At 41.2% G+C, this 277344-nt stretch overlaps 1 protein-coding gene across 3 annotated transcripts; it reads right to left on the reverse strand.

The window, feature by feature from the left end:
• Nucleotides 1-981: 981 nt before the first annotated feature.
• On the reverse strand, nt 982-128150 carry LOC126457025 (gastrula zinc finger protein XlCGF7.1-like). Of its 3 annotated transcripts, none has more exons than XM_050093001.1 (6): nt 128032-128150; nt 102796-102922; nt 72304-72477; nt 25295-25521; nt 19427-19654; nt 982-2490 (listed from the first exon to the last, which is right to left on the reverse strand). In XM_050093001.1, the coding sequence occupies exons 1-6, from the start codon at nt 128037-128039 to the stop codon at nt 1926-1928; spliced, it is 1329 nt and encodes a 442-aa protein (XP_049948958.1). In that variant the 5' UTR covers nt 128040-128150; the 3' UTR covers nt 982-1925. The 3 variants fall into 3 exon arrangements, with proteins under 3 accessions (XP_049948958.1, XP_049948960.1, XP_049948959.1); XM_050093003.1 differs by lacking the exon at nt 982-2490 and adding an exon at nt 11291-11339; XM_050093002.1 differs by lacking the exon at nt 982-2490 and adding an exon at nt 12993-13729.
• Between the last annotated feature and the right edge of the window lie 149194 nt (nt 128151-277344).

The raw sequence follows: 277344 nt of genomic DNA on the forward strand, positions 1-277344 counted from the left end.
CACCATGTTTTTCTACTTCAGAAGAAGCCAAAAAGGCTTAAATGTATAGCAGTCCTTTTGTTGTGCCTGTTGTGTCTCCTCTTTATGGCAAGTAGCAGGCTATCCATTTTGTAATAATATTGTTGTTATTTCAAACTTTCGTAGATGAAGGGATAGCACATAGTCATAACATCATTAGTTATGCCTCAATCAAAATAGCACTGTGATTGGCAGTCAAGCACGGGAGGGGTCTGTGTCAATTAATCCTTTCGCTGGATGTCGGGGATATAGTTCCCACTAAATGTATTTCTTCACAGTGTTTAAGGGAATATGTGTTACCACTTCTGTACACTCCTGGCATCTAGTGGCACTCTGCTGCACCAGCTGTAGTTTCTGTTTGTTGTGAAATATAGCCTTCAGGATTGTGGAAAGTATATATCCCACCAAACAACATTGTTCTAGTGGTTCTTGGGAAGTATGGTTACCACCAAAGCAGTTTCTGTATACTTACCACAAAATTAGTCTGTCGTTTGTGGTCCTTCGGAAGCATACTTACCACCACCTTATGGGTTTCCCAAAGCTTTTGGGAATATGTCTTACCATCTCTGTTTATGCCTGATGTCTTGTGGTAGTACACTGCACCAAATGTATGAAAACTGCTACAACAATCTCCACTTCTGCAATATACATTATTGTGACTTGTATCAGCTCATACCATTATTGTTTCTATTCATATTGCAGAAAGTAAACTTTTTAAATAAAGTAAAAGAAAACATAAAAACAGAAAAACTGTTTATTATTTTTTACATGTAATTGCAACACATAACAGCTCACAAAAGGAAAATCCATTTGCAACCACTGTTTTAACACCTCAAAGGTGCTATAATGATATATGGACCACCATAGTTTTTGGTCCTAAATCACAAAAATAAAATTATCAAAAAATAAATATAGTCAGCTGATCACAATTCTAACAGGAAAAAAAAAAAAAAAAGAAGCACCTGCAAAAGGGTTAACATTTGTCCGAGCACACAATATGTCTGCTGCATGTCTGCGGTATTAATAGCTAGGCCTTTCATTCCAGACACAATCACACACTGCTGGTTAATGTGCAGTACATTGTTTTTTCAGGAGGATGGCAATAGTCTTATCACTTTTCTCTTCACTTCTGCTTAGCAGAGCAATACAACAGCAGTCAACAGAATGGAAGGCATGACCAAGCTCATTTTCTGAGTGGTTGTTGCTATGGTAGGTGTCCCATAACCAACTAACTGCCAAAAACTTTGTTATTTTGAGTCAGGTACATATTCTTTGTCACAGTTTGACTTTCAAAAGGGACCTGTTTCACTACCCTCTCCTCTCTTAATCATAAGAAGATAAAGTAATTTATACAGTAATGTGCTTCACATAAGTCCAAGTTTATTTGAACCAGTTGGTAATTCTTTTATTTCTTGATACTTTGCATCCATATTGCTACTTTTCCAGTACCTATCAGTTGTTATTGTGTTTATTCCTCTCTTAATGGTGCTTTTTCACTAGTTTCTGTGCAGTTGTGCAATATTATTTTATTCTGTAGGCAAGCTGTTAATGAGTGTCTCATGCAGTACTTTCGTGAGAATGGCAGACTTCAACTTCTCCAAGCCTGTGCTATGTTCCCCTTTCTTTTTCTTTTTTTGCTGATGATTTGTATATTCTTCTGAAACAGTTTTATTTTCCATGTTCATGGCTCTTTTCCCAGTTAATTTTTTTTTTCACTTGTGTTGTATCTCACGCTGGATACTTCAGGAATACTTGACATGTTATCTAATTCATTCTGTTTAAGTACCATATTTTTCTTTGCCTTTGGTGCATCCATGTTTTTCATTTTAGAGTGCCCACCAGAAACATGCACGAGTGTCCATGTTTTACGTTTTACAGTGCCCACCAGAAACATGCACAGTCTCCTTTTAATTTATTTCTACTTTCACCGTATCTGTTGAAGCCACATGCAGTTCCTCATCTGATCTGCTGGCCAAAGATGATAAATCCAAAGAAGAGTAATTTCCAGGGATATCTTGAGAAAGTGATCCCATTTGTGAAATACATTTGTTATTACACACAGCTAATTCTTCACTGTCACTGTTCACTCTATCCTCATATTCTGTAAGTGATGATAAATCTGCGAACGCTTCTAATAGAGCAATATTGATTCTTTCCCGTTTTATGCGAGTTTTTGGATTTGCCCACTTAATGGCATGTTTATTTCTCCATTCTATGGATAAACTGGGAATTTCTTCATTATTATGCACTGAACTATGACCTTCGCTAGAATTCTTATGGACCCACCCAGAGGCATGTTTTTGTTTCCAGTGAGAAGCAAGTGCATCAAATGTCTTGCAAGTATGACTGCATTCAGGACACTTTCTTTCGGAAGGACCATGTTCTTCATGAATATGTTCCCTTAGTACAGTCTTAAGTCTGAATGATTTATCACAAATGCTACATACATACGGCTCAGCACCAGCGTGTATCCTGAAACAGAAATATTTCCTAATGTGACAAATCACAAAAAAATGCTACTTAAAAATGGTTGATCATAATGGTACACAGGCATTTACAAAACACTGAGCAAAAGATGCAATGTCAACTGTGCTGTGTAGTGCTACAACGATGAAAAGTAATATTACGACGATGTCAAACCTTATTTTCATGATTTAAAGAAGTATTCATGATATTAAAAAATGTAATTATAATTTTATTACTTTCATTTTTGTGTTCAGTGTATCAAAGACTTTCTAGCGCATGGAATAAATTAGCATTGTTTGTACTACGAAACTATATATGATTGTTAAGGGTTAAGCATGTAATAATTCGATGTAAGACATTTTGTTGAGTCTGAATTTTGTTCTCGTACTGGTCAGTAGAAAGGAAAAGTTCCTTAATCGATGTGAAGGTATAAAGGCTGTAATAAGGAGAGAGAGAGAAGGTAAATACAAGTTATTCAAACCAAGTATCTCCCAAGTGTAACGTCTTGTCATTTCCTGTTGTTGTTGTGGTCTTCAGTCCTGAGACTGGTTTGATGCAGCTCTCCATGCTACTCTATCCTGTGCAAGCTTCTTCATCTCCCAGTACCTACTGCAACCTACATCCTTCTGAATCTGTTTAGTGTATTCATCTCTCGGTCTCCCTCTACGATTTTTACCCTCCACGCTGCCCTCCAATACTAAATTGGTGATCCCTTGATGCCTCAGAACATGTCCTACCAACCGATCCCTTCTTCTAGTCAAGTTGTGCCACAAACTTCTCTTCTCCCCAATCCTATTCAATACCTCCTCATTAGTTACGTGATCTACCCACCTTATCTTCAGCATTGTTCTGTAGCACCACATTTCGAAAGCTTCTATTCTCTTCTTGTCCAAACTAGTTATCGTCCATGTTTCACTTCCATACATGGCTACACTCCATACAAATACTTTCAGAAACGACTTCCTGACACTTAAATCTATACTCGATGTTAACAAATTTCTCTTTTTCAGAACTATAACTAAAAATTGCAAGGTCTAATCTGAGCCTGTCCTGAATAACAGTGAAGAACATTTATGTTAGCATATATTTTCTTCGTTTGGTCACAGTTGTGATTCGCATGTTTCTTTTTGTTATGCAACGTGTTATGAATATTATCATTATACGCGCAAAAGTGCACACAGCTTTAATCGAACCTGCGTCTTTCGGAAACGATAACTTTTAATCAGTACAATTACGCGAATACTGTCTAAATCGCAACCGTGATCGCAAAAGTGTTTCCTGGACCAAATAATTCTTATAAAATGTGTATTCTCCAAAGCGAGCAGCATTGCACTATCACTGACTCGCAACAATTGAAAGAGTAAAATCAATGCTTAAACAAAATTGCCACCTTTTAATAATTATTATTATCCCATTAAATAAATAAATAGCAATTCAGTGGCTATCCAATCAATAAACAGAGGGGGCAATTCAGCTGTTAAGATTAAATGCCAAATATCTGTACATACAATTAGTGGATGGTATTTCATTGTGGTTCAATGTTTTCTCACTATTCAATTTCTCTCTCCTGTAACACTGATTACACTTTTGAAGTATAACATTTCATAAAATTTATAACTAGCTGAGTACCCAGTGTTGTCTCGGTATACATTTATTTCCCTTTTATTAGTTGATCTCCGCTTCATCATTCTCCTATCTCTGACCACCTCCTCTTTCACTGCCCCTCTCAGTGGCCACCTCTCCCTACATCGCCCTCTCTCTATCAATCTCCTTCTGCCCCCCCCCCCTTTCCTGGTGTCCATCCCTCCTGCCACCGCTCTCTGTCCAACTCCTCCTGCCCCCCCCCCCCCTCTGTCCAGCTCCTCCTGCCACCCCATCTCTGTCCATCTCCTCCTCTTTCCTTTCCATGTCCATCTCCTCTTCTGCCCTCATCCTGCCCATCTCCTCCTCTTCCCTTTCTCTATCCATCTCCCGCTCCCCCTCTCTCCGTGCTGTACAGCGATATAATTTTGTAGGTACATTCAGTGGCATATGTGTATACCATGTGCTAAGTGTGTTGTGAATAGAATTAGTATCAAAGAAGTAATAAACTGAAATGTCATCCACAATGCAACAGTTTTTCACACATCTCAGTGTTTAAGATGTCAATCTCCTGAAATATGAGTTGTACAATAACATAACTTTGCACATATATTCAGTACTACATGTGAACACTGTCTGCAAAATGCACTGTGACACACTATCTACATAATACAGTTAGTTGTATACAGGTAATTAAAATGTCATGCCAGATGCAACAACTTTACTGTGTAAACAGAAAAAATGTTGTAAGTGACCAATGTTTTTTACCCTTTCATCATTACATAGCGGAAGTCAGCGTGAGAAAGTGTCATAAATATTTGAAATTATGTGTAAAATTTATTGCAAGTCTGGGTCTTCGCATGTTGCGGCCTTCACTTGTTTTTCACCTTCACCCTTACCCCTCTCATAGATAGGTTGTTCTTAGCCCCACAGCGATTCTTTGCAGATAGTAGGTGATGTATGTACGATGTTCGGTTGAAGTTGGTCCAATGGTTTTGGAGGAGATGTGGAACGAACATAAGTACATACAATCCAATTCTAAATGAGCTAAGGCCTATTCACTGCCTCAAACTATGCTAAAGTTACCAACGAAAACCCCATGAAACTTCATCTAGAAGTTTTGGAGATTTGCCTGTTGAAGGACAAACACACAGACAACAGTTTTACATATTTATTTTTAATTTGTAAATAACAGATTTCAGCTACAAGTCATCCTTTGGAATTTTTATTGGCAGATCTAGATTTCGGCTAGCAACTAGCCATTCTCAATGCACTATCCTTTTTTGGTCAATGCATGTAATGCCTGTTGGTCTGGCTTTGTACACAGTTCATGGGGGGGATAGTGTTCCATGAACTGTGTACAAAGCCAGACCAACATGCATTACATGCATTGACCAAAAAAGGATAGTGCACTGAGAATGGCTAGTTGCTAGCTGAAATCTATTATTTACAAATCAAAATAACGGTCGCTGCATGCAACAGACTCTGAATGGAGGGTAACCTGATATTTATTTTTGGTATAGATGAAGATAATGATGATGAAGAAGAAGAAGAAGAAGAAGAAGAAGAAGATGATGATTTGTGGCACGAAATATTAAAACACCCTGAATGACAAATTGGAAAACCAATCCTGTACACAGTTGCAGAACAATCAAAGCCTGTGGTTCAGACCCTCCACTTAGCTATGTACCATAGGTGCACTATAGGTCATTTTGATGATGCTACTGATGGTGCGTTCTGCCTTCATATCACAAGCAAGACTGGCTGTCTTTACTATTTGAGGTAGACACCTGAAATCAGAGAGAAATTCTTCTGATTCAAAGTGACAAATATCATTAGTATGAACATGAGCCAACACCTGGAGTTGGCTGCTAACTCCGCTATTTATGGCATCCGAAAGGACCCATTCCTCATCCGAGATGACTCCCTCTCATATGCACACTGAACTTGCTTCCCTCCTTGCCAGCTGTATTCCTAGAGGGCCTCTAGTGAGCCTACCATTGAAGATCCCAACTACCAGGAATAGCACTTCTATGACGGCTTGGATGTTGCAGGCCGAGAGACTTTCTCTGAAATAGGATAGGTGACTGCATCTGGCCCAAGATCTTTATAGTCACAGATGGCACCTGGAACATGTTTGTCAGATGAAATTGGTTGGCCTTTTGATCAGTCCACGGGAAAGTCTTTTGCTGCCTGCTGCACATGGGAACGTTGTCCTACTCAACCACGGGTGATGGCTGAGCCTCAGTGTAGACTGCAACTGGGGTAGACACAGTCATGCACCAAATGGAGGACATGTGAGAGGTGCTGGGTCTCACTTGGATCCCAATATCCCCCTCCCCCAGGCATGCCCATTTGCAACAGCCTCAAGCCATGTGACTGAAGCACACACACGCACGAATGCAGGCGCACACGCACACACAAAGAAATTTACCAATTAAACTACTAAGCACACAGGTAGATCAAAGTAAGTCACTTCTGTTTGAAGCTAGTAAAAATCATCTGGAATTATGTTTATGTTGGGTAGATGACTGAATACCACTTTCAGAAGGGTGGAGAGGATCTTTGGTTTGATGTCCCTCCATTCCAGGAGGCATGATAGATAATCAGAGCCCTGGATAAAGACAGGGTTCAGTTGTTCTAGTAGTCCAGGGTGATATGGGGTGGGGGGACACTCCTTTCTAATCAATTCTTGGTGCTGGAGGGATGATTAGGGATGAGGATATGGCCACAGGAAGTTTGTTTACAGACTAGGTTTGGGGGTTAGTAGTGCTTGTCTGTGAAGGCATTTGTGAGACCTTCAGCATTTTGGACTACGAAATTCTCATCATTGCAAATACTCTGTCCACAGGTGGACAGGCTGTATGGGAGCAATTGTTTGGTGCAGAGCGGGTGACAATTGTTGAAATGATGATACTTTGATGGATAGTGGGTTTAATATGGACAGGATAGAGGTGTGGCTGGAAGCATCGGAGAGGTGGTGAACATCCAGCACAGTGGCAATTTTGGGTTGAGGAGGACCAGGTGAAGTGAAAGGGAGAGTAGGTTTTAAGGTTGTTGAAGAATCTGGGTAGGATTTCTTGACCTTGAGTCCACATCGTGAAGATATCATCAATGAACCTGAACCAGATAAGCGATTTGGGATTTTGTGAGACTAGGAAGGTTTCTTATAGACGGCCCATAAAAAGACTGGCATAGGGAGGTGCCATGCAGGCACTCATGGTTGAGCCACTGATTTTTTTATGTACATTTCCCTCAAAGAAGTAGTAATTTTGTGTGACGACGTAGTTCATAAGATGTATGGAGGAATGAGGTAATGGGTTTGGAGTCTGTAGGACATTGGGAAAGGTAGTTATCAACAGTGGCATGGTCATGGGGACGTGAAGAGAGAAGATTAAAATTCAATGTCCCATTGACAATGAGATCATCAGATGGAGCACAAGCTCAGATTAGGAAATGATGTGGAAGGAAATTGGCAGTGCGCATTCAAAGGAGGCATCCTGAGCATTACCTACAGCAATTTATGGAAAACCTAAGCCTGGATAGTTGGATGGGGATTTGAAACAACATCCTCCTGAACAGGGGTTCAGTGTGCTAGCCACTGTGCCACTCCACTTGGAATGGACATGTGGTCTTTGTATACGGAGGTGGCATCAACAGTGACAACTAGGAATTCTGGAGGTAAAGGAGTGGAGATGGTGGAGACTGGGCAGAGGAAGTGGTTGTATCTTCAATGTAAGAGGCTAGGTTTCAGGCAATTGGATGAAAATGTTGGTCCTCTTCAATCCGATGTGCCACCTTCCTGGACATTGACCTCCATCTCTCTGATGGCTCCATCCATAACTATGTCCATTTTAAACCCACTAACCATTAACAGTAGTCACATTTTGACAGCTGTTATTGCGTGAACACCAAAAAATTACTTCCATACAGCCTAGATACCCACAGACAGTGTATCTGCAATGAGAATTCCCTTGCCCAATGTGCTATACGCATGAAGGCCTTCACAACAAGCAGTACTCTCCAAACTTAAACCACAAACAGATTTCCCCATGCCATCTCCTCACACACCTCTGAATTTCCACCAACATAAAAAAGCCACAAAGGGGCACCCTCCTCACCACCCAGTATCACCTAGACTGGGACAACTGAACCATATCGTTCACCAAGGCTCTGATTATTTATCATGCCCAGGAATGAAGGACATCCTACCCAAGTTCTTCCTCACTCCTCCTAAAGTGCCATTCTGTTGCCAACCCAACCTGCACAACACTGTGGTCCCTCCCTACACCACTCTCACTCCCAACCCTTTACCACAGGGTTGGATGAATCAGGTGCAAGACCTGGCCAACCCTGACTCCCCAGCACTTCATGCTCCAGTCCTACAGATTTATCCTATATCACCAGAGGCAAGGCCACTTATGAAAACAGCCACATCACATACCAACTCCGCTGTACTAATCACATGAAAATATTCAATACAAATTAAAATACGCTACACGAATGCAAAACACTGAACAGAAATTAAAATACCTTTTCTTATCATCTTGAGGCTGAACAGTGCATTTGATGTATACAATTATTTCATGCAATAATAAGGAATTTTGCATGTCTGTATCAAATTTTAGTTTACTGTTATGCAATTTGTATTTAAAAATAAAGAGATTTCATTTCCATCAAAAATTATGATTTTTCATTTGCTAATTAATATTCTCATTTCACAATAGATAAAGACTTTAAATAAAAGTTAAACAAGGAAACAACTTGCTACAAGTGGGTTTTGAGCCAAGGGCATTATACATGGATGCTTACATGCTACACCTTCAGCCAACAGCAGTTTCCTGAATGTGATCGAAATCTTTACACTAAACAGCTTTCAGAACTCTTGTAATCTTCAACGGCCATTTTTTCTTTATTTTCTCTTTTGCATTTGTTTGAGTATTGCATTGTAGTGATTTGGGAAATTTATGTGCAAGCACTAACCTTTGAATTCTTTAAGTGTGGAGAAAATTGGAGCGCACCACGCTGTAAGGTTTCCTTGTTGAACTTATCATTGAACTTACTATGTTGCACTGACCAGACAATCATAAAACAATTCAGTACAGGAAACATAGTAATGTTTTTTCAACTTTCTTGGCAGCTGGAAATCCCTTTGGCAAGAAGTTTTGCAAAACCCCGTACATTCCTCGCCCTTCAACATTCATTACCTCAACTCTTCGAAATTTCTTCTTGAACACTATGAAATACCTAGAATCATCTATAGCAGACTCTTCAAAAGCAACACCAACACCACTTTTCTCTTGAGCAATTTAATTATCAAGCAAAGAATAGCTTAACGCGTTGATGCAACGGTGTGCATAACAAATGTATAATTGCCAAGAACCAGAAAAATGAAAAAAAAAAAAAAAAAATGCTTTTCCAGCAAGCCCTGAAACCAATGAGTCCAGAAACCAGTGCTAAAGTCAGAGTCTCCATTGGGTATATCAGAAATTGGGAACCATAAGATGATGTAAAGGAACCAAGAGCAACTTTGAAAAACTCATCTACAAAATTACTGACAGGGTACTTCAGGAATGTCAAAACAAAGAAACACACACACACACACACACACACACACACACACACACACACACACACACACACACAACCTTTTAAGAGGTTTGTTAACAAAGTGTTAAAACACACTCCAGGGACAAATGGTCGGAGAATGATACACAAATTAAATGTACTGCTGAATTTGGAAAGACCGTAGTAAAACAATAAGTGTCCTTACAACTGTCACAATAAGTGTCCTTACAACTGTCACAATAAGTGTCCTTACAACTGTCACAATAAGTGTCCTTACAACTGTCACAATAAGTGTCCTTACAACTGTCACAATAAGTGTCCTTACAACTGTCACAATAAGTGTCCTTACAACTGTCACAATAAGTGTCCTTACAACTGTCACTCATGGAGTTGGCTGTAAAATGGTACATTACCAAGTGATTATGAATACTTTCCTTAGATCATAAGAAAATTCATATCAGAGGATGCTTTTATAAGAAAGTATACTAACTGACCACTTTTCATATGATTACATTATCAAACATAGATTTAGATGTCATGAAGCCACAATGGGAGCATGTAAGCTCCCAGTAATAGTCCATCTTGAGCAGCAGTTTATCATCAGGTGAAAATTTTTCCATTCAACTCATTATGGCAATGCTATGGTAACTTCTGGGGACAGTAACATTCTTAGCAGGTTTTAGTATGTGGGACAAACAGACCTCCCACTATCAGTCTGGTTACCCTTGATGGGAGCAAACCTTACTGAAAGAAATGTGGAGGTTTTCCCGACATTGTACACAGATTTTTCAACATACTACTGTACAATCCTGCGAAAGTATCATTAAATCAAATCATTTCAAATTCCTTGTGGAGAGGAGGGTTTTAAATTCTTTAGTGTTCCTGGACTTAAATACAATGGTCCTTCCTCAAAGTTAAAACACACGATCTTGTCGCTAATCATTAGAGATAAGAGTTTAGAAATGGTGTGCCACTGTTTGGGGTGTCTTCTTCAGTGCCTGTTTAAACATAATTTAATTAAATGGCATTTTCAGAACAAACTGAGATGATTTACCTGCTTCAGCGATGCAAAAACTGTTGAGCTCTTGGAATGACTCATTATTCCCATACGTTTTCTGAAGAAGGTCTGTTCATAAAGACTCTCATACCATCAGCAATCTGCCCAATATGAGATTACCATTTTTTATTCCATAATGCCACAAAGTGTTCCTCAAGATGTCTAATGCTTGGCTGTACCTGAATCAGTTGCTTAGTGGATTATGTTAACAACTCTTCGATGCCATTTGAGTTTGAAGACCAGCACATAACTGTTGGTTTAAATACTAATTGACTTGCTCTTCAGTTCTTCAGGTGGTATACTGGCAGATGAACTTCGGTCAGAAATTAGTAACAAGAGTGACTGAAACCTCCACATATTGATAGGTCAATGCTCCCTGGAGTGAAGACGCCATTCTTTTCATGAAACAGTATTGAGAAAATTTAGAGAACTAGCATTTGTGGCTCACTGCAGAGTTATTCTATTGCCACAATGTACATTTTGTGTACTTAGCAGAGGTACAACATACCCTCCATAATGCACCATGTTTGTTTTGTTTTTTCATAAACAACTCACCTTACTTCTCAATAGTTTCCTTTAAAGGATGTACAAAAGATTCAGCAATCCTCCAGCTTTTTCATTCCATAAGGGAAATAGGTTCCGTCAAATTCTGCAAAATAATCATTGATTGCAACTACCATTTCCTCATTTGATGAACATTTCTTACCAGCAAGCTAAAGTGTCAAGTGTGGGAAATGCAGTCATTTGGGGATAAGTCAGGGAATAGGGTGGATGAGGAACCAATTTAAAGCCAAATTCATGCACTTTTGCCATGAAAATTTCAAAATCCAACAATGAAGCATAATAGGGTTCATTTATGTTCCTGTCTTTTTCCAAGTAATCCAAGAGAATTACTCCTTAGGAATCCCCCCCCCCCCCCCAAAAAAAAAAAACAGTGGCCAGCACCTTGCCAACTGAGAAAACGACCTTTGCTTTCTTCTGTGCACTGTCTGTTGCTTTGACTGTCATTTTAATTCTAGCGTGTAATGATGGATCCAGGTTTCATCAAAGGCCCCCAATCAGCATGAAAAGTCTTGCGGAATTTGATTAAACATCACTATACATTGTGTTGAAATGTTGTGCCAGGCGTCCTTTTGGTCGACTGTGAGCAATAGTGGTTCCCACTTTATACACAGTTTCTTCAAAGTTAATTTTCCAGGCAGAATGTTATGCACTCATTCAGTTGATATGCTTACAGTCTCAGAAGTTTTATTTGGTGGTCTCGCATTACCATATTAAGGATTCTGTCAATAGTTTACTTTGTGGTGACCTCAACTCAATGACCGGAACATGCTTCGTCTTCAGTGCTCGTCTGAACACATTTAAATTCATTAATCCATAAGTAAGTGGTCTTCAATGATGGTGCTGAGTCTGCATGAACTTTGTCCAAATCTGTTTTGATATGTGTGGCTGTCTAACCCTTCAAATGAAAATGTTTAATAACAGCATAAAATTGTTTTCACCATTTTCAATTGCAGGAGACACAGTGACCAATTCAGATGGTTGTCAACAATGAACTGTACACTGAACATTGTTGGATTCTTTATTTGGTCTTTGGAATAATCAAGCTCACCAACCATGAAGGTGCAACAAAAACATTCCAGCCTTCCATGGAAATTTACCAGACTTACTACACCACCCAAGTGTGTAGATGTAGAAAAGGAAGATCACAGCTAACTGTATCTTCAACAATGTGGTCATTAGAGACACAGCAGGAAATTGTGTAAGTGTACGTTTATACTGCCTGTGACGCGATATGAGGCATAATGGCCAAAGCGATGCAATGCAATGGAGCGTTCACATTGCACGCGATCTGGCCAGCAACTGAGCAGTCTCGGCACGATGTCGTTTTTCCTCGACCCAGTAAATTCTTTTTTATTAGAAACCAGTGCTCTGAGAATTCAGCGCAGTCGTGAATGGGTGCATGAAATCAACAAGGAGAGGAGGGCTTTAGGAGAATTTCATCATTTGTACAGTGACTTGAGAAAAGATGAGGATAAATTTTGGAATTATTTCAGAATGAATACAGACACATTTGATTATATAGTGTCGTCTGTTAGATTAGAGAAGCAAAACACAAATTTCAGAATGGCTATTACCACTGAAGAAAAAGTTATGATCATCATCAGGTAAGTACACAATATTAAGTTTACAGCAATCATTTTATTATGAAAAATTTACAAATTGTGATAGATTCAAACTTTCTTTTAATAAATGTTGACGTAGTTGACAATGAGAAGCAAAATACATCACAGTTCAAGTATCAAAGTTTTCAGAATCTTGGTGGCTTGATATAACAATGTCATCAGGTTGAATTTCAAAAATGACTATTTTATTTTGCGGATTTCCAGCAATTACGATTTCAACTGGATTTTCAGGTGCATAGGGTGACATCAACGAATGTGCAGTGGAAGTGGTTGATTGTTCCAATTCTTCCTAAAGAACCTGCTGATTTTTTATCCTGGCTCTCAACTGAGCTGCTGGTCATAGTTTTCGCATTGCTGGCAGCAAACTCACTACAAAATGATAGCTGTCATCTTGCGTTTCTGATTTCAACATTTGTTGCGCAGTTAGCTTCAACTTTTGCTTCTCTATATTTAACAACTCAGAGTTTGTCGATTTCTTGGATCTCTTGTTTTGGTTTGTGTGTAGGGTGGGTGAGGGAGGAGGCAACGAAACGCTACCCTCTGAACTTACAGACAGTCTTGAAGACCTAGCTTGGTTGGTTTCATCAGGTGAAACACTCTCTCTCTTTGTAAGAGCTGGTGAAAATGGTACGTCGTCGTGTTGCGATGCTGTTCTTTTACTGTGATGAACATTAGTCTTCGTCTTCCGTGGCGTCATTATGTCAGTCAGGAAGGTCATTAGCTCGTACCACGGCCAATTTGATTGGATAGGCGGCATGCCACCTTCATCTCCTGAACGTTCAGCACGAGGTTTTTTTGAGTTCGGAGCGGAAAGTATCACGTAGGTTCTTCCATTTATTCTTCAGTATCTCGCCTGAAAATATAGATGTGAAAGTATGCGTAAATAATTAAGTACACTGTATACTTAATACATTTTTTGTCCTTAGCACATTAACTGCAAATCCTACGGAGATCCTACACATCCTTCAATTACGCTCATTTCATCCTTTTTCAGATATTTGTCGGTTGGGGTGTCTTTCCATGCACTGTCACAGTCATTTCGGATGGGTCTAACTACAGTCGCACAATGTGTGCATGAAACGTGCGCCACAATATGTGAGATTCTGAGCCCTGTACACCTGCCTTCTCCTACGATACCACTGCTTCAAACCGCTGCAAAACACATGTATGCCAACTGTAATTTTCTGAATTGTGTGGGGGCCATTGAAGGTAAGCATGTTCGGGTTAAATGTCCCCCTCATTCTGGGACAATGTATTACAATTACAAAAAATATTTTTCGCTTACTTTACTAGCTGTAGCCGATGCTAACTGCAGATTAATAGCAGTTGACATTGGCGGCTATGGAAAGCAATCAGATGGTGGCATATTTAGAGCAAGTAACCTGTACAATAATATTTTGAACGAAACTCAAAACTGGCCTCCACCGAAAGAGCTACCAGGTACTTCAGTAAAAGCCCCATTAGTGTTGGTTGGAGATGAAGCCTTTCCACTACCGGAAAACTTCATGCACCCTTTCCCTGGACTGTCACAAACTGAGGAAGTGAGGTTATTTAACAGGAGGCTATCGAGGGCTAGAACGGTGGTGAAACGCACTTTCGGAATTATGGCCAGCAAATGGCGTCTTCTCCGAAAGGAAATTGAAACTTGTGTAGAACATGCAGACATTATTAATCAGTGCATCTGTGTCTTGCACAATATAATAATGGATAAAGGTGGGCCTGACATTTCCCTTCAATTGTCTATTGACCAGGACATAACAGAACACAGTGCTTTAGCAGCATGCTTCCAAAATGACAGAGCAAACAGTAGTGCTTCAAGAAGAGCGAGGAGTCTCAGAGAGGCCGTCAAAAACTATATCAACAGTCATTAATGCAAATATATTTCATGTCGAAATTGTCAAATACTGTAACTATTATGAACGTCATTTCATTATCAAAATACTGTAATAATATCGATACACAATTAAAATTAGAAAATAAACGAAGTTGTTTGTGTTACTTGTTTCTTGGAGTCTTGTAGCTATTTATTTTACTTTTTTGTACTTACTGTCTGTTCCACAATCTTCAGCTATTTCATTTCATGCTTGACGAACAAAATCACTATTGTGGTAATATTTATTTTTCTGGTCCCACAACACGGGGCGTTCACGCACATTGTTAATTAGTCTTTCGACGTCCATCGCAAGCAAGCAATTACTCCAGATGCAAGCACAAACGAGGAATCGCTCCAAACACTCGCGCGAAACGCAAACTCGATTGCGACTACAGCGGAGTCATCGTATCGCACCGCATCACATCACATCGCTCGGCCCAGCATGTAGTCTAAATGGGCACCGCTCTGTTGCCACTGTTAAACCAAGCCTGCCCATTGTCACGCGATTTCAGTGCTTCATCGCTCGGCTCGGCATCGCATCGTGGGCAGTGTAAATTTAGCCTAAGGCAAAGATACCCAGAAAATTAGCCTTAAATGAGAGCCATTGGAAATCTAAATCTGGATGGCTGGAAGGGGACAGGAACCCAACTCCTCTTGAAAGTGAACATGGTGCTCAATCACTGCAGCACTTTACTCCTGTTCAAAGTAGAAAAACAACTCAGAAGCAGTGCTGAACTGTGTCAAACAAACAGAATTTGGAATAAACAAATGTTTTGGATGTATGCTCACACACAGATATGATCCCTTGAGGCATGTGCAAGTTGAGGCCTACAGTGTATGATCTGCATTAAATTCTCCGAGGGCAGTGTAATGCCACAATGAGTTTTCTCAGATCCTTGTTTGATGTTACCACATGCTGGCAGGTACAAAGAACCTCAATATGATTGTATAAGGAGTAAAGTGGTACACTTCATAAACAGTTAAGCCAGTCCACACTTGCTATTGCATCACTTACATTGTCCTTTCTGTACAGATTCTCAGCACAGTGATATCAAAGCATCACTAGGGACAGTATTTGTTCTGGTTCAATATTTTTTGAAAAAACATTGCTAATACTACAGTATGTTATCTAACGTTCATATGCAACAAACACACCACAAAACATTTTGCTAGATAATGAACAGTGACCCAAAATTATTTTTAAAGATTTACTTTGAATCAATTTGTCTCCAAGGATCTTTAATGGTAATCTCTATCTGATAATACAATATTAAATATTTTTTTAGCTTGCTAGGCAATATAATAATAATCATCTTTGCCTTCTATGAACTGGTGTAAATGACATAATTTTAGTTTCTATATAACTATATTGCTGTTACAATACCTGAAACTAAATTGCGCTTCATTATAGGTGCAGATAAATACAGTGACTATACCAGTGAAGGAAAGTTGCTACTCACCCTACAGCGGAGCTGAGTCGCGATAGGCACAATAAAAAGATTCACACAATTAAAGCTTTCGGCCATTAAGGCCTTTGTCAGCAGTAGACACACATACACACACACTCACATAACGCAACTTGCACACACATCTGCAGTCTAACGTTAGTCACTGTCCTCACCCATCCATCCCCCTCCCTGTTCCCATTCCAGCACTACGCAGCCGTCATTTCACCACCACACCCAGTCTTTTATTTTCTCTCCTTTCCACTACTTACCCCCTCCCCCTCCGCACCTTCTCTCCTGCCCTCCGTCTAAACTGCAACACTTGACTGTCCACCCCTCCCACCATACTATCCCTCCCCACCCCAGCCTCCTCCTTACCCCGTGTGTGTGTGTGTGTGTGTGTGTGTGTGTGTGTGTGTGTGTGTGTGTGTGTGTGTGTGTGTGCTGCTGACAAAGGCCTTAATGGCCGAAAGCTTTAATTGTGTGAATCTTTTTATTGTGCCTATCGCGACTCAGCATCTCCGCTGTATGATGAGTAGCAACTTTCCTTCTCTGGTATTGTTACATTCTATCCTGGATTTTCTATTGTTTAAATACAGTGACTCTTTGACAGTGTCTCTGAGATAGCTTGGGAAAAAAATCAATGTAGTGGATACAGCTATTGTTCGAGAACATTTTCTGCTGACATTCTACAGGATTTCACGTTCTCTGCACAGTTCGGCCAAATCTAGGGCAATTAGATATCAGATTGGGAAAGTAGAACCACAATGGGATAAATAAACTAAATCCTTACACACTCTGGCACAACTAATGAATTAAATGCTAAAATGAAAGCAGCAGTTTTCTTGAGTTTGCTGTTTCCTCTCTCCAAAATACTGCTCGCCTCAGAAACTTGTATATTTGAATGAAGCAAATACTATAGATTTTTTGAAACAAAAAAACAGTGTGCCATGGTTGGAAGAAAGCACAGGTCACTCCTACCTACAAGAAGGGCAGCAGAAATGACCCACAGAACTGTTGTGCAACATCCCCAACAGCAACTTCTTGTAGAATCTCAGAATATGTTCTGAGCACAAACATAATAAGGTATTTCAAACAGAGTGACCTCCTCAACACTCCCTAAAACACTGATTGTGTGAAAACAACTTTTCCCATGACATCCTGAAAGCGATGGATCAAGGCAGTCTGGCACTGAAAGCCATGGGTCAAGGCTATCAGGCAGATACAGTACTTCTCCCAAAATCATTTAAATCAGTATGACATGTACATTACTTACAGAAAATCACGATTAGATGGGGTATGAAGCACAATCTGTCAGTGGACTGATGATTTCTTGATATGAAGGACACAACATGTTGTCTTGGTTGGAGTCATTGACAAGTGTGAACCAAGATAGTGTGCTAGAACCCCTTGCTGTCCATGTTTTATGTTAACGACCTTGCAGACAACATTAATAGTAAGTTCAGACTTCTTGTAGTTGATGTAATTATGCATAATGAAGTACTGTCTAAAAAAAGCTGTATTAGGTATTCAGTCAGATCTTGATAAGAAATCAAAGTGGTGCATAAACTGACATTTTGTTTTAAATGTTCAAAAACGTAAAAGTTTATTCTTCACAGGATGAATAAACACAGTACCCTAAGACTACAATATAAATAAGTTACCATTGGAATCTGTTATCTCATACTAATACCTGGGTGTAACACTTAGTAGGGATATGAAATAGATTGATCATGCAAGCTCAGTTGTAGTAAAGCAGTTGGAAGATGTCAGATCATTGACAGAATGCTAGGGACGTGCAATCAGCCTACAAATGAGCTTGCTCACAATGCACGTAAGTGAGTTAGACTAGAATACTGCTCATGTATGTGGGGCCTGTACCAAACAGGATTAACAGGTTGTAATGTAACAGACAGGTTTAAAATGTGATCCCTGTGATTAGTGTAGAAGGTGATACAAAGCTGTGAGTATAGCTAGTTAGCAGCTTGTCACCAAAGCTTATTACTATTTATTGTGATAATGATGAGTGTAAGTAATGTTATTAACATGAAATAGTGCTGTGAACCTCAGTAATAAAAATAATTATGTAATTAACATGTAATTCAGGATTATTCTGGTGCAATTGTTGGCAAAATGTGAGTTATTAATTTTCTAACTGAGAATGTATTTTTATCACAAGTCTGTAAATGGTAAACTTATTTCTACTTATGGTAAAACTCAATACTCTACCCAATCTTTTATCAGAAACAACTTTTAATTATAAGTTCAATTTTGTAAACATGTAAACAATATTTTATAAAATAGGTAAAAGTTTATTTATAAGACAGAAGTGGCATGAACAATGTTACAGAAAGGGTAGATTACTCCTCACCATATGGGGCAGATGTTGAGTCATAGATGGGCACAACAAAAAGACTACTAAACATGTAAGCTTCCAGCCAGAAGGCCTTAATCTGAAACACACACACACACACACACACACACACACACACACACACACACACACACACACAAAAACACACAAACACACACACGCACGCACGCACGCACGCACGCACGCGCGCGCACGCGCATAGGACCACTGTCTCTTGCTACCATGGCCACTGGCCACAGCACTGGTGGGTGCAAATTATTTTTATGATGGAACCATTACCCAAGACCCTGGTATTTTCTTCCAGGTTCTACACAACAGAATACTGGATGTTAAAGTTGACAGTCTCTAAACAGATTGCAGGTAATGATGGTTTACTGAAATGTATTTTCAGAAACAATAACCATATTACTATTGTTGAAGATAAAATGTGTCAAGGAAACAAGTTGAAGATCACGTCCCAAAAACTATGAAATCAGTCTTAATCTTAAGACTTTATGAAAAATACGCCCCAACTGAGTCATAACTATTCACAATATTAATCATTTTCAGTTTAATGTCAGTTAATGTAACTACATTGAAGAACAGCCATTTGAGAGAAAGTGGTAGGTCCACAGAAAGCAAGGTTAGGGTTTAGTGTCTAGTCGAAGATGAGGTTATTAGGTGGGGGACAAGTATTGTGTGCTTTACAAATGAACCATTCCAACATATTTGCTTTAAGCAATTTATGAAGACTGTGGAAAACAATCTGGATGGCTGAACAGCAATATGTACTGCTATTCTCAGGAATGCACACCCACGGTCTTACCACAGTGTCACTTTGCTTGGATGGTAGGTACGGTTGTGCAAAGAAGTACATACCTTTCATGCTGTGTAAGATGCCATTTATCTTTGAAGGCTGCAACACAATATCCACACTGGAATGGACGTACTTTAGTGTGTACTTTTTGGTGACGCAACAAGGATGATTTCTGTGTAAAGGCTTGCCCACATGTGATACAAGTATGTGGAAATTTTTGTAAGTGAACCGTAGCACGATGTCTACTTAGGCCTGTTGCTGACATATATGTCTTATCGCAATCACAGCATCTGAAAGAAGAACAGGTTATCATGAACACATACAGGTCATGAACCAAAATAATACAGAGAAAACTGTTATCAGTCTGTTTTAATTATGAAGGATTTAATGGCTGGATTTTACTGAATTTTAAATGTGAATATATAATTACAAGAAAGAAGCAAAGTAATAATATATTTTTACAAATGTATTGCAAATAATCATCATCTGCTGTTCAAATTAAAACCAAACAACAAAAATTATTTTGATCACTTCTATTCAGTTCTCCTTCTTATAGATATTTTTATTAATAGTGAACTTTGTATACATGAATGTGAGTATTGGTGGCAACTGGATGTGGATCTATTAAAATATTTTGTTAGTGGGTGTTAAGCATGAACTAATAAATTACGAGAGACAACTGCTGGCCAGTTTTTACCTTTAGGAGACAAAATGTATAGTATTGCTAACAGACATATATTAAAGTGAAGGGGGGAGAGAGAGACTATCTACCATTTGGAATGAATAGTTGCTTCATCTGGGAAGAGAGAGGGATACGTTGGAGGAAGATTAACATTTAACATTTCCTATTAGAGGCTTGGCTTATTGATTTGGGGGTAGGGACCAAACAGTGAGGTCATCGATCCCATTGGATTAGGGAAAGATGGAGAAGGAAGTTAGCTGTGCCCTTTCAAAGAAACCGTCTTGGCATTTGCCTGAAGCGATTTAGGGAATTCATGGAAAACCTAAATCAGGGTGGCTGGATGTGGGTTTGAACCGTTGTCCCCCCAAATCCAAATCTAGTGTGTTAACCACTGTGCCACCTTGCTCTGTATTAGAGGCTTCTTAAGAGTTGTACATGGGTGTCAGTAGATAAAGTTTTGATAAGGAACCAAAGTCCAGAAATGTACCATATAAAATAAGTCTAAAGATAGGATTACTTTCAAATCTCCCGCTTCAGGTATGGTGTGTAATGGTAGAGCTGCATAACACACATATTTAGAATGTTCCCTGGATCATCTTAATCCATCACATGCAATTTTCAGCTGACTGCAATAACAACTGCAAGAAACTGGTATGTTCACAACAAAGAGGGTTGACTCATGGACTCACACCAGGGTCTGAGGATTGTGCGAATGAAAGTAGGTGTTGCTGATACACCTTTTGGGATGAACTGCACGGTCTCCATGTGGAGCACCCCCTGTAGAGTACACAGCTCATTATCCCTGCTGTGTGCATACTGTGAAGTGGGAGATTTACCTAAGTCAACTCTACAGCTTGTGAAGCCTCTAATAGGAATTGTGAAACACCCTCTACATATAATGAATGAATGAATGAATAAATAAATAAATAAATAAATAGATGTCATGTTCATATACACTCATGTATATATGGTCAATTTGTTACTAAGCACTTCCCATTTAATAAACTGCCCTTTCCCTTCCTGTACTGGTTGCATACATGCAAGGAAACCCACACACTCTGAGGTCAGCACTGCTGACAATTGCCAGTTCTTAGGTGTGCTCAGGTATGTGGTCTTCTGACCATTTTCCTGTTAACTATATTAAAAATAAACCTAGTGGTATAGGTGGGATTACTGGGTAGTACAATCAACCAACCCGAAAATTAAGGTCAAACAATCATTCTGCCTTGAGATAATCTCAATAAAATGTTACAAGCTAGCACTAACACAACATGTCTTTTGTGAGAAGTGCTTTTCATTTGGAAACAGATATGAACTTCACTTGTCAAGGTGTGCAAACAAAGGGCTTTGGACACTGTTGTAGGAGCGGTGAATTGATAAAAGCGCACTTCTAGAGATTTCTTTCTACTTTCAAAGGCATATTGAAGAATTCAGCTGTGATAAAATTTTGCAACAAGTTTCACCGCTGCAAGAGTTCTATAATGTGCAAGAGTTCTATAATGTGCAAGAGTTCTATAATGTGCAAGAGTTCTATAATGTGCAAGAGTTCTATAATGTGCAAGAGTTCTATAATGTGCAAGAGTTCTATAATGTAGAATTCTGTGAACTTGGGCAAGGACTGAGAGAGCAAATGGTGTACCTGACACTGACAACAGATGAGAGAAGTAACAATTGTTGTAATAAGGAGATTTTCTACAGGGCAGTGTTGATAATTTTTCCTTCAAGAATAAACAGTTGAAAAATAAATAGAGATAATAATTATAAAATTAACTGCTTAATCAGATTCCTGAATGATCCAAGTGTGTGAAGCCAATTTTTTAAAAATGAAGACATCCTTTCTTACAGCATTAAATTGTGCAAAATGAGTTAATTTTCACATACTTTAAAGTATGTTGTTATTTCTACAGCAAAAATAGTGGATACAGTTTTCAACAGTATGTCTTCATCAAAATCTATTTACAAAAGCTATCGTTTGATTACTTATTTATTCATCCACATTTTATTTTTACAGTAATATTAGGAATGTCAACTTAATTCTGCTTATTATTGACATAATATTACATATGTCTTGTGCAAGATCTGCTTTAAGCAAGGTAGCCACAAAATTCTCCTGAACATTCCCTGATACAGCAACCTTTACAGGCCTACTTCTGTTCATTTCTAGATACTCGGCCATCTCCAAAATTTTTTGGAGTCATGGACAGTCTGCTGCATTGCTTTCTTCTTACACTTGATTTCAAGTGAGAAAAGATGTTGTAGGATGCAATTAAAAGGTAGCCTTCTCCAAACAAAACTAAGCTCAGACAGTGCTCATATAATGTAAAATATCTGAGTTCTGGGAATGGATGGAGAGTACCTATGGTATTTTTAAATGCCCTGGTGATATCTAATGAGCTCTGGGAGCAAAAGAGAATGGGAGGAGCGAGAAGTTTGAATGGACTGGAACATCTTCCCACTGTTGGTGCAATAAAATACTAGTTCTGACCACTGGTTCAAAAATGGTAGAAAAGAGGGGAGACCGAACAATTAGATCGGATTGCATAAACAGATAGCAATCTGCAGCTTATTATCTATCTGATGTCACTCATTGCAGTTCCACATATGTGCCAGAGATGTTGAGCTTCATCCTTGTCAAATGACAGTCCTTGCAGGTCACTGGGGACTTAGTGGCCATTGGGTTGCCTAATAAGCTTACAACTTGGGCAAGTCAGGTAGTGAAACCTGCCAAACCCTCCCAACCGAGCAGTTGGCTCGGAACTCTTGCTCATCACTAAGGGCTCAAGCTTTATAAAAAGAAAGAAGAAAGATCAGGATTTAACACACTGATGATATGGCGGTAAATTGAGTTGGAGCACAAGCTCTGATTGGGAAAAGATAGACAAGGAAATCAGTCATTTCTTCCTCAAGGGATTATTAATTTAAGATAACTGCAGAAATCTAAATGTGGTTAGATAGATGAGGATGAAACTGCCGTCCTCCCAAATACGAGTTTCATGCCATGTAACTATACTGCATCATTTGGTCGCATGTTCTAAGAATACCATATATTTCCAAATCACAGATGATCTTTTTTCCCATAATTCTATGCCCAGAAGTTGGGGCTTGTCTTGCATTCACAGCATATGATGTGGAGTTTTCCTTTTCTTTACCAATTAGAACCTCTCTAAGTCTACACTCTGCTTTAACCATGAGCTAATGCGCATGCTTCAAGGATTGTTGTATGATAGCAGGAAGGGTTTGCTGCGACAATTTTTTTTTGTCAGTTGTTTTTTGACTTTGGAGATCCCACTTCTAAACTGTGTAGTAAAATGTGGAATGGATTGTAGTGTGGAACAATGTGATTCAACACCAAATTTTTCAATGGGACATACACTTCAAAATCATGATTGTTTGGCATCCAGAAGCAATAAACAATTGTGTGGCCATGAGGAGGTATAAAGTCACAGAAGCCAATACGAGGTGGCAAAAGGACAAATGTTTTCTGAAAAATGCAAAGTCAACTACATAAGCTTTCAGTAGCCTACACAGTAAATATTTTGAAAATACTGAAATGGAATTAATGATATCTGTGCCCAAGAAACCTAAAGAAGGAATGGCAGTCTCCCACAATATACAAAATAAGGCACATGAGTTGCCACGAGCATGGTGTCCAATTTAAAGCCAGCTCTGGGTGGTGTACAAGGATGACGCAATGCAATGGACTTGTGCTGTGACATTGAACATCCCTTGCTCAATGTCTTCCAACATTGTATCTGGGGCAGTTCGAGTATCAGCGAGACATTATAAGACTGAGAAAGAATTACTTACCTCTTAAATTGGAAACACTGATGAGACTCCTGTTTACTTCAACGTGCCATACAGTAACACAGTTGAGGAGAAAGGTGCCAGAAGTGTATTGGTTCACACTACCGGCAACGAGAAATCGCAAATCACCACGATGATGTGTGCATTTGTAGATGTGGTTCTACGTCATCCTCAATCGTAAAACTATTTCAAAAGGAAAAGTTGCTGCACCGTGTCATATTTTGTTGCGATGGAAAAGGATAGATGACCAATGAGTTGGTTATAAATTGCCTCCATACTGTCTGCAGCAGGTGGTGCTCTTCTAAAGAACTGTGGGATGCTGACCCTTGATGCTTTTTGCAACGGGCATCTGACACCAGAAGTGTAAGCAGAGATCCTGAATTTATTAACACAGATCTTGTCGTCATTCCTGGAGGTATGACTTCGCAATTAGTAGTGTTAGATGTGGTGGCAAATAAGCCATTTAAAGACCTTCTGAAGCAGCTGCACAGCAATTAGTTACTTCAAGGTGGTCAGGCCCTGATCCCTGTCAGGAAGTTGATGAAATCTCCACTATCTGTGATTACAGAATGGATCCAGACTGGTTGGATATGCTTAAACGGTGCTTGAACTGTGAACAGCTTTAAGAAGTGCCATGTAACAAATGCATTATAAGAGAATGAAGGCAATCTACTGTGGGAAATGGTGCACAGTAACCATGACAATGACGGTGAAACTGCATATTCTGTGGAGCATTCCAGTGAGGACCACTAAGTGGCATTTATATCTGAGTGAGTGAGTACTGTAACTGATTTTATTTTCTGTGTATCATTACTTTTACTGTCTCCTTCCGTTTCATGGAGTAAGGAAACCATTTGTAAGTTTCCAAAATAAATGTGGTATATTTATATCCATTTTTTTGTAATCCCTTGATAACAATGGAAGGTCATCTTGCATTCGGAGTAGTCTTGGTTCCAAAGACATAACATATTTCGACTGTATTAACACAACTGCATTCAGAAACTCACATCATTCTTATTTACTATCCATTATTTTAATATCTAATTTAATTGTTCTCTGTTCCTTATTTTTCATGGACAATTTCCACCTTGAACAGGACTACTACATACAGCACCACAACCTTTTTCGTAAAGAGTTATGTATTTATCGTTCTTCCTAAACATACACTGTGTAGCACATTCATGACAGGACATAATCAAACAGAATACACAATAAACAGTAAGGTACAGACATTGTTGTTGGATAATCAGACATTGAAAAATAGCTTAGGACCTAATAAAGCCCCTTCAACAGTGTGTACATCCTACAAATCTCAAGAGACCCCATCAGCATCTGTGCCAGATGCATACCGAAAAGTTAGGTAAAATAAAAACATTAAAAAGTATGAAGTAAATATAAATTTATAACACTTCTTACTGAACATAATTTCCACAATGGTACTTACTTCAAAAGTACCTGATGAGTACCGGAATTGCACTTAGGCGATTTAGGTCTCACATGAACTTCTTTTTGATTTTGGGTACTGTCACCATGTATTCTGTGCCAATGTGATTCAAGTGTCTTTTTCCTATCAAATTTTCTACTACATTCTGCACATTCATAAGCTGGTGGTAGATGAGATTTCATGTGATGATACAGTCCCCCACTACTGCTGCTTTTTTTGCCACATTCCTATATCACAAACATATTAATCAATATTAATCACAAAGTTATAAAGTCATGTGCGACAAAACATGAAAGTGATGCCATTATTTTTCTTATGGAAGACAATATACAAAACACAAATTGTAACCAGATACTGGGGGGAAAAGGGACGGGAAATTAAGATGGATCTAGAAAAATTTTCACTCTGCTGCAGAATGTGCACTAATTTGAAACTTCTGGGCAGGTTAAAAGTGTGTGCCAGACTGGAACTTGAACCAGAACCTTTGCCTTTCACAGGCAAGTGCACTACTGACTGTAGTATCCAGGTTTTTCTGAATTTCCACACAGCTAACGTATGGGTTTGCTACAATCTGGACTTCAAAAACAAGGAGTGATTAAACAACACTGTACACAAGTAAGCCTCCAACTATGATATCACATGCCTACGGTTTATGGCAAAAAATCAAACCTCAGCAGTATTTAGGCAGTAGGTTCAGGACTCAAAAAAATTATCTGGTACCTGTACATTTCATACCACAGAACTGATCTTTCACTCTGTACTGGAATGAGTATGACTGATAAAAATTTGTTCCAGCCAACAGTTTTAACCTAACAGGCATTTCACAGATAGTGCTCATATTAACTGAGCTATCTACTGTAGTTATGATTCACTGCCTTCACAATTCCAAATCTGTGAAAATGGTTCCTCTGTTGTGCCTGGATAGGTGGGTCAAGAATAGCACTAGCCCACAAAAAAGGCAAGGAAAAACCACTGAGTCTTGATTTGACACACAGTTTTAAAGTGGTAATATGTTTCGTATCATTCTGGTATAAGCCTATCTTGTATCATATCCAAAGCAGTTATGGGCATAAAACAACAAGACAGATTAAGAGGAGCACAGGATAGAGGCAACTGACAAAACAGAAAATTTTTATATCAGGCCTGAAAATATTAAAAATAAGTAAATAAAATAAAAAAATACTGAACAACACTGTTTAAAAATATAGAACATATCTTTCCCAATGTAAAACCCCGCACAGTTCCATTTGAGTACCATTCTGAACTCTGAAATGCATCAAGAACGGCCAGGAACAGGCAGTGAAAAACCAGGGGATCCACAGGGTCTTTTGGCCACGAGGAGAGGTAGAGACAGATCCAAGGAGGGCGTACATACCAGGAGCAGTTGCTTGCTAACAAGAGGCAACAATGGTGGAAGTAGGAGTTCAGAGCGGAAATCCTGTATGTGAACTGCAATTTCAATTCCAGTCCTGGGCCTCGGTTGCGGGAGGTGGATCTCTCTACAAGGAAAAAGGCCATGACAGTCTGGATGCTCACACGAACAGAAAACACGTATTCCATAGTTGAGCAGGAGTTTTTGGCATCTGATCTGTTTGGAAGGGACCAAAGTAGGCTGTTCACAGGGCTGGTCCAAAAGGCACCAGCTGAAAATTATATCCCACAACCATATATAGAATCCAGCATCCACAGGGCTGAAGGCGATGCGGAGCCATATGCCACATTCCCATAGACAAGATGGGACGGGATAAGTGGTTTGTAGGATCGCAAAAATGTAGAGCACTCTGTGCTCCAGCTGGTGTTACTGACACATTGAACAATATTTAGGGGTGAACAATGTTTTTGCTTATGTTGGCAAAGATGAGGAAGTCACATCTACAAGACATTGAAGACCAGTCCCAAACGATGATAACTAGGGTTCAGATAAATATGAATTAAAAATGACACAATATGTACATATAATATGACTCAGAAATATAAAATATGGAAAAAATAGACAGACAAAAAAGTACTATTTTCAAATAAACAACACTATTATACAAAAAACAAACAGTTTACTGACATTATTTGTATTATTACAATATATAATCACATTTTTTTTTTAATTTTCAAAATTAATACTATTTATGTTTGAATGATACAGTACTTTGTACTGACTGAAATATCTTTAAATGTCACAGGATGTGACTGGAGCAAATTTAAATTTGCACAATTCTGGAAGTGAGTATGGGACATCAAGTTGGTCATCTATTCTTCCACACAGTGCAATGTTAATTTTTGTGGGCAGATTAAAAGCTCTGTTTTTCTCAAGTACATAGCTCAAATATTGCTTTAATAACTCAGCAACAGGTCCATCTGCTTCACTAATTTTCATATTTATGCCTTCAATAATCTTTACACTGCCTTTCAAAGATGCTGAAGGGTTTTCCAGTGTCTTAATCTGACAACAAAAAACAATAATTGCCTTCCATGTACACAAAATCACTCTGTAGAGTTTCATTTTCAGAAAGTTCTTTTGCATGCAAAATACAAGCAGACTCATCTTGAAACCGAAAAATAATTGTTTTAATGTCATTGAAATGCTCAATGTAGTGTTGATCAGTTTGGGGACCTTTCAACCCATTACGTGCAGTCTCCCATCCTTCATCAAAGACACCAACCACTTTCTCGAACGCCTGGAATCCTTACCCAATCCGTTACCCCCAGAAACCATCCTTGTAGCCATTGCTGCCACTTCCTTATACACAAATATCCCGCACGTCCAGGGCCTTGCTGCGATGGAGCACTTCCTTTCACGCTGATCACCTGCCACCCTGCCTAAAACCTCTTTCCTCATTACCTTAGCCAGCTTCATCCTGACCCACAACTTCTTCACTTTTGAGGGCCAGACATACCAACAATTAAAGGGAACAGCCATGGGTACCAGGATGGCCCCTTCGTACGCCAACCTATTCGTGGGTCGCTTAGAGGAAGCCTTCTTGGTTACCCAGGCTTGCCAACCCAAAGTTTGGTGCAGATTTATTGATGAGATCTTCATGATCTGGACTCACAGTGAAGAAGAACTCCAAAATTTCCTCTCCAACCTCAACTCCTTTGGTTCCATCAGATTCACCTGGTCCTACTCCAAATCCCATGCCACTTTCCTTGATGTTGACCTCCACCTGTCCAATGGCCAGCTTCACACGTCCGTCCACATCAAACCCACCAACAAGCAACAGTACCTCCATTACGACAGCTGCCACCCATTCCACATCAAACGGTCCCTTCCCTACAGCCTAGGTCTTCGTGGCAAACGAATCTGCTCCAGTCCGGAATCCCTGAAGCATTACACCAACAACCTGACAACAGCTTTCGCATCACGCAACTACCCTCCCGACCTGGTACAGAAGCAAATAACCAGAGCCACTTCTTCATCCTCTCAAACCCAGAACCTCCCACAGAAGAACCACAAAAGTGCCCCACTTGTGACAGGATACTTTCCGGGACTGGATCAGATTCTGAATGTGGCTCTCCAGCAGGGATACGACTTCCTCAAATCCTGCCCAGAAATGTGATCCATCCTTCATGAAATCCTCCCCACTCCACCAAGAGTGTCTTTCCGCCGTCCACCTAACCTTCGTAACCTCTTAGTTCATCCCTATGAAATCCCCAAACCACCTTCCCTACCCTCTGGCTCCTACCCTTGTAACCGCCCCCGGTGTAAAACCTGTCCCATGCACCCTCCCACCACCACCTACTCCAGTCCTGTAACCCGGAAGGTGTACACGATCAAAGGCAGAGCCACATGTGAAAGCACCCACGTGATCTACCAACTGACCTGCCTACACTGTGACGCATTCTATGTGGGAATGACCAGCAACAAACTGTCCATTCGCATGAATGGACACAGGCAGACAGCGTTTGTTGGTAATGAGGATCACCCTGTGGCTAAACATGCCTTGGTGCACGGCCAGCACATCTTGGCACAGTGTTACACCGTCCGGGTTATCTGGATACTTCCCACTAACACCAACCTATCCGAACTCCGGAGATGGGAACTTGCTCTTCAATATATCCTCTCTTCCCATTATCTACCAGGCCTCAATCTCCACTAATTTCAAGTTGCCGCCACTCATACCTCACCTGTCATTCAACAACATCTTTGCCTCTGCACTTCTGCCTCGACTGACATCTCTGCCCAAACTCTTTGTCTTTAAATATGTCTGCTTGTGTCTGTATATGTGTGGATGGATGTGTGTGTGTGCGCGAGTGTATACCCGTCCTTTTTCCCCCCTAAGGTAAGTCTTTCCGCTCCCGGGATTGGAATGACTCCTTACCCTCTCCCTTAAAACCCACATCCTTTCGTCTTTCCCTCTCCTTCCCTCTTTCCTGATGAGGCAACAGTTTGTTGCGAAAGCTTGAATTTTGTGTGTGTGTTTGTGTGTCTGTCGACCTGCCAGCACTTTCATTTGGTAAGTCACATCATCTTTGTTTTTAGATATATATTTCCTACGTGGAATGTTTCCCTCTATTATAACTATTGCACACAGACTGATATATGCAACTTTTATATTTGAAAGAATGTAGATGCATAAATAACACACTTGCAAGACCACAGGTGTGTAAAACACACAATGACACATAGCAGCAAACCTCATCATTATCAACAGTGAATGACACGGACATGAAGTTATACATATGGCTAATGTACTACTTGTGGAGGTGCGTGTCAGACATTGTGTGTTGAATGGAACACTCGCTTATAAATGCTGAAGCCTTCTTGTTCACATCGCTAGCATAAAATCACCCACTTAACTGTAAGGTGTAATTGTTTTGTGTTCCATGCAAAAGACAACTGAGTGACAAAATAGAAAATGTGGAGGAATGGAAATCATGTAACATATCTATGATGAAGATGGCATGGCATATAAGGTACCATCCATAAACTTCTTAGTTAGCCCTTGCACCCTAGTTTCGACAGGTAGATTTCATGGACGTGGAGGGTACCAACGACCTTTGCCATCGAAAAAAGTGCATTTTAGCTGCCTTAATTTAATATCATGTTCATTACTACAAACAAGTACCACATTTCATAACAGCATGTTTATAAAAGTGCTTTCACAAAAGCTTGTAATTTTAATCATGCTTTAAGTGTCATTTGATGAATTTTTAATGCTGTTACACTTTTATAAGATCAGTTCTGTATAATGTAGCATTGAAAATATGGATTTATGCAATTCTGATATAAAAATATGGACTAAACTCTGTAATATGGAAAATGAAAGTTAAATTTTCAGACTCCAAATGCCATGATTTATGTAGGAAACTACAAAAAGAATGAAAACTACTTAAAACAAAAATATGTATTTATGTATTAATCTGGTCCATAGCGATAAAACTTCATTACGTTCACAGCTGGTCATCGAGATAGTGGTCTAGTTGTGTATGAACAGTAAGACGGCAATAGGAAGGCATGAGGCATGTATTGGCAGCTGATAACCGGAAGCCATGGGTCAGGGCACGGACTGTGCCATTCATTCATATAGCACCCCAGTCGGCGCTCGGCAACACCCACAGTTGAGGACCAACAGTAAATGCACAAATTATCAGGAAGGGTGACACTGTAGACCACACAGCTGCAGTTACACCATTAATAGACACTAGAAAAAGGGGCAAAAGCAGTACTGACTGCTGCGGAAACCCATTCTTTTGTAGATGGGGGGGGGGGGGGGGTCCACTGTAAGTACCACCTTGAACCCAGGAAGTATGGTGGGTCACACAGTTGTAGACAAAAATTGGGAGTGGGCCCCAGAGACCCCACTCATAAAGGCCAAAAAGGATGTGGTGATGCCACGTGGTGTCATAAGCCTTTTTCATGTTGAAGAAGACAGTGATGCGGTGTTGATGGCAGGCAAATCTGAGTGGATAGCAGATGGGGCAGAGCCAAAAGATCCTGAGGCTCAAGGTACCAACACAGCCTGTTGCTTACAATACATTTGAACAACTTTAAGAGAAAATTAGTGAGACTAAGTGGTTGATAGCAGTCTATCTCAAGAGGGGGGTGGTTTACCTGGTTTCAGTGCCACCATGACACACTTTCTTGCCACTGAGATGGGAACTAACCCTCACTCCAGATACAGTTGAAAAAGCAAGGATGTGATGTTAGCAATCCAACAACAACTGTTTCAACATTAGGTTGTGGACATGGTCTGGCCCTGGAGCCATCTCACAGCAAAGGGCTAGAGTACTGAGGAATTCTCACTCACTGAATGGAGCATTACAGGCTCCAGCTGACATACAGTGAAAGGTAAGTGAATTCACTCTCCCACTGATAATCCTCAGTCATAGAGGCTCTAGCCTAATGCAAAGCAAAATGTTTGGTGACAGCATCTGGGTCAGTGTAGACAGAACCATTCAGAGAGATACAAGGTACACCTGTGGGGGACTGATGTCCACAGAGACATGGAATCCTCACGCAAACCTGTGAAGGGAGGGTACATCGTCCAAAGGTAGCAACAGTAGCAACATACTGTTCTCAGCATTCTTGTTTCTGTTGTTTTATGAGGTGGCAGTCCCCGGACACAGCGTCATTTACCGGCATGATGTGCATATGGCACTGGAGGGCCCACTGCGAACTCTGGGAGCCAGAGAGATTTAGGGGGTCCACCAAACTAATCTCTTCTGAAGGTGAGATCCTGAGGAATATAGGATTACTACGTCAGCCACAGAAAGAATGGATGAAATTGTGCTCTGGATGGCCACATCAATATCTTCATGTGACAGGGTGCTAAGGGCAACAGCACAGGTGAAGGCATCCCAGTCGTCTCTGTTGAGAGCCCATCTGCGTCAACAGCCGGGAGAGTGATGCCGAGGAAGAGTCAAAACAACTGGAAGTCAAATACTAAGTTCTGCGAGCAAGTGTTTGACAGCTTTACTACGGCCAGCAGTCATAATCCCATACCACACAGTGCTGTGGGTATTGCAGTCACCCACAATTAGAAAGGGTGGGGGGCAGGTGAGAAAAAAAGTACAGGCAACACACTCTTGGACAATTAACTGTTGGGAGCAAGATACACGTTACAGACAGTAAATTCTAGAGATGTCCTCAGTCAGATAGACACAGCCTCCAAAGTATTATTGAGTGGCACTTGTCTGATGCAGACAGGGTCCAGAACATATGTACAAACACCGCCCAACACTCATAGTCATCACTATTCTTAAAATGTCCGCCCCCGGTAGCTGAGTGGTCAGCGTGACAGAATGTCAATCCTGGGGGCCCGGGTTATATTCCCAGCTGGGTCGGAGATATTCTCTGCTCAGGGACTGGGTGTTGCGTTGTCCTAATCATCACCATTTCATCCCCATCGACACGCGAGTCGCAGAAGTGGCGTTAGATCGAAAGATTTAAACCCGGCAAAAGGTCTACCCGACAGGACAGTCACACGACATTTACATTTTTTATTTATTCTTAAAATAGCCTTGACAGCCATGGAGGGTAGGGTCCGCATTGCTAGGAACCACGTTTTCTGGAGGGCAATGCTAAAAGTAGTGGAAAAAGAATGTGTGAAATTTCAAACTGAAACATGTTACTCTTATTTTTTCACTGAAAAGAAATTTTTATTGAATCATTTCTTCAAGAAGCTTTGGAGCTGTGTAAATGAATGTAAACAAATATTTAATTAAGAAAATGTTTTTAATTAATAAAAAAAAACAGTGTTCTACCATTACATCAGAAATTGGAATTTATTTTTCCTTGTTTTCCTCTCTCATCGATTTCCACTATTTCCTCTTCAGTAAGTCTACCTGGTATGACAAAATCAGTCCCTGCAATTCTGCATATAATAAATTGATTATCTTCTTGGCCCCCATGCTTAACAGCTACCATTTCTGTGCTTTCTGAGGACCCAAACCAGGCGAGGGTGCCAAAGCAGCTATTGTTATGAGTGGACCAACTAGAGCTGAAGTGTCTTTGATTAAAATTTGTGAATGTTGCAAAAAGACCGTATCTCAAAATAAGTAGTCAGAATCATTCTGTTCTACATATTCCAAACTAGTCTCTGGGGGGAAGATAGACTGGTAGAGGTAGGAGCTACTACTACAGAAGCTTCTAAAACAAATAAAAAGCAAGAATACTAGTGCAAGATTGTAAGATTTGAGCAGAAATGGGAAGGTGTTTGTCCAATTTTATGCATGGCTCACTGTACTAGTTTTACTGTAAAGTGATACAATATTATATGACTTTACCAAATATTGTTTCATTTCCACAGAATAAAACTAAATAGTTTGCCAATTCATAATTTCAAAGCTTAAAGCACATGACAAGAAAATCCGATTAAGTGCAGTCAGGATTCACACACACTGAGGTTCCATACAAACTTAACTCCAAAAACCGTTCTTCCCATTTTGTAGGGATCCGTGCCTCTGTCGGTAAAAACGGAATCCTTATAGGATCACTCTGTTGTCTGTCTGTCTGTACGTCTCTCTGTCCATCTATTAAGACACCTTTTTCTCAGGAATGGATAGACCTATCAAGTTGAAATTTATATCACTTACCAAGGTCTACAGTCTCTTGGCAGCAAAAAATTTAAGCTTCTAATTTAGTGGTTCTCAAAGTGTGTGCCAGGGAGCACTGGTGCGCACTGTAATATTTTGGGAAAACATTTGTCCAAATGTAAAAGAAAATATAGCTACTCAATTTTATCCATTTCAAGGCAGGTTAATGCGGAACGAGTCCTTAAGTTTTGTCGAATAGTTTAGTTTGGTTAAGGAAATGAGATGGCTTATTCTCCTTGTAGTGCTTACAGCATTCAGAACGTTTCATGCTGACTGTCTTCTCTCTTGCACTACTGCTAATCTTAGCTATCCAACAGTAGCACCTGTATGGAAACTGGGCAAAGGTATTCCAAAATAATGAGAGATGATAAAGCCATTGCTGGCCCATCGAGGTCATCCCTTACACCACTGAGAAGTGTAAGGAATTCCAGGGAAAATGTAATTCGCAGTGGGGTGAGAAAAATAATTATTCGGATGGCAGAATGCCTTGGTCTGGAGAAAATCATATCACATTGCTACAATCACAACAATATGCAGTTGTGGGAGTGATTAATTTATTTAATAATGAATGCAACTGTATATATAACGTAGCACTTTATCTATGGCAAAGTTTGGTGTGGCCAACACAGTAACTGATTTGATGTGTTGTAAAAGAAACTTGCAGTCCAAGAATGCAACCGTGGACTGTAAGTTTCTTAAAAAACAATGCTTCATGGACATTAGTAATTAATAAATGCCTCAAATGCCATTTTCTTTAATTCCTTGCACTAGAACTACATTACAACATTCGATTTAACAGTTACGAGCGGGTTCACGCGCATGCGCAGTTGAGCCGCGTTTGAATAGTAGATTCTCCTGCTTCTCGCTAAAGGAATGTGGCTGTTGGTTGTGCAAGCAGCTAGATGCTACCGAGAAAAGGGGGCGCCAAATTCATATTCTCGAGGGGGGGGGGGGGGGGGGGTGGAACTTGTTACACAAAGCACCTAGCATCGAGCGCACGTTTGTCTATCGATTATTCATATGATTTTGAAACGATTCCCTGTTGGTTTTTGAACATTTTGAACACATTTTAAGTTGATTTCTGAATGAATCATAAGTTGATTTTTGTATGCGTGCATAGTGTCTGTGATGCCTCTGGCAGGATAATCCTCATCGCATCTAGAAATAAACTTTCCGCAGACAAAAGGGAACGGGTCTATACGAGCTGAGCGGAGTAAAGCCGAACGGATGAATGCCAATCGCTGTCTGATTATGTGGTTGATTGGGTTTGCGAATGATTAGCGTTGTTATAATTACTAGCGAAATCCATAGATTCAGACTACCAAAATGTAAATAAACGACTGACGGGAATAACAGGTGAGAACTATTACGGATTATCTTCTCGGTGTATCCAAGAAAATGAAATTTTGACAGAAATCTTTTGGCCAGATCGCTACACTAGTAAGGACCAGTTTTGCAGTCCCCGGCCAGCAGCCGCATAAGTTCTATTCCGGAAGTAACATGGAAAACGTGTTGTACGAACACGTAATAGCGCCAAACCGGAAAATAAGCGCGGGCTATCTAAACCTGTGATTCTGGCAGGGTTAGTGAAATTTACTGGCGAACAAATTTTGACAATGGCAGGAATAGCTACAGAATTGGTGATGACCAGATTGTTTGTTAGAACAAGGAAGGAGAAGAAACGGGGACATCACACAAATTATGGAAGAGAGCCTGAGACATTAGGTGGAATGCAATCCATAATAGGAGTGATCGCTATGGCAAAAAGGGCTACGCTCAAGACGGAGCCCTGAGGCACTCCATTCTCCTGGAGGAAGACGTCGGACAATACGGAACCCACACGTACCCTAAACTTTCGATCTGTTAAAAAGGAATCAATAAAAAGGGGCAGGCGACCGCGTAGACCCCACCTGTGCATAGTGCGAAGGATACCTCCTCTCCAACAGATATCATAAGCCTTCTCCAAATCGAAGAACACGGCTACCGTTTGGCACTTTCGCAAAAAGTTGTTCATGATGAATGTCGACAAGATCACAAGGTGGTCAACAGCGGAGCGGCGGCGACGGAAGCCACATTGAACATTGGTAAGTAGCCGTTGAGATTCAAGAATCCAAACTAACCGAGTGTTAACCATGCGCTCCATCACCTTACAGACACAGCTTGTAAGAGAAATGGGGCGGTAACTAGAAGGAAGGTGTCTATCCTTCCCGGGTTTGGGTATGGGAACAACGACGGCGTCACGCCAACGCATGGGGACTTGACCTTCGGTCCAGACGCGATTGTAGGTACGAAGAACAAAGCTTTTGCCTGCCGGAGAAAGGTGTGCCTGCATCTGAACGTGAATGGCATCTGGCACCGGAACAGAGGATCGGGACAGTGCAAGTGCACGTTCGAGTTCCCGCATAGTAAAGGAGGCATTATAATGTTCCAGTTCAGCGAGTGGAAGGAAGGTCGCCGAGCCTCTTCTGCCTCTTTCCTGGGAAGGAAGGCAGGGTGGTAATGGGTGAAGCTTGAAACCTCCGCGAAAAAGTGGCCGAAGGCGTTGGAGACATCCACAGGATCAACAAGGACCTCACTACCTGAAGTCAGGCCAGGTACCGAGGAGTGGGCCTTAATGCCCGACAGCTGGCGCAGGCCACCCCAGACGACAGAAGAGGGAGTAAAACTGTTAAAGGAGCTGGTGAAAGAGGCCCAACAAGCGTTTTTGGTGTCTTTGATGACTCTACGGAATTGCGCTCAGAGTCGTTTGTATCCAATACAATTCGCCAACGTAGGATGGCGGCGAAAGGTGTGTAAAGCATGTTGTCGAGCACGGATAGCATCTCTACAAGCCTCATTCCACCAGGGGACGGAAACGTGACGTGAAGAAGAGGTAGTACGAGGAATGGAACGTTCGGCAGCATTGATGATAACAGCCGTGAGGTATTCGACCTGACTGTCACAACATAGAAAATCGTGGTCCGGAAAGGTCGCCAGGGAGGAGTAAAGTCCCCAGTCAGCTTTCGGTATGTTCCAGCTCGAAGGACGTGGGGATGGGGTGTGGTGTAGGAGACGAACGACACAGAGGAAGTGGTCGCTCGAATAGGTGTCAGAAAGGACATACCACTCGAACCGACGGGCAAGAGTGGTAGAACAGATCGAGAGGTCCAAGTGGGAGTAGGTATGAGTGGAGTCCGAGAGGAAAGTCGGGGTGCCAGTATTGAGGCAGACAAGATTGAGATGGTTGAAGACATCCGCCAAGAGGGAGCCTCTCTGACAGGATGCAGGAAAGCCCCAAAGGGGATGATGGGCATTGAAGTCGCCAAACAATAAAAACGGCGGAGGAAGCTGAACAATCAGGTGCATCATGTCAGCCCGACTAACTGCGGATGACGATGGAGTGTAGACGGTACAAACAGAAAAAGTAAAGGCAGAAAGAGTAATACGGACAGCTATTGCTTGGAGCGGGGTGGTCACTGGGATGGGATGGTAATAGACATCGTCCCGAACGAGCAACATGACCCCACCATGGGCTGGAATACCGTCCGCAGGGGTGAGGTCAGACCGCTCCGAGGTATAGTGGGTAAAAGCAATACGGTCAGTTGGGCGCAACTTGGTTTCCTGGAGACCAAGGACGAGCGGACAGTGCAGGCGGAGGAGCAGTTGTAATTCCTCCCAATTAGATCAAATACCTCTGATGTTCCAATGTAACAAAGCCATCGCTAGTCAGAAAAAAGGGGGGAACGAAACGAGTGAAGAGCTGGTCACCTCGACGGCCGCGGAGGGCCAGGTTTCGAGGGAACAACGCTACAACCGGCGGGAGGCGGATCCTGTTCCATCGAGTCGTCGCCAGCTGCGGCCGCTTTCCCGGGTTGCATAGGAGGGGCAGCATCATTCGCCGACGAGAGGTCAGCTGAGCGCCTGGCAGCAGAGCGTCCCGGCGAAAATGAGGACGGCCGGGAGCAGCGACTCGCGGATGGAGCTTCAGACCAAACGCGCCGGGGTGGAGAGGGGGATAAAGATTTCTTCTTGGAGGCCTTCTTGGAAGTCTGATGAGGCACGGGGATGGTGGGCTGGACCCGAAGAAGGTCCTCACGCGCGGGGTCCGTTTTGGAATGCCGGACCTCGGAAGCCAGGGTCCGGAACGTTCCCCTGATGGACGCCTGAGAAGAGGATCGCTTCTCAGGCGGCGGAGGGGGAGGGGGAGGGGGGGGGGGAGGAGGAGGAGGAGGAGGAGGAGGAGGAGGAGGAGGAGGAGGAGGAGGAAGGGTGGCTCCTGGGGCAGAGGAGGCAGGGGCCGTGAGGGAGGAGGGTTTGGAAGGGAGGGATTTGGGAGGCGGAGGCATAGACCCCGGATGGGATGAGGAGGTGGAGGGGGGGCAGGATAGGGGTGAGGATACTGTGGAAGGAGTGGACACGACTGAGGCAAACAAAGTTGTCAACGTCACAGGATGGAGGCGGTCATACTTCTTCCTGGCCTCAGAATAAGAGAGACGATCCAAAGTTTTTAATTCTTGGATCTTCTTCTCCTTCTGATACGCGGGGCAGTCTAAAGATCTAGGCGAGTGGATGCCAGGACAATTGACGCACCGAGGTGGTGGGGTGCATGTATGTTCCTCACGAAGAGGACGTCCACAATCGCCACAAAGGGGCTCAGCCTCACACCGTGACGACATGTGCCCAAAGCGCAAACACCGGAAGCAGCGCATAGGAGGCGGGACGTAAGGTCGCACGTCGCACAGGTAGCACATCACCTTTACCTTCTCCGGGAGAATGTCCCCCTCAAAGGCGAGGATAAAGGCTCCGGTGTCGATGCGACAGTCTTTGGGGCCGCGCTGGACTCGTCGGGCGAAATGCACGCCGCGGCGCTCCAGGTTGGCCCTGAGCTCCTCATCAGGTTGCAGCAGGAGGTCCCGATGAAAAATAACCCCCTGCGTCCTATTCAGTGCCAGATGCGGGACAATGGACACTGGGATGTCCCCTAGTCGGCCGCACGCCTGGAGCGCCGCCGACTGTGTGGCGGAGGCGGTCTTGATAAGAACGGACCCGGATCCCATTTTACCGAGAGCCTCGATTTCCCCGAAGATGTCCTCGATGTGCTGGACAAAGAACATGGGCTTGGAGGTGGCGAACGTCCCCCCATCGGTCCGAGAACAGACTAAACAGCGGGGGAAGTACTTTGCCCCAAGCCGGCGGGCCTGTCCTTCCTCCCAGGGAGTGGCCAAGGGGGAAAGGGCAGGAGAACCAGAACCAGAGACAGTAGCTTTCTTTTTAAAAGACTCGGCCGCAGAGCGACCTGATACATGTTGACGTTTCATCTGCGAAACGTCCGCCCCGATACCACCCACTCCGACCAGGGGCTCTCCCCACGGGCGCCACCCAGCCTCAGCAAGGGCCACCTGGCAGGATGACCGTTGCCGGGAGTCCTGATGCCCCAAGGAGACGCGCATCTACTCCTTGGCCGACGTGGGGAGAGTGCAGCTCAGGTATCGGCAGTACGATCCCTGTGTTGTCAGGGGGCTATAACCTAGAGGGTACATGACGACCCCACCACAACGGGCTGGCTACCGTGCTGGATTTCGGGTGCCATGGAAAGTCCATCATTATCGTAGGTGCAGATGGGGACGCACTATGGGCGGAACGTGTGCAACCCATCAGGCGTTTAGGCCCAATTGGAGGAATAGTGGGTGTGGTTACAACGCCGTTACAATGCTGAGTGCCAAGGTCTTAGTGCATTGAGGACCAGTGATACACCACGTAAGGCGTCCTTCCCCAAAAGGCATCCTTCCCCAAAAGGCTCGTACTTCTGTAGAATTTTGAAAAAAGGAGGTCAAACCCCAAGGGGGACCATCACATGTAATGTGGAAACGGTTGAAACTCCTTTTAGTCGCCTCTTACGACAGGCAGGAATACCTCGGGCCTATTCTTACCCCGGACCCGCAGGGGGATTTCGCAGAAAGAAAAGCACGCCATCTTGTTCTCCCAATTAGAAATTATCCCATCCGCTATTAATTGCGAGGTGGTAAAAAAAAAAAAAAAAAAAAAAAAAAAAAAAAAAAAAAAAAAAAAAAAAAAAAAAAAAAAAAAAAACAGAGAGAGAGAGAGAGAGAGAGAGAGAGGGGGGGGGGGGGGGGGGGGGCAGGCTGTCAAACCGGTCGGCTGGTAGCAGGAGAGGCACCACTGAACATTTCAATTTCCACTGTCCAGCATATAATATGATGGCATCCATTACAAAATATACACATTTCAGTTCCACAGAGCGAAATACAGTGACGTGCTGTAGAAGAATGCTTAATGAAGAGGCGTGGCACTGCAGTTTATTTCAGACTTTTCAGAAATATGTGCGCTACAAGATGAACTTTTTTTTTGAAAATTATATATTTTTTAGTGCTGATCCGGTTCGAAGATATCGTAGATCCGGGGCTGATGTGCAAAGCAGTCTGAGTTATAGTGGGTAGTCTTCAAGTGACCCGTGTTTACATTTAGTGGTTTTGCTGATTCCCCTTCGTTTACTCTCATGTCAAATGAAAACAAAAAGGATATCTGTGGCCGCCGGGAGCTATCAAGTGAATTAAAATACATTCACATAATTACGGAAGGCTAAAATATGTCAGTTTCAGATTTTATTTTATTTCCACCTTTCTGACAGCCAAGCATTAATCGCCTTGCGGAACAAGGAAGTAATAAGAAATTTGACTTTTATTAACCTTTTCCGCAGAGGCAGTCACTGTATTTGAAACTAAATGTTTAATTCCACAGTACCGACTAGTTTCAACTGTTCGCTGCATTTCAAGTGCACGTTTTCATAGTCTAGCACGTATGGCATTATGCCATAATAAAGAGCCAAACATGATATAATACAGTACTGGTGCTCCAAGAAAATGAACATCTCGAAAACTACACTGAAATGTTTAATATAAGGTCGAGGTCTACTTCATTGGCAATCTGGACATACGAATGTGCACTTTAAGTATGCACATTAAATGTGCACATTTTAGTATGGTTCAAGAAATTCCGATGTTCTTGGAGTATCCTCTGATGTCTTGTTTCTTTTATGACATAATGTATGATCTTTCAATGTTTTACACGCACATACTTAAAAATGGGCTTTCTACATCATGATAGCTGCGCATGCACGGTGTCGCCTGTTATATGCGCTCTCTGGCAACTGCTGCTATTTCTAACAGGTCGCGGGAAAATATTGCGAATGGTGGTTTGAAAAGCGTTACTTTCAAAGAAAATATCCTTTAACGTAAGTTGAACTATGTGCGAGAATGTACCATGAATTTATTAAATCACAGGGCGTTTGGCTGTCATTTAAAAATAAAATTTTTGATAAGCCATTTAGAAGAATTTCGAACCCTGAAGATCAGACATTTATGTCATTATTAAAAATTTTACTGGCACATTTGTGTGATACATCTTAAAGTGTAACACACGCAAAAAATATCAACATTATGTGCGAAAGCTTAGCTTCTCTTGCAGCTTATTAACCTTAGAGACCAATATTAAATGTGAGAGCTTTTCTTTTCTTGTAGCTACACTATGTATATTAACTTAAACTGTTGACTTTCCCTGTTTGTGTGTGTTCATACTACTTAACAGTGATGTTGCTGTTGGCTGACTACATCATGTGTCCTATGCTCTGAAAATCCGCTGTCATCGGCTGGAAAGATCACGTAACATGAGCTATGACTGGCGTACAAAAGCTCATCGCAATCTCGATTTCAATGATTCGGAAAGTAACATGCGGTGTTTAGTGGAATTTCAATGTATACTTTCGTAATACGAAAACACATGTTGCTACACATAGAAGATATTTCCAAAACGTGCCTTTTTCCCCGAGTTTCATTTTCTAAAGTGTCGGGAAATTCTACGCCCGTGTGTAAAAACCATAACCGTTCAAAGGATTGAGAAGGGAAAATATACTGTCACTTAACACGGAAAAAGCGTTTTTTTCACCAGGGAGAAAGTGTATTTTTAATCGGGAAATCCGGGATTTTTTTCCTTGTCTGCATATACACCCTGAAAACCTAAGAGACGTCGTAATTCAGACAGGTGGCTACAGTTCCACTGGATACCGTTGTTTCGTGTAACTGTGGAGGGCTTATAGCCTGACGCGATCGATAATAATCGGTCACTTTGACCTCCAACAACTCATGTACTATTCAAGTTACACGCCTGTAATTTATACCAATTTAGGTTTACACTAATAGCTTTCTAACGACACGTTAGATGAACCGGTTAGATTTTGGAAATTCGTTGCTGGGTGTTACTTGTATAATTTAGTCAGATACTAAACTTTAAACTAATAAAGATATTGAAAATCTGATTACACCATCCGAATTGGAGTGCAAATAATAGTAACGTACATGTTTCTTTTTGAGGTATCATGATTCACCTGGCTACTGTTAATTCCTATATGAAGTGTGAAAAGTCTGCCATTAAGGTTTCACAAAGTCCGCCATCTTTGGCACTCCCGGCATGTCTCCATCAACACAGCATCACCATGGAATTCCCAGCCACGCGGCTGGACTGGCCATTGTGCGGCATGACGCGGTTGTTAAGCTAACGTTCGGCACGACGTGGTGGCTGCCGGGCTGCGACCCACCGAGATGCCCCAAGCTTGGCCATGCTCCGAACTTAGAATATTTTCCAGGCACCACGGCCCACCAGTTACCTCACAAACTGTTGCCCAGAGTCTCTGTGCCCCAGCCGTGACAGGCACATACTCTTGGCAGGTATTTGTGGGGAGTTTCCAGTTCAGGCACCAACAGTGTGAACCTTGGGTGGTCAGAGGGCTATTACTGTGAAGGTACTTGCTTCCTCATAGTGGAATGGCTACCTTGCTACTTTTACCAGAAATGAAATGTGCGAAGATAGAAAGAAACAAAAGGTAGAAGATATGCCGTGTTGGACAACCCCCCCCCCCCCCCCCCCTCTAAATGATACACACTAAATGTGAAATTTTGAAGATAAACTGCAGGTCATATCCAACAATGGTGACCATTCACTTAAGAATGAAAAGTTTTAGAAAGTGCCAGAAGGAAAGAAAATGAGTATCCAAAATCATAAACCAAATCCAAGTGTTGTTGGCACCAAAGAGGCCATACAGTGGAAATGAAGAGGAGAAAAAATAGTAGAAGGATAGACTTGCAGCACAGAACAGGAAAGAGCGCTGTGAAGGCCAGTGCCTCACATTGGCCAAGCAAGTGCTTGTAGGAGTTGTGAGCCACTGGGGGGATTGGGGGTTCCTGAATTGTATGCACGTACACATCATGAAATCTTCTGTCCTTATCAAATGGGCTTTGCTAGTATCAATGTGCAGGCGACATGTGATTGCTACTGTTGATGATTCATGGCCTGTGTCTGTACATGATGCTAGGATATGGTGAAACTATGATGTATGCCAGATTCTAAGACAGAAATAACACAATACTTTAGTTTTAGTAGATGAAAGGTACGATATTGCACCACAGTTAATGACACCATCTCAGAATCCACATACACTTGAGAAGTGGGCCTCATCTCACTCCAAGGAAAGTCTCATAACCAACTGGTGTTTTGGCAGATGAAAAGTGACTCACAGTTCTGCAAAACAAAATAAAATATGGTCAAACAAAAATCCCCAACGTAATCATAGTCAGTTTTGTTTTGCATAATTTTGCAAAACAGACAGGGGATGAAGACTTTGAGGCACCTAATGACGACGACAATAAACTTTCCAGTAATGAGAGTTGAAGAAGCAGCAAACATATGTATCTGTGGTACGAACAAAATATGAGAAATGGTTACTACCATACATAATCTGTAGTGTGTAGGGGATTTGTTCCCAAATTTTTTAAGAATAGACCTAATTTGTGTAATTCCATATTATTCCGATTTTTTCTGGAACTCAGATATTATGGCAAATAAGTGCACAAATTGTTTAGCCTGTGAAATTTCAAACTGAAACATGTTACTCTTATTTTTTCACTGAAAAGAAATTTTTATTGAATCATTTCTTCAAGAAGCTTTGGAGCTGTGTAAATGAATGTAAACAAATATTTAATTAAGAAAATGTTTTTAATTAATAAAAAAAACAGTGTTCTACCATTACATCAGAAATTGGAATTTATTTTTCCTTGTTTTCCTCTCTCATCGATTTCCACTATTTCCTCTTCAGTAAGTCTACCTGGTATGACAAAATCAGTCCCTGCAATTCTGCATATAATAAATTGATTATCTTCTTGGCCCCCATGCTTAACAGCTACCATTTCTGTGCTTTCTGAGGACCCAAACCAGGCGAGGGTGCCAAAGCAGCTATTGTTATGAGTGGACCAACTAGAGCTGAAGTGTCTTTGATTAAAATTTGTGAATGTTGTAAAAAGACCGTATCTCAAAATAAGTAGTCAGAATCATTCTGTTCTACATATTCCAAACTAGTCTCTGGGGGGAAGATAGACTGGTAGAGGTAGGAGCTACTACTACAGAAGCTTCTAAAACAAATAAAAAGCAAGAATACTAGTGCAAGATTGTAAGATTTGAGCAGAAATGGGAAGGTGTTTGTCCAATTTTATGCATGGCTCACTGTACTAGTTTTACTGTAAAGTGATACAATATTATATGACTTTACCAAATATTGTTTCATTTCCACAGAATAAAACTAAATAGTTTGCCAATTCATAATTTCAAAGCTTAAAGCACATGACAAGAAAATCCGATTAAGTGCAGTCAGGATTCACACACACTGAGGTTCCATACAAACTTAACTCCAAAAACCGTTCTTCCCATTTTGTAGGGATCCGTGCCTCTGTCGGTAAAAACGGAATCCTTATAGGATCACTCTGTTGTCTGTCTGTCTGTACGTCTCTCTGTCCATCTATTAAGACACCTTTTTCTCAGGAATGGATAGACCTATCAAGTTGAAATTTATATCACTTACCAAGGTCTACAGTCTCTTGGCAGCAAAAAATTTAAGCTTCTAATTTAGTGGTTCTCAAAGTGTGTGCCAGGGAGCACTGGTGCGCACTGTAATATTTTGGGAAAACATTTGTCCAAATGTAAAAGAAAATATAGCTACTCAATTTTATCCATTTCAAGGCAGGTTAATGCGGAACGAGTCCTTAAGTTTTGTCGAATAGTTTAGTTTGGTTAAGGAAATGAGATGGCTTATTCTCCTTGTAGTGCTTACAGCATTCAGAACGTTTCATGCTGACTGTCTTCTCTCTTGCACTACTGCTAATCTTAGCTATCCAACAGTAGCACCTGTATGGAAACTGGGCAAAGGTATTCCAAAATAATGAGAGATGATAAAGCCATTGCTGGCCCATCGAGGTCATCCCTTACACCACTGAGAAGTGTAAGGAATTCCAGGGAAAATGTAATTCGCAGTGGGGTGAGAAAAATAATTATTCGGATGGCAGAATGCCTTGGTCTGGAGAAAATCATATCACATTGCTACAATCACAACAATATGCAGTTGTGGGAGTGATTAATTTATTTAATAATGAATGCAACTGTATATATAACGTAGCACTTTATCTATGGCAAAGTTTGGTGTGGCCAACACAGTAACTGATTTGATGTGTTGTAAAAGAAACTTGCAGTCCAAGAATGCAACCGTGGACTGTAAGTTTCTTAAAAAACAATGGTTCATGGACATTAGTAATTAATAAATGCCTCAAATGCCATTTTCTTTAATTCCTTGCACTAGAACTACATTACAACAGCCATACCTTAATTTCACAATTTTTGACAGAAATAATGCGCTTTTAGCTATTCCTTTCTATTTTTGTGTGTACCTATATTACTCAATGGTCAGTACCAGTCGCACAAGTATCCGTGGATGACTAGCACTGTAGGCGCCGTGCAAATTATTTTTGCACACCTCGTTCTATGCCTTCTTTCCATAACAAAACGGTGCGACACTTGTATTGCACTTGAAGTTTGTAAATAATCGTGGAGTTAATCCACAGTGTTGTCAAGAATTAATGGATTTCTGGTCAGATCTATACGTTCAGAATTAGGAGAAAATGGTGAAAACACATTTGATGACTGACAGATTTTTCCGACGAAAACTCTTAACGGATATTATCTGATCATGTTGTGCTTTTGTTTTGCAGTTGATTTGCCTATGGACGATGTTTTTTTTTATGATGGTAGCCATGCTGAAATTAAGCCTTGTCCACTGCACACGTGATCACAACTTGTCCATAGAATCTGAAGGTTTCATGTCGTTCCCAGTGATTGCGAATCTATTCCACCTTACTCCGAATAGTGCTGCAATAGCACATAGGAAGTGAATTGCATATTATTATTATTATTATTATTATTATTATTATTATTATTGCCCATTATGACCAATTTAGGTACTGTGACAGTGTATCAAAAAATTATAAACAACATTCGCTTGAGCTGTCCGTGACTAAAAAAATTTCATTTCATTTTGTTTGCTACAGATGAGTAGCACATGTGAACATGGACCGTCATTGTTCATGAAGCCGAGTGACATTTCCACTGCAGTTTAGTGATTCAGCTGTTTCATGACAGAAGCAAGGTTAATGGAAGTTGAAAATTATTGGTGGCAACACTGTTAACCCATGGAGGAACAAGAATCCAGAGCCAGAAAGGAAACACGTTTCCATTGTTGTGCACTTTATGTTATCCCAGAGCTTTCAGGTGATATGTCGGTGAGGTGTTGATAGCGTACGTGGGGCTCGTGCTGTGTGTACAACGTACTGCTAATTTTCAAAGTGCTAGAAGTGAATAAAACAGACCGATTTCTGAAAAACACGCATGTCATCGAAGAATCCGATTCTGGAAGTGAACAATAGCTAAGTGCAATTAAAAAAGGCAAAACAGCGGCTTACTCGTAAGTACAATGGAAGATACTTAAGCCATAGTTTCACTTTGACTGGAAGTGAAGATTATCCCACTACTCTTAGTGTGTGTGTATAAAATGGCAAATGAATCTCTGCTTCCTAGTAAACCGAGCAAACATTTTAAAACAACGCATTCATATTTGCAAGATAATCCTGTAAGGTATTTTGAGAGATTGTCTGAACAGCAAATAAGGACAGCAATATCTTTTAAAAGTGTAATGTCTGTTATTGATAAAGCTCTGATCGCTTCCTACCAAGTCTCTGAACTATTAGCACAGAGTATAAAAGTTCATATTATAGGTGAGTCACTTTCTTCTGCCTGCTTGCAAAGAAATGGTGATGACGATGCTAGGAAATAAGCAGCTGTGAAAATAAGCAAGATTCTTTTGTCAAATGATACAGTTCACAGGTGTTCTAACGTTTTGACGACACGAGAAACAGTGCAAAACTGGATTGCATTCACATTTCACGCCTCACTCTCATCAGATGATTTACGTGATGTGACTAGCTGATCCTCTTCTCTGGGTATTCAGCTACGTTGATCTCCCAAGAGCTTCTTCTCCGAAGATTTTCACTGGTTATTGGAATTAATTAGACTCTTTCTCTATTCTTGAAACAATTGGGTACTCGATGAATACTTTCAGTTCAATAATAATATATTTTCAACTTTCACAGACAACAACTTCTGCAAGTCAACTTAGTCATCAAACATTAGACTCTGTTAAACGTATTTATAATAACATTGATCTAACAATCAAATGATTTATGGACATCACATATATCTTGCCTTGTACAGGGCTAAGACATGAGTAAGTTACTAGCGGCAAAGACTTGTCGTCGTCAGTGGACCGCCACTCTTACAGTCTTCTCATAACAAACTTCCAAGCTGCACACACAAACAGGTAGCGAAGTAGATACGGTTCCACTCTCCCACTTATATTTAAAATATTGTGTGTTCGAGATGGTATAAGGACAAGTGGTTCTCGAATTCACGCGGAAATTCTCAAAGCACTAAATATCCCACCCTTCAGCTCGAACACGTGATATTTTATACGTAATCACCAGTACATTAATATCACATAGGATAACACTTCATTTCTCAACAATACATCTTTTTCTATTAATAATTGTAAATACTCTTGTTCTTATTGCCTGGTCATTCCTTTTTTCCATTTTACTACAATTACAAAACGTGAACCTTTCAATCCATGTTGGATTGGGCCAACTTTTTCTGTTTTCTACTCTTTTTCCAATCATAAATTCCAGGTGTACTTCACCCACGAGTAATCTACTGTTTATTCCTACTTTCCGTTACCACCTTTCCTAAGTATGTACTTATTCATTACTTATTGTAGTTTGGAGGATTTCTTGGTAAAATAAAAGTGTTCCTTTTTTTGTGGGCATTTGTAGACATAAAACGTAATAAGGCTGGTGATGCATAAAATTAAAACTTACCAGACTAAGTCCTATAAATCGTGTGACTTCTGTTATGATACTGTCCTTTTCCCCTCTAGAAACAGTACCTATACCTCACATATGGGTTGACCCTTTGAGTGCATTCCCTCCTTCCGTTTTAGTAGGTACACCCCTCTTAATTCCTGTTCTCCTATGATACAGGTCAATCCCCTTCTTGGTGCCTTTGTCTCCACAGTATAGGTCAGCCTTTCTTAGGTCTGCCTATCTGCGTTTTATATTCAATAAATGCTGGGCACACCCCCTTTATCCTTCCTGGGTAGGCATCATGGTTCATCTTTATGTACACTATAATTAAATGTTTTCTGGTAACGTTGAAATCTATTTTACACCTCATCTTCACTTTCTAATACTCCATCTAATACTCTAGAGTCCTCTTCCACTGCTCACTTCTATCATATAACCAAATACTATGCCTACACAAATTGTTCACCTCATAGTAGATGCTACGTCTACCTGTATTAACCAACTCTTCGTAGATAGTATGTCTATACATAATGATCAAGTCGCACTACTCTGTAACTCATATGAGTATTTGCTACCCTGACTTTTCTCAAATGGTAATCACGATTAAATCCAATTTGGCTTTTCTCTGTTTTATAATATTACCCCAGCTCCCCTGCTCTTGTCTCTCTAGGTGCATGGGTTGATTTCTATCCTCCTTTCTTTGTATATCTGTATGTATATATAAGAAGTGACGGAGGGGGGGGGGGGGGAGGGGGGATGGGGGGAATTATGTAGAACCAACACTTATAAAAACAATGTAATGTGTGCATCTACCCAGACGTACATATATCCTTATTCCCCTACATCCCTCTGCGGTTCTGACATCGCTTCAGTTTTCTAATTTGTAATTTTTGTGCTTGTGTTTAAGGGTATCTTTGTGTGTCTGTTGATGTGTGTTTGTGCAGCCTGATTCTTCAGCCTACTTATCTGAAATAAGTTGTAGGTTATCGGAAGCCAAGGAAAATGAAAAATAAGGACTTCTGCGATAGAAGAAGCTGAATATGGAAAGAGGGAAAGATAGATAGGTACTCAAATGACAAGTAAGAAATGAAAAAGTAGAAATGGTTGCTAAGATTGAAGAAGTAAAGAAGATAGCACCAAAGACCCCCTTCCCCAGCATCCCTACCTCGCCGGTACTTGAGTGAGAAGCCAGAAGAGGTATGGTGTTAAACATCTCCTACAGAACGGACATTCTCACCTTCACCCTTGAGGTCCCCAAACAAAATCTTAGCAACACCTATGGAACGGCAAATGGTGAAGAATCAGTCACACTTGTTTGCGAAGGTCGTTTGGAAGGTGTGGTGTGTGCTCTGTGTTATCACTGATTTGTGTATTGGTGTAAATCATGCTTTAATCTACAGTACCCATCCTTTCAAAAACTAATACAAACCCTCCCCTTTACATCACATTTCATAAAAGGTACAAAATATTCTATACAAAATAGAAAATTATACAAATAGTTGTTTAGTTATTCAGTTTGCACTGTATTTTTATAAACACATAAAATACTCTGTTTAGTTTACGTTGTTTCGATATCACTGTTTGAATAGTACTGTGATATTATTTTTCCACTAATACTATATTCTATTCATTTCATTTCATCCAGAATGAGATTTTCACTCTGCAGCGGAGTGTGCGCTGATATGAAACTTCCTGGCAGATGAAAACTGTGTGCCCGAGCGAGACTCGAACTCGGGACCTTTGCCTTTCGCGGGCAAGTGCTCTACCATCTGAGCTACCGAAGCACGACTCACGCCCGGTACTCACAGCTTTACATCTGCCAGTATCTCATCTCCTACCTTCCAAACTTTACAGAAGCTCTCCTGCGAACCTTGCAGAACTAGCACTCCTGAAAGAAAGGATATAGCGGAGACATGGCTTAGCCACAGCCTGGGGGATGTTTCCAGAATTCTGGAAACATCCCCCAGGCTGTGGCTAAGCCATGTCTCTGCTATATCCTTTCTTTCAGGAGTGCTAGTTCTGCAAGGTTTGCAGGAGAGCTTCCAGAATTCTGGAATCATCCCCCAGGCTGTGGCTAAGCCATGTCTCCGCTATATCCTTTCTTTCAAGAGTGCTAGTTCTGCAAGGTTCGCAGGAGAGCTTCTGTAAAGTTTGGAAGGTAGGAGACGAGATACTGGCAGATGTAAAGCTGTGAGTACCGGGCGTGAGTCGTGCTTCGGTAGCTCAGATGGTAGAGCACTTGCCCACGAAAGGCAAAGGTCCCGAGTTCGAGTCTCGGTCGGGCACACAGTTTTAATCTGCCACGAAGTTTCATTTCATTTCATGTTTAGGGATCACTGTTTATCTGTGATTCTCTTAAGTGTATTATTTTTCTGTCATACCTGGTTTTCTATAAGCTAACATTAGAGGATAGTTTAAGAATTCAGTAATAGATAACAGAATAGTTTAAGATTTGAAGCGAATTTGGTGCAGGAAAACTAATTTTCAAGAAACACCGAAAACAACTCTGGATCCGGCAGCCGTAACTCCACCTGTTAACTCAGAACGTTAACGTCCCTGGGGGACACGTGACTCCACCTGGGTCCCATGGATCTGACCTTAATCTCACTTGAGCAAGTGCAAACTAGTACTTCTCATTAAATTTTGTGTGAAAGTCTCCACACGACAAAACAAGTCATATTTTATAAACCCCAACCATTATCATCAATATCCATTCCTGATTTTCTCTTTCCATACAGTATTCCTCTAAATGCAGTTGCAGCTCTTCTCCAACTGATGCTATCAGAAGCATGCATTATTTCATTCCCAGGTAGTTGAAGTTCTTTATTTGCTTCATGTCTCTTTGCTAAATCTTTATTATCTCTATATGCAGCATCATATTGTTTTTGCAAGTTTTATCTAATGGATTTATGCCTTTCTTGCCATGTGCTACTCTTTCGTCTAATTTGGTAGAAGGTCCCACATAGCTCGGCACATGCATTTTTGGCATTGGTAAATTATGTAAAGCCCAGTTTACTAATCCTTTTCCAAGTTTTTCACATTTACAAAATGTATGTGGTAATTTGCTCTAAATTCTGATCAATTCCTTTTGGATTACTGATAATGAAATAATTAAATTTATTTGTTAACATTTGCATTATTCCAACTTTTTCATTATAATAACTTTTACTTTCAGCTAATTCTTCACCATGAATTACTGAAGCCTGTTGATTAAATCTCTAGCATCATTCATCCAAACATGCAATTGTTTTTCTCTCTATATTTCTTTATCAGGTCTTCACCAAATCTTCATTCTTAATTTGTCTTTAATTTTGGGAAATGGACAATAAGAATTCCTTTTATTAATTTATTATATTTAATACCTCTACTTGATTTGATTTTATTTGGATTCTTTTCAGAGTATAATGCTCCTGAGTGGTATGACATATATGCATAATTTGGTAAATCAACAGCATCAAAATTTCTATTCATATTTTCCACAGTAATCTGTTTCTTAGCTGAAAGATTCATCAGTGCATTTCTACCTTCATATATCCTATCACCCCCCCCCCCCCCCCCATGAACCATGGACCTTGCGTTGGTGGGGAGGCTTGCGTGCCTCAGCGATACATACAGTCATACCGCAGATTCAACCACAACGGAGGGGTATCTGTTGAGACGCAAGACAAACATGTGGTTCCCGAAGAGGGGCAGCAGCCTTTTCAGTAGTTGCAGGGGCAACAGTCTGGGTGATTGACTGATCTGGCCTTTTAACACTAATCAAAACGGCCTTGCTGTGCTGGTACTGCAAACAGCTGAAAGCAAGGGGAAACTACAGCCGTAATTTTTCCCAAGGGCATGCAGCTGTACTGTATGGTAAAATGATGATGGCGTCCTCTTGGGTAAACTATTCCGGAGGTAAAATAGCCCCACTTCGGATCTCCGTGCGGGGACTACTCAGGACGACGACGTCATCAGGAGAAAGAAAACTGGCATTCTACGGATCGGAGTGTGGAATGTCAGATCCCTTAATCTGGCAGGTAGGTTAGAAAATTTAAAAACGGAAATGGTTAGGTTAAAGTTAGATATAGTGGGAATTAGTGGAGTTCGGTGGCAGAAGGAACAAGACTTCTGGTCAGGTGACTACAGGGTTATAAAAACAAAATCAAATAGGGTTAATGCAGGAGTAGGTTTAATAATGAATAGGAAAATAGGAATGCAGGTAAGTTACTACAAACAGCATAGTGAACGCATTATTGTGGCCAAGATAGAAACGAAGCCCACGCCTTCCACAGTACTACAAGTTTATATGCCAACTAGCTCCGCAGATAAAGAAGAGATTGATGAAATGTATGAGGAGATAAAAGAAATTATTCAGATAGTGAAGGGAGACGAAAATTTAATTGTCATGGGTGACTGGAACTCTATAGTAGGAAAAGGAAGAGAAGGAAATGTAGTAGGTGAATATGGAATGGGATTAAGGAATGAAAGAGGAAGCATAACTTAATCATAGCTGACACTTGGTTCAAGAATCATAAAAGAAAGTTGTATACATGGAAGAAGCATGGAGATACTGGAAGGTCTCTGATAGATTATATAATGGTAAGACAGAGATTCAGGAACCAGGTTTTAAATTGTAAGGCATTTCCAGGGGTAGATGTGGACTCTGACCACAATCTATTGGTTATGAACTGTAGATTAAAACTGAAGAAACTGCAAAAAGATGGGAATTTGAGTAGATGGGACCTGGATAAACTGAAAGAACCAGACGTTGTAGAGAGCTACAGGGAGAGCATTAGGGAACGATTGACAAGGATGGGGGAAAGAAATACAGTAGAAGAAGAATGGGTAGCTTTGAGAGATGAAATAGTGAAGGCAGCAGAGGATCAAGTAGGTAAAAAGACAAGGGCTTGTAGAAGTCCTTGGGTAACAGAAGAGATATAGAATTTAATTGATGAAAGGAGAAAATATAAAAATGCAGTAAATGAAGCAGCCAAAAAGGAATACAAACATCTCAAAAGCGAAATAGACAGGAAGTGCAAAATGGCTAAGCAGGGATGGCTAGGAGGACAAATGTAAGGACATAGAGGCGCATATCACTAGGGGGTAAGATAAATACTGCCTAGAGGAAAATTAAAGAGACCATTGGAGAAAAGAGAACCACTTGCATGAATATCAAGAGCTCATATGGAAACCCAGCTCTAAGCAAAGAAGGGAAAGCAGAAAGGTGGAAGGAGTATATAGAGGGTCTATACAAGGACGATGTTCTTGAGTACAATATTATAGAAATGAAAGAGAACGTAGATGAAGATGAAATAGGTGATATGATACTGCGTGAAGAGTTTGACAGAGCACTGAAAGACCTAAGTCGAAACAAGGCCCCGGGAGTAGACAACATTCCATTAGAACTACTGACGGCCTTGGGAGAACCAGTCCTGACAAAACTCTACCGTCTGGTGAGGAAGATGTATGAGACAGGCGAAGTACCCTCAGACTTCAATAAGAATATAATAATTCCAATCCCAAAGAAAGCAGGTGTTGACAGATGTGAAAATTACCGAAGTATCAGTTTAATAAGTCACAGCTGCAAAATACTAACACGAATTCTTTACAGACGAATATAAAAACTGGTAGAATCCGACCTTGGGGAAGATCAGTTTGGATTCCATAGAAATGTTGGAACACGTGAGGTAATACTGACCCTACAACTTATTTTAGAAGCTAGATTAAGGAAAGGCAAACCTACATTTCTAGCATTTGTAGACTTAGAGAAAACTATGAGGTTCGCCAATGACACTGTAATTCTGTCAGAGACAGCGAAGGACTTGGAAGAGCAGTTGAACGGAATGGACAGTGTCTTGAAAGGAGGATATAAGATGAACATCAACAAAAGCAAAAGGAGGATAATGGAATGTAGTTGAATTAAGTCGGGTGATGCTGAGGGAATTAGATTAGGAAATGAGATACTTAAAGTAGTAAAGGAGTTTTGCTATTTGGGGAGCAAAGTAACTGATGATGGTCGAAGTAGAGAGGATATAAAATGTAGACTGGCAATGGCAAGGAAAGCGTTTCTGAAGAAGAGAAATTTATTAACATTGAGTATAGATTCAAGTGTCAGGAAGTCGTTTCTAAAAGTGTTTGTATAGAGTGTAGCCATGTATGGAAGTGAAACGTGGACGATAAATAGTTTACACACGAGGAGAATAGCAGCTTTCGAAATGTGGTGCTACAGAAGAATGCTGAAGATTAGATGGGTAGATCACATAACTAATGAGGAGGTATTCAATAGAATTGGGGAGAAGAGGAGTTTGTGGCACAACTTGACTAGGAGAAGGGATCTGCTGGTGGGGCATATTCTGAAGCATCAAGCGATCACCAATTTAGTATTGGAGGGCAGTGTGGAGGGTAAAAATCGTAGAGGGAGACCAAGACATGAATACACTAAACAGATTCAGGAGGATGTAGGTTGCAGTAGGTACTGGGAGATGAAGAACCTTGCACAGGATAGAGTAGCATGGAGAGCTGCATCAAACCAGTCTTAGGACTGAAGACCACAACAGCTATATATCCTATCACCAACTGTTAATTTATCATGTTAACAACTTCAGTTCCTCTTCCTTTGTTGTTGTTTCCTATTTTTCCAGTATTCCCTCATTTTCACCCCATGAAGTCTCTTCCTTTCTCGTGTCCATGTTATTCCCAATTTTTTATTTTGTCTGCTTTGAAAGCCCGCCATGTTTCGTATTTTCAAAAGTAAATGATTTCTTTCTGCTATTTCTGATTCTTTAATGTTGTTTCTTTCTACATCTTTCCTTACTTCTGTAAACCATGCTATTATTGACTTCTTCCAGAAATATAGGTTTATTTGTTTTGATGGTCTATTTCCATCCATTTGGTAAAGGTGTCCAAAAAAGGTTAATCTTTATTTAGCCATTACTTCAGATGTTTTCTCTATATTTTTGTAGATCTCCTCTTTACTTATTATTTTCCAACCATTTGCAGTTTTTATTGCACCATTATTTTTTTAATAATCCTTCTTTCCAGTACCTCTAGTTTGTCCATCTTAAAGTTAAAAAAAAATGGCTCCTGGCACTATGGGATTTAACATCTGAGGTCATCAGTCCTCCAGACTTAGAATTACTTAAATCTAACTAACCTACGGACATCACACACATCCATGCCCGAGGCAGGATTTGAACCTGCGACTGTAGCAGCAGCGTGGTTCCGGACTGAAGCACCTACAAACACTAAGCCACAGTGGCCGGCTCTTATAGTTCATCGTTAGGCATTCAGATCCATATAAACATTCTGGTCGTACCACTGTGGTGTAGTGTTTTAGTTTTGTTTTTCTAGATATATGTTTATTGTTGTAAATATTTTTGGTCAAGCCATATGCTCTTTCCATTTTGTTAATTCTTACATCTGTTGCAGATTTTTCTAGTCCATTCTGTTGTATAGTTTCTCCAAGATATTTAAATTTACTTACTTCCTCTATTTTACCTATTTCTGTTTCTATGAATTTTGATGCATTTTTTATATTTGTCATGAATTTTGTTTTTTCAGCTGAAATTTTTAGACCAGTTCTGTTTGCTATTTTTTTTCAGAAGGTTTATATGAATAACTGCTTCTGTCAGGTTTCCTGAAAGTATTGCAAAATCATCCACAAAAGCCAAGAGCTTACCTTAATTCCATTTGTTTTGCTTCCCAGAGTTATTGGATCAATTTTGTGATTTTTTAGCTCTGAATTCCAGAACCTTACAATTTTTTCTGGAACACACTTAAACAGTAAAGGTGATAAACCGTCACCTTGTCTAAAACCAGTTTTTATTTAAAATGGCTGAGATACTTCTCCCATAAATTTGAATTTACATATTGTACCTGTAAGTGTTTCACAAATTATAATAGCTAATTTTGATTTCACGCCAAATTCTCTAATGGCCTTGTCTATTGTTTCTCTGTCTACACAATCAAATGCTTTCTTGAAATCAATAAATGATAGTATTATTGGTTTGCTGATTATCATCATATGGCGAATTATTGACTTTAAGTTAAAAATTTGTTCTGCACTGGATCTTTCCTTTCGAAAACCACCCTGATATTCTCCCAGTTGTTTGTCTACAGTATCTACCACTCTGTTCAGGAGAATGTTTGATAATATTTTGTATGCCACTGGCAGAAGTGACACTCCTCTAATTATTGACATTTTGCTTGTCTCTCTTTTTATGTAGCAGTTGGATTAATGCTGTTTTCCATTGAACTGGAATCTTTTCAGTTTTCCAAATGTTCTCAAAAATCAGCTGTAGATCCTCAATGATTTTTGGATCTGGCCACTTCTATAGTTCTGCTGTAATGAAGTCTTCACCAACTGCTTTATTGTTTTTGACTGTTTTGATGGCTTCATAAATTTCTAACTCTGTTGGTGGGAAATTTTCCTCTAGATTTAGAGGTGTGACTGGAATTCTAATTTATCTGTTGGAACTGGCCAGTTTTACAGCTTTTCAAAAGAATTTACTAAAATTTCACAATTTTCTTTGTTATTTAATCCAATTTTGACATTTTTCATGTTTGAAACAAATACTTGGTGCCTGATATCCTTTAAGTATGTGTTTAAAAGCTTGATTAAAATTTCTAGTATAATTTTTGGTGAAGTTTTCTTCTTTTTCAATACGCTGAGAATTTTCAAAGTTTCTTTTGATTTTCCGGATTATTTTTGACGTTTCTTTTCTTTGTTATCTGAATTGTTCAATGTCTTCCTCTTTTTTCGAACATCTCCATTTTCTCCATTTTTTAGCACTTTGTATTAGTGCTTCTTCACACTCCTCATTCCACCATGTCTTCTTTTTATTCTTTGCCATCCCTAAAGTTTCCTCTGCTGCTTGAGTTATTTGCATCTGGAGTTCACGCCAATCAGCTTCTTTACTTGTCTCAATTTCTTCTCTAAATTTTTCTATATTTTCTTTTGTAATATTAGCTATAGTGTTGTTGTATCTGATAACTTTCTTGGTTGCCTTTATTCTTTTAGCTTTTCTATCGTTAACCTCCTCTCCATATTTCATCAATACATCTTTTATTCCTTGTTTACTTAGCATATAATCACACTGTGGACTTTCCATGTTGTTTAATTGGTGGTATGCTGTCAAATTGATCAAAACAATAGTTGCGTTGATAAGGAACAATCTGTTTTTCAACCTCTCTGTTTTCTTCAGTAGCTTTCAACACTTTATCTCCTATTCCTTCGATAGTCAGTAAGAGATTGATCCTCTTTTATATTTTTCATACTCTGTTGAACATTGTTTCTTCCATTTTTAAAAATGCTTCTTGTAATTGCTCCTTTACCTTCCTATTTTGCCTAGCTTATTAAACTACCTCTGAATCATATTTTGCAAACATTTATTAAAGTAATTAATTTAATTAATTAAGAAATTTATTATCTTATGCCTATACTTCCCTTCTTTAGGCTTCCTAGTCATGGTCCTCAATTTCAAAATTTACTACATTTATATTTAAAAACATTAAATTTTAAATGACCACCAACAAATTCATGATGTATCTGACTTAAATTTTCATCATCCTGTCTAAAAATGTTTTAAAAGTCTAGATTATTCCTTTATAATTGTTTTGGTATTTTTGAATGTGTGTGAGCTAAATAAAAACTGTCTATTCCTCTGTCTACTTCTAGCAAAATATTCTCTAACTAAATCCTGATTTTCAGGAATGAAATCGTCAAATATAAACAACTGAATTATCTTCACATTCATATGATGGAATAATTTCATCATTATTTTCAATAAAAGTAGCTTTTTTAAAAATATTTTTAATCTTCCATTTTTTGCACCTTTTGTAAATTCTGAATATTTCGGTCGATCTGAACTTTTTGAATAAACATACAAGTGATTGATTTTATTCCAATTCAGCCATCCTGGAGCTTAAATATAACTGTCAATCATTAATTTTGTTTTTCCAAAACCACTTTCCTATTATTGCACATCAAATAGAATTTAGAACAGGCTTACCAAGTTTATTTTTTGATTTCTTCTGTGGAATTCTTATTTTTGGTTCCAAATCAGTTTTCATTTAATCAAATAACTTTTTATTAATATTAAATGAGTTGCCAATTTCAATTGAGTGGTAAGTCATCTGTTCTCAAAGAAAGATTGATTGTACCTTTATGAGGAAGTTTTAATAATGCTGTACTAGTTGGTTTTTATACAATTTTTTAACTCCAAATAATATATTGAAAAATAATAAATTATACTGTGATGGAGAAATAATAGAAATTCCTGTAAGTCAATGTAGTTTAAAAAGTTTAGAAAAATTTGTTCATACAAAAAAGCCCCACATTCACATTAAAGCAGATGAAATTTTAAACAGAGTTATTATTGAGAGCAATGTTAAATTGTTTATGGATGTAAAAGATAGTAAAGGAAGTGTGGTTAGATTTAGTGGTGAAACTGTTGAAGCTAAAAAGAAAACTGTTGCTAATGATGTGCCTAAATTTATTCCAGTCAGATTAATTAAGGTACATTTTAATTTTGCTGATGGAATGTTTGTGAAGCCTACTGATCATTTTAATCAAGAAACTAATAATATTGCTTTATTCAAGCTTAATGCTGAATCTGGTGGACCACTAATTAATGAACCACATTATCCAGTTTATATTCCAATTTTTGACACTATTTGGGATTTAGAAACAAGTGTAACCAATGAAGATTATAATTTGATTGACCTCAATGATGCTGCTGTAACAGTTATTTTAGAAATGGTTTAATAAATGATCATCTAATGGTGTTGCAGTTCATTCCAAAAACTAGCTCTGAATACTCAACTATACAGATTGCATATAGAACTAACAAATCAAAGTATCCACCATTTTTTGATGAATTAATGTACTGGATTCGAAGGCAAAAAACACACAATCCAACAAAAGAAACTCACCAAAATAACAAACCACACAAACACCTATCACTAGCACCATCAATACAACAAACACACCTTTCACAAAAGAGGGATTAATCTAACAGACATAAAATTAATTATCTGAACAAGAAAGCACCCTACGTGAAAAGGGTCCCAAACATAACATAAACACAATGGTGTCACACAGGACAACAGAAAATATCATAACAAAAACTGAACACATTGTAAAGCAACAAGAAAAGCTAAACACACCTGAATTCAATGCAAATCTAGTAAGAGAACTAGTTGCTGAGGAAATAAGAAACATAATCAAAGAGAACAAAATCACCATAAAAGAAAACACACGGACTGCTGAAGAAAAAACCTACAGAAAACTACAGAACAAATTAAGAAAATGCCATCACCACAAAATCTGAAAAGGGTAATTCAACTGTAGTCATAAACAAACAGGAATACATTGACAAAACATTAAAATCCATCCAAAGCAACAACATCACGGAATTAAGAAGTGATCCAGCAAACCAATACCAAAGTAAGTCACAGAAAACCCTGAAAAACATAGAAACAATTTTCACAGAAACACAGATAAAAAGAATGATACAGAAAAATCCCAAGGTCACCCACCCTAAAATCATAGCCTAAAGTTCAAAAACCCAGAATGCCCATACGTCCATTGATAAACTTTACAAAAGCACCAACATACTACTTAGCCAAACTCAAACACACTCTGCTACAGACATTATACAAATACACTGAAAACAGAAGCCTAAAGAAATCAAGTGACTTAAAAAAAAAAAAAAAAAAAAAAAAAAAAAAAAAAAATGAAAACTTACGAAACACTGCAACCTTAATTTCATTTGAAATTATTTTCATGTACACACACATCCCAACAGAAGGAACCATTAACATCATAGAAAGAAACCTCTAACTACAATGAAACATACCCACAAACATACAAGAAATATCAGCCATACTCAGGCTCAACACAGAGCAAAACCACTTCACATTCAACAACAAATTTTACTCTCAACAAGATGGACTACCCACAGAATATCCAATCAGTGGCCTCCTAGCTGACATTTTCCCCAATCACAGAGAAACAAATCTTTGACAAAATAGTAACACCAAAACAGTACAAACAAATATATTGGTACAAATATGTAGATGACATAATTTGCTTAATAGATGAATCACAGCCTCGCATAAAGGAACTTCATGACTACATAAACTCCATCCACCCACAAATATAGTTCACCATTGAAACACAAACAGATGAAAAACTTAATTTCTTAGATCTCACCATACACAAGAGAACCAAAAAACATGAATTCACAATCTACAGAAAACCCACAATTACCAGTACCATTATTCATAACCTGTCCAATCACACCATAACTCGCAAAGAAGCCAGCTTCAGATATTTACTATACAGACTGAACAAAATACCCATGAACAAACATTATCATACACAAGAACTGAACACAATAAAACAAATTGCACAGGAGAATGGATATGATGCAATGAGAGTAGACAAAATAAATGACAAAATTCAAAAACAAACACAATACAAAGCAGACTTGGAGGAAATACTGCAACACAGACAAATACAGTCAGTCTGTTTTATACCATCTTACTTGCAACTGCTGTCAATCTGTACATGTGGGCCAAACATGCAGAAATTTCAGAACCAGGTACACAGAACACCTCAAAGCACTGAAAAACAGTAGCTCACACCCAACATTTACAAACCACCTGATAGCAAACAATCACCACCCAACAAACATTGAAACTGACTTACATGTCCTTAAAACTAACAGCAGCTTATACCAAAAATTAACTATAGAAGAAAACTATCACATCCAAAAATCAGTAGCCCAAGGAAAGAAAGTACTCAAAGAATACACATCACTGTGCAATAAAACCCTCTTCACCACAATAGAAGAACAATACAATAACACCCACACCAAAACTACTCATGGGGAAAAAACACACACACTCACACATGCAAACCAAACACCACAAATGCCAAATACACTTCAAACTCGTGTGCATCACCCAGCTAAACAAGCTACAAAACAAATGAATACTACACATCCGCAACAACATATAATGGCAGTGAAAACTCTGCCTATGTTTTGAAAAATTGGAGAAAGTGCAGTGACAAGTGACCATAGGTCATGAAATCAGCCTAGTCACTTCGCCAACAACATATAAGAAAGCATTACAATATCAAAACAGTAAGTTACACACAAAAATCGTGATATATGCTCATATCCATTTGTAAATGCATAATAAACAGAAAAATAAAAATTACATGTTGCTATTCACAGATGAGAACTTGCAGATTGTGTAGCAGAATAGCTACCAACATAAATGTCCAATAGCATCATGTAAGGTATGTGAATTAATGCATACATCCACTCTTTTGCCAATTAAGCTATAAACAGAACTTTGACATAATGTTATAAACAACACGCAGTGCATCTAATCGTTAATACATATCTCAACTGTGAACTACGAACAAATGATGTATAACATCTTACAACAATTATTCATTCACAATTGTAAATATTACGTACCAAAAGTTTCGCTAAATGTTAATATGTTCAACAATTTTACAGTGAGAAAATAACAAATAACCCACAGCAGATAGCACAAAATGTGCTGACACGTGTCTGGGTAAAACAAAACAGAAAAAGGTGTCTCGTCCTATGGCTTAATAAAATTTTATGTTTAATAAATAATGAACAAAACAGAGAGCAGTCAGTTTACTCTCCTTGTGAATGGGAAGACTAAAAATAACCAAGTCTTCCCAAGAAGACCATAGAGATTAATATAAATACTGGAGACTGTAGGGTTCATCCTAATCATGCTCAGCTGCACACAAGCTTTTTTGTTACTGGAGTTGACAATACAGATTATCCAACAGATGATGGAATACCTAATGCAAAATTGTTTGACAACTATGTGGCAAAGTCGTTTGGAGGTTATCACCATAAAGAAAGGAAACAATATTTTCTCTAGAATGGAACATCCTTTCATTTCTTCATTTGTCCTTATGCAATTGACTTCATCTCTAGAGGCAATGAGTTAACCATGAAGGGTCACATCCTCAATAATGGGAGGATAACAAGTAAAAGAATATAGTACTTTATGCTTATCTTTTTCAAAGATTAGAAAGAAATTATTTGGGAAGGAGATTTAACTGTAATTTTTACATGGTCTTCAAGTGCTGGAGATTGAAAAATGGGCTGACCAAAATCAACATATTCTAGTAGATGTGACCACACTTCTGAAGGAAGGCAAAATTGTAGTGGAATCAATGGAAATCCATGTTCCTGTGGTTAGATATGAACCAGAATGTTCACTTGAGCTAGAGCAAGAAAGACTAAAAATCTGAAGATTCCCATATCTTTCTTTGAACCACAAACACAGAGATTAGTGGATTGAATGGGAAAATAAATTTTAAACTAGATATCACCAATTACTATAATTCTGCAGGATTTGATATTCCTCATTTCATTATTAATGTTTTTGGACAAAAAGCAAGAATAATCAATTGTCTGACTCTTCCTTGTTTAATCACATCAAATTACACAATATCTACATAATGAATGGAGGAAATGAAATCTTTCCTGACAAAATGTGGAATCTAGATCCACCAAATAATTATCTGAAAGCACATTATGCTTTCCTGGAGTTTAAGAGAAACACACAATTGAATAGCGATGTCAATAAAAGCCTCTTCAATTCAATTGAAAATTATCCTACGTATGTCATAAATATTTCTAGGAGAATGTTATGTTTTAAGTACTCAGATAACGACGATGAAGTTGTGTGCCACATTCAATGATAAAATACCGACTGCCACACTTGTCTACATAGTCATGTACGGTAATAAAAATTTGACATATGATGTTCAGCATAAAATTGTGAATGAAAATTTATAAAATTTCATTATTACAATTATTATATGGCTAGCCTTTTTCATGTAGATTATGCCAGCTTTTTGAATTTTTAAAACTGATCAATATTTAGCTGAAAAATAAACAAAAATTGATGTATTAGGCTGTTTTTGGATGCAGGCAAGTGGGAGCTGTTGTTTACCTCCTGCCTCTAGTGAGCCTCACAGCTGACTGAGCTCATGGGCGTCAAGAGTTATGTGCACTGCTCCTCACTATCAAACCACAGTTCCCTGGATGCTGTCTCACTTTCTATTCCCAAATCAACTTCATTACTCAAATACCAACTACATATAAGATTTGTGAATGGTTTTTACTAGCCCGTAGGAGCACAGCTGAATTGCTATAGGATTGGTTTGGCCGATAAATACTATAGTAATTTGCTATCATCATCCACTGCTGCAGCCCATCAAGAAGAAGATGAGAATGACTGCCAGAAGCAGCTCTTCCAGTGCATACTAATGTGCACTGGCCAAGACAAGGCAGAAGAAGAAGAGTAAACAATGATGGTATGGAAGTCGCAAACCAACATCAATGTTCAGTAGGAAAAATCCCAGTGGAGTGAAATGAAATAAAGTGAGTACCATCAGAAAAAAATCCCACCAGGTTTCCTTCAAAAGGCGCTGAAGGTTTTGCACTTTTTGAGAATGAATTTGTTTTTTAAAGCTTGTTAAAATTTATTCTATATAAATGGAGGCTTTAATAAAGCAATTCTAATTTGTTTAAAAATATTAGTGAGTTAGAAGTAAATAATTTGTATCACAATACTACAAACTAGATATGGTGAAAGAAGTTTTGTGGAGCCTGATAATAAATTTAAAATTATTTTGCCAAACATATACTTAAAATTAATTAGTGGTTGGGAGTTTCAAGTTTTTGAAGATGGAAATATTAAACTGAGCTATAAATCAATGAAGGACCTTAAAAATAATGCTAATGAATTTCACGATACTGATTTCTTATTTTTGTTCGTTTTTGGGTGGTTGAGAAGAATGTTAATGAAATAACCACCAAGTGCACTGAACCTGCCCACTTGGTCACCATGTTACAGAACACACCATATTTTTTTTCAACTGTCATTATCACAGCCTTTAAGAAGAAGTCTGGAGGGTTGACAGAACGAGACCAAAGTGGTAAGCATACACTGGGTAGATAGATTTATTTGTTTTCCAACATACATTTATTTATTCTCCACAGAAAATTGCAAGATTTGTTTTGGATTATCAAAACATGTTACAATTCATGTCATAATTTTCTGGGATCAATCAAAAACATAAAATCTTATTTATAAATACACTCCTTGAAATGGAAAAAAGAACACCATACTTGCTCCGGACACTGCGAGAGGGCTGTACAAGCAATGATCACACGCACGGCAAAGCGGACACACCAGGAACCGCGGTGTTGGCCGTCGAATGGCGCTAGCTGCGCAGCATTTGTGCACCGCCGCCGTCAGTGTTAGCCAGTTTGCCATGGCATACGGAGCTCCATCGCAGTCTTTAACACTGGTAGCATGCCGCGACAGCGTGGACGTGAACCGTATGTGCAGTTGACGGACTTTGAGCGAGGGCGTATAGTGGGCATGCGGGAGGCCGGGTGGACGTACCGCCGAATTGCTCAACACGTGGGGCGTGAGGTCTCCACAGTACATCGATGTTGTCGCCAGTGGTCGGCGGAAGGTGCACGTGCCCGTCGACCTGGGACCGGACCGCAGCGACGCACAGATGCACGCCAAGACCGTAGGATCCTACGCAGTGCCGTAGGGGACCGCACCGCCACTTCCCAGCAAATTAGGGACACTGTTGCTCCTGGGGTATCGGCGAGGACTATTCGCAACCGTCTCCATGAAGCTGGGCTACGGTCCCGCACACCGTTAGGCTGTCTTCCGCTCACGCCCCAACATCGTGCAGCCCGCCTCCAGTGGTGTCGCGACAGGCGTGAATGGAGGGACGAATGGAGACGTGTCGTCTTCAGCGATGAGAGTCGCTTCTGCCTTGGTGCCAATGATGGTCGTATGCGTGTTTGGCGCCGTGCAGGTGAGCGCCACAATCAGGACTGCATACGACCGAGGCACACAGGGCCAACACCTGGCATCATGGTGTGGGGAGCGATCTCCTACACTGGCCGTACACCACTGGTGATCGTCGAGGGGACACTGAATAGTGCACGGTACATCCAAACCGTCATCGAACCCATCGTTCTACCATTCCTAGACCGGCAAGGGAACTTGCTGTTCCAACAGGACAATGCACGTCCGCATGTATCCCGTGCCACCCAACGTGCTCTAGAAGGTGTAAGTCAACTACCCTGGCCAGCAAGATCTCCGGATCTGTCCCCCATTGAGCATGTTTGGGACTGGATGAAGCGTCGTCTCACGCGGTCTGCACGTCCAGCACGAACGCTGGTCCAACTGAGGCGCCAGGTGGAAATGGCATGGCAAGCCGTTCCACAGGACTACATCCAGCATCTCTACGATCGTCTCCATGGGAGAATAGCAGCCTGCATTGCTGCAAAAGGTGGATATACACTGTACTAGTGCCGACATTGTGCATGCTCTGTTGCCTGTGTCTATGTGCCTGTGGTTCTGTCAGTGTGATCATGTGATGTATCTGACCCCAGGAATGTGTCAATAAAGTTTCCCCTTCCTGGGACAATGAATTCACGGTGTTCTTATTTCAATTTCCAGGAGTGTAATATGGTGCAAATGAAGATCATCTGTTCCTCTAAGAAGAATTCTTTAATACTATAAAAACACTGGTTTGTACAATACTCCTTCAAAGGCACTTTAAAGCAGCTTCACTTTCCACTTATGAACAATTTGATCCCCATGTGATAGGGGCTGTTGTCTGCAACTTTTTTGTTGCACCTTGCTAGGTGACAGTAGCAGTTTACCTTAGTGATAGCAATATCTATATCTTTCTACAAACTTATAACCTATATTATGAAAAGGAAAGTTGCTACTTACCATATAGGAGAGATGCCGAGTCACAAATAAGCACAACAAAAAGATTGTCACAAATAAAGCTTTTCGCCAGTAGGGCCTTCGTCAGAAATAGATGACAGTCAGTCAGTCAGACTGACTTAACTCAAGTCACACTGCACTGGCATTTTCAGTTGTCTGAGACTGCAGTCATGTGTGTGAGAGTTACATTTGTGTGTGTGTGTGTGTGTGTGTGTGTGTGTGTGTGTGTGTGTGTGGGCGGGGGGGGGGGGGGGGGTCTATTTTTCACGAAGGCTCTAATGGTTGAAAGCTTTATTTGTAACAATTTTTGTTGTGCCTATCTGCGACTCAGTATTTCCGCTATATGGTGAGTAGCAACTTTCCTCTTCATAATATTGTTACAATGCATCCTGGATTTTCCAATTTTTGATTTTTGTTTCAACTATTTGACTGCTTTTATCTTAAAATTAGTTGTACAGTTTTAGAAATATATGTCGATGGCAGTATGAGTAATTTCTATCTTTTTAATGTGCCTTTGCACGAGACATTATATTTGAGATTGCAACAAATCCTAACTGCTTTTTATTGAAGGATTAATACAATATTTATGTGCTTGGCAATAGCACACATCCTTACTTAAAATTCCATATGTGAGGTATGGGTACACAAGTATAAACATAGCATTCACATTGATCACAATTCACAACTTCTGACACTGTTCTCACTACATAAACAGATTTTCTTAAATTTAGGCATACAAGATTGATGTGATGTTCCAAAGACAGATGTTTAACACTGCACCAAGGAAGATGGTTGTGTCACTCAATTTTACTTCTGTACCATCTTCAGACACAACATCCCATGGCATAGGGCTATCATATGTTTGTGGTAATATCTGGGGTTTTAAAATTTAATAACTGGTGGGGACGTCATTAAATTTTAGACCTATATGTTCATCATTGTATTTTTAAACATTCTTTTATGGTCATGTCCCTCTCAGTCAACCTTTGAGCAAGTGCTGTCATCAATGGGGAGGCGTGGCTATCAGTTTCGCCCCATTTCACTCATTCATTAAGATGCACAATAGTGGCCATGTATTTATATTGTATCTGGGTGTGAAGTACTTCACCTACACATTTTTGATCATTTTATCTCTATTCGGTTTTTAGCCTCATCAGTCAGCAATGAACAAAACGAAATGTGTGTTTAATGTTAACTTGCAACAGGAATACAATTTGTTGAAGTCGTAAAATTAATTCAGAACTTCCTTGTTGTCAGTTTTATGATTTACTTAAAGGATGCAAACCATTTCTGGAAAAAAAAGTCATGACTTGTGAAAAATACAAGTGAATAAATAAAGTTTAATGTTTCAGTAAACTGTTAAATTATTTAAATAATTTCAAAGATATGTCCCGGGTTGGACCCAGAACCTCGTCAAAAATTATATCTAATGCTCATGACAGATCTAAGAACAAACATGTCACCCTTTCTTTGTTGCCTGATTTCATTAATACTGAATTACTTGTTTAAATATGGCACTTTTTTTTAAGATGTTATTTTTCTTTGATGGGATAACTTTCTAAACTCAGTGCAATAACTTTATAACACTTAAGATTTGAATTTAACTGACTGGTCAGTGGTTTTCAACTTTGTCAATCCTATGCGTCTTGTGATACGGCTTGACAATTGTGAATTTTAATTCAGATGGAAATACACATTTATTTAATTTTTATTGAATAGGTGAACCACAATGGGAAGAGTGAATGTCTCAATCTGTTTTAAATAACTGAGGTAGCAGAATGAAAGCAAAAACTCTGAACTTGTTTTTCAACTGTTCAAATGGTTCAAATGGCTCTGAGCACTATGGGACTCAACTGCTGAGGTCATTAGTCCCCTAGAACTTAGAACTAGTTAAACCTAACTAACCTAAGGACATCACAAACATCCATGCCCGAGGCAGGATTCGAACCTGCGACCGTAGCGGTCTTGCGGATCCAGACTGCAGCGCCTTTAACCGCACGGCCACTTCGGCCGGCTTTTCAACTGTTCCTTTACAAACAAAAATCCAGGTTTATTGCCCCAATTAAATCCCCACACCACTGTATAGATGAGTGATGTAGGTAGTATCAGTGGTGTTGGCAAACAGATGAAATTACTAAACCTGCACAAGCTTCCATTACCTAATGGAATTACTATCAGATTTTTTACTGAATTTGCAGACGGGTTAGTCTCCCTTTTAACTATAATCTACTGTATTCTAACAAAAAACAGTGCCCAGTTGTTGGAAGAAAGTACAAATCACTCACATCTAGAAGAAGAGTAGCAGAAGTGATCCACACAACTACTGTCCAATATCCTTGAAATCAATTTGTTGAAAAACATTAGAACTTATTCTGAGTTAAAAATGTAATCTGGTATCTTTAAAAGAATGACTTCCTCCATGTCACCCAGAGTGAATTCCGATACACTGAGCATGCTGAACCCATCTCACACTTGTCTCATATGACATAGCCTGAAAACAGTGACCAAGGCAGTGTCAGGTAGATGTAGTATTTCTTGATTTCTGAAAAGCATTTAATTCAGTATATCTACACTTATTACCAAAAGTACAAACACATGGGGTATGAACCAAATTTTTTAAGTGGACTGAGAGTTTTTTGGTAGGGATGACACAGGATGTTATCTAGGATGGGGAGTCACTGACAGACATAGAGGGGACTGTGTTGGGATCCTTGCTGTTCGCGTAGTATATTAATGACCTTGCAGACATTAACAACTTCAGACTTCTGACAGATGATGCAGTTATCTATAATGAAGTATTACCTTAAAAACAAACACACACACACACACACACACACACACACACACACACACACACACACACACACACACACACACACAAATTTTCAGTCAGATCTTGATAAGATTTAAAAGAGGTCCAAAAAGACTGGCAAGTCATTTCAAATGTTCAATATGGTAACACTGTGCATTTCACAAAATGAAAAAAATACAATATCATATATAATACATACTCTATACATACTCTATCGATCTGCCAGCGCTTTCGTGTGGTGGGTCACATCACCTGTCATTCAACAACGTCTTTGCCTCTGCACTTCTGCCCCGACTGACATCTCTGCCCAAACTCTTTGTCTTTAAATATGTCTGCTTGTGTCTGTATATGTGTGGATGGATACGTGTGTGTGTGTGTGCGCGAGTGTATACCCGTCCTTTTTTCCCCCTAAGGTAAGTCTTTCCGCTCCCGGGATTGGAATAACTCCTTACCCTCTCCCTTAAAACCCACTTCCTTTCGTCTTTCCCTCTCCTTCCCTCTTTCCTGATGAGGCAACAGTTTGTTGCGAAAGCTTGAATTTTGTGTGTATGTTTGTGTTTGTTTGTGTGTCTATCGACGTGCCAGCACTTTCGTTTGGTAAGTCACATCATCTTTGTTTTTTAGATATGTAATACATACTTGGGATGACAATTATGAATATCTTAAAATGGAAATATCGCACAGATAATGCTGTGGGGAAAGCAAACTAAAGACTGATTTTTTTGGCAGAACTGTTAGAAAATGCAACAAGGCTATTATGCTGGAGTATTGATGTGCAATATGGGATTTGCATCAGATAGAACTGCTGGGTGACAGTGAGAAAGTTCAATGAAGGGCAGCTAGTTTTGTGTTATTTTAAAGTAGGGGAAGAGAGTGGGGTGACAATCATTAAAACAAATGTGTTTTTCACTGTGGCAGGATTTTCTCGTGAAATTTCAATCGGCAATTTTCTCCTCAGAGTGCGAAAATACACATATCACACAAAATTTTGCATCACCCCAGTTCCAACAACTCCTGAAGATAGACATTGTCTGTGGATATTGTATCACAGAGACACTCCCTTTGACTGTTCAGAGAGGTCACTAAACTTGCCTAAAGATGTAAACAACTATGCATGAGCAGCACCTATTAGATGGAGGAGGTCCGACTGCCGATCAGTTCCTGTCACTCAACCAGGAAGGCGGTACAGGGCTCGTGTTGTCGGTAGTTCAACCATGCCTAGATGGTCAATACCTCAGTTTGATCGCGTCTGCATTGTTACTTTGGACCAGGAGGGCTCTCGACATGGGAAGTGTCCAGGTGTCTTGGAGTGAACCAAAGCAATGTTGTTCGGACATGGAGGAGATACAGAGAGACAGGAACTGTCGATGACATGCCTCGCTGAATAATGCTTTTCGTGCAGCCACAGGACGTCATGTTACAATTCAAACTGTGCGTAATAGCCTGCATAATGCGCAACTTCACTCCTGTCGTCCCTATTGAGATCCATCTTTGCAACCACGGCACCATGCAGCATAGTACAGATGCACCCAACAACATGCTGAATGGACCACTCAGGATTGGCATCACATGTTCTTCAACCAGACAATCGTCGGAGACGTGTTTGGAGGCAACCCTCTCAGGCTGAACACCTTAGACATACTGCCCAGCAAGTGCAGCAAGATGGAGGTTCCCTGCTGTTTTGGGGTGGCATTATGTGGGGCTGGTGTACACCGCTGGTGGTCATGGAAGGCGCCGTAACGGCTGTATGGTACGTGAATGCCATCCTCCAGCCGATAGTGCAACCATATTGGCAGCATATTGGCGAGCCATTTGTCTTCAAGGACGACAATTCGCGCCCCCATTGTGCATATCTTGTAAATGACATTGCTAGACTAGAGTAACCAGCATGTTCTCCAGACATGAACCCTATCGAACATGCCTGGGATAGATTGAAAAGGGTTGTTTATGGGCGACGTGACCCACCAACCAATCTGAGGGATCTAGGCCGAATTGCCGTTCAGAAGTGGGACAATCTGGACCAACAGTGCCTTGATGAACTTGTGGTTAGTATGCCATGATGAATACAGGCATGCATCAATGCAAGGGGACGTGCTACTGGGTATTAGAGGTACTGGTGTGTACAGCAGTCTGGACCGCCATCTCTGAAGGTCTCACTGTATGGTAGTACAACATGCAATGCGTGGTTTTAATGAGCAATAAAAAGAGTGGAATTGATGTTTATGTTGATCTCGATTCCAATTTTCTGTTCAGGTTCCAGAACTCTCGAAACAGAGGTGATGCAAAACATTTTTTGATGTGCGTGTTTTCTTGGTGCCCACATACATAGAGAACCATGATCATCATAATAAAATAAGAGAAATCAGAGCTCGCATAGGAAGATTTTCCCCCGTGCTATTTGAGAATGGAACTGTAGAGACATAGCTTCTAGGTGATTAACTGAACCCTCTGCCAGGCACTTAATTGTGAAATGCAGATTAACTACGTAGATGTAGACATGTGACTATAATATCATTTAGTCACAGTTGGAATTGGTTAATTCATGCGAATAGCTGGATGTAACGCTTCATAGAAATACGAAATGGAATGCTGTCATAGCTCAGTTGTAAGTGAAGCATGTGGCAGACTTTGCTCTATTGGTAGAATACAAGGGAAATGCAAGCAGTCTACAAAGAAGACTGCTTACAGATAACTCTTATGACCCTTCCTAGAATATTGCTCAACTGTGTGGGACCTGTACCAAATAGGACTAACAGAGGATACTGAATGTAAACAAGGAATGGCTGCATGAACAGTCACTGGTTTGTTTGACCTGTGTGACTGTGTCACAGAGACACTGAAGAAACTGAACTGGCTGATGGCAGACCAAACTATACTATCCTCCCCCCTACCCACCTCTTGCCTGCTCTCCATCTAACCTGCAGCAATTTACTGTCTGCCATCCCTCTTCCCGCCCAAGCCGCCTCCTTACCCCCACCTAGTCACCACGCTCATCATGCACTAGTGTTGATGTTTGCAGTGTGGCCTCAGTTGCCTGAGACTGCAGTCGTGTGTGTGTGTGTGTGTGTGTGTGTGTGTGTGTGTGTGTGTGTGTGTGTTTTTGACGAAGGCCTTACTGGCCGAAAGGTTTATTTGTGACAGTCATTTTGTTGTGCCTATCTGCGACTCAGCATCTCCACTATACGATGAGCAGCAACTTTCCTTTTCATGATAATGTTACATTCCGTCCTGGTTTTTCCATTGTTTGATTACACTATACTGAGAAATGTTCAAGAACGAGCTTTAGATGATGACTCATGGAATATACTAGTATCCTGTAACTTTCACTCCCAGAGAGACAGTGAGGACAAGATTACATTAATTACAGCAAGCGCACAGACATTTGAACAGTCATTCTCTTAACTCTTGATAAGCGACTGGGGATCTAAAACCTATTTTCAACTAAAACATTTATGTTTCTTAATTTTAAGCATCTTTCACTACTGCAGACATAGTATATGGATCAACATTCTTTGCTGTTCTGATAAGAAGGAAGATTGATAGAGAAACAAAATTGGATTATTTACCTTACATACAAGGTTAAGATTTGGACGGTGTACTTCTCTCTTGTGTCGACTAAGAAGGTGTCTTTGTGAAAATTTTTTCCCACAGTCTCCACAAACCAAAGTGCGACACTCAGCTTCTTCTGACACACTTGATCCAGAGGTATTATCTTCACCAGAGAGGTTACTCTCACAATCCTGTAGAGGAAATTAAGGAGATTTTCAGGTTATTCTGAACTATATATCTCAGTACTCAACCAATCTATGAAGAAATAAATTAATGGTCATTCTTGATAGTACTGCAACATAGTATGACACAAGCTACAAATGCAACTTTAAAAAACAATGAAACACCCATGTGAGTTATGACATACTAATACATATTTTTAAAAAAGACTCTATACACAAGAAGCACATGTTTGTGAAAATACCTACCTATTAAAACCTACTGGCAGAAAGGATCAAGATTTACTAACATGATATAAGCTAACCTATGACTATCATAATCTCATGTTGAGAAATAAGTGAACACACATGGGATAAAAAAACTAAGCCAACCAAAGGTAAAACCAAAAGGGCACAGGTGATTGATACAACAGCAGAGGTGTTGAGTCTTTCCAAGTCAAATATTATGCAGGAAGACATTAAGGATAAAATCAATATTCTATGCACAATACACAAACAGGAGTGCAATAAAAGGAAAAAAATTTTACTCTCATATTCTTCTGCAGACAATGTATACATATACGTTCCCATGTTGTTGCATTTTAATAAATTTCATTAGAGGACCAAGTAGAAAGAACACATTTTCATGTAACTATGTCTCGTTTTCCAATGTGAGTGCGAAGTAATTCTAATAAGTTCTTAAAAGTTTGACTGTACATTCAGAGAAAGCTCATGTAATAATCAAGTTCTGAGTATAATATTTCCTTCAGCAAATTTTCAAGGGTACATTTATCTCTCAACTTCAACAATTCCTTGAGTGTCTTTTTTCTTCTTCTTTATACACAGTGTGAAAGCCAATGAAACAAATGCTTTGTCTGCATAATTATTCCCAGTAGTGTCCAAATTCTTCACGACGTGATATGCAGAACTGCCTCAAAAGTGACATTACATTTGACAAACTTTCTTGGTACATCTCGTTTGCATGTCTCAACAATACAAATGGCTGTATGGAAGTTTAAAATGGCCTTGCTATGTTGTTGTTGTGAACAGCTGAAAGTATGAGGAAACTACGTATTTCTCAAGGGCATGGAACTATACTGTGTGTTGATATGTGAAGTTTAGGTTGGTGTAAACATTTGTAGTGTTTTTTCAAAATTTAGATAAAAACAGCAGATATACATAACAGTGACTTTCGTCATCAATAATATATTATCCTTCACTGTTTACAACAGCATGCTAATGCTGGGGTAACTGCAGAAATAATGTAGTTTTGAGGAAAAGAACTTATCAAGCCACACTCGGAGCGGATTTTCATCCGAAAGGGAAGTTCCTTGAAGGTTGTTCAATAGAAAGAGAAAAATGTGAAAAATCTAGGGGCATAAGATCAGGTGAATAAGGTGGGTGCAGAATGACTTCCCACCCCAACTCCTGTCGGTCTACCAGAACATGGGCATGCATTATTGTGGAGTAGCTTCACTTCATGCAACCTTCCAGACAATTGTTCTTGGACTACTTTTGCAAGATTTCAGCAGTTATGGTTACACCTTGAAGAAGCAGTTCGAAATACACCACACTGCTGCTGTTCCGCCAGATACATCATAACATTACCTTCTGCAGACGCACGCAGATGTTTGTACAGGGAATTGCTGCTTTGTTTGGGCTCAACCATTTCTTTCTTTTTAATTATCTTTTGTGGATGCACATAGGTCTTTTTACAGGGAGTTGCTGCTTTCTTTGGTCTCAACCATTCCTTTCTTTTCCATATGTTAGCATAAAGACACCATTTCTCATCACCAGTAATGATGCAGGATAGGAATGGTCAGTGTTGTTCATGAGACAATTTATGACGAAACAGTACAGATGAACGAACATATGGCCACCCACTGGTTTCTGTGATTTTGGCTTAGGGCATGCAGTACCTGTACACATGATCTTTGAACCTTCTCCATTGCATGGAGATGTCACACAATGCTGGAATGATCACAGTCCACCACATTTGTCAGTTCTCAAGCACAACGATGTGGATCAGGGTGGAGTAATACATTTAAATGGTCCCTCCTTAAAATGAGAAAGCCATTTCCCTGCTGTGTTCTGTCTAATGGCATTATCCCCAAACATGGTTTCAATGTTTCTGGCTGCCTCTGCAGCTGTAATCCTCTACTGGACTCAAACAGAAGAATACGTTGTAAATGTTTTGATTTCTCCACTTGGCACTCCATTTTCCAGCACCTACAGCTCCATGCACTATCTCCTAACGACAAAATGACAACATGTAAACTCAAACAGCAAAAGCATATTACAAATAAAAAATTACAATTGATAAATAAACCCGTAGCAACTGAAACATCAACACGCAAAACAAAAATGCTAAAAATTATGCACCAACCTAGTATTATGATTTGTCCATAACTATCATGAAGTCTAGGCTATTATTATGGAAGCTTCTGCTAAAATTACAGAATTTGCTGTTTGGTTTATTTTAGCAGTTTGACAACAAAATATTTTTTGTTTGATAATTTTTTTGAACCAGTACTGTTTCAGAAGCAATGCAATACCATTTTACCATCTGTTTAGCACAAACTGTATAACATACACCTAACACTGTGGGTATGTAAACTCGTTGTTACATTGCGATTTGGCGAACTGACATTAACGCTGTGATGTCACTATTGAGTGTAAAGCAACTGAGTAGTATTTAAACTAACTCTTGCAGTTTTTAAGGCCCTTTTGGGCATAGGTAAACAAATGTAAAGTTTAGTGTAATTGTTTCTTTAAATGTCATGAATACTCTGCCAGGATAATTTTTATCACACAATTTTTTTGCATCTTCACAATTATGTCAAAAGTATTTTGATCATCATTAGCAAATACAATAGGTTTCTGTTTAAAGTGTTGCTTTGTACTTTCATTTGGTTTGCTTGTTACACTTTCTCCCTTTAACATAGTCTGGATATTCTTTGCATCACTAACAGTTCTGAAAATATCTTTTATTAATACAAGAGACAAGGCTGAAGTTAAGCTTTTACTTCTCTGAAAACTGCTTTAACTGTGCTTACAAATTATGCAATGCTTTATCCTTTGAAAACTGATCTTATTTCATACTGCATTAACATTTTGCTTTAAAACAATGTCTATTTTATATTTTGAAAAATGTAACTTTGAGATCCAATTTTTACATATCCAGCACTCTTTCTTGTCTCCCTTACTATGGGGTGAAGGCATAATCTTAAATTTTCAAATGTTACAATTAGGCTTGAAATTGAGATTTTTTTATTGTCAATTAAAAAAAAATCTGAGGGTGGGGGTGCAGACACTCCTCCTCAATTCTCTTGTCCCCATTCCCCAGAGAATGTGGACTGGGGGAATGGAACAAAAGAGAAAGCAGCCTGGTAGGATTTTGCTCAGAGCACAATTTGATCATTACTAACCCTTGGTTTAAGAATTATTAAAGAATGCTACATTCATGGTTCAAATGGCTCTGAGTACTATGCGACTTAACTTCTGAGGTCATCAGTCGCCTAGAACTTAAAACTAATTAAACCTAACTAACCTAAGGACATCACACACATCCATGCCTGAGGCAGGATTCGAACCTGTGACCGTAGCGGCCGCTCGGCTCCAGACCGTAGCGCCTAGAACCGCATGGCCACTCCGGCCGGCGCTACATTCATGGAAGAGACCTGGAGACATCGGAGGTTTTCAGATTAATTATATAATGGTGAGACAAAGATTTCGAACCCTGATTTTAAACTAAAAATTACTTCCAGCGGAGAGGTGGATTCTGATAGTAATTTATTGACTTTGAGCTGCAGATAACAACAAAAGAAATTGCGCAAAGATGGAGTATTGAGATGGAACCCGCCCTTTGACTTAGAGACTGAAATATGGAAAAGGAGTAAAGCAGAAGATGGAAGGAGATCTTTGATAGATGAAATGGTGAATGCTGTGAAGAATCAAATGGGCAAAGAAACGAGACCCAGCAGAAATCCTTGGATGACACACAATACACACATCAAAAAAAGTTTTGTATCACCTCAGTTCCAAGAGTTCCAGAACCTGTACAGAAAATTGGAAGAGAGACCAACATTAACATCATTTCTGCCCTTTTTATTGCTAGTGAAAACCATACATTGGATGTTGTATCACGATACAGCGAGACCTTTAGAGGTGGCTGTCCAGACTGCTGTGCACACCAGTACCTCTAATACCCAGTAGTAATTCCTCTTGCACTGATGCATGCCTGTATTCGTCACGGCATACTATCCACAAGTTCATCAAGGCACTGTTGGTCCAGATTGTCCCACTCCTCAACGGCAAATCGGCGTAGATCCCTCAGATTGGTTGGTGGGTCATGTCGCCCATAAACAACCCTTTTCAATCTATCCCAGGCATGTTCGATAGGATTCATGTCTGGAGAACACGCTGGTTACTCTAGTCTAGCAATGTCATTTACAAGATGTGCACAATGGGGGCACGAATTGTCGTCCTTGAAGACAAATGGCTCGCCAATATGCTGCCAATATGGTTGCACTATCGGCTGGAGGATGGCATTCACGTATCATACAGCCGTTACGGCGCCTTCCATGACCACCAGTGGCGTATGTCAGCCCCACATAATGTCACCCCAAAACAGCAGGGAACCTCTACCTTGCTGCACTCCCTGGACAGAGTGTCTAAGGCGTTCAGCCTAACTGGGTTGCCTCCAAACACATCTCCAATGATTGTCTGGTTGAAGGCATATGCGACACTCATCGGTGAAGAGAACATGATGCCAATCCTGAGCAGTCCATTTGACACATTGTTGGGCCCATCTGTACCGCACTGCATGGTGTCGTGTTTGCAAAGATGGATCTCATCATGGACATCGGGAGTGAAGTCGCACATTATGCGGCCTATTGCATACAGTTTGAACTGTAACACGCCCTCCTGTGGCTGCATGAAAAGGATTATTCAACATGTTGGTGTTGCTGTCAGGGTTCCTCCAAGGCATAATCTGTAGGTAGCAGTCATCCACTGCAGTAGTAGCCCTTGAGCGTCCTAAGCGAGGCATGTCTTCGACAGTTCCTGTCTCTCTGTATCTCCTCCATGTCAAAAACAACATCGCTTTGGTTCACTCCGAGACACTTGGACATTTCCCTAATTGAGAGCTCTTCCTGGCACAAAGGAACAACGTGGATGTGATTGAACCACGGTATTGACTGTTGAGGCATGGTTTAACTACAGACAAAACGTGCCGCTCACCTCCTTCCTGGTGGGACGGCTGGAACTGATCGGCTGTCGGATCCCCTCTGTCTAATATGTGCTACTCATGCATGGTTGTTTACATCATTGGGTGGGTTTAGTGACATCTCTGAACAGTCAAAGGGACTGTGTCTGTGATACAATGTCCACAGGCAACGTCTATCTTCAGGAGTTATGGGAAACAGGGTGATTTTTTTTAAATGTTTGTGTATGGTATTTAACAGACAAAAGGAGAATACATATAAAAAAATGCAGCAAATGGAGGAGGCAAAAGAAAAAAAAGACATCTACAAAGTCAGATTGACCGAAAGCACAACATGAAAAAACAAGAATGGTTATATGAGAAAAGAAAAGCATATGAAGCATAGAATTTACATAAAAAGATTGAAGCCACATATAGAAAAATTATAGAAACATTTGGAGAAAAGATAAGCAGCTGTATGAATATCAAGATCTAACCTGCCAAGCTAGAACTAAACAAAGAAGGGAAGGCTGAAAGGTAGAATGAATATATAACAGGCTATAAAAAGGAAATTAATCTGAAGACAATATTATGAAAAATGGAAGTAGATGAAGATATGATGAGAGATATAACACTGCAAGAAAAATGTGACAGAACATTGAGAGATTTAAATCAAAACTAAGCCACTTGAGTATACATCTCTGAATTATTGAGAGCCTTTTGAGAACATACCGTGACATAAGTACTCTCAAGAGACAGACCAAATACCTTCAGCCTTCAAGAAGACTGTCAGAATTCCAATTCCTGTGAAGGTATATGGTGACAAGAATGAATATTACTGAAACATCTGTTTAAGAAGTTGTGGCTGCAAATACTAACACGAATCATACCACACAAAATGGAATGACCCTAGGCCAATTAAAATTACTTGATAGGTGAAAGATGTCACTTGATACTATAATGTTGCCATATTGGGTGCTGGCTCTTGCTTGGTCATAGGTGACACATGAGAACATGGCAGATCACAAATGCTGTTAATGTGTATTTCTGGCCAATGTTGGAAGTGGCCTCCCATGAGGTATGTTGGGCAGCTGCTTTTAAGTGACTGAGCTGCAGCCAACAATGCCTTTTGTAGCCCCAAATTTAAATTCCAAGTCCTAATCTAGCCACAAGCTTGAGATACGCAATGTATTCAATAAAACAGCGGACAACAATTTACGGCAGAACTAAAATCATGACTGTTTTGTGCATGGCAATTAAAGCTAAGCTCTACCAGCGAACTAAAGACAAAAAATTTAAGTTTCAGTGCTGAAGCAAACTGTAATTTCTCACTATCACTGGTTACCTGAAACTATCCTCACACTGGCTACATGAAGTACTGCATTACTAACCAATGAGAAGTCCATCTTGGCACTTGGTTGCAGATTATATTAGGTAACACAGACAGAGTCCAAGTAAATAAAGACTGATAGGAAGAAAAGTGAAAATGAAAAACACAATATGATGACAAAAATGACACAGGAAAGTTTTAGAAATAAAACATTACATTTAAAACAGGTAAGTGAATAAAAATAAGTCTTTTGATCTCATTTGGGAAAAAATAAGATCTGATGCATTCGACAAGATTCGAACCTACAACCTTCTGCAAATCAAGTTTATGCATCGACCAGTGCGTTACTTCAGTATGCTGTGTTGTGGCATTATACTGTATTTGCAACTCTGGTCAACCAGTCGCAACAACGAATTGAGCCTTCAAAAAGTCAGCTTTATGCATGTTGTACGAAGCTTACCTAATGTATGCCGATCTCTGTGATTATAATAACTGTATACGTGACACTGAATCAAGTGTTGGGGGAAAGGATCCAGTAATATTTGCTTAGTGTTGTGTACAAAATGTGTGTATTTCATTACCACTGTTATGAATACATGTTGTTTTTGGTGTGGTTACCATGTGTGATAAAATACAAAATAGAAGATCCAGACCTAGTATTCAGGACCCAAAAACATCATGAAAGAAAGCCTGACAAGGAAGTGAAAGTGATCTGACTGGTTGTTGTGGCAGTATGACAACGCTAAACAATCTGGGCATGATGGTGAGCGCTCTGATTGGAGGAAACCAGGTCAAACATGTGAAGTCTCAAATGTCAAGTAATATTAATCGGACTATAGTACCCACCTACTTCAGATAAGATCAGTTTTGTTTCCAGAGCAATGCAGGGTCACATTAGGCATGGCTGACCATACGATTTCTCTTACAAGATAAGTCAAAGAAAGGCATTTGTAGATTTAGAGAAAGCTTTTCACAATGTTAACTAGAACATGCTCTTCAAAATTCTGAAGATAGCAGGGATAAAACATAGGGAGCTAAAGGTTATTTACAACTTGAACAAAAACCAGATAGCAGTTATGAGAGTTTAAGGTCATGAGAGTGAGCACTTGAGATGGGAATGAACCAGGGTTGTATCCTACCCCTGGTGTTATTCAATCCAGAGCAAGGACATCGTGTTATGACTTAAACTGTGCGCAATAGGCTGCATGATGTGCAACTTCACTCCCGACGTCCATGGTGAGGTCCATCTTTGCAACCACGACACCATGCAGTGCGGTACAGATGCGCCCAACAACGTGTTGAATGAACTGCTCAGGACTGGTATCACGTTGTCTTCACCAATCAGTGTCTCGCGTTCTCTTCACCGATCAGTGTCTCATCTACCTTCAACCAGACAATCGTCAGAGACGTGTTTGGAAGCAACCCAGTCAGGCTGAATGCCTTAGACGCACTGTCCAGCAAGTGCAGCGAGGTGAAGGTTCCCTGTAGTTTTGGGGTGGCATTATGTTGGACCGACGTACGCCGCTGGTGGTCATGGAAGGTGCCATAACGGTTGCACGATACCAAATGCCATCCTCCGAGCGATAGTGCAACCATATTGGCGAGGCATTCATCTTCATGGACGACAATTCACTCTGTCATCATGCACACCTTGTGAAGCACTTCCTTCAGGATATCGACATCGCTCGACTCGAGTGGCCAGCATCTTCTCCAGACCTGAACCCTATCGAACATGCCTGGGATAGATTGAAAAGAGCTGTTTATGAATGACATGACCCACCAACCACTCTGAGGGATCTACACTGAATCACTGTTGAGGAGTGGGACAATCTGGACCAACAGTGCCTTGATGAACTTGTGGATAGTATGCCACGACGAATACAGGCCTGCATTGATGGGTGAGGAGGTGCTACTGGGTATTAGAGGTACTGGTGTGTACAACAATCTGGACAATCACGTCTGAAAGTCTCGCTGTAAGGTGATACAATGTGCAATGTCTGGTTTTTATGAGATATAAAAAGGCCGAAAATATGTTTATGATGATCTCTATTTCAATTTTCTGTACAGGTTCTGGAACTCTCGGAACTGAGGTGATGCAAAATGTTTTTGATGTGTGTATTATGGAGATGCTTCATGAACTCAAATGGGAATCCCTGGAGGGAAGACAGTGTTCTTTATATGAGGCATTATTGCACAAATTTAGAGAACTAGCATTTGAGACTGATTGCAGATCAATTCTGCTGCTGCCAATGAACATTTCCTATAAGGACCACAAAAATAAGATGAAGAAATTTAGCACTCATACAGAGCCTTATAGACAGTTGTTTTTTCCCCTCGCTCTACCTGTGAATGAAACAGGAAAGGAAATGACTAATAGTGATGTGTGGTACCATCTGCCATGCACAGTACACTGGCTTGTGAAGTATATATGTAAATGCAGATACCCAATCCTAGGAGTGATGCAATCCATGTCAATGGGTGCATGGCATGTAGGACATGTATCATTAACAGAGTCTGAAGAATATTGGACGACCTTCCTGAGTAATTAGACTCGCACTGTGTGGGGTTCTATGACGTCGACTGAATGTAGCCACAGTTCTTGTGAGATCGAAGTGGAGAACACGGAACAAGAAAAAAACAAAAACTGAGGGACATCATGATGCCGCGAACACTTGAAGTTGGAATTCATGAAAACTGTTTCCGCAACTTGTAATGGAATTACCTGTCAGAGATAAACTTTATCTCATGCGAAAAGTACGATGCCCACAGTAGAGAGTTAAGGTAACTTCATTATGTTGCCATACAATGTGTTTAATTTATTTATTTATGAATATTTTCTTTTATGATAAATAATGGATTTGTTTGAGATGATAAATGTTGTATATTTATATGTATTTATTTATGTGTCTTTGGAGTGTATTAATGTCAGAAGACCAAAGAATCTGGAATGCAGGAATGTCTGCAACTTCCGGGCACATGTTGGCTTGCCCGCCACTTCTTTGTCGGTATTGGAGGGAGATGGATGTGTTTAAGTGACCAGTACAGTATAATGCATTTTTAGGGTATCAATGTTCGTAGTGAAAAATATTGTAGTGACTAAACAAAAAGTACGAATAAATATTATTTTTAGCCAAAAGTAATTCGAATCCGGTAGTGTTTATTTCAAACAAGAAGAAAACCCAGGCCATGCTTGTTAGAGTAATGTTTTGCAGACAAAACCCCTAGACAAACGAGATCTGCAGTGTGTAATCTTTCAGCAGCTACTAATAAATAAGCCTTGCTGAAATTGTGCTGGAACTACTCGTATTATTATCAATTACAAACACGTGGTGCGAATGTGGTCCTACCACAATATACCGCGTAAGATTCCACATCATTCAGTTATCAAGAAACGAGATAGGTAACAACCAGTACAATATGGTGGCGTCGTCCGGGATTATTGAAAATGTTACCGAAATAAACTACCACCGAGATTGCGAAGAAAACGACAGAATTCGTACATCCTGGATGAAAATGTTCAAGGAAGTCGTATGCTGATACCTTCAAGACAAAGGAAATCGTATGCTGGTACCTTCAAGACATCGGAATGCAGTTACTGGAGCAAGAATAACGGCGCAATAAGTCAAGAAAGAAGAAAAATAGTGTAAAGTGTTGTGCAAAAAAAAAAAAAAAAAAAAAAAAAAAAAAAAAAAAAAAAAAAAAAAAAAAGCAATATTCATAAAGAGTAGTGTTTCAGTGTTGTGAATTCCATCACGCACCAATCAACAAAGAAGACCTTATAAGAAAATAAGTAAACTGTGAGTAAAATAGTTTAGTATCCTTTAGAAAAGATAAATTTGTTGTGTTTTGTTTATTCCTGTGTAAAAAGATGACTATTGTAAAAGAGGAAAGTATTGACAACGGTGTCGCCAACGCTAGTACAGATGTAAATTTATCATACGAAACTGAATGCAACAGTAATAGTCCGAATCCTGTAGACAAAGTTGAAACTCATACGGAAAGACAGAATGAAGTTAAAGACATGCTATCAAAAATAATGAATTATATGGAGGGAAAATTTAAGGCAATTGATGACACTAACAGACAAAACGGACAGTGGTTAGGAAATATTAAAGACAGACTCGATGCTAATGAGATTCGTTTGGATCAAATGGAGCAAAACAACGCTGCTCAGTTAGACCAGACTCTTAAGCTCATGAGTGATAAATTTGAAAAGCAGTTCAAAGAATATGAAAAGAAAAATGACGATCACTTTCAAAAAGTAGAAGCAAAAATTTCCAGTTTGAGTCGTAATATGGTTAAGATCACGGGTAAGGTCAATTATGTCGGGAGAAAAGTTAAAAATGTAGATGCAAAAGTAAAAAATCTGAAAACTGAAGTTAGTACAGGTAGAGAGAAAATCCATAATGCGTTTAAAGTTGTGCATTCAGATATAAAACATGTAGAAGAAACAGTATCTGAGCGTATTTCTCTTGTAGACGATAAAATTGTTAAAGTAGAAAGCAAATTTGAACAAAAGATAGGAATTATTACTGAAAAAATAGATGTAAATAATCATATCTAAAAAGAAAGATGATGAAACTTACCAAACAAAAGCGCTGGCAGGTCGATAGACACACAAACAAACACAAACATACACACAAAATTCTAGCTTTCGCAACCAATGGTTGCCTCGTCAGGAAAGAGGGAAGGAGAAGGAAAGACAAAAGGATATGGGTTTTAAGGGAGAGGGTAAGGAGTCATTCCAATTCCCTACCCTCTGGCTCCTACCCCTGTAACCGCCCCCCGGTGTAAAACCTGTCCCATGCACCCTCCCACCACCACCTATTCCAGTCCTGTAACCCGGAAGGTGTACACGATCAAAGGCAGAGCCACGTGTGAAAGCACCCACGTGATTTACCAACTGACCTGCCTACACTGTGAAGCGTTCTATGTGGGAATGACCAGCAACAAACTGTCCATTCGCATGAATGGACACAGGCAGACAGTGTTTGTTGGTAATGAGGATCACCCTGTGGCTAAACATGCCTTGGTGCACGGCCAGCACATCTTGGCACAGTGTTACACCGTCCGGGTTATCTGGATACTTCCCACTAACACCAACCTGTCAGAACTCCGGAGATGGGAACTTGCCCTTCAGCATATCCTTTCTTCTCGCTATCCGCCAGGCCTCAATCTCCGCTAATTTCTAATTTCAATTTGCCGCCGCTCATACCTCACCTGTCTTTCAACTTCATCTTTGCCTCTGTACATCCGCCCCGACTGACATCTCTGCCCAAAAAATTCCCAAACTCTTTGCCTTTACAAATGTCTGCTTGTGTCTGTGTATGTGTGGATGGATATGTGTGTGTGTGCGAGTGTATACCTGTCCTTTTTTCCCCCTAAGGTAAGTCTTTCCGCTCCCGGGATTGGAATGACTCCTTACCCTCTCCCTTAAAACCCATATCCTTTTGTCTTTCCTTCTCCTTCCCTCTTTCCTGACGAGGCAACCATTGGTTGCGTAAGCTAGAATTTTGTGTGTATGTTTGTGTTTGTTTGTGTGTCTATCGACCTGCCAGCGCTTTTGTTTGGTAAGTTTCATCATCTTTCTTTTTAGATATATTTTTCCCACGTGGAATGTTTCCCTCTATGATGTAAATAATCAGATAAACAAAAATGAAGTCAAGAGTTTAGAAAGTAGTATTAATGACATCACTAAGAAACTTGAAAGTGTTAGTAGCAATATGGTCACCAATAGTTTGCCGAACAATATTGGCACTTTGTGGTACAATATTCCAGTAAAAAACTTTTCAGATGAGAGCAGTATGCATCCGGTAGATTTCCTGCAGCATTGCAAAGATAACTTTTTTCCAAATATGAATGATAATTTGAAAATTAAATTTGTGAAAAGATTTCTAGAAGGTGAAGCATTGTCATGGACTAATCATTATTGTACAGAGGGAATGTCTTTTGCAGAGTTCGAGGAGAGATTCTTAAGTAAATTCTGGTCAGAGACAGAACAGGCAAGAATAAAAAGCGAATTCTTGAATGGACCTGTTTATAAACATGAATTTGGTAGCATGAAGCAATTTTGCAGAAATCAGTTAAGGAAACTCACTCACCTAAGCAAACCTTTTGATGAACTCACTCAAATTGATGCACTCAAAAGGAGGCTACCATGTGAACTACAGTGGGAGTTAGCTTATGGTCCAGATGACACAATAGATCAGTTTTTGAAATATGTTGACAAACTAGACAGAATTATTGAGAAAACGGGTAAACCACCACACCATAGTCAAAACCATTTTCAAAAGACAGGGCATACAAATTGGGGAAACACACATGATAAAAAGGAACCACACAGTTGTGGAAGTAGTGATTCTCATCAGAGAAATCACCAGCACAACTTCAAGGGATCACATGGACACAATTACCATTACAAGGGTCAATATGGAAATAGTCATAATCAATTTGGTAACAGGCACTTTGGAAATAAACCAAAGGAGTGGAATAGTCATAATGGTATGGGGAGAACTGAACAGGAGTTAAAAAACTGAATAGGGCTCCATTGGCGGTCCGCAAGGTAGGAGCTACTTATACACAAATGGAAAGGGCCAACCCAAACTGTCTAACTAAACAGAAAGATACCTGTGACATAATGAGTAATTATTTTAAAGAGAAGTGTTATCCCATTAATGTAGTATCTGTTACAAATAATATATGTCATACAAATAAATCAGAAACAAAAGGTAAGTTATTTAAAGACACTGATTGCTTAGAAAACTGTGAAGAACTAAACTTAGATTCATTCTATGAGTGGGCTGAGAGGAGCACCTTGCTGGAAAATAGTTGTTCAAATGATCAAAGTGTATTAGGAATTAGAGAACTTATGGATAAGTCTGGTGGGCTAGGAATGAAAAGAGCACCTAGTAAGGATGATTTAAATGTGTATCTGCATACTGAAGGTAAGAGTGCAGAGGATAAAGATGATAATTTTTGTGATGTTGATTGGGAAGAAAAGGAAATTGAGGATAGTAGTGAAGATAGATGTTTTATTGGTGTAAGTGAGGAGTTGGAAGCTTTAGGGATTACTAATATAAAAGAGGATAGTAATGAAATTAGCGAGGTACACATGAACACAGTTGACAATTTGAATGATAAGGATGCCAGAATTTCAGCCAATGAGTTATTTGATCTTGATACATGGAAGAAAAAGGAGAAGGAATTGACAGCAGGTAATCTTAACAGCATTAGGGGAGTAGATGATGAAATGTCAGATAGTGAGCAATTTTTGTTTAACTTATGGGTTAACAGTAGTGCCATTAAGGATGATGAAAATTTCAGAACAGTAACACTTGATATATGTGAAACTTTGTATCCAGACTGGTGGCATAGAATTCAGTATCACATTGCACAAATTTTAAGACAGAAATATAAAGGAGAGACACACAATAGCACAAATGAATGTAGTTGGATTAATGAAATATTCAGAGATAGTAATCAGGCCAAAGAAAATGTAATTAGGGTAATAACAGCATATAACTCTGGTAGTAATGATACAGGTAAGGATACTGGAAAGGGATATGGATTCAGTGAAATTGAAGATGACTTATTACATGAGAATATTAGCAAAAAATTTGACTTTGATGTAAGCAGTCCGTTTATTGATGTGCAGATAGGATCATGGAAAGGAAAGTGTTTAGTAGACACAGGAAGTCAAGTATCTGGGATATCAGAATCATTAAGTAAAAAACTGAAAACTAATAAGGATTATGTCGAGTTACCTGTGGTAGGAATTAAAATAAGAGGTGCTACCGGGAAGCACAGTGAATCAATAAGGAGTCAGGCTTTTATTACTTTTGAAATTGAAGGAGTATCATGGTCACATGGGTGTCTCATCATTCCTGATCTCACAGAGGATTTTATCCTAGGCATGTCTTGGATAACAAAAGTAAGTGCAGCATTTGATTGGGCAGGGCAGAAATTAATGATGACTCTACCAAGTGGTGAAGTCATCACTACGAAACTTCTTCAATCAAATTTGTTTTGTATAAGTAAGACTGTGAACAGTATTGAAGTTACAAAAGAAGGTAAGTACATTGAAAGCCATGTCACAGATTTTGATACAGACGAGATAGAGTTTGAAAAGTTGGTAAATGAAAAAGTAGCCGAAGCTAGAGAACTAACTGAGAACCAAAAACAAGATTTGAAATTATTTTTGTGGGAATATAGTGATGTATTTAGCAATATACCAGGTAAAGTAATTGGATACCAATGTACTTTACAGTTGAAGCCACATGAACCTTTCTTTACAAAACCATACAGTATTCCAATCTCAAAAAGGATAGCAGCGGAGAAAGAATTGCAAAAGATGGAAGTGTGTGAAATCATTGAGAGGAGTATAAGCCCTTATAATAATCCCTTAGTCACTGTAAATAAACCTAATGGACAAGTCAGACTAGTACTAGATTCCAGACAGTTAAACAAATGTTTATACAGAGAAACTGACCACCCAGAGAACATCGATGAGTTGTTATATAAATTTAAAAATATCCAAATTATGTCAAGCCTTGACCTAACTTCAGGTTTTCATCAAGTACCTCTTGCAATTAGTTCCAGAAAGTACACTGCTTTCTTATACAATGGGAGATGTTACCAGTATTGTGTAGTGCCTTTCGGATTAAACTCGTCAGTCGCCAAATTTATAAGGGCACTAGACTATGTACTTGGCCAAGAAGTTGTGTCAGAATTAACAATTTATGTAGACGATATATTAGTTTCAAATCAAAGTTGGGAGGATCATTTGAAGTTATTGAAAAAGGTGTGTGAGAAACTCAGAAGAGGTGGTATGACATTAAAACTGGAAAAATGTAAATTTGGTGTGTCAGAACTCAAATTTTTAGGTCATGTCATTACTAAGGAAGGGATAAGTGCAGATCCTGAGAAAATAAAATCTATCGTAAACTTTCCATCTCCTAGAAACCAGAAACAATTAAAGTCTTTCTACGGACTCTGTGGATTCTATCGAAAATATGTAAATGGACAATGCCTTAATGTAACATGTTTAAGCAATTTACTTAGAAAAAATAGTCCATGGAATTGGTCTGAAGAGTGCCAGAAAGCATTCGATAAAATTAAGAATGAACTTTGTAAGAACAGTCTTTTACACAGACCAGATTTTAGTTTGCCATTTTGTCTTCACACTGACAGTAGTGATTATGGACTAGGAGCAGAACTATTTCAGGAGAAAATTGTGAATGAAAAAAATCTTCATTGTACAATTGCATTTGCCAGCAGAATGTTACTTAAACATGAGAGAACATACACTGTCACAGAAAAAGAATTACTCGCAGTACACTGGGCGTTTACAAAATTTAAAACATACCTGTTAGGACACAAGATAAAAGTCTATTCAGACCACAAAGCTTTAAGTTACTTGCAGGAGTGTAGACTATATCACAGTAGATTAACCAGGTGGGCAATGTTCATGCAACAGTTTGATTACGAAATTGTGTATATTAAGGGATCAGAAAATGTAGTAGCTGATGCTTTATCCAGGTTACCAGTAGGAGGAGATCAGGAAATGTTTGATCAAGAAGAAGAAAAGGAATTTAAAATAAGATACATGAAGGGAATCCAAGATGAAAAGCTCATAAAGACACTTTGCAATAACATCAGGAGGGGACAGAATAACGATCCCAATTGGAAATTGGTTAAGGACTGTTTAGGCAAAAGAGGGTATGATAAACTTGACAAGTACTATAAGGTCTTTAAGGGAACACTCTTTAGAAGAACAGATGTGGACTCTGACAATTGGAAGCTATGTTGGCCAGAGTGTGAGGCAGACAAATTAATAAAGTACACCCATGAGAGTTATGGTCACTGTGGAATACAGAAATGTGTAAAAAAGTTACAAGAAAATATCTACTTTTATAACATGGTAAAGAAGGTGAGGAACGAAATATCAACATGTGACAAATGTCAAAGAGTAAAAGTAAGCAACAGAACATGTCAGGGAGAAATGCAGAACATCATTCCAGATAAGCCATTAGATTTAGTAGCTGTAGACTTTTATGGACCTTTACCTAAAAGCAAAGGTGGCCATTGTTTTATATTCGTCATGGTTGATGTATTTTCCAAACTAATTAAACTTTATTCTGTGCGAAAAGCTACAAGTAAAGAGATCATTACAAAAATTGAGAGAGATTACTTCAAGAGTGTAGGGAAACCTAAAGCTATACTATCGGATAATGGTTCACAATTTGTTTCAAAAAACTGGAAAGCATTCATGGAAAAAACTAACACAAAACATATCTTGATATCCGTGTACAACCCATCTTCAAACCCAGCAGAAAGGTACATGAGAGAAATAGGGAGACTTTGTAGGACGTATTGTAGTCACAAACACCCTAGTTGGTCCGACCATGTAAACAACTTCGAGGATATCATGAACAGCTTGCAGCATAGCTCTACTGGGTTTTCACCATATGAAATTATGTTTCACCTCAGACCAGCAAATCTTATTTCTGAATTAATAGACTTTCCACAATGTAGCTTAATATCAATGAAAGAACGTGAAGAGATTGTAAAGAAAACCATGAAGAAACTAGGTGAAGCTAGGAAAAACAGACATAATAGGAAAATAAAGGCTACCACATTCAGAGTAGGTGACCATGTCTTAGTGAAATCCCACGAACGATCAAAGTTACTAACAGCAGAACTCAAGAAGTTCTTTGACATTTACATCGGGCCATTTGAGATTATTGAGAACCCCCATCCAAATGCGTACCGATTAGTATATCCCAAGTCGAGGAAGCTGTTTGGTCTTAGGAATGTTGTTTCTTTGAAGCCGTATATTGAGAAAAGAGCAAACTGAGCCTACAAACATGCCTTTATCTGGAACGAATTTTACTGGAAGTAAAGAAAGAAAGAAAAAAAATGCAGTCACCATACTATGCCATGTAACACATCTCATGCAAAACGATGTTGTATCTAGACTGATCGTCACATAATTCTATTATAAGATTAGATTTCATGAGTCCTATGTGTTTTTTTTTTAAGTAATTTTACAGTATTCAATGAATTGCAAAATATGTAAACTTGATAAATAAGGGATTTTATTTTACTGATGATGCTAGGAGACAAGACATGTCACCCACCCTCACAGTTTGAGAATAGCAAATCTCATAAATTTTGAAATCTTGTTCATTCACTTAAATAGACCATAATGCTAAAAAAAAAAAAAAGAAAAAAAGAAAAAAAAAAAAATTGTATAGTTAATAGAATATATTTTCTTGTATATGCAAGTGTGCTTTTGTTTTACATCATGCTCACCATAACTGTTTTTATTCAGCTCTGTTTATAACACAACACAGATAATTTGTTGGCTTATTTTGTCTCTTAATTTTGATGTCACATAATTTACAGGGCTCATGAGAGAATAGTGTTGTTGAATTGAAATACTTTTGCAACCTCACTGATGATATAGGAGTTGGTACTATGTTTGTTCTAATATGAGAAAATGTTTTAACTTTAGTATTATTTTATAGTAAATTTCTGGGCAACAAATCGACATATGTATGTAATCTATGTTGTGAGACAAAGGAGGAAGTCGAGGGTTGATGAAAGAATAAACAGTTTACTACAGTTGTGATAAAAAGTTGTATACAAGCCAAGACAATGATGCAATTTCTGTATCGGACTGACAAGTGGACCAAGGTACACTTGTAAGTCCTGGTGGGCTATTGTAATGTAATTACCTGTCAGAGATAAACTTTATCTCATGCGAAAAGTACGATGCCCACAGTAGAGAGTTAAGGTAACTTCATTATGTTGCCATACAATGTGTTTAATTTATTTATTTATGAATATTTTCTTTTATGATAAATAATGGATTTGTTTGAGATGATTAATGTTGTATATTTATATGTATTTATTTATGTGTCTTTGGAGTGTATTAATGTCAGAAGACCAAAGAATCTGGAATGCAGGAATGTCTGCAACTTCCGGGCACATGTTGGCTTGCCCGCCACTTCTTTGTCGGTATTGGAGGGAGATGGATGTGTTTAAGTGACCAGTACAGTATAATGCATTTTTAGGGTATCAATGTTCGTAGTGAAAAATATTGTAGTGACTAAACAAAAAGTACGAATAAATATTATTTTTAGCCAAAAGTAATTCGAATCCGGTAGTGTTTATTTCAAACAAGAAGAAAACCCAGGCCATGCTTGTTAGAGTAATGTTTTGCAGACAAAACCCCTAGACAAACGAGATCTGCAGTGTGTAATCTTTCAGCAGCTACTAATAAATAAGCCTTGCTGAAATTGTGCTGGAACTACTCGTATTATTATCAATTACAAACACGTGGTGCGAATGTGGTCCTACCACAATATACCGCGTAAGATTCCACATCATTCAGTTATCAAGAAACGAGATAGGTAACAACCAGTACAAACTGGATTATGTAATAGACTAGTGCAAGATGTGGAAACTGCCACAGATATGCTGAAACTGGCGATGATTAAATCCTTGTCTGGGGCTCATAAGAGAAAACTTCCCAAACTAAAAGATTTTCAACAAAAGACTTCCAAAAAAAGACTGTCTCAGAGTGAAGGGGGTAAACAGATCACTTCTACTTCCAACACTCGAAACAAGAGAACAATGGAGTAGTCTAATACTCCAATTTGTCAGGATGATCACAGCTAGATAAAGCTGAGGCAGGGAAGGGAGTAGGGAAACAGGCCTATATTATTGCAGTCCCTGTTCTTAGGATGGCAGTTACCCAACAGGGATATCCATTGGTCAACATCAGCCTGCAGCAGATCGAGCTTGTTCATGTGGCTCTAATTGGGAAGACTGGGGGCAGGACACTAGTCCAGCAACCGAATTCAGCATAGTCTATCTGGATAAAGATGCTTTTATCTATGTCTGTGAGGGGATGTGAACAGAGGATTGGCTGAAGGAGAGGGTGCCCAAGATACCACTGTGGGAGGAGACAAAGCTGCTGTTCAAGACAGCATCTGAGCTCTTCAAGACTGCATCATAGGTATCAATTTAAGTACCAAAACCTCCTTGGGTATCAAAACCTCAAAAGACTCTGAGAAAATAAGGGCAAAGAACCAGGAGGTCACAACAGAGGACTGGAGGGTAATCTCTTGAAAGGTTGTAACGAATGGCCAAACCGTTGTGATGGAAGTTTGTGAAAAATCCCTGAGGACAATGCAGGAACATGACCGGAGATTGTACACAGGGCTCTCACAAGTAACCATCAGGGTAATCACAGACAATGGAATTGACTATGGCAGTAACATGTAGACTGCAAGTGTTGCACATAATTCTGCAACACAGTAAAGGAGCAACTGCCACCCTATGTCATCTTCTGGGAAGACAGAAGATGAATGTGACCCTGATCCAGGAACCATATTTATATAAGGGCGACATTTGAGGTATCTGAGGAACTGGAGGTAGTGATTTATACTAGGGTAAAACTGAAGAACTCCAGAACACGCTTTTATGAAAACAATGGAATTTCATTTTTCCTGATGGCTGAGTTTTGTTCCAGGGACTTGTGAGCATCAGGATGAACTGCGCGAGACAAAGCACGTGGGAAATTGAATTGTGTGAGCAACAGCTACACCAACAGCAGTGGTGAGTACCTACTTGAATTTTTACACAAAAGCAACCTAGAAGTTCTGAACCGAGGCAGGGAAGCTACATTCAGGATGATAAGAAAGAAGGCAGGAAGTAACTGACATAACTTTTGTGTCCATTGTAATGGGCAGCTATGTCAAGAAATGGCATGTGGAATTGGAGGCATTCTTACCTGACAACATGTATATTATGTTTGGGGTCAAAATGGCTGCTAAACAGACAATGGTCTACAGGAATCCTAGGAAAACAGAATGGGACTCATAAGATAGACCTTAACTCACACTTACCTGAAATCAGAACTTTGATAAGGAATCCAGTAGGGTTTCAGGAAATGTCAGATGCAGTGACTTCTGCCATTATGGCCTCTCATTTAGAAAACTGCCAAATCACCAAGAAGTGCACAGACAGCAATGTGCCTTGGTGGAACAATAACCTGGATTTGCAAAGAAGACAGTTCAACCTAGAAGAAGGAAAGGCCAAAGGGCAAAATATCAGGGGGTCCTTACCAAACACAACCTTGCAATCAAGTATGCAAAACTATTATTCCTATTACATCTGTTGGTTAAAATATAGGCAGCAGAAAGAATATGCACGGTAAAAACTGGAAATGACTGGATACCTTTAGGATCTCCTGAATCCCACACCAATGGAGGATAAATAGAGGAATGGTTGGGGAAATGCTGGTTGACTATACAATAACTTCCAGCTGCTTACATATCAATGTAACAATTAGGGTAGGGAGCAGTGGAAGAACGAACCATGACACAGTGGAGGGGACATAGCCTGGTTTACTAACAGTTTGAAAACAGATGAAGGTACTGGTTCCAGGTTATATGGGATATAGCTTAGACTAGAGCGCAGTCTCTCTAGAGAAGCTGGCCATGGTACTCCAGGGGAAATACCCAGATTGTAGCATTTACATTTATTCAGACAGCGAAGCAGCTCTGATATTTTTATCTACCCTTACACCAAGAACAAAGATCATTGCAGAACGCCACAAAGTCCTTGTGAGACTAAGAGAAAGCAACAGGGTAAGTCTGCTGTCAGTATCTGACCACTCCGGAATCTGTGGCAATGAACAAGCTGATACACTGTCCTAACCATCACATAGGCAATGATTAAATCAAAACTATGAAACTAGTTCACAAGGCAGCATGTTGAATATAGACCATGTTTTTTTTAAAAAGTTTTGTAATTCTTGTATCACACAGGAGACAGACTAAACTTACGGTAGCATTAATGACAAGCCATGGGAACTTTAAGAAAGAAACAAACACAAACACAAACACACAAACACAAACACAAACACACACACACACACACACACACACTTGGGTATAGAAAAAAAGCCCCTATGTGTTAGATGTATGGGAAAGGTGACAAAACCACACCACACAATCCTCCAATGCGAAGCACACAATCCTCCAAAATATTTGCACCAAGTCCTGAAGAAATTGTGTCTAATTAAGAACTAGTAAACAACCTCCTACTGACTGGCTTTACTATAAGGAATGAAATCACACTATAAGCCCGGTTTTGATGCGGGCAATAGTGTCAATAGTGTGCTATGGCCACTGTTTTTTATGTCTCTATTCATATCAAATCAAATCCGTAGTCAGGTTATTTGGGCTATAACTGACAATGGGAGAAGTGAAGCAGACAAAATGCAGACTGTTTCCTGAAAGTACTTGTCTGTAGTGAAGCTTTATAAGCAAGTGAAACATATCTGATAAACAGTTTAGACAAGAAGAGAATAGAAGCTTTTGAAATGTGATGCTATAGAAGAATGCTGAAGGTTACATTGATATATCAGATCACTAATGGAGAAGTACAGATTAAAGTTTAGGAAAAATGAAATTTGTAGCACAGCTTGACTCAAAGAAGGAATCAGATGATAGTTCACATCCTGATGTCTCAAGGAATCATAAATTTGGTGATGGAGGTTCAAAAATGAAGAGGAGGACTACAGCCAGAAGACAGTAAAAAGGAACCAAACTGGTTCAAATGGACGTAGGCTGCAACAATTTTGTAGAGATGAGAGTCTTCCACATGCTAGACTAGCACGAAACCTGTTTATAGGGAACTGAAATGACGGCCAAGATAAAAAGTTCAAAATAAAAAAACAGAAAGGGAATATAGAGACCAAAACCAAAACAAACGGTGGAAACAAACAGACAAATAATAAAGAGATACAAAACACATGAAAGCTACGAATACAACAGAGGTAATTGTGGGAGAAAAACATAGCAAGGATGATGACAACCAAAACTTCTCTAATCATGCCCAGGTTATCTTCCAGACCCAAGTAAGTGTTAGGAAAGAGATTTCAAGTTTGGTAATAATGAAATTCTGTAACTGAAACCTATAGAAACCCACATTTGCTCGGTTGTTGTAAAAATACCATGTCCTGCAACATGTTGTACAATATGCTCTGTCCTATTATCAATGCAGCCTACCATGGATTCCTCTACTGTGCCAACCTCTTGATCTCAGAACACTTGCAACCTACGTCATCAATTATTTGTTGTATCTATTCCGATCTCCTCCTTTCTTTAGTGTTTTTACCCTCTATAGCTCCCTCTAGCTCCAAGGAAGTTATTCCCTGATATCTTAAACGTCTAATTTCCTTGTTCTTTGGTCTTGTCAGTGTTTTTCACAGGTTCATTGGCGTTAGTCATCAAGTCAGTCAGGCAGCAGTAACTGACCGAGACACAAGCAGGAACAGGGAAGTAACTGCTTTTGTGACATTAAAGAGTTCCTAACCAGAAGAGAATTTTATAATATTATCTGTATGCTTTAATAGTTTAGTACCTTGAGTTTCTACGTGTAAATTTAGTATCTAATAGCCACAGTTCTCACATTTTTGTTTGCATTGGAAAGTAAGCCGATTTTGCAACACCACAAGTTCCTAATCAGGGGCAAATTATCTAGTTTCACCTGAATGCTTCAGTAATTAGGTTTTTGAATATCTGTGTATTATTAGACACAGTTCCTGCATTTTCGTTAGGGTCTACATTAGAGTTGTGCAGCACGTGCCGATAGTCCCTTTATCTGCGTAGTTTAGTTTTCCACGGTCTTTGGTATGGACAGGGACTGCATTTGTTATGTGCGGATGCGAGCCGAGTTGGTGACACTTCGCTCTCAGCTTCAGGCTGTGATGGCTTCGGTTACACAGCTTGAAGCTGCAGTGGATGGGCACCACTGTTGTGGGCCAGCCGGGGGGATCCGACGGTCATCCAGCACATCAGAGTCCTCCGATTAGTCCTCACCAGTGGCCAGCCCAGTTACTGCTCGCACTGAGGTTGACTCCTCACCTGTGGTTGAGTGGGAGGTTGCCCCAGGGTGAAGCAGGTGGCAAAAGACTTCCCAGGCAGCCGCACGTAAGGCCTCCCCTGTTTGCCTGACAAACAGATTCTAGGTGCTGTCTATGGCTGACACTGTCGCTGAGCCAGATGCTGTCGTCTTTCCTGTTTCAGAGGAAACCACTCACCCTGCAAGATTCGGGCAATCACCGAGGGTGGAGTTACTGGTAGTTGGGAGCTCCAATGTTAGATGTGTTATGGGGACATGGCTGCCAAGAAAGGAAAGAAAACCAATGTGCACTCTGTGTGCATACCAGGTGGAGTCATTCCAGATGTGGAAAGGCTCCTCCCGGATGCCATGAAGAGCACAGGGTGCAGCCAACTGCACGTGGTTGCTCACGTCAGTACCAATGATTTGTGTCACTTTGGATCAGAATAGATTCTCTAACATAAGTGGTAAAGGCTGCCAGTCTTTCTTGCAAGATGAAAGCAGAGCTGACCATTTGCAGCATAGTCGACAGGACCGATTGCGGACCTCTGGTACAGAGCCGAGTGGAGGGTCCAAATCAGAGGCTCAGACGGTTCTGCGACCATGTAGGCTGCACATTCCTTGACTTGTGCCAAAGGGTGGCTGGGTTTCGGGTTCCACTGAATGTGTCAGTTGTCCACTATATGCAGGAGGCGGCTACACTGGTAGCAGGGGCTGTGTAGTGTGGACTGGGTGGTTTTTTAGGTTATATGGTCTTGGGAAAAAACAAGAAGGGCTTCAGTCACATAGGGTGCAGGCCGAACACAGGAAGAACGTAGATACAGGAACCATTGGTATAATAGTTGTAAAATTGTTGTAGCTGTGTTGGGAAAGTACCAGAGCTCCAAGCGCTAATAGAAAGCACTGATGCTCAAATCGTTATGGGCACTGAAAGCTGGCTAAAGCTGGAGATAAGTTTAGCCGAAATTTTTAAAGAACCTAACTGTGTTCCGAAAGTTTAGGCTAGACACAGTTAGCGGTGGTGCGTTTGTTGCTGTTAGAAGTAGCTTAGCTTGTCACGAAATTGAAGTAGATAGTTCCCGTCAGTTAGTATGGGCAGAGATCATTGCTGGCAACCGGAATAAAATAATAATTGGATCCTTTTACCAACATCCCAATTCATATGATATAGTTACTGAAAGGTTCAAAGAAAGCTTGAGTCTGATTTCAAACATGTACACGACTCATATGATTATAGCTGGTGGTGACTTTAATCTACCCTCGATATGATGGTGAAAATACATGTTTAAATCCGGAGGTACGCATAAAATATCATCCGAAGTTGTGCTAAACGCATTCTCTGAAAATTATTTTGGGCAGTTAGTTCATGAGCCCACACGAATAGTAAACAGTTGTGAAAACACGCTTGACCTCTTAGCAACAAATAATCCTGAGTTAATAACGAGCATCAAAACTGATACAGGGATTGGTGAACACAGGGTTGTCGTAGCGAGATTGAATATTGTAATCCCAAAATCTTCCAAAAATAAACGAAAAATATACCCATTCCAAAAAGCAGATAAAAATTCACTTGAGGCCTTCCTGAGAGACAATCTCCACTCATTCCAAATTAATAATGCAAGTATAGACCAGATGTAGCTTGAATTCAAAGAAATAGTATCGGCAGCAATTGAGAGATTAACAAACTATGGAGCTGATCCTCCTTGGTACACTGGTAGTTGGGAGCTCCAACGTCAGGAGCGTAATGGGGCCCCTTAGGGATATGGCAGCAAGAGAGGGGAAGAAAACCAATGTGCACTCCGTGTGCATACCGGGGGGAGTCATTCCAGATGTGGAAAGGGTCTTTCCGAATGCCATGAAGGGTACAGGGTGCACCCATCTGCAGGTGGTCGCTCATGTCGGCACCAATGATGTGTGTCACTATGGATCCGAGGAAATCCTCTCTGGCTTCCAGCGGCTATCTGATTTGGTGAAGACTGCCAGTCTCGCTAGCGGGATGAAAGCAGAGCTCACCATCTGCAGCATCGTCGACAGGACTGACTGCGGACCTTTGGTACAGAGCCGAATGGAGGGTCTGAATCAGAGGCTGAGACGGTTCTGCGACCGTGTGGGCTGCAGATTCCTCGACTTGCACCATAGGGTGGTGGGGTTTCGGGTTCCGCTGGATAGGTCAGGAGTCCTCTACACGCAACAAGCAGCTACACGGGTAGCAGGGGTTGTGTGGTGTGGGCTGGGCGGTTTTTTAGGTTAGATGGCCTTTGGCAAGTACAGAAAGGGCAACAGCCTCAACGGGTGCAGGGCAAAGTCAGGACATGCGAGGAACAAGCAGCAATCGGTATTGTAATTGTAAACTGTCGAAGCTGCGTTGGTAAAGTACCGGAACTTCAAGCGCTGATAGAAAGCACCGAAGCAGAAATCGTTATAGGTACAGAAAGCTGGTTGAAGCCAGAGATAAATTCTGCCGAAATTTTTACAAAGGTATAGACGGTGTTTAGAAAGCATAGATTGCATGCAACCGGTGGTGGAGTGTTCATCGCTGTTAGTAGTAGTTTATCCTGTAGTGAAATAGAAGTGGATAGTTCCTGTGAATTATTATGGGTGGAGGTTACACTCAACAACCGAGCTAGGTTAATAATTGGCTCCTTTTACCGACCTCCCGACTCAGCAGCATTAGTGGCAGAACAACTGAGAGAAAATTTGGAATACATTTCACATAAATTTTCTCAGCATGTTATAGTCTTAGGTGGAGATTTCAATTTACCAGATATAGACTGGGACACTCAGATATTTAGGACGGGTGGTAGGGACAGAGCATCGAGTGACATTATACTGAGTGCACTATCCGAAAATTACCTCGAGCAATTAAACAGAGAACCAACTTGTGGAGATAACATCTTGGACCTACTGATAACAAACAGACCCGAACTTTTCGACTCTGTATGTACAGAACAGGGAATCAGTGATCATAAGGCCGTTGCAGCATCACTGAATATGGAAGTTAGTAGGAATATAAAAAAAGGGAGGAAGGTTTATCTGTTTAGCAAGAGTAATAGAAGGCAGAATTCAGACTACCTAACAGATCAAAACGAAAATTTCTGTTCCGACACTGACAATGTTGAGTGTTTATGGAAAAAGTTCAAGGCAATCATAAAATGCGTTTTAGACAGGTACGTGCCGAGTAAAACTGTGAGGGACGGGAAAAACCCACCGTGGTACAACAACAAAGTTAGGAAACTACTGCGAAAGCAAAGAGAGCTTCACTCTAAGTTTAAACGCAGCCAAAACCTCTCAGACAAACAGAAGCTAAACGATGTCAAAGTTAGCGTAAGGAGCGCTACGCGTGAAGCGTTCAGTGAATTCGAAAGTAAAATTCTATGTACTGACTTGACAGAAAATCCTAGGAAGTTCTGGTCTTGTGTTAAATCAGTAAGTGGCTCGAAACAGCATATCCAGACACTCCGGGATGATGATAGCATTGAAACAGAGGATGACACGCGTAAAGCTGAAATACTAAACACCTTTTTCCAAAGCTGTTTCACAGAGGAAGACCGCACTGCAGTTCCTTCTCTAAATCCTCGCACAAACGAAAAAATGGCTGACATCGAAATAAGTGTCCAAGGAATAGAAAAGCAACTGGAATCACTCAACCGAGGAAAGTCCACTGGCCCTGACGGGATACCAATTCGATTCTACGCAGAGTACGCGAAAGAACTTGCCCCCCTTCTAACAGCCGTGTACCGCAAGTCACTAGAGGAACGGAAGGTTCCAAATAATTGGAAAAGAGCACAGGTAGTCCCAGTCTTCAAGAAGGGTCATCGAGCAGATGCGCAAAACCATAGACCTATATCTCTGACGTCGATCTGTTGTAGAATTTTAGAACATGTTTTTTGCTCGAGTATCATGTCGTTTTTGGAAACCCAGAATCTACTCTGTAGGAATCAACATGGATCCCGGAAACAGCGATCGTGTGAGACCCAACTCGCTTTATTTGTTCATGAGACCCAGAAAATATTAGATACGGGCTCCCAGGTAGATGCTATTTTTCTTGACTTCCGGAAGGCGTTCGATACAGTTCCGCACTGTCGCCTGATAAACAAAGTAAGAGCCTATGGAATATCAGACCAGCTGTGTGGCTGGATTGAAGAGTTTTTAGCAAGCAGAACACAGCATGTTGTTATCAATGGAGAGACGTCTACAGACGTTAAAGTAACCTCTGGCGTGCCACAGGGGAGTGTTATGGGACCATTGTGTAATGTATTGCGAATACATAGAAAGAAGGATCCTTTATTGTATGATTATATGATAGTGGAACAAACACTGGTAGCAGTTACTTCTGTAAAATATCTGGGAGTATGCGTGTGGCACGATTTGAAGTGGAATGATCGTATAAAATTAATTGTTGGTAAGGCGGGTACCAGGTTGAGATTCATTGGGAGAGTCCTTAGAAAATGTAGTCCATCAACAAAGGAGGTGGCTTACGAAACACTCGTTCGACCTATACTTGAGTATTGCTCATCAGTGTGGGATCCGTACCAGATCGGGTTGACGGAGGAGATAGAGAAGATCCAAAGAAGAGCGGCGCGTTTCGTCACAGGGTTATTTGGTAACCGTGATAGCGTTACGGAGATGTTTAACAAACTCAAGTGGCAGACTCTGCAAGAGAGGCGCTCCGCATCGCGGTGTAGCTTGCTCGCCAGGTTTCGAGAGGGTGCGTTTCTGGATGAGGTATCGAATATATTGCTTCACCCTACTTATACCTCCCGAGGAGATCACGAATGTAAAATTAGAGAGATTAGAGCGCGCACGGAGGCTTTCAGACAGTCGTTCTTCCCGCGAAGCATACGCAACTGGAACAGGAAAGGGAGGTAATGACAGTGGTACGTAAAGTGCCCTCCGCCACACACCGTTAGGTGGCTTGCGGAGTATAAATGTAGATGTAAAACGGGTTAGAACACTGTTGCAGAAACAAAGAAACAAACATGCCAAATTTAAACAGACGCAAAATCCCCAAGATTGGCGATCTTTTACAGAATCTCGAAATTTAGCACGGACTTCAACGCGAGATGCTTATAACAGTTTCTACAATGAAACTTTGTCTCAAAACCCGGCAGAAAATACAAAGAGATTCTGGTTGTATGTGAAGTATGTTAGTGGCAAGAAACAATCAATGCCTTCTCTGCGTGATAGCAATGGAGATACTATCGAAGACAGTGCTGCCACAGCAGAGTTATTAAACACAGCCTTTTGAAATGCCTTCACAAAAGAAAACGAAGTAAATATTCTAGAATTCGAATCGAGAACAGCTGCCAACATGAGTAACTAGAAGTAAATATCCTCGGAGAAGTGAAGCAACTTAAATCACTTAATAAAAGCAAGTCTTCTGGTCCAGGTTGCATACCAATTAGGTTCATTTAGGAGTATGCTGATGCATTAGCTCCATACTTGACAATCATATACAACCGTTTGCTCGACAAAAGATCCGTAACCAAAGACTGGAAAGTTGCACAGATCACACTAATATTCAAGAAAGGTAGTAGGAGTAATCCACTAAATTACAGGCCCATATCATTAACGTCGGTATGCAGCACGATTTTGGAACATATATTGTGTTCAAACATTATCAATTACCTCAAAGAAAACTGTGTATTGTCACACAGTCAACATGGGTTTAGAGAACATCGTTCCTGTGAAACACAACTAGCTCTTTATTCACATGATGTGTTGAGTGCTACCTATAACGGATTTCAGATCGATCCTCGATTTCTGGAAGGCTTTTAACACTGTACCACACAAGTGGCTTGTAGTGAAATTGCACGCTTATGGAATATTGTCTCAGTTATGTGACTGGATTTGTGATTTCCTGTCAGAGAGGTCACAGTTTGTAGTAATTGACGGAAAGTTATCGAGTAAAACAGAAGTGATTTCTGGCGTTCCCCAAGGTAGTGTTAAGGGCCATTTGCTTTTCCTTATGTATATAAACGATTTGGGAGACAACCTGAGCAGCCGTCTTAGGTTGTTTGGAGATGACGCTGTCGCTTATCGATTAATAAAGCCATCAGAAGATCAAAACAAACTGCAAAACGATTTAGAAAAGATATCTAAATGGTGCAAAAATTGGCAGTTGACCCTAAATAACGAAGTGTGAGGTCATTCACATGAGTGCTAAAAGGAATCCATTAAGCTTCGGTTATACGGTGAATCAGTCTTATCTAAATGCCGTAAATTCAACTAAATACCTAGGTATTAAAATTACGAACAGCTTAAATTGGAAGGAACAAACAGAAAATGTTGTGAGGAAGGCAAACCAAAAACTGCATTTTATTGGCAGGGCACTTAGAAAATGTAACAGATCTACTAAGGAGACTGCTTACACTACACTTGTCTGTCCTCTTTTAGAATACTGTTGCACGTTGTGGGATCCTTATTAGATAGGACTGACGGAGTACATCGAAAAAATTCAAGGAAGGGCAGCACGTTTTGTATTATTGCAAAATATGGGAGAGAGTGCCACAGAAATGATACAGGATTTGGGCTGGACATCATAAAAAGAAAGGCGTTTTTTGTTGCGATGGAATCTTCTCACGAAATTCCAATCACCAACTTTTTCCTCCGAATGCGAAAATATTTTGTTGAAACTGACCTACATAGGGAGAAATTATCACCACAATAAAATAAGGGAAATCAGAGCTCGTACAGTAAGATATAGGTATTTGTTCTTTGCGTGTGCTATACGAGATTTGAATAATAGAGAATTGTGAAGGTGGTTCGATGAACCCTCTGCTAGGCACTTATGTGATTTGCAGAGTATCCATGTAGATGTAGAATGCTTTTTAAAAGTTAAAGAAAAAAGGTTCTGCTTAAATGTCAGTTATGTAAATTATTAAAACTCTTAACTTACCTGTGAGATGAACATCTCTTCTCTTTTAATTTGTGGGGTATTTCTACCACCTTGTTCATTTACTTGAGGTCTAGGGTCACATATACCATTTGCTGTGCCCTGGTTTATTCTGCACGACTTCCCTGATCTACAAGAAAGAAAATTTATTATAATCCCAGAATATAATCAATGAAGTACGGACTAGTTAAAATACCAAAAAACTAATCGGGAATTGTTATGACAAGAAAACATGTATGATTTGTTCTATTTTACAATAAGTATTGTACCACACTAATACAAGTAATAAGATGAGAAAGATAAATAAGGGGTCCATGTCATGCATAAAATTAACTGAATATGGGAAACATTTACATCCACAACTAGGACTAGGAAATCAGAAAAAATACGATTTCAATATTGCAGAAAATATAGTGATTAAAAAGAAACCAATTACAACAGGTGTTCCCATCACATTTTTTACTATTAATATAACGTATTATGGGGTTTGGAGTTTCACACTGAGATAGAAATGTTTTCTGACTGATACATTTCATTTTAAAGTTGTTCTGGGATACTGCATACTGCAGGCCACAACCACAAACACTGCACCACTCAGTTCATATAATTTGTGTACATGACAATGATTTCCAGAATAAGATTTACTGACTCATCACCGCACAGTCTAAACCGCTAAGGACAGAAACCCGAAATTTGGAGAGGGTATTGATCTTATACCGATTGATCTTATACTTTAGGTAGGGATTTTTTGAAATGTCACCCCTAAGATGGTGAAACAGGGTATGAAAGTTTTTTTTCCAAATGTCTCGTTACAAAAGTAATTTTGAAGCTAGAACTATGAAAATTGGTATTTGGTTTCTCAGTCACAAATAAACAAATATATGTTTCAGCATTTTTGGAATTTAAACCACTAATGGGGTAAAATAGTGAATGAAAGTTTTTTTTAAATAAATTATTATTAAAGTACTATTGAAACATTTTTAAAGCTATATCTATAAAAATTGGTATTGGAGTTCTGAGTTGAAAATTGAAGAAAACTATTTGTTTGGGTGTTCTTGGGAACATCAACCCCTAAAGTGGTGAAATAGAGGATAAAAATCAATATGGAAATATTTCATTGCACAAGTATTTTGACACTAAGTTTATGAAAATTTGTATTTAGCCTGTCTATTAGAAATAAAAAAAGTGTTTCACTCTTTTTGGAAATTCAAACCTAAGGGTGTGAAATAGGGGGCAAAAAGTTTTACGAAAACATTTCATTGTGATAGCATTTTTGAAGCTAAATCTGTGAAAATTTGTATTTGGCTTCTCCATTAGAAATCTAAAAAAATGTGTTTCACTGTTTTTGGAAATTCAGCCCCTAATGTGATGAAAATTTTAAGAACATATTTCATTATATTAAAAAATTTTAATAGTTAAATCTATGGAAACTGCTGTTTCATTTCTTGGTTAGATATAAAGAAATAGGAGAGGAAAGTTTCTACGGAAATGTCACCACAAGAGCGCAAAAGGCAGGATTAACAAAGACTTTGGACTCCCACTACCAGAATCACTTTTTGGTCAGAAGTACATTCAGAGAAGACCATGCTTATATGGCCTTAATTAGAATGTGTTGTAATTTGTGAACAACATAAAATTTGACTACAGAATAAAAAAAAAATCTTTGTACACCATACAGTGTACAAGAGCAAAGAAGTGGGTGCTAAGCTAGTATTACATATACAGGGTGTCTTCGAAAAACGCCAACGAGTCTTAGGGACCGGTCCTTCACAATAAAACAAGAAAAAATGTAGACTCTAAAACACATACCTTCCAAGAGCTATGAGCACTTTTTCAGTACAAGAGATGCGTTTCACATGAGCGAAGATGAACAAGTGCTCACAGGTCTTAAGGTGCGCATTTTGGAGCCCATGTTTTCTAGGCTTTTTTTCTTGTTTTGGTATACGGAACCTGCCTCAAAAGCTGGTTGCGGATTTTCTTTTATTTTTATTATTATTATTATTTTTTTTTTTTTTTTTGGGGGGGGGGGGGGGGGATATAACAAACTACATGCATTCTATGGCATCAGAAGTTTCCCTAAGGATCCACAGTAACTTGATGTGATGCTAGAGGGCAGTCCCTTCCAGGAGAACGAAGCGTGAAGAGAAAGCACAGTGTGAGTTGAGCAGTCATTCAGGATGGATGTTACCCAGCTTGACGAGCACTCTCATGTAAAGATTGCATATCACCGTGGAAGGAATGCGTGACAATGCCACAAGGCGCTTGTGGAAACGATAGGAAATTCTGCTCTACTGTACTGAACAGTTGCTCGGTGGGTAGATGCATTCACGGGTGGTAGAGCTGCAATGCCTGACATGCACCGATCCAGGCAGCCTGTCAGTGTGCACATAAATTGTGCTTGTATTCAGATGATCCAATGCTTGGAGAATGATGCTGTAGGAATTACAGTGCAATACTGGTATTGAGAATACAACAATCTACAGGATTTTACTCAATGTGCTACACCCGTGTAAAGTTGCTGCAAAATGGGTGCCTCATGCAGTAAGTGAAGTGGAAAAGTGGACACAATATTAAACTTGTGGCAGGCATCTAGTGCATTATGAGAAGGACGGAGGCAATATGCTTGCAAGAATCATAGTCACAGATTGATTTGGGTCAGGGCCTACGAGCCAGAACTGAAATGCCAGTCTGCGGAATGGCGTCATTCAGATTTGCCATGCAGGCAGAAATTTCATTACAATCCCTCATTTGTCAAGTTAATGTTCATTATGGCCTATGATATTAGAGAAGTGATTATGTGACATTTCATCCTACATGGACAACCTGATAATGCATTGTATTACTGTCGCACTTTCCTGGAATGACAACTACAATGGGCTATTTGGGAGAAACGTCCCGAGTGTCTACGTGACGCATTAATTCTTCAGGTCAATGTGAAAGACCATAAGGCAGCATGCGCACAGAATCTACTCATGCAGTGGGGGTGGGAAGTACTGGAGCAGCCTCCATATTCACCAGACTTATCATCTTGCGATGATGACTTCATACCAAAAGAGAGAGAGAGAGAGAGAGAGAGAGAGAGATTGATGGCTTTCACAATTATGTCAGCGCGGAAGTACATTACATCCAAACTCCTGTAGGAATCAAAGTGAACTGGCAGCACGAGGAGAATGGGATGCATATGATAGGATGTGAATTTGGGGCGGATGGGAAGCATGCCAGGAGAGCCGAGGTGGTCAAGGCGACCATTTGTGTTGTGCAGGAAATAGGGTTTTGAGTTCTCATCCAGCACAAACATTTACCTGTCATCTTAGGTTTACTTCAAAGCCTGAATGTGGTTGATATCATTGGTGTCTCTCAATCCACAAGACTAACGAATGAGGAGCAGATCTCCAAATAACAGGTGCACACTCAATGTAATGAAGTTGGCTGCATAAATTATCATACAGGTAGTAAATTAAGACATTTCTAAAAATCACTAGGTAGAAGTGCTCAAAAGATTGGCAGTTTTATTTCAAGACATTATGGTATTGACTAAACGCAGAAAGCAAGTTGGTAACTTCTGACATAAATAACGAAAATTACATTCTATCAAAAATATATTTTGTATTCAGACACACATTCATGATGCCTTTATCATAGGGGCCACATGGCAGGTCATTTCTCAACTTGCAATACACCATTTGAATTGCAATATAAGGCTACGCAATATCTTTGGCAACTTATATGAAGCATCTGACAGTACCATGGGCAGTATCCATTAACAGGCACTGAAATCTTATGGTATTATGCATGTAGTTTGCGATTGGCTGGTATCCAACCCCCATAGCTAAAAAGTTTTCTTTTTAGTAGTACCTTTTGTGGGCTGGTTAGTTACATCAACTAACTTTCAGTCTATCCACAGCACATGCCTAATTCCAATGTTTTTGGAGCAGCTATTTGATGTGTACAATAGCTTGCACTATCTCACTGACCTTGCTACCGCCGTGGCAGGTCTAACGGATCACCAGAGGAATGTTCAACAACTGCTCACCTAACAACAGATGTTAATACATATCAAATAGTATAGGGACAGTCCTTTTTCTTTCCCTTGGGAAAACTAGTGTGGGCACACAAAGTGAAAGAAATACAATGTCTGCTCAAAATACTCTATTATTTGCACATCGTTACATTTTTTGCACCAGAGGGCAAGATGGTGTAAACTAACTAAATCTTACTGTACATGTATGTTAGTCTTGCCTTTGTTATCATTATAGGCAGAGCACAAGCTTGGGGGATGAAACTGGATAATACTTGTTACTATCAAAGACAGAGAAAAGAAATCAAACTAATCACTGTAGTCACTGTAATCAACTCAGGAACAGATGCTAGGGTGTGAGAAGGCCAATATGTGAAGTGCTGCCCACTTCAGCATCAGTGCTTTATTCATTACACATGGGTTATTGATTCTTCCTTGTGACTGGCATCTCCTTGTATGATCTCAGACCAGTCCTTTACTACCATACTATTTGCGAGTACTCTGGGAGAACAAGAATTGTAGTGTAACAGATATGCTCCTGTTAAATAAATTTTTATAACACAGCTTACTATATAGTGGTATCACATCCGATCAAGAAGCAAGCTTCAAAAAATAGAAATGTATATTGGATTTCACTACTGAAGTTTCAAAAACTGTTCCACTAATCTAATCATGAAGTGAGTGAGCAATAGCATTCACTCAAGCTTTAGCAGTACGGTCAATGTTGGTGGGTTTTGAGAAAGGCTATAAGGTGTCAATATCAAACTGCTGGTAGGTAGGCCTAGTTTGTGCTTTCTGTTGAAGTTGTAATCAATCAAATAATTTGAAACAAGCCTCCTTTAAGTTTGTGTGTCCTCTGAAAGAATCCATTCTGGTGTTTTTTTGGTGCAAGAATTGACTCAATAAGGTAGTGCTACTTTGCGTTTCAGGTTTTGTACCTGAGGGAACATTCTGTCAACTGTCAAGGGCCATCAAGCAGCAAAAGTTCAAAAGGGATGATGTTTATTAACATGGACATTATTTCAAGTAAAGGTACATAAAAATGTTTACGCTGATAAGCCAAAACGTTATGACAACTGCCCACCATGTCATTGGATGCTGCCTAGTGGTGGTGTGTGCATGTGACGTGGTAATAAGAGTATGTAAGCAGAGCAGACACAACCAAGGTATTGCCCTAGCAAAGATACATGCTACAAATATGAAAATCCACTGAGAAAAGAAACTATAACAAAGGGCACATTATTATTACACACCGCCTATGAATGAGTATCTCAAAAATGGTAACCTGGTTGAATGTTCACATGCTACTACTGTGAATATCTACAGAAAGAGATGTTATGATTTTGCAGGGCCAGTGCCCCACCAATTTTTCAATGGTTTCTCAAAGAACTCATGAGGTCTGTGCATGGCTGTAACAACTATATTGATGATATTGTAGCAGTTTGGAAAAGTGCCACTTCTTTCAGTCTTCTATGATTTATCTTGGGTTCATGGTCTCTAGTGCTGGTATCAAACCTCAACATCAGAATGTCTCTGTCATCGTGGCTCTTCCACGTCCTACATCAGTCAAGGAACTGTCTTGTTACATAAGGGGACGTCTTTCAAGTGGTTGCAGGTGTGTGAAATGGTGTTTGCCAAACTCAAGTCTATGTTACAATCAGCAACTTGCCTCATAACCTATCAACAGGGTCAACATTTAGTATCAGCAACAGATGTGTCCCAGAATGGCCTGGGGACAGTGTTAGGTCATAAACATTCTAATGGCACCAAGCGGCCTACTGCCTACGCATCGAAGATGCTTAATTCGACTCAGATTAGGTATTCACAAATAGAGAAAGAAGCTCTCGCCATTGTTTATGCCTTAAAGAACTTTCATGTTTTCCTGTATGGGGTAGAATTCCATCTCATCACTGAACATGAGCCGTTAGTAACGATGAATTCTCTCGGTCACCCTGGCAGCCCTGTAAAAAAAAAATTTCTATCAAAGGATTTCTGGCAATGCTGGTCTCTGATAACAGCCCTCAGTTTGTGTCACAAGAGTTTGCCTACTTCTGCAACACCTGTGGTATTCACATTTTTGCCCTGCCCTTCCACCTGCAGTTCAACGGTGAGACCGAAATGTTCGTTAGAAGAATCAAAATGCAAACGAAAAAATATGTGACTTGGTCCCTGTACGACATTGCCTTGGATCAATTTCTGTCCTCCTATCAGTTCCTATCGCTTCACACCATTCGGCGACAACAGACCTGCTGAACTGCTCCATGGGTGCCAACCCCGGACACTCCTGCAAGCTCCTGTGGCTCAGCCAGGGATGCTGACCCATGTAGCCGTCATCCTGTTTTCAGCCCGGGGTGGCTGTCTGGGCATGTGAGTTTGGTTGTCACCCAGAATGGATTCCCGCCATTATCTCCTGGTACCCACAGCTCCCATCTGCTATGGCCATATGGAGGAGAGCCTCTGTGCATGTCATTATGACCAATTGCACCTGTGTGTGGATGACTGGACATCCCGAACCAGTCTGCGTCACTTGATGGATTATAGGATGCGGCTGGGTCCCTGCCACATTATATGAAGGGCCCCCTCGACTGGTGGATGAACCTGGTGCAGCTTCTCCAATATCACTACCAGTATCGATGCAGCTGCCGTCCACACTGGAGTCACCTTCTCTGCTTTGGCCACCAATAAGGTAGTGCTACTTTGCGTTTCAGGTTTTGTACCTGAGGGAACATTCTGTCAACTGTCAAGGGCCATCAAGCAGCGAAAGTGGCTCAGTGACCTTGAACGAGTTTCGCTCGGCTGCCGCTAGAGCTCGGAGGATTGCGCTATAGTTTTAACTAAGCGCGATCCGCTGCGAAAGGGTCTGCTTCCGGCCGCCATGTTGGATTTCTTGCACGCGACTTCCTGCCGCGCCCAGTTAGGCGGTGCTTATCAGTGGAAACTTCCGCAGTACAGGCAGCTGCAAGCTCATTCGACTCGAAGCAGCCGCACTGAGCACACAGCCATGCCGTACAGGAGGAGAAGATATGCAAGAAGATCAAGAATGCCAGTCTACAAGACTGTGGATACATTTACTCTTACTCCTAATAATGTAGCACAAGAAGAACTACTAAATGGACCTATTACTTTTGTAAGAGCTAAGATTAATTTTTCTTGAACAACTACAGAGGTTGTAACTGGTAATAGTTGGTTAACTATTGCTATTGTAAGGGGCAGTGATAAGCCTCTATTAGGTTTGGAGTCTTATTATGATAGAGACATTATTTGTTATCGTACCTGTTCAATTGGAGTTCAAGGTGACAGGAATTATGGTACAGCTGTTGTACTTACTGATAAATCATTTGCTTTATATACAAAGAACAGGAGACATGTTAATGCTAATGAAAGAATTAATATTTGGATGTGGAGCTCGCACCAATGTCACCCATCCTACCATACGGGTTGACTAAGGATGGTGGACTGCACTGCTGCCTTCACCCCAAGCACTTCAAACCACACGCCCCAGTATCAGCACATCATCTCAGTCACAGCCTCGTGGAGGAAGATGCCACGGACATCTTGTGAATCTGAGCTGCTCCCCAAAGGAAGAGGAATGAAGTAATGCCAACAGGTGTTGTTGATATACCTCGATGGGGACAGCCAAAAATGTGTGCCTCTACCGGGACTCGAACCCAGGATCTCCTGCTTGCATGGCAACACCTGTCGGCAGCTGAGGGTTTCAATTAATTATTATTTATTCTAAGAGGATGTGATGGCCATCAATGGTATCTGTTATTTCGAGAACAGTTACTATCTTCATATATAGTTAAAGGCTACCCGGCCATTGACCTTTGTCTGTGCGAATGCGCACAGGTTGCCTGAACTCTTACGGGAATCGTCACCTAGTTGGTGCGAGTAATGAGTGGATGGGCAAATATCTATTAGGAACATTACATATGTAGATTGTGGACAGTTGGGAATGTGGGTCTCACGGGAAGCGTGCAAGAGATAAGTCCCTGCAGTTACGCTATTCATCTGTGTCCTCAGTGGCTCAGATGGATAGTGTCTGCCATGTAAGCAGGAAATCCTGGGTTCGAGTCCCGGTCGAGGCACACATTTTCCGCTGTCCCCATTGAGGTATATCAACAACACCTGTCGGCAGCTGAGGGTTTTAATTAATTATCATTTATTCTAAGAGAAGCTGCATGGTCATCAATGGTATCTGTTCTTTCGAGAACAGTTACTATCTTCATATATAGTTAAAGGCTACCTGGCAATTGACCTTCGTCTTAGCGAATGTGCACAGGTTGCTCGAATTCTTACGGGAATTGTCACCTAATTGATGCGAGTAATGAGTGGATGGGCAAATATCTGTTAGTAACATTCCATACGTAGATTGTGGACAGTTGGGAATGTGGGTCTCACGGGAAGCGTGCAGCAAGGGATAAGTCCCTGCCTTCATCTGTGTCCTCAGTGGCTCAGATGGATAAAGTGTCTGCCATGTAAGCAGGAGATCCCAGGTTCAAGTCCTGGTCAAGGCACACATTTTCGGCTGTACAAATCGAGGTATGTCAACAACACCTGTTGGCAGCTGAGGATTTCAATTAATTATCATTTATAGTTTGGTAACCTCAGAATGCTTGCAATAACCCCACTGTGTGTTCACTGTGACAGTTAAAACATTAAAACATTTACGCCTCAGACCAGACATCATACAGCTACTTACATGCATAAGTACGATAACTTTGAACCTCTGGATCTAGGTAATGGACAATGATATAGAAAAAAGGTTTCAAGATTCCCGAAGATTGTCATCTTAAGACATATAGTAAATATTTTGAAAATTTGCCATGAATTTTAGAATTGGCCATCAAAAAGCTGTGGTTTTTTGGGGTTTTCTAGAACTGTCTGTGAACAAATGGTGGTTTTGTAAGCCACCTAAGGTCCACCCTAGATCACACCTAATGCAAAAGAACCAACCAATTTGCTCAATTTTCCTGGGCTGGAGGAAGTGTGTAACGTTTAAATTTTGTCCCTGTATTGCAGGATAGCTACAGTATGCCTGTTGTTCTGAGAAGCATAAAAATGTTTGCTAGGCCAAAGGCTATCCAGAACCCTTGACCCTTTTCTCTGTGACCAACAGAACTCAAGATATGAGTGCCTTGAAAAATCGTACTTCTGCGCACGGCCTTTTGGAACATATTGGTACTGTGCACTGTCCTGCATGAACCAATTACAAGCTGTAATTTCTACATTTTTGCACTGTCTAGTTCCTTCTAATATCATGGTAGTTATTCTGTTTTGTATTAGTATGAGGTATGTCAGCATGTTCCTTCTAGATAGTGTTTCTCATACAGTGGAGATAAATAAACAGTGACTGGTAACAGTAAACTTGTTGTGTCAGTCAATGTCAATAACAGCCACGGTAAGACCTAACCTAAAATGTTCGCATTTAAAATTAAACTTTCCTACTGCTTTTGCTTTGAATTCCTTCACATCTTATGTCTTCTCTACTCTAAAAATCCTTGTACATCATTGTGATGTAGTTCTGTTCAACTCGCTATGCTTTTACACATTAGATATCTATTTCAAGCTATCTATATATTCTAAATCAAATGCCTCACATAATCATTGCTTTGTTTGTCACAACCCAAATTCTACTTAAAAAGTTTGTTCTGACATAACACAAATGACACTTTCAGCCACTACGCGAAACTGCTTGAAATTATCTGCCCCATAACATACAAATATCTTTACTCACATTTAGTTTATCATCTTTCTTTAGGTGCTTCAAATTTTGGTATTTGATTCATCTTTTAGAAATTATCCCCTACTTTAGTAACATGTACTGGAAGTCAGAACCACATCTTACTTGCAATGACATAATAGGTTTAGTGGAGGAATCCTTCCATCAACTGATGTTGAAAAGCCTGATATGAGATCACTGCTCATCTTTGAAGCAACTTAATATGTTTCAGTTGAAGCAGGTCAAAATACCTCACTTCTGATAAATAATTATACTTCATGAATGAAAACATCGATAAAAATATATACTCAGAAGGGTAGGAAGAAAGAAAATAGAATTTCAGGGGTTGAGAGAGTATGTGATGTTAGTAGAGTGATCACAAACTAGAGTCAAATTTGTGAAGAATTTGGAAGTATGAGCACACTTATCTTTATGACACTGCACCCCCTATGCTCTAAATGTACCACTGAACTGGTCTGGAAAGGTGTCAAAGCCGTTATATCCTCTCCTGAGGCAAGCTGATCCACAACTGCTGTAACTGGTCCTTGATATACTCAATACTGGCACTGGAATGGACTGATGACCAAGCTGATCCCACGCACATTCTATTTGGGACAAATATGATGATCTTGTTGACCACGGGAGTAGTCCAACATCAAGCAGACAGTACATAGAGACTCATGCCATATGTGGATAAGCACTATCATGTTGAAAAATTGCACAATGAAAGTGTCACATAAGAGGTAACGTACGAGTTCGCAAGATGTCTTGTCAGAGTTCCCTCAATCACTACCAGCCACCTGTCCCTGGGTCACAGCAAAACTTGCTGACAATGATCACTGGGGGTAGTGCAGCAACACAATTTGTCGCTAAACACAATGTGATACCATTTATCAGCAATCTGTGCTTTCCAATCCCATTATCACTGGAAACACAGTCATACATATGTGTTGTAACGTTATGACAGCCTGTGGGACAATAATTCCCTAGTCTGGTTGCTGTTAGTCTCCGACCAGTGGTGATGCAGAATGTTAAATGTAGTCCATTACTTGTCCGTGGATGGTAGATGCAGAAGGAAGGGGTTACAATATGCTTTGTGCACTGTACAATGATCCCCTTTTGTGGTGATCAGAAGTGGATGATACGTATGCTGCCCTCACATTCCCACACAGTCCAACATCTGACACTATCACATCCAAAAGCCTGATAAAATTGGAAATTGCACAATTCGACCAGCTGGTCACAAGGTCAACCACGATGATGTCCCTTTCAAACACTGTCAGATGCTAATAATGCTGTCTCACATGTGTATGCAGTGTGTGTTTCCTTCACAGTGATCACTTTGCATCTGACACTGTTTATGCCCCTTGCATCTCCTACCAGGCACGGTAACAACACTGAAGACGAGCAACACTAACATACTCCAGTGGCCGTTCTGTCAGATAGAATTGCCCCTCTAATCATTTATGTACCTGCTGATGTGTATGTGCCTGAAGTTATACTGACATGTGACCCTCTCTTTGTGCATGCTTCACATGTTTTGTCAGGCAGTGTACTTTGCCTAGACAAAGTTCAGTTCAGTTTTGTGGTCCTCTTAGTAAATGGAATCATTCCACGTACATTGTGATAACATTGTTAGATTTTTGTATTAACATTTTTGTACTGACATTTTTATTGATTTTTTTTGTAAATTTTTAGCAATTTCTACCCAGTTCAATCGGAACAATATAAATATAAGTTGCTTGCAACCAGAACCAGCAATGTGTAAGGAGTCTTCAATATCATTTGGCTGCACTGAACTACATGTACTACATGGCATCAAAGTAATTTAAATTTACACAATAAATAACTGAATCATAAGACACATTGCAATTTTAATGTAGGGCTTGAGTGCCACCATGGGGATGATGTCATTATCCTTTGGAATAAGAGCAACAACCTCAGATGAAGGAGGGGACTTTGGCAGCATTACTTGCACGAGCAGTAGTAGTTGTGAGAATCTTAGCAGACATTTCAACAGACAACAGATGCCATATGTTTTCAAGGTGCTGCTGCTCTGTTTTTTGCCCAAGGTGAAGACGTCAACACGAATTCACAAGTCTGTCAATGCAATGATGTCATGTTGTCTACGAAAGCCACTATTGTCAGTCATTAAGAGGTCTCACGCATTGGGGAACTGCTAATCTCAGGTTCACTGACTGAAAACTGGAGGTAAAAAGAGACACAGTCACTTGCCTATAAGCAAAGAGTGCCAAATGCTATATATAGAGGCCCATAAAGGTAAACATGGCAGAGTTCAAGAGTTCCAGCAAAAAGCAGCAGCCTCTGATAAATGAGTGCACAGCAGATACTGTGTAAATGAGCATAAGACTTGGTCAACTGTGGGCACTAAGGTCGTCTCATTAAACTTTGCCTTTATGTACCTCTGGACTGGGTTATTGGTTTTCTCTGTACACTTGTCTACATGTACCTATGTCTCTGTATCACTTTCATTCTAATATGTACTTGAGCCTAAGTGTTCGATTAGGACAACAGAATCTGGCACTTCTACGGTTCGTGGCCAGTAGTAGCGTATGTTACTGCATCTTGAAGTTATAGGTCGGGATGGCCATTTGTTCTGAACAACGGACTGCCTCAAGGGTCAGTTCTTGCTCCCTTGTTGTTTAGTCTGTACATTTCAGACATGCCAGAGACGCTTTCAAGGAAATTCGGATATGCAGATGACTGGGCTATTGCTATCGGAAAACAAACCATTGAACAAACGGAAGAGATCCTGACAGAAGACCTCAAAAAGCTGGCTCAGTACTTCGAAAGCTGAAGTTTGTTGCTGTCATCTAAACAACAAAATGGCTAATAGGGAGCTAAATGTGTGCATGGACAACCAACAATTGAGACACAACAGACACCCTAAATACCTAGGGGTCACATTGGATAGAATGCTGTCTTTCAAACATCATCTCCAAAATAGCGCCGTACGCTACATAAGTGAATAAATCCTCGTCTCTGTTCTTGTAAACTAGTGTCTTTGCTCTTCTTCATGTTCAACACTATCACATGAAAAAGCAGTAAAAAGCAGACAAGTAAGCCAATTCATCCTCATTTTCTGGTTACTTCCAGATCTACCTCCTCAGCCTAACATGCAAGTCTTTCTGTACCATCTCCAACTGTAGAAACCTGAAAGACCTCAGCCTGACCTCACTGCTGCTTCACTCCTGTATGCAGCCACTTGCATACCAAGATGCAGCTGACCTTAAATCCTACATCACCTCTGACCTGAGCATGAGGTACTAAGTAAGTATGCCACATCCCATGTTGGTTTACAATGTAAACAATGTGTGTTAGATGTGGGGTCCAGGCTTCAATTCCTGGCTGAGTATCTTTACCAAGAGGTAAGGTGCCTTAGAGTAGAGAAGATAGGATTTTCTCTGGAGAGAACTAGCACATCCAGTCTTAGGACAAACGAGATTGAGCTTTCTTGGAGGATGAGGTACAGTGCACATGCAGGGCAGTCTGTTTTAATGTGCAGTGGGAGTGAGGGAAGAAGATGAAGTTGAGAGGTATTCAGTGTCCAGTGTTGAAGAATTACGAGATTGCAGCAAGCAGCCCACAGCAGTAAACAAGACAGGACACCTTTACAGCAGTCATGACAATTGAGGTCAGAGACACTGACACTTGAGTCAGTGGCATGGGGTTGTAGAATTCTAACCTTATGTCTAAGCATGAGAGATCAATGCAGCAATGTTGCCTGACCAAGAAACACAATGCGTGGATCACAACCTAGTATGGAAATGCAATCTTCAGCTGCAAAAAAAGGACGAAAAAAACATTTGATATGAATTTGGAAGGTAATGAGGTACTCAGTCATCATACAGTCTTGTCTGACACATTTAAGTTCATCCTGACAGCATTTGATGGAAATAAAGATGAACTAAGGGAATTTCTGGACAATTGTGACCTAGCATTCAAACTAATGCCAAGCTATAGTCATAGTGTACCATTAAAATTTGTTAGAACTAGAATTGTGGGTGCAGCTCAAAATAAACTACTAATACACAATTTGACAGCACCTTTGTACTTTGGATCACCATGCGTGCTTATTATTCTCTAGTAGACAGGAAAGCGCTGAAGGTATGACCGAATGAGTGAGTCATGTTGACATATTTCAACACTAATTTTGAATAGCTGTACCAGGGAGTGATGAGAGCATCAGACATTCCGGGAGGCCATTCTCTAATTCGGAAGCTGGCGTGAGCAGTGTTCATACAGGGAATCGAAGGTGAGAGGGTTAAAACAATCAAGAAAGCAAGAGGAGAGGATTTAATGTTAACGCGAGCAGCAAATCTAGCATTACCAGAAAAAGCACCCATCACCTCTTGCAACAAGAAGTTCAATGAATCACGTCACCAGAGAGATTACTGCTTTAGGTGTAAGAGGGGTGGTCATCATGTGAGGAACTGTACTATGGAGAAATGCATCAGGAGAACTGACACCATGTAGATGAGTTGTAGGAGAGCAGAGAAATGGGCATCCCACCTGCTGCCACCACTGAGATGGACACAGAAAACCCTATGCACAGGACTCCACAGAGAAACTGAAAGCCTGCAACCAATGGGGTATTGTCAATGCAGTCATCAAGGGCACCCAAGGCTGTGTGATCAGGTGAGACCAGAGCTATTTTACAGTTGTAGAGAACCAGGCATTTAGCTTGATGGTGTAATGCCAAGGCTAGGTTAGCAAATATGAAGGCTCAGAAACAGGCAAACAAAAGAGGGACACGAGTATGCGGTCGACCACACTGCAAAGTTACATTTAATAGACTGAAAGCGCAGGAATGATTTTGTAAATGTATGATGCACACAAGGAAGCACGAGAACAATAATTTCATAGCAGACAGTGCCACTCAGGTGAGCAAAATAAAGGAATCAGTGCTGAAGGATACAGTGAGCATTAATGTCAATGAAAAAGTATAACTTAAAGGTATCACTGAAGAAGTAAAAGAGATGCATCTTGCCATGATGTTAATACTAAGGATAGGTGAGGATGTATGTGTGGAACGCAAGTTTCATATAGTGGAGGACAAGTTAGATGTTTTGTATGAATGAATTTTAGGCACAGACTTCTGTGAGAGTTTAAAAGTAACCATACAATATTATGAGAAGGGAAGTTGCTGCTCACCATATAGCAGAGATGTTGAGTCACAGATAGGCACAACAAACAGACTCTCGCAATTAAAGCTTCCGGCCATGGGCTTCCGTCAACACGCCCTCTCTGGAGCAAGGAGTCACAAAAAATAAGAAGTGAAATAAGAAGTGAGAGGCTGGTGCACATAAAGGAAACATGGAACAAAGATGAGCAGCAAACAGAAAAGATAGAGCCTTTGTGACATTATCCCAATATGTCCACGAGCAGAAATGATTTTAAGAATTAAAGTGCAGAACACAGTTCTGACCTAAGGAATAGTGGAGAAGCAGCAATTGCAAATGGGAGTGTATCTGCCTGCAGCTTTGGTAACCATGCAGAGAGGCATTTGTGACATGAGTATTCTCAATGTCACAAGAAGAAGAAGAAGAAGAATTTATACTGGAATGTCCCAAAGTAAAGATAGAAGCAGTAGCCTACCTAACATTGGAGAAGGCGAGGAATGCCACAGATATTGTACAGTTTCATTGTACCGAGAGACAATGTCACAAGAGGATCACTTTAACAAGGGAGAAAGAATAGGTTAAATTCTATTTTAAAAATTGATTAAAGATGGATTTCAATATAGGAATTCTAAAGGTGTAGGGGATGATAGATGTTGTGATCTGTCCTTGGAGACAGGCCAACCCTGGTCACTTCGCCTCTATTAGCCTAACCCTGAATGGTAGAGAAAGTAAATGGGATACGACAGCTCAGGATGAATTAGAAAATAAGTTAGGTTTACATACAAGAATAGCAAAGACTGAAAGATCCAATTGGCAAACACAAATTTCCTTTTATGCGTTAGTAACCACCACCACCACCACCACCACCACCACCACCACCACCACCCCCCATCTGTTCATAGAACTCATTGTTCCATTTGAAATGTGTGACTGTGATGCAATATTTAAAAAGCTCTTCAACACTGGGAGGAAAAGTAGGATTCAGCTGTTATAACACTTCATTGAGTGGAACATACTAAATAGAGGTACCACATCAAAACTAACTAATATCTTCTCCGGCTGTACCACTATGCTCTTTAATTTGCTGATAAAATGTACCAAATTTTTGATATATGGTTACACTTAATGAAGTCCTGCAACAGCTGTAATGAAGTCCTGCAACAGCTGAATCAAATTTTTTCCATTTGATGTTGCAGAACTGTTTCAATATAGCCTCACAACCAAGTATTTCAAATGGAAAGATGAGTTCTATGAACGGGCGCAGATGGTGTCGCTATGGGGAGCCCCTTAAGCCTGGTTATAGTGAACTTCTTTATGGAAAATCAAGGAGCATGCATTGGATTCCGTGTAATTGTGGGGATGAGTACATGGGCACTACAAAAAGAACAGTCAAAAAATGCCTAGAAGTGCACAAGGGCTTTTGCAGAAGAGGGAAGATTGACAGATCAGCCATTGTGGAACATGCTTTGCAGCCAGGAGAGCAACACATTCATTTTGATAGGACTCAAGTACTGGCAGCCACAAACAGATACCAAGAAAGGTTATACAGAGAGGCCAAGGAAACTGTAAAACACCCCAAGAACTTCAATAGGAAGGAGGAGGGCACGAAATTGAATGGCATCTGGCTTCTGATGCTGAAGAAGATGTGTACCAGTCTTCCACCATGGAGTGATACCAACAGCGGACGATGGCAGTCGACGACAGCCAATTGTGCTCACGCATTCAAAATGTGATGTCACACCACTGCACGGAAGCACACAGAAGTGGAATATTGCTGTTGTCAGTAGCATGTCAGGGTGTGAATTGGACATTCAAAATAGGTACAATCCCCCTTGAAAATGTCCTTTGCAGATGGGGACAAAATATTGGGTTTTAAGGTGACACCCATTCAACCAAGACATAATAGCCTGAAACAATTTTTAGTTGTAAGAAGAAAAGTATTATGACAATGTGCATGTGAATTGTGACCCAGCTCATGGAAAAATCTCACAAGACATTCACCCTCTAAGTGAAATTATTACTGGTTACAAAAGATCACAGATGAAGATTGGAGAAGATGTGATTACTTATTGTACATATTTGTGTGACAGGGATATGTTAATTGTATCAACAGAAAATCGACCAATAATGAGGGATTGCAAAAAAGTTGTCTTAGTACGAATATTAGCTGTAAACCTTGTAACTTGGGCACAGACATATATTGCAAGCTGGTTTCATCAGTCCTTTAAGTAACATGCATTGGGAAACTGTTTGTTTCATGCTCACTGATTGAAAATTGGAGGTAAAAAGCAACACAGTCACTTATTAGCTCTAAGCAAACAGCACCAAACAATGTAAATATACAGGCCCTTAAATGTCAAGCAAGACAGAGCTCGAGAGTTCCATCAAACAGCAGCGGTCTCAGATGAACAAGCCTACAGCGGATACTCTGTAAGTGATCATCAGACTAACTTTGTGCACTAAGAACAACTTAAGCTTGCTTGTATGTAAGTACCTCTGGACTAGGGTTACTGATTTCCACCATAAATTTGTCTACATATACCTATGTCTCTGTCATTTTCTTGTGACGAGTACCTGAGGCCAAGGGTTCAATTAAAACAGTAGACGCTGGCCCTTTCATGGTTCATGGTCAGCAGTAGCCTAACATCCAAGTCTTTCTGTACTGTCTCCAACCACAAAGACTCCAAAAATTTTGGTCTGACCCATTCACTATTTCACTCCTGTGCACAGCCGCTGAAGTATCAAGAAACATATGACAAAAAATCCCCTTTCACCTCTGACATGACAGTGATCTTCTAAAGTAAGTACATTATGACCCATGTGAGGTTTTGATGGTCTGAAACGTTCACATGAAACCATGGGCCTGCACTCTGGACAATAAATGACTATAAGCTAAGCATTCCACATCAACAAATACACTGTTATGGAAGCTCCAGAAATGCTCAAAGTCTTACAATGGAAATTAATAACTGACATATTCCCCCAAACAAGGCTTTCTGCAATTAACTGCCCCACTGATCCAGAAATAATAGAGATTGTTCTAAAAAGAAATGAATAGAGAGAAAATAAAAACTATCAAAAAATCAAAATTATGTACATACTTCATAGTTTTAAAGAATATTTCATCTAATCTCGAAAGAACTCCAACATATCCTAATTTAGATTATCAGTGAAATGTAATAACTTAAGCAGCTGATGTATTCTATTTTCCAACAAAAGCAATTGCCAGAGCAGAACAATTAGTAAAAACCTTCATTACTGATAATTTCCTAGCTCAGTTAGAGATTTATGACCCAAAAACCTCTGTGTCCAAGTACAGGTTACAAAGAACTGATTTCACTTCCTACTTTTCCGCAGAAGCCAAAGCTACACTCACAGTTTTAAAGTACTTGCATAAAATCACAGAAAGGAACATCTTGATTTTGACAGATTGTAAAAGCTTGTTCCAAGATATGCAGTCATCACCCTTCTTGAGAAAACTTGTCCACTGGTAATGGACATCATGAAAGCTAGCAAGGAAAATTAAAATCTTGGGAACTGGTCCTGATGGGGGACACCAATACGATTCTACATATAATATGTGAAAGAACTTGACCTCCTTCTAGCTGCAATGTACTGTGTGCCTTTGTAGGAGCAAAGTATTTTGGATGATTGCAAAAAAAGCACAGACCATTCTTCTTTTCAAGGTGGATCATCGAACAGACTCTCAAAATTAGAAGCCGATATCTCTGATGTCAGTCAATTGTAGAATTTTGGAACATGTTTTATGCTTGCATATTATGACATTTCTGGAGGCTGAAAATCTCCTCTGCAGGAACCACCATGGTTTCTGAAACCACTGATTGTGTGAAACCCAGCTCACTCTGTTCGTTCTTGAGACCACCTCTAAACCTGGCCCTGCAACTAGCTCTCAACATAAACATATGAAACATATTGCAAATACACAGACAGAAAGGCTCTTTATTGTATGATTACACAATCATAGAAGAATTACTGGAAGCAGTTACTTCTGTAAAATATCTGGGAATGTGTGTACCAAGCCATCTGAAATGGAATGACCACATAAAATTAATTGCCCTATTGTTTTGTAATTCAAAATGAAATTCAGAGTACCACTTGACAAGAAGCAGCTGTACAATCCATCCCGTGCATGTTTATGTGGTAAATGAAGAAAGAAAATTGGTAATAGTGAACCACTGCTAGAAGTGATGATGTGGAACATGATGTAGGATTTGTAAATGCTGTCCAGAAAGAAATGGTTAAGTGGCTGGCAAAGCATTACTTACAAGTGAAGAAAGTGCATTATTCCACTGATGGATGCGCACCTCAATGGAAATGAGCGTTTGGCGTCATTGGACGGGAGGCCCCTTGCAGGGCAGGTCTGGCTGCTTTGGTGCAGGTCTTATTACATTTGAGGCCACATTGGGCGACCTGCGCACCGGATGGGGATGAAATGATGATGAAGACAGCACAACACCCAGTCCCTGAGTGGAGAAAATCCCCGACCCAGCCGGGAATTGAACATGGGCCCATAGAACGGCAATCCGTCACGGTGACCATTCAGCTATCAGGGCGGGTGCAGCTCAATATAAGAATAGAAAAGGCTTTAAAAATTTGTGTGAGCACAAAAGCAACTTTTCTATTGATGCTGAGCATTCCTTTTTTGCTAATTGGCACGGTAAATCTGTGTTTGATGGTTTGTGGGGAACTATAAAATGTATACTGAGAAGAGCTAATCGTCAACTAGAGAATGATGCACAAATAACAACTGCATCTGGTGTTTACAATCTTTACAAACCTAATACTGACAAATGTTTTTTCACTCCTTAGAGAAAGTCAATGTAGATTTCCTACACAAGAAACTTGAGAAGAGATTTTCGACAACCCACAAAATACCTGGTACCACGAATTTTCATAATTAGAAACCACTTTCTTGTGATTCTTTAGAAATTAGATGAGTAACTTCTTCTGAAAAGCCTTCCTTGATTTTTCCATTCAATGAAAATGCCACAAAGTAGACATGTACTCATCTTCAACAATATTCTTTTGTAGCAGCTGTATATGATGACAGGTGGTACTTCGCCTTTGTCAGAAATGTCTGTGATGAAGGAGGAGACAAAGAACTACTTTTTATCCACACACCTGGACCAGCAGGGCCATTCTTTTGGTCTGAAAAGAAATATTCTTGTCTTGTGCCTTTGGAAAACATGCTCTGTGTTATTGGTGTACCTAAAATAACATCATTAGGCAGAATGTATTACTTTAACGAAAAAGATGTGAAGTTAACATAATAGAATTTTCCACAGTGGATTAAAAACAGAGATGCTCTTAAGAAGTTTCATTGATAGTTTCAGGGATCTTCACTGCTGAACACATACTTTTATATTAACATCAGTGTGGTTAGAATAATTGTTGATTAAAGATGCTAATTTGATACCCTAAATAAAGTTAACCTGTGTAACGAAAATGTTTCAATTAAATTTATGAGTTTTGGCTCTGTACTCTCATGAGCCTTTTGGGGAACTTACGTCCTCTTCTAAATTTTGAATTTGCTATTAAAAGAAGAAATTTTTTCCTGCAGAATGCAAAGAGTCTTTCATTACCAGGCCTTTCCTTCATCTACTATAGCATTCACACCTCCATGATTTTTAGTTTCTTGTCCAATTTTACACAGTAAACTACCCATTCAATTCCCACATATACTCTATCCACTGTTTTCTGCTTGTGATGCAGCCCTGCTATTACTGCTAAAATACATTATAAGGAAACAAAATTCTAAAGAAAAGAAAAAAAAATCCACATTGAAAATACAATTACAAACTGCTACCCCACATTTCAGTTAGGGCAGGCTAAAAACAGAACCATATTGTTCTTGAAGTCATTTGAAACAGAAGGCAGTTCAATCAGTACACTGGCTCGCTACTGTGTTTTAATAATAGAAATGACATTTAAGTTCTTTTCTTTTTCAATTGGGTATCGAGGAGGGAGGGAGGGGGGGGGGGTTACCTAGAGGAAACAGGCTTTGCTTCCCAATACTCCAAACCCCTGGTCTGGTTCACATTTATTGATGACATTATCTACACCTAAGGCCAGGGCACTTTATTCTCATTCCTCCACAACCTCAACACCTTCTCTCTCATCCACTTCACCTGGTCTTCCTCCAACCATCGGCCGAACCTTCCTAGATGTCACTCTCCTCCTCTCAGATGGCTCCATCTACACCTCGGTCCACATCAAAGCCACCAATCACCAAAAGTACCTACACTTCGGCAGTTGCCACCACTTCCATACTGAAAAATCTCTCACGTACATCCTGGCCACCTGTGGTAGATGCATCTGTGATGATAACTCCCTTGCCTAGTATGCTGAGGGCCTCACAAAGGCCTTCGCAGACGGGTAGCATGCTCCAGACCTAATTCACAAACAGATTTCCTGTGCCATATCGCCACACACACCGGATCCTCACATTCATCCCTCGAACAAACCACAAAGAATTGTCCCCCTTGTCACCCAATACCACACCGGACTCGAACGACTGAACCAGGGCTTTGATTATCTATCATCAAGCCATGAAATGAGGGCCATCTCACGCAAGAGGCATCCAACCCCTCCCAAAGTGCTGTTCTGATGCCCATCCAAACTCCGCAACATCTTAATCCACCCCTATGCATTTCCCACCTACAATCCCCTACCACAGAGGTCATACCTGCATGGAAGACCCAGATGCAAGACCTGCCCAATCCACTCACCCAGCACTACATACCTCGGTCCCATCACAGGTTTATCCTACCCATTAGATGTGAGGGCCGCTTAACATCATGGTCATCAGTTCAAAGACAAAAAGTCAGAATGCCAATCTCAGGCTGAGCAATTTATAACGCATTAAAGTCTGCATCCTTTCTGCAGCAATTTTGGGATAATACTTGATAGTTCACAAAATGTCACCACTCTTGCAACACTGGAATCAGTATCGGTGAGGATGATGGGCTCTTCTCCATCAGGACTGAGGGCTGCCCTGATATCAGTATATAAGAAAGACATTGCCAAAATATGCTGAACTGAAAGTGACACACCATGAACTTCACAGAATGGTGGAAGAAGACGTGTGTTAAAGGGCTATGTCCGATGTGCAGTCTGGTAAGCACAACTTCGATCCAGCAGTGAGGCTGACATGCCCATGCCTGTGTGGCCTATTTGAGTGACTGCAGTCTCCCACTGACACATGATGTGCCTGTCAAAATGAGATGGCAGTGTGCAAAGTGATGGGACATTGATGGACAACACCATTCCGATTTGCTTTTTTGGCAGCTTTGTTGGACATGTTGTTCCCGCATATCCTGATGTGGCAATGTATCCAGCAAAAGATCACCTCCTTGCCATGGTGTTGGAGCCGCTGTAAGGAGTCATGGATTGGCTGAATCAACTGGTCTACTGGATACATCTGGTGAAGTGCTTGTAGTGCACTAAGTGAATTGGAACAGATAAGAAACCTCGTATGGTCAGCCCAGTTGGGGAAGACTGGAGGAAGGAATCAACTGGCTGGCTCTCACATTTTTTAGATTTTAATTGGTCATAAACATTAATCCTTTTGAGAAGGAAACCAGTCTGAGTCTGAGGGACCAAACCACAAGCATGAACATGCAGGCTTTTAGGTGTTTAAATGTCCCCTCAGTAATTTATTGTAGATGTTCTTTCCATTTTACAATATAAATCAGTTTTAGTATATTGCCTTAAAAGTTGCAATTGGATGAGGAATTTATCTATATGCACAGAATTTCATGCAGTAAATAATTACTGAATACAAAGATCCATGCCTCGCAAATATAAGTTCAATGACTTAACCACAGGGTTTGCTCAAACCATACATCTTTGTGATAAAAAACCATTGCTACCTGCTGTACCATTCAGAGCATCATATAAACCCACGCACTATATTGAAAACCACCTATGGGATTTTGTCCTCGTGACAATCCCTTTCCCCTTTTATCTTCTTCATGGTCCATCAGTTTATTGTTCCATCATGTGTCACCATCTTCTCTACAAAACCTGTCTAATTCTGTACATGACTGCACTCTTCATTCTACTGAAATTTATGGTTGTAATTCTTTCAACTTCTTAGAAACCGTCAGTTTCTTCTATTCTATGCTAATCTTTCTCTTATACCTATCATTGCCTATAGCGTAGACATTTAATACGATATAGATAATATGGGACAAGTAGTATTAATGAGATTTATGACACGCTAACAACTTCTAAATTACTTAGCACAGCCCTCTAACCTGTCCTCATTTCTAGTACTGGTTTTCTATACACTCATTTCACCCATCTGTTCAATCCAACATCTCTTAATTTCATACTTCATCTGTCCTTTTAGTTTATTCCTATAGCATGGCATTTTAAATGATTTCAGTTCATTTATCTCCAGTTTTTATAAAGCACAAACTTCAATTATATAAAATACTGTGTAAATATCTCAACTGCAAGTTAGTGCTTTACAAAAAGAAAAGTACATTAGGTGATGATCTCTTTGCCCATATTAATTTGTCCTGATTCAGAAGTCTTGCTTCCTAGACAGCAGAACTATAAGTTCTATGGTCTCTCTCCCATTTCTTGATTTTAAACGAGTTGCAACTCTTGTTTCATCTATCCTTAACTATTTCTGAATTTGCTTTGTTAATCCTTAGGCCCAATTCTGCCCACAAATAGCATGGATGTATACTAGTTTTCCTTTAGAGGGAAATATAGTATGTCACCACAACCAGCCACCCTCCTGAAACAAGAATCTGTCAGGCTTATTTGAAATATCTAAGCTGCTAACTAGTAAGTTTCTTTTCCTGTCCCCAATCATACTGGCACATAAATGTAGCCTATATATTATCTAAACATCTAACAAATAGCTCAGTTCAGATCTGCAAGACATAGAAGTGATGGAAAACAGTATAACTTAGGTGTAAAACAGGATGCTAATGGAAGTGAAAAACTAACATCGAATCAACATGTTGATAAATGATCACATTCAAATTAGCCTAATACCCCTCCTGTTACCACGCAACTAAAAACACTACTGTATTTTGCATGTAGTTATTTCAAAAAAATCTTACCAGTTAAAGCAAACACAAAGTAAAACTTCTATTTTAAAAATGAGCAGTAAATCCATAACTGAAGTTTATGCAAAAGACTTTCTAAAGACAAAGAGGACACTAAATTACATGGAATTAATGACAATCTTTTTACTTCTATCTCTTGCACGTTTGTGCTTTCTTGAGTTAGTGCCTACATGTTTTACTTCCTTCATGGAGATGCTTCATTATGGTACAGAAAATAGGCTACCAACTAACAACAATAAGACAAAAGGACAGTAGTGAATCCCAAAGCTTTACCAGGGCTCTACAACTGTCAACAGCAATAAACTAAACAGTATGGTATGCGAATTAAAATAAATCTAAGAAACATGGAGCAGACATTACTGAAATGCACTTAGAGAAATTAGCCCCTCCTTCTTTCAACATTCAGTAGTTTTCAGAAAAACAGCACTGAGCTGGTAACTGCAACAACATTCGTATCTCCTATACCATGACTTAAGCCAATCAGAAAAGTGTCCTTCACAGTGAAACACAATCATACAAGCACCTTCCAAACAAATGGCTGTTTCATTTCTAAAGAAATGAAGTCTACTGGAGAAAAAAAAGGCTCAAGTTATTTCTGGTTTTATTTTAACTTAACAACTCTGCAAATTAAGGGAAACTTTAATAGTGTAAAATTAAATTATACTACCTTAAACTATTCCATTAATGTTGTCACACATATTTAATGTCAATTTGCTAATGTTAAGTATTTACGTCATTCCTCATATTAATGTTATTACGGGTGTAGATACATAATGTTTATTTATGTTTTTTACTGGCGTGTCCAATACCTGCACGGGATGCCACAGAACCAAAATAACGTAACTAATATGTTTCTTCAGGCGTTCGTATGAGGCAGCCAGTACAAGAAGTAAAAGCTGACACGTACTTACATCTATTTACTGTGATATCTTCAGAATTAATAACCTTTTTTACTTCGAAAATCATACCCTACCACGAAGAACGTCAATTTCAACATCCTTGGGATGTTAGTTTAGAAATTAGACTCTTACTTTGGAGGCACTGTACATGGCACAATCTTTAGATACGGCCAATATTGCAAACGTATAAATATATCCAAATAAAGTCCAACAAGAGGGCTAAACTGCACGCTGTGCAATGCCAGGTTGTTGCTCTTTAACATTTTCGTCTCGTACAATTATAGTTTAACATATCTATATGACCTGTCATTCATAACAAAGACTTACAAATGGATTTTCGCGATATTACCTTTTCATAACTGTCGATTCAATCCCCTGAGGCGTTTAATAATCCTATCAACATCAGATAGTAAAACGCAAACAACATTCAAACAATACCTCTTTACGCGCCCTACTAACACACACTCTTCGCAAGTACTTTGATCTCTAAAAGGTCTCAGATAATATACTTAATATCGCTCTGTTAACTCTGGTATCAATTTCATTCAAATAAATAAATAATTCATACTTTTCTTCAAAAACTAACATAGCACCGCCGATAAATAGATAAAAAAGTATTTCTTTCTCGAAGCGTGGTGTATGAATAAGGTCGATAACTGAAATGAAAGACCATTCTTCAGGGACTTGGAAGACCTACGGACGTCGGGTGTAACCTGGTCGGCAAGATCCCAGCGCACTCCTCAAGCTTAAACTTTACGGCACCTTGATGACCGCCTAGACAGACAGGAGAAAATAACATCGTGGCTGGAATCCTTAGTTTTGAGTACTTGATATTGTAAGTCCACGTCTGTGTTATGTTGAACTGAACTGTTATATTAACGCGCCTACGAGTGACTGAGCGCAATATCATCGGTCAGTGTTACTGATCGCAGATTGTGTTCCAGGCCATATGTCACGTAATTGTATGAGCATTCCCTGTTATAAGTTCCACAGATGAAATTAATTGTAACATAATCTGTGTGGGAGGCAATTCAATCTTTGTACATGAGTATTTTTCAGTTACTGCATGAACAGCAACTGACATTTTCGCCTCTGACTAATAGTAAATTTACGGAGTGTTAACCTTGTAACTTGTATCGGTAACTGCTTGTGCGAGTAGTTCAGATATTTTTACTCTGGAGGCATTCTTGTATGCAGCCTTACTTCCGCAGATTTCTGTTCACATTTGATATGTGTTGTCAGGGTAGCTTAGGCGGCAGATGACGTGTTCTGTTCCCTGGGCCCAGAACGGAGGTGTGCTTGCTTTTTGCCATAGCGGCACTTCCGTCATTGCATGGCGTCTGGGCTGGCCGGCAATCTCTACCAGCCACATCATGGTGGCTCAAGTTAAGTTGATCGTTTAATCTGTGCCATGATGGAGGGCCATTGATTAAGCAGGAACCAGAAGTCCACTCTGTTTGGTGAACTTAATAAGCTCAGGAGGTTTAAGACATGTTTGGCAAGCCCGAAGTTCCTCCTCACTGTATCTCTTCAACTACTCATTGAAACCTTGCACTCTTATTACTACTTCTCAGTGTATTAAGTTTAAGGCCTGTTCCTTATCAATGTAAACTGTTAAACCTTACATTGATCCACTGTCATTAGCTAACTCCATTCATTGTCAAACTCGGCTGCTCATTCCTTGTTGGCTGTGATTGTCAGCTGCTGTAGTTCTCAGCAAAAAAGTCATATAACGACAAAATACTATACAATGATGAGAATAAAAGCAAAACAGTCTGGTATGCTATAAAAAAGGAAATGGGGAGAGGCAAACAAATGCAGAATAACCTACTGCCAAGGGTGGGGGATAAGGTAATAAATGATCGACAACACTTAGCAAATTATGTAAACGAGCGTCTTTCAAGTATTGCAGAGAAGTTACAGCAAAAATTCACCAAAACAAATAAAACACTTACAATTAATATTGCATTAAATACAACGATGTTACTTCCAACCACAGAGAATGAAGTCAGTAAAACTGTTCAAAAACTAAAAAATAAAAGGTCAGTAGGTTTAGATGAAGTACCAATGTGTGTACTGAAACTGTGCATAGGGATTATACAAGTTCCCTTAACAAATATAATAAATGAATCCTTCACATCAGGAACATTTCCAGAGCAGCTAAAACAGGCAAGGGTTGTACCTTTGCTTAAGAAAGGTAATGCAGAAGACATAGAAAATTACCGACCGATTTCCATGCTGTCAGTATTCTCAAATATAATAGATGCAATTATGAAAGATAGATAAATGAATTACCTGAATACACACAATCTTTTAAGCGAATCACAGTTTGGTTTCCAAAGTGTCAGCCATAGTAGAATTCACAAAAGTTGAACTTGATGCTCTTGATAAAGATGCGTGTGTCACAGGCATATTTTTGGATCTTTATAAGTCGTTTGATACAGTCGACCACAAGATTCTGTTAAATAAATTAGAAGCATTAGGAATCAGAGGGGTAGGTAATGACTGGTTTCGATCATACCTAGCAGACAGAATACAAAGAGTAGAGATAACACATACTTCAAATAGATCCAAACATTTAGTAAAACACTTATCAGAACCAAAATACATTAATATAGGGGTTCCGTAAGGTAGCATACTAGGACCAATACTATTCCTGATATACATCAATGACTTTCCCACTAGTGTTATTCATAGCCAAAAAATTCTCTTTGCTGATGACTGCAATATTATAGTCACTGAGAAAACAAGAGTACTCCTTACCGAGAAAGCAAATGAAACTCTCAAGGAAGTTTGCGATTCGTCAATAAGCAGCAAAATGACATTGAACATTAAGAAAACTAATGCCATGAATTTCAGTTTGAAAAGAAAAAATGACAGTGTTAAATTAAATGTAGATGGTCCCTCTGTGGGCTGTTTAACAAATGCAAAATTTCTAGGAATGAATATTGATTCTCAGTTGAAGTGGTGTGAACACACAAAGGGACTTGCAAACAAAATGTCATCAATTATGCCCTTAGAATCCTATCATCAGTGTGTAACATAGAGTGTTTTTTAGTTACATGTTATTCATATGTACACTCAATTCTTAGCTATGGCATTCTCTTTTGGGGAACAAACACACAAAATATGAACACAATTTTCAAACTCCAGAAAAGAGCCATAAGAATAATAACCAAAAATACTAGTCGAGCTCATTGTAAACATTTGTTCCAAGCACTGGGGATTTTAACTGCTCCATGTGAAAACATTTACCAGTCAGTTGTACACATCAAAAATAACATTGGTAATTACTGCACAAACAGCTGTGTCCATGGCAATGCAACAAGAGATAGACTAAACCTACATTTATCAAGAAAAAATTAAACATAAAATTCAAAACAGCATTTTCTATCAGTGAGTAAAACTGTACAGTAAATTACCAAAAGAGATTAAAGAAACTGCAAAAATACTCTTATTTAAAAAGGCAGCTAAGATGTACCTGTTATGCAATACGGTTTATACATTGTGGGATTACTTAGATAAAACAGAATAGGTGTTTGATAAAAAAGTAATGCGAATAAATAATAATAATAATAATAATGACATCTTGGGTTGTACTAATGCAAGTACGACGCTGATGTCCAACAGAACACCCGACAACCCAAGATGTCATTAGATCGCCGGGAAAGCCTGAATAGTTACAATAATAATAATGATTATAAAACATCCAACATTCCACATAATATCTTCACTTTATGTTTTTTAAATTCTTTTTTTCTTTCTAGAAACACACTCCCCTCAAGCTAGGGATAGCACAATACTAACACCTCTTTCTCTTCCTGAGCTCAACATCTCACTCATTATGGAGGGCTGCTGACTCAGTTTTTCAGGATAGCAAATGGAAAGTTGCGGTACAGAAAATGGCCCAGAGATCACCAATGTGTGTGTTTTCATAGTGAGTTAATTGTTATGAAACAACATGTATATGTAGTGCGTGCAGTGACTGATAGGGAGATATGAGTGAACGGTGTGGCATTACATTATTTAATAAGTTATTTGTAAAATACGTATTGTATACCAGGAGTAAAATCTAATGATTGTCTCTAACTAGAAGTCCGTAAATATATGTGTATACGAATTGGCTTATTTTAAATTGGTCTAAACTTGCGAATACTTTGACATGTCCTATATCCTTTGAAAAAGAGATCTAGAGCTACCTCTACTACTACTGCTACTACTACTACCTTGAATTTTGGGCAACTGTATGTTTATTGAAGGTCACTGTCAACATTTCTGCTGGACTGTATCCGTTGGGAGTTACATTTAAACTGCATGTTCACTCAACTTATTACGAATTTTGGACAATTTAGTTATTAAAGCTCATTTTCAACTTTCTGCTGGTCTGTGCCAGTTGGAAGTTACATTTAAATTGTCTGTACTCCCAACTTATCTTGCGTTGTGGGCAACTGTATTTTTATTTAAGGGTCATTTTCAATGTTTTGTTGTAGTGTACCAGTTGGGATTGATATTCAAGTTTTAGATCTTCACAGTTTTCTGTTTTGAGGGATTGTGTATTTAGTTGCTTAAGGGATTTTTTTATTAAGGCTTACACATTGTTAAGTATCGTTCCAACAGCCACAATCAGTGGTGTCAGTTGTGATTCTGTGTGTATTTGGATGGGTGTTAACCAATTGGGTAATGGTTACTAAAGCTTGGAAATTGTTAGTACATTTAATTGCCTTCATTGTAATTCATTTTGTTGCTAAAATTGTTTGTGGAACCTGCTTGCAGCCACGGCCAGCTGGTGTGACTTTTCCTGATTTTTGGGAACTGTATACCTCCAGATTCAAGGTGTGCTCTTAAAGGTATAAATTGTTAAAATCTGTTTTTAACAAGCAGAGTCTGTTCAAGTTTCTAAAGCTGTGAGAGTTGTGATTCTTTAAACAAGTTTTTTAAATTGTACTGATAACATTGTCAAGTCCACCTTCCATGTATTTTCCTTAACGCTAGCCCTACCCTAGTTGTAAAGTATAATTAATACATTGCTGCAAACTTCCTGTCTTATTCTATGGAACTGAAATCTGGACTTCGACAAAGATGAAGGGCAAACGACTTGAGATGTTTGAGATGAAGCTGCACAGAAGAGTGCTAAGGATGCTATGGACAAATAAAATTACCCTACCTACTAACAGCGACATTATCAGAAAAATGAAGAAAGAAATAGAAATCCTAAACATAGAAAAATTCATGTAATGAGGATATGTTTATTATATCATGCTGTTGTGCTTTATTGTCACAATGAATTTATACTTGACAATAAACAAATAACAATCCTATCCCATTTATATTTGTTAAAATGTTTTTCTCAGCATGTCTATTGTCAGATACATTGTTTCACCTTTTTTTCATTCAGCATGATGCATTTATATTTAATGATTACGACATGTGTCCACTATGAACCATAGTATTCCTCCAATGTTCAATGTGTATTATGTATTATGCAGCTATACAATGTGGGTAAAAAGATGACATCAGTTAATGAAAAATGCCTGGAGATGGATTAATAAATAAATAAATGGAAATATGTATAAACTGCTGCAGAAGAGTCTTCAAGGAAGATACAAGCTAAAAGAGGACAAAGAAGAAAACAAACATCCTCTTTCAGAAACTTAAGGACATGGACATCATACACAAGCGAGGAAACTTTTAGAGTAAGCAAAAGTGATATATCTCTGATTGTCACCAACAATCGAAAAGGACAGACACTAGAAGAAGAACATAATTTATCAGAGTTTTTGTACTTGAGAATGTATATCCTGAATAATTTATTTCCATTGTAGATACATATATGTTGTCTGAAACTAGCTTTTTTGGTGGGTGGTTGGGAGGGCATCAGTATTTGGACTGGTTTAATGCTGTATGCCATGACTTCCTCTTCTGTTAAAATTTTTGTAAAGTTTCCTCGTTTTTGCTGCAGATAGGAATGTCACAAGTGAATCTTATCTTTGATATAATTTTATCCAGAGTTTTAATCCCAATCCTAGACCTTTCTTTTATTTTCATCATTGCATCTTCAACGAGCAGGTTGAACAATCCAAACAATATACCATCTCTAAAGACCAATTCACACTTGTTGTCACATCATGTCAGCATATATTCACACTGTCCCTCGTGTCATGTCATTTCACTTAACCCAGTACCAAATGGTGAATGTGAGGTTACAAGTTAGAATTTCTGGTACAAAAGTCGGAGTATAGTGTTGGGAGTGTCTCATGCCAGTATAACCTATGAATGTGCTGACATTTTGAAATGGAAAGTGACATCAGGTGACCATACCCGCCCAGCCTCGGGAAGCACCTGGCTCTGTGTGATCTACCAATCTGAAAGTAGCTGCTGAGATGGGTGCTATGCTTGCCTACTCCCATATTGCTTGCTTACTCTCATTTCATTTGCTTTCTTTGTTATTTTCTGTTTGTTGTTTTATGTTTTATGCTGGAATTTACATATTTTAGTATAGGTTATGCTATTAAAGAAAAGAAAATGGTAAGCAGGTTTGAAACAAGTTAGGTTAGATAGTTATTTCTGAATTAAGAGGCATGCATGGAATAGACTAGCATGGAGAGCTGCATCAAACCAGTTTTCATACTGAAGATCACAACTATAATAACAACAACAACAACATTTGTATGGTGATGATTGTCACTGTTTAAATAGTCTATTATTAATTGCCCATTGTGTTACTTGAAAGAAACAGTCTCCATAATGTAAATACACAGTAATACCTAAACTCTTAGACAGGGGCTTACAAGAGCTTATAATTCTTTATGATTTTAGTGGCACCTTTTTGTATGTGAAAACTCATGTAAGTACTACCAAATTACCTCAGAATGTGATCCCATATTTAATATGGGAAGGAAAAGAGGCATAATAGGTAATCTTAATTGCTTTTTCGCATAACATTCATATTTTAAATAAAATCGAAGCTGATGCCATGTAGATTTTCCATTAAAATCTCAGTGATAGAGTTAATAAGCAGGCTCGGTCAGATGGCTACATCTAGATCTGAAATATACGTGGTAGACACACACTCAGCATTTATATATATTAGAGGGTGACCAAATGTCCCATATTTAATGGAATTGTCCCTTATTGACTAATGAAAATAATAGGTTTAATGTGGAAACTGTTAAGGACATAATTATAGTTAATATGCAATACTGATAAAAAGTATAGGTTTAGTATGGAAATAATTGTAACTAACATTCATTTTCAAGCTGATCTTTATAGTAATCTGTTTCAAAATATGAAACTCCTGAGTGAAATTCATTTTTCTGGAAAAAACAAAAAAATCTTTCAAAAACTAACTACGGCGAAACTTTCAGGCCAGTTGACACTCAACAGTAATTACCCTGTGTAAATTACAGTTATTTTCTGCCGCAGTTAAAGACCTTATTACAGCAAATACTGAATACCATGCTGAATCGTATAGGCCATCCTTTTCAGTGATTTACAACATTAATTGTATTACTGTTGTTTGCTAAAAAGTCTTAGTCCATAAGCAATAAAAAGTTTAGTGTCTTTATCAGAAAGTCATGATGTACACAGATATGCCCCTACATACGCTAGTAATTTAGATTTCGTCTGTAGACTGCCGGATGGTGTGGCCGAATGGTTTTAGGCTTTCTTTCTGCAGGCAAAGCACAACTGAAATGTGACTAGCACCATATTTTTTCTTTGATAGCATTCAGCCATTTTAGTGTACTCTCGAATTGGTTTAGTGCATATGGATAACTGAGAGATCAAAATGAGCAAAAGCATATGAATATTATAGCTACGAATATACGATCATGCTCCACTCGAGTATAGAGTTCAACATCAGTTGTTCATCTGTTGTTGCAGCTAGATGTATATGGTGTAAAGCAGTTAGTTAGATGATGCTGGTTTCTGGTCCAGAATGTCAATACAGCCAGGCGTTGTACTGGTGGGAGACACTCTCATATAATACTGGAATTGAGGAACCAAGAGTTTCATTACTAGCCCAAGCAATCTTCATAAGGTACGCTCTTCATCAGGTTAATTTGATAAAGTGCTGAAAAGTGAAACAGCAAAACATATGCATTTATTTGCTAGCAGAAATATACAGGGTGGTCCATTGATAGTGACCAGGCCAAATATCTCACAAAATAAGCATCAAACGAAAAAACTACAAAGAACAAAATTCGTCTAGCTTGAAGGGGGAAACCAGATGACGCTATGGTTGGCCCACTAGATGGCGCTGCCAAAGGTCAAACGGATATCAACTGCGTTTTTTAAAAAATAGGAACCCCCATTTTTATTACACGTTCGTGTAGTATGTAAAGAAATATGAATGTTTTAGTTGGACCACTTTTTTCGCTTTGTGATAGATGGCGCTGTAATAGTCACAAAAACAGAAGTATGTGGCATCACGTAACATTCCGCCAGTGCGGACGGTATTTGCTTCGTGATACATTACCTGTGTTAAACTGGACCATTTACCAATTGCGGCAAAGGTCGATATCGTGTTGATGTATGGCTATTGTGATCCAAATGCCCAACAGGCGTGTGCTATGTATGCTGCTCGGTATCCTGGACGACATCATCCAAGTGTCCCGACCGTTCGCCGGATAGTTACGTTATTTAAGGTAACAGGAAGTGTTCAGCCATATATGAAACGTCAACCACGACCTGCAACAAATGATGATGTCCATGTAGGTGTTTTAGCTGCTGTCGCGGCTAATCCGCACTTCAGTAGCAGAAAAATTGCGCAAGAATCGAGAATCTCAAAAACGTCAGTGTTGAGAATGCTAATCGATTGCACCAGTACCATATTTCTATGCACCAGGAATTGCATGGTGACGACTTTGAACGTCGAGTACAGTTCTGCCACTGGGCATGAGAGAAATTACGGGACGATGACAGATTTTTTGCATGCGTTCTATTTAGCAACGAAGCGTCATTCACCAACAGCAGTAATCTAAACCGGCATAATACGCACTATTGGGCAACGGAAAATCCACGATGGCTGCGACAAGTGGAACATCAGCGACCTCGGTAGGGTAATGTATGGTGCGGCATTATGGGAGGAAGGATAATTGGACCCCATTTTATCGATGGCAATCTAAATGTTGCAATGTATGGTGATTTCCTACATAATGTACTACCGATGTTACTACAAGATGTTTCACTGCATGACAGAATGGCGATGTACTTCCAACATGATGGATGTCTGGCGCACAGCTCGAGTGTGGTTGAAGTGGTACTGAATAGCATATTTCATAACAGGTGGATTGGTCGTCGAAGCACAATAGTATGGCCCGCATGTTCACCGGACCTGATGTCCCCAGATTTCTTTCAGTGGTGAAATTTGAAGGATATTTGCTATCATGATCCTCTGACAACACCTGAAAACGTGCATCAGCGCATTGTCAATGCATGTGCGAACATTATGGGAGTCGAACTACTCGCTGTTGATAGGAATGTTGTTACACATATTGCCAAATGCACTGAGGTTGACGGACATCATTTTGAGCATTTATTGCATTAATGTGGTATTTACAGGTAATCACCCTGTAACAGCATGCGTTCTCAGAAATGATAAGTTCACAAAGGTACATGTTTCACATTGGAACAACTGAAATAAAATGTTCAAACATACCTACATTCTGTATTTTAATTTAAAAAACCTACCTGTTACTAACCGTCTAAAATCATGAGCCATATGTTTGTGACTATTACAGCGCCATCTGTCACAAAGCAAAAAAAGTGGTCCAAGTGAACATTTATATTTCTTTACATACTACACAAATATGTAATAAAAAATAAAAAATGGGGTTTCCTATTTAAAAACTCGCAGTTGATATCCATTTGACCTATGTCAGCGCCATCTAGTGGGCCAACCATAGTGGCATCTGGTTTCCCCCTTCAAGCTAGACAAGTTTTGTTCTTTGTAGGTTTTTCGTTTGACGCTTATTTCGTGAGATATTTGACCTGGTCGCGATCAATGGACCACCCAGTATACATACATACACACCAAACAATATTTATAAGTAAATAAATAGATCACACATACCTTATTCATTATGTTGTTTTTACATAACCAATAACGTCATAAACAGCTGTATTTTCTTCTTCATTACAACTGAATTTTTCACTTTAAACTGGTTGATCAAATTAATGTTTGTATTTATGTGTAGTGTGGGAATCAGCTCTATTCTGCTAGTGTAAAACCTAAATAATTTTCCGCTTTCAGATATCTGATCTCGCTTGTGGAAGAACACTCAATTGGAAAAAATACTCAAGCTATCATGGAACATTTAAAATTTGCCGTAGCAACAAGGATAATAATAAAATACAGATTCAGAAGAAAATGCACAAAATCTACTACTATCACATGACTGAGCATGGCAAAAACAAACTTCTTATGTTAAGAAACGACGACACCACGAACATTTTCTTCCCAAAAACTCTTAACATGATATGATGTAATGCTCCATTGATGACCTGTGTCAATGCCAGCATTTCAAATGCATTGTGGAATTTTTTAAGTGACGTGACATGATGTGACATGACATGATGGCCTGTGTTATCTATCCCTGAGAGCTATTTTTGCTGGGTTTGATTCCCAGCTGCGTAGGGAATTTTCTCCACCCAGGGACTGAGTGCTTGTGTTGTCCTCACCATTTCATGATCATTCGTGAATTGGGAGACTAGACTGTGTAAAGGTTGGGAATTTTTACGGGCACTGATAACTGTGCAGTTGGGCGCTACACAACCAAATATTATCATCATCATCATCCTATTTTTCCGAGAATTTCAAACATGCTTAAGCATTTTAGGTAGTCAGAGAGTTTCTCTAGGTCAACAGCTCCTGTGAATGTGTCTTGATTGTTTTCTTAGTTTCATTAACAAGCACAATGTCAGAACCGCTTCTCCAGTGCGTTTACTTTTCTTAAGGCAAAACTCATAATCTAACAAAGCCTCAATTTTCCCTTTCATTCTCCTACATATCATTTTGTCTGCAACTTGGATGCATGAACTGTTAGGCTGATTGTGCAGTAATTTTTACGTTTATTTTACCTTGTTTTTTTCTGGTTTATGTGGATGATATGCTCCTGAATGTCCAACGATATGTACTTCGTCTCATAGATTCTAGACAATGAAGAGAACTTGAATAAGTATTTTGTTGCCACTTCTAACAATTACGATCAATGAATGTATAAGAGATATTTAACATTCTTTCAGAATTTCTACAGTCTTCCAAAGCTTTCTCAGACATTAACTCTAATACTGGATCCATTGTATTTTCGAAATTTTTTCTCAATTCGTCCTTCCTATCCTAAACGCACTCAGGGTATTCTTTCCACCTATCTGCTCACTGCTTTGCATTTAAAAGTGGAATTATTTTATCACCCTTAATATTTTAAATTCTCTGAAAGCTATTTTGACTTTTCTATTTTTTTGACTCTGTTCTTAGAGTGGTCATTTCCTTTTCGGGTTTTCTCTGCAGCCATTTGGTTTTAGCTTCCCACAGCTTCAGACTAATTTGATTCCCAAGGAACTTATGTCGCTGTATTCCTTTCTGTTCCTGAACATTTTTGTGTTCCCTCTTTTGTCAGTTGACTGGCTTATTTCTTTTGTTACCCAATATTTGTTCACAGCTATATCTGTCTACCTATGTCTGCCTGCTCAGTCTGTGTTTGCCTATTTTGGAGGTTTCCATACCCCTTCTACTGAATTTCTTTCTGTGTTATTGATTTTCGTTGAACATGCAGTCTCAAATAACTTCAAAAGGAGATCATCATTCCTCTACACCTCAGTATCCTAATTCCTTACAAACTGAGTCTTCCTAATGATCCACTTAAACTTCAGCCTACTCTTTATCATTTTTAAATTGCTCACTGGGTACACCATACAATGAAGTATCTGCTTTATAAATCTTTCTTTCAGTGGATAGGTAGTCTAACAGTAATTCCTAGATATATCAATGTGAGAAGATAAGCACTAGTCACGATAGGTTATTTGTAACTTTACACAAATAGCCAGCATTGACTGCTGTTTGTGTATAACTTGACTTGTTCCCATCCCTGGTGGTTCTCTATCATAATTGGATTTATAGAAACACCATGTGTGATTGAATGATTGAAAAAATAATGATATTACACCTGCTAAATTATTTGAGGACAGCATACTGTGAACTGTCCAAAGTCAGTTAAGCACTTGGATGTAAAGCAACAAAGGTGTTATAATAACTGCCTGAGTACAGATTGATATGCACTAAATTGATCAAAGATATGCGTGGCAATATGGCAAGGATGCACTAAAAATGCACTAATAATAAACTTTAAAAGACTGAATCAATACAAATTAGAAACTTCTAACATAAAAAATGGTTTAGCCTTCAGAAATTACATTACAACTGTGAACCCATACATGAAGAACATCTATTAGCAATTTTTAGTGTCAACTTTAATAATAATTTTACCTTATTAACACCTGTAATTCTGTCTGTCACGAAAGATTACTAAATAAGTTCCTATTTTATCTGGAAAATTACTTTCTTTTGCTAGTGAGAAGGTACTTTTATTTTTAAGGAATCTCTCCATTTCATATATTTAGACAGCAGAATGTCAATACTATAGTGTCACTAGAATTCAGTCATTCTCACTTCATGTTTCAAAGTTTCATCAATCCTGAATGAGTCAAGTTAAACATTAACAGCAGAAGCAACCACTGCTACCTGCTTCTGTAAAGTAAACTTAATAACAAATTATAGCTCATGCTTCTCTACTCAAACTGATAGTTATGATAATTACTTCTAGATTACTTATATATATATATATATATATATATATATATATATATATATATATATATATATATATATATATATATATATATATATATATTAGAGGGAAACATTCCACGTGGGAAAAATATATCTAAAAACAAAGATGATGTGACTTACAAAACGAAAGCGCTGGCAGGTTGATAGACACACAAACAAACACAAACATACACACAAAATTCAAGCTTTCGCAACCAACGGTTGCTTCATCGGGAAAGAAGGAAGGAGAGGGAAAGACGAAAGGATGTGGGTTTTAAGGGAGTGGGTAAGGAGTAATTCCAATCCCGGGAGCAGAAAGACTTACCTTAGGGGGAAAAAGGACAGGTATACACTCACACACACACACACATATCCATCCGCACATACAGACAAGCAAATGTCTGCTTGTGTCTGTATGTGCGGATGGATACGTGTGTGTGTGCGAGTGTATGCCTGTCCTTTTTTCCCCATAGGGTAAGTCTTTCCGCTCCTGGGATTGGAATGAATCCTTACCCTCTCCCTTAAAACCCAAATCCTTTCGTCTTTCCCTCTTCTTCCCTCTTTCCTGATGAAGCAACTGTTGGTTGGGAAAGCTTGAATTTTGTGTGTATGTTTGTGTTTGTTTGTGTGTCTATGAACCTGCCAGCACTTTCGTTTGGTAAGTCACATCATCTTTACTTTATATACATACATACATACATATGTGTGTGTATATATATGTGTGTGCATGTTTTTAAGGAAAACAGCACACTGAAGAAAATACTGCTCCTCGTGTACTACTCAGCTCTTGTTACTATCTAATACGTAAAACAAAATGTTTAATTTGGAACTTACCACTATTAGCTGTCTACATACTGTCAAACTCTGGATGTATCAGATTCACATTCCTAGTAGAATAGTCCTCCAAATGATTCTCCAATTAACCAGCTATCACTGATCTGACATTACAAATAAAGCTTAGAAACATGTTTTGTTCCTCATTACTTACTGTAGTAAGTATTACCTCCCACACTACCAGGTTGTTGCTCCTTAGTAATGGAACTATATATTTTCACAGCATGGAATGATCTCCTAATTATCATTTACCTGATGGCTGGTGCAAGGTTACTGGTGACTGATTTCCTGTATGAGTAATGGCTCTGAATCCTGGCTTAGCCCCATATTGTAATGGTATCCTGAGTATTGTTCAGTGGACTGGGTTCACAGCAACTAATTATGTGTAAAATACATAGAATTAGTATTATAGATGTCTATAGTTTTATTAACTGCTTCTGTGTAAACGATAACCATTGGGTATGAGCACAATTCACTCTAGGGATAATTTCGCACATTGGATTAAAAGTCTTGGTCCACCTAATCATTATGGATGTGAGAGGAAAGTTCAGTAATTTCGTTCCAACGTTGCTTAAAGTTTTAAAACTGATAATGCTGTTGAAACTGGGATTGTACAAGCTGACTAGACTAGTTTAACATTTTATTGTAAGCCTACCAAGGAAAATGTAACATTACAGTATTTCCAAGTAGTCACAACGTTGCAAAGATGCCTAAAATGGTATGATTAACCTACTTGAAAAGGTTCAGTGGACAGCGATATTTGTGGTAACAGCATCTTGAAAAGATGTAGTGTCAAAGAAGCTTTAAGAAACAACTTCTTTAGGCTGAAAACTACAGCATTCCCTTCAGTGTAAAGAAATCAAAATCCTCCCATTGCTCTGGCATGTACCCATAGATATCCAAATGATGTGGGAGGGGAAGGGGAGGGCAAGAGGTTATTTGCCCCTGCTGGAATTTGAGGTGTAGACCTTTCATACATTTCAGATCTCTGATGTGTTTCTAAAAATAATGATGGTTCTAAAAACCACAGATTGAGTACGGACAAGTGTGGTAGGAACTACTGTGACCAGTCTGATGCAGTCTTTCCAGTCATGACTGGCAAACGGCATAGCAATGGTAAAAATAAATGACAATAGTAATCTCTACTTAACTTGGGTTTGTGTGGTTAGGCAGGGCCAATTTAAGGCTAATGAAGCAGAAGCTGGAGCTTGAGGCGCTTAACTGGGAGGCTGGCCAGAGGTGCTACAATTATAAGACTTCCATTCAGAATGTATCGCAATCAGTAGCGGCCACCTGATGCGCCAAGCTGAGAAGTGCGCCAGAGGTGCTACAACTGTAAGATTTACATACATTATATTCCATGAACGATGGCGATTCACGCAGGTTGAGAAACGGATTCGAATTGGTGTTCCCAGTTCCAAGCAACGATTACGGCATGTGCATATATGTGCTTTGCAGTTGATGAAAGCGTGTATCCTCTAAATCAGGTCTCTTTCTTGCTTGTGTAGAATTTGTCACTCACAACCACCGTGATAGCTCGCATCAACTGGAATAAAAATTCACTAAAAATTCGCTATAATGCCATTTAATTCTTGCACTGCATGTTACATTCACAGCAGAGCGCTCAGAACACTACTGAGTGCTCACAATTTTATATAACATTGTCAGAGAACAGCGATCTTATTGTGATAAAATTGTTTAAAAACAGCCTTCATCGCAGCCGATGTAAACTTCTGACCGGTTTCGGACTTTTAATTATGGGCCATCATCAGAGTTTGCACTGTAATAACAAAAGTAACAGTGCTATATGACATAGAGAAGCCAATGTCGTAAACATGTAATCTAAAAGATGTATTATTACCCATCTGGATGACGGCGATGGCGCCTGACCTGCTGTGGAGGCCTCAGTCACTGTAACTGATGCTGATGGCTAAGCAGCCACAAGTTACATAGGGTAGAGAGAGGGCGCTCCAGAGCTTAAGGCATCCCCATCTGCCAATGGGGAACGACTTACATACCATTTGAGTCTTCATTTTTAAGTATTTATCTTTTAAATTTAACTAATCAAAAAACGAGTTTATATTCATTTATGGTTCATAACCTATAATACAGCCAGCCTCATAAAATCCATGACAATCTAGTGTAATTCGTTACTGACGCCCAGAGCGTCGTCTGGATGAAATAATTAGCACTACGAGATCGTTAGTACCATAGCTACTGTAATTTATTCAAAATGAATACTGACGACTAATACAAATAATGTGACGTGTAGAACTTTCATATTAATACACCATACACTTGGTTTCAGAAAAAATAGCATTGCTACTTTTATGCTATGTGATTTTAGGGTCACATAGCATTGTTACTTTTGTTATTACAGTCCATTGCGTTGTTACTTTTGTTATTACAGTGCATTGCACTGTTACTTTTGTTATTACAGTGCAAACTCTGATAATAGCCCTTTAATTAAAAGGCCAAGACCAGTCAAAAGTTGACATCGGCTGTGATCAAGGCTATTTTTAATCAATTTTGCTACTGAGTGCTCACTGGCTATCGGAGAACGCGTGATGTAGGTGTGCAGAACGAACCTAAACTCTAGCACTATCGAATGTGACTCGAATTGTAGTAGACGCCACTTGGGGCATAAAATTGAGTGGGGCTCCACAGACGCTACAACTGCAAGATTTCTGTATGGACATATCACTATTAGTAGTGGCTGCTTGGGTCGTCAAACTGAGAGGGACCCCCGATTCACCCAAGTGCAAGATTTGGTTAAAGTGTATGAGGGGAAAGGGGAGAATGGTGTCTCAACATGATTAGTGACTTGTGCGGAAAATTGTTCTCGATCTGGTCCTGAATGTCCCCCACATACAACTGACAGACTGGTAGCAAAATATAATTCTATGTTTACGTTTCTATATATTATTGACCTACATAAATAAACTATAAACACTACATTAAAACTTCCAATGATTTTTGGCATCAGAAGAAGTATCTACATTAACATACAGACACAAATAAATTAGTGTCTATCCAGAATGCAGAGACTAGATCAAAATTGTTGGAGAATCCATCCGCTCTGTCATAGGCAAGTAAAAGAAATAATTGGACCTTTCCTGAAGGAACCAACACAGTGTTTGGATGAAACGTCTAAGGAAAGAACGCTAAAATCACACTCTAGTGATTCAGCCAGTATTCTGTTGGTCCATTATCTATGGAGCAGGATATGTTTGTGAGGTCTTCAGACAGATGACACAGTCATTTAACACAATATTTGTGATTCTCACTGCTGAGGCTGTGAGCTAAAGGAATCCACTGAAATTAGATTGGCAGACAATATTACAAATAGAGACAAGGTCTGAGTAGTAGGGTTACAGGGGTCGACCCCACATTGCATTGTTGCCAGATGTCTCCAAGAGCGTTGCGATGACATCCAAGATGGCGGCATGTAGACTTGGCAACAGCAAATGACATCATCCAATATGGTGGCTGTGACATCATGTAAGATGGCGGATTTTGGCGGGAAGATAGGTCAATTGGGCTACCTCCACTAACCTAAACCCCCTCTGGCAAAAAATGACGGGAAGTTTAAATTCCATCAGGACAATGCAACACACCTAAGAAAATTATGGGGAAATAGATCACTTGGGCTACCTCCACTAACCTAAGTCATCCAACCGCCACCTCTTCCTAAGGATTGGCAGGAAGTTTGAATTTTGCAGGGAAGATAGGTCAATTGGGCTATCTCTATTAATCTAAGAAAATGGCGAGAATGAAAGGGCAATTCTACTAACCTAAGTCACCCGACCACCACCTCATTCTAGGAAATGACGGGAAGAGGACTCGACCTGTGCTGGACATAAGTCTCTATTATTTTGCATGCACAATTTATTTAAACAATTTGATGCAGTACAGCCATCCAGAGTGTTCTCCACGAGGTCCGGACTTCAACTGACCTAGTACACAGTACCACCATCAGAGGGCACTGTTGTCCGTTCTACGACATTATGCAAGGTGGCCACTCTGACGTCATCTGATGATGCAAGTACCATTATTGGAGATGACGGGAAACAGTGTGTTCACCACGAGGTCCGGACCTAGCACACAGTACCCCCACCAGAGAGCACTGTCATCCCTCTCATCTGTTTGACTGCTGTTTCTCTCCAGCAATTCTAACGGGACATGTCTGGCATGTATAGTGCATGCACGTGCATATTGACATTACAGTGTCTAGCCTGCATGCACGTACTGACATCAAAGCGTCTAGCCTGCAAGTGCATAATGACATCATAGATCGTGTTCTAGAAATATTCTAGCCATTCTAATGGAACAAGTGTCATTTGTAGCTGACGCATCGTGCATCTAACAAAGTTCTCAAGTCACATCACTACGTAAAAAATAAGAATCAAGTCGAACTCTCACAAATTTTATAGTGTCCCACAAATACTTAATGTTCACTTTCTTGATTTCTCCAAAGACAAATTTATGCCCTAACATAAGCTGTTTACAAAAATAGCCCAGAATGTCATCTGTTATGCTGTACACCATTCCTAAATACTAAAAAAAAATTCTCTATTTTATCATCTCAAGACTTTCTAAATGATTTGCTTCAGCATTTCTGAAGGTACACTAAATCTAACAAACACTAGTCTTAATACCAGCAACTTAGAATTACATGTATATAGCATTCACATTCGAAAAAATCACTAAGCTCACAGACTTTGAGCGAGATGCAATAAATCCTTGCTGAAGACTATATCTAATTGCATTCTCCTCAGATGAGTTCGTAAGATACACATAATGACTTCAGATTCAAAGTTTGAATTCAATATCATCCAGTGTGTATTCCAAATAGCATCTTCACTCATAGTATGAATTCTTTAGCTGTAAGTCGAGAAAGTATCATAGACTCAGTTCTCCTCGAGGTACTGGAAGCATCTGGCTAGTTCAGCTTTCAGTCACTAGGACTGCTAGTGAGCCCCCCTTCCTACCCTCCCCCCCCCCCCCCCCCAAATGTTCAACACCCATTGGTTTCCGCTGAGATCATGTGATACTACGTCATCACATCTATATGTCTTTCTCAATTGTCCATTGTTTGTCGCATTGTTCGTTTGTTCATGTGTGTGTTCGCTATTTCTTTTATCCCTGCAAAGATGAAGAGAGTTAACTCCAACAACATTTCAGAGTCTAGTGGGAAGAGACTTAGAGTCCAGGATACAGGATTCTCAAGTGAGTAAATAATTCATATTTTGAATGTGAATTTTCGTGTTTATGTTAAATTCACCTTATTAATTCTGTCTCCTTGTTATAGTACAATTCGCGGATTTTGTCCTCGAGTGTGAGTAGTGGGCTGGACTGCCACAGGCTCTGGAAGTCAAGCCTCCTATGTTCGATGCACAGTCGGAATAGCCTTGTGAGTATAATTTTCATTCTAATTTGTACTTCTTCTGTATTAGCAATTCCAAATTTTTCTTGTTTCATACTCATCTTTTTTTGTTTCTAGATTATGTGAAACACATTCAGATTTAGGTGGAGGAAGAGCTGGGGGATGTTCGACGTAGCAATGCTGCAGTAGGTAATTGTTTTAACCCCCAGCTGTAGATAACCGAGAACAGCGCTCACATAAGTATAGAGAAAAACATCCACCTGTGTGATTTTTCAGTGTAACTAGGCATTCAAAATAAATAAAATTATCTCTCATCCTCTTACAGGAACGGCTCTAGATGATCTGGATTTACTGGACAGGCAGCTGGAGGCTGTTCATCAGCAGATGCAGGAGCAGCCTCCAGCAAATAATACTGAGATGGCCAAGCAGCATACTTGTAAGTTTAAAAAAGGATTAATTATCTCTAAAAGTAGTGCTAGTAGTAGTAGTAGTAGTATAGGAAGTTTTTTTCTCTAACAAATCCATTTATATATCTTATTTGTTTCAGGCGAGGACCGATAAGATCAATCGTATCTCTCGCTCCTGTATGAGAATTATAATGACTTTTTTGCCGTTGCGGTGGAGTCACCTGATGAATTGTTTATGCCCTGCTTATAACCATGTGATCGTTATAATTCATTCTTTCACTGCACCAGCAGCGGTAACCAATGTACTTAGCTTTTATTATTTATTTTATCTCTACTTGTACTTCACAGCGGTCGCACCTCAACACGGTATGGAGCGCATACCGGTGGCGGCTAAACCATCCTCATTATGATCAAAGCGGCGTCCGGAATGGCATGCTATAAGTGCGCCGCTAGTCGCTGTGCGGGAAGCGCGCGCCACTGCGGCCACGGCTGCCGCACCTGGGAAACCCTGTCCCAGGCTGCTCTCACTGGGAAGTGGCCACCGCAGCCCACCCCGCCACCAACACTGCAGCTGCCGCTACCCTGATCACTTCATCATCGCTCTGGCCTCTACAGCAGCTAGATTGATCATCAGCGTCTCCTCCTGCACCATCACATGAGATACAGCACTCATGGCCATCCACACCACCAACTCCGTCGAATAGTTCTGGTTATAGTATTATTGAAGATCCTGTGCCTTGTGGCAGTAACCTCCCCCGTCCTTTTAGTGAAGGACATCAGGTCAGAGATACCATACCGCAGTTGCAGTACTCGGTGATTGCCGATGCCTTTGAGGAGCGAATCTCGTTCACTAGGATCGGAAACCCGGCGGGAGGGTACTGCGATCCTGTTGGATTTCTAACCGTGTGCCTTCCTGTCATGGAAACAGAGCTCCTCAAGGTAGTCAATGATCCATGGTATCCCACATTAAGTGCAGTACTGTGCTTCATGTAGACGATGGTATCCGTGTGATCGAATAATTTAAGTGCAGTCACCATATCTTTATAGGGTATGCCAGGATCATCCCAGTGAATTCCTTGGTAGAAATGTGTTAAGCACTTTGCACTCTTCCATGTCTTAGCACACTTCACGTACTTGAAAGACCTTGGTGATTCAGTGTTTGCTGAGAATGTCTCTATTATACCAGCATCTTGTGTGTATGCTACAAATGCAACACCTTTAAATACGCACTGTCTACGCTCACCATCATAGAAACCCTGAGCGTCCACAATGAAGTTCACACCCTGAGACGTCATTGTGAAATGCTCTTGGTATGGTGCAGCACCTATTCATTTATGCAGCTCGTTGCACAACACTGGTCAGCGGGCAGTAGTTGATCACATAGTCATGTAGAACTAGAGCATATGTGGCAGTGTGTTCTGGGAAATTTGTTGATGATTCAAATTTTATTCGCACATCTATAGGTCCAGACTTAATTATCTTGTTCTGTTTTGAGCAGTCTATTACGATGATCAGTGAAAGCTCCTTGAACTTATGTGGACTGAGTAGACAGTCTCCTCCCTCTCCTTCGGCTACTTCATAGTAAGGAGCATGAAACCTTGCATACATGTCATAAGCTAGACTGTATACAGGGTGTTACAAAAAGGTAGGGCCAAACTTTCAGGAAACATTCCTCACACACAAATGAAGAAGAGACGTTATGTGGACATGTGTCCGGAAACGCTTAATTTCCATGTTAGAGCTCATTTTAGTTTCGTCAGTATCTACTGTACTTCCTCGATTCATCGCCAGTTCGCCCAATTGAAGGAAGGTAATGTTGACTTCGGTGCTTGTGTTGACATGCGACTCATTGCTCTACAGTACTAGCATCAAGCGCATCAGTACGTAGCATCAACAGGTTAGTGTTCATCACGAACGTGGTTTTGCAGTCAGTGCAATGTTTACAAAATGCGGAGTTGGCAGATGCCCATTTGATGTATTGATTAGCACGGGGCAATAGTCGTGGCGCGGTACGTTTGTATCGAGACAGATTTCCAGAACGAAGGTGTCCCGACAGGAAGACGTTCGAAGCAATTGATCGGCGTCTTAGGGAGCTCGGAACATTCCAGCCTATGACTCGCGACTGGGGAAGACTTAGAACGACGAGGACACCTGCAATGGACGAGGCAATTCTTTGTGCAGTTGACGATAACCTTAATGTCAGCGTCAGAGAAGTTGCTGCTGTACAAGGTAACATTGACCACGTCACTGTATAGAGAGTGCTACGGGAGAACCAGTTATTTGCGTGCCATGTACAGCGTGTGCAGGCACTATCAGCAGCTGATTGGCCTCCACGGGTACACTTCTGCGAATGGTTCATCCGTGGTTCATGCACGATGGAGCTCCTGCACATTTCAGTCGAAGTGTTCGTACGCTTCTCAACAACAGATTCGGTGACTGATGGATTGGTAGAGGCGGACCAATTCCATGGCCTCCACGCTCTCCTGACCTCAACCCTCTTGACTTTCATTTATGGGGGCATTTGAAAGCTCTTGTCTACGCAACCCCAGTACCAAATGTAGAGACTCTTCGTGCTCGTATTGTGGACGGCTGTGATACATTACGCCATTCTCCAGGACTGCATCAGCGCATCAGGGATTCCATGCGACGGAGGGTGGATGCATGCATCCTCGCTAACGGAGGACATTTTGAACATTTCCTGTAACAAAGTGTTTAAGTCAAGCTGGTACGTTCTGTTTCTGTGTGTTTCCATTCCATGATTAATGTGATTTGAGGAGAAGTAACTAAATGAGCTCTAACATGGAAAGTAAGCGTTTCTGGACACATGTCCACATAACATATTTTCTTTCTTTGTGTGTGAGGAATGTTTCCTGAAAGTTTGGCCGTACCTTATTGTAACACCCTGTACATTTCACTACAGATGTAAATTGTCATATGGGTAGAATTCTGAATTGAGGTAGACTTTGGCATTAGTTAACTTGCATTTATCGAACATGGTGAAATCATTTGCCATATTAGCTCTTCCATCAGTCTGAAACGCAAGTATGATGAATCTAAGTGTCTCTCGTTGTGAAGAGGTTTTAATAGCCCAAGTTTGTCTGTTCGCAGTCGGTAACACGGGTTACTCGAAAATCTCCCACGAGTGAAATGTCAGTGACAGAAATATACTGGAATCCAGGACTTTTAAAAGCTTCAAATGCTCCTCCTCGGATACACTGATGTGAGGCAATTTCCATATAATCTTGCTGATTGTGATCATATCCTCCTCTTGCGCTCCTTGAATGGATGAATTATTATCCGTCGGACTCTGTACCAGAATGAGTTCTTGTTTAGTGTTCATAATAATCTGTCTCATGTCGTCAAAGTACCCCATAAGCATTTTTACAGGTATGCATGCAGTAAATCGCTTGTACTCTGCAACTGTTCTATCCTCTGGATCGTCTATGAACCATCCCGCATTTTCTAAACTATGCAAATCTGCGGGTGATGCTGAGACGTGTGTTTTAAGTGTTGATGTTATGCCGACATTGTGTGTATGGTCGATCTCAGACCCATTGAGTTCATAGCGTATCTCTTGGAACAGGAATACTAAAGCGTTACGTATCAGCTTGGATCTCACTGTATCGCTGCCCTCGGTTTTCTCGAATGACCCCTCTAGATAAATGAAATCTTGCATGGAAGTGTGAGTGCGTCTTGGTGCTGGATGACAATCCTGATTTCATCGTTCTTGTTAAATGTGGTTGAAGCGTCAGGTTTATGAAACAAGTATTCCTGATGTATAATTCTCTCATCATACTCTAGTGGACTGGTTATATTGAGTGAGGACGTCATTGCACGGTTTCAGGCCAACTGATTTAAGAAACTCCTAGTTCGCACGTACTATCACTTTGTTGTTTGGTAGCGAAGTGGCATGCTGTGTTATACCGTACGCCCATCCTGCCTTAGATGTAATCGTACAATGATTTCCTCACCACGAAAGTCAACAAGTTGATTATTCAGGTCCACAATACGCTGCTCCTAATAGTCCAATGTCTGAGCTGTCACTGGAAGGTACATAGCATAGTCATGGTTCTCAACAATCTCATACCCCATTGCAACCGAGGGGAAGAATCTGTAAATAGTGTGAATCAGACTATCGTTGAGATAGGAGTTCGTTGCAATGTTACACTCAACTCAGATTGTGCTGAAAGGTAGTATGTCCACAGTCTGATCTGACTTGTAAAATTTACTTGGATCCTTCTTCAAAACCGGCCCTTTTTTGAAACCCAGCAGGCGCCTGGTTAAACACAGTCGTTGCATTTACACTCCTTATTTCAGAGTCAAGTGTGTTGATGTTTGCACGTAGTTCAATACCTTTTCCAGACGGTTTTAAGACTCCATTTAAATCGTCGATATCGTATGCACCCGGTTCTGTTTCCACAATATGGTTTTCACCATTAATATCCAGATGCGGTTTGTTGTTAGTCTTAGTGATATTTGGGATGCTGTTGTAGGTCTCCAGTCCAATCAATGCAATTCTCCATTCACCAACGGTCATATCAATTGGTGGGAAATAATTTGCACGCAATTCTTTTAAAGTCAAAGCATACGACATTGTATCTGAACCTCAACTGCTGAAAGAATGTTTAAAGCTCCTCCTTCTTCTTCTTCTTTGTGAAGGTCAAGAGAAACATGATGCATAGATGTGCACAGAGGTGTGTATTAAAGTCGTGACTGCGTCGATAATTGTAGAGCACACGTCTTCTGTGAGTGATGTATCGCTGTAGCTCTTCTGGCAGCTGCAGGTCACCAAATGAGTCGAAATAGTAGACGGTATCCGCATTTTTCATAACATATGATACCCAGTGGGTGCCAGGGCCTCCAGCAACGTCTAAATTCACAATGTCATATTCACCAGTTTTCCACATAGTCTACGATAATGTATCCTGTATAAACAGACCACGGAATCTTGGTATCTAGAATGTGTCTCTAACAAACTTCAGAAGATCTGTATTTGTGAGTGGTCGATCTGGTAGGACCGCTAATGGGCTTTTTTTAAAAAAATTATGAATAGACCAAGACCTTTCCTGTACGGTTTCAAGTACAGTCCTTTTCCGATGGCTGCGGCTTCCCTCATGCGGTTATGTCTTCTTGCCTCTTTTAACTGTACTCGGGAGTTTTGCGCGTTCTTGAGCGTTCGAGCGATAGCCGCAGCACCACCAGTGAGGGAACCTATCGCCGAGAGCATGGAGAGGAACGGGATGAGAAATGGAATAAAACCGCCAGATGTCTTGGGTATTGGTAGAACTCGAGGTGCTTTAACCGATCCTCTTCTTCTTCTTCTTCTTCTTCCCGCGTATTTCTGCTTCAGTACGTTTTTAGCTGCATACATCGCTGTCAGGATAAAGTTCTTCAAAAAGATCTGTTTCGCGCCCTTGTCCTTCTTCCTGTTTAGTGCACAACGTGCAGCATTCATAACTCGCTTGAAATTCATCAATTCTAAACACAACTTAATTTTTCCTCGCATGGTTTTATCAACTGCAAATGCTGCGATGTGTTGACCTATACCAATATCCTTTCTTCTCCGTATCGCATTAGCCTTATCAGCTAAAATCCTATCTGCAATGTGACAACTTGATAGATCTTTATTTGCAGCGTACGCAGTATCGTGTTCCATACACGCTTCGTCGAGCAGATTAACCTCCTTATCACCTCGTGCCAAGCGTTTCCGAAGCTTTGTCCCAGGTCCACGGTAGTTATCCCCAGGGATGTGTAATTCCACAGCAGTTTGTCTAGAATACCACCACCTCCTCCAGTGCGTCTCCTAGCATGCATGTTATGCTACTGCGGTGGTTGTGGTCCATGCACCCCCATTATATAGTAAATCGTCGGCATCAACCCAACTGTCTCGTGTAGCAGGAAAACCAAGCCATCTGACTAGTACTTAATTTCCACGACGTCTTATGACTCTCTCCACGAGAAAAACATCCGGTTCCGAGCCTTTCTGCAAGTCCTCGGTGTAGAAGCAGCCTGCAATTTCTTCACCTTTACCATCCTTCAATACATAAGTTCTAGGATTCGTTCTTTGCACCTTTGAAACCGTACATATCTCTGTTGACCAATTCGGCAGTTATGATTTCTCAAATCCCCTCTTGTGTTTTGAGATACGCACCAAATCACCTACATTAAATTTCTGTCTGCGTGTATCCAGCATCTTAATGCGATAGTACACCGTATCCATGAGTCCATTATCACGAACATCGATTGGTCTCATTTTTATTGTGGTATGTTTGGTTCGATTATACTGAGCAATTATTTCTGGGAGGATATCTGTCCATTTGTATGAGCCGCGAAGGTTAAAACGCATCTACATTCGACCTTTTATTGTTCTCTTCAGACACTCCTTCAGGTGAGTGAATGTTGAGCAGCGATGTATTCCGTACCGCTGCATCACGGTCTTGAAATCGTTATTGTAGAACTCCCCACCGTGATCGGTTTGGAGGTTGTCTGGTCATCGGTTCGTCCTTGTCTGTAGCAAACGCTCAAAAACATCCGCAACATTTCTACCCGTTTTTGTTCTGACAGGTAATGTCCAGGCAAATTTGGAGTATGTATCAATAACCATTAAAATACATTTGAATCCATTATTCCTTCATATCTTCAAGATCCAAACCTTTAATCATAACACGCCTACGAGGGTACGTTTTGCGTGCTGGTTTGTGCAGGTCTCCAATTACTGTCTCCGTAATTATTCAGTGATACTTCTCTCTCTAAGCTCCGAGATTATTGAAACAACCTCATCCGAATGAGCTGTATTACCTGCAGCAGCTGATGGCATGACCAGCCGTAGTCGATCTGTTAGCTCGTTGGTGTCTTCCTAATATATATATATACTGCGGGATTCAATTGTTCACTGTTTTATGCTCAATGTCAATACCATCACCACTGCTGCTGGCGCCGTTGTTTTCGCCTTCAAGTATTGGTTTTATATTTCTTGTTGCTTAGGCTTTTTGTGATCTTATGTACACCAGTTATGTGCAGTATTTCACGGTACGTTTCCCTATCATTAACTGATCAATTTATAGGTTTTTTGGTAGGTCTTAGGAAAATAAGATTCATTAATCCAGATGTTCTTTCAAACCGCCTATCACCAATCTGTATTGTGTCATCAGTTACGGTTATAGGATGCATACCCAAAATGTACGGTCTTCACCTGCTAACGCCGAAAGTTCTATCTGACCAGGGGTGTGACGGAAAATGAATTTGTCAATGACAACACCCTCGTTATCGTGTGTTTTTGTTTTTGCTGAGAGCTGTCGGAGAGGTTCAGTAACCGGCTTAAAGGTCTCTCTTAATGTCTGCTGTCGATCCATATGCCCTAACCTCAGCAACCGTAATTTCTCACGAACTGCTTTCCGCGCTTGAATCACTTTCTGCTTCGTCGACATCTCGGTCTATACTAATCAGACATCTCCGCAGCGGGAGGCTTTATATATCCGCTCATTTTCTTCTTCCTCTTACTATGTACCTGCATTCGGGAGGACGACGGTTCAATCCCGTCTCCAGCCATCCTGATTTAGGTTTTCCGTGATTTCCCTAAATCGCTTCAGGCAAATGCCGGGATGGTTCCTTTGAAAGGGCACAGCTGATTTCCTTCCCCATTCTTCCCTCACCCGAGCTTCCGCTCCGTCTCTAATGACCTCGTTGTCGACGGGACGTTAAACACTAATCTCCTCCTCCTGCTCTAGTTCCCTGCGCATACCTCCAACTTTATGCACAATAACTTGAATTTTCTCATTCATGTACAGGCGAATGTTCTGTCTATGTACACCCATTCTCTCGGGTTGAGAACTAGACATACGCGTGAATTCGTCCGTGGTGCAGCGTATACTGATGTACTAACCGCTCTTAACGTGCTATATGTGCAAAAACTCTTGAAAGTTTCGCTTGTTTTTTTTTTTTAATAACGAGAAACCCATACTGTGAATGATTCCTGCAATCAGCATATATCCTTACAAATTCACTGAAGGACATGTCAGTTCCGACGTGTGCCAGGTAAATGTGTTTTAAAATCAGATTGTCTTGTTTGAAGGCTATAGTGAGGTTTGCATTATCCATAACCAACTGTTTCGGGATTCTGGAATATGTTTGGCTTAGATAAAATACATCAGCACCATTTCCTAGGATGAGGTGGCGGTCAGGTGACTTAGGTTAGTGGAATTACCCTTTCAATCCCATCATTTTCTTAGGTGTGTTGCATTGTCCAGATGGAATTTGAACTTCCCGCCATTTTCTGCGGGAGGGGGGTTAGGTTGGTGGAGGTAGCCCAATTGACATATCTTCCCGCCAAAATCCGCCATCTTGCATTACGTCAAGGCCGCCATCTTGGATGATGTCATCGCCTCCCTCTTGCATACATCTGGCAACAATGGAATGTGGGGTGGCACCCCTGTAGCCCCACTACTGGTCTGTTCTTTAAGTAAAAAGTGTAATCCTGTTTTATTTAGTATAACACAGGAAATTATATCTTTCTCTTCATGCTGCGCTATTCTGTAGTCATGGCGGATGTGAACATTTACAGCACATTGCCAAAACAGAATTCTAAAACTTTTCTCTGCCGGTCGTTCGTTCAGCTCCTAGTGAGCTACAGAAAAGGACTGATTTGGAATGCAAAGTGTAGTTCGTAGCCAGTTGCTAGAACACGATTTTCTTTCTCACTAACGATATATAAACGCGGTTCTATTACACCTTGATGTCAGCTATCCCCAATTTACCACAACGCCACCCATTTCCCCAGCTGTGATAGTATTGTATGTATTGTCCCAGGACAAACAAAACCCATGACAGTGTGCTGAGCTATAGTCCACTTTTTAGGGTACAGTGATTGTAGTGTATTACTGTAGGTGTGGTCATCTATGGATCCAAATACAGCAGTCGGAATGTGAAAATGTCATTTTTAGCTTGAAAAATGAGCGAAAATAGTGTAATTTCAAGGTGGAACAGATGTCGTCTCTAAAAGCTGGCACCTTATCAATCTCTGTGGGTGACAACATACTACAATAAATGGTCATTGAGCTACAAATTTTATAAATTAATTGGCATGATTGTATATTAAAATGTTAAATGGGGAATGTGAAGACGATATTGGTTCAGTTCTAGGCTATTAAATTTCGCTTCTACAGGCTGTTTTGAAAATGGACTTGGGAGCTTTCACACATTCACATAGTTAAAGAACAATAAAAATATCTGTATTCTGGAACACTTTTAATTAAACTAATTAAACTTACTTTAAACCAATTAAATTTAATCAAAAACATTCAAACTCCTATTTAAGAAAGGTGATAGGGAAGATGTCACTAACTGCTGACCTGTTTCACTTCTGACAACATTTTCCAAAGTTCTGAGCAGGTGATGTATTCTAGAATAGTATCTCACCTGAGCAACAATAATATCCTTAACAAATCAGTTTGGATTTCAGAAGTGTTGCTCTACTGAGAATGCCATTTACATGTTCACTCGCCAGATTTTACAAACAATAAATAACAAAATAACTCCAGCTTGTGTTCTCTGTGACCTATCTAAGGCATTTCACAGTGTGAATCACAGGAGATTGATGGTGTGAATGCATGAACCTTGTGCAGAAAAATCGACACTGTGTGGAACAGCCTTTGTCCAGCATCTGTTTCCACCAAATGCTATATTTCTTACTTTTCATTCTGCAAAAGCACAAGGGCTTCATGTAAATAAAAATAATGTTTTCAAACAGTTCTACCAGTACTCTGACAGATCATGTGGAAACAGGTCCACATGGCACCACTGCCATATCTGCCATTGCTCCACTTGCTGTGGCGGCACTTTAGTTGCACATGGAATTCCGACTTTAGCCTTTGGTAAGCGACCACTTGATCAAATTTGTGGCGATTTCCAATGGTCACCATGTGTCAATTTTGCTGTATGGAGCTGATATGCACAACTTTGATGAAACGTATGAGGCCATGCTCCAATTTAACGCCGATATCTGGGGCTCACACGATTATTTGTCTGAGAAGATGTGACAAACACGGAAATCTGTGGGAAGAAATAGTAACGTGTGGGCCTTTACACCAGCATGTCAATACATTTACTCTCTCTCTCACACTCTTTCTCTCTTCTCAGCGATCACAGGCCCTCTAGACCACGTGCTGCATCAGCAATCTGCTTCCACCGCCTTGTATCTTTCGCAGCCTCTCCCTACCCTGCGGAAATTCCTAATGCTGCCATGTCCTTCTCTATGTCATCTTTCCACCCTATTGTCTTGTTGCCTGGGTAGTTCCTTCAAATGCTTTCTTGGTGATTCTGTTGTTTTCCATTCTACCCACATGTCCAGCCCGTTGCATTCTCCTACTTTTTAATTTCTGGATGATAGTGGGTTGCTTCATTAACAGATAAGTTTCATTGTTCTTCCGAATTCTCTATACGCCATTCTCCAACACAGGTCCCCAGATTTTTCTCATTACTTTTCTTTCGAAAAAGTTCAGTTTTTCTCTTTCATTCTTTGTAAGCGTCCAGCTTTCTGAACCGTAAAGTACTTTGGGACAGTTGATAGTGCTGTAGATCTTCTTCTTTGTGGTGACTGACGAAGCTTTACTTTTGAGTGGGTTGCTTAGTGAGTACAGGTATCTTGACCCTGAGGCTAGTCTTTCATTTATATCCATTGTTATGATATTTTTACTGTTTAAACGTGATCCAAGGTATTTAAACTGGAGAACTTATCTGAATATAGAATGTTCGTTAATTTCAAACTAAGGATTTGGGTTTATGACTCGACCAATTTCCATATATTCGGTTTTCTCTTGGTTAATCAAAAGCTCCATTTTGCTGGTACTGTGCCTGAGAGATCTGTACATGTCTTTCAGTTCTTCTTCAGTTTCACTCAGCAACACTATATCATCTGCATAAGCTAGAATCTGTGTTCGAACCGTAGACCATTGTATAGATGTGAATTACTCTCCCGAACCACTTTCTCTAATGCTAGGTTGAAGAGGACACGTGAAAGAGTGTCTCCCTGTCGTAAGCCTGTTTTAATTGGAAAGGTGGGGGATAACGATCCTATGAACTTCACTGCCGCCTGGGAGCCAGCCATGCACAGTTGTATCATCCTAATGATTTTACTGGGTATACTAAATGCACATAATGTGTTGAAGAGGCTACTTCTGTGGATGCTGTCGTAGGCTTGCTGGAAGTCAATGAAGAGAAAATGGATGTTTTTGTTAAATTCCCAGTATTTCTCAGAGATCTGTCGTATAGTAAACAAATTATCAGTTGTGGAACTGTTTGTTCGAAATCCAGCCTGGTAATTTTGAATAACGTTTTCTGTGTGAGGTTTAAGCTTTTCCAGAATGATCATTGACAGGATTTTTATGTTATGTTCAATAAACTGATAGATAGACACGAAGCCCACGCCCACTACAGTATGACAAGTTTATATGCCAACTAGCTCTACAGCTGATGAAGAAATTGATGAAATGTATGATGAGATAAAATATTTTATTCAGGTAGTGAAGGGAGACGAAAATCTAATAGTCACGGGTGATTGTAATTCGACAGTAGGAAAAGGAAGAGAAGGAAACGTAGTAGGTGAATATGGATTGGGGCTAAGAAATGCAAGAGGAAGCCGCCTGGTAGAATTTTGCACAGAGCATAACTTCATCATAGCTTGGTTCAAGAATCATGAAAGAAGGTTGTATACATGGAAGAACCCAGGAGATACTAGAAGGTTTCAGATAGATTATATAATGGTAAGACAGAGATTTAGGAACCAGGTTTTAAACTGTAAGACACTTCCAGGCGCAGATTTGGACTCCGACCACAATCTGTTGGTTATGAACTGTAGATTAAAACTGAAGAAACTGCAAAAAGGTGGGAATTTAAGGAGATGGGACCTGGATGAAGTGAAAGAACCAGTGGTTGTCCAGAGTTTCAGGGAGAGCATAAGGGAACAATTGACAGGAATGGCGGAAAGAAATACAGTAGAAGATAATGGGTAGCTTTGAGGAATGAAATAGTGAAGACAGCAGAGGATCAAGTACGTAAAAAGACGAGGGTTAGTAGAAATCCTTGGGTAACAGAAGAGATACTGAATTTAATTGATGAAAGGAGAAAATACAAAAATGCAGTAAGTGAAGCAGGCAAAAAGGAATACAAACGACTCAAAAATGAGATCGACAGGAAGTGCAAAATGGCTAAGCAGGGATGGTTAGAGGACAAATGTAAGGCTGTAGAGGCTTATCCCACTAGGGGTAAGATAGATACTGATTACAGGGAAATTAAAGAGACCTTTGGAGAAAAGAGAACCACTTGTATGAATATCAAGAGCTCAGATGGAAACCCAGTTCTAAGCAAAGAAGGGAAAGCAGAAAGGTGGAAGGAGTATATAGAGGGTCTATACAAGGGCGATGTACTTGAGGACAATATTATGGAAATGGAAGAGGATGTAGATGAAGATGAAATGGGAGATACGATACTGCGTGAAGAGTTTGACAGAGCACTGAAAGACCTCAGTCGAAACAAGGCCCCGGGAGTAGACAACATTCCATTAGAACTACTGATGGCCTTGGGAGAGCCAGTCCTGTCAAAACTCTACCATATGGTGAGCAAGATGTATGAGACAGGCGAAATTCCCTCAGACTTCAATAAGAATACAAGAATTCCAATCCCAAAGAAAGCAGGTGATGACAGATGTGAAAATTACCGAACTATCAGTTTAATAAGTCACAGCTGCAAAGTACTAACTCGAATTCTTTACAGACGAATGGAAAGACTGGTAGAAGCCAACCTTGGAGAAGATCAGTTTGGATTCCGTAGAAATGTTGGAACACGTGAGGCAATACTGACCCTACGACTTATCTTAGAAGAAAGATTAAGGAAAGGCAAACCCATGTTTCTGGCTTTTGTAGACTTAGAGAAAGCTTTTGACAATGTTGACTGGAATACTCTCTTTCAAATTCTGAAGGTGGCAGGGGTAAAATACAGGGAGCGAAAGGCTATTTACAATTTGTACAGAAACCAGATGGCAGTTGTAAGAGTCGAGGGGTACGAAGGGGAAGCAGTGGTTGAGAGGGGAGTGAGACAGGGTTGTAGCCTCTCCCCAATGTTATTCAATCTGTATATTGAGCAAGCAGTAAAGGAAACAAAAAAAAATCGGAATAGGCATTAAAATCCATGCAGAAGAAATAAAAACTTTGAGGTTCGCCGATGACATTGTAATTCTATCAGAGACAGCAAAGGACTTGGAAGAGCAGTTGAACGGAATGGACAGTGTCTTGAAAGGAGGGTATAAGATGATCAACAAAAGCAAAACGAGGATAATGGAATGTAGTCGAATTAAGTCAGGTGATGCTGAGTGAATTAGATTAGGAAATGAGACACTTAAAGTAGTAAAGGAGTTTTGCTATTTGGGGAGCAAAATAACTGATGATGGTCGACGTAGAGAGGATATAAAATGTAGACTGGCAATGGCAAGGAAAGCGTTTCTGAAGATATTTGTTAACATCGAGTATAGATTTAAGTGTCAGGAAGTCGTTTCTGAAAGTATTTGTATAGAGTGTAGCCATGTATGGAAGTGAAACATGGACGATAAATAGTTTAGACAAGAAGAGAATAGAAGCTTTCGAAATGTGGTGCTACAGAAGAATGCTTAACATTAGATGGGTAGATCACATAACTGATGAGGAGGTATTGAAGAGAATCGGGGAGAAGAGGAGTTTGTGGCACAACTTGACCAGAAGAAGGGATCGGTTAGTAGGACATGTTCTGAGGCATCAAGGGATCACCAGTTTAGTACTGGAGGGCAGCGTGGAGGGTAAAAATCGTAGAGGAGACCAAGAGATGAATACACTAAGCAGATTCAGAAGAATGTAGGCTGCAGTAGGTAGTGGGAGATGAAGAAGCTTGCACAGGATAGATTAGCATGGAGAGCTGCATCAAACCAGTCTCAGGACTGAAGACCACAAAAACAACATTGTAATTTTCCACACTCCATTCTGTTTCTTTTCTTGTGTATGGGACAAATTATTGCAGTTTACCATTCTTCAGGGAGTTCAAATGGTTCAAATGGCTCTGAGCACTATGGGACTTAACATCTATGGTCATCAGTCCCCTAGAACTTAGAACTACTTAAACCTAACTAACCTAAGGACAGCACACAACACCCAGCCATCACGAGGCAGAGAAAATCCCTGACCCCGCCGGGAATCGAACCCGGGAACCCGGGCGTGGGAAACGAGAACGCTACCGCACGACCACGAGATGCGGGCTCTTCAGGGAGTGTTTCAGTTTTGCAGTTCATTGTAATAAGGTTATAAATTTCTTTGTGTAGTTTGCTTCCGCCCTCTTCTGATATCTGGTCCTCGCCTGCTGCCTTGTTGTTTTTGAGCTTTTGAATGGTGTGGATCACTCCCTGTTCTGTGATTCTACATTCGTCATTATTAACGCTGTCACTCTCAGGCATTGCGTAATTGAAGGTTATGTGCGGATCGGTGCTGTTCAACATTTCTGAGAAATACTCTTTCCATCTTTCTAGGATATCTTCCTGTTGCGTGGGCATATTTTGATTTTTATCTTTTATGAATATGTTTTCACTTTAATAACCTCGCTTTCTTTTCTTTGTATACTGAAACGACTTCATTGAGTTTCCATTCCTGCTTTCCACTTCTATAGATTCTAGAACTCCAGTTAGATATTTCCTTTTCTCTGTTAGTAGAACTCTTGCTGTTTCTCTTCCAATCGCCTTGAAGGTTTCTCTCCTGTCCTTACTCTTCTTATTAAGCAGCCGCGGCATCCTGGCTTCTTTCCTCCTTTCTACTGTTCTCTGACACTTTTCTTTGAACCATTTCGGTTTCTTCGTTTCCTTTTCCTTGCCCAGTGTTTTTTCTACTGCATCTGTTACTATGGTCTTTATTCTTTCCCAAGCCTTCTCGACACTTTTTTCCTCCTCAGCTTCTTGCAATGCTGTAAATCGGTTATTTATTTCAATCGCATAGGCCTCTTTAACAGACAGTTCCTTCAGTCATTCGATGTATAAATTAGGTTTTGGTGTTGCTTTTGGTTGTTGATTCCAAATAATCTTGATTTTTCATCTTTCCTGCCACTAGGAAATGATCTGAGCTAATTTCAGCTCCTCTGTACGTTCTGACATCTGTTATAAATGAAGTAAAACGTTGAACTGTCATAACATGGTCAATCTGATTTACTCTTTTGCCATTTGGAGAGTACCATGTACCTTTGTGTATATCTTTGTGAGGGAACATCGGCGAGCAAATTTTCATATTCTTTGACAATGCAAAGTTGATCATTTTTAATTCATTTTCGTTTGTGGTCGAGTGCTTGCAATGTTTTCCTACTGTGGGGATGAACATATACTCTTTACCTATTTCTCCATTAAAGTACCCTAAGATAATTCTCATATTTCTTGTTGGAATACTTTCGACTACTCGCTCTAATTCTTCATAGTACTCATCTTTCACATCCTCAGTTGAATCCGAGGATTCCTTAACCCGATTAAAAATCCTGTTCTTAACAACAAAACCAGTTCCAAATCCATGATGTTTTTCATCTCTCCCATAACAAATGACACAATTATCCTCCATGTGTATCCCTTCTCCAAGCTACCAAACTTCCTGTAGAGCTACAATGTCTGACTTGTATATTTTTAGTTCAGATATCAAAGTCGCTGCAGCAGCTGGTTTATTAAGACTGCGACCGTTCCATGTCCCAAATGTGAAGCAGTGTTTCTTGTTTCCATCTCGCGAATTCCTGTTCCATAGCCTATGTCCGTTTCCTTTGAATCCATTGATCCTTGCTCCCAAATACTACTTGTAGTTAAGCAATGATGGAAATACAAGAAAGGTTCAGGAGTGGAGCTAAAATTCCAGGAGAGGGGATATCAGTGATACGATTCACTGATGACATTGTTGTCCTGAGTGAAAGCGAAGAAGAATTACATGGTCTGCTGAACGGAATGAACAGTCTAATGAGTACAGCCTATGGATTGAGAGTAAATCGAAGACAGACGAAGATAATGAGAAGCAGTAGAAATGAGAACAGCGAGAAACTTAAAATCAGGATTGATGGTCACGAAGTAAATGAACTTAAGGAATTCTGCTACCTAGGCAGTAAAATAACCAATGGCGGACGGAGCAAGCGACAGCTTGCGAACTATTAAACGAAGCATCGTCGATATGGGCTTTCAGAACCGAAGGCCCACTCGTGTACTCTTGATGACTGCGCGACACAAAGCTTTACGTCTCGTGAGGGCCTGTCAACACCACATTGGACTGTTGATGACTGGAAACATGTTGCCTGGTTGGACGAGTCTCGTTTCAAATTGTATAGAGCGGATGAACGTGTACGGGTATGGAGACAACTTCATGGATCCATGGACCCTGGAGGTCAGCAAAGGACTGTTCGAGCTGGTGGAGCCTCTGAAATGGTATGGGGCTTGTGCAGTTCGAGTGGTATGGGTCGCCTGATACGTCTAGATACGACTCTAACAGGCGACATGTACGTAAGCTTCCTGTCTGATCACCTGCATCCATTCATGTCAATTGTGCATTCCGACGGACTTCGGCAATTCCAGTAGGACAAAGTGACACCCCACACGTCCAGCATTGTTACTGAGATGCTCCAGGAACACTCTTCTGAGTTTAAACACTTCCGCTGGCCACCAAACTTCCCAGAAATGAACGTTATTGAGCATATCTGGGATGCCTTACAAAGCGCTGATCAGAAGAGATCTCCAGCTCCTCGTACTCTTACCGATTTATGGACAGCCCTGCAGGATTCATGATGTAAATTCCCTCCAGCACTACTTCAGACATTATTCGAGTCCATGCCACTTCGTGTTACGGCACTTTTGCGTGCTCACGGGGGCCGTACACGATATTAGGCATGTGTAACAGTTCCTTTAGCTCTCCAGTGTATATACCGACGAAAAAAGTCGCAGCACCAAAAAGTAATTAGTGTAGAGTAACGAAATTTTGGGAATACACTTGTCTAGGTAATATATTTAACTGATTAACATTCCAAGATCACAGGTCAATGCAAATGCGAGATAAGATGTTGCAAATGTGAAATACTAATACATAAATAACGTTGGATGCAAGCACGCAAACATGTATGCATTGGCTTGTGGATGTGCCGGAGGTTATTTTAGAGGATGGAATTCCATGTCTGCTGCACTTGGTCAGTCAACACAGGGAAGTTAATGCTAGTTATGGAAGACGCTGGAGTTGTCGTCTGATATGATGAGGTCCCATATTTACCCGGAGACAGATCTGGTGATTGTGTAGACCAAGGCAACAAGTCGACCCTCTGCAGAGTATGCTGGGTTACAACAAAGGTATGTGGGTGACCATTATTCGGTTGGAAAACATCTCCTGGAATGCTGATCATGAATGTCAGCAGAACAAGTCGAATCACCAGACTGAGGTAGAAATTTACGGTTACGGTGGGTGCGACAGCCACGAGAGTGTACCCCCCTGTCATACAAAATCGCTCTCCATACCACAACTCCAGGTGCACGTCCAGTGTGTCTAGCACATGGACAGGTGGATTGCAGGCCCTCAACTGGCCTCCTTCTAACCAACACACAGCCATCACTGGCACATAGGTAGAATCACCTTCATCAGAAAACACACCAGACCTCCATCCTGCCCTCCAACAAGTTCTCGCTTGACACCATTGAAGTAGCAACTGGCAGTGCTTTGGGGGTCGATGGAATGCACACTACAGGGCATCTGGTTCGGAACTGTCCTTGAAGTAACCGATTTCTAACTGTTCGTTGTCTCACTGTGGTGCCTGTTACTGCTCACACTGCTGCTGCAGATGCTGTACGATGCAGCAGAGCATTAACCGCGCACTATTGTCTTCACTCTTTGTAGTGCCATGTAACTGTCCAATTCTTGCGACTGTACACACCCGTGACCACCGTTGCATGCAATCATATACAGTGGCTACATCCCTGCCAAGTCTTTCTGCGTTATCGAAGGAGGGGCATCGAGCTTCTCGTGCTCCTATTGCACGACCTCGTTCAGGCTGAGTGAGGTGTTGATAATGGCGTCTTTGTCACCTTAAATGAATTCTTAACTACCATCAACTCACCAAGTGCAATCTGGAATCTAACTAACGCTCATGACCATTAAGCGAGTATTTAAAACGAACCTTATTTGCATCCTCGTAGTGGCGCTACCAACACCACTGTTATGCGACTGGTGCGAAATTTGAATAGATATCGTATTTCAGATGCATCATTCAACTACTGAAGAGGCTATTCCGGTAGCCATTGAGGGAACAGGGTGCAACCCATTGCAGATTGTGGCGCACGTTAGAACCAATGACGCCTGTTGTCTGGGCTCTGAGATCATTGTTGGGTCATTCCAGCCACTGGCAGAGAAGGTTGAGAAGACCAGCCTTGTGTGTGGAGTTTCAACGAAGCTCACAATATGCAGCATTTTCCCTAGAACTGATCGTGGTCATTTGGCTCTGAGTCGAGTGAAAGGACTGAACCAGAGACTTCGAAGGATCTGCGGAAAGTTTGGCTGCGACTTTCTGTACTTGCGCCATAGGATTGAGGACTGTAGGGTCCTCCTAAATAGATCAGGTGTGTACTCCACATCAGAGGCTGTTGCTCAGGTAGTTGACCGTGTGTGGGGTGCACACAAGGATTTTTAAGATTAGGTGACTGTCCATCCAATCCAGATAACGGTAGCTGTAGAAAACCTAGAAGTATCATCGTAAGATCGAAAGAAATTCCTCCCACAGGTGAGAGTATTAAAATCATAATGATACTCTGCCGAAGCACTCGCGACGAAGTGCCAGTGGTTGAAGCGCTCATGAAAAGCAATGAAGTTCACCCAATGGTAGGTACAGAAAGCTGGTTTAAACCTGAAATTGATAGCAGTGTGATTTTTGGGAAAATATAAGATTATATCAAAAGGATTGGGAAATGGGAAATGGACTTGGTGTATTTGTCGCAATAGACTACAAACTCAAATCCATGGAGATAGTAACTGAAGCTGCATATGAGACTGTTTGGGCAAGACTCAATGTCAGGAATGGGCATAAAATGATAACTGTAATCATCGGTGGAATCTTCAATCATCCAACAACTAACTGGGAAAATTTAAGTTTTGTTGGTGATGGGCGTGATAAGACATCCTATGCAACTCTACTAAATGCCTTCCCTGAAAGCTACCTAGAACAGATAGTTAGGAACCACACTCATGACAGAAATATTTTGAACCTAATGACAACAAATAGACTTGACCTCTTTGAGGATGTCCTCATCGAAACTGGTATCAGTGACCATGATGCCGTTGTGGTGGTAATGATTACCAAAGTACAAAAGACAATTGAAACAATGAAACAAGCAGAAAGATTTATGTGTTCAGTAAACTATATAAAAAATCAGTAATGTCATATCTCAATGAGGAACTTGAAAGTTTCAGCATACGGAAGGACCATGTGTAGGAGCTTTGGCTCAAGTTTAAAAGAATAGTTGACCATGCATTGGATAGATATGTACCCGGTAGAACAGTTCATCATAATAGGAGGGATCCCCATGGTATACAGTCACTCTAAAGAAACTTCTAAGGAGACAGAGATTACTGCATAATAGGTATAGAACAAAGCGTTGGGCTATAGATAGAGAGATGCTGAATGAAAAGCGTTTGGCTGTCAAGAGAGCAATTCGTTATACTTTCAACGACTACCGTAGAAGAATACTGTCAAGTGACCTTTCACAGAACCGAAAGAAATTCTGGTCATATGTAAAGACTGATAGTGGCATCAAAGTTAGTGTCCAGTCCCTAGCGAATGAAACAGGGACCGAAACGGAGGGTAGCAAAGCAGCAGCTGAAACGATTAACTTCGTTTTCAAAAGTTCCTTCCTTACAAAGGAAAACCCAGGAGAACTGCCCCAATTTAATTCTCATACCACTGAAAAGATGAACGAAATAAGTATCAGTGTCAGTGGTGTTGAGAAACCGCTGAAATCATTAAAACTTAAAAAAGATTCAGTCGCTCGATGGAATCCTTGTCAGACTCTATGCCGAATTTGCGGCTGAGTTAGCCCTTCTTTTAACTATAATCTTTCGTTGATCTCTGGAACAAAAAATCGTGCCCAGTTCTTGGAAAAAGGCACAAGTCATACCCGCGAACAAGAAGGTCAGTAGAAGTGATCCACAAAACTACCGTCCAATATACTTGACATAGATCTGTTGCAGAATCTTAGAACATATTGTGAACTCAAACGTAATGAGGTATCTTGAACAGAATGACCTCATCAATGCCAGGTGGCACTCATTTCTAAAAACATCGATCATGTGAAACCTAGCTCGTACTTTTCTCGCATGACATACTGAATGCCTTGGATCAAGGGAACCAGATAGATGCAGTGTTTCTTGATTTCCGAAAAGCATTTTACTCAGTACTGCATCTACGCTTATTGACAAAAGTATGATCGTATGGTGTATCATGTGGAATTTGTGACTGGACTGAAGATATTTTGGGAGGGAAGACACAGTATGTTATCTTGGATGGAGAGTCATTGTCAGATGTAGAGTAACTTCGGGTGTGCTCCAGGGAAGTGTGATGGGACACTTACTGTTCATGTTGTATATTAATGACCTTTCAGACGGTATTAGAGTAAAAGCAAGTTTTTTGCAGATGATACAGTTATCTATAATGAAGTACTACCTGAGAGAAACTGCATAAATATGCAGTCAGATCTTGATAAGATCTAAACGTGGTACGGAGCCTGCCAAACTGGCTCTAAATGTTTAGAAATGTAAAATATTGCACTTCACGAAAGGAAAAAACGTAGTATCCTATGACTTTAATATCAATGAGTCACTGCTGGAATCAGCGAACTCGTACAAATACCTGGTTGTAATACTTTGTGTGGATACGAAATGGAATGATGACATATGTTCAGTCGCGGGTGAAGCAGGTGGCAGACGTCGGTTTATTGTTAGAATATTGGGGAAGTGCAATCTGTCTACAAATGAGATTGCTTACAAATCACTCGTGCGACCGTTTCTAGAATATTGTTCATGTTTGTGGGACCCGTACCAGACAGGACTAACATGAGATGCTGAATGTATACAAAGAAAGGCAGTAGGAATGGTCACAGGTTTGTTTAATTCATGGAAAAGTGTCACAGAGTGAAGTAACTGAACGTGCACGGCTCTTGAAGATAGACTCAAATTACCGTATCCAAAGAATGTCTGTTAACAAAGTTTCGAGAACCGGTTTTCAATGATTACTCTATGAATATACTACAACTCCCTACTAATTGCTCACATAGGGATTGTGAGGATAAGATTAGAATAATTACTGCACGCACAGGGGCATTCAAATAACCATTCTACTGCGGTTCGTACGTGAATGGAAATGGAAGAAACCCTAATAACTGGTACAGTGGGACGTTTCCTCTGCCACAGACCTCACGATTGCTTGCAGAGTGTAGATATAGATGTTGAAATGAATGTTTGCTCTAAGATTTCGTTTCATTTAAAGCTAGCTCCATTAATGTGATGGCTACTGTGCCAAGGGTGGCACTATGCTGGTATATGTATCAGGGAGTGAGCTGTGAGACGAGTATAAGTTTGAAGTTTGTTGACTATGAAAAGCTCGAGGCAACGGGCGACAGCCCCGTCTCCTATCGAACAGAGTACGGTCTTGGCATTTTGGAACCGATAGCCCGCTGGTGTTGAGTGTGCAATTGTGGCTGCGATTCGTTACATGTTGGACATGGTATATTATGGTGTGTATCGCAAGTAAATGTGATTAGCATCTGCCTCGCGAGATAATGATTCGATCAAGTTCTGTAAGCTGATGTTTGAGGATTCTGCCCTTCCTTGTCAGCGTGATTGCTCTATTTTAGTTCGCTGGAAACTGTTGTAAATTGTTTGTAAGATGAACTGGCTGTTAGAAATCAGGTTACATGCAGCAATGAATGAAGTTTTCCTTGCATGTTAACAGCTGCAGTATTTCAGGATAAGTTATTAGTGAAATTCATCTTATTTGATACTGTGTCTTGTGCTAATACTGAAGTGTCTTAGGTAAAATCTGAATAGTGGTTAGTTTTGTTGTAACCTATATGTGAAGATACAGATTGATTGTTTACCCAAAATAAGAACGTGACCAGTCTGCATGTGTAGTCGAAGCGGGCAGAAGTTAATAGCACCCAAGTTTGAGCTGGATTGTCAAACCCGGAACAAGTGAGGTCTTTCCCAGAGGTAGTCCACCATTCTTTAATGTATTTTTATACATACTTGTCAGTTTCCTTTATCATGTTGCTTTCATTACCATTGAGCTGTATTTTTTTGCAATGTTCTATCTTTTAAGAATGGTCTTTTAACTGTTAAAAAGTTGCTTTTCAATTCTTAATAGGTTGAGTTACACTACTTTTGAGACTTGTTTTTACACCTTTTAATAATCTTGTTGTTGCCTCTGTTTTATTTGTTAATCACTTGAGATCATGTTATATTACGAGAATGAAACTGTGGTCTGTTATGTATTGCAAAGGCTGTTATTAAAAATAAAGACATCTATTATTGTAAATGGAAACCTAGGTCATTCAGATGGACCCAGTCTTCCATCGTACTGTCCAGCATCGACATGCTGTACTGTATTGTATCAAAATACGTTGTAACATGTTTTATGGATGGCTTTCTAGTTTCGATGTATTTGATCAAACAGACATCAATTTCTTGGGAACCTCGAGGTCTAATCCTTTCATCTCAGTAGCTCGTGACAAACCAAAATGTAAACGTATAAAGTACGGTTGTAATAAGCTAATTGACATGCCCATCTAGAAAGGATAGGTATGTTTCTAAATCGAAAGAAAAGGCATAGTAGGAGATATCAGAAGCTGATTTTCAGTGTCCACTTTCATGAACTTCCAAGGTTTTTCAGCATGACATAGATGCAATGTGTGGGGTAGTTGAAGCAGTGCCTTTTCTTATTCCTCTGTTCAATGATTAAGTTTATTAGCAAAAATGGTTCAAATGGCTCGGAACACTATGGGACTTAACATCTAAGGTCATCCGTCTCCTAGAACTTAGAACTACATAAACCTAACTAACCTAAGGATATCATATATATCCATGCCCGGAGCAGGATCCGAACCTGCGACAGTAGCGGTCGCGCGGTTCCAGACTGAAGCGCCTAGAACCACTCAGCCACCCCTGCCGGCTAAGTTCATTAGCTAAAGTATCATGATGTACACAAGTGTCCTTACGAAGAGCGTGGAAATGCAAGTTGAACTTACCCCCTTAACCCCTATCGAGCTTGCATTTATGGCGAGTCTCTTGCCCAGCACAAGGTCCCAAGCGACTGGAAAAAAAGCGCAGGTGATTCCAGAGTGTAAGAAGGGTAAAAGAATGGACCCGCTAAATTACAGACCAATGTCCCTGTCTCCAGTTTGCTGCAGAATCCTTTAACGTATTCTCATTTCGAATATAATAAACTTTCTTGAGACTAAGAAGCTTATGTCCATGAACCAGCACAGTTTTAGAAAGCATCGCCCGTGCAAAACTCAGCTTGCCATTGTCTCAAATGATGGATGAAGGGCAATGGCAAATTCCATATTTCTAGATTTCTGGAAAGCATTTAACATCCTGCCAATTGCCTTGCCGCAGTGGTAACAATGGTTCAAGTCAGATCTTCGAAGTTAAGTGCTGTCGGGCTGGGCTCGCACTTGGATGGGTCACCGTCCAGGTCTGCCGAGTGCTGTTGGCAACAGGGTGCACTTAGCTCTTGGGAAGCCAATTGGAGAGCTACCTGACTGCGAAGTAGGGGCACCAGTCACGAAAACTGACAACAGCTGGGAGAGTGGTGTGCTGAACAAATGTCCTTCCGCATCCGTATCCAGTGACGCCTAACAGCTGACGATGACAGGGCGGGCGATCGACACCATTGGACCTTCAAGCCCTGTTCTGACGGCGTTCGTTTTTATTTTAGATGGTGCCCCATTGAAGACTGTTAACGAAGGTGCGAGTATATGGAGTATGCTTACAGGTATTTGAGTTGCTAAAAGACTTACTAAGCAATAGAACCCAGTATGTTGTCCTCGGCGGCGCATGTTCATCAGAGACAAGGGTATCGCCAGGAGTGCTTCAGGGAAGTATGATAAGACCGCTGTTGTTCTCTGTATACATAAGTGATTTGGCGGACGGGGTGGGCAGCAATCTGCAATGGTTTACTGATGATGCTGCGGTGTGCGGCAAGGTGTCGAAGTTGAGTGACTGGAGGAAGATACAAGACGACGTAGACAAAACTTCTAGTTGGTGTGATGAATAGCAGGCAGTTATAAGTGTGGAAAAATGTAAGCGACAGCGGATGAGCAGGAAGAAAAAACTTGAAAAGTTCTTCACAGTATTAGAAGTGTCATGCTTGACAAAGTCAAGTCGTTTAAATATCAGGGCGTAACGCTGCAAAGTGATACGAAATGGAACGAGCAGGTGACAAATGTGGTAACGAAGGCGAATGATCGACTTCTGTTTATTGGGAGAATTATAGGGAAGAGTTGTTCATCTGTAAAGGAGACCGCATATTGGACACTGGTGCGGCCTGTTCTTGAGTAGTATTCGAGAGTTTTGGATCTGTACCAGGTCGGACGGAAGGAGAACATCGAAGCAATTCAGAGGCGGGGTGCTATATTTCTTACTGGTAGGTTCAAACAACATGTAAGTGTTTCGGAGATGTTTCGGGAACTCAAATGGGAATCCCTGTTGATAAGGCGACGTTCTTTTCGAGAAACACTATTGAGAAAATTTAGGGAACGGGCATTTGAAGCTGATTGCCGAACGATTCTACTGCTGCCAACATATATTGCGCGAAAGGACCACGAAGATAAGATTCGAGAAATTAGGGCTCATGCAGAAGCATATAGTCAGTTGTTTTTCCCTCGATCTATTTGCGAGCGGAACGGGAAAGGAAATGACTAGTAGTGGTACGAGGTACCCTCCCACGCACCGTTCTGTGGCTTGCAGAGTATCTATGTAGATGTAGATGTAGATGTAGATGCAGAACTTATTGTTAAAAGTTCTGTGATAATTGTTAACTGCAACTTGCTCTTTTTCTTGATTTTCAACATGTTCTTTGTACAAACTACAGAGCAGTCGAATATCCACATTTTCTTTTTTGGTTGTGGGATCTAGTTAGTGTGACTGATAAGAAGGGAATGATGCTACGTCGTCACGTACTATTATCACTTTTTCCTCTGGAGGCTTGCTATCGGGAACTTCACCTGCTCACCTCGTTTAACTTCAGCTGTAAGTTTTATCTTTTTTTATGGCTTAGGTCAATGTACAATCATAGATTTTGAATATTTGCAAGAAGTATTTTTTGCGTATTATTTCATTTCTCCCATGAATAGTCACATGAAAAATATTAGTTGCAGATTTTTTATTTTTGCTCCCGTTTATTGACCGATGAAGTAGTGGCGTTTTCTGTTTTATCCGGCCATATAATAATGTATTTTGAGCAGAGACTCCATTTTCAAATTTTTTTAAATGCATTTGCTCTAAAATGTTAAAAAACCCATTTCTTTCTGCAATTGCAATTTGGGATGGCGAATGATTTTTCTGTAACTATTTGTCCCGTTCTTGTTGTGTAAGATTGTTTACAATTTCTTTTTCTCCCCCAATCTGCTCCCATTTATTCTTGTCTTTCGATATTACTTTGGTACACATTACTTTTGTTGCGTTCAGGTACATCGTCTTCCGCCCCATCTTACGAGGAAAAAGCCATTATTAGTAAATCTAGTAAAATTATGAAAATTATTCGTGACATTATCGTTTAAAACAGATCTGTGCTTTGGTATTATTCTTGGGGGCTTCTCGTTTTAGAATTTTAGTTAATAGCTAGCTGTAGGTACCTACAGCTGTTGAGTCCAAGATGTTATTCTGTACATTTTGGCAAAAGCATCGAAACACAGTAAACTATATTAATTTTGATGTAAGAAAATAAGGTAACGTGACGATAGCAAAGACTGAGCTCTGGATGCTCTGTGTGTGATGGAAAAAACTCATCGCTAGATACATTACCATCCTAAACAACTGGTTCCCCGATGCTGTCTTTACCCCTGTAACTCGTGATAAATCACACTGAACACAATTCAAACAATTAAACAAGTAAAAACCTATTACTGGGCAGTTAGAAAATCGAACATCCACAGCGAATTGAGAAACTCAAAACAATAGCAGTCATATTGGGGTAATTTCTAATTATACATTTCAGCTGTCAACAAATAGACGACTGTACTTACAGCAGAAACTTGTGCAGCTACCTATGAGGTTGCTTCGCGAGTTATGAATTACACCATTTGCGCCGTTACGAGACTGCCTCTCGGTGAACAAGGTCCCGAGCCTATTTAAAAAAATAAGGAAAACTGGACGTACACCACTTGGCCTTTAAGCGGCTCATATCTGAACGACACAGATACAATGAAAGCTACGTTTCCTGTATGCTCCTTTTATATAGGTTTCGCAACAAAGCAACTCTCTGTTTCCTTCTTATCCATGTCATATCCATATTTGGGCATGAAATCATGAACTTCCGCATAAAACAGCAATCAGTTTCATGTTCAAATCAGATAAGCCACTGGTCCTAAATACTGTAATTACTCAGAAACAAGTAATCGGAATTTTAAGAGCGAAAATTTGTCTCTTTCAAGACTGTGATACTAATAGCGGTAATCACTATAGTTGCATTTGAAAAGGCGAAGTTGATACCGGCATCTATGCAATTAATATAGCGGTGTAGAGACACTATACGTTGTTTAGTGAGGACTTTCCCACAATTCATCTGGATGAAAATACATATAATCTTGATCCTGCCACTGTTGAATTTCGACCTGTATTGGTAGATGTTTAAGGAAGTCATCTGAATGCCTCACACATCTGCATTACTTCTGCTGCTACCGAAAACTAATGTTCCTAACTATTCTTTTAAATTTCAGACTGCTAAATTGTAATCTTGTTCTACAGCTGGTCCTAGGTATGTATTGCAATCTGCTACCTTATTTTGGAACATCGGTCTCATCATAATGCAATCCGTCTGACATCTATCGGCATCTTTTTGCCTTTGCCGCGTATACCTGCTCTTCTCGTAATTTCTGAACAACTATTTTTTGTTACTAGCTGAAATTTATTGCAGATCCCATAGAGTTTTCTTCTACCTCATTCCTACTGCCAAGCCCAAATTCTCCATTAACTCTGCCTTCTGTTCCTACCCCTTATATAGCGTTCTAATGCTCCAGCATTATTGGATTATTATATATTCATATGGTGAATTGCCCATTCAGTTCCATCATATACTCTCTCTACATCGTCATTTTCTGCATGTGACGTTGACATGTATATCTACATCTACATCTACGTGGACACTCCGCAAATCACTCTTAAGTTCCAGGCAGAGTGTTTATCCAACCACCTTCACAATAATTATCTGTTTTTCCACTCTCGAACAGCGCGCGGAAAAAGCGGACACCTGTATCTTTCCGTGCGAGCTCCGATTTTCCTTATTTTATTATGATGGTCGTTCCTCCCTATGTAGGTCGGCGTCAGAAAAATATTTTCGCATTACAGGAGAAAGTTGGCGATTGAAATTTCGTGAGAAGATCCTGCCGCAACGAGAAACGCCATTGTTTTAATGATGTTGACCCCAAATTCTGTATCTTGTCAGTGACACTCTCCCCTAATTTCCGATGATACAAAACGTGCTGACCTTCTTTGAACTTTCTCGATGTACTCCCCTTAATCCTATCTGGTAAGGATAACACACCGCACAGTAATACTCCGAAAGAGGACAGAAATGTGTAGTGTAAGCAGTCTCCTGAATAGATCTGTTGCATCTTCTAACTGTTCCGCCAATAAAACGCAATCTTTCGTTTGCCTTCCCCACAACGTTTTATAAGTGTTCTTTCCAATTTAAGTTGTTTGTAATTGTAGTTCCTAGATACTTAGCTGACTTCACGGCCTCTAGATTTGATTGATTTATCGTTTAACCGAAGTTTAACAGATTCCTTTTAGCACTCATGTGGATGATCTCACACTTTTCATTATTTAGGATCAATTGCCAATTTTCGCATCCTACAGGTATATTTTCTAAATCGATTTGCAATTTGTTTTGATCTTATGATGACTTAAATAGGCGATAAACGACAGCATCATCTGCAAACAACTAAGACGGCTGCTCAGGTTGTCTCCTGAATCGTTCATATAGGTAAGGAACAGCAAAGGGGCTATAACACTACCTTGGGGAAAGCCAGAAATCACATCTGTCTTGCTCGATGACTTCCCGTCAACTACTACGAACTGTGACTTCTCTGACAGGAAATCACGAATCCAGTCACATAACTGAGATGATATTCCATAAGCATGCAATGTGATTAAAAGCCGCTTGTGAGGAATGGTACCAAAAACCTTCTGGAAATCTAGAAATTCGGAATCAATTTGAACTGCCTTATCGATAGCACTCAACATTTCGTTTGAGTGAAGAGCTATTTGTTTTTTAATAGTATGCTGTTTTTAAATCCGCGTTGACTGTGTGCCAATTAACCGTTCTCTTCGAATTAATTAATAATGCTCGAACACAATATTCACTCCAAAATTCTGCTCCATAGCGACGTTAATGATATGGGTCTGTAATTTAGTAGGTTACTCCTACAGTCTTCTTTGAATATTGGTGTGAGCAGTGCAACTTTCCAGTATTTCGGTACAGATCTTCGTAAAGCGAGCGGTTGTATATGATTGTTAATCATGGAGCTATTGCGTGGTTGGTTGGGTGATTTGGGGGAGGGAACCAAACAGCGAGGCCATCGGTCCCATCGGATTAGGGAAGGATGGGGAAGGAAGTCGGCCGTGCCCTTTCTAAGGAACTACCCAGGCATTTGCCTGATTTAGGGAAATCACCGAAATCTAAATCAAGGTGGCTGGATGCGGGTTGAACCGTTGTCCTTCCGAATGCGAGTCCAGTATGCTAACCACTGCCCCACCTCGCTCGGTGGAACTATTGTATGAGCATACTCTGAAGGAGCCTAATTGGTATACAGTCTGGCCCGGAAGACTTGCTTTTATTAAACGATTTAAGTTGGTTCACTACTCCGAGGATATCTACTTCTAAGTTACTCATATTGGCAGCTGTTCTTGATTTGAATTCTGGTATATTTTCTTCGTCTTCTCATGAAGGAATTTCGGAAGGCTGTGTTTAGTAACTCTGCTTTAGTGGCACTGTCATCGATAGTAGGTCCATTGATATGATAATATTTCCGTTGCTGTCGCGCAGAGACGGCATTGATTGTGTCTCGGCGCTAGTATATTTCACATACGATAAGAATCTCTTTGGATTTTCGATCAGGTTACGAGATAAACTTATGGAAACTATTATAAGCTTCTCACATTGAATACCGCGCTAAATTTCAAGCTTGTGCAAAAGACCGCCAGTCTTTGAGACTGTACGTTCCTTTAAATTTGGCTTGCTTTATTCGTTGTTTCTGCATCCGTGTACCGGCCCGTTTTGTGTACCACGGGGTATCAGCTCCATGGTTCGTTAATTTATGGTACAAACCTCTCAATTTCAGTCGATACTATTTCTTTGAATTGAAGCCACATTTGGTCTACACTTACACTGTTAATTTCGAAGGGCTGGAGATCGTCTCTCAGGAAGGCGTCAAGCAAATTTTTATCTGCTTTCTTCAATAGATATATTTTTCATTTATTTTTAGAGGATTTGGGAGTTACGGTATTCGGTCTCGCTACGAAAAACCTGTGTTCACTAACCATTGTAGATGTTTTAGTGCTCGGTATTAGCTAAGGATTATTTGTTGCTAAGAGGTCAAGAGTGTTTTCACAACCGTTTACTTTTCGAGTGGACTCATGAGCTAACAGCTAGAAATAATTTCCAGAGAATCCGTTTAACCCAATTTCGGATGAGGTTTTATGCATACCTCAGCATTTAAACATGTACTTTCGCCAACATTTCGAGGGTAAATTGAAGCCACCACCAACTATAATTGTATGGGTCTGGTATGTGTTTGAAGTTAGAGTCAAGTTTTCTTTGAACCTTTCAGCCATTGTATCATCTGAGTTGGGAGGTCAGTAGAGCGATCAAACTATTCTTTTTGTTCTAAGAATGAACTCTACCCACACTAACTCACAGGAGCTATCTAATTCAGCTTCGGTACAAGATAGACTGCTTCTAACAGCTACGAACATGCCACCGCCAACTGTATTATGCGATTTGAGCGGTAGTGTTTTCTACTAGCGCTTGATCTGTGGTACTTTCGCAACACATCTACGACAATTTACAGCTGTTCCTCAGTTTACGTTTGAGACGTCGAACATTACTGTCTCCGATAGCGCGCTGCTCTTTTACGAGAACAGTGTGCACCAGTAGCCGTGCAGAAGTTCTGGACACTTAAGGGTATAAAAAAAGACATTGGTTCATGTCTGCTAAGGGTCTCGAGAAAATGATAACAAAATTCGAAAAGACGAGTTCTTTTGAAGTTCAATGTGGCAGAGGGAGGAAAGACGTTGATCCGACGTCTGTCGAAGATTTGGCCGTAACATTGCAGGAGGGGTCGAGCGGTGGTGTGAAAACATTTAGTGAATGGGGAATTGTCCGAACGATGGACATTTCTACGCACACGCTCCATAAAATCCTATGAAACATTCTCCACTGCTATCCGTACAAAATCACCCATGTTCAGGAGTTTCTTCCTACTAACCTACTAGCAAACCACACGTTCGCTCTGAAATCTCTTGCTTGCATGGCAGTGAATAATGAATGGCCATAGAACATTCTGTGAACAGACGAAGAACATTCCATCTCCAAGGTCATGTCAACACATAGAACTGCAGAATATGGGCAACGAAAAATTGGCACCCACATCAACCGGCACCACTTCACACACTGCAAATATGACTGTGTTGTGTGGGTTGACAAATCATTTATCCTAGGGGCGTAGGTTTTTTTTTGTGTGTGTGTGTGTGTGTGTGGGGGGGGGGGGGGGTCAGTGAAGCGGCTGTTGCAGAGGCATTCGGGATATGCTAGAATTATCAGCCGTCATTTCCCTACAGCCTGGCCGTCCAGATCACCTGATCTTAATTCATGTGACTTCTGGTGTGGGTTATCTGAAAGATCTTGTGTTCAGTGTTCCAATTACGTACGTAGCTGAATTGAAGGCAAGCACTGCGCAGATACCTTCTGAACGCGATCCCTGAGACATTCCGTGTAGTTGTGAAACATTGTGTTTCTCGATTTCAGCTTGTGGGAGAAAACGGTGGGCAGCATATTGAACATGGCTTGCACCAGTCCCACGATAATTATAAATCGATGCCATTTAGCTTTTTTGCGTATTTTTTGCTTCGGGACAACTGAAAACCGATTTTTCTCATACGATGTGGTACGACCTTGCTGCCGTGGATGGGGTTAGCTAACATTGCCATAAATGCTGCCTGCCGAACTTGTCCAGTCATGCGCATTGAATAATGTGCAACTCGAACCACACCCATTGCAATGCGATTCATCTGTCGTTTGTAGCCGATCACATTTACGTTAAGACGCTTACAGCGCCATCTATTTGCATAATTTTCGTTAATTTTTTGTTCCATGACATTCGCCTTTGAGTCAATAATACGTTGTTCAAATCTGGCAATATTTTGAGCAGTGGTTCTCTTTCTACGGCGTTTCGAAACTGGAACTTTAATTACGGACACTCTGTTGTATGGTTGTGAGTTCCAAGCTCCTCCGAAATCACTCGAACTAGTTTAGCCAGACTTATATTCCTTACTGTCAGGCAACAATCGCCACGGGGGTAAGGAGACCTACCTATTATAATTCAGGAGATATGACGTCATAAACGATGAGACACGTGAATAGCTGTCACTTCATGCACAAGATTTAAATTTGTTACCTTTGTGCTACTATCTCTGTTCGCAATACGTTTTGCCGACAGTATCAAAATATGTTACTAAATGCGCCTACAAAATTATAGCATGGTACCATGCATAATTCATTAGATATGACGTCATAAAAATGCGATGCCGTAAAAAACTATAGAACTGTGCATGACGTTTATATCCATTACTTCTTTGCTCCTAACTCTATTCGCAACGAATTTTGCAGACAGTATCTACATATACTGCTGAATGTACCTACAAAATTATATCATTACATGACACGAAGACCAGCAGATATGATGCGATAAATACTGAGATGCGTGAAAAAATGCCGTATCATGCATGACATTGAGTTTTATTACTTCGTTTGTTCTACCTCTATTCGTCGTAGCTTCTGAAGATGTAGCTATAAATATTGTTTGTAATCAAGTTCTGAGTTAAATAAATACTGTAGACAGTTTGGTTTTTGCATGCTATGATTGTTGTTTTGGATACCGTGCTTATACAATTGTACATTACGCATTTTTCTTTGTACAACTGTTTCAAAATTTTAAAGTTGTTTTCACGAATACATTGAAATAAATTTTTTTCGATATTTCACTAGTAACACCGTTCATATTTTGTTTCCGTTTCTAACAGAAAATGGACAAAATGAACAATCAGGTAATGCCGTGTTTGTCAGCTAGTAACTGAATAAAATAATGCTGTTCGTTGAAGAATAACACATTTAGAGTTCCTAAAATGCTCCGTTTCTTCCTTTATAGAATTAGAATTTATGGTCACTATTAAAATATAGCACACGAGAAATGGTCAATATTGTTGTTGTTGCCGTGGTAAGAGCTACTGATTGGAACACAATACGGGGCTCTGTATTCCCATTACTGGTTGTTTTAACTGTTCAGTTTTCTGAAAGCACAGAACAGAAGTTAGTTGATGCCCACCAGCTTCCCATTGCCTATAACTTCAATTTCTCCAACTTGTCCAGTACCTGTGAAGCATTATTAGCGGAAACTCTGTTCATTAAATTATTATTCGCACAGAGGAAGACAAGCAGTTGTCAATACCGAGTAAATTGACAATTTATAAATCATAAATGAAATTATATACCGAATACTGAATATCTGAGAAAACTTTTGACTCAAAATTAGTAAAATCTACGCTACTCTGCAAACCAAGAGGAAATATTCAAGTTGATCAAGAGACAAAAAGAAGAAAAAATATTTGTTAACGCATCATAGCAGACCAAATTTAAAACTTCCTGGTGACATTGTGCTATTAACCTCCTGTGGAGTTAAATTTCAACGTTATTGGAAGAAATTTTCAGGTAGACTTGAAAATAAATGACTAATAGACTAAAGTAATCTATAGACAACACATGAATAGAAAATTACACAAATTCAGCAATGAAATCTCAGAATTAGTTGACTAGTTTTGAATTTAGTGCAACTGAAAAAAAAGAAAACAATTGGAGAGACAATAAAAGAAACAAGCAAAGGAGTAAAACTGACCTGAAATACTTTTAATAAACATTATCGAGTTTTCGAAAGTGAGATTACGATGTATCTGGAACTGAAACCTTACAAACAGTGTGTGTTACAAATTTTGACTTAAGGATAGTGAGGCAAGGACTTTTAGTGGAAAAATCATTCAAAAACTGCGGCTAATCAATGAAAAATGGAGCTATGCGTGATGGAAACTACTCTGAGGCACAGGGGAACGAGCGAATGGAATACGCAACAGATCGGAGTAACAGATGCAGTTATGAATATAATGAAAATGGTAAGGAAATGTATAGGAGGTACAGGCAGTCAAATGGGCTGGTGATGGACCAAGGGAGTTCTTTTCTGGATTTCAAGACGCAAGGAAAGATAGAATCGACATTGTATACGCAGGTAAGTAGAAAACATTAGAAATCATGCAAGAACAACATTGTAACCTCCCCACAAAAAATTAATACGTATAATAACCTCCCAACAGTAAAAAATATAATTATAACATTGACATTTAGTGTAACCTCCCAACAGTAAATTGCGTAACCTATCAATAATAAAAAATGTGACTAATCTCTCAATAAAAAATTGTGGCTCACTTATAACCTGTCAACAATTGACTGCGAATTTAAACTGGTAAATTTTGGACGTCAGCAGTGCTGCGTCATTGCCCTGAAAGATCATTCTGAAAAAATTGAAAATTCTTACCTCAGTAAGGTCGCCGGATAACGCATATATATCTGCTCCTATAAGAAATTATTCTGGCACAGCCGAGTGCAACGCCGGCCGATAGACTTGTCATGTATAAAAGGAAACAACTGATTTTTCTTTTCAATAATCTGGATGACCAAGGATTGGAGAAATTAGTAAATTCTTTAAATTGAAATGAATGATTATCAAACGTTACTTTTTATGAGAAAGATTATTATTAAGAGATTTTTTTAAAACATTTACATGGGACTTGATATAACAATACTACATATGCGCGAGGCTGCTTTTACCTTATATTATATCGCTCAGGCTCCGCCATCGCTCCCCCACGACCGGCCCAGCCAACTCCATACGCACGACTGTTCGCTACTACTACACAATTCCTACTGCATACAACACTGCTCTCTGGTCTGAGATCCTCTTACAGCTTACATATCGCAGGCAGCGCGTGAGCAATCCATCGAAATTACATCTGCTCGAGCGCGCTAGCAAGAAATTCTTTAGTCATGGACCTCTTACAACATGAATGTGTTTAGTTGAACACCTAATCCATGGGGAGGTTTAGATGAGACAATAATGATGTTACAGCTCGCCTCGAATCCTTGAATGGAAAAGAAAGAACCATACATACCAAACATTACAAAGAAGATCAGTGCTTCTGATACGCTTTGTCATGTTTGAAACATCGCTTAAGGTGCTGAAAATTTATTCAGGATCGGGCTTCACTTTTTCCGCCGTCTCCTCGATTTTGATACGCTGGTCATCGAGCAATACGGCCTTCAATTCTCTTGCAGTCCCCGGTTCCCGGGTCTTCACTGAGAGTCTTCGACTTCGCTATCCGTCATTCAGCCTTGTCTGACCATTCTGTGAACGCCTGCGCCTCCGAAGCACTGTTTCATACACAGCCGAAAAAAAAAATATGGTGCACCCGGAAAGACGATGTCAATTTGGTTCCAATGACGGATGTGCCACCTGGGATATAAATGTACCCTTCAGTAGGGAATGCTCACAGCCAGAAGGCTCATCGTGGTGCAAACGTGTGAAGCAAGCAGGCAACTTTGCCTCGGAGACACACTCGTGACCCTACAGCCACCTGAGCGAGATTGAAAGGGGTCAAATTGTGGCCTTCCGAGTGATGGGATGGTCCGTTCGGAGACCTGTCGCACAAGTGAGACGTGCTGCGTCAGTTGCGCAACGATGCTGGTATCTGTGGTCACTTGAAAATTCACACACCCGCAGACGAGATTCTGGACGTCCACACAGCACAGACGCCCGACAGGGTCTTCGTAATGTAAGGGCAGTAGTGGCAGATCGTACAGGTACCACAGCACAGATAAGGGGGCTTGAGAGCCCAAACTTGCCAACACGAACTGTTGCGAACCGGTTATTAACACATCTCTAGCCCGTCTTCCATTCACACAACAGCTTTGACGTGCACGGCTCGGCTGGTGCCGACAGACCATCATTTGGAAGATGGAACAGTACGCCATGACCTTCCGCACTGAAAGCAGATTCTACCTGCACACAAGTGATGGTCGTTTGCGCATACGATGCAGACCTGGTTGAGCACGTAGTGTGCATTCGTCCAGGACACACTGGCCCCAACCTAGGCATTATGGTATGGGGTGCGATGAGTTACAAGCTCTCGTTCAGTTTTGGCGTTTCTGGAGGGAATGCTAACCAGAGCTCGGTATGCGCAGACTCTTGTTAGACCCGTTCTTTTCCCGTTCTTGCAAAGGAAGGTAATGTGTTGTCCCAATAGGGCAATGGTCGCCCACCCCCTGCCCGTGAAACTCAATGTACTCTGCAAGACGTGTGGCAACTTCCCTGGTCAGCACGATCTCTGGGCTTGTCTTCAATCGAGAATTGGGTCTAATAGTACGAGAAGTGACTCATGCGCCTCGTCAGCCAACAACTGTTACAGAATTACCTGAACAGGTCGAGTAGGCATGGTATAACATTACAGTATTCGCCATCTGCACGGTCGACTGGATGCCAAAGTCAGTGCCTGCATTCCGCCCGTGGAGGCTACACTATGTACTATTACGGATGTTCCAGCATGGGTCGGTATTTGGTACCTCAGAACCGCTTGTGTTTTTTTCCCTTTATGGCAGCAGCTTATTACGCTGCTCTGCAGCCCACAGACTTTTTTTAAAACGTAAGGAGAAGTTAAGAAACAATAAAAGCAGGCGATAAAACGGGAACTTAAATTGTAAAACGGCAGAAATTTGTGGAAAGTTAAAACAAAGCAAAGGGTTGGCAAAGAGAATAAAATACACAGGATGCAGACAGGTAACATAGCAGACAGACAATTAAAAAACATGGCGACGGTCTGGTTTCTGTTTGCGAGAGATATAAAATCACACCCAGCGACAGTATGATGGCCGTTTGCAACACTTCGGAAAAGACACACAACACTGGACACTCACTGTAAACACTGCACTAAAATGTCGGCACAAAGAGGACATACCATAGCCTAGGGCAGATGGGAGGATGGACCTGGACATATGAGGGGGAAAACAAGGAGGGAGGGGAGGAAAAAAGAAAAGGGGGGTGGGGAACCAAAGGAGGGAGAGGACTCATAAGGGGGGGGAGGGGCAGGGCAGAGATGAGAGGGAATGGGAAAAGGCAGAGGAGGGAAATGCAAAAGGACTCGGGGGAGAGAAGGGGGCAGAGAGAGGGTAGGTGGGGAAAAAAGAGGATGGAAGGGGGGAGAGGGAGCCCAAGAAAAGGATGGAGGAAAGGAGGGGGAGTGAGGATCAGAGTTGATAGGAGGAATAAATGGAGGGAGAGAGGGCATCATCTGGGAGGGGGAGTTGATGGAAGCCTCCTTGGGAAAGGAGATGAAGGGTGTGGAGATGGAGGGTAGAGGGGACACAACAGTGAAGATGTGGCAGGGGGCGGGGACGGGAGAGGAGAGGAGCAACTAGGGGGTGAGGGGGATCAAGGCGGCGGGAGGTGTAGAGTATGCGGATATGTTCAAGGAATAGGAGCAGATGGGGGAAAGGAGAGAGGTCATAGAGGATCTGCGTGGCGGATGGGAGACGTATATGGAAGGCGAGGCGGAGTGCATGGCGCTCAAGGATCTGGAGGGACTTATAGAATTTGGGGAGGGGGGGGGGGGACCGCTTGTGCTTTTGATCTGTAAATATAATCACTTCGTGTACTCCACATGCAATACTGCAACGATAAATGTTGACTGAATTGGAAACCTTGAAAAGGGTGTACTATTTTTTCCCAGCAGTGTATAATGCTGTACTGTTGCAGTACAGTTCCACCAAATAAGCGTGGATTGTTGCAGCGTGTTTTCCCTTCAAAAGCAGAAAACGAATGACCGCACGGTATTCCAGTTTTGTCAATAGGCTGCGCCATCTTGATTTGATAACTCTGTCGGCGTACTGAGGTACTATCGCGTGAAGATTTGGATGTGTACAAAAACTACAAAGATGTACCTGTGCACAAACGAAATATTACGCGACTATTTTTTTTCGACGTGAAGATTAAAACACTGTACACTCTGTATGTTCGATGTTTCTTACAAACAGCATTTCAAATCAGTCTCAAATGGCGCGTGCAGCTGATTATCTCGGCACTTTTCTGTTTCACGTTTTGCAGCTGTCTCCTGCGCTATCTTGCTTATCGCTCTTGCGATAAGACACTAGACAACAGTTTGGCAGTTTGCAGCGGCCGTCGCTATCGTCCGGAATGATCACTGGCAGGTGAGTTCCACGAAACAGCCAGGTACACAATCACGCGTGGTTAGCGAATTCACAGTAGACACTGGCTTGATGATAGAGAAATAAGACTGCCACACGAGAAATTTTCTGCCATATCAGAGAGTATTCTAGCGCCATTGTGAGCGTTTTACGCCACCCAGAAACAAAATCCCCGTTTCATACATTGTTTTTCTCATTGTTACGTGTTCTTCGTGGCCGAAAGGCTCTTGAACTGAACGCAGTCTGTCGAGCAGTGCCTCGGGGCGTACATAAGTGAAGACAACATGTGTCAACATTAGAGACATGTTTCCTGTCAGAATGAGTCAGAGAACTTAGCGAGTTGGTGTGGGCGTACTTGCAAAAAGCCTCAAATATAGGCAGAAAGAGACTTAGACGGAGAATATGCATGCGTTGAATTAACAGCGATGATATGAGCGCTTAAGCCAGTCGTCAAACTGGCAACCTTAAGAAATTCACTGGACGTGACCTCCAATCTCATACACTGCGGGAACGGGTCGTGCCGTGTTAAAAGATCTATGGACCGCTAGGCTAAATCTGTGGTGCAGCCCCTTCCGCGCAAATTTTTGTTTACAACTAACAAAAACAGAATTTTATAGCAATTTTAGAAACCTATAATGGAGCATTTATGTGTTTTCTTTTTGGTTTGGCCTACTAAGGACGGTTTTTCGTTCTTTCTCTATGTCGGTCTCTTCTTTTTCCTGTCCATATTCAGCGTGTATTTATCTTTAAACTTTTTACTTTTTCTTTGAGCTTGTTTCTTTTCCCTATTTCTTTCTCCATTACTTCCATTTCCCTAATGTCTGTTTTAACTTATCTGATCCATGTTTCTGCCAAAGAAAGTTAAAAATTCTTTATATTATTCTTCTCTCATCTAGCCCCTTTCGGCGTCCATAAAATACAACTTTCTCTTTCTTACTGTGTCCAGAGTTTGACCTGTTCTTTCATAAATTTCTTTACTACTTCTTAATTTCCGTTTCCCATTGTCATTTATCGCTCTCAAAATTATCCCGACTGTTCTCCTTTCGTTTTTTCCTATTTCATCTAATTGTTTGGCTACGTTTAACAAAAGAAATTCTGAAACGTGAAGACATTCTGTCATAATGACAGCGTTGTAGCGCCAGTGTTTTGCATTTCTGAATCAAGATTTCTTGTTATACAAGTGTTTTGTTAATATAGGCACTTTCATTTTCCTTGCCGTTGCTAAATTAGCTGCCTTGTCCAAGACATTTATTTGTACTATTTCACGTTGGTACTTAAATTTTGTAGTCGTTTTTGTTCTTCCATAATCAGTAGGAGATCTATCTCCATTGTTGCATCTTCTTTAGATTTAGCTAAGATGGCATGATCGTCTGCAAATAACAAACAATAAATTCTCAGGTTATCCCATTTTATCACAATTATGATTTTTTAAAATTCCTCCTTCCTCTTCTGTTCTTGTCCACAGTAATGGGAGCGACCCATTTCCTTGTCTTACAGTAATTATGATCCTAGAAGCCTTGCAGATTTCATCTAAAAGTTCTGTTTGATATTTGTTCGTTTTGTGATTGCGTCCGATTTGTTGTCAGTTCCAAACTCTTTTAAGGTGTTCTATAATGTTACTCTGTCAGTGGAAACATATACCTTTTTCGTGGTTTACAAATATTATATAAATGCTTTTGGCGTCCATTCTAAAACTGATTACAAATTTAATATTACAAATTTTGCTCCTAATTTGATCTTCCTTTTCCAAACCGTTCTTGATACAATGCTCTTCGCTGATCCATTTGGCTTTACAGCCTCTTTTGTAACGATTTTGGAAGAATTTTGTTTCAAGGGTAGGAGAGAAATTCTTGTACAGTTCTTGGTTCAGGGTTATCTTCTTTTTTGTGGATTGGATTAATCGATGCTGGTTTCTATTCTTCTGGTATAACTTCTCTTTCCCAGGTTTATTATTTCACTGTATAAAATTTTACTTTGCAGTTGTATGATTTAATTAACTGCTGATATTAAAAAAATGAAAAGAATTGAAATCATGTAGCTGTTTGTCACAGTTTCTGGACATTGCTTGGAGTAAATTCATGTTTTTAAAAAAGGGCTGAAGTTGATATTCATGTTCGTGCAAAAGGCAGTATTTCAAATTTAAAAATTAACATGCTGTAACCAGTAGCAGTTGGTAGTAACATAACTGTTAAGCTTGTGGAAAGAATCGACTTCGGATAAAGGTTCAAAGTGTATTTTATTGTTGTTTGGACTGCAGACACAGCATATCGTTGTTACGTTTACTCTTTGCTTTTATGTGTCACAGTTCCTTGTTTGCCTGCGTTCTTGTCAAACTGCGTTTGCTTAATTATGTGGAATAAAACATTTAAACAAATACTGCTGCCTCATTGGATCAGTATTACTGAATAATGGAGCATTTCTACAGTTTGGTTATCCCATGAATATTGAAGAGCGCGGAGACCCCAGGAAACGTGCAAAGCCAAACAATGACTTTATGAAAACACATCAAATGTGTTCAGACGACGATGCAGCTGTTACAGCTGCAAGAATATCTGAAAAAGAAAATAGACGACCTTCATGTTCAAATCGGGATGCGGAAGGACATGAACTGTGATCTCCGCAAGGACGAGACAGGGCGGAAATTACGACAAACAGTTTGCTCGACGTGTCTAACGCACGAATGAAAGTGCGGATTCCTAAATTTAAGCCGGAAAAGCATGAGTTGCGGTTTGCGATGGACTTAGCATTTGTGCAAAATGATGTTACCAGTAACCACACGAAGTTTGTTATAGCTGTCAACGCTTTGGTGCTCCGGGTGTAACAATGATATCGGATATTATATCGAGGCTACCCTCAGAGCAACAATATCTCCATTTGAGGAAAAGGCTTGTCACACGAATCTGCAAATATTTAGACCAACGCATGAAGCAGGTAATACAGAGCGAGCTTATCGACGACAGAACGCCATCGGAGTTCTGGCTTCACCTCAGAAGCGTCGTTGGAGAAGAGGCATTATCTATTGTGACACTACGTCGCGTATGATTGACGCAGCTATCATTATCGGTAACGATGGCCACGGTGGCGTGTGAGACAAGCGCAACAGGCTCTGTACTTGCAGTAGGGGAAAAAGTGTTCGAGGTGAGAGTTCAAGCAAGCACTTCGATAGTGATGAAAGTAGACAACGACGGCATCTCGAGCGAGACAGCCGCTATTCGGAGGGAGCAGCAAACTGACGTCAAGGATCAGCTTAGTAGTTAACAATGTCAAGTAGATGCGCCGCAGGAACAGTTGTCGGCGCTGACAGTTGACAAACGGAACTACGCCAGACAAAACGAAAAAGACAGGCGTCCGTCATTCCAGAAGAACCAAGGAGATGATCAAATGGCGCAAGGAAAGCTACACAAGCACTCGTACTGGTGCTGAGTCCACTAGATACACGCGCTTACACAAACGGCCTCAGTGAAATGTAGTAGGTGCAGAAGGCTGAGAAATTCCACAAGAGCGCCTAGTTTTAAATGAAGGAAACGACACGGGCTATGAAAGCAATGTCAAGAACGTAAGCAAAGTTAATCAAGGCACATTATTCAAGACTGACCCAGTAATTAACGGCCGTCCGCCCCTGGTAGCTGAGTGGTCAGCGCGACGGAATGTCATACCTAACGGCCCGGGTTCGATTCCCGGCTGGGTCTGAGTTATACTCCGCTCAGGGACTGGGTGTTGTGTTGTCCTTATCATCATCATTTCATCCCAATCGACAAGCAAGTCGCCGAAGTGGCGTCAACTAGAAAGACTTGCACCAGGCGAACGGTCTACCCGACGGGAGGCCCTAGCCACACGGCATTTCCATTTCCATTAACAGCCGCTCGACCATATATACGCAGAGTGCCAATAATGCTTGGTTACATAATCGCACCGGTTATACAAATATGGTAAAAAGTAAACCGTTGCTATCTAAGCGATTTGGGTTCTGACGTAAACACATCAAAGTCGGCCAGGACGAGATCGCAGCGGCAGCCACGCCCATCAATCAACTGGCAGTCACCAATTCGCCTGTAATGACGTACGGTAATTGCGAGGCAGAGATAGACTTTGGTTTCAGCAGCAAGTTCAAGCGGAAGTTCGTGCTCGCGAATGCGGCTGAACCGATATCAGAAGAAGATTTTGGCTCTGAGCACTATGCGACTTAACTTCTGAGGTCATCAGTCGCCTAGAACTTAGAACTAATTAAAGCTAACTAACCTAAGGACATCACACACATCCATGCCCGAGGCAGGATTCGAACCTGTGACCGTAGCGGTCGCTCGGTTCCAGACTGTAGTGCCTAGAACCGCACGGCCACTCCGTCCGGCGAAGAAGATTTTATTAGTCAACAAAGGCTGGAGATAAAACACCAGTGCGGCGCCGATTGCGATGGACAGTGAAGTCATTACAGGTACTATAGGCGGAAGCGCTACAAATACTCTGTCTTCAACCCGTAGCTCCATTGCACAATAAATAAAATAAAATAAAATTTGTTGGTCCTGGAGGCCCTGTGGAGATTACCCCACATTAAACGCACATGCCATCTTGGACTGCTGTCCCGTCCCTAATATTAGAGGTTTCACAAACGTGCTAGCTAGAGCTACGACCTTCAGCGTGGCTCACTGTTGAAAGGCTTAGAATGAGATGCCAGTAGGTTCAAATGGTTCAAATGGCTCTAAGCACTATGGGACTTAACATCTGAGATCATCAGCCCCTATACTTGGAACTACTTAAACCTAACTAACCTAAGGACATCACACACATCCATTCCCGAGGCAGGATTCGAACCTGCGACCATAGCAGCCGCGTGGTTCCGGACTGAAGCGCCTAGAACCGCTCGACCACAGATGTCAGTAGGAGAAGAGGACGTAACCAAGACTGTAGTAATAACACCATTTGATCTTTTTGAATATCTGTGTAGGCCATGCGGTTTAAAAAATGCCACCTAGACGTGGCGGCACTTTGTGGACGAGGTGTTAAAGGGACTAAATTTCTGTTTTTTATTTTTTTAACTTTCTAACATCCTGATATTTTTATCAATGGCAGAATTGCATAAGAAACACCTCACAGCAGCGTTTGGCATCATGCACAAATATGGTCTAATGATAAACGAAGCAAAATCTGTTCTGGACCAGAAGCAGATAACATTACGCGGGAATATAATTTCGGCAGCCGGTAGTTGTCAATTAAAGAAGAAGATCGAGGTCATTAAGGACATACCATGCTCAATGGATTTCCAGCAATTACGAAGATTCCTTGGAATAGTGAACTTCTATGGGTGACACCTAGCAGGAGTAGCGAAGATTCTGGCACCAGAGCAGCACTCTCAGGCAATGACACCACGGGTCAACATCCCCTGCCACAGACACCGGAGATACAGCGAGCCTTCGGAAAGGCAAAAAGCACATGCACAGAAAGCTGTTCTGTTGCCCCACCCAGTCCGAGTCGCGCCGTTAGCGTTAGTAGTAGATGCTAGCCAGCGGTGTATCGGCACAGCTCTCCACTAGTATGTCGGAAACAGTTGTAAACCCTTGCATTTTTTCTCTCGTAAGCTCACGGAGGCTCAGACCAAGTGGAGCACATACCACGAAGAGCTGTTAGCCATACATGAAGCATTGCGGCATTTCCACCCCTACGTGCAGGACAGACCATTTACAATTAATTTATACAGACCACAAGCCGATCCAAACTCAAGGATGGCTGTTCTCCACGATAATTTCGCTAGCTAGAATCTATTGGCCAGTTTACAACAACACATAAAAGAGACAGAAAACATGGTAGCGCATTTTTTTTTAAGAATTGGGACCGTCTCCTGTATCTTTAATAACACACAACTGAATGCAGCGCACGTTAAGGATAGACAACTCCAGGAATGTTTACAGAATTATTATACCGCTCTGCAGCTTAAGAAAGTGCAGTCATTAGGTGTTGAGGTCATTATCTGTCTTGATGTTTCCAGACCCACCCCAGTATTTTTGTGCCTAAAATTCCGCGCAAAACATTTTTTTACAGTATCCACAACCCACCTTAGCGCAAAAGCAAACATTAAGCTTATGCTGGATAGTTATGTGTGGCCCAGTACAAAGAAAGACTGTCGTCAATGGACGAGAACGTGCATAGCATGCCAGCAGTGGAAAGTGATCAGACATCTACACAACCCAATAGGAGAATTCCCAAAGAAAAGGCGTTTCTCTCACGCCCACATAAATATCGTGGCTCCGCTACTGCCATCAGAAGGATATCGCTTTCTATTTACTGCTGTTGACAGGTACATTCGAATGGCAAAGACGATTCCAATCAGTGACGTATCGGCAGAGATAACAGTAGGGACGCTTTTTCTAACGGACTGGACAGCCCGTTTTGTCTGTCCATGTCACGTGACTACGGATCAGGGACGCAATTCGAATCGACGATGTTCATTGTGCTGTCTCAGTTGTGCGGTCTCCAGCACCTCCATACACCAAGCTACCACCAGGTAAGTAACGGGATGGTAGAGTGCCGGCATAGAACATTAAAAGCTGCACATATACTGAGGCGACAAAAATCACGTGATACCTCCCAATATCGAGTCGGACCTCCTTTTTCCCGGCATAGTGCAGCAACCCGACGTTGCATGGATTCAAAAAGTCGTTGGAAGTCCCTTGCAGAAATATTGAGCCATGCTGCCTCTGTAACCTTACCGTAATTATGAAAGTGTTGTCGGTGTAGGATATTATGCACGAACTCACCTCTGGATTATGTCCCATAAATATTCGATGGGATTCATGTCACTCGTCCGAATTGTCCAGAATGTTAATCAAACCAATTGCGAACAGTTGTGAGCTGGCCGGAGTGGCCGAGCAGTTCTAGGCTCTACAATCTGGAACCGCGCGATCGACACGGTCGCAGGTTCGAATCCTGCCTCGGGCAGTCCTTAGGTTAGTTAGGTTTAAATAGTTCTAAGTTCTAGGGGACTGATGACCTCAGAAGTTAAGTCCCATAGTGACGTGGCGCATTATCATCCATTGGGAAAACGAAGTCCTTGAATGACTGCAAATTGTCTCCAAGTACCAAGTCCATTGCATTTAAACACAGCCCAAACCATTATGGAGCCATCACCAGCTTGCACAGCGCCTTGTTGGTAACTTGAAGCCATGGCTTTTTGAGGTCTGCGGCACACTCGAATCGTACCATCAACCCTTAACAATTGAATTCGGAACTCATCTCACGAGGTCACAGAGCGATAAGCTTACGAGCCCAGGAAAGGCGCTGCAAGCGATGTCGTGCTGTTAGCAAAGGCACTCTTGTCGGTCGTCAGCTGCCACAGCACGTTAACACCAAATTTCACCGCACTGTCCTAACGGATACGTTCATCGTACGTCACACATTGATTTATACGGTTATTTCAAGCAGTGTTGCTTGTCTGTTAGCATTGACAATTCTAGGCAAACACCGCTGCTCTCGGTCGTTATGTGAAGGCCGTCGTCCACTGCGTTCTCCGTGGTGAGAGGTAATTAATGAAATTTGGTATGCTAGGCACACTCTTGACACTGTACATTTCGGAATATTGAATTCCCTAACGATTTACAGAATGGAATGTACCATGCTTCCATCTCCAACTACTATTCCGCATTCAAAGTCTGCTAATTCCCATCGTGCGGCCATAATCACATCGGAAACTTTTTCTCATGAATCACCTGAGCACAAACAAATGACAGCTCCGCCAATGCACCGCCCCTCTGTACCTTGTATACGCGATACCACCGCCATCTGTATATGTGCATATCGCTATCCCATGACTTTTGTCACCTCAATATATGTGTCATGGAAACAGATGGATCTCCGAGCTGGTTTTAATGGTCCTCCGGACATTATATAAGGCAGTCATTGGGGCATCGACGGCAAACATAATCTATGGAGATGCATTACGCCTACTGTCAGTGTTTTTTCAACATATCGGCTACCATTAGAGACAGTATTGCCGTATTTGCTGCAGCAAATCAAAGTCCATGTAGCCACACTACGGCATCTACCAGCATCCCGCCAAGGATAACAGGAAGTTTTTGTACACAAAGACCTTAAAACGCACACTCACGAAATGTTAAGAACTGATGGAGTCCGCCCACCATTACAAGCAGCATACTCTAGTCCATTCCGAGTTTTAAAGCGTGATGAGCATACGGTGCAGATAATATATACAAACCGCTGACGGTGTCAAACGAAAGAGTAAAACCAACCAACTTCTCTGGTCAGCCACTTCGAGTAAAATCGGTGGTGGAGCTGGTGGTGCAACGACAGAGGTACCCTGACCGTAGCAAGCAAGTCCTCAAGGAACACAGGAGGCAGGAGAGCAGCTAACGAGTACGTTATAAGTATCCGCACATTCCGGGAGCTCCGGCCTACGACAGGGGAGGAGGAGGGGTGGGGGCTTGTGGAAAGCGCCCACTTCGCGTAAGATTCAAAGTGTATTTTATTGTTGTTTGGACTGCAGACACGTATTACAGCTATTATGTTTATCTTTGTTTATTTTTTTTGTTTGACAGTTCGTTGTTTACTCGCGTTCTTGTCATATTGCGTTTTCCCAATTGCGTGAAATAAAACATTAAAACCAAAAATCGCTGACTCATTGGGTCAATATTATTGAATAATGGAGCATTACTACGCGCTAAAAGATTATAAAAAATACATTACTATTTTCTCTTAAAACGAATTTAGTTAGTTGACGTTTTAATTATTTCTTGCTATAAAGCCCTCGGCGGTCGCATGACTTTGCTAAAACGACACCTGTCAGTAAGCTACGTGTCAGACGATAGGGATTTTAAGATATGTTGTACTTTTCCGGAAATATCCTGTTAACGAACAAAGCTATCTGCAGTTAGTTTTCCCCCAAGAGCTTAAGGACTCCTCTTGGCGACAGAAATAAAAAAAATATAGGTCTTTTTTACATGGCATTAGTTTTGGAGCATACAGGCTCTCTGTGGGACTGATACGTCTCCAGGTAGTTGAAATTTAATGGATATTCTTTTAGAAGTGTTACAAGTACCACAACCCGATTTACCAGAAACTTCGCTCAGTGAAAGAGGAGTCAAAATAAGCGAACACGTGTCTCGGATTATCCGTAGATTTCCGGCGCTTTCTGAGAAAAGGACCATCAAAGCTTTCGAGGTACTTTATGTGCCTTTTAGCGAGTAAATAATTCACCCACAGCCGTGGCACAGTGGCTGTCGTAGCGGGTTGACGCTTTTGCGCCCCTATTATTATCATTATTTTTTGTTTTTTTCTTTTTAATTTATCTACCCACGTTCGTAGAACACCACTCTGATTTTTTCCATTCGTTGTCCTTATTCGCCTACTAATTGTACATCTGGTGAAAGAATTAGAAGAAAAACGGTAACTGAATGGAACAGTTATTCGCAATTGTTTTCTGTGAAATTGCTGTAGTGTATCTTGATTCACACCCAGTTGCAGACGCAAGTTTTCGGAAAATTCATCCCGTATGTGTGGTTTGCCGCGAAATTATTGCCAACGCCCAAAATCTTCAGCAATATTAACGACGTTGCTTTCGCGAGTGAGATTCATACGAAAAAATGTCGCTGTGGCAAACCTGCCTTCGGGCGATGCTCGCGGTTTTCGGAATTTCTATGTTTCGAAAGTTTCTACCATCAGTATCACCCAAGAGAATGCAATAAATCTACCTGAAGAGTAAACACAAGAATAAAATGTAAGAATTAATATAAGAACTGATTTAAGAATGTAATGTAAGAATACAAGAATTTAAAAAGATTAAAATCCCTCAAATTAACATAAACAAGTAATTATATAATAAATAAGCGACTGTTATTGTGAACTTCGATTGTAACTTTATACACTCCTGGAAATGGAAAAAAGAACACATTGACACCGGTGTGTCAGACCCACCATACTAGCTCCGGACACTGCGAGAGGGCTGTACAAGCAATGATCACACGCACGGCACAGCGGACACACCAGGAACCGCGGTGTTGGCCGTCGAATGGCGCTATCTGCGCAGCATTTGTGCACCGCCGCCGTCAGTGTCAGCCAGTTTGCCGTGGCATACGGAGCTCCATCGCAGTCTTTAACACTGGTAGCATGCCGCGACAGCGTGGACGTGAACCGTATGTGCAGTTGACGGACTTTGAGCGAGGGCGTATAGTGGGCATGCGGGAGGCCGGGTGGACGTACCGCCGAATTGTCAACACGTGGGGCGTGAGGTCTCCACAGTACATCGATGTTGTCGCCAGTGGTCGGCGGAAGGTGCACGTGCCCGTCGACCTGGGACCGGACCGCAGCGACGCACGGATGCACGCCAAGACCGTAGGATCCTACGCAGTGCCGTAGGGGACCGCACCGCCACTTCCCAGCAAATTAGGGACACTGTTGCTCCTGGGGTATCGGCGAGGACCATTCGCAACCGTCTCCATGAAGCTGGGCTACGGTCCCGCACACCGTTAGGCCGTCTTCCGCTCACGCCCCAACATCGTGCAGCCCGCCTCCAGTGGTGTCGCGACAGGCGTGAATGGAGGGACGAATGGAGACGTGTCGTCTTCAGCGATGAGAGTCGCTTCTGCCTTGGTGCCAATGATGGTCGTATGCGTGTTTGGCGCCGTGCAGGTGAGCGCCACAATCAGGACTGCATACGACCGAGGCACACAGGGCCAACACCCGGCATCATGGTGTGGGGAGCGATCTCCTACACTGGCCGTACACCACTGGTGATCGTCGAGGGGACACTGAATAGTGCACGGTACATCCAAACCGTCATCGAACCCATCGTTCTACCATTCCTAGACCGGCAAGGGAACTTGCTGTTCCAACAGGACAATTCACGTCCACATGTATCCCGTGCCACCCAACGTGCTCTAGAAGGTGTAAGTCAACTACCCTGGCCAGCAAGATCTCCGGATCTGTCCCCCATTGAGCATGTTTGGGACTGGATGAAGCGTCGTCTCACGCGGTCTGCACGTCCAGCACGAACGCTGGTCCAACTGAGGCGCCAGGTGGAAATGGCATGGCAAGCCGTTCCACAGCACTACATCCAGCATCTCTACGATCGTCTCCATGGGAGAATAGCAGCCTGCATTGCTGCGAAAGGTGGATATACACTGTACTAGTGCCGACATTGTGCATGCTCTGTTGCCTGTGTCTATGTGCCTGTGGTTCTGTCAGTGTGATCATGTGATGTATTTGACCCCAGGAATGTGTCAATAAAGTTTCCCCTTCCTGGGACAATGAATTCACGGTGTTCTTATTTCAATTTCCAGGAGTGTATAAGAGCATTCGTGTAGAAATCTTCTACGGACAGGGACAGGAGTAGATCAATGAAAAAAAAAAAGAAAAAAGAATGAAATAAAAGCAACTATCCGGTTTCGAAAACGGGATGCAAAAATCAGAGACGGCGACATTGGCCACTATGCCTGCAGGTGGATTGAGAGTATTGAGCGCTAAAAGACATCTCAATTACGACCAAAACTTTGACTGTCGTTTTCTCAGAAACGGTCGAGTATCCACGGACAAACCGACACAAGTGTTCACTTATTTTGGCTCCTCTTCCACTGCACGAAGTTTCTGGGAACTCGGTTATGGCACTTGTGTTTTTCCCGTGGGGTTCTACGCTTTTGACAGAGCCGCCCTTGGGGGCGTGGTATTTGAAGGGTGAATGCTGAACTAATTCACATCTGCTGTCCATTGAACATTTCAGCAGAATAAGACCTCGTAAGGCAATAACAGGTTTTACTATTATACACTACTGGCCATTAAAATTGCTACACCACGAAGATGACGTACTACAGACGCGAAATTTAACCGACAGGAAGAAGATGCTGCGATATGCAAATGATTAGCTTTTCAGAGCATTCACACGAGGTTGGCGCCGGTGACGACACCTACAACGTGCTGACATGAGAAAAGTTTCCAACTGATTTCTCATACACATACAGCAGTTGACCGGCGTTTCCTGGTGAAAAGTTGTTGTGATGCCTCGTGTAAGGAGGAGAAATGCGTACCATCACGTTTCCGACTTTGACAAAGGTCGGATTGTAGCCTATCGCGATTGCGGTTTATCGTATCTTGACATTGTTGTTCGCGTTGGTCGAGATCCAATGACTGTTAGCAGAATATGGAATCGGTGGGTTCAGGAGGGTAATACGGGACGCCGTGCTGGATCCCAACGGCCTCGTATCACTAGCAGTCGAGATGACAGGCATCTTACCCGCATGGCTGTAACGGATCGTGCATCCTCGTCTCGATCCCTGAGTCAACAGATGGGGACGTTTGCAAGACAACAACCATCTGCATGAACAGTTCGACGACGTTTGCAGCAGCATTGACTATCAGCTCAGAGACCATGGCTGCATCACAGACAGGAGCGCCTGCGATGGAGTACTCAACGACGAACCTTGGTGCACGAATGGCAAAACATCATTTTTTCGGATGAATCCAGGTACAGCATCATGATGGTCGCATTCGTGTTTGGCGACATTCCGGTGAACGCACATTGGAAGCATGTATTCGTCATCGCCATACTGGCGTATCACCCTGCGTGATGGTGTGGGGTGCCATTGGTTACACTCTCGGTCATCTCTTGTTCGCGTTGACGGCACTTTGAACAGTGGACGTTACATTTCAGATGTGTTACGACCCATGGCTCTACCCTTCATTAGATCCCTGCGAAACCCTACAATTCAGCAGGATAATGCACGACCGCATGTTGCAGGTCCCGTACAGACCTTTCTGGATACAGAAAATGTTCGACTGCTGCCCTGGTCAGCACATTCTCCAGATCTCTCCCCAATTGTAAACGTCTGGTTAATGGTGACCGAGCAACTAGCTCGTCATAATACGCCAGTCACTACTCTTGATGAACTGTGGTATCGTGTTGAAGCTGCATGGGCAGCTGTACCTGTACACGGCATCCAAGCTTTGTTTGACTCAATGCCCAGGCGTATCAAGGCCGTTATTACGGCCAGAGGTGGTTGTTCTGGGTACTGATTTCTCAGGATCTACGCACCCAAATTGCGTGAAAATGTAATCACATGTCAGTTCTAGTATAATATATTTGTCCAATGAATACCTGTTTATCATCTGCATTTCTTCTTGGTGTAGCAATTTTAATGGCCAGTAGTGTAGAATGACCCATACCACAGCGTTACAACAGTTTCTTTCATTTTAAATTTTTGTGGTGCCACCACCTAGGCTATAGTAGATTCAGACTCTCGTGCGTTATATCCAGGGAGCTCTTCTGGACTTTCTCTTTTGGTACATTTGAGCCTCTGCTGCCTTCACTGTTTGATCTCTGATGGTTAACCGTTCGTCTTCTACTATTTCCTTACCTCTGTTTCAGTCAGGTGTTGCGTATGGCTCCGTTGGAAACCCTCAATATCCTCTGGTTATTTCAACTTATCCACGTTCCATTTCTGCAATTTCCTACGTTTGTGCGGTTTCTTCAGTTTTAATTTGCAGTTAATAATCCGTAAATTATGCACATATTATATGGAGAGGCCATCATCCACAAATGAGGAACATATTGATAAAATTAATAATCCTATTCGTTTGCCAGTAATTTCTTATTTACTGCACGACCGGTTTCGAAGCCTGAGTCTTCATGTTTAGGTGCCACCAACTGCAGACAAGAGAAGAAGCTACTATCGCACAAGAGCTATGGAGATGACATGCCAAAACCAAAGGTAAAGATGTGAAAAATGGCGTACTCATCTAATTATGGAGACGTAAATGTGTGGCGGTCGGCTAAGTCAGTCATGGGAGGTCACACCCACGTTAAACAAACGCATAGGACTGGGACAGAGACGCTAACATAGAGGGAGGGATCTGGAAGAGGATGATCTTAACAATAAATAAGTAAACACGTAACCGCACTCATGTGTAGGACCTAGCAACTACGGCGTGCACCTCGACAGCGCGACACCGAAGTGACAAGCGCTGACAGGCAGGGAACCAGCTGACCGCGGCGACGGAAGCGAATGGCGTCGCAGACAATGAAGCGGGGAACGGAAATATATAGCAGAAAATGTGCGGGAAAAGGGCACTGACACTGAAGAGCCAAAGAAACTGGTACACCTGACTAATATGGTGTAGAGTCCGCACGTGCAAGCAGCAGGACTCGACTAATATCTAAAGTAGCGCTGGAGGGGATGGACACCATCAATCCTGCAGAGCTGTGCATACAAGCGTACGAGTACGAGGGACTGGAGATCTCTTCTGAACAGCACATTCCAAGGCATCCCAGACGTGTTCAATAATGTTCATGTCGGGGAGTTTGGTGGCTAGCGGAAGTGTTTAAACTCAAAAGAGTGTTCCTGGAGGCACTCTGTAGTAATTTCAGGCGTGTGGGGTGTCGCAATGTCCTGCTGGAATTTCCGAAATGTTTTGGAATGCACAATTGAGATGAATGGATGCAGATGATCAGACAGGAGGCTTACGAACGTTTCACCTGTCAGAGCCGTATCTAGACGTATCGGGTGTCCCATATCACTCCAACTGCACACATCTCACACCATTACAGAGCCTTCACCAGCTTGAACAGTCCCCTGCTGACGTACAGGATCCATGGATTCATGAGGTTGTCTCCCTTCCCATAAACGTCCATCGCTCGATACAATTTGAAACGAGACTCGTCCGACTAGGCAAAAGGTTTTCAATCATCAACAATCCAAAGTCGGAGTTGACGGGCACAGACGAGGCGTAAAACTTTGTGTCGTGCGGTCACCAAGGTTCCGAAAGCCCATATCGATGATGTTTCGTTGAATGGTTCGCGCGCTGACACTTGTTGACGGCGCAGCATTGAAATTTGCAGCAATCTGCGGAAGGGCTGCACTTCTGTCACGTTGAACGATTCTCTTCAGTCGTCGTTCGTCCTGTTCTTGCAGGATCTTTTTCCGGCCGCAGCGATGTCGGATATTTGATTTTTTACCGGATTCCTGATAATCATGGTACACTCGTGAAATGGTCGCACGGGAAAATCCACACTTCATCGCTTTCGCGGATGTGTGTCCCATCGCTCGTGCGCCGACAATAACCCCACGTTCAAACCAACTTAAATATTGATAACCTGCCATTGCAGCAGCTGTGACCGATTTAACATCTGCGCCAGACACATGTTGTCTTATATATGCGTCTCCGACCGCAGAGACGTCCTCTGCCTGTTCACAAACCTCTGTATTTGAATACGCACGCCTATACCAGTTTCTTTGGCGCTTCAGTGTATAATAACGTGCAAACGTGGATGTTGAGCGAAAATGCCTAAAAGTCAACGTGACAGAGTGAATTATAACAAAAAGATGGAAATGAAGTCCCATGCTTCTTGACAGAGCATAGGAGAACGATGCTGGAGACCTGCACCGCTGTACTAGGCAAGGTCCTAATGGTGGTGGTTTGCCGTTGCCTTCCTCCGACAGTAATGCGGATGAATGATGATGATGAAGACGACACAAAAACACCCGGTCATCTCGAGGCAGGTGAAAATCCCTGACCCCGTCGGGAATCGAACTCTGAAACCTGTGCTTGGGAAGCGAGAACGCCACCGCGAGACCACGAGCAAGATAAAAAGATATAAATGCAACTAAAACAATGGTTACTGATATTATAAAAAATACATCTAAAAATTGAGCAATAAGACAATGACATGTGAAGTGTGGTAGGAACCCGCCAGGGTAGCTGAGAGCGCTAATGTGTTGCTTCCTGGACCCGGGTAGGCGCGCAGGCCCCGGATCGAATCCGCCTGGCGGACTAACGGCGAAGGCAAGTATGCTGGCCATACTGGATGTGGTTTTTAGGCGGTTTTCCACATCCTGAAAGGTGAATACCTGGCTGGTTCCCATGTTCCGCCTCAGTTACACGTCTCGCAGATATTTGAGAAACATTCACACTATTCTATGGCTTACACTAGACGCAGACAGCTGGGGTACACTAATTCCATCCTGGGGGGTTCGGGTTGGTGGGAGGAAGGGCATCTGGCCGCCCTTTGCACCTAACACTGCCAAATCAATAGTAACAAGGCCGACCCCGCATTGCAGTGTGAATAAGGCCACAAGTAAATAATGATAATGTGAAGTGGTATGAGAATGATGTCAACTGTTAAGATCGTTAATCATGTTTAGACTTATTTTTAACAGCTAATAGAATGTTTTCATACAGAAAGCTTTATCAGAATGAAACTGATATACACAATAGGAATAGCAGTGTAAACAAATAAAACAGAACGGTGCATCCACACAGCATTGGACATAATAAAAATTAGTGAGAAGTAAAAGGAGTTATGAACTAGAACTTGCGTATACGAGTAAAAAAACAGCCTACATCTGTTGGATGAGAACAGCAAAATTCGGGTACAGTAGAATAAAGCAACGACTGAGTCTTTAAAATGAAATGACAAACTGTATTAAATACATGGCAGTATCAACATTAAAACAATTTTACAGTTACTAAAGAATGGAAACTAGGATGAGTTAGACAAGTGTGCATCATTTAGTACTTGAAGAATTCATTGTTATTTAGAATAAACATGTGTTTAAGTATATTTTGTTCGTTTAGATAAACTCAAGGTTCTGGTACGGATTGTGCAAAATTTCTATTTCTTCAAACATATTAAAGACACGTATTTCAGGATGGTGGAAAAGGATGCTGGTCTTTTTGTTAATGTCTGTTGATACTCTAATGTATTTAATACAGTACTTTGTAGTTTCATTTTAACGACTCAGTCGTTGCATTAATCTACCGTACCCGAATTTCAGTGTTCTCATCTACTATGCGCAGGCTAAATTTCTTTACTCGCCTGCCCTACTTCAAGTTTATAACCCCTTCTACTTCTCACTAATTTTTATTACGTCTGATGCTGTGTGGATGCACCGTTCTGTTTCATTTGTTTAACTGCTATTCATGTCATGAACAGCAGTTTAATCCCGACCAAGCTTTATATACTAAGACTTTGTTTTGGCTCTTAAAGAGGAGTCTATACATGATTACTGACTTCAACAGTTGCCATCATTCCCTTACCACCCTTCACCTATCGTTGACTTATTGCTCAATTTTTAGATGTAATTTTCTGTACTATCCGTACCCGCGACCCCCCCCCCCCTTTCCGCGCACTATTTTAGTCGTATTTTTATCTTTCATCGTTTTATTCTGATGTCTTTCAGGCATTTTTGCCGAATATTCATGTTTATATGTTTTTATGTTTAGTCCCATATTTGCAGTTCTATTTTGTAACGATCTTATGAACCAACCTTATGTAAGCGGACGGATCAATCAGCCCCTGTTTCCCGCGGTTTTCTGACCATCTGTTTCGGTTGCCTACCTCACTGGCTGTTCTGCCAGTCGCTTCCGCCGCCGGGGTCAGCTGGCTCCTTGGTCGTCTGCACTAGTGGCTTCCGTGTAGTGGTGTTGAGGCGGACGCTGCGGTTGCTGGTCCTACACCTGAGTGCAGTTACTTGTTTATTTATTACTGAGTTCATCTTTGTCCAGATCCCTCCCTCTAGGTTAGCGCCTTTGTTCCAGTCCTACGAGCTTGTTTGTAGTGGGTGACCCCGCATGACTAACTGGCCAGCCCACCACACATTTACCTTCCTATAATTACGTGAGAACACCACTTTTCACGGCTTTACGCTTCATTTTGGTAGCTCCTCCTCTTATACGCAGTTGGTGGCACCTGAAGATGAAGCTTTAGGCTTCGAAACCGACTGTGCAACAAATAAGAAATTATTGGAAACTGAAGCGGATTTTTTATTCTATCTACAAATTCTGGTCAGAATCCACATCTACCTCCGTAAATTTTATGCTTTTTGAAGTTGGGTGCCTAAATCTCTGTCATCATTATGTATTCTGTTTAAAACTTTTGTGTGTCGCCAGGTCTCTTCTCGTGTACAACATTCTATCGTTATTTCTGAACCAAGCATTATCGATGAATAAATTATGCCCCGTATAAAATTTTACCATGCTGCTTACTCTTTTATTCCTCTCCCCATCCGAGTTTTCCTACTATTTTTCCTTTTACTTTTCCTAAAACTGAATTCCAGTCTCTCATCACATTTACATTTTGGTCTATCGTAACAGTCTGAATAATTTCCTTTATCTCATCATGCATCCTTCCAATCTCTTCATCATCTACGGAACTAGTTGATATATGAACTTTTGCTCCTGTGATGGGTGTTGGCTTCTTGTCTGCCTTGGCTACGATATACATTGGTGTCCAAAACCAAAGCAACAAATTTGCAAGGCTGCTTTTATTTTTTCACAAAACATTTCCCGTCAGATCACCGAAGTTAAGCGTTGTCTGGATGGGCTACCATTTGGATGGGTGATTATCCGGTCTGCTTAGTGCTGTTGGCAAGCGGGGTGCACTCAGCCCTTGTGAGGCAAACCGAGGAGCTACTTGATTGAGAAGTAGCGGCTCCAGATTCGTAAACTGGCATACGGCTGGGGGAGCGGTGTGCTGATCACAAGCCCCTCCATATCCGCATCGAGTGAGGCCTGTGGGCTGAGGATGACAAAGCGGCCGTTCGGTACCGTTGGGCCTTCATGTCCTGTTCGGACGGAGTTTAGTTTAGTTTAGCTGCATTGAGTGGCGACATGGAACCTGACCAAAATTGAAGAGCACAACTCTTAATCTTCGAAAATTCAGTGTACAGGAAAATTTTTTTGGCCAACATTGGACCAAGCAACACAACAAAAGAACGGGAGATCAAATCAAAAACTAGTTATGCTACATGACTAACTCTCGGTTGTGACATCGTAAAGCGAAACTTTTCAATGAGCACGCAATGTTGTCAGAAGGGACCGCGATAGAATAGTCCATCAGATACACGACAGGAAGGTGGAAAGCTAATGATCACCTGGACGGTCAACAAGCAGATGGCAAGGTGGGGTGACCTCAGACTGCAGAGCGACGGGTATTACTAGATGAGAGGAAGCGGTGCGAGGCAGCAAGAAGAGGAGCCAATTAGTGAGATCGGCGCGGGGTCGACACGTCCGAAACAAGTCAGTATTTATTCCTACCATCATCCCTGGCAATGATTTATTAATTTGAAAAACGCCAAGTTGCACCTTGATAGAGTGTCCACGTTAAAGTGTAGGATCTCTTATACGAGTAAATGGTTGGCTGAATAAGTTCAAAGGTCGAAGGGAGTCAAAGGCGAATTACTCCGTCCAAACAAGTCTGTGAATGCACAGTAGCACCGACCGACCGCCGTGTCATCCTCAGCTGATAAAAGTCGTTGAGCGCGTATATGGATGGGCATGCGGTCAGCACACCACTCTCCCGGCCGTTGTCAGCTTTTGTGACCCGAGCCGTCGCTTCTAAATAAAAATACTTCTTCAAGGGGTCCCTCACAAGGGCTGACTACACCCCTCTTGCCAATAGCACTCGGCAGACCCAGATGGTCACTCATAAATGTGCAAGCCAAGCCCGACAGCGCTTAACTTCGTTGATATGATGTGAACTGTGGCAGTAAAGTACTGAGGTTTTCAAAAAAAATCTTCGGTTTCAGGAAAGCTACCATTTTATCTACGGTGAAATGAATTAAAACTAAGCTATATCTCACATCAGTGGGTAAACTAGAAAACATGAAAGTATGCTTCGCAATATGGACATCAGATTAAAGCGTTCAGAAAAGAGAGGAAGCTGTTGTTTGTTTCCCCTGAAAGTAGTCTGAAATCCAGAGTCATAACTTGGCGAACTAAATTTGAGTGTACATCAGTGGCAGTTATATGAAAGTATTCGTTTTCTGCGAAGCCAGGACAACTGAGAAGGCCAAGTGAAGAGTGATGAGATGGCTTATCAGGTACTTGAAACGTATGTCAGAGCAACAAGTTATCGAAAGACACTTGTAGATACTGATAGACTTTAAAAGTCAGACGTAATTCATGTTTTGTTTCCTTTTCAGTTTCAAACCTAATCTCTTTTTAAAATGATGTAACTTCTGCAGTGTATAAATACTACTTAATGATGGCAATAAAAGCTTTTCAGTTATCTGCAACCTAGGGCAATAATAAGCACAACCAAATCCCTCATTTGTTTTAGATCCGTCAGTATATACATGCAAAAAATCTGGCCATTTGATCATCATCATCATCATCATTTAAGACTGATTATGCCTTTCAGCGTTCAGTCTGGAGCATAGCCCCCTTATAAAATTCCTCCACGATCCCCTATTCAGTGCTAACATTCGTGCCTCTTCTGATGTTAAACCTATTACTTCAAAATCATTCTTAACCGTATCCAGGTACCTTCTCCTTGGCCTGCCCCGACTCCTCCTACCCTCTACTGCTGAACCCATGAGTCTCTTGGGTAACCTTGCTTCTACCATGCGTGTAACATGACCCCACCATCTGTGGCCTGTTCGCCCTGACTGCTACATCTATAGAGTTCATTCCCAGTTTTTCTTTGATTTCCTCATTGTGGACACCCTCCTGCCATTGTTCCCATCTACTAGTACCTGCAATCATCCTAGCTACTTTCATGTCTGTAACCTCAACCTTGTTGATAAGGTAACCTGAATCCACCCAGCTTTCGCTCCCATACAACGAAGTTGGTCGAAAGATTGAACAGTGCACAGATAACTTAGTCTTGGTACAGACTTCCTTCTTGCAGAAGAGAGTAGATCGTAGCTGAGCGCTCACTGCATTAGCTTTGCTACACCTCGCTTCCAGTTCTTTCACTATGTTGCCATCCTGTGAGAATATGCATCCTAAGTACTTGAAACCGTCCACCTGTTCTAACTTTGTTCCTCCTATTTGGCACTCAATCCGTTTATATTTCTTTCCCACTGATATTACTTTAGTTTTGGAGATGCTAATCTTCATACCATAGCCCTTACATTTCTGATCTAGCTCTGAAATATTACTTTGCAAACTTTCAATCGAATCTGCCATCACAACTAAGTCATCCGCATATGTAAGACCGCTTATTTTGTGTTCACATATCTTAATCTCACCCAGCCAGTCTATTGTTTTCAACATATGATCCATAAATAATATGAACAACAGTGGAGACAGGTTGCAACCTTGTCTTACCCCTGAAACTACTCTGAACCATGAACTCTATTTACCGTCAACTCTAACTGCTGCCTGACTATCCATGTAAAGACCTTTAATTGCTTGCAAAAGTTTGCCTCCTATTCCATAATCTTGTAGAACAGACAATAACTTGCTCCTAAGAACCCGGTCATATGCCTTTTCTAGATCTATAAAGCATAGATACAATTCCCTGTTCCACTCATAACACTTCTCCATTATTTGCCGTAAGCTAAAGATCTGGTCCTGACAACCTCTAAGAGGTCTAAACCCACACTGATTTTCATCCAATTGGTCCTCAACTAATACTCGCACTTTCCTTTCAACAATACCTGAGAAGATGTTACCCACAACGCTGATTAAAGAGTTACCTCTGTAGTTGTTACAATCTTTTCTGTTTCCATGTTTAAAGATTGGTGTGATTACTGCTTTTGTCCAGTCTGATGGAACTTGTCCCGACTCCCAGGCCATTTCAATTATCCTGTGTAGCCATTTAAGACCTGACATTCCACTATATTTGATGAGTTCCGACTTAATTTCACCCACCCCAGCTGCATTATTGCACTGCAATCCATTGACCATTTTCTCCACTTCCTCAAATGTGATCCTATTTCCATCATCATTCCTATCCCATTCTACCTCGAAATCTGAAACATTACTGATCGTATTTTCACCCACATTGAGCAACTCTTCAAAATATTCCCTCCATCTGCCCAAGGCATCCACAGGATCCACCAGCAGTTTTCCTGACCTGTCCAAAATACTTGTCATTTCCTTCTTACCTCCCTTTCTAAGACTGTTAATTACACTCCAGAATGGTTTTCCAGCAGCTTGACGCATAGTCTCCAACCTGTTTCCAAAGTCTTCCCAAGATTTCTTCTTGGACGCTGCAATTATCTGTTTGGCTTTGTTTCTTTCTTCAACATAACTTTCTCTGTCTACCTGAGTTCTAGAATGTAGCGATTTTTGATACGCCTTCTTTTTCCTTTTACAGGTTGCCTTGACTGTGTCATTCCACCAAGCTGTTTGCTTCATCCTACTTTTACACACTACTGTTCCAAGACATTCTTTAGCTACTTCTAGTACTGTGTCCCTGAACCTTGTCCATTCCTTTTCCAATGACTGTAATTGACTACATTCAACTAACTGGTACCTTTCTGAGATCGCTGTTATGTACTTGTGCCTGATTTACTTACCCTGAAGTTTCTCCACTCTTATCCTCCTACATATGGACCTGACCTCCTGCACTTTCGGCCTCACAATCCCAATTTCACTGCAGATTAAATAATGATCAGTGTCATCAAGGAATCCCCTGAATACACGTGTGTCCCTCACAGCCCTCCTGAATTCCTGATCTGTTGTTATATAGTCAATGACAGATCGGGTTCCCCTGCCTTCCCAAGTATTCCGGTGAATGTTCTTATGTTTAAAAAAGGAGTTTGTGATTACTAAGCCCATACTGGCACAGAAATCCAAGAGTTGTTTCCCGTTCCTGTTGGCCTCCATATCCTCTCCAAATTTACCCATAACCTTTTCATACCCTTCTGTTCGATTTCCAATCCTGGCGTTAAAATCACCCGTGAGCAGAACACTGTCCTTGTCCTTTACTCTAACAACTACATCACTGAGTGCCTCATAAAAACTATCCATCCTATCTTGATCTGTCTCTTCACAATGCGAATATACTGACACAATCCTAATTTTCTTGTTAGACACTGTCAAATCTATCCACATCAGTCGTTCGTTTACATACCTTATTGCAACTACACTGGATTCAATTTCTTTCCTGATGTAAAGCCCTACACCCCATTGTGCTATTCCTGTTTTGACTCCTGACAGGTAGACCTTGTATTCTCCCACTTCCTCTTCTTTCTCACCCCTTACCCGAGTGTCACTAACAGCTAAAACGTCCAGCCCCATCTTACTTGCAGCCTCTGCCAGCTCTATCTTCTTCCCAGAGTAGCCTCCATTGATATTAATAGCTCCCCATCTCATTACCATTTGTTTGCCAAGTCGTATCTTAGGAGTCCCTGGTTTGTCAGTTAGAGGTGGGACTCCGTCACCTCCAAAGGTCCGAGGCATTTTGCTCTGATTGTTGCCATCATCATATTTAAAGTACCAGGGAAGCAGGTTGCTAGCCTTACTTGCCCCTAGTCCCATTGGGTTTTATCCCTAACGGTTGAGGGACTAACCGGTGGATTTGATATTCAGGTAATTTGTTACAGGGCTGTTGCCTATGAACTCTTGACACATTCTGTCAGGTAGATAAAAAACTTCGTGTTGGCAAGACTGTTGTGCCATATTCGTTACTGAAAACTGGTAACATTCGGTCCTTCCGTGTCAAAGGAAACGTAAATCTGAGACGTCTGAAACCTTTTACTAACAGCGGTGTTCGTATGCCTTCTCCTGAGTATCCTCTTTCTGCCAATGTCAGTGGCTTATCTTTAAGTATGACGGGATGATTAACCACTGCCGATCTTTGAAGCAGTAACTATTTAACGTGTAGTTCTCTTCGGATTTCAAGAGGCATTTCTTTGGCTTCTGTTAGAAGAGCATTATTTGATGACGACTTGATTACTCTTAGGCACTGCCTAATAGCCAGAAATTGAATTACATTTAGTTTTTTTTAAATACGTCTTATGGGGCGTTTCCAAACAGAAAACTTCGGTAATGCATTACAGAGCGTGTCAGTCCGTAATATAAGAAGTGGATGATGTCAGATTGGGCTCCGTATCTGACATGACTTACAGCACGTAAGACATTCAGCGCTTTTTCCGTTTAGCGAAAATATGATAAGTGTGTGATTAATGTGATCAAGGCGTCATAAAGAAAACATAATGCAAAGTCTTTGTTTTATCAGCACTCACCTACTGCGTAATACTGGAGATCCATTTTTGGTGATTAATCCACAGCGCATTCGAGTTGATTTTCTTAAAAACTGATAACTAACCAGTTCGTTATCGCTCAAAGCGAATAGAAAAGTTCGTATTCAGATATTTGTTGGTGCTTTTTCTACAGAAGTTATACTGCGGGCTTTTTTTAGAGAGTGTCTATTGAAACTTCTTTATTTAAATGAGTGTGTGTCTGTACATAAATTGCTGAATCACTGAGAAGATGAAACTTCTACGCTATTTGATTCTGAAACAGCTGAGTAAAACTGAATGTACAGAGCCTACTTTCTCTTTACTTTTTTTTATCATGTCAACACTGATCCACAATATTCTAGCGCTACGCAATCTGACTGCTCAAAAAAATTACAACTTGACTTAAAATAATTAATTCAAAAGAATAGCCCTGACTGAAAAGAAAACTTAACAATAACCTATACATTTCATTTAGCACTTACCTCACAAATATCTTCATTATGCGAACTACTGCAATACAGCGAGCGTCAATACTGCCAATTAATTAAAAGATTCTCACAACTAAAGCCACTAACTACTAATAGGCATGTGGTTAGCAAAGGAAAGATTTTGTTGCAAACCAAATAACGTATTTTTTTACCTTAATAATGTGACATCCAGTTCAAACACGAATTTAAACCGTCATTGACAACCAAGACAAAGATATATAATCATGAATAATTTTCAGTCTCGAAGTCGGATACTTCCAGATCGTTAGCCTACGCTAACACTTCAGACCTCTACCCTCCATCAATGCTAACTTCTCACATTTAACATCTATCACTGCTGGCTGTTCACCTCCAACTGCCCAACAGTACTTCCATCACTGCTGGCGACTAACTCCCAACTGCCCAACAGTACTGGCGATTAACTTCCAACAACGAGTACAACCAGCCACAGAGCGTCTTACAAAGAAAACGCAGTCAGAGATCCAATGCAAAGCGCTACACGGCGCTGCCAACACAGAAGCAGCCCACTTACACTATATACACCAAAGAAATAATTTTGTTGACGATAATTCGGAATCCGTTGATTGTTATTTAACAGCTTTTACTTCACTTCAATAAAATGAAAATTTCAGTTTTAGTTAATTATTTGTCCAGCATCGAATTGGAACATTGGCACAAAAGGACAGCATTGACAGCAGGTGAAACGCGTTGAGCGCTGCAATGGCTAGAAAATGGTGTGAAGGATTTAAAGATGGCTGCACATATGTGTGCAGTGAAAAAGGAAGTGAGTGACCGTGCGACGTTTCCGATCACTTGGTGCAGGAATTTGATAAAAAATATTCGAGAAGACAGACACAGCACATTCCCTGTATTATCCAGTGCCTTTTCTCATGTAGCACCAAGTGAAACTGTGACAGAACTGCTACAGTACCGGAAGTTGTGCGCACGCCGGGCTCCAAATTTGATATGTTGCAGAAGGAAAACCGTTTAGTCACTGAAATGACGTTCCTATAGAGATGATATATCGAAGGGAATAAGTTTTTCAGCCAAATTGTCACTAGGAGCGCAACATCAATCGCTCACGCCTCACTGGAATGGAAAAAATAGGCCTAGGAACGGAGGCATTAAACATCTCTCAAATAACTGAAGTCCCAGAAAACAACTTCAGCCCGAAAAATCGTGTGGTTTGGGACAGGTATGATGCTCTGCTCTTCGATTTCTTGCCTCGGGGTAGCACAGTCAATGACTGAGATGAGTAAAGGCGGAAATTAGGTTCAAGATTAAATCGAGGGACAGGATTTCATGTAAAAATAAAGTTGTTGTAATATGTTTTTGTTTTTTATTTTAATAAAAAACTGTACTTAGTTTAAAAACGCTTTTTATAACTATGCCCTTTCAGTTGATCTTACCGAGTGAGTTACAACTTCCTGTGATACACTTATCTGGTAATAACGGTGGTATCATTTTTGTTGTTGTTACCATCTTCCAGTCCCTGCTCCCGAGAGTTGAGCTGTGTGCTGCAGAACAGATTGTTCTTTCGAGCCAAATGTACCCCTAGGCTGGGAGTAGGGAACGCAGGATTTCAACTGCGAATATTTGGGAGGAGATTACCAGGCCCAGTTGCCACCTGATGACCAAAGGGAAAGTCCCGGAAACACTGCTGTAATTGAGCAACTGGAACTTCAAATGGTTCAAATGACTCTGAGCACTATGGGACTTAGCTTCTGAGGTCATCAGTCCCCTAGCACTTAGAACTAATTAAACCTAACTAACCTAAAGACATCACACACATCCATGCCCGAGGCAGGATTCGAACCTGCGACCGTAGTGGTCGCGCGGCTCCAGACTGTAGCGCCTAGAACCGCTCGGCCACCCCGGCCGGCAGCAACTGGGACTATAGGCAAGTAATGTGTAGGCCAATAAAGACATTTGTAAAAAAAAAAAAAAAAAAAAAAAAAAAAAGTGTGTGTGTGTGTTGCAGTTACATAGACTTTCCTGTGTACATATTATTCAGGTGATCTTACAGAGCGAGGTGACTTTGTGGCGAAGGAACTGGAATCGTATTCGGGAGAAGTGAACTCCAAATCCCATATTTAGTAATCGTCTGGTTTCACTGGAGAATGTCGTAATTCTTTCTTAATATGGACGAAATTTATTTTATTTCTCATCCTATCTCAACTTCTACTCCACCGCTAATAACCCCGGTATCTACGTGACGTCATTCATGAATCATCCACTTCTCCATCTAATATGTTATCTGTGGTTGAAAACAATTCTGAATTCCACCTGTCCTAGCCGGCCATACTGGCCGAGTGGTTTTAGACGCTTCAGTCTGGAACCGCGTGACCGCTACGGTCGCAGGTTCGAATCCTGCCTCGGGTATGGATGTGTGTGATGTCCTTAGGTTAGTTAGGTTTACATAGTTCTAAGTTTTAGGGGACTGATGACCACAGCAGTTAAGTCCCATAGTGGTCAGAGCCATTTGAACCAGTGCTGCGTATTCGCTGCGAGATAAATTTATGACACACTTTCGCTCATGGGAAGTGCAAGAATGAAAACGATTTCAATAATTTAGGGAATAATAGTTACATAAGGTGAACGTATGGTTGAAAGTGTTCTCCTCAATTTTGTTTTTAAATACAGTTCTAGAATGTTTTAGACAGTCTTACTGAATGCACACTGTACGCCACGCATAAAATATTCGGTAAGTCTGTCACACACTATTGTATTTTTTTCTGCGTTATGATTATCGTTTCAACTTAGCTTCCACACTCATGTCCTCTGCAACTTTCAAGAAAGTCGCGATGCTGATATCTTTTGTCTTGCGTATTTCACAGTGATATGTTCTCATTCACAAGAAAAAGTAGTTGGTAATTAACTGCGAAACGCACCCAGATACAAACAACAACAGGCACTCGTTTGCAGCCACTATTAGGTTGGTACATCAGCTCGTAGCGTTTTTGTTTTGCATGTTGGTATCACGGTTGCTATGAGTTTCTTTATAGATCGTCAGTTTTTTTCTTTGTAGCTCACTGTTGCTATTTGAGTTTATAGATTGTGATTTTGTCATTTTAAGATAGTGAATGGAACTGTGGATGCTAGAAAATGGAGTGCCGAGTGGAGAAAACGGAACATTTTCGACATATTCTTCTATCTGAGTTCAGTAGAGGGGTGACAGCAGCGGAGGCAGCCAGAAACATGTGTGCCCGTGTTTGGGGATAATATCATTAGATAGTGTGCGGCAAGAAAATGGTTTTCTCGGTTTAAGGAGGATCGTTTTGACATTAGCGATTCTCGATTTTCAGAAAGTCCTTCGCGTTCCGATGAAGATCGTTTCTACATCTACATCTACATCTACATGGATACTGTGCAAATCACATTTAAGTGCCTGGCAGAGGGTTCATCGAACCACCTTCACAATTCTCTGTTATTCAAATCTCGTATAGCTCGCGGAAAGAACGAACACCTATATCTTTCCGTGCGAGCTCTGATTTCCCTTATTTTATCGTGGTGATCGTCCCTATGTAGATCGGTGTCAACAAAATATTTTCGCATTCAGAGGAGAAAGTTGGTGATTGGAATCTTTTGAGAAGATTCCGTCACAACGAAAATCGCCTTTCTTTTAATGATGTCCAGCCCAAATCCTGTATTATTTCTGTGACACTTTCTCCCATATATCGCGATAATACAAAACGAGCTGCCCTTCTTTGAACTTTTTCGATGTACTCCGTCAGTCCTATCTGCTAAGGATGTAGATGTATAAACACATTGATCTACAATGATCCACATCACAGCTCTCGAGAACTGGCAAATGTGATGAAATGTGATCATTACACGGCTATGCGACATTTGCATAGCCCGCATCTCGTGGTCGTGCGGTAGCGTTCTCGCTTCCCACGCCCGGGTTCCCGGGTTCGATTCCCGGCGGGGTCAGGGATTTTCTCTGCCTCGTGATGGCTGGGTGTTGTGTGCTGTCCTTAGGTTAGTTAGGTTTAAGTAGTTCTAAGTTCTAGGGGACTTATGACCACAGCAGTTGAGTCCCATAGTGCTCAGAGCCATTTGAACCATTTTTGACATTTGCATACAATGGGAAAGGTTCAAAAATCGAGTGTGTGGGTACGCATGCGCTAAGCCAAAATCACAAAAATCAGCGGTTGGCCATACACCGATCTCTGCTTGCACGGCATCAATTTGCTCGTGAATAACACCGACCATTTCTATTCTGTATAGTTACTGGTGGCGAGATATGGCGTATTTGTGCAAACATTAGGAGAAGGAAAGAATTGTTGAGCCCAAAGAAAGCAGCAAATCACCGTACAAAGACTTGCGCGCATCCACAAAAGATAATGTTAGGTATCTGGTAGAACAGCGACGGTCTTGTGTACTGCGAATTGCTCCCCCGAGGTGTAACCATCACTGTTGACACTTATTGTCAGCAACTGAGACGTCTTGTAGACACAGTCCAAGAACAACGACCGGGAAGACTGCATGAATTGATGCTACTCCCACCCGCATTCTACTTGACTGACTAGAAACTCTATACAAGAGTTGGATTTGGAAATCATTCCGCACCCACCTTATTCGTCTAGTCTTACACCTTCAGATTTTCACTGTTTCCGCTCTCTATCGAACAACTTTTAAGGAACTCTTTCCGTATGAAAATGAGCTCCGAACAAGGCTCGTCGAGTTCTTCGCATCAAAACCACGTGATTTCTACTTATACCCCAGCGTTGGCAGACTGTAGTAAATAGTGAAGGAGAATATATTATTGATGACTAAAGTCATGTGTATCTGGTGTGTTTATTAAACTTATGGAATAATGCTATTAACTTCTGCACCAACCAACGTCCGACTACGTCCGACCAACCCCATTTCATTGGGATTCGTCAGTATCAATGCCGCCACATGTCTTACGATTAGTCGTCCAACTACATAGTGGGACGAACGCAGTTCCAGTAGGCGCTCAGCCTACTCGCAAAATTAATTGACTTAGAAATTGAGACAACATTTTGCGGCTATTTGGTATTTAGAGGGGAACCAACCGTTTAGTCTCAAAAGTAAAATGTGGGTCCACGTTTACCATACACGACAGTTTGTTGAAGAAAAATACCACCTGAACGTTGAAATAGATTCAGCAGATGTTCAAAAATAATTATGCTCATCAAAATCTGATTAAACTAGTGGCAGGCCAAACTTGCACACATTGCGGGAGAACAGACGTTCGTGGATGATTCTTACAGCTTCCCAAGCGTGATTTATGTATCGACTAAAACAAAATATACTATTTGATCGATGTGAAATAGATCTTACTGCCTCATTATCAAGAATGAATTGTCGGTCGTTATCTTCAACAAGCTCTTGACTCATTAACACACTTTTCTGCTAAGGGCTGGAACGAACTCCCATTGTTATTTTCTCGTTTGTTTTATGCATTCGTTACCTGAGCGATAGCTTGTTTGTAGCGATAGTACTAGAGAAAATTGGATTCATTGCCATTCCCATATTGTGAAGATTGCCTCATCATTTCACATGTGCTTGAGATCAAACTACGAAATTTGAATTAAACTGCCGCACTTTCGTAACTCTTCTTTAGCCCTTCCACCTGTTATAGCAATATGTTTACTTTTGTTCATTAACGTACAGCTATAATTGGCGGTGGAAATATTTTGGCACAGAAAAGCACATAGTGATATATGTTGTATTGTAGGCCAATAGACGTAAATAGTTATTTTAGTGGTTTTGAATACCTTTACTGGTCACGAATTTTACGCCGACTGTGTGCTGCTGTTTCTTGTTGGATCGTCTGATCAGTCGGAAGTTGCTTTGGAGAGGAGGGTAAATGACTATTGAAAATATAATTGTTTTTGGACAGCTGAACACGAATTTCCTAAGGGGCCGAAGTTTATCACACGTTTACCAGTAGAATAAGGTGCGGAGAAAATATTTCTCCGAATGCAACTTCCGTCCGATTTCGACGAAACGATTTGTGACTGTGAACCATCAGACTTTGCAGAAACATAAAAGAAAATTAAATAGATATGGCCATGAAGTAGTGAGACAGATTCTATACTAAATAATTAGTCCATACACAAGTTCCATATAACTCTGAATTTATGGCAGTCAATAGACAACGAACTTACATCCTTCGACATTTCCAGATACACGTCGCACAATATACACTCCTGGAAATTGAAATAAGAACACCGTGAATTCATTGTCCCAGGAAGGGGAAACTTTATTGACACATTCCTGGGGCCAGATACATCACATGGTCACACTGACAGAACCACAGGCACATGGACACAGGCAACAGAGCATGCACAATGTCGGCACTAGTACAGTGTATATCCACCTTTCGCAGCAATGCAGGCTGCTATTCTCCCATGGAGACGATCGTAGAGATGCTGGATGTAGTGCTGTGGAACGGCTTGCCATGCCATTTCCACCTGGCGCCTCAGTTGGACCAGCGTTCGTGCTGGACGTGCAGACCGCGTGAGACGACGCTTCATCCAGTCCCAAACATGCTCAATGGGGGACAGATCCGGAGATCTTGCTGGCCAGGGTAGTTGACTTACACCTTCTAGAGCACGTTGGGTGGCACGGGATACATGCGGACGTGCATTGTCCTGTTGGAACAGCAAGTTCCCATGCCGGTCTAGGAATGGTAGAACGATGGGTTCGATGACGGTTTGGATGTACCGTGCACTATTCAGTGTCCCCTCGACGATTACCAGTGGTGTACGGCCAGTGTAGGAGATCGCTCCCCACACCATGATGCCGGGTGTTGGCCCTGTGTGCCTCGGTCGTATGCAGTCCTGATTGTGGCGCTCACCTGCACGGCGCCAAACACGCATACGACCATCATTGGCACCAAGGCAGAAGCGACTCTCATCGCTGAAGACGACACGTCTCCATTCGTTCCTCCATTCACGCCTGTCGCGACACCACTGGAGGCGGGCTGCACGATGTTGGGGCGTGAGCGGAAGACGGCCTAACGGTGTGCGGGACCGTAGCCCAGCTTCATGGAGACGGTTGCGAATGGTCCTCGCCGATACCCCAGGAGCAACAGTGTCCCTAATTTGCTGGGAAGTGGCGGTGCGGTCCCCTACGGCACTGCGTAGGATCCTACGGTCTTGGCGTGCATCCGTGCGTCGCTGCGGTCCGGTCCCAGGTCGACGGGCACGTGCACCTTCCGCCGACCACTGGCGACAACATCGATGTACTGTGGAGACCTCACACCCCACGTGCTGAGCAATTCGGCGGTACGTCCACCCGGCCTCCCGCATGCCCACTATACGCCCTCGCTCAAAGTCCGTCAACTGCACATACGGTTCACGTCCACGCTGTCGCGGCATGCTACCAGTGTTAAAGACTGCGATGGAGCTCCGTATGCCATGGCAAACTGGCTGACACTGACGGCGGCGGTGCACAAATGCTGCGCAGCTAGCGCCATTCGACGGCCAACACCGCGGTTCCTGGTGTGTCCGCTGTGCCGTGCGTGTGATCACTGCTTGTACAGCCCTCTCGCAGTGTCCGGAGCAAGTATGGTGGGTCTGACACACCGGTGTCAATGTGTTCTTTTTTCCATTTCCAGGAGTGTAGCTTCCCACATAAATCTGTTGCTATGCAGTATGGCACTTTCACATTACACTAAAATAATATTTTTAACAATAATAATACGGTAGCAAGACATGCGTGTCCGACACAAATTACCAGAGACAGAAGAGTGAGTGTAACTGTTCATCGAGAATATCTCGTACATCAAAAGAATGTGTAAAAATGTTCTCCTTTTGTCCGCCTTTCGCGCAGCTGCTTTCAGAGTCAATAGTTCACTGTATCTCCGACGGCGCTTCCACAATAAACACGTCACGTCACAGGACGATCGTTTTTTACATTCTCGCAACGTTATTTGCTAACTGTAGCTCTTGCCGAGCGACTGATCGGTTAGTGAATGATTTAAATGGTAGAGCAATCACATAATGTTACACTGTCTATTACAAACTCACACAAGACACTATTGAAACACCTGCTGTAGGCTGCAAGCTTCGATGCTGAACGGTGGATTCGGCTCGTCCCGTCGGAGGTACGAGTCCTCCATCGGGCATGGGTGTATGTTTCCAGAATGAGATTTTCACTCTGCAGCGGAGTGTGCGCTGATATGAAACTTCCTGGCAGATTAAAACTGTGTGCCCGACCGAGACTCGAACTCGGGACCTTTGCCTTTCGCGGGCAAGTGCTCTAACCAACTGAGCTACCGAAGCACGACTCACGCCCGGTACTCACAGCTTTACTTCTGCCAGTACCTCGTCTCCTACCTTCCAAACTTTACAGAAGCTCTCCTGCGAACCTTGCAGAACTAGCACTCCTGAAAGAAAGGATATTGCGGAGACATAGCTTAGCCACAGCCTGGGGGATGTTTCCAGAATGAGATTTTCACTCTGCAGCGGAGTGTGCGCTGATATGAAACTTCCTGGCAGATTAAAACTGTGTGCCCGACCGAGACTCGAACTCGGGACCTTTGCCTTTCGCGGGCAAGTGCTCTAACCAACTGAGCTACCGAAGCACGACTCACGCCCGGTACTCACAGCTTTACTTCTGCCAGTACCTCGTCTCCTACCTTCCAAACTTTACAGAAGCTCTCCTGCGAACCTTGCAGAACTAGCACTCCTGAAAGAAAGGATATTGCGGAGACATAGCTTAGCCACAGCCTGGGGGATGTTTCCAGAATGAGATTTTCACTCTGCAGCGGAGTGTGCGCTGATATGAAACTTCCTGGCAGATTAAAACTGTGTGCCCGACCGAGACTCGAACTCGGGACCTTTGCCTTTCGCGGGCAAGTGCTCTAACCAACTGAGCTACCGAAGCACGACTCACGCCCGGTACTCACAGCTTTACTTCTGCCAGTACCTCGTCTCCTACCTTCCAAACTTTACAGAAGCTCTCCTGCGAACCTTGCAGAACTAGCACTCCTGAAAGAAAGGATATTGCGGAGACATAGCTTAGCCACAGCCTGGGGGATGTTTCCAGAATGAGATTTTCACTCTGCAGCGGAGTGTGCGCTGATATGAAACTTCCTGGCAGATTAAAACTGTGTGCCCGACCGAGAGTGAAAATCTCATTCTGGAAACATCCCCCAGGCTGTGGCTAAGCTATGTCTCCGCAATATCCTTTCTTTCAGGAGTGCTAGTTCTGCAAGGTTCGCAGGAGAGCTTCTGTAAAGTTTGGAAGGTAGGAGACGAGGTACTGGCAGAAGTAAAGCTGTGAGTACCGGGCGTGAGTCGTGCTTCGGTAGCTCAGTTGGTTAGAGCACTTGCCCGCGAAAGGCAAAGGTCCCGAGTTCGAGTCTCGGTCGGGCACACAGTTTTAATCTGCCAGGAAGTTTCATATCAGCGCACACTCCGCTGCAGAGTGAAAATCTCATTCTGGAAACATCCCCCAGGCTGTGGCTAAGCTATGTCTCCGCAATATCCTTTCTTTCAGGAGTGCTAGTTCTGCAAGGTTCGCAGGAGAGCTTCTGTAAAGTTTGGAAGGTAGGAGACGAGGTACTGGCAGAAGTAAAGCTGTGAGTACCGGGCGTGAGTCGTGCTTCGGTAGCTCAGTTGGTTAGAGCACTTGCCCGCGAAAGGCAAAGGTCCCGAGTTCGAGTCTCGGTCGGGCACACAGTTTTAATCTGCCAGGAGTTTCATATCAGCGCACACTCCGCTGCAGAGTGAAAATCTCATTCTGGAAACATCCCCCAGGCTGGGGCTAAGCTATGTCTCCGCAATATCCTTTCTTTCAGGAGTGCTAGTTCTGCAAGGTTCGCAGGAGAGCTTCTGTAAAGTTTGGAAGGTAGGAGACGAGGTACTGGCAGAAGTAAAGCTGTGAGTACCGGGCGTGAGTCGTGCTTCGGTAGCTCAGTTGGTTAGAGCACTTGCCCGCGAAAGGCAAAGGTCCCGAGTTCGAGTCTCGGTCGGGCACACAGTTTTAATCTGCCAGGAAGTTTCATATCAGCGCACACTCCGCTGCAGAGTGAAAATCTCATTCTGGAAACATCCCCCAGGCTGTGGCTAAGCTATGTCTCCGCAATATCCTTTCTTTCAGGAGTGCTAGTTCTGCAAGGTTCGCAGGAGAGCTTCTGTAAAGTTTGGAAGGTAGGAGACGAGGTACTGGCAGAAGTAAAGCTGTGAGTACCGGGCGTGAGTCGTGCTTCGGTAGCTCAGTTGGTTAGAGCACTTGCCCGCGAAAGGCAAAGGTCCCGAGTTCGAGTCTCGGTCGGGCACACAGTTTTAATCTGCCAGGAAGTTTCATATCAGCGCACACTCCGCTGCAGAGTGAAAATCTCATTCTGGAAACATCCCCCAGGCTGTGGCTAAGCTATGTCTCCGCAATATCCTTTCTTTCAGGAGTGCTAGTTCTGCAAGGTTCGCAGGAGAGCTTCTGTAAAGTTTGGAAGGTAGGAGACGAGGTACTGGCAGAAGTAAAGCTGTGAGTACCGGGCGTGAGTCGTGCTTCGGTAGCTCAGTTGGTTAGAGCACTTGCCCGCGAAAGGCAAAGGTCCCGAGTTCGAGTCTCGGTCGGGCACACAGTTTTAATCTGCCAGGAAGTTTCATATCAGCGCACACTCCGCTGCAGAGTGAAAATCTCATTCTGGAAACATCCCCCAGGCTGTGGCTAAGCTATGTCTCCGCAATATCCTTTCTTTCAGGAGTGCTAGTTCTGCAAGGTTCGCAGGAGAGCTTCTGTAAAGTTTGGAAGGTAGGAGACGAGGTACTGGCAGAAGTAAAGCTGTGAGTACCGGGCGTGAGTCGTGCTTCGGTAGCTCAGTTGGTTAGAGCACTTGCCCGCGAAAGGCAAAGGTCCCGAGTTCGAGTCTCGGTCGGGCACACAGTTTTAATCTGCCAGGAAGTTTCATATCAGCGCACACTCCGCTGCAGAGTGAAAATCTCATTCTGGAAACATCCCCCAGGCTGTGGCTAAGCTATGTCTCCGCAATATCCTTTCTTTCAGGAGTGCTAGTTCTGCAAGGTTCGCAGGAGAGCTTCTGTAAAGTTTGGAAGGTAGGAGACGAGGTACTGGCAGAAGTAAAGCTGTGAGTACCGGGCGTGAGTCGTGCTTCGGTAGCTCAGTTGGTTAGAGCACTTGCCCGCGAAAGGCAAAGGTCCCGAGTTCGAGTCTCGGTCGGGCACACAGTTTTCATCTGCCAGGAAGTTTCATATCAGCGCACACTCCGCTGCAGAGTGAAAATCTCATTCTGGAAACATCCCCCAGGCTGGGGCTAAGCTATGTCTCCGCAATATCCTTTCTTTCAGGAGTGCTAGTTCTGCAAGGTTCGCAGGAGAGCTTCTGTAAAGTTTGGAAGGTAGGAGACGAGGTACTGGCAGAAGTAAAGCTGTGAGTACCGGGCGTGAGTCGTGCTTCGGTAGCTCAGTTGGTTAGAGCACTTGCCCGCGAAAGGCAAAGGTCCCGAGTTCGAGTCTCGGTCGGGCACACAGTTTTAATCTGCCAGGAAGTTTCATATCAGCGCACACTCCGCTGCAGAGTGAAAATCTCATTCTGGAAACATCCCCCAGGCTGTGGCTAAGCTATGTCTCCGCAATATCCTTTCTTTCAGGAGTGCTAGTTCTGCAAGGTTCGCAGGAGAGCTTCTGTAAAGTTTGGAAGGTAGGAGACGAGGTACTGGCAGAAGTAAAGCTGTGAGTACCGGGCGTGAGTCGTGCTTCGGTAGCTCAGTTGGTTAGAGCACTTGCCCGCGAAAGGCAAAGGTCCCGAGTTCGAGTCTCGGTCGGGCACACAGTTTTAATCTGCCAGGAAGTTTCATATCAGCGCACACTCCGCTGCAGAGTGAAAATCTCATTCTGGAAACATCCCCCAGGCTGTGGCTAAGCTATGTCTCCGCAATATCCTTTCTTTCAGGAGTGCTAGTTCTGCAAGGTTCGCAGGAGAGCTTCTGTAAAGTTTGGAAGGTAGGAGACGAGGTACTGGCAGAAGTAAAGCTGTGAGTACCGGGCGTGAGTCGTGCTTCGGTAGCTCAGTTGGTTAGAGCACTTGCCCGCGAAAGGCAAAGGTCCCGAGTTCGAGTCTCGGTCGGGCACACAGTTTTAATCTGCCAGGAAGTTTCATATCAGCGCACACTCCGCTGCAGAGTGAAAATCTCATTCTGGAAACATCCCCCAGGCTGTGGCTAAGCTATGTCTCCACAATATCCTTTCTTTCAGGAGTGCTAGTTCTGCAAGGTTCGCAGGAGAGCTTCTGTAAAGTTTGGAAGGTAGGAGACGAGGTACTGGCAGAAGTAAAGCTGTGAGTACCGGGCGTGAGTCGTGCTTCGGTAGCTCAGTTGGTTAGAGCACTTGCCCGCGAAAGGCAAAGGTCCCGAGTTCGAGTCTCGGTCGGGCACACAGTTTTAATCTGCCAGGAAGTTTCATATCAGCGCACACTCCGCTGCAGAGTGAAAATCTCATTCTGGAAACATCCCCCAGGCTGTGGCTAAGCTATGTCTCCGCAATATCCTTTCTTTCAGGAGTGCTAGTTCTGCAAGGTTCGCAGGAGAGCTTCTGTAAAGTTTGGAAGGTAGGAGACGAGGTACTGGCAGAAGTAAAGCTGTGAGTACCGGGCGTGAGTCGTGCTTCGGTAGCTCAGTTGGTTAGAGCACTTGCCCGCGAAAGGCAAAGGTCCCGAGTTCGAGTCTCGGTCGGGCACACAGTTTTAATCTGCCAGGAAGTTTCATATCAGCGCACACTCCGCTGCAGAGTGAAAATCTCATTCTGGAAACATCCCCCAGGCTGTGGCTAAGCTATGTCTCCGCAATATCCTTTCTTTCAGGAGTGCTAGTTCTGCAAGGTTCGCAGGAGAGCTTCTGTAAAGTTTGGAAGGTAGGAGACGAGGTACTGGCAGAAGTAAAGCTGTGAGTACCGGGCGTGAGTCGTGCTTCGGTAGCTCAGTTGGTTAGAGCACTTGCCCGCGAAAGGCAAAGGTCCCGAGTTCGAGTCTCGGTCGGGCACACAGTTTTAATCTGCCAGGAAGTTTCATGGGTGTATGTGTTTGTTCTTAGGATAATTTAGGTTAAGTAGTGCGTATGCTTAGGTACTGATGACCTTAGCACTTAAGTCCCGTAAGATTTCACACACATTTGAAGATTTTTGAACGGTCGAGATAGGCAATTTTTGTAATGAAGCAACAATTTGTCTGCGAAATATCAGAAAGAGGTGACAGCGTTGTAAGTCTGTAATCATTACTAGTAATCAATTATCATACTGAAAGCTGTCTATTCCAGCATCCTTCCATGTAAATATCATTTGTAGTACCTGGCTTACTGTGAGTTAGTCTAGCAGACCAGCCTTTTGCTATTTTTTTTGTTATTATACACACATTAAAAAAAGTTTTGCCTCACCCCTGATACCTGAACACCTGAAGATAGACGTTGACTGTGGATATTGTATCACAGACACAGTCCCTTTGACTGTTCAGAAGAGTCACTGAACTCGCCCAGAGATGTAAACAACCATGCATGAGCAGCGCCTATTAGACGGAGGGGGTCCGACAGCCAAGCAGTTCCAGTCATTCCACCAGGAAGGAGGTACACTGCTCGCGTTGTCTGTAGTTTAACCTTGCCTAGGCAGTCAATACCGCGGTCCGATAACGTCCGCATTGTTTCTTTGTGCCAGGAGGGGCTCTCAACAAGGGAAATGTCCAGGAGTCTCGGAGTGAACCAAATTATTCGGACATGGAGAAGATACAGAGAGAGACAGGAACTGTCCATGACATGCCTCGCTCAGGCCGCCCAAGGGATGTTACTGCAGTGGATGACCGCTACCTATGGATTATGGCTCGGAGGAACCCTGACAGCAATGTCACCATGTTGAATAATGCTTTCCCTGCAGCCACAGGACGTCGTGTTACGACTCAGACTGTGCGCAATAGGCTCCATGACGCGCAACACCACTCCCGACGTCCATGGCGAGGTCCATCTTTGCAACCACGACACCATGCAGCGCGGTACAGATGGGCCCAACAACATGCCGAATGGACCGCTCACTATCGGCATCACGTTCTCTCCACTGATGAGTGTCGCATATGCCTTCAATCGGACATACGTCGGAGACGTGTTTGCAGGCAACCCGGTGAGGCTGAACGCCTTAGACACACTGTTCAGCGATTGCAGCAAGGTAGAGGTTCCCTGCCGTTTTGGGATGGCATTATGTGGGGCCGACTTACGCCGCTGGTGGTGATGGAAGGCGCCGTAACGGCTGTACGATACAGAATGTCATCCTGCGACTGATAGTGCAACCATATTGGTAGAAAATTGGCGAGACCTTCGTCTTCATGGACGACAATTCGCGTCCCCATCGTGCACATATTGTGAATGACTTCCTTCAGGATAACGACATCGCTTGACTAGAGTGGCCAGTATGTTCTCCAGACATGAACCCTATCGAACATGCCTGGGATAGATTGAAAAGGGCTGTTTATGGACGACGTGACTCACCAACCACTTTGAGGGATCTACGCCGAATCACCGTTGCGGAGTGGGACAATCTGGACCAACAGTGCTTGATCAACTTGGGGATAGTATGCCACGACGAATACAGGCATGCATAAATGCAAGAGAACGTGCTACTGGGTACAGCAATCTTGACCTCCATCTCTGAAGGTCTCGCTGTATGGTGGTACAACATGCAATGTGTGGTTTTGGTGAGCAATAAAAATGGCGGAAATTGATCTCTATTCCAATTTTCTGTACAGGTTCCGGAACTCTCGGTACCAAGGCGATGCAAAACATTTTGTGGTGTGTGTATTTTCAAGCTGGGAGAAGAATTATGTAGGGACCCATTTGTATTGACTAGTATCTTTGTGCTTCACATCAGCAAATTGTTTTCCCTTTTTCCGTAACCCCAGCATGAATAAGCTGTGCAGTTGGTGGATGTGCGGGTAAGTGCATGTGCGCACGTAATAATAGTGATCAGGGTAGCTATTCTATTTCTGTTTCAACAGAAATTTCAGCTAATTCTCGTTCAAACTGGTTTGGGCCTGATGAGACCGGGAACTACGGACCTTACTTTTTAACGTTCGCGATAAGTCCAGCAGAACAACGCGCGAAGTCTTCAAAATTTTCCCCCGAAATGCGTTCAAAAATTTGCCCTGTAAACTTGTTTTGGTTACAGAGCTATGACTTTGTTTCGCGTTGTCGCAGCTGCGCAAACGCCTGGCACTTCGTTGGCGGTTTTTGCGATTAATCCACCCAACCACACTCCGTAAAGATGCACTGGCAACGGCGGTCACATAAGGCGACAAGCCAGTTTGAACGAGATTTAACTGGAAATTCCCAGGGCTCTACGAACAGAAGCAGAATAACTACCCTGATCACTACAAGTACGTGCGCAGTTAGGAAACAGCGGCCATGCGAGACACAGCTGGCCCTCTTTGTGCATGATATACAACAGGCTCTGGGTACCGGCTCCCAGGTTGATGCCATATTCCTCGACTTCCGAAAGGCGTTCGATCAGTTCCGCACTGTCGCTTGCTCCAAAAGGTGCGCGCTTATGGTCTGTCCGATGACATATGCTGTTGGTTAGAAAGTTATCTAACAGACAGAGAGCAGTATGTCTCCTGAATGGGGAGACTTCAACAGAAACAAGCGTAACATCAGGTGTGCCCCAGTGCAGCGTAATACTCGTACGTCCGCACGATTTACATAATAGATCTGGTTGATGGTATTGACAGCGGCATTAGACTGTTTGCCGATGATGCTGTAGTCTACAGGAAAGTAATATCACACGAGAGTTGTGAAGAAATCAATGAGGATTTGCAGTAAATAAAGGCGTGGTGTCATGACTGGCAGTTATCTCTTAGTATTAGTAAGTATAATCTACGGTGTATAACAAAGCGAAAATCTCCATTAATGTACGAGTACAAAATAAATGCCCAGTCTTTGGAAGCGGTAACATCCGTCAAGTATCTGGGCGTGACTGCTCGAAATGACCTCAAATGCAATGATCAGATTACACAAGTAACGGGCAATGCGAACTCTAGATTGTGTTTTATTGGTAGAATCCTGAAGCGATGCAGCCCTTCAACAAAGGGAATTGCTTACAATACTTTAGTTTGTCCAGTCTTAGAGTTTGTTCGTCTGTATTTGACCCTTACCAGTTGGATCTGATTCAAGAGATTGAGAAGGTCAAAAGAAGAGCGGCAAGATTTGTGACTGGTACATTTAGCCATAGCGAAATCGTTACAGAGCTCATAAAAAGTTTGAAGTGGGACACACTTGCAGATAAATGTGCTAAACGGAAGGGGCTGCTTACTAAATTCCAAAATCCGGTCTTCGCCGAGGATGTAGAGCATACGTTATTAACACCAACTTTCAAATCGCGCAATGACCACCATTCTAAGATAAGGGAAATTAAGAGCTCGTACTGAGGCGTTAAGACAGTCGTTTCTGCCGGCCGCGATGGCCGAGCAGTTCTAGGCGCTGCAGTCTTGAACCGCGCGACCGCTACGGTCACAGGTTCGAATCCTGCCTCGGGCATGGATGTGTGATGTGTGTGATCTCCTTAGGTTAGTTAGGTTTAAGTAGTTCTAAGTTCTAGGGGACTGATGACCTCAGAAGTTAAGTCCCATAGTCCTCAGAGCCATTTGAACCATTTTGAACAGTCGTTTTTCCCTCGCGCGATCCACGGCTGGAACAGAGGGGGGGAAATATGACTTTGGCGCGAATAGTGCCCTCCGCCACACACCGCTTGGTGGCTAGCGGAGTGTATATGTAGATGTAGAATATATGAGGATTAGAACGGTGTTCTTGGTGATGGGGTGGTGAGTGGATCGTGCTCTCCGGTACACGTTTAATTATTATTTCTTCCCGTGCAGTATTGCCAATTTGCTACAGTTTTCCGCTATCTTCATGTTCTTCAATCAAAGGAATGTACGGTGTGCTGCTCCCCGTCATTAGATACATTGTACAGGAAATTTATTGTCAGCTATGAATATGAACTACCTACGGCTCTATATTAGAATGACAGCAGTGAAGATATGTTCTGGACGAGAACTCGAACCAGGCTTTGCTGCTTTACGTAAACGGTCACCTTAAACACGTCGGCCAACCGTGAACGAATTACGGCCAGACCCAAACTCTCATATACCCTCATCCATGTGTCACCCCATGCACTTGTACGTTACGTATGTTTCCGTCCACGAAGGGAGTATTTATTCAGTGTCGAGAGTCTGGTATTGGCGAATAAATACGAAATTGCTGAGCCCGTATTGTTAAGAAGTACGATTCAGTGTCAATAACTCAAGCACTGCGTTTACTTAGATACACTGTAGCCTACGCATTTCTTCTTGGCACCCCACTATTTCCAAAGTCTTTAATTGGATAACCTTTGCTGTTAAGAAACGCTGAAGAAGGAGATGAGAAACTAAACCGCTGCCCAGTCTTCCTATTTTTAACTTAGGAATTTCGCTAAAACAGGTATTTATGTTGCAGTAGTATATGCAGTTATCCTTATCTATTATCTTATGAGGAAATTTTAATTTCAGCTGGCAACAGTTAAACGTTATCTCTGAATGATATTCCATTCGTATAACGTGTGGGCCGCCATGAGGCTTTTCGCAGATGACGCTGTTGTATAGAGAGAAGACGCAAAGCTAGAGAACTGTAGCGAAAATCTGGAAGGTCTACAGAGGATTGAAGCTTTGTGCAGGGATCATCAGCTGAGACTCAATATTAATGTTAAATATTATGCATGGAAATAGCGGTTAGATATAGTATTATTATTTGGAAAATCAGACTAAGAACAGCCGACCAGTTGCAAAGGATAAAGTAAACTTTACCTAGGTTTCAATAGATATAAATCTATCTTCTTCAGAAGATGCCTGGGGACAATGAACATCGTAATATATATTAAGGTATGAAACATGAGTCAAGAATAAAGTTTAACATATATTAGGAAAATATTGTATTACAAGATGTGAGAAAGGTTCTTGGTACTTACAGTATTATAACAACATGAAGTGATATGTCCTTATCGTTTAGGCAAACATCTGCATAGTTACATTAATCATATAAAATATAGCCCTGACACCAGGGTTTGTCAAACAAATAAAATAGGTACATAGAAGTTGCAGAGCGCCTAAGCGACTGAGTAAAATCGGCCAGCGTAGTAGCACAGCGGCCAGGGCAGGTGGCGCTCATGTCGCGAACTATGTGCCGATAGGCGTACTGAAGTAACATTTGAAACATCAATTTTAATTGCGTTCTTAAATAGAGTGATAATAAATAAATTGGCAAGCATTTGACACTCCCGTTATGACATTGTGGGAGGCATAGGAACAATAACGTAGATACATACATCAAAAAGACAGGTGGCGCTTCCGCCGTGAGTTACATGCAGTGGTCTATATAGCCAAAATATAAAGTTATATTACCATATTAGTGAAGCCCATAGAACGTATATAAGTCAAACCATCAAGAACAATCAGTAATGGCTTTTAAGAAAATTACGAGACCTGGTCTACAATCCAGTTACTACGTAATATAGAATAAGAGAAAATTACATGAGGGCCGCTGTAGTGGCACCCATATATCGTGAAAAGAACACATTATATAAACGATAGTAAACTGGAGGATTTGAAAGTGCATTATAGCTTCCTGAGGAAATAGACTACTGAGGTTACTAACATTAATGTTATATATTACACAATACGGGTTTAAAGCCTTCGAAAAATTGTTTACAGGCAAGGTTTAACTGATCATTCAGAATATTGCCGTCTTTGAGCTCTAGATGTTTAAAAATAAATAGCTCTTCCCACAGATCTAGTCTCCGTCCTTTGACCTGTCTATGTAGGATAACCGTGTCTTCTAACTGTTTAGGCGTATGGCCGGTTAACAAGAGGTGTTCAGCAAAGGTAGAGTTGCGAATATTCGTTCCTTTTTTACCTAACAGATGTTCTTTATATCGTGTTTTCACAGCTCTGCCGGTTTGACCAATATAATAAGAGGGGCAGTTATTACAGGTTAGCTTGTAAATACCTGAATTAGAAAACCAATCGTTGGCAATCTCTACTGACTGTACAAGATTTCTTTTTAAACTGTTATCTGTAGAAAAGGAGACGTTACAGTTATATTTTTTATTCAGAAGACGTTTAATCCTATACGATAAGTTACCCAGGAAAGGGATGGAAATAAATTTTTTAGTTTCTGTGGTATCCGTGGGGAGAATATTTCTCAAAGTCGAACATTTTTGGGAGATTTTCTTATTGAGCAGGTAATCGATCATATTCTGGTTATACCCATTATTAACCGCAATCGCTTTGATGACATTCAATTCCTTTTTTTGATCCGCAGGTGATAAAGGAGTGGTTACCATTCGGTGAATGGCGGAATGAAAAAATGCCAATTTATGAGCTTTTGGATGGGTTGAGTCAGCAGGAATGACATTATCAGAATATGTTTCCTTGCGGAAGATATTAAAATGGAAGGAATTATCTTCTATAGAAATTGTTAAATCGAGAAAATTAAGTTCACGTTTATCATTTTGAAGTTCTTTTGTGAAGGAAATTTTTTCGTGTAAACCGTTGAAAGTGTTAAAGAGATGCTCTAACTCATGATCAGTGCCATCAAAAGCAATGAAAATGTCATCAACATACCGTGCATAATAGCGGATTTTGTGGCGTAATTCTGAACTTGAATTGAAGAACGTTGTTTCTAAGGCGTTAATGAAAACCTCTGCTAGAATACCGGCGAGGGGGCTACCCATTGCTAGACCATCTGGTTGTACATACATTTTCCCGTTAAATGTGAAGTAATTGTATTTTAAAATGACCTTGAGCAAACCAATGAGTTCGGCAATCTGAGTTTCACTTAATTTTTTGTGTTTAAGAAGATTCTCTTTTACAAGGTCTATGGTTTCATCAACCGGAACATTTGTGTAAAGGCTGACGATGTCAAAGGACACCAGTCTAGTGTCAGGTGTACAGCTTATAGATTGAATATTGTGAATTAATTCCTTACTGTTTTTTACACAGAAATTATTTTCAAAAGTGAAAGCATCTTTAATTTTAAAATGGAGGCGCCTAGCAAGTGTGTGATGTGGACTGCCTATACCATTCACTATAGGGCGGATCGGGTGATTTTGTTTATGCAGTTTAAACTGACTTCTAAGCACTGGTGGTTTAGGGTTCATATTTATAAGCCCTTTCTTTTGGAACTTATTGAACAAGCTGACGGAATTCGTTAAAGTACGCCGGATTTCATTTTGCAGTTCAGTAGTACGATCTACAGTAACCTCAGTGATGTCGTTTTCCTCAAAAAACTTTACAGTCTTCTCTATATATTCATTTTTATAAGCCACGACCACGGTGTTCCCTTTGTCACTCTTAGTGATTAATGCGTCGTGCTCTCTAAGTTTATGATTAATGCTTTTTATTATACTATATTCGCCCGATTGCTTATTAGGAGATAATTTAATTTCTTTTTCTATTATGTTGTTACATTCGTAGGCACATTTGACTTGCTCCGTTTTCTCTAATTTCAGAGATTCTAAACCGATTTTTAGATCTACAATGAGATTACAAATAACTGGATATTTATCGAGTTTAGCAGGCAAGTTATATTTAAGGCCTTTACACAACAAGTCATTTTCGGCCTGCGTAAAAGAGATATTGGTTTTATTTAGTACTCTATCGTAAAATAGGTGCTTAACACTATTGTCTGCTGTATTACCACTTTTACTTGTGGTCCTATTACTAAACTTTAAAAGCTTTCTTTCATGTCTGGCCTTGATTATTTCTTTACGATTAGAGAGCCATTCATTAATACTATTCCACAGGTGGTCAATTTGAAAATTACAAAGATCTTCAAAGGCTTTAGTTAAAAATAGGTGTATACAGTAGGCTTCACTATTAAGGACATCTTTTTTCTTGTACAAATTTACTGTGCTCTCGGAAATGACTAAACGCACTAGCTTCTTTTTAATAGAAGGCACCCTGTTACACTGTTTAAAATTTACGTACGCCTTCACATAATCAGGGATAATGTCTTTCTCTAGGCACTGGTGATTAAAGTCAATAGCCATACCTGCTTTCACAATTTTTAATTTGATGTCCATATACCTGGATGCAGCTTTTGATACCTCGGCAGGCAAGAATTTCAGTATTTTAAACATAGCTGCGCTACAGCAATGGTTCCACGTAAATCAGACTAAGAACAGGCGACCAGTTGCAAAGGATAAAGTAAACTTTACCTAGGTTTCAATAGATATAAATCTATCTTCTTCAGAAGATGCCTGGGGACAATGAACATCGTAATATATATTAAGGTATGAAACATGAGTCAAGAATAAAGTTTAATATATATTAGGAAAATATTGTATTACAAGATGTGAGAAAGGTTCTTGGTACTTACAGTATTATAACAACATGAAGTGATATGTCCTTATCGTTTAGGCAAACATCTGCATAGTTACATTAATCATATAAAATATAGCCCTGACACCAGGGTTTGTCAAACAAATAAAATAGGTACATAGAAGTTGCAGAGCGCCTAAGCGACTGAGTAAAATCGGCCAGCGTAGTAGCACAGCGGCCAGGGCAGGTGGCGCTCATGTCGCGAACTATGTGCCGATAGGCGTACTGAAGTAACATTTGAAACATCAATTTTAATTGCGTTCTTAAATAGAGTGATAATAAATAAATTGGCAAGCATTTGACACTCCCGTTATGACATTGTGGGAGGTATAGGAACAATAACGTAGATACATACATCAAAAAGACAGGTGGCGCTTCCGCCGTGAGTTACATGCAGTGGTCTATATAGCCAAAATATAAAGTTATATTACCATATTAGTGAAGCCCATAGAACGTATATAAGTCAAACCATCAAGAACAATCAGTAATGGCTTTTAAGAAAATTACGAGACCTGGTCTACAATCCAGTTACTACGTAATATAGAATAAGAGAAAATTACATGAGGGCCGCTGTAGTGGCACCCATATATCGTGAAAAGAACACATTATATAAACGATAGTAAACTGGAGGATTTGAAAGTGCATTATAGCTTCCTGAGGAAATAGACTACTGAGGTTACTAACATTAATGTTATATATTACACAATACGGGTTTAAAGCCTTCGAAAAATTGTTTACAGGCAAGGTTTAACTGATCATTCAGAATATTGCCGTCTTTGAGCTCTAGATGTTTAAAAATAAATAGCTCCTCCCACAGATCTAGTCTCCGTCCTTTGACCTGTCTATGTAGGATAACCGTGTCTTCTAACTGTTTAGGCGTATGGCCGGTTAACAAGAGGTGTTCAGCAAAGGTAGAGTTGCGAATATTCGTTCCTTGCATCCAAGTATATGGACATCAAATTAAAAATTGTGAAAGCAGGTATGGCTATTGACTTTAATCACCAGTGCCTAGAGAAAGACATTATCCCTGATTATGTGAAGGCGTACGTAAATTTTAAACAGTGTAACAGGGTGCCTTCTATTAAAAAGAAGCTAGTGCGTTTAGTCATTTCCGAGAGCACAGTAAATTTGTACAAGAAAAAAGATGTCCTTAATAGTGAAGCCTACTGTATACACCTATTTTTAACTAAAGCCTTTAAAGATCTTTGTAATTTTCAAATTGACCACCTGTGGAATAGTATTAATGAATGGCTCTCTAATCGTAAAGAAATAATCAAGGCCAGACATGAAAGAAAGCTTTTAAAGTTTAGTAATAGGACCACAAGTAAAAGTGGTAATACAGCAGACAATAGTGTTAAGCACCTATTTTACGATAGAGTACTAAATAAAACCAATATCTCTTTTACGCAGGCCGAAAATGACTTGTTGTGTAAAGGCCTTAAATATAACTTGCCTGCTAAACTCGATAAATATCCAGTTATTTGTAATCTCATTGTAGATCTAAAAATCGGTTTAGAATCTCTGAAATTAGAGAAAACGGAGCAAGTCAAATGTGCCTACGAATGTAACAACATAATAGAAAAAGAAATTAAATTATCTCCTAATAAGCAATCGGGCGAATATAGTATAATAAAAAGCATTAATCATAAACTTAGAGAGCACGACGCATTAATCACTAAGAGTGACAAAGGGAACACCGTGGTCGTGGCTTATAAAAATGAATATATAGAGAAGACTGTAAAGTTTTTTGAGGAAAACGACATCACTGAGGTTACTGTAGATCGTACTACTGAACTGCAAAATGAAATCCGGCGTACTTTAACGAATTCCGTCAGCTTGTTCAATAAGTTCCAAAAGAAAGGGCTTATAAATATGAACCCTAAACCACCAGTGCTTAGAAGTCAGTTTAAACTGCATAAACAAAATCACCCGATCCGCCCTATAGTGAATGGTATAGGCAGTCCACATCACACACTTGCTAGGCGCCTCCATTTTAAAATTAAAGATGCTTTCACTTTTGAAAATAATTTCTGTGTAAAAAACAGTAAGGAATTAATTCACAATATTCAATCTATAAGCTGTACACCTGACACTAGACTGGTGTCCTTTGACATCGTCAGCCTTTACACAAATGTTCCGGTTGATGAAACCATAGACCTTGTAAAAGAGAATCTTCTTAAACACAAAAAATTAAGTGAAACTCAGATTGCCGAACTCATTGGTTTGCTCAAGGTCATTTTAAAATACAATTACTTCACATTTAACGGGAAAATGTATGTACAACCAGATGGTCTAGCAATGGGTAGCCCCCTCGCCGGTATTCTAGCAGAGGTTTTCATTAACGCCTTAGAAACAACGTTCTTCAATTCAAGTTCAGAATTACGCCACAAAATCCGCTATTATGCACGGTATGTTGATGACATTTTCATTGCTTTTGATGGCACTGATCATGAGTTAGAGCATCTCTTTAACACTTTCAACGGTTTACACGAAAAAATTTCCTTCACAAAAGAACTTCAAAATGATAAACGTGAACTTAATTTTCTCGATTTAACAATTTCTATAGAAGATAATTCCTTCCATTTTAATATCTTCCGCAAGGAAACATATTCTGATAATGTCATTCCTGCTGACTCAACCCATCCAAAAGCTCATAAATTGGCATTTTTTCATTCCGCCATTCACCGAATGGTAACCACTCCTTTATCACCTGCGGATCAAAAAAAGGAATTGAATGTCATCAAAGCGATTGCGGTTAATAATGGGTATAACCAGAATATGATCGATTACCTGCTCAATAAGAAAATCTCCCAAAAATGTTCGACTTTGAGAAATATTCTCCCCACGGATACCACAGAAACTAAAAAATTTATTTCCATCCCTTTCCTGGGTAACTTATCGTATAGGATTAAACGTCTTCTGAATAAAAAATATAACTGTAACGTCTCCTTTTCTACAGATAACAGTTTAAAAAGAAATCTTGTACAGTCAGTAGAGATTGCCAACGATTGGTTTTCTAATTCAGGTATTTACAAGCTAACCTGTAATAACTGCCCCTCTTATTATATTGGTCAAACCGGCAGAGCTGTGAAAACACGATATAAAGAACATCTGTTAGGTAAAAAAGGAACGAATATTCGCAACTCTACCTTTGCTGAACACCTCTTGTTAACCGGCCATACGCCTAAACAGTTAGAAGACACGGTTATCCTACATAGACAGGTCAAAGGACGGAGACTAGATCTGTGGGAAGAGCTATTTATTTTTAAACATCTAGAGCTCAAAGACGGCAATATTCTGAATGATCAGTTAAACCTTGCCTGTAAACAATTTTTCGAAGGCTTTAAACCCGTATTGTGTAATATATAACATTAATGTTAGTAACCTCAGTAGTCTATTTCCTCAGGAAGCTATAATGCACTTTCAAATCCTCCAGTTTACTATCGTTTATATAATGTGTTCTTTTCACGATATATGGGTGCCACTACAGCGGCCCTCATGTAATTTTCTCTTATTCTATATTACGTAGTAACTGGATTGTAGACCAGGTCTCGTAATTTTCTTAAAAGCCATTACTGATTGTTCTTGATGGTTTGACTTATATACGTTCTATGGGCTTCACTAATATGGTAATATAACTTTATATTTTGGCTATATAGACCACTGCATGTAACTCACGGCGGAAGCGCCACCTGTCTTTTTGATGTATGTATCTACGTTATTGTTCCTATGCCTCCCACAATGTCATAACGGGAGTGTCAAATGCTTGCCAATTTATTTATTATCACTCTATTTAAGAACGCAATTAAAATTGATGTTTCAAATGTTACTTCAGTACGCCTATCGGCACATAGTTCGCGACATGAGCGCCACCTGCCCTGGCCGCTGTGCTACTACGCTGGCCGATTTTACTCAGTCGCTTAGGCGCTCTGCAACTTCTATGTACCTATTTTATTTGTTTGACAAACCCTGGTGTCAGGGCTATATTTTATATGATTAATGTAACTATGCAGATGTTTGCCTAAACGATAAGGACATATCACTTCATGTTGTTATAATACTGTAAGTACCAAGAACCTTTCTCACATCTTGTAATACAATATTTTCCTAATATATGTTAAACTTTATTCTTGACTCATGTTTCATACCTTAATATATATTACGATGTTCATTGTCCCCAGGCATCTTCTGAAGAAGATAGATTTATATCTATTGAAACCTAGGTAAAGTTTACTTTATCCTTTGCAACTGGTCAGCTGTTCTTAGTCTGATTTACGTGGAACCATTGCTGTAGCGCAGCTATGTTTAAAATACTATTATTATTTGGTTACACGACTGTCGACCAATTACGGGAAACAGTAAAGAGATACATCCATTAAATAGATGGTCGCAATTGAAACTAATCGTTGCAGAGAGATGCCAGATTGACATTCATTGGAATAATGAACACACCCACCGATTTTCCACACCAGTTACCCAGTTTTTGTTTATGAGTGATGTCCACTTGTGTCTGTCCATGTGTCATTTTTCTCTTAGGCTTATATCCACCTTCACTTGGTCCAACCATCACTTTCTTGGTCTTCCTATTGGTCTTCATCCAATCACATCTGTGTGTGGTCTTTGATTTACGTCCTCCACTTCTACATCTAAATACATATTCCGCAAGCCACCGTATGGTGCGTGGTGTAGGGTACCCTGTACCACTACTAGTCATTTCCTTTTCTGTTCCACTCGCATACAGACCAAGGAAAAAACGACTATCTACATGCCTCCGTATGAGACCTACCTTCCCCATGAACCATGGACCTTGCCGTTGGTGGGGAGGCTTGCGTGCCTCAGGGATACAGATGGCCGTACCGTAGGTGCAACCACAACGGAGGGGTATCTGTTGAGAGGCCAGACAAACGTGTGGTTCCTGAAGAGGGGTAGCAGCCTTTTCAGTAGTTGCAGGGGCAACAGTCTGGATGATTGATTGACCTGGCCTTGTAACACTAACCAAAACGGCCTTGCTGTGCTGGTATTGCGAACGGCTGAAAGCAAGGGGAAACTACGGCCGTAATTTTTCCCGAGGGCATGCAGCTTTACTGTATGGATAAATGATGATGGCGCCCTCTTGGGTAAAATATTCCGGAGGTAAAATAGTCCCCCATTCGGATCTCCGGGCGGGGACTACTCAAGAGGACGTCGTTATCAGGAAAAAGAAAACTGGCGTTCTACGAATCGGAGCGTGGATTGTCAAATCCCTTAATCGGGCAGGTAGATTAGAAAATTTAAAACGGGAAATGGATAGGTTAAAGTTAGATATAGTGGGAATTAGTGAAGTTCGGTGGCAGGAGGAACAAGACTTTTGGTCAGGTGAATACAAGGTTATAAATACAAAATCAAATAGGGGTAATGCAGGAGTAGGTTTAATAATGAATAAAAACAATAGGAGTGCGGGTAAGCTACTACAAACAGCATAGTGAACGCATTATTGCGGCCAAGATAGACACGAAGCCCACTCCTACTACAGTAGTACAAGTTTATATGCCAACTAGCTCTGCAGATGATGAAGAAATTGAAGAAATGTATGATGAGATAAAAGAAATTATTCAGGTAGTGAAGGGAGACGAAAATTTAATAGTCATGGGTGACTGGAATTCGAGAGTAGGAAAAGGGAGAGAAGGAAACATAGTGGGTGAATATGGATTGAGGCTAAGAAATGAAAGAGGAAGCCGCCTGGTGGAGTTTTACACAGAGCATAACTTAATCATAGCTAATACTTGGTTTAAGAATCATGAAAGAAGGTTGTATACATGGAAGAATCCTGGAGATACTAGAAGGTATCACATAGATTATATAATGGTAAGACAGAGATTTAGGAACCAGGTTTTAAATTGTAAGACATTTCCAGGGGCAGATGTGGACTCTGACCACAATCTATTGGTTATGAACTGTAGATTAAAACTGAAGAAACTGCAAAAAGGTGGGAATTTAAGGAGACGGGACCTGGATAAACTGAAAGAACCAGAGGTTGTACAGAGTTTCAGGGAGAGCATAAGGGAACAATTGACAGGAATTGGGGAAAGAAGTACAGTAGAAGAAGAATGGGTAGCTCTGAGGGATGAAGTAGTGAAGGCAGCAGAGGATCAAGTAGGTAAAAAGACGAGGGCTAGTAGAACTCCTTGGGTAACAGTAGAAATATTGAACTTAATTGACGAAAGGAGAAAATATAAAAATGCAGTAAATGAAGCAGGCAAAAAGGAATACAGACGTCTCAAAAATGAGATCGACAGGAAGTGCAAAACTGCTAAGCAGGGATGGCTAGAGGACAAATGTAAGGATGTAGAGGCTTTTCTCACTAGGGGTAAGATAGATACTGCCTACAGGAAAATTAAAGAGACCTTTGGAGAAAAGAGAACCGCTTGTATGAATATCAAGAGCTCAGATGGAAATCCAGTTCTAAGCAAAGAAGAGAAAGCAGAAAGGTGGAAGGAGTATATAGAGGGTCGATACAAGGGCGATGTACTTGAGGACAATATTGTGGAAATGGAAGAGGATGTAGATGAAGATGAAATGGGAGATACGATACTGCGTGAAGAGTTTGACAGAGCACTGAAAGACCTGAGTCGAAACAAGGCCCTGGGAGTAGACAACATTCCATTAGAACTACTGATGGCCTTGGGAGAGCCAGTACTGTCAAAACTCTACCATCTGGTGAGCAAGATGTATGAGACAGGCGAAATACCCTCAGACTTCAAGAAGAATATAGTAATTCCAATCCCAAAGAAAGCAGGTGTTGACAAATGTGAAAATTACCGAACTATCAGTTTAATAAGTCACAGCTGCACAATACTAACGCGAACTCTTTACAGACGAATGGAAAAACTAGCAGAAGCCGACCTCGGGGAAGATCAGTTTGGATTCTGTAGAAATACTGGAACACGTGAGGCAATACCGACCTTACGACTTATCTTAGAAGAAAGATTAAGGAAAAGCAAACCTACGTTTCTAGCATTTGTAGACTTAGAGAAAGCTTTTGACAATGTTGACTGGAATACTCTCTTTCAAATTGTAAAGGTAGCAGGGGTAAAATACAGGGAGCGAAAGGCTATTTACAATTTGTACAGAAACCAGATGGCAGTTATAAGAGTGGGGGGGAATGAAAGGGAAGCAGTGGTTGGGAAGGGAGTGAGACAGGATTGTAGCCTCTCCCCGATGTTATTCAATCTGTATATTGAGCAAGCAGTAAAGGAAACAAAAGAAAAATTCGGAGCAGGTATTAAAATCCATGGAGAAGAAATAAAAACTTTGAGGTTCGCCGATGACATTGTAATTCTGTCAGAGACAGCAAAGGGCTTGGAAGAGCAGTTGAACAGAATGGACGGTGTCTTGAAAGGAGGATATATGATGAACATCAACAAAAGCATAACGAGGATAATGGAATGTAGTCGAATTAAGTCGGGTGATGCTGAGGGAATTAGATTAGGAAATGAGACACTTAAAGTAGTAAAGGAGTTCTGCTATTTGGGGAGCAAAATAACTGATGATGGTCGAAGTAGAGAAGATATAAAATGTAGACTGGCAATGGCAAGGAAAGCGTTTCTGAAGAAGAGAAATTTGTTAACACCAAGTACAGATTTAAGTCTCAGGAAGTATTTTCTGAAAGTATTTGTATGGAGTGTGGCCTTGTATGGAAGCGAAACATGGGCAATAAATAGTTTAAACAAGGAGTAGAAGCTTTCAAAAGGTGATGCTACAGAAGAATGCTGAAGATTAGATGGGTAGCCCACGTAACTAATGAGTAGGTACTGAATAGAATTAGGGAGAAGAGGAATTTGTGTAAAAATCGTAGAGGGAGACCAAGAGATGAATACACTATGCAGATTCAGAAGGATGTGGGTTGCAGTAAGTACTGGGAGATGAAGAAGCTTGCACAGGATAGGGTAGCATGGAGAGCTGCATCAAAGCAGTCTCAGGACTGAAGACCACAACAACAACAACATGAGACCTAATCTCTGATATCTTATCTTCGTGGTCATAGCGCGAAATGTATGAGATGGCAGTGGAATCGCTCTGCAGTCAGCTTCAAAAATGCTGGTTCTCTGAATTTTCTCAGTAGTGTTTCTCGAAAAGAATGTCACCTTCTCTCCAGGGACGTCCGTTTGTATTCCCGAAACATCTCAGTAATACTTGCGTGTTGTTCGAACCTACCGGTAACAATCTAGCAGCCCGCCTCTGAATTACTTCGATGTCTTTCTTTAATGTCACATGGCGAGGATACCAAATACTCGATAAGTACTCAAGAATAAGGCGCACTAATGTGCACTAATGTGCTGTCTCCTTTAGAGATGAACCACATTTTCCTAAAATTCTCTCCATAAACCCAAGACGACCATCCTTCTTCCCTACCACAGACTTCACGAGCTCCCTCCACTTCATATCTCCTTGGAACGTTACGCCCAGTTTTTTAAACGACTTGGCTATGTCAAGCATGAGACCATTAATGCTCTATATGAAAGTTACTTGTTTGGTTTGCCTACTCATGCTCATCAACTTACATTTTTCTACATTTAGAGCTAGCTGCAACTCATCATACCAATAAGAAATTTTGTCAAAGTCATCTTATATCCTCGAACAATCACAAAACTTCGACACTAGCCCACGCGCCATAGCATCATCAGCAAACAACCGCAGATTGTTGCGCATCCAGTCCGCCAGTTCATTTATGTATATAGAAAATAATAGCGCTCCTCTCACGCTTCCCTGGGGCACTCCTGACGAAACCCTTGTCTCTGATGATCACTCGACAACGAGAGTTACTTAAGAAGTCTTCGAACCACTCACATATCTGCAATCCAATTCAAATGCTCGCATCTTCGTTAACAATCTGCCCTCTTCCATTTGTTTGAGATGGTCAGACCACTTCAGACGAGCTCTTGTCACTTTTTCTTTCACTCCAGCTTCTTCTCGCATTTCTTTTTCATTTCTTATCCCATCCTTCCTAGTTTTCTAGACCATAATTCTTTGTAAGAACTACATATCTGCAGCTCGCATTTTGTTTGTGTGTGTGGTTGGTCGTTGTGCAGGTGTCTGAGCCGTATATTATGATGGGGATAAAGTATGAAGAAAGGAGAGTCTGTTTTGATCTTAAGGGGACTTGTTCGTTCTAAAGTAGATTCCGAACTTGATGGTAGAACTAAGTTGATTTTTGTATGTCCATCCTTTTAGCAGGATGCCTCTGCGACGACGGCCGTTTATTATCGTGACAAAAAATAAAACACATACAGCCGTCCATACGACTTTATTTTATTTTGTCGCTACCAGTTTCGACGCTTCATTGCGTCATCTTCAGGCTGTTTTGATGCGGTACAGGTTGATACGATCGCCATGCATAACCCATCAGTTGCCAGCATTACTGGATTCGCAGATAATCTGAAACTTACGTGTCAGCCCTCCAACCATCAACTGTAGTTGAAGAAGAATATCAGATGTGCATGTAGACCCAATCTGAAGATGCAATAGGGTGTATGAGGAATAGAAAGTGCACAAGCACAGACAGAATAAATTCGGATGTTATTAAATATGCTCATGAAAATCCTAAGATTAAGCTTCTAAATTTTATAAATATCTGCTGGAAGAATGGCCACCTTTCGGAAGGCCGGCAGACCTCACTAGTTTCACCGGTGTTTAATAACGAGACCGAGATGACTACATTAACTATAGAGGTACAGGCCCACTTGAACTGTAGGTAGAAGATGTGGGCCAAGGTACTTTCGAAAAGATTAAATACTTTGAGGCTTTTCTGATAGAAGAGCAAAATGGCTTTAAATCGGATCATGTATAGATTGTGTTTTCTCTTTAAACTAGATAACAGAAAGGCACAGAGAATTTAATCTGCTAACAAATACAGCATTTGTGGACAATGAAAAGGGCTTCGATCGGATGATGAGATATAAGTTATGGAAAATGTTAGGAGGCTGTGGCATTTCTCAGCATTTAATAAGGTCAATTCAGGGTTATTGTATATTGTATATTGTATATTGATGCCAATATCAAGATACGCATCGGTTCAACCATTAGTACAGGAACGAGAAGAATCACGAAAGGAAACTTCCTGTGCAGTTTAAAAATGTGTGCCCGACCGAGACTCAAAGTCGGGATTTTTGTCTTTCGCGGGCGAGTGCCCGAGTTCGAGTCTTGGTCCGCCACACAGTTTTAATCTGCCACGAAGTTTCATATCAGCAAACACACCCGTTGCAGAGTGAAAATTTTATTCTGAATCAGACAAGGGTGTCCATCAGTCACACTATTTAACGTATATACAACAATTCCGGTTAACGGAAGAATAAAAAATAAATGGAATCTTCCTACCCACCGAGATATATAGTATTTAACTCACTCCGTTTTGCTACGACAGTTATACTGGCGGAAAAGGAAGGTAGCGTATAACTAGCTGTGTGTCCCTTACGCAGAATTGCAAAAACAGTGTAACTTCACCTTATCCCAAAAGAAAACTAAGATTATAATTTTTTGTGGAAAACAACATCTTAGAGGTAAAATCATTATCGGGAATAACATACTGGAACAAGTCTATATATTCAGTTACCTGCGTTATGATATCTTGCATGCTTATGATAATGATCCTGAAAAGAAACTACAAAGGTAATTACACATGTTAGGTACTATTATAAGAGCATCGAAGAAATGTATTCGCAACTGTGGATACGATTAGACTTTAGATGCACAATTTATTGATGGCATGTGAAAATTTGTGCCGGACAGGTACTCTAACCCGGATTTCGCGTTTTACTCGCCCTGTTGCCTTAACCACTTCGGCTATCCGAGCACGACTCCTGAACCGACCCAAATCCCCGTATGCCACTGGGTGTCCACGACCTGTACTCGCACAGTTATTGCGATTCATGCACAAAGAGAGATTTATTATTGTCGCGGCCTTTCTAGATATGTAATATTATTTCGCAGTGTCTGTGTTTTATGTTACTATGCAATGGCAGGGCGCGACAATGATAAATTAGTCTTCTCTGTGAGTGAATCACAGCAACTGTGCGAACGCAGAATGTGGACACACGGTGGCATGTGGGTATTTGGGTCCGTCCGGGAGGAGTGCTCGGATAGCCGAAGTGGTTAAGGCGACGGCGCGTGTAAAGGTGAAATCCGGGTTAAAGTACCTGTCTGGCACAAATGTTCACGTGTCACCAATAAATTGTGCAGCTAAACTCTAATCGTCATCGGAATTTCATGCAGCTGTGTATGGGGGCAGTGTCTGTTCCTTCAGACATGCGTGCATATCTGAAGGACATTGCGTAGAACATCGAAAAATACAGACACTGCAAAATAGTAAAACACCGTTCCTGAACAAAATCAGGGAGGAGATCGCGCTTAACTTTTATATACTAAGACTGTACTTTTACTTCTCTGTGGATCCGAAGTATGGACGTGAACAATCAAAAAACTACAGTGAGTCGAAGCGGCAGAAATGAGTCTTTTAAGATGTTTGGCTGAGAAGGAGCACAAGAGGAATAGTGAGATAAGAGAGGAGCTCCTCCATGTCACAGGAGCAGTAAGAAAGATCTATCAGTAGAGAAAGGAATGGCATGACCATCTACTACGAATGAATCAATGCCAAATGCTAAGGAAGAGCTATGGGTACAGAGCCAAGAGTAGAAGAAGAACAGGACGACCACGAAAAACATCGTGCGATCAGTTTTAAATAGCTTGGTTTCGGGACGGTCAGGGATATCTAACCAGAATACGTTCTTGATGATGATAATCATTCTTTTGATACCCACTGCTGGACAAAAGCCTCCTCTAGACGTTTCCAAGGATACGACCTTCAGCTATTTGCATCCATGTTGGTCCCGCAGGTTTTCTAATACCGTGCAGCTTCCATTAAGTAACCGTCTCGGTCATTTCTTATCTCATGTAATCCGGTAATGAACTCCTTGTTCCATCTATTATCGATTCGCCAGCCTGCATATTTCTCTCACCTCCGTTTCATTTCCGCTAGTCCACTCCAATATCTCCACTGATCCATCTGTTTGTTACGCTGTCTGTCCTAGTAAATCCCAACGTATATCTCTCAAATAGTCGCTGAACAATCCTCAGTTTTCGCATTAAAGCTCTACGTCTCACTGCCGTAAGTCGAAACTGGCAAAATGCACAGACAAGAAAGTAGCCCGTTTCACACATATCAGAAATTTTGGGTTCAGAACGTTAGTCTTTGTTTCATTAACTGTATAACACGTTAGTCATTTGTATACATGTTTACATATAATATTAATTAATATGGTATATAGATCATTTCAAAATCGAAAAGAGCATATATTAATACATATTACGTGTATTGTGTCGCAACTACAACTGTGCGACACGGACAATAAAACACAGATTATCATACTAACGTGAAACAGCATCTTATACAAGTGTTCAAAAGTATAATCAGGTAATATTTCCCGAGAAGGACCAGTAACTGTATACCCAGATACAGACGATTTCGGCCTCTATCAGGAAACGAAAGATTAATTCTTCGGACAAATCGTTACGACGGACCGCAGGAAGTTGACGTGTAAGATACTGAAGTACCTTCTGAACACGTGAAACGTAATATCACGGATACAAGAGGTACAAAGGAATTTGGCAGGAATGGGTAAACAGGAAACAGAAATTAGACCCGGGAACTTTCAGATACAAAACTAAGGCTGCTACACCTTTCCAGGGCAGAATTACACTCAAGGCAAAAACATCATGAACAGAAGAGCGAAGGATGCTGCAGAGTAGGAAAATGAAATAATATTGGACAAAGATGAAGAACGGAAAAAAAGAAGCTCATACGGCCAAAACGAAAAGAAGAAGAAGACGTAGATATAGTTATCCTTAGCTGCCGGACATCAGACATATCAGACATGCATGACTGAAATTAAAATGCTCTCTGCAAGGTTAACACATGGTACATATGAAATTTTACTTCATTATTTTATCTAGTTTTTAACATATCGTCAGCGTGTTACAGATGAAGAATGCTTTACATTGCCAGCGATGTATTTCGTCGTCAAGGACACCTGTATTGTAGGATCATGTGTATTTTTTTCTGTGACGTGGGTGATCTGAGTGTTCGTTTCGTTTACTTGCTTTGGTTGTGTCGGTTATTAAAAAATAAATAAAATACAAGTAGCATAAAAGTAAACTGTATAAAATATAGTTAACGTAAAGTTTGCTGTTTGTAGTATATGAGGTTATTTCATACCCTGACGAGATATTCATGTAGGACAACATCTGTGAAATTTTCGATAAAATTCTTGTTTCGAAGGTCTTTTATTTGCAATATTATTCTGCTCTTTTGTCATGTGGGTAAAACTTTATACGTCTTCAAGGACGTTGAGATATCTGCCTTTTCAGCTGTGTGTAATAGCGATAGCCACCGTAATATGTTTGTCACTTTACGTTTTTTCCCCGGAGGTGTGTACTGCGCGCTGATAGATTATGAAGTGACAGACATATCACGGTGCATATCGATTTTTCAAGCAGCTGATAAACGCAGACGTCTTAAATCCTCTAAGACATAGAAACCTTTTCCCACATAAAGAGATTTCTACATCAGGAACTCCTTAAGAGATGAAATAACCTCACAAACTATGCACAGCAAAATTTGTGCTAATTATATTTTATACATCTTGTAAAATGAAGAAACCCCACAGCAGTTGCTGATCAATAACTTTTTTATTGCACAGACGACATGTTTCGGAACACTTAAAGATCTACCATCTGCTGTATAAAATTAATATCACTTAACCATCTGTTGTCATCCTCACCCCAATGTTACCATGGAACAAAAGTTCCGTGCCAGAAGAGGGTAAAATATATTGGGCAGAGCGATAAGAATTTTCATACAAGATTTAAAGAACACAAAGACCGGGCGAATTTCAGGTCAGGTTTGACAGCGCATGTGATTGGCAACCAAAATCAGCTGTAGAAGGTTAGGGATAAGTTAACTGTCTTACACACTGCAGATAAAGGTCAGATACTCAATGTGCACCCCATAACACAGGCGCGGTATGAAGCAGATACGTGATTGGTAAACTGTTTAAACCGGGAAAGAGCGAAACAAGAGCAGGAGGTGGCAGAACCATCACTACATTAGGAGGGAACAGAAGCTGTACAGCTAAGAAAAAGGAAAAATATTATCTTACGTACACAACTTAACTCGCCTGAATAATGTCATAACCGGCTAAAATATTTATGTGATAGAGGTCAGTGCGTTCATTAGTACTATTAAGAGGGTGGGACTGGAGACTTCTTAAGATTTCAGTTTCATCTAGGACATTGAGTATCTGACCTTTCTCTGCAGTGTGTAAGATAGTTAAGTTATCGCTAACCTGTTGCAGCTGATGCTGGTTGTTAAACAAATATGCTGTCAAATATGACCTGAAACTGGTCGGGTCTTTATGTTCTTCAAATCTCGTATGAAAATTCTTATGCGTCTGGCCAATATATTTTACTCCTTTGACGCGGATCTTCCGTTACATGATAACATTGGGGCGAGGATGACCTCAGACGGTTAAGTGATTTTATTTTTGACAGCAGATGATGAAACTTTAAGTGAAAAAAAACAACAAAAAAAAACAACAAAAAAAAACTTCTTGAAATGCTCATCTCAGTACAAACATTTTTTTTACAATCACTTGAAAGTGTATAGATCGTTTTGAATAGCTCTGTAATTATCTCCTTTTCTTTTTTATTCTGCATTTGACTACGTTCATAAGTATTTTGGAGGCATGTCATGACGATGATAGCGTTCTGCAACCGATGCAGTCAACTGCCTTTCCTATTTTAGATAATAGTACTCCATTGAGTGAAGTCTTCTGCCATGATTCTACTTTCGTGGCAGTCATTTATTATAATGAATAATTGGTCTTTCATGTCATTACCCATATTTTTCAGCAGTTCTACAGGAAAGGATACATTGTATTAGATTTACTAATGACATCGTGATAGAGGCAGACTCCGAAAAAGAAATGAATAGAATTTTGCAAATCCTATCAGACACTCTTAAACTATCGAAATTAAAAGAAAACAAGCGGAAAACAAAAGTAATGGTTACCCGGGGAAATGTAGGAGAAATTAAAACTAATATAAAAATTGATAACGTCAGAACTGAGCAAGTGAAGCAATTTTGTTATCTCTGTAGTGTAATTAAAGAGAACAACAGATATTTAATGGAAGTTAAGAGAAGGTTAGCATTGTCAAAACAGACATTTATGACTAAGAGAAACCTTTTAACCAGCAAACATATGAATACAAATTGCAAAAATGTTTGTATGACGTACGCTGCTCTATGAAAGTGAAAGCTGGGCTGTGGGTAAATTGGAAAGGAATCTACTTGAAGGGCGGAAAATAAGAAGAACGAGCCGACTGGAAAAAACCCTACCTGGATGTCTTGAGAGATGTCAACGAAGAGAGGAGATTATTAAAGGAAATGGAAAACAAAAAAAGTAAAATTTACTGGATACGTCATGAGGCACAACACATTCGTCATTAATATTCTTGAAGGGAAAGTGCTGGGAAAGAAAAGAAGAGGATGGTCTAGAATGAAGTATTTGGAAGGCAATTACATGGCAATTACATGGAACTGATACGAACAGCCAATGACAAAGAGAGTCGTGGTCATCCTCGCCCCAATGTTACCTTGGAACAAAAGCTCCGTAAATATATCGGCCAGAGAAATAGAAATTTTCATACGAGATTTAAAGGACGCAGAGACTGGGCCAATTTCAGGTCGGGTTAGCTCTTAGGTTATGAATTTTTCACCGTTTTTATCTAAACGACCAAAGTAGCAAAATGAAACGAAACACACATTACTCGAGTCACAGAATCTACATCCAAGAACTCATGGACGTATACTACACGAAGATGGCGCTACAGACTTAGGCTGTACGTTTCTTTGAAGTCGGTGCCGACACGCTAGATGTCCCAAAACATTAACAGACTACTGTATTGCTTCTTGTTCCTAATTTCTGTTGTCTGCGCGTAACAATCGTTTCAAATAGATAATGTTACAGTGCTTTTGTGAATAACACAGCTTCATGAAGGAATTTTCAGATGTTTTTTCTGGTCTTAAATGCATATTTGATCCAGTAATAACATGCATTTCACCTCATCAGTGTAACTCTCTGTTTGTTATACGTTCAGAATAACCAAGAAGAGAAATACGTGAGGTGAAAAGCCTACTTTCGTAATCCAGCAATTTCCTTAATATGGACTGACGAAATTGATGTTCGGTCTATGTCCTCTTCCCGAAAATACTGAGGACATATTTTTCTATGTTTGGTCCGTTTCCAGTCTTTTCTTATCACAGTGTTTACCAAGAGAGCTTTTCGACACAGACTGATAGGAAATGTAAAGTCAAATGACAGAAATAAAACTACTACATTAAAATTAAACAATAAAACTAAAATTTATAGATATAAAAGGAAATATCGTTTGAACGAGTACACTTTGGAATGAAATGTGATCCTTTTCACTTTAGACTATAAAGAAAATTAACAGTACATCTGTAAAAGGCGCATGCTGTAATTTTGGATCAAAACACTTCATTCAGAAGCTTATGTTTGGGGCAACTAACATGGCAGACATCGGGTTCAAATTAGCGACGTATGACAACTCTCTTCATTATGCCTTCATGCTCAAACCAATGAAGGTATAACATAAGGGGCGTTGTCGTTGCGTCACTAACTTGAAGCCGACATCTTCCTTGACAGTTGATCTAAACATTAGCTTCTGGTGGAACGTTTTGATCAAAAATGCCAGACTGCGTCGTTTGCTTGTGTACTGATCATTCTGATTATAGTCTAAGGCGCAAAGGACTGCATTTCATTCTTAAGTGAACTCATTGAAGCGACACATACTTATCTTGGTTATTCGATACGCATAACAAAAACGACATAAACTACCTCTTATTACAGGATCAAATATACAATGAAGACTAGAAAAACGTCTGCAAATGGCTTCCTGGTACCGTGTTATTCAAGAAAGAACTGTAACTTTTTCTGTTTAATACAGTTGTTCTGTGCATACGACAGAAATTAAGAACAAGAAGCAACCAACTGCTAATGTTTTGGGGCATCAACGCATAAGTCTGTAGCGCCATCTCCCCTTGTTATACCTCCAAGCTTGAATCTATAACATCGATATCTTTGGTGCGAAAATACATCGCTCGTAATATAAAGCACGCTCCCTCATCTGTAAGACAGTGACGACACACTGAAAACCTGTTAAAACAGTACATCACAAATTTAAAAAAAGTTCATAAATTCTGTGAGGGCACATCAATAATTTAAGCGCAAGTAGTGAGCAATATAACGCAGAATGGCGAACTCATCCTGCAGCATATAAACTTAGGTATTGTATATATTACGTGTGTTTTCTTTAGGGCCGCTGAAGAAGGGCATGTAGCCTGATTCTGATCCGACCAAAATAAGAAATACACAATAAAATTAGTAGCCTTGTCTATATACACCCTCATAAAGGCTGCAGGACATCGTGAAGACAAAACCTTTGTGCAAGGTAGTTCAAAGGTTATAATGGCAGTCAAAGGCACTTCTGAGACAGAGCTGAGTGGAGGTTTGGAAGAGTCCTTAGTAGCAGGTGCTACAGTTTATCTCCATAGTTCATCCCACACAGGCTTTGCAACAATCAAACTGGAGACCTCACTTGACACTGGAAATGTAAATTTTCACCTGCAAGTCGAATCAGGCCATCAGATACCTCTGAATCAACTGTTGAAACACCTTATCTCTGCGTCTCACGGTTTTTAAAGTTTTTTTTCCAATCATCTTCGACCAGGTGTAACAGGTAAAGCCCCACAACAGACTGTCCGCCCAAAGCGAAACCACACAATCACCAGACTGGGATTCATAGCTACCACTTTCCTTTCAGAGGAATATGCTCAGAGGATCATTTTTCAGATTGGAACGAGACTAAAGTGTGAAGAGGATATTCTTTCATAGGTCCGAGCATGACAGTGCGTGATACCAATATGTTCCAAAAAGCTGCGCGCAAAAATAAGGTTTCTCAGGGGGTCAAATCACGGACTCTATTGTCCACAGAGATAAGGGATCAAGTGTTTTGGGTAGCCCTTGGCCTATCGGAAGAACGGGCATAACGTAGCTATCTTACACCACGGGGTCAAAATTTAAACAATTCACACTTCCTCCAGAAATTGAGTAAATCGGTTCTTTCTTTCGCATTAGGTGTCATCTAGGGTGGAACTTAGGTGGCCTATAAAATCACCATTTGTTCATGGATGGGGCCTGAGAAAACCCCGAAAAACCTGATTTTTTTGTACGAAAGTCTGTAGTTTTTCTTCATGGCGGATCGTCGAATTTTTTCCCATACATTCTCAAGATGATATTCTCTGGGAACTTCGACACTTTTTTCGATATATTATCCGTTGCGAGATCCAGAGATTCAAAGTGATAGTACAAATGCACGTAAAATATGCATGTAATACCCATTATGAGGCGTAAACGTAATTTCAATTGACCTAGTGAACACCAAACTATGCTTTTAGTCGTCATTTTTTCACCAATAAAACCTAAGAGGCTCTGTTTCCGTGTAATGGGCACTTCACGGCTGTTCAAACATGGTTCAAATGGCTCTGAGCACTATGGGACTTAACATCTGAGGTCATCAGTCCCCTAGAACTTAGAACTTCTTAAACCTAACTAACCTAAGGACATCACACACATCCATGCCCGAGGCAGGATTCGAACCTGCGGCCGTAGCGTCCCGCGGTTTCAGACTTAAGCGCCTAGAATCACTGGGCCACAGCGGCCGGCTTCACGGCTGCACGGGCTATCTGGACCTGGAAGTTATTCGATGGTGCCACCTAGCGTCGTATGCAAGATACAATAAATTATTGTGTTATACAAAATTCTTTGGGTTTGAAAATCATTTTTGGTATACTGTAGATATAGCCTAAAAAGTTGTGCGTTTTTATGTAGAGTGGAGTAAAGAGAACTTACGTTGAATGTGAGTCCTGCGCTCACTTTAAACTGGAGCAGCATCTATTTTTTGGCGTTGTCATTTTACACCGTACATACGTGTTGGGCTGTTGGCAGTGTTTCTACTATGCCCGTCGATCGCATCACGTCACTCTATTCAGTTCTGAGCGCACTAAGTAAAGATACCTAGATAAATAATGTCTCCCACCAAGTATGCGGCCCTGGCGAGGGATTTCGCCTGATATCATGCAGTCCACATAATGTATCTGTCATGCGTACCCTTCTCCATGAAAATTCTCGGACACACTCTGCAGGGGCAATGAAAATGCTCCTGCAGTGTTTTCCTAGGGAAGTGTTTGGTCACACACAATACAGCCCATATTTGGCTCCACATGAGTTTCACCTCTGCTCACATGAACCGCTATGAAGAGAACATTTAGGCACAGAGTAGAGAATTATGCGGAAGTCGCATGGAGCTACCTGCTGGACGAGGGTATTGCAAAGTTGGTACAAAGCTACGACAAATATCTAAGTTGGAGCGGTGAACACGTAGAGAAGTAGCTGAAAGGTGTAGCTAACTGCTGAAAATAAAACATTTTTGATTTTCACAGTGGTTTCCATTTCCCGACCGACTGGACCTTACCTTCCAAATAGCCAGCATTTTTCTAATGACATTTTTACCCTTTCCGGGTGCAAATCATAAGTAGGGTGTTTTCGATGAACTACAATCGATGAAGAAAATAGCCATAAAAATGTCAAACAAACGATTCCGTGCTAACCTTAGTTATGCTTACTTGTTTGCTGTTTATATGTATCAAAGTACATAAATGTATCCATGTATATAAATAGTCAAAACTTAACTGAGCTACAAAATTCGTTTAATATAAGCAGCACTCCCAACTGTAGCAGGAAAAATTCTCCTTCTGGAGTGCAAAAAGGCAACTGTGTTCCTCTTTAAAAGACCCTTACAGCTGCCTCCTCATTAGTTATGTGATCTACCCGTCTAATCTTCTGCATTCTTCTGTAGCACCACATTTCTAAAGCTTCTCTTCTCTTCTTGTCTAAACTATTTATCGTCCACGTTTCACTTCCATACGTGGCTACACTCCATACAAATACTTTCAGAAACGACTTCCTGACACTTAAATCTACTCGATGTTAACAAATTTCTCTTCTTCAGAAACGCTTTCCTTGCCATTGCCAGTCTATACTGAATCATACTGGGGGAAAAACGAAAATTATGGCATGACTAAAAGATGGAATCGATTCAGAGGACACATCCTAATGCTTGGAGGAATCGTCAGTCTGATAATAGTGGTGAATGTAGGGAGTAAAAATGGTAAATGGAGACCGAGAGATCAATACAGTAATCAGATTCAAACGAATATAGGTTGCAGTAGTCAGACATAAGAACACAACAACAACAACAACAACAACAACCAACACATGTTATCGGCCACATTGCATATAGTCTGATTGCTAGTGAGATTGGGACGTGAAACGATTGTAGTGCTCATTATAGCCATAGCAGTTGTTTATCTATTGAAGTCTGATATAAAAACCAGAGGCAGCACCATATTACATCAGTTGTACGTTAAAACAATTTTATATAAGTATAAACAGAACAAGTAACAGCTGATAATACACTCATCAAAAAAAGTTTTGCATCATCTCGGTTCCCAGAACACCTGAAGACAGACGTTGACTGTGGATATTGTATCACAGACACAGTCCCTTTGACTGTTCAGAGATGTCACTAAACCCGCCCAAAGATGTAAACAACCTTGCATGAGGAGCGCCTATTAGATGGAGGGGGTCCGACTGCCGATCAGTTCCAGTCATTCCACCAAGAAGGAGGTTCACGGCTCGTGTTGTATGGGGTCCAACCATGCCTAGATGGTCAATACCGCGGTTCGATCGCGTCCGAATTATTACTTTGTGCCACGAAGGGCTTTCAACAAGGGAAGTGTCCAGGAGTCTCGGAGTGAACCAAAGCAATGTTGTTCGGACATGGAGGAGATACAGAGACAGGAACTGTCGATGACATGCCTCGCTCAGGCCACCCAAGGGCTGCTACTGCAGTGGATGACCGCTACCTATGGATTATGGCTCGGAGGAACCCTGACAGCAACGCCACCATGTTGAATAATGCTTTTCGTGCAACCACAGGACTTTGCAACCACGACACCTTGCAGCGCGGTACAGATGGACCCAACAACATGCCGAATTGACCGCTCAGGATCGGCATCAAGTTCTCTTCACTGATAAGTGTCGGATATGCCTTCAACCAGGCAATCGTTAGAGACGTGTTTGGAGGCAACCCGGTCAGGCTGAACGCCTTAGACACACTGTCCAGCGGGTGCAGCAAGGTGGAGGTTCCCTGCTGTTTTGGGGTGGCATTATGTGGGGCCGACGGACGCCGCTGGTGGTCATGGAATGTGCCATAACGGCTGTACGATACATGAATGATATCCTCCGGCCGATAGTGCAACCATATCGGCAGCATATTGGGGAAGCATTCATCTTCATGTACGACAATTCGCGTCCCCATCGTACACATCTTGTGAATGACTTCCTTCAGGATAACGACATCGTTCGACTAGAGTGGCCAGCATGTTCTCCAGACATGAACCCTATCGAACATGCCTGGGATAGATTTAAAAAGGCTGTTTATAGACGACGTGACCCACCAACCACTCTGAGAGATCTACGCGGTATCGCCGTTGAGGAGTTGGACAATCTGGACCAACAGTGCCTTGATGAACTTGTTGATAGTATGACACGACGAATACAGGCATGCATCAATGCAAGAGGACGTACTACCGGGTATTAGAGGTACCGGTGTGTACAGCAGTATGGACAACCACCTCTGAAGGTCTCGCTGTATGGTGGTACAACATGCAATGTGTGGTTTTCATGAGCAATAAAAAGGGCGGAAATGATGTTTATGTTGATCTCTATTCCAATTTTCTGTACAGGTTCTGAAACTCTCGGAACCGAGGTTATCCAAAACTTTTTTTGATGTGTGTAGGTCATAATAGCACGTCATGGTAACAGATGGCAAATCAGATTCTTTTGGTTTGTTGATGAAAAAAGGTAAAGAACAGTAAAAATACACAAAGTTTATTTTGCGTGACAACTTCTGTATGAAAAAGTTTAAGCAATACGTAGATGTTGAATTATTGCCTGAAACTCAGTCTTAGCTTTTTTATAAGTGATGCAGAAAGTCGTCTTGACATTTAGAACAACCTGACACCGTGGAAAGAAAATTACTGTTCAACAGTTTTAACATCACCACCAGCGGAGGACATCGATAGAGGATCTAAGGCACTGCAGTCAACATCTTTGTGACGCCACTAGAGGCGTGATCTTCGGTCTCGTTGTGCTGCACGGTACCAGCACAGGGGAGGAGACAGCTAACGTTGACGTCGCGTAGACGGGATACCCAGCGTGAGGAGACACAGCGCCGTCGGAACTTGGGACGAGTTGGAACGAGATGTTGCGATCTCTGTGCTCTCCAGCGGCAGTTGGCTTTATGTGGTTCGCGAACCTTACAGATTGTTCACGAAAATATACGCGCGCAAAATTCCTTCGCTAGCTCCGTTAAAACGCACATTTCCTCCTTTGTCCCTAAGGTAGTTATGTTGTTCTGTCTGTGGTATACGTAAATAAAAACATTAGTATCCGTGAATATGCAATAAGATGAAAAACGAAGATAAATGCCCGGTCAGTAAGGACAAACTCATTCCTGACAAAGAGAGCAATTATATTTACATAACATCAAATGTTACAGAAATTATTTCTATTATTTCACAACCTTTGACAAAACGCGAAAGTGAAAAAATTCATTTTACCGGGACGCGAACACTTTACAAATTCTCCCTCAATTCTGTAATTTGGCGCCTCTACCAACTACACTACATTAATGGTCAGCAAAAGCGACGTTGTATTTTGTGTTACGACTATCAACGGCTTTAATCGCCGAAATGTTATTAACTGATATTTAATTATAACAAATCCTAAAAAGAATCATGTTTTTCGACACTCTTCAATGTACCGTTGGCTTAAAATGGCTCAACTTCGTAACACGCGGGTTTTAACGCGAAAGCTATTAAATACTATAATTCTTTAACCAATTATATGACGTTTCCCATCATTTCATTACAACAGTAGCTATTCGTTCTTGAGACATCCAGTGTGCTAGTGCTTAGAAACAGCGTATGTTCATAGGGTGTAAGGTATAACATAAAACCCACCGAATATGGGCTTCTACTGAACACGGCAAATACAATATGGCTGCTCGCTTTCTGCTTGTGACGTAGAGAGCGCTCTTGCTCCTTATTGGATCTACCTTACGTGGCAAGTTGCCGAAATATCGTAAGTGTTCCACGTGACGCAATGGCTGCTCATCGCGATATAGCAGGAGCACAAAACTCGTAGACAAGGGCTTTATGTAAGTGACCGACTGAGGGCCAATCTTGTTTAGCACGCCACATGAGCTCAGTTCAATCCCGTCTAGCTGCTTTATGCTATTCGGATATCGATCGTCCTTCGGACACTGACTTTCTGGCTGAGGTCCTTGGTATTTATGCAGTGCTCCGCTCACGACAACCTCAGCTTTGTCCACGGATAACGCGTTCGTATCAGGTCGGTCACTTTAACAACGACGAATTCTTAGCATATCGTATTTACGGCGACGATTTCGCTTCTGGTTCCTGTGTTATGAAACTCAGGTTTATGGAACTGTGACTCCAACAGCAGCTACAAGAGCAACAGTTTTCGGCTCGTGGGCAACTGCACAAAAAGCAGCAGGCCGCTCTTCTCTAGCTCGTGTCTCATCAGGAAAAAAGTCAGATGATTACCTTGGCCATGCCCCCACGACCATTCGCTGCATTCGACGAGACGGAGAGCTGGGATGTCTACATCTGTCGTCTGCGTTTAACATTTCTGGTATGCAGAAAAATACTTCGCTTTTATCTTCTAGTAGTCGTTTGTTGAAGTGGTGCAAAAATTGAAAGCACTCTAGGATCCAGTGATTTGTCTTTCAATGGTCTCAATGCTCCGTTAACGAGTACTATGGTCAGCAGACGTATCTAGACTACAGTTTAATCAGTGTGATGAACAACATGGATAGTCTGGTTCAGTACGCCACATGAGCTCAGATTAGTCTCGTCTAGCTGCTGTTCAGATATCGATCGTGCTTTGGACACTCACATTCTGGCTAACGTTCTTAGTGTGTATATAGTGCTCCGCTAGCGACAACCTCAATAGCAAGGGTAGTCGTACGCAGTTAGAGCTGCTGACCTCATGGCTTCGCACGCAAGTGCAATTTAACCTCTTATGCAGAATCATTAATTCGAGATGTGATTGTGTGCCTTACTCATGACAGGGAGGTCGCTGCAGAAGCTTTAGCTAAATCTGATCCTAGTCTTGGTGAACTACTTCAGACAGCTAAATCTTTCGAGATTACTTCGGAAGCTCTGCATGTTGCGAATGGATCAGGAAGGGAAATGACAAGTAGTGGTACAGGGTACACTCCGCCACACACCGTACGGTGGTTTGCGGAGTAGCTATGTAGGTGTAAGCAGGTAGATACATATCTGTATCCCACGATTTTTGTCACCTCAGTGTAAGCAAAAGGCTATTTTGGTCATTGTCTTTACGAGACAGTACTCATTATGCAATGTGTAAGTACGAGATATACAGACATATTTGGCTGCCGTTGTGGCCGAGCGGTTCTAGGCGCTACAGTCTGGAACCGCGCGACCGCTACAGTCGCAGGTACGAATCCTGCCTCGGGCATAGATGTGTGTGATGTCCTTAGGTTAGTTAGTTTTAAGTAGTTCTAAGCTGTAGGGGACTGATGACCTCAGATGTGCTCAGAGCCATTTGAACCATTTTTTGAACAGGCATATTTCTTTCCGTTTGCTGAGTCTATGTATCGATTTGTGTGTTTCTTTCCATTCAACTTTACAAGTCAAAAGGCATTTCCAATTTGTTTTTCTGTGGCATTGGAATTACATATTACGCCTGTATTGGAAGCATCAGGACTGTATATCACTACTTGTGATAGTAGTATTTGGTTTTCTAAACAAATGCACGTTTTCCGAAGTATCTGGATGCTAGAGTGATAGAACTTTCGTAGATCGGATATCCAGGCAAAGTTTCGTTGTAGGAGAGAATCTATATGCTCTGGAAGATAGATACTGTAATAATATCCCAAAAACAAGCATAACTGAGTGAAGAGGTGCATAGAAATACTATTAGTATCAGAGGCAGTCAGATTTCTGTCTGTAAATAAAAGTAGTATTATGTGTTTCCAATAGGCGGTTGCTTTAAATCTTTGGAAAATCAGAGCATAACAGTATGTGCAGAAGGAACTGAGGTCTTGCTACACTCCTCTAGAAGTTTCCCGTGCTGTACTCGCTTGGGTTTACATGCGCTTAATGCTACGTTACGCTCGCTCGCTTTCAGATTTTTTTTTTAACGAAAGCAGTAAAAATCTTATATCACCACAAAAGAATGTATTATCTATGGTACATACTCTGTTTTCGTAATTTTCCGTTTACCGTTTTAGTTTTGACTGTAATTAACAATTTATATGTTTTTTGATCTAACAGACAACAATTCCTATGAAACTGAAAAGTTATTGCTAGATATGTTTCTAAAAGAACCACTCACCCTGATTGCCATTGTTACATATTCTTAGATATTTCACATTCTTTACATTTACTTACGACAATCTTAGCAGGTTAGGTACCAGGAGTGTTAGAAGCACAAACACCATTTCTTGATGTATTAAGTAACAGGTCATTTAATGAGGATGTGTAAAACTGGAGACATATAAAGTAAAATTTCCAGGCTCAGTGTACTTTGTTTATTGAGCATGTGTAAAGTTGGAGACATATAAAGTAAAATTTCCAGGCTCAGTGTACTTTTAATTTTACCTCGGCGCCTCCTGCGTGAAATGGATCTGTTCAAAATATGTTTCACGTTTTATAATCAAGTGAGAAGATAAGAAGATTGCGTTTCTAAGTCAATGCAGTCGAGAGATGCAGCCATTTACGTCATATATTTCGATAACACCCAACTCACTTATCACATACTATTTTGCACAGTCTGTGTTTTACGATATGTCCTTTTAGACATATATGCTTGTCTGTAGGACACTGCATAGTACACCGTAATACACAGACATTGCGAAATAGTATTACATGACTAGGCAGGCCGCGACAGTTACAAATAAGTTTTTGTATGTCCATCCTTCTGACCGAAAGTTTGAGGTACTTCGGTCGTTCACTTACGTAATAAAATTGAACACTCACAGCCGTCCTTTTCCTGTTATTATATAGTTACCAGTTTCGGTAATTCAAAACACCATTTTGAGGCGTTAACTGAACCTCAGGGAGTGAACTTCCATCGTATATAGTCAGTTGGTAGCTGGTGGTTGCGGACACACCATCGCTGTTAGAGTCTACGGAAACCAGTTCGTAGATGTTGGCCACTGTTGGTATCGTGTATGCGATGGGAGTTAATACCCTCAGCGTCAGTTAAGGCCTGAAGATTGTGTCTGAATCACCGAAAAAGGAAGCTATATAATAAATAACATCAAAAGGACGGTTCCACTACACTGCACAAGTTACAAATAAGTCTCTCCCTGTGCGGAAAAAACAGCAACTGCACGAGTGGGACTGCAGGACATGGACACTCAGTGACATAAGTAAGTTCATCTACGTCTACATCTATGTAGATACACCGAAAGCCACCGTAATGTGCGTGGTGGAGGGTCCCCTTTACCACCACTTGTCATTTACCCTCCTGTTACATTCCCAAATAGAGCGGTGGAAATACGACTGTCTGTACGCTTCCGTATGTGCCCTATTTTATCCTATCGTGGTCCTTAAGCGCGATGTATGTTGGAGACAGTGGAATCGTTCGGCAGTCAACTTCCAATAGCGGTTCTCTAAATTTTCTCAGTACCGTTTCTCGAAAAGAACGTCGCCTTCCCTCCAGGGATTCTCATTTGACTTACCGAAACAACTCCGTAACACTTACGTGTTGTTCGAACGTACCGGTAGCAAATCTAGCAATCCGAATCTGAATTGCTTCCATGCCTTCCTTCAATCCGACCTGGTACGGATCCCAAACACTAGAGCAATTCTCAAGAAAAGGTCGCGCCAGCGGCTTATATGCCGTCTGCTTTATAAGTGAGCTACTCTTTCCTAAAGTTCTCCCAATAAACTCAAGTCGACCATTAGTCTTCCCTACCACCGTTTCACCTCGTATCGCTTACTGCCACGTATTGAAACGGCTTGACTTTGTCAAGCAGGAACAAGTAATACTGTATCTGAACATTACAGGTTTGCTCTCCCTACTTATGCGCATTGACTTACATTTTCTGGAAAATTGCTCAAGTCACACCAGTAACCAAAAAGGGAAGTAGGAGTAATCCGCTGAATTACTAACGTCGATTTGCAGTAGGGTTTTGGAACATATACTGTATTCGAACATTATGACACATTTATTGACACATAGTCAGCACGGTTTCAGAAAATATCGTTCTTGTGAAACAACTAGCTCTTTATACCCATGAAGTAATAAGTGCTATCGACAGGGGATTGATTCCATATTTTTAGATTTCCAGAAGGCTTTCGACACCGTTCCTCACAAGCGTCTTCTAACCAAACTGCGTGCCTACGGAGTATCGCCTCATTTGTGCGACTGGATTCATGATTTCCTGTCAGAAAGGTCACAGTTCGTAGTAATAGAAGGAAAGACATCGAGTAAAACAGAAGTAATATCCGGCGTTTCCCAAGGAAGTGTTATAGGCCCTCTATTGTTCCTGATCCATATTAACGACATAGGAGACAATCTGAGTAGCCGTCTTAGATTGTTTGCAGATGATGCTGTCATTTACCGTCTTGTAAAGTCATCAGATGATCAAAACGACTTGCAAAATGATTTAGATAAAATATCTGTATGGTGCGAAAACTGGCAATTGACCCTGAATAAAGAAAAGTGTGAAGTTATTCACATGAGTACTAAAAGAAATCAGCTAAATTGCGATTACGCGATAAGTCACACAAATCTGAAGTCTGTAAATTCAGCTAAATACTTAGGGATTACAATTACAAATAACCTAAATTGGAACGATCACTTAGATAATATTGTGGGTAGAGCAAACCAAAGATTGCGATTCATTGGCAGAGCACTTAGAAGGTGCAACAGGTCTACTAAAGAGACTGCTTACACCACGCTTGTTCGCCCTATTCTGGAGTACTGCTGTGCGGTGTGGGATCCGCATCAGGTGGGACTCACGGACGACATCGATAAAGTAAAAAGAAGGGCAGCTCGTTTTGCATCATCGCGAAATAGGGGAGATAGTGTAACAGAAATGATACGTGAATTGGAGTGGCAATCATTAAAAAAAAAGGCGTTTTTCGTTGCGACTGGATCTTCTCATGAAATTTCAATCACAGTTTTCTCCTCCGATTGCGAAAACATTCTGTTGCCACCCACCTACATAGGGAGAAATGATCATCACGATAAAGTAAGAGAAATCAGGGCTCGCACAGAAAAATTTAAGTGCTCTTTTTTCGAGAGTGGAACGGTAGACAGCTTGAAGGTGGTTCATTGAACCCTCTGCCAGGCACTTTATTGTGAATAGCAGAGTAATCACGTAGATGTAGATGTTTCCCACATTTAGATCTAGTTGCCATTCATCACACCAACTGGCAAATTTGCCTAAGTCGTCTTGTATCTTCCTACAGTCACTCAATTTCGACAACATACCGTACACTATGGCATCATCAGCAAACAATCGCAGATTGCTGTCCACCCTGTCAGCCAAATTATTTATGTACATAGAGAACAACAGCGGTCCTATCACACTTCCCTGCGGCACTCCTGACGATACCCTTGTCTCTGATGAACACTCGCCTTGGAGGACAACGTTATTTAAGGAATCTTTGAGCCACTCACATATCTGTGAACTTATTCCGTCTGCTCGAACCTTCGTTAACAGCCTGCTATGGGGGACCGTGTTCGGTCAATCACGGAGCTGTGCTCGAATAGCCGCAATGGTTAAGGCGACCGCTCGCGTGAAGTGGAAAATCCGGGTTCGACTACCGGTTAGGCATAAATTTTCATATGACACTAATAAATAGTGTAAGTGGAGTCTAATTGTATTCGCAACTCGAATGCGTTATTTCTATCTCACGCATCAAAATATATAGAGTACTCTGCGTTGACCTAGAATCACGAAATTTGCCAAGAAGCAAGGTCTCACGGCATAAGCGAATGAAAAAAGGTGAAAACTGTTAATTTGTCATTGTTTCCCGTCAAAAAATTATTTTTTACAGTTTGTTGTCTGTCTGTCTGTCTCTCCGTCTGTTAAGACCCTCTTTTCCAAGGAACGGATACACATATCAAATTGGAATGTATCTCACAAACTGAGATCTATGGTCCTTTGGCAGTGTAAGAAATTTAAGCTCCAAAGTCAATGCAATAAAAAGATACGACCATATATGTCACATATTTTGATACTCTCAAACTCCTCGTCTAAAGCAATAGAGTTCTTTAGCGTTGACCTAGAATCATAAAATTTGACAGGAAGCAACGTCTCACAGTGGAAATTTTTGTAAAGGCTTCGTCTCTACTGCTGTGGAGGCCGAATTGCCACTTCCGTTACGATGGGCCGAGTTTGTGAGTTCGTGAAACGACTTCTGATGCAGTACGCTCCTAAGACAATTTCTCCTTGCCACTATTACACAGCTGTGCCCCAGAGTCAGGTAACAGTATAGAAGAACGAAGGTTCTACAACAATCCAACAAATTAGTAACAAAGTTACACAAATGAGGTAAAAAGGTTTACTTCTCTTTGTGACTTGTCGAATAATGAAGTCTGCAACACTGCATGTAATATAACACATAAAAGGCCCTCAATGGTCAAGTGCAAATAATTGTAGGTAAATTTCATAGTACATAGCAAATGCAATTTACAACTGTATGTTCACTTCTAAGAGTTCACTAAACGACGTTCCCCGTCTAAGTGAGCTCTGGAGATGACCTATAACCAAGTGGGCGAGAACTGCTCTTCTGTCTTTCAAGTAGGCTTCCTTCCGTTCTCGTCCGTCATTGACGGATTGTACTCTGCCGGGAATTGGACAAGGCGAAGTCGGTAACTACATTCACAGCGCGTCCTGTGGCTCTGGTGGATCTCGCGCAAGTGGCGAATGTCTATGGCACTCGCACCAGCTCGCATCTTTGCGCTTGTGGTGCTTTTGCCCTGACTGTGTGTTGTTCGGACGACACAGCAGAAGTGACGCAAGAAATCTGAAAATTATGAATTTGCAATTATGTTGTATAATTTTTTTTCAGTTTCTGTCCGTTTGTTTGTATGCCCGTCTGTTAAGATCGCTTTTCCTCAGGAACGGGCATAGCTGTAGAGGTTCAAATTAATAAGTACCAAGGTATATGGTCCTTTGGCTACACAAATAATTAAGCTTCTAACTCAATGTAATCGAAAAATATGGCTATATGTGTCACATGTTTTGATATTCTGAGACTCAATAATCAACACCTTTATATGGCCTGATGTTCAAGCAGTAAATCGCGCGACTGCAAAGAGACAGATCATGGGATGGAATATTTATCGGTCCACGGATGTTTCAGTCTTCGTTTTAACCTAGCCTTCACCTCTCAATGATGTGAGGAGTCGTCAGGAACGACGCCTGGTTCGGATTCCACATTAATCTGTAGGTCCCCTTTGCCCAGTTGGATATCTAGGGTGGGTTAAGGACGCACAAGTCGCCGAAGTTCCATCTAATAGAAAGACTTGCGCAACGCCGTTGAAACACACTAAAATATTATTATTATCTATACACATAATTTAAGTTTTTAAGAAACCCTTAGAGGGCGAGTGCTACTCTCATTTGTGCAGTTTCTTTGTAAACTGCTGCAACTTCAAAGATGCATCAGACTGATAATGGAAATGAGCGTTTGGCGTCATTGGCCGGGAGGCCCCTTGCGGGACAGGTCCGGCCGCCTTGGTGCAGGTCTTATTGCATTCGACGCCACATTGGGCGACCTGCGCGCCGGATGGGGATGAAATGATGATTAAGACAACACAACACCCAGTCCCTGAGCGGAGAAAATCAGACGCTGACTGGCGGCTGGCAGCCCGGGTGTTCTCAGAATTTCTGCCAGTAGTGGCAGACAAGAATACGTCTCCCGATGGTAGTTATTTAAGATGTATATAGAGCAGTTCGGGTAACGTGACGTGAGACCAACATCGTTCGTAGGTCTCTGAAACATCTACATCTACACTGTGCAACACAATTACATGATCACTTTTTCATGAACTTTCTTTTCAGAAATTTGAAATTGGGCTCAAAGGTATGTTCAATCTTCCTCTGTAAAGCTGCAAAGGCGTGGCGCCCTGAAACGCCATCCTCGGGCTCGGCGATGTTTCAGGCAGTAAGACGCATGCGATAAGAGGGCTGGAGCTCCGAAGTTCATGTGAGGTGTGAGGATGGTTAATAGTGTCACACTGGCACCAAATGCCACGGAAATTCAGCCCAACACCAAAGTAGACATGTCACATGATTGGAAGGTCGTCATACCCCTTGTTACTCAGACTACACCCTACGTTGGGTACCTCTAAGAAGGAAGTCAGAACCGTGACGCCTAACGTCAATACCACGCTGCCCGAGAAAACATTTCAGAAACACATTCGCTCAGAATCGACGTGAAAAGACATCAGGAAAAGGCATAAAGGGTGTCAGTGAAACCATCCCTTCCCTTGGGTATTGATTCCCACACATTTTGCTATCGAAAACGAACAGTTCATAGTGCAGTGAGGAACAGAACGACGTTCTTGACAACGTTTTGGTACACCCGGACCATTCAACCTCTCCCTAAGGACATCACGGGTTGGAACACCATAGAATGTTATTCCGCCCCTTTTGGAGTGTAGCAAGACCGCAATCCTTTCTCTTATATACAGGGTGGAACCTCCAGGGTTCATTCAAAACAATTCGACGAAGATTGTACGTGATCCGAAGCAGAAAACTGTTCTTATGCATTGGGGAAAATTATGTGACAGCAGAGTCACGGAAACGGCATGGTCAGTTGTTTGGAAAATGGAAATTTGTCGTAAGGCCTTATGGGAGCAAACTGCTGAGGTCATCGGTCCCTAAGCCTACACACCACTTAATCTAACTCAAACTAACTTACGCCAAGGACAACACACACACCCATGCCCGAGGGAGGATGCGATCCTCCGACGGAGAGAGCCGCGCAGACCGTGACAAGGCGCCCTAGAGCGCGCGGCTACCCCGCGCGGCGTCAGTTGTTAGCTGAGGACTCTAATGGTGTCATAGTGCCAGCGAAGAGTGTCATGTAGCACTTAGTTCGAAAATGGCGTCAGATAGAATGTATTTTGAACAAGTCAAAAAACATTCCTAAACGTGCCAGCACACCAGAAAATGTGACTGCAGCTAATGAGAAACCGACGGCTGTCGCAAGAGACCTGCATATCACATCGACCATGCGGATGAATACTCCACTAGGACCTGCAGATGCATCCCTAACGCGTGTCTGTTGTTCATGCATTAAAGTCAGCAGATGCCCCTCAGCGCCTCCAGTTTTGTGAATGGCTGTTCGCTGGTGTAACAATGAATAGCTTGGACATGGATCTGTTCTTTATGTCTAATAAAGTCTGGTTTCATCTGAGTGCCTATGTCCACTTACAGAATCACAGGTTCTGGACAGTGAAGAATCCGCCTGACTTCCACTCAGCACCACTGCAAGATCAGAAGGTGCATGCCGCATTATTGATCCCATCTTCTTTCATCAGACGCTGATTTTGGCGCGTGCAACAGACAACATTTTGAAACTATTTGTGGGAGCATTAATGGAGGAGGAAAAGACCTACGGTTACTTCCAACAGGATGGATCGACTGTCCATACAGCCGGCCAAACCGTGGAGCACATTTACGCGACCTTCACCTGACATAGTTGTTAGCAGAGCTCAGTCTGGTCGCGACCCTAGCTGGCCAACCAGGTCACCTGATCTGTCAGTGTGCGATTACTTTAAGTGGTTAGCTCTAAAGTCTAAGGTATACTGCAGCAACCCTCATAGTCTTCAAGAACTGCAACAGAACATCTAGATGAGACTACAGCAATTCGAGGTGTCCAGCTTCGATCCGCCTTCAGCAACTTGCTGACCAGGGCCCAGAAGTGCCAAGAGATGAATGGTGGTCACTTTCAACATCTTCTGTATTCCCTTTCCTCTGCTCTGTTTCTTTGTACCATGGAACTCTGTATTACGGGCCGCTTTTTCTTTGTCCAACCCTGTATTATGCTCGCTACCGCATTCCGGACAGGACTGAAGGTTCTTCGACGTGCTTGACTATGTCGCAACACAGAGGAGTGAGAGCGTTTCTCACCTGCCTGAACATTACAGCAGGTAGCAGTCTTACCGAAGCACTTAAGACACCCACGAGACGCCGGTGATCCGGGCACCTGTACACTCGAGTGAGACTCAGGAACAGAACTACACAAAGTGTCCCAGTTTCGTTAGGACTACTTGTTTAAAATTACAAACTGCAATACTATCTCGTAGCGAGTTGCGGCGTTACGATCCTTGAGACTTCAATAACAGTCTTGTGGAAGATCAGCAGGAATCCTCGTCGTGAATGTAATGGTACGTGTCTGACATTCGTCGGATAAATAGCGGTGGAGCAGCGAGGCGACATCAAGTTTTGTGTAAAGTTTTGTGTTTGTGGGCTAGAATTCATCGAATTTAACCCAAATGCCGAGAGGCAGCTACCTGGTAAGTCTTCAGGACAACAACCCCAGCCCACATAGTGAATATCGTGCGCGACGTTTTGCCCAGCAAACGGATCACAGTCCTGGATCACACGCCACATTCGTGGGATCTGAGCCCAGCCCGCTTCTGATTGTACCGCAGATTCAGGTTGGCTATGAAATAACACCATTACGATGCAGTTAAGGATATCCAAGAAAACTATACTGCCATATTAAATGCAGTACCAAAACAGGGCCACAGCGACTGCTTCAAAACACCTTTAAAACAATTTCAGCTGTGTATTGATTCAGCAGGAGACTATTTTGAACACATACAATGGTTTCTTGAATATAATCCATGACTTATATTTTCCATAGCCACAGTCTTCATGGAGCTATCTATGTTCCCCCCTACGAGTCCTAATTTATCGTATCTTATCTTCGTGGTCCTTACGCACAATATATGTTGGCCGCAGTAGAATCGTTTGGCAGTCAGCTTCAAATCGCGGTTCTCTAAATTTTCTCAAAAGTGTTTCTCGAAAAGAATGTCGCCTTCTGTCCAGAGACACCCATTTGAGTTCCCGCAGCATCTCCGTGCACTTGCGTGTTGTGCGGACCTACGGGTAACAAATATCTAGCAGCCCGTCTGTGAATTGCTTCGTCTTCCTTCAATCCGACATGGTACAGATTCCAAACACTCGTGCAGTACTCAAGAACAGGTCGCACCAGCGTTCTATATGCGGTCTGATTTACAGGTGAACTACTCTTCCCTAACATTCTCCCAGTAAACCGAAATCGACCACTCGCCTTCCCTCCCATAGTTCGCACATGCTCCTTCCACCTCATATTGCTTTACAACGTTACGCCCAGATATTTAAACGGCTTGACTGTGTAATCAGTCTAGTGACTGGTTTGATGCGGCCCGCCACGAATTCCTTTCCTGTGCTAACCTCTTCATCTCAGAGTAGCACTTGCAACCTACGTCCTCAATTATTTGCTTGACGTATTCCAATCTCTGTCTTCCTCTACAGTTTTTGCCCTCTACAGCTCCCTCTAGTACCATGGAAGTCATTCCCTCATGTCTTAGCAGATGTCCTATCATCCTGTCCCTTCTCCTTACCAGTGTTTTCCACATATTCCTTTCCTCTCCGATTCTGCGTAGAACCTCCTCTTCCTTACCTTATCAGTCCACCTAATTTTCAACATTCGTCTATAGCACCACATCTCAAATGCTTCGATTCTCTTCTGTTCCGGTTTTCCCACAGTCCATGTTTCACTACCATACAATGCTGTACTCCAGACGTACATCCTCAGAAATTTCTTCCTCAAATTAAGGCCGGTATTTGATATTAGTCGACTTCTCTTGGCCAGAAATGCCTTTTTTGCCATAGCGAGTCTGCTTTTGATGTCCTCCTTGCTCCATCCGTCATTGGTTATTTTACTGCCTAGGTAGCAGAATTCCTTAACTTCATTGACTTCGTGAGCATCAACCCAGATGTTAAGTTTCTCGCTGTTCTCATTTCTACTACTTCTCATTACCTTCGTCTTTCTCCGATTTACTCTCAAACCATTCTGTGTACTCATTAGACTGTTCATTCCGTTCAGCAGATCATTTAATTCTTCTTCACTTTCACTCAAGATAGAAATGTGATCAGCGAATCGTATCATTGGTATCCTTTCACCTTGTATTTTAATTCCACTCCTGAACCTTTCTTTTATTTCCATCATTGCTTCCTCGATGTACAGATTGAAGAGTAGGGGCGAAAGACTGCAGCCTTGTCTTACACCCTTCTTAATACGAGCACTTCGTTCTTGATCGTCCACTCTTATTATTCCCTCTTGGTTGTTGTACGTATTGTATGTGACCCATCTCTCCCTATAGCTTACCCCTACTTTTTTCAGAATCTCGAACAGCTTGCACCATTTTATATTGTCGAACGCTTTTTCCAGGTCGACAAATCCTATGAAAGTGTCTTGATTTTTCTTTAGCCTTGCTTCCATTATTAGCCGTAACGTCAGAATTGCCTCTCTCGCCAAACTGATCGTCACCTAGCGCATTCTCAATTTTCTTTTCCATTCTTCTGTATATTATTCTTGTAAGCAGCTTCGATGCATGAGCTGTTAAGGTGATTGTGCGATAATTCTCGCACTTGTCAGCTCTTGCCGTCTTCGGAATTGTGTGGATGATGCTTTTCCGAAAGTCAGATGGTATATCGCCAGACTCATATATCCTACACACCAACGTGAATAGTCGTTTTGTTGCCACTTCCCCCAATGATTTTAGAAATTCTGATGGAATGTTATCCATCCCTCCTGCCTTATTTGACCGTAAGTCCTCCAAAGCTCTTTTAAATTCCGATTCTAATACTGAATCCCCTATCTCTTCTAAATCGACTCCTGTTTCTTCTTCTATCACATCAGACAAATCTTCACCCTCATAGAGGCTTTCAATGTATTCTTTGCACCTATCTGCTCTCTCCTCTGCATTTAACAGTGGAGTTCCCGTTGCACTCTTAATGTTACCACCGTTGCTTTTAATGTCACCAAAGGTTGTTTTGACTTTCCTGTATGCTGAGTCTGTCCTTCCGACAGTCATATCTTTTTCGATGTCTTCACATTTTTCCTGCAGCCATTTCGTCTTTAGCTTCCCTGCACTTCCCATTTATTTCATTCCTCAGCGACTTGTATTTCTGTATTCCTGATTTTCCCGGAACGTGTTTGTACTTCCTCCTTTCATCAATCAACTGAAGTATTTCTTCTGTTACCCATGGTTTCGTCGCAGCTACCTTCCTTGTACCTATGTTTTCCTTCCCAACTTCTGTGATGGCCCTTTTTAGAGATGTCCATTCCTCTTCAACTGTACTGCCTACTGCGCTAATCCTTATTGCTGTATCTATAGCGTTAGAGAACTTCAAACGTATCTCGTCATTCCTTAGTACTTCCGTATCCCACTTCTTTGTGTATTGATTCTTCCTGACTAATGTCTTGAACTTCAGCCTACTCTTCATCACTACTATATTGTGTGCCGGCCGCGGTGGTCTAGCGGTTCTAGGCGCGCAGTCCGGAACCGCGCGACTGCTACGGTCGCAGGTTCGAATCCTGCCTCGGGCATGGATGTGTGTGATGTCCTTAGGTTAGTTAGGTTTAAGTAGTTCTAAGTTCTAGGGGACTGATGACCACAGATGTTAAGTCCCATAGTGCTCAGAGCCATTTGAACCATTTTTACTATATTGTGATCTGAGTCTATATCTGCTCCTGGGTACGCCTTACAGTCCAGTATCTGATTTCGGAATCTCTGTCTGACCATGATGCAATCTAATTGAAATCTTCCCGTATCTCCCGGCCTTTTCCAAGTATACCTCCTCCTCTTGTGATTCTTGAACAGGGTATTCGCTATTACTAGCTGAAACTTGTTACAGAACTCAATTAGTCTTTCTCCTCTTTCATTCCTTGTCCCAAGCCCATATTCTCCTGTAACCTTTTCTTCTACTCCTTCCCCTACAACTGCATTCCAGTCGCCCATGACTATTAGATTTTCGTCCCCCTTTACATACTGCATTACCCTTTCAATATCCTCATACACTTTCTCTATCTGTTCATCTTCAGCTTGTGACGTCGGCATGTATACCTGAACTATCGTTGTCGATGTTGGTCTGCTGTCGATTCTGATTAGAACAACCCGGTCACTGAACTGTTCACAGTAACACACCCTCTGCCCTACCTTCCTATTCATAACGAATCCTACACCTGTTATATCATTTTCTGCTGCTGTTGATATTACCCGATACTCATCTGACCAGAAATCCTTGTCTTCCTTCCACTTCACTTCACTGACCCCTACTATATCTAGATTGAGTCTTTGCATTTCCCTTTTCAGATTTTCTAGTTTCGCTACCACGTTCAAGCTTCTGACATTCCACGCCCCGACTCGTAGAACGTTATCCTTTCGTTGATTATTCAATCTTTTTCTCATGGTAACCTCCCCCTTGGCAGTCCCCTCCCGGAGATCCGAATGGGGGACTATTCCGGAATCTTTTGCCAATGGAGAGATCATCATGACACTTCTTCAATTACAGGCCACATGTCCTGTGGATACACGTCACGTGTCTTTAATGCAGTTGTTTCCATTGCCTTCTGCATCCTCATGTCGTTGATCATTGCTGATTCTTCCACCTTTAGGGGCAATTACCCACCCCTAGGACAAGAGAGTGCCCTGAACCTCTATCCGCTCCTCCGCCATCTTTGACAAGGTCGTTGGCAGAATGAGGCTGACCTCTTATGCCGGAAGTCTTCGGCCGCCAATTATCTTCCTACTAACCCCTATTATCTTACATTTTTCCATATTTATGGCTAACTGCCATTTGTCACACCAAATGGAAATTTTGTCTAATTCATCTTGTATCTTCCTACAGTCACTCAACTTCGACACCTCACCGTAAACCATGGCATCATCAGCAAATAACAGCCGGCCGCGGTGGTCTAGCGGTTCAAGGCGCGCAGTCCGGAACCGCGCGACTGCTACGGTCGCAGGTTCGAATCCTGCCTCGGGCATGGATGTGTGTGATGTCCTTAGGTTAGTTAGGTTTAACTAGTTCTAAGTTCTAGGGGACTAATGACCTCAGCAGTTGAGTCCCATAGTGCTCAGAGCCATTTGAACCATTTCAGCAAATAACAGCAGGTTGTTGCCCACGCTGTCCGCCAAATCGTTTATGCGTATAGAGAACAACAGTGCCCCTGCCACACTTCCCTGGGCCACTCCTGACGATACCCTTGTCTTTAGTGAACATTCGCCGTCGAAGACAACATACTGTGTTCCACTATTTAAAAGTCCTCGAGCCACTCACATATCTGTGAACTTATTCCATATGCTCGTACCTTCGTTAACTGCCTGCTATGGGGCACCGTGTCTAATGCTTTCCGGAAACCTAGAAATATGGAGTCTGCCTGCTGCCCGTCGTCCATAGTTCTCAGTATATCACGTAAGAAAAGGGCAAGCGATGTTTTTTTTAAAACCATGCTGATTCGTAGACGTAATCTTCTCAGTCTCAATAAAGTTTATTGTACCTGAGCTGAGAATATATTCAAGGACTCTGCAGCAAATAAAAGTTAAGGATATTGGTCTGTAACTTTGCGAGTCCGTTCTCTTACCCTACTTATGGACTGGAGTCACCTGCGCTTTTTTCCCGTCGCTTGGGACCTTGTGCTGGGCGAGAGATTCACTTTAAATGCGAGCTAAATAAGGGGACAATCCCGTAGAGTGCTATTTGTAATATCTAACTGCGATGTATATATGCAGATGGTGGTGGTTTCGGTACACAAGGTATAAACGGGCAGTGCATTGGTGGAGCTGTCATCTGGACTCATGTGATTCATATGAAAAGGTGTCAAAAAATGGTTCAAATGGCTCTGAGCACTATGGGACTTAACATCTGAGGTTATCACATCAGTCCCCTCGAACTCAGAACTACTTAAACCTAACTAATCTAAGGACATCACACACATCCATGCCCAAGATAGGATTCGAACCTGCGACCGTAGCAGTCGCGCGGTTCCGGACTGAAGCGCCTAGAACCGCTCGGCCACCACGGCCGGCTGAAAAGCTGTGCGATGCGCTTATGGGTGCACGACGGGAATTAACAGACATTCAACGCCGAATGGTAGTTGGATGTAGACGCATGGGACATTCCATTTCGGAAATCGTTAGGAAGTTTAATCTGAGATCCACAGTATCAAGAGCGTGCCGAGAATACCAAATTTCAGGTATTACCTCTCCCGGCGGACAACGTCGTGGCGAACGGCCTTCGCTTAGCTACCGAGAGGAATGACGTTTCCGTAGAGTTGTCGGTATTAGGAAACAAGCAACACTTCATGAAATGACAGCAGAAATCTATGTGGGACGTACGACAAGCGGCGAAATTTTGCGTGTAGCGGCTGTGGAAACAGACGAGCGACGGGATTGCCTTTGCTATCTCGCGTCCGTCGGCCGTCGTAATTTAATATATATGTTATTATTATTTTTTGATTGTTGCCGACTTACGTGGTGGGCCTTAATAAAAATTATATTTAAGTTGAACAATGCAATAAACTTTTCATATTACTTTCCTCAGCTAGTCAGTTCACTTTAAAGCAAGAAATCTTTAGTTATTAATTAAAATTGCGGCCCACACACGTGCGAGAGTATTTTTCTTACCTCCGTTAACCATTGTATTGTAGTCAGAGTCCTGGCTCTGGGTCTCGGCTATGGTACTGAAAATAAGAATCTTAAAGCTAAGTATTTCTGCAACTTCGTGCGGCTGTGGAGAAAAATTAATATTATGCTAATAGCTGGCGAGTTTTCCGCTTCCGCTAATTTTTCGTAAGTTAATATCGCCACGTAATGGCGTCGTTGGCTGCATCGGCCGCTGCGATTGTTGAGCTGTAAATTACTTGAATGCAGGTTAATTCAAGGAAGGCGGACATGAAATCGGGATCACCTCTTACAAATTAAAAGTGCACAATAATATTAATTCGTTATATTATATGTTTAACTCATACAAATATGCTTACATTTGTCAGCACGCGCAAGATGTCCCTCTAGACACATTCAAGACAAAAGAAGAAGTAATGAAGACGACTAAAAAATTAACAAAAGAACGTATCTTGTCGTCTCTTTAGTTCATTTTGTCATAAATTATTTCTTTGCATTTGAAACTTGGACAGAGAAATTATTATTTTACGGCTACATGAAAACAAAATCTCTTACAAATTATGAATGTCTTCTTCAGTAATATGGCACTGGGGACGCTATAGCTAGCAGCACGACATCGCCTGCAGGTGCCTCTCCAGGGCTCGTCACCATATCGGTTGAATCCTAGACCTGGAAAACCGTGGCCTGGTCAGATGAACCCCGATTTCGGTGAGCAAGAGCTGTCAGTAGGTTTCGAGTGTGGCGCAGACCTCACGAGGCAATGGACCCAAGTTGTCAACAAGGCAGTGTGCAAGCTGGTGGTGGTCCCATAATGGTGTGGACTGTTTTTACATGGAATGATCTGGCTCCTCTGTTCCAACTGAATCCATCACTGACTGGAAATACTTGTGTTCGGCAACGTGGAGACCATTTGCAGTCATTTATGGACTTCATGTTCTCAAACCACAATGGAATTTTTATGGATTACAATCCGCCATGTCACTGGGCCACAGTTGTTCGCTATTGGTCTGAAGAACATTCTGGATAATTCAAGTGAGATCGTCCGGTGTAAATCCCATCGAACATTTATGAGAAAAAATCCTGCACCGGCAACACTTCCGCAATTATGGATGGCTGTAGAGGAAGCACGAGTTAGTACTTCTGGAGGGGACTTACGACGACTTGTTGGGTTCGTACTACGTCAAGTTGCTTTTCTATGCTGGGCAAAAGGAAGTCAGGTACGACATTAGGAGGTATCTCACGACTTTTGTCATCTCAGTGTATTGCATCCAGCTGTACGGTGAAGATGTTTCTTTGGCGGTGTAATCATCAACATGATGTTCAAAAATGATTATACCAACTAAATGAATAACTAAATCTTATTCTCATTCCTGCACAATTTCCTAGTAGTGCATGATATTATGCTGCTCAGTGTCTCCACTCTGTGCATGTCCTCAGTCACAGAGGCGGGTTCACTATATTTAATAATTCATAAATAATCATGGAGAAAGCAAATTGTTTTGAGAATTTAGAAACACTCGGTAGTACATACGGTACACATGATGAGGTGATTTTGAAACAAAAACAGTTTAATAACTATAATAATACAATTATGAAAATGTGATGTTTTTCTTCGTTTCTCGCAAGTCTCTTTTAACAGGTAACCTGTAAACCACTACGGCACGAATTTAGAGACTGTTTCCGACACCTGCCGATCAGAACCAGGGTGGCAGGGGATTTAAAACATTATACAGATTGTTTCCTTATACTGATCATGAATTTACGGATTTCACGCCCTCTGCCTGCTGGCACTGACCTGAGATAAGAAATATACTATCATTGCAATATTCTAGTGGCGCTCGACAGAAGTCTTTTCGCGTCATTGTTTGCTATTGATAAGCGGAAGAGAAATAATACATACAGCAACTTGGCACACCACTGGTCACAGAACCAGAGCTGAATGTGGAGCAGGCATTCCCCAGATAACGCTAAGGATATACTCGCAAGTTGCATCATAAAATTACACTGAAGCGCCAAAGAAACTGGTATAGGCGTGGGTATTAAAATACAGAGATATGTAAACAGGAAGAATACGGCGCTGCGGTCGCCAACGCCTGTATGAGACAACAACGTCTGGCGCAGTTGTTAGACCACTTACTGCTGCTACAGTGGCAGGTTATCAAGATTTAAATAAGTTTGAACGTGGTGTTATAGCCGAAGCAAGAGCGATGGGACACAGCATCTCCGAGGTGGCAATGAAGTGGGGAATTTCCCATATGACCATTTCACAAGTGTACCACGAATATCAGGAATCCGGTAAAACATCAAATCTCCGATATCGCTGCGGCCGGTTCAGATCCTGCAAGAACGGGACCAACGACGACTGAAGAGAATCGTCCTGCTTGACAGAAATGCAACCCTTCCGCAAATTGCTGCTGATTTCAATGCTGGGGCATCAACAAGTGTCAGCGTGCGAACTTGTAAGTAGGCTGTTTAGGTTTTTTTATTGGTAACGCCACCTCTGTATGAAAATCACTGGCTGTGCTGTGTGCAGTCTGTGGCTGCTTTGCATTGTTGTAATACTCGCCATTGTAGTGTTGGGCAGCGGCAGCTGGATGTGAACAGCGCGTAGCGTTGCGCAATTGGAGGTGAGCCGCCAGCAGTTGTGGATGTGGGGAGAGAGATGGCGGAGTTTTGAAATTTGTCATGAACTGCTATATTTATATATGATGATATCAAGGTAAATACACTCCTGGAAATTGAAATAAGAACACCGTGAATTCATTGTCCCAGGAAGGGGAAACTTTATTGACACATTCCTGGGGTCAGATACATCACATGATCACACTGACAGAACCACAGGCACATAGACACAGGCAACAGAGCATGCACAATGTCGGCACTAGTACAGTGTATATCCACCTTTCGCAGCAATGCAGGCTGCTATTCTCCCATGGAGACGATCGTAGAGATGCTGGATGTAGTCCTGTGGAACGGCTTGCCATGCCATTTCCACCTGGCGCCTCAGTTGGACCAGCGTTCGTGCTGGACGTGCAGACCGCGTGAGACGACGCTTCATCCAGTCCCAAACATGCTCAATGGGGGACAGATCCGGAGATCTTGCTGGCCAGGGTAGTTGACTTACACCTTCTAGAGCACGTTGGGTGGCACGGGATACATGCGGACGTGCATTGTCCTGTTGGAACAGCAAGTTCCCTTGCCGGTCTAGGAATGGTAGAACGATGGGTTCGATGACGGTTTGGATGTACCGTGCACTATTCAGTGTCCCCTCGACGATCACCAGTGGTGTACGGCCAGTGTAGGAGATCGCTCCCCACACCATGATGCCGGGTGTTGGCCCTGTGTGCCTCGGTCGTATGCAGTCCTGATTGTGGCGCTCACCTGCACGGCGCCAAACACGCATACGACCATCATTGGCACCAAGGCAGAAGCGACTCTCATCGCTGAAGACGACACGTCTCCATTCGTCCCTCCATTCACGCCTGTCGCGACACCACTGGAGGCGGGCTGCACGATGTTGGGGCGTGAGCGGAAGACGGCCTAACGGTGTGCGGGACCGTAGCCCAGCTTCATGGAGACGGTTGCGAATGGTCCTCGCCGATACCCCAGGAGCAACAGTGTCCCTAATTTGCTGGGAAGTGGCGGTGCGGTCCCCTACGGCACTGCGTAGGATCCTACGGTCTTGGAGTGCATCCGTGCGTCGCTGCGGTCCGGTCCCAGGTCGACGGGCACGTGCACCTTCCGCCGACCACTGGCGACAACATCGATGTACTGTGGAGACCTCACGCCCCACGTGTTGAGCAATTCGGCGGTACGTCCACCCGGCCTCCCGCATGCCCACTATACGCCCTCGCTCAAAGTCCGTCAACTGCACATACGGTTCACGTCCACGCTGTCGCGGCATGCTACCAGTGTTAAAGACTGCGATGGAGCTCCGTATGCCACGGCAAACTGGCTGACACTGACGGCGGCGGTGCACAAATGCTGCGCAGCTAGCGCCATTCGACGGCCAACACCGCGGTTCCTGGTGTGTCCGCTGTGCCGTGCGTGTGATCATTGCTTGTACAGCCCTCTCGCAGTGTCCGGAGCAAGTATGGTGGGTCTGACACACCGGTGTCAATGTGTTCTTTTTTCCATTTCCAGGAGTGTACATTGTTTGTTCTCTATTAATATCTTTCATTTGCTAACTATCCCTATCAGTAGTTAGTGCCTTCCATAGTTTGAATCTTTTATTTAGCTGGCAGTAGTGGCGCTCGCTGTATTGCAGTAGCTTGAGCAGCGAAGATTTTTGTGAGGTAAGTGATTTGTGAAAGGTATAGTTTAATGTTAGTCAGGGCCATTCTTTTGGAATTTTGAAAGTCAGATTGCGTTGCGCTAACAAAATATCGTGTCTCAGTTTAAGCACAGTCCTGTATATTTGTTCAAAGGGGACGTTTCAAACTATTCAACGGAACATCATCGATATGGGCTTTCGGAGCCGAAGGTCTACTCGCGTATCCTTGATGACTGCACGACACAATGTTTCACGCTTCGCCTGGGCCCGTCAACACCAACATTGGACTACTGATGACTGGAAACAATGTTGCCTGGTCGGTCGATTCTCGTTTCAATTTGTATCGAGCGGATGGAAGCGTACGGCTATGGAAACAGCCTGATGAATTCATGGACCTGCATGTCAGCAGGGGACTGTTCAAGCTGGGGGAGGCTCTGTGTTAGTGTGGGGCGTGTGCAGTTGGAGTGATACGGGACCCCTGACACGTCTAGATACGACTCTGACAGGTGACACGTACGCAAGCATCCTGTCTGATCACCTGCATCCGTTCATGTCATTGTGCATCCCGATGGACTTGGGCAATTCCAGCAGAACAATGCGACATTCCAAAGGTCCAGAATTGCTACAGAGTGGCCACAGAAACATTTTTCTGAGTTTAAACACTACCGCTGGCCCCCAAATTCCCCACACATGAACATTATTGACCGTATCTGGGATGCCTTTTAACGTGCTGTTCAGAAGAGATCTCCTCCCCTGATACTCTTACGGATTTATGGACAGTCCTGCAGGATTCATGGTGTCATTTCAGATTCATGGTGTCATTTCCGTCTAGCACCACTTCAGACATTAATCGGGTCCATGCCGCCTCGTGTTGCGCTACTTCTGCTTGCTCGCTGGAGCCCTACACGATATTAGCCAGGTGCGTCAGTTTCTTTGGCTCTTCAGTGTAGAATACACACGCTGCAGCACACGATCAGTAGAACGATCTGGAGACTATAGTAAGTCCTATGGTGATAAAAAGATGCGAAACTGACTGACACGCCGTAAGTTCAAGCCGTTCGACTAAAATTGTCTTCCCGGCCGGAGTGGCCGAGCGGTTCTAGGCGCTACAGTCTGGAACCGCGCGACCGCTACGGTCGCAGGTTTGAATCCTGCCTCGGGCATGGATGTGGGTGATGTCCTTAGGTTAGTTAGGTTTAAGTAGTTCTAAGTTCTAGGGGACTGATGACCTCAGAAGTTAAGTCCCATAGTGCTCAGAGCCATTTTAAAATTGTCTTGGGTTCTATCATTTCAAAAGTGACGATGGAATGATACTCCACTTACAACCTTCAGCCTGTTTCATTGTGGATATATATCACAGACTAGGTGCGTATTTAACACAGAAAAATGAAAGAAAACTATCGTCTTTGTGGTTACTTGAAATGGTTTTGAACATAGAACCAGCCTGCTTCACAACAATGAATGGAAACACAAAATGTATTACAAACTTTGAGGCATGCTTCCAGTTTAGTTTTTCAATAGGTTATAAATTAGAGGTCAATATTTACTATTGCAAAACAGGAAAATATGGGTGATTCAAGTTACACCCTTCTGTGGGATTTCTTGAAACACTTCCGTTTCTGTCGTTACATCAGATGGTAAAACCCTCAGGCTACATCTATATCTGCATGGTTACTCTGCAATTCACACTTAAGAGAATGGCAGAGGATTCATCTAACCATTTTCATACTACTTCTCTACCATTCCACTCTCGAATGGCGCGTGAGAAAAAGGAACACCTACATCTTTCCGTTCGAGCTCTGATTTCTCTTATTTTATTATGATGATTATTTCTCCCTGCGTAGGTGGGTGTCAACAAAATATTTTCGCATTCTAAAGAGAAAGTTGGTGATTGAAATTTCGTAAATAGATCTCGCCGCTAAGAAAACCGCCTTTGTTTCAGTGACTGCCATCCCGGCTCGCGTATCATATCGGTGACACTCTCACCCCTACTGCGCGATAACACGAAACTGTCTGCCCTTCTTTGCACTTTTTCGATGTCCTCCGTCAATCCTACCTGGTAAGGATCCTACACCGCGCAGCAAAATTCCAGCAGAGGACGGACAAGTGTAATGTAGCCTGTCACTTTAGTGGGTTTGTCGCATCTTCTAAGTGTTTTGCCAACAAAGTGCAATCTCTGTTTCGTCTTCCCCGCAATATTATCTATTTGGACTTTCCAATTTAAGTTGCTCGTAATTGTAATTCCTGGGTATTTAGTAGAACTGACAGCCATTAGACTTACGCGATTTATCGTACACCCAAAATTTATCGGATTTCTTTTAGTA

The sequence above is a fragment of the Schistocerca serialis genome, chromosome 2, assembly GCF_023864345.2.
Source record: "Schistocerca serialis cubense isolate TAMUIC-IGC-003099 chromosome 2, iqSchSeri2.2, whole genome shotgun sequence".
NCBI classification, from domain to species: Eukaryota; Metazoa; Arthropoda; class Insecta; order Orthoptera; family Acrididae; genus Schistocerca; species Schistocerca serialis.

Coding starts and splice junctions, on each gene's coding strand:
- LOC126457025 (XM_050093001.1), bottom strand. Junction 72,478..102,795: donor AAGAGATGTTCATCTCACAG/GTAAGTTAAGAG, acceptor TTTCCTCTACAG/GATTGTGAGAGTAACCTCTC. Junction 2,491..19,426: donor CATCTTACACAGCATGAAAG/GTATGTACTTCT, acceptor TTTCTGTTTCAG/GATACACGCTGGTGCTGAGC.